Genomic DNA, 288358 nt, shown 5'->3' with positions numbered 1-288358 from the left:
TACTTACTTCTGCTTACTTACTCACTCTACTTACTCTGTAGATTTTTTTAAATGATATTTGTGAAGCGCTTACTTTGTGCCAAACAACTGGGGTACATACAAGATCCTTGGGTCTACCCAACCCAGGGCTCTATCTCTGAAAAGCGGCACCACGGTTCTTGGAACAACTATGGAGTGGTTGCCTTACTGGACACCCATCCTCATGGCTGATGGATGAATTATCTAACATCCCTAACTTTCCCTTCTCCATCCTTAACATCCAAGTCCAATCAGTCGATCCACCAGTGGTATTTATTGGGCACTTAATGTGCTGAGAACTTGGTAGAGCACAACAGAGTTGGTAGACTTGTTCTCCGTGCAGTCAGTGTTGTGGGGATGACAGTGGGGCAAATATCGATTGCTTGAAAGATACAGATCCAAATGCCCGGGGGGAAGCAGAAGGGAGAGGGAGTAGGGGGAATGAGGGCTTAGTCAGGGAAGACCTCTTGAAGGAGACGTAATTTTATTTAGACCGAGAGCCCTGTGAGGGACAGGGACTGTGTCTGACCTAATTAGTTTGTATCTACCCCGCTGCTTAGAACAGTGTTTGACTTAGAGTAATAAATGACATTTTTAAAAAAAGTCTTTGAAGGTGGGGTGATTGGTAGTCTGTTGTGTATGAAGGAGGAAGGAGTTCCAGGCCAGAGGGAGGGCATGGGTAAGGGGTCGCCTGGGGGATAGATGAAACGGAGGTAGTAAACTGACCCCAAAATGGGCCCCCAGAAGTCATGTTGTTCATTCATTCAGTAGGTCGTATTTACTGAGCGTCTACTCTGTGCAGACCACTGTATTAAGCCCTCTTCCAGCCTTTCCTTAATAACGAGGAACATTTGACTATCTTGCCTAGCAACCGATCAATCAGCATTTACTGATCATCTTCTATGTACATAGCACTCTATTAAGCTCTCCGGAGAAACCATTAGTAAAAGACAAAGTCTTGCCTTCTAGGAGTTGGCAATCTATGGGGGAAAACTGCTGGTCACAAGAAATACACTATACACTATGATCGGAACTCTTTAATCACTTGATACCCACCCCACCCTCAACCCCGTAGCATTTACATACCTACCCTTACACTTCGTCATTTCCCTCATCTGTAATTCATTTTAATGTCTGTTTCCCTCTAGAGACTCTAAGCTCCCCGTGGGCAGAGATCATGTCCATTATGTACTTTGTTGCATTTACTCTCTCAAGCCCTTAGTACAGTGCTCTGTACACAGTAATTGCTCAGTAATATCACTGATTGATGAATGGTTGGCTGGTTGTTTGCTGGAGCTGACCTGAGATGTGAAGCTATATGAATTAGTGGAAAGAGCACGGGCCTTGGAGTTAGATAATAATGTTGGCATTTGTTAAGCGCTTACTACGTGCAGAGGACTGTTCTAAGCGCCGGGGTAGATACAGGGGAATGAGGTTGTCCCACGTGAGGCTCACAGTCTTCATCCCCATTTTACAGATGAGGGAACTGAGGCGCAGAGAAGTGAAGTGACTTGCCCACAGTCACACAGCTGACGAGGGGCAGAGTCGGGATGGTTCTAATCCCAGCTCTGCCACTTGTCACTTAACTCCTCTGTGCCTCAGTTCCCTCATCTGTAAAATGGAGTTTAAATCCCCCTCCCTCCCACTTAGCCTGTGAGCCCCATTTGGGACAGGGACTGCGTCCAACCTGATTGCCTCGTATCTACCCCAGCACTTAGAACAACGGTTGACACATAGTAAGCACTTAACACATTTTATTATTATTATTGGCTCTTAATCGGGAAAGACCTCCCAGAGGAGGAGGATTTTCGAGAGGGCTTCGACGAATGGGAGAGTTTTAAAATGGGTTGTTTTAAAATGAGTTGTGTGAACTGGTTGAGGTTTGCTGTAAACATTTGCCTGTTTATAGAGTACTAGGTCCTAGGAGGTTCACTGCAAACAGCTTGGGCTTCTGTGATTTTTTTTCCCCCAGTAATTCTGTAGAAGCTCTGACAAAATACGTCTCACTGATAGTTCTATTAAAAGGTGAGCCATTATATATTCCATGATAAAGTGCGCCACAGCTTCTAAAGGACTTGTGACTTGGCTTTGGCAAATAGGAACATCAGCACCGGCAAATCTCAGCAGAAGGCCAGGTCAGAAGAGCAGCAGGAAGGATGCATTTCCACCCTCACAGCAGAAATGTCCACTGAACTCAGCAACGTATCATTTTTTACTCACTCTCAAAGTGGTTCCGCCCGCATTAGAAAACATAATGTCAGGTTACAGAGAATTCCCAGAATCCTCCTGGGTCTCAGTAGTTTCTGTCTGCATTGGAAACATAATGTCAGGTTACAAAGAATTTCCAGAATCCTCCTGGGTCTCAGTAGTTCTGTCTGCATTGGAAACATAATGTCAGGTTACAAAGAATTTCCAGAATCCTCCTGGGTCTCAGTGGTACTGTTTGCATTGGGAAACATAATGTCAGGTTACAAAGAATTTCCAGAATCCTCCTGGGTCTCAGTAGTTCTGTCTGCATTGGAAACATGTCAGGTTACAAAGAATTCCCAGAATCCTCCTGGGTCTCAGCCGTACTCTTTGCTTTGGAAAACATAATAGGTTACAAAGAATTCCCAGTATCCTCCTGGGTCTCAGTGTACTGTCTCTTTGGAACACATAATGTCAGGTTACCAAAGAATTCCCAGGATCTTCCTGGGTGTCAGTAGTTCTGTCTACATTAGAGAACTTAATGTCAGGTTACAGAGAACTCCCACAATCCTGGGATACTGTCTGCTTTGGGAAACATGATGCCAGGTTACAAAGAATTCCCAGGATCCTCCTAGGTCTCAGTAGTTCTGTCTACGTTAAAGAACATAATGTCAGGTTACAGAGAACTCCCAGAATCCTCCTGAGTCCCTGGGATGCTGTCTGCTTTGGGAAACATAATGCCAGGTTACAAAGAATTCCCAGAATCTTTCTGGGTCTCAGAGGTACTGTCTGCATTGGGAAACATAATGGCAGATTGCAAAGAATTCCCGGAATCCTTCTGGGTGTCACTGGTACTGTCTACATCAGGGATCATAATGTCAGGTGGCGTCGAATTCCCAGATTCCTCCTGAGTTCCCGTGGTACTGTCTGCAATGGGAACTATGACATCAGGTTACAAAGAATTCCCAGGATCTTCCTGGGTCTCAGTGGAACTGTCTGCTTCGGGAAACATAATGTCAGGTTGCAAAGAATTCCCAGCCTCCTCCTGGATCTCATCGATCCTAATGGCATCTGATCTGCTTGCCCGATGAATTCATTTGGTTAAAAGGAAGTGGGGTAGAATAGGAAAAGATAGGTTAGGTGGGTGTAGACAGGGCAATAGGCGTAGGCAGGTTGGGATTGCCACTGCTTTGGGATTCTGTGAGCACCATGCGATTGATCTGAGACTCTGCCCGGTAGACAGATGCTTCCTAAGGGACTAGAGAGTCGGCATCTCTGGAATCAATCAACCGATCGTATTTATTAAGTGCTCTGCACTGTACTGAGTGCTTGGGAGAGTACAGTATAACAGTATATCCATCTCTACCACTGGTTCAAACAGTAGTGAGGAATCTGTCCCCTTCTCATTCCACACCTGCCCTCAAGTCAGAAGCAGAGTGAAAAGTTAATAGAAATCTTTCTTCACAGAATTGGAATTGGCAAACATTATTTTCTGCATTCTGAAGCGAGGGAAGAAAAAGAGATGATTATATTGGAGTTTTGAAGATAATGTGACACAGAGGGAGAAATAAAACAGAAAAGTATTAAATGCAGGAATGCAGCAAGGGGAAATCTTTATACTTACATGACATGGAAGGAATTGTCAGTCGTACGTTGGCCTTACGGGGTAACACACAAACATACAAATACACACACACATAGGCACACACTTAAAAACCTCACTACCTGTATTATCATCTTTGAACTTCAACAGTCATCTCTCGTATCAAATAGGATATAGAAAATTCAGGGGTTCCTAAATCAGGGTAGAGAGCTCACAGTCAAATCAAGAGATGTGGTACAAGTGATGAGTTGAACAGCAGAGTAAAGGTTTCCCATTACGTCTGTTTCCCTTTACTGACCCTCCTTGGCCTCAGTTGTCTCAACTGTAAAATGGGGTGAATATGGTGCCCCAGCTCATTGGATTGGGTTGGAAAGAATGAATAAAGCAAACGTATATTCAGGAATAAATATTTTAAATGGTACGTGTTAGTACCTATAGAGCACCAAGCACTGAGAGGGAGTGACGGAGGGATAAGTTAATCGGATCACAGTCCCCATCCCACCTAAGGTTCCCAATCCTACTCTGAAAGTATTAAACAGAAAAAAAGGTTTTCTTTTTATTTTTCTGCTATGTCCGTAAAAGTCTGCCTGGGATGAGAGATGTCTTGATTGCCAGATATGAAAATAAGTTAAAAATAAGGGATGCCTGCCGGCATTCTATTCGAAACAAGAAGCAAAGTAGCAAGAAGCAGCGTGGCTTAGTGGAAAGAGCCCGGGCCTGGGAGTCAGGGATCATGGGTTCTAATTCCGGCTCCGCCGCTTGTCAGCTGTGAGACTTTGGGCAAGTCACTTCACTTCTCTGTGCCTCAGTTACCTTATCTGTAAAATGGGGATTAAGACTGTGAGCCCCATGTGAGACAACCCGATTGTCTCGTATCTACCTCTGCGCTTAGAACAGTGCTCGGCACATAGTAAGCGCTTAACTAATACCATCATCATCATGTCTTTGATCAGGGTCATCAGTTTCAAGAGCGCGAACCAATATTCATTCATTCATTCATTCAATAGTATTTATTGAGCGCTCACTATGTGCAGAGCACTGTACTAAGCGCTTGGAACGAACAAGTCGGCAACAGATAGAGACGGTCCCTGCCGTTTGACGGGCTTACGGTCTGATCGGGGGAGACGGACAGACGAGAACGATGGCAACAAAATATTGACAGGCCTGGTCCTCCTTCCGTGTTTAATAGAAAGCAAAGAGCCAAAGAGCGTTTTTCCTCAATCTGTTTATTCCACTGGGGCAAAGCTGGTGTAATGCAGAGTCCTGCCAATGCCTCCAGATTTAGAAAACGCACATGACCCGTAGAAACCCAGCCAAGGGATAGTGAAGTGTTTGAGAACTGAAAGGAGATCATTTCTCTCCTTGAAGACTTAGCTGAGTGTTCTCCCTGAAGTCTCCGATCAGGGAGTCAAGCTTGGAGAGCCATCGGCGGAGAAAATGGAGGCAAAGAGTGTCATAATGAGGCTTACAAGTCAGCTCCTATTACTATATTCCTTACGGGTGGTCCATATCTGCAAATATAGGTGTATTTATATACCTATTTTTAATGGTATCTGATAAGCGCTTACTATGTGCCACGCACTGCACTAAGCACTGTGGTAAGCTAATCAGATTGGACCGGATCCACGTCCCACGTGGGGCTCACAGTTTTAATCCCCGTTTTACAGATGAGGTAACAGGGACCGAGAGGCTAAGTGACTTGCCTAAGTGACAGAGCAGATCAGTGGCAGTGACGGGATTAGAACCCAGGTCCTCATGACTCAAGGCCTGTGCTCTATTCACTAGGCCGTGCTGCTTCTCTGCTAGATCCTGACAAGGATGTGGAACTGGTGATGGTGATGACGTTTCTACTGTTTGACATTCAGAAACTATCGTCATTAATGGGCTAAATCTCTAAAATTAAATTGTATTTCTCAATGATAATAATTGTGGTATTGGTTAAGTGCTTTCATTGCGCCAAGTATCATTCAATAGTCAATAGTATTTATTGAGCGCTTACTATGTGCAGAGCACTGGACTAAGCGCTTGGAATGTACAGATCGGTAACAGATAGAGACAGTCCCTGCCCTTTGACGGGCTCACGGTCTAATCGGGGGAGACGGACCGACAAGAACGATAGCAATAAATAGAATCAAGGGGATGAACATCTCATTAAAACGTCTCATCTCATTAAGTCCCGTTCTAAGCTCTGAGAACGTAGGTCCTTTGCGTTTTTAGTATGACTTGTTCTAGTCTGATTTCCCTCAGACACATTTCAATGAAAGCCATGAACTACTTTGGTCAAGATTATATTAATACTGTAGTTCTTTGTACCTTACCGATAGGAAACCGTATTTGCGCAAGCATTCTCTCCTCTTTCAAAAAAATATCTGACACATGCAGCACTGAAGCACGTTGGGTTGGTGGTTTTGGAAACGTGATTCACTCCTAACTGAAAAAATAGCCGCCCGCTTCTTTCTTTCGTCTCCTTTCTAACAGAACCACCGATTTTCCCCTTTCATTTAGCTGTCGAAGCAGACCACAGAAATAAACTTCCTGACCCCTAAGGTTTAGCTTAGCACTTTGGCCTGCATATTAAATGGCACGATTTCTCAATAAAATGGATACGTGGAATACAATTAACCGAACATTCCACTGTCACTTTTCGGTCATCGGTGCCAGCTACTTGCTTCACTTTCACGAAAGTGAGAATGACTCATTTCCTCTGACAACTTCCAGTGTTCTTCTGAACTTGGCATGACGTGATCTGTTGCCACAGCAAACTCATCCTTCCAGAGTTAGAACTGCCACTAATCAAAGAGATCCGGCGAGGACTTGAACTTGCTGTGACCTGAAGAATATTCTCTAAGTCTTCCAACATGCCAGTCCGGTTAACAGCTACTTGGAGGTAACAGTCTAGTATTATGGAAAGCATTCAAGAATCACTCCTCTGCCAATCCGGCCTGGCATCTCTTCAGAATATATCGTCTTCTTTTTAAATTGGCTTTCTCTAACAACTTCGAAAATTTGACTAGAAAATCAATTCAATCTTTTATCTTTTATAGCCTTCTCCAATATGTCCCACTTTGACCCAAACATGCCCCTGCCCTCCTTAAAAAGCCCTCCAAAAAGACCACCTCCTCCCGTGACAAATCCCCCCACTCCCCTTTTCATTCACTTATTCATAATAACAATGTTGGTATTTGTTAAGCGCTTACTATGTGCAGAGCACTGTTCTAAGCGCTGGGGTAGATACAGGGTGATCAGATTGGCCCACGTGGAGCTCACGGTTTTAATCCCCATTTTACAGATGAGGTAACTGAGGCACAGAGAAGTGAAGTGACTTGCCCACAGTCACACAGCTGACAAGTGGCAGAGCCAAAGTGCTCATTCATTCAATCATATTTATTGAACGTTTACTGTGTGCACAGAGCTGGGGGGGGGGGGGGTACAATGCAACAATAAACAGACACACTCCCTGCCCACAAGGAGCTTACAGTCTAGAGGTGGGGAGATAGATATCACTGTAAATAAATAAACTTCAGATATGTAAATAAGTGCCTGGGGCAGGGAGGAGGGAAGAGCAAAGAGAGTAAGTCAGAGAGATGCAGAAGGGAGTGGGAGAGGGGAAAAGGGGGGCTTAGTCTGGGAAGGCCTCTTGGAGGAGATGTGCCTTCAGTAAGGCTTTGAATGGGGTGAGAGTAATTGTCGGATTTGAGGAGGGAGGGTATTCTAGGCCAGAGGCAGGACACAGGCTAGGGGTCAGCGACGAAATAAGCTAGATCAAGTCACAGTGAGAAGGTTAGATTTAGAGGAGTGAAGTGGGCAGGCTGGGTTATAGAAGGAGAGTAGCGAGGTGAGGTAGGCAGGGGCAAGATGATGGAGTGTATTAAAGCCAACGGAGAGGAGATTTTGTTTTCATGTGCTCCGCTCACTCACCTCAGCATGCAAGCATGTCTCTTTTTACTCCTCGGTATTTATCTAGCACTCATTTGTGCCTCTAGTTCACTGTGGACAGGTAACGGGTCTACCGATTTTGTTAGAGTGTGCTCTCCCAGGTGCTTAGTACTGTACTAAGTGCCCAGGAAATACCACTGATTGATTCTACCGTCTCTTTCATTTGACTGTAAGATCTGTAGAGTTGGCACCATCCTATGGATTGGCCAAAAGTCTACAAAAAAATCGAGATTAGGTATAAGCCTTCCTCCTGCGACTCCTACATCAGATGAGATTTTTATCTACCGCTCAGAAACCTAAATGTCAACACTATATTCTGCCTCTTTTACTGGATACAGAGAGGGTAGACATTTGGTGGACTTTGCAGCCTCCGTAGTCTGTAGGAAACAAGTTGATATAAAAGGTTAATAGTTGCTTGAATTTGGCAATATGGGAGTGAACTAAACACAAGTGAAAAAATAAATCAATTAAAATAAAACAATAATTGTGGCATTTAGTAAGCGCTAAGTGCTTACTGGATAAATTCTGTACATTATCTAAAATGTATTCATTTGCATTTATTTGTTCTCATGTCTGTCTCCCCCCTCTAGACTTTAAGCTCATTTTGGGCAGGGAACATGTCTATTTATTGTTATGTTAAACTCTATCAAGTGCTTAATACAGTACTCTGCATATAGTAAGCACTCAATTAGTACAATTAAATGAATGAATGAACGCCAGAGTTCACTGTGTCCAGGTGGCTAAGAGGATGGAATGACTGGAAGGTGGAGGATTAATCATTATCATCATCACCATCATTGGTATTTATTGAGCACTTACTGAGTGCAGAAAACTAAACTAAGCATTTGGGAGACAATACAACAAAGTAGACATCTTCCCTGCCCACAGTTAACTTATGGACATTAATATAAATGAATAATTTATCATTTAGACAATGTCCCCTTCTCTAAGAGGAGGCTTCTTAGCAGGGTTTGATTCTGAGCATTTGAATATGCAGAATGCTTACAAGAGTGTTCGGGGACCTTGTCAACTTGGGGCCATTTCAATCCCTATTTGTAATAAGGCCAATTTTTGATTTTGGAGTTAGAGCTGATTGCTGTGGATATAGTTTCTTGTTTTTAAATTAAAAAGCTGGCAGAATAACACATGCACTGCAGTTCCTGTGTAACTCACACAGTATGTTTCCCTTCTAAATGCCACTTCCAAAGATCCGCCCGAGGCAGGAATTGGCTTGTCAACTGGGAGATTTTCCCTTCAAGCATCTCTTTGTTTTTACCCAGCAGGGTCGAGGCTGGGGGACAGAGGAAGGATATAATAACCACTAACAGGCTAACCAATCTGTTGCTACATGATTCCAATCTAGTTTCCCCCCTATTGCAATGTTCTTAAAGAAGCTCTTCAAATCGTAATTATCCGAGTATGCCCAGTGAGCCAAGTTGCACCACACAGCTCCTCAAACTAACCAAGGCAGCTGCTGGCGTCTCTCATGGAATTTCTTAAAAATTCTGGCCGCTTGCTTTTTTTTAAAGTGGTATTTATTAAGTGCTTTATATGGGTCAAACACCGTTCTAGCCACTGGGGTAGATACAAGTTAATGAGGTTGAACACAGTCCCTGTCCCAGATGGGACTCACAGTCCAAGTAGGAGGGAGAACAGGTATTTAATCCCCATTTTACAGATGAGGGGATTGAGGCACAGAAAAGTGAAGTGACTTGCCCAAGGTCACACAACCGCACGAGGTGGGACCAGGATCAGAACCCAGGTCCTTCTGACTCCCGGGCCCACGCTCTATCCGCTAGGCCACGCCGCTTCTCCTCTTTTCCCGGGAAGAGCTATTTTCTTTCTTTGAGCAAAAAGAAAAGGGAAAACAAATATTTGCAGAAATCCAACTCCGGTGGTGAGGCGGTTTGCAGTGTCTCTGCGAGACCCAGTCCTGATCAACAAGGAGACTTCTGTGGGGAGTTGACTCCTCCTCAGCCGAGCCTCCTGGCTCATGGAACACAAAGGGAAGTTGAGTTCTCGGACCGGGCGTTTAGGACGCAGATATGGGCATTCGCTGTCGGGGTGACCACCCAGTCAATCCCAATAATTGTATTGATTGAGCATTTACTGTGTGTAGAGCGCTCTACTACTACTAATAATAATAATGTCGGTATTTGTTAAGCGCTTACTATGTGCAGAGCACTGTTCTAAGCGCTGGGGTAGATACAGGGTAATCAGGCTGTCCCACGCGAGGCTCACAGTCTTAATCCCCATTTTACAGATGAGGTAACTGAGGCACAGAGAAGTTAAGTGGCTTGCCCACAGTCACACAGCTGACAAGTGGCGGAGCCGGGATTCGAACCCACGACCTCTGACTCCCAAGCCCGGCCTCTTTCCACTGAGCCTCGCTGCTTCTCTTGGGAGAGTACAATATAACAATCAACAGGCAGATTCCCTGCCCACAATGAGCTTACAGTCTAGAAGGGGAGACGGACATTAAATAAATAAATTACGGAGCAAAGCTCATCCAGGTAAGGCTGCCTTCAGGAGGACTTTCCTACCCAGCACTGAGTGACTCACATGATGTGACAGGGACTAAGTCTAAACCCATGTCTACCCTAGCGCTTAGTATAGTGTCTGGCACATAGTAAGTGCTTAACAAATACCATTTTAAAAAACCCATAAAATCAATTAAAGTGAATAATAATGCTGGTATTTGTTAAGCGCTTACTATGTGCAGAGCACTGTTCTAAGCGCTGAGGTAGATACAGGGTAATCAAGTTGTCCCACGTGAGGCTCACAGTTAATCCCCATTTTACAGATGAGGGAACTTAGGCCCAGAGAAGTGAAGTGACTTGCCCACAGTCACACAGCTGACAAGTGGTGGAGCGGGGATTCGAACCCATGACCTCTGACTCCCAAGCTCGGGCTCTTTCCACCGAGCCACGCTGCTTCCCAATCGATTGACTGTGAGCCAGGTGAAAGATGTGGACTCTGTAAGCCCGTCAAACGGCAGAGACCGTCTCTATCTGTTGCCGACTTGTTCATCCCAAGCGCTTAGTACAGTGCTCTGCACATAGTAAGCGCTCAATAAATACTATTGAATGAATAAATGAATGACTTGTCCAACCTGATTAGCTTATATCTCCCCCAGGACTAGTCCGGTGCCTAGCACATAGTAAGCGCTTAACAAATACCATAAAAATTACCATTATTATTGCTCGTACGGCTCTGCTCTCAGGATGCCCAAATTCCCATTTCCAGCCAGTGCCAGTCAGGAGAAGCTGAGCCCCTTCAGGGCAGGCACTGTACTAAGCGCTGGGGTAGATACAAGCTAATGAGGTTGGACACAGTCCATATCCCAGAAGGGGCTCACAGTCTTAATCCCTCACAGATGAGGGAACTAAGGCACAGAGAAGTGAAGTCATTTGCCCAAGGTCACACAGCGGACAAGTGGTGGAGCTGGGATTAGAACCCAGGTCCTTCTGACATCCAGGCCCTTACTCTATCCACTAGGCCACGCTGCTTCTCGAAGGTTAACCTTCACTGATTCCCCAGTTTTCTCTGCCAATATTCCCTTCCGGCCCCAAAGGGAGTTGTCCATTCGGGGTTGATACTATGAGTCAGGAGCCCGAAAATGGGCTCCCAACAGCAATCAGCGCAGAAAATTTCACATGGTCTAATGGTTAGATCATGGGCCTGGGAGTCAGATGGACCTGGCTTCTACTCCCACTCCACCTCTCATCTGCCTTGTGACTTTGGACAAGTCACTTGACTTCTCTGTGCGTCTGTTACCTCATCTATAAAATGGGGAATAAGACTGTGAGTCCTTTGTGAGTTAAGGACTGTGTCCAACCTGAGCAACTCGTATCCGCCAACTTGCATCTATCCCAACTCTTAGTACAGTGCCTGGCACATAGTAAGCGCTTAACAGATACCATTAAAAAAAATTTAAAAAAACCACAAAGGGGAAAGATGGCTGTTTCTGGTGAGGATTGTTCAGCTCCTCTGTCCACTGAGCCTCTGGGCTGATGAAAATTCACCAAGATGGTTGAGAAAACTGTAAGAACCCACCACGAAGCAGAAGTACTGTGCTGTTTGATTCTATTTATTGCTACTGGTTTTGTCCGTCTCCCCCGATTAGACTGTAAGCCCATCCGTGGGCAGGGACCGTCTCTATCCGTTGCCGATTTGTCCATTCCAAGCGCTTAGTCCAGTGCTCTGCACAAAGTAAGCGCTCAATAAATACTATCGAATGAATGAATGAATGTTTGTTCAGACAGAGTTGCCGAGAGAGAGTGTGTGTGTGTAGGTGGGGTGGAGAGTGGGGGGTACACAGGAGATAAACCTGAAGGCTAAATTAGTGTTTAAATAAGAAAGCCAGTAGACTTTGTGACCTGCAAGATCTAAACTGTACTTTTAACCGGTCCCACAAACCCCTGAAATCAATCTATTTTAAAAGACACCAATAAACCTGATGACAGAAGGAAGATTTATTCAGCGCTGTTCCGCACTGCAAGCAGCTGTCTGGCTTAGAAAGGGGCTCTGGAAAAAGGCAAATGGGCAAGACATCTGAAGAGAGGCCAGCGGCCTTGAAACCTGATGACATCACTGAGCCTCAGCCGAGGCCAGTTCAGGCTTTGGGTCGGGGACCAGAATCGAGGGGCTGCTAAAAAGGCCGAACGGACAGGAACTCGGTGTTTTCTCCGTGAGGAAACAAAACCGAAGTCCGTATCGAGGAAAAAAACCAAGGGGAATGTCCATGGCTGAGGCAAACCAGGCCCAGCTAAATCTGTGGATATAAGTGATGTTAAAAGATTTAAGAACCTAGAATTTCACTGTGGGAGAAGTAAAGAATCAGGAAGATAATTGTGTTTGGGACTGGATTTAATTTGATGTTCTCTCTTTACCTTGCCCGGGTACAACTTAATCTGCTGTAAGTTTGTCCACTGCTGATGACCGATGTGGAGTCTACATTATACTTGAACTCTAGGCTTGTAAACTCGTTATGGGCAGGGTATGTATTTGCTCATTCTGTTCTATAGTATAGTGCTCGGCACATAGTAAGTGCTCAATAAATACCACTGATTTGTTGATTGCTTTAACTCTCTAAAACTTTCGTAAAATCTCACTCATATATAAGAAGGGTATTTGGATGTTCTGTGTTCTTTGGGAATCACACTCCCGAGAGAGGATCTGGGATTCACAAAACTGCATAGCAAGAAGCTCTTAGCTCAACCGTAGTGGAAGCAGCTTGACACAGTGGAAAGAGCACAGGCCAAGGAGTCCGAGACGTGAGTTCTAATTCTGGCTCTGCCACTTGGCCTGCTTGCGTGAGCGATCGCTTAATTTCTCTGGGACTCAGTTTCCTCACCTGTAAAATGGGGATTAAATACCTGTTCTGGTCATCCCTCCTAGTTAGGCTGAGATCCCCATCTGGACACGGTCTGTGTCTGACCTAATTATCTTCTTTCTATGTCAGCAGTTAGAATAGTAAGCACTTACAAAATACCCCAATTATTATTAGTGCTATTATTATAAGTCCAATAAAGGCAATCTTGCCCACGAGCAGGTGATCCTTTTGAGGGGTTTCAGCTAAGAAACACCCGGAGGAATGACTTAGATTATTAGTCCTTCACAGACCCTTTGGAGTCAGTTGGTGAGCCCTGGCATCGTGTAACTTTCATTCATTCATTCAGTTGTATTTATTAAGCTCTTACCTGTAATAATGATAAAAAAATTGTGGTATTTGTTAAGTGCTTACTGTGTGCCAGGCACTGTACTAAGCACTGGGCTGAATGCAAGCCAATCAGGTTAGACACAGTCCCTGTCCCACGCGGGGCTCACAGTCTCAATCCCCATTATACAGATGAGGTAACTGAGCCCCAGAGCAGTGAAGCGATTTACCCAAGATCATACAGCAAGCAAGTGGAAGAGCCAGGATTAGAACCCATGTCCCCTGACTCCCAACCCCGTGCTTTTTGCCACGAGGCCATGCTGCAGGCTACGCCAGTTAAGTGATAAGTGAAACTCATCAAATGGCCACTCTTTCCCCTTTAGAAAATACGAACCTTAATCGTAGGAAGCAAATGTGACCCCAGGAAATGGGTTTTCCTGCTCTCCTTTTATCCAAAAGCATTTATTATGTGCCTGTCTAGGCACCACCTCCTGTGGTTGATGGATTCTCTGCCATTAAGCTTTCAGGGGATGTGGGGCGAAGAAGCATCCTGTGTGGCTAGACTATTTTATCTGTCCCTGCAGACTTTCCCTGGGCAACTAGATCTGCCATCTGCAAGACGGGAGGCCTCTCTGGAAGCTGAAGCAGTGGATAGAGATACGTGGGGAACTAGAAATACGGATTACTTAAATATTTATGGGGTTGAATGGGGCTCTTAGTAGAGTAGGAAGATAAGAGCATTTAAAATAGCCTCCACTTAGTAGAATAAAAATAAAAAAACTTTCTCTCCGGGACCAAAAGAGCCAGTACTTAAGTCCTGGCAGAATCTAATCCTGTCAAGTCACGATCAAGTAGTAGATTTATCAGAATGGGGACCCTTCACTGTCTGACAGAAACTCTGTCAAATTCCATCCACCCCGTCATCGACTTGTGTTTGTTAATTATGTGCATTTGACCTTAAAGTTGAAAAGAGTCTACTAGTAAGAATGATAGAAGCAGCGTGGCTCAGTGGAAAGAGCCCGGGCTTCGGAGTGAGAGGTCGTGGGTTCGACTCCCGGCTCTGCCACTTGTCAGCTGTGTGACCGTGGGCAAATCACTTCACTTCTCTGTGCCTCAGTTACCTCATCTGTAAAATGGGGATTAACCGTGAGCCTCACGTGGGGCAACCTGATTACCCTGTATCTACCCCAGCGCTTCGAACAGTGCTCGGCATGTAGTAAGCGCTTAACAAATGCCAACATTATTGTTATTATTAAAGTGCTTACTATGTAACAGACACCTGTTCATAGCTCTGGAGTGGAGGCAAGCAACTCGGGCTGAACCCAGTCCCTGTCCCCCATGGGGCTCACAGTCTTAATCCCTGTTTAAAAGACTTGGGAACTTGGGCACAGAGAAGTGAAGTGATTTGCCCAAGGTCACAGAGCCGACAAGCAGGAGATCCAGGATTAGAACACAGGTCCTTCTGACTCCCAGGCTGGGGCTCTAGCCATCCGCTTGGCCACGCTGCTTCTCACCAGTCCAGATTCCTCCTGCTTCAGGTTTTTTTTTTTTCCTATTTTCTTCTCTGCTTTCTCACCATGGTAAAGTGGACTTTAGCAGTAGAGATTGGGCCTTGATCAGGGCAGTTCTGCCACTTGTCTGCTCTGTGACCTTGGGCAAGCCATTGAACTTCTCTGTGCCTCAGTTACCTCATCTGTAAAATGGGGACACCCCATTCGGAAAGGGACTATGTCCAACCTGACTACCTTGAATCTACCCCAGTGCTTAGTAAAGCGCGTGGCACATAGCAAGCGCTTAACAAATACCATTTTTTTAAAAAAAGGCTAATCTTCATTGGGGTCTTGTCTTATGCCGTCGAGTCGTCTCTGACCCGAATCAGCAATGATCTGACATCCTGTCTCTCTCCCTGAGATTTGAGCAGCTCCAATAGTAGAGCAGCAGAGACCCTTAACTAGTGCCATACTGGAAATCTGTAGCTTGACACTTCTTCATTTGTTTCCCTTTACCCTCGCAAATATTTTGTAGATCTTTCCACCCATCTAAATTTCCTCCGAATCCCTGTTTTAGTTCAGAAAGGTTTGAGGAAAAATGGGTAAAATGTCCTGGAGAAGAGAAGAGGCTCAACCAGACATAAAGTTGAAGGGTGTGGTAGTCAATCCGATGACATTTATCATCAGTAAATGATCTCCCAAGCACTTAATATAGCTCTCCGTACACAGTATGCACTCAATAAATATTACTGATGGATTGCTTAATTCATGTGGGTCAGATTCCCTGGTACTGCTCCCATTCCCGGAGCTGTCTGCAAAGGGAAAATTAGGGAGGGACAATAACGACTCCGTCCGCCTTCTCTCGAGACCATCATTTTGGTGTTTGTCTCAGCAGAGAGATTCAGAGAGTTCTTCATTCGTAAATGGAAACGGGAATTAGGATAGTCCTGGCCATCCCACTACTCGTTCGTTATACCATGAACTGGAGGGGAGGAAGAACAGGTATCTCACCCCCATTTTACAGATGAAGAGAGGGTAGTTCTTTTGAAGAGAGGGGCATTAATAATAATAATAATTTGTATTTGTTAAATGCTTACTATATGCCAGGGGTAGATACAAGGTAATCAGGTTGGACTCAGTCCCTGTCTCACCTGGGGCTCACAGTCTTAATCCCCATTTTCCAGATGAGTTAGCAGAGGACCAGAGAAGTGAAGCGACCTGCCCAAGACAAGCGGCAGAGCCAGAATTAGAACCCGAGTCCTTCTGACTCCCAGGCCCGTGCTCTATCCACGAGGCCTTGGGGCACTGTGGGTGGGTGGTCTGTCCCCGCAGGGGCAGTTGACCCGTTTCCAGCCCGACAAATCCATCTTTTCTGGTTCACAGATATAGGCTATCACAACAACACCTGACCTGCAGAACCTGGTCTGCCACACTTCGGTCACGTGACTGCTTTCAGACATCTCTCCCTTCACCGCGGGCAGGTGAACCTGCAGGTTCTCCAGCTCGAAATAGGCCCAGCCCTGCAGTGGTATCTGAAGCAAAGCCTGTTAAATTCCACTGTGACCTTTCAAAGGCTATAATTTGGAGGGACTTTCTGAGCACTTTAGATACGCTGCCTCTCCCGGTGCGGACCATCGTGCCATTTTGTTGATAGATGCTGGTCGCGCTCCATTCATTCATTCACTCGTCTTTATGGAGCGCTTACCGTGTGCAGAGCACTGAACTAAGAGCTTGGAAAGTACAATTAGGCCACGGATAGAGACAATCCCTACCCAACAACGGACTCACAGTCTAGAAGCGGGGAGACAGACAACAAAACAAGTAGACAGGTATCGACCCTGCAGCTCCCTCCCAGGATCTGATCGATGAATCAATCAATCGGTGGCATTCATCGAGCACTTACTGTGCGTAGAGCACTGTACTAAGCTCTTGGGAGAGTATGATGTGACAACGTAACAGACACATTCCCTGCCCACAACGAGCTTACAGTCTAAAGGAGACGCTTACATGACACCTGTTCCCAAGAGCTGAGGCATGGCCCCGTGAAAAGAACGTGGGCCTGGGAATCGGAAGGTCTGGGTTCTAATTCCGCTCTGCTACTTGTCTGTTGTGTGACCTTGGGCAAGTCACTAAAACCTCCGTGCCTCATCTGTAAAATGGAGATTAAGACTGTGAACCCTATGTGGGACGGGGGCTCTATCCAACCCGATTTGCTTATATCCATTCCAGTGCTTAGTACAGTGCTGGCAGAGAGTAAGCGCTTAACAAATACCACAATTATTATTACAATATAATAATAATGATAATAATGGGGGAAACCCCAAAACTCAATCGAACCAACATGAAACGCACCAACTCTCAAGAGTGGGAATGAAATCCCACCAGGTGTTTGGTAACTAGTAAGCTAGCTGTGTGAGCTTGGGCAAGTCACTTAACTTCTCTGTGCCCCAGTTTCCTCATCTGTAAAATGGGGGTAAGATACCTGTTCTTCCTCCCCTTGAGACTGTGAGCCCCATGTGGAACAGGGACTGTGTCCAGTCTGATTATCTCGTCTCTACCCCAGCGCGGAGTACGGAGCTTGGCACAGAGTAAGCACGTAACAAATACCACAGTTATTATTCTTATTGTGGATAAAAATGTAATTATTCTCCTAAAACGGTTTTGTCATCTGCCTCGGGGTGAGCAGGTGGTAGACTCAAGCTCTACGCTTTCACGTTTGACACCTTATTCCGTACGGGGAAGCCAGCGGACGTTGAGAAACATGCCTACTGGAGTGACAGGGATCCTCGTCCAGAAAGCAGTCCCAAAACAAACAAAGCCTGGAGGTTTTCCTCTTCTCCGTCTCGGATCAGTGCGGAGCGGAGACGATTATTCCGAGACGGCACCGGGAGCTGGCCCAGGAGAGATGGAAGACGGTTCTCCTAAGCCGAGCTGGAAACTGTGGCATCCTAGATCCCAGGGCAGAGAAGCGGCGTGGCCTAGTGGGTAGAGCATGGGCCTGGGAGTCAGAAGGACCTCGCTTCTAATCTTGGCTCCACCTCCTATCTGCTGTGTGACCTTGGGCCAGTCACTTCACTTCTCCGTGCCTCAGTGACCTCATCTGTAAAATGGGGATTAAGACTGAGCCCCACGTGGGATAAGGACTGAAACCAACCTGATATGAGCTCGTTTCTACTCCACCGTTTAGTACAGTGCCCGGCACAGAGTAAGCACTTAACGAATACCATTAAAATAAATGGAACCATCACTTCAAGGTTGCCATCTGATGCCGCTGGGCAAGATAGGGGAGATCGCTGGGCAGAGAAGCGGTGCTCTTTGGGGTACGGACCCAGCCCAAGAGGAGGTTGGGAAAAGCTGTGGTGCTATTTTGGATCATGGCAGAAGACCCTGCTTTGCTCGGGGGGCTGGTTCCAAGTATTTTCCCAGTAGTAAAATCGGTTCTTTCAGTCCACTGGCGGTGTATTCATGCCGCTTCTCGAATAAACACCTCTGTGACTGCCAAAGACCGCAGTTGATGCGGTGGATATTTGCCTATGAATAGGCACCACCCACTTCAAGGAGCCTAAAGCCACGGGAAGCAGCGTGGCTCAGTGGAAAGAGCACGGGCTTGGGAGTCAGAGGTCTGAGTTCGAATCCCGGCTCTGCCACTTGTCAGCTGACTGGGGGCAAGTCACTTAACTTCTCTGTGCCTCAGTTACCTCATCTGTAAAAGGGGGGATTAACTGTGAGCCTCACGTGGGACAACCTGATCACCCCGTATCTACCCCAGCGCTTAGAACAGTGCTCGGCACATAGTAAGCGCTTAACAAATACCGACATTATTATTATTATTATTATTATTATTAAAGCTCACCCAATGGCATTAAGAAGAGAGAAGCAGGTCCTTTAGCTCCCTCAACTACCTCTCAAAGCCAGGTTAGAGTGGGACAGAGGCTGGTGGACAGAGACCAACCACTTCCCAACCTCCCTTACCAACCTTTCCAGGGTAGGAGGCCTAGAATCCGAAGAAGGACCTCAAACTGCCTAGGGAGTCACCACATCCTTAGCCAGTGGGAATGTAAGCCTTAATTTCCACCGTCGTTTCTCCATCTTCCTCCCCCATTCCTTCTTTGTCACTTCCCTAATGGTTTAGGGAAGAAAAAGAATGATGGTTCCTGTTAAGCTTTTACCGTGTGCCAAGCGCTGTTCTAAGTGCTGGGGTAGATACAAGCCAAGCAGGTTGGACACAGTCCCTGTCCCACATGGGGCTCACAGTCTTAATCCCCACTTTACAGATGAGGTAACTGAGGCCCAGAGAAGTGAAGCGATTTGCCCAGTCACACAGCAGATATGGGGAAGAGTCAGGATTAGAACCCAGGTCCTCCTCACTCCTAGGCCTGTGCTCTATTCTCTAAGTCACACTGCTTCAGAAGAGGCTTGTTAACTCAACCAAGGGCCTCAGCCCTTTGAAGACTGTAACAGTGGCAATTGAAAGCCTCGACAGGCCACCCTGCCTCCTCTCAAGCAGCTGCCCGGCTCTGCTCGTTCCACGAGCTGTAGCTTCCCCATCTGCACAAAGGAAACGGCAACAAAGATGTGTTTCCATTCACAAAGCTATGCGAAGGCCATGGCCGCAAGCCCCAAATAATCTAAATAATGAATGAAAATACTCACAGACATGAATTTCTGCTCTGCGTCCATTTGCCCCAGCGGACTTCAAAAGATTAAACAGGACTTTTCCTGTATAATGTTTCAGGAATTTGCCAACTGTTCAAAATTTTTGATCCAAAAGCTTGTAAGACCATGAAAGATCAGACTGCTCCCATCTGGGACGTGTGTTCATTACCCCACAAAATTCTGGGAATCAGATATGCTTTTAGTGAGAACATCTTAAAGTGCATTTTCTGAAATCTCGGCTTCTTTCCGTCTTGACCACTGGCTTTGCCCTTTCGTCCGCTTCAGTTCCGACGTTTGGTCCAAGCCTCGACAGTTGCTGAATTAAGCATCTACTGTTACTCTGGTCACATAGAGTGTCCTCTCATTAACCCCCAGGTGGGTCCATTTTTTTAATATTCTTTGATTTGGACTGACCCAGATGAAAAAGTTTCATTCTTTCAGGTTTACCTTATACAAAATGTCAGGCCGGTGATCCAAATGCCCTCCCTGGAATCAGAGGGGTGGAAATGGATGGTGGGGGTGCCTCTGGGAGAAGAACCTGGCTTCCAATCCCAGCTCTTCTAATTGCTTGCTGTGTGACTTTAGGCAAGTCACTTAACTTCTCTGGGCCTTAATTCCTCAACTGTAAAATGGGAATTATATCCTACTCCTTCTTACTTAGACTATGACAGGTGGGACAGGGACTCTATCCAACTTGATTTTTTTTTTAAATCTCAGCACTCAGAACAGTGCTCAACACATAGTAAGCGCTTAACAAATATAATGACAACAACGGTAATAATAATAATAATCCAACAGGGCCCGTATGAGGAGGCCTGATGAAATTATCCTAAGTGGGTAATCGTTTTTAGCTCTGTCATCTGAGCTGGGTCATCTGAAAACTGAGAGCCCCATGTGGGATATGGACTGTGTCCATTCTGATTAGCCTTTATCTACCCCAAAGCTTAGTACAGTGCCTGGCACATAGTAAGTGCTTAAAAAATGCCATAAAAAACAACAAAAAAACCACAAAAAAATGGAATGGACAAACTATTTAAGTAAGTCTACTTCAGAACAGTAGTCTATTAGGTTTCCTCTTCTTCCACTCCCTTCTGCACTCTTGCTCTTGGATTTGCATCCTTTAGTCGCCCCTCCTTCGGCCCACAGCGCTTATGTACATAGCCATAATTTATATATTTATATTAGTGTCTGTCTCCCCCTCTACACTGCAAGCTCGTCGTGGGCAGGGAACACGTCTACCGACTCTGTTATGTTGTACTGTGCCAAGCGCTTAGTAAATACGACTGATCGATCCTAAGCTTTAGGGAAACGGCCGCCTCTGTGGATAGCTGCACATTTTGACGGCCTTGGTGCTGGGGGAAGAACCACTGGAAACAGAAATGAAAGGAGACTGAGGCTTTATCTTAACCCTGCCCTGGTCTCCCACCAACAGGCCAACTGACCTTCGCAATCTTGTGTCATCATCACAGAAAGGATTTTGGAACAGAGCACCCAAATTCCATTCCAGGTTAGGGAGAAGACAGTAAATGAAAACTGGGCGGGGAATGAAACAACAGAGCCCAGCCCATCAGCTCCATAAAAATGGCGGAGGATGTTTAAACACTAGTCACAAAAGGTGGCAGTTCCAGTCGAGGTGTGTATTCCATTGCTGAAACACCTCAAATTCGATAGAGAATGTGACGTGGCATCGCTCTGCTTAGAACGGAGATTGTCATCTCGGGTCCCTTTATCCCAAGAGGCACAACCCATAACACATGAAAAAATCTCAACTATGGAAATAAATTCCCCAGAGGCCTATTTTCTTTATCCGTGAAGACTTCCAATAATGTTTCTGTGACTCTAACTGCCTCGCTACCTTTAATGTTGGGCAGCGTACAGGAATAACTATTCTAAAGTGATGACCTTTTTCCAATAAGACCAATGGGAAGTGTTTTTGAACAGATTTTTTTTTCTGAAATAAAAACTGTTCAGATTGAAAATGAAAGATTAGTGGTACCCGTTACCCACCCCCACCTCCGATCCCCACCTGCTAACCTTCCTCCCAAGTGATTTATTTATTCACTCCTACTCTTCTTCTGTCTATCTTATTCTTCCCTCCGGCCTTCTCTCTCTCTGCTCCCAAATCTGAAATTCCACCACCTCCACAAAACCTTTGCCATCAGATGAAGCGAAGGGGTACGTTTTCTCTAAACCCCTTCAATCTCCTAACATGTGATTCCCCTTTCCTATTCTGCCCTGCAAAAAAAAACACTTAGTCCAACATCTGCCCTGCCTTAAATAGTTTGTCCATTCCATTTTTTTGTGATTTTTTTGTTGTTTTTTATGGCATTTTTTTAAGCACTTACTATGTGCCAGGCAGTATACTAAGCTCTGGGGTAGATAAAGGCAATTCAGAATGGACACAGTCCATATCCCACACGGGGCTCTCAGTTTTAATCTCCATTTTACAGATGAGGAAACCGAAACACAGGTAAGTTAAGTGATTTGCCCAAGTTCTCACGGCAGACGAGTGGTGGAGCCGGAATTAGAACTCAGATCTTCCGATTCCCAGGCCCCTGCTCTTTCCACTAGGCCACGCTGATTCCTGTGCGTATTCTGTGTAAAGAGTCTTTATATATGACGCATCGGCATTGCCCGTTCTAGTTCTGACAAACAGAAAGAGCTGGTATAAGCTTGAACATACCAAACCTGTCGCCCCCCCCCAACCCTGCCCTGACCCTGCTCCTGCTCTAATTCCAGGTCCTGCAACTCTAGCTCAGCTTTCCCAGTCAGTCATCACCTGGGAGAAGGCAGTGACCAATCACAGCACTCGGCAGTGACTCAACTTCTCGGCAGTGAGAAGCAGCGTGGCTCAGCGGAAAGAGCACGGGCTTTGGAGTCAGAGGTCATGGGTTCGAATCCCCGGTCGGCCACTTGTCAGCTGTGTGACTTTGGGCAGGTCACTTCACTTCTCGGTGCCTCAGTTCCCTCATCTGTAAAATGGGGATGAAGACCGTGAGCCCCACGTGGGACAACCTGATTCCCCTCTGTCTCCCCCAGCGCTTAGAACAGTGCTCGGCACATAGTAAGCCCTTAACAAATACCCACATTATCATTATTATTATTATCAACTGGAAAACGTCTACTTTATAGGTAAAATTGAAGAAGTTCTGGAGGGCAAAAACCAGGTCGATCTAACCATCTTGTTCAACACCCCAGAAGGCTGTATACCTTCTGGGGCTAACACTTTTTGATGACGATGGTGATGAAAACCACTCCTTGATCCGCTCAGTTCTCTGGTACTTATGACTTTATTTACACCCATTCTAGCGCCCATCTCTATATGTATATCCAAATACATACCAAATGAATCCCCATTTTTCAGATAAAGGAACTGAGGCACAGAGATGTTAAATGACTTGCCCAAGATCACACAGCAGGAACATGGCAGAGCTAGGATTAGAAGCCAGGGCCTCTGACTCCCAGTCCCAGTCCCCTGGGCCACGGAGCAAACAGAAAGAAATACAGGAAAGGTAAGCAGGCTGCACAAAGGCATTCAGCGGATCAATAACCTAGCGGGACAAGAACGTTAGTGGATTTATGCTCATTCCACTAGACCACATTGCCTCCAGCCAACTGAGGATTTGACAACCACCTGGTCAGGTGAGAATTAATTTTCTGTCTCTCAGTGAAAGTCTGTGAACCCAAGGAGATTGATGTAACAGTACCAGGGAGATGGAGGAGAAAATCTAGGCCATGAAATAGTGCTGAGAGGGAAGAAAGAGAGTGGAAGCCAAGTCATCACAACATTCTCGGAGTTTAATTTCAGTTGAGAGATTCCATCATTTTAACTTGTTGCCATTTCTTGTTCAGCTAAATCGCATTTTTGAATTGCTATTCCCATTCCGTTTTTGTCACTAATGTGATTTTATTTAGACGCTCTTTCTGGTTTCCATTTCCAGTCCTCGATTGTAATATTAAGTTAGCTTTGTGTTGTTTTAAGAGGAGCTGTTTTCTTTAAAAAATGGAAACGCTAGACCACTGCAAACTTCAGAAATGCCATTTGTGTTCCTCCCTTCTTTCCCTTTAAAGACCCTGTCAGCACCTTTAAAAAGTCAAGGATTCAAGAGGGCAGATGGCCAGGAAACTAAGCAGCGTGGCTCAGTGGAAAGAGCACGGGCTTCGGAGTCAGAGGTCATGAGTTCGAAACCCAGCTCTGCCACTTGTCAGCCGTGTGACTGTGGGCAAGTCACTTCACTTCTCTGTGCCTCAGTGACCTCATCTGTAAAATGGGGATGAAGACTGTGAGCCCCACGTGGGACAACCTGATTCCCCTGTGTCTACCCCAGCCCTCAGAACAGTGCTCGGCACATAGTAGGCGCTTAACAAATACCAACATTATTATTCCACAATTGCTCTTCAGTTAGTTTCACTTTAGGAAATCCTACCAATGCGTTCAGAGGGTTTGTGTCTCTCAGCTTTCTTTCTGTTTTTATAACCACTCACTGCACAACCTGCTCATCTCCATTTAACAAGAGCCCTGGCCGAAACTTTCCAGGGACCACGTTACAAAGTATGCAACTAGAGTGGCACAGAATCTTGCCTTCTCCTTCCCCAGGCAATCCCTGATTAAAACACTGATGGTTCATCCCTTGTCCTAAGCAAAAGAGAAAGAAAACACTTTCCTCTCCAGCTGGATTTTGATCTGTATTTTCTCAATAAAGTACTCCCATAGTCGTCAGGTCTATAATGCACTGTATTAAGCACTTGGGAGAGTACAAATGCAACAGTAAACAGTCACATTCCCCGCCCACAACGAGCTCACAGTCTAGAGGAGGAGACAGACATAAATATAATTGAGCACTTAGTGTGCGGAGCACTGTACTGGGCACTTGGGAGAGCATAATATAACAATAAACAGACCCACTCCCTGCCTACAATGAGCTTACAGTCGTCGTGAGCCCCGAGTGGGACATGGATCGTGTCTAACCTGACTAGCTTGTATCTACTGAGCGCTTAGTACAGCTTCTGGCACATAATAAGGGCTTAACGGATACATTAAAAAATACTATAGAGTGATGGGTTGATGGATGGATCACAGATGGGAATTTGTAGGCTTTTTGTTTTGTATTTTCCTAGCACTCGGTACAGCAAGCACACTGCTTCCAGTGGGTGGTCAGTACAGCCGTCACTACAGTGATGGGGAAATAAGGGTCGGACAGGGTTTGTTCGACTTCGACTCAAGCAGCTTAAGGGTTATCCAAAGAGAGAAGACAGAGAAGAGATTCAATTAGCTTCTAATGCATTATTATGCAGAAACAAGCTGTTTTCCATCCCCGCCGAGGGAAATTGACTTAAATCGCAGTCCAAGGGATTTACAATAGAAACGAGGATTAATTCCTCCACTGTGAGGTTGTTAGACGCTGAAAGAGGGTGAATGATAATAATTGTGCTGTTTGTTTAAGTGCTTTCTATGTCCCAAGCACGGAACTAAGCACTGTGTTAGATCTGAAAGAATCAGGTCAAGCACAGGCCTTGTCTCACATGGTGTTCACAGTCAAAGGGGGAAGGGAGAACAGGAGTCTTATCCCCGTTTTACAGATGAGGAAACTGAGACTTAGAGGAGTTAAGGGACTTGCCAGTGGTCCCACAACAGGCAAGAGGCTAAGCCGGGATTAGAACCCAAGTTCCCTGGTTTCCAGGCCCATGCTTTTTTCACTAGGCCACACTGTTTCCACCGTGCCTGAGGAAGGTAATGGGGGATGTTTGAGAAAACAATCTGTAGGGCAAAGACTAACTGTGGTCCTCCCCAAAAGTCCTAACCAGTCAATCACTTCCTGTCAGACGTAGCTACCACTGAATGATAGCTAGCAGTCGGTCAGTCAGTGCTTGGCTAGAGAAGCGGCGTGGCTCAGTGGAAAGAGCACGGGCTTTGGAGTCAGAAGTCATGAGTTCGAATCCCAGCTCGGTCACTTGTCAGCTGTGTGACTGTGGACAAGTCACTTCACTTCGCTGTGCCTCAGTTCCCTCATCTGTAAAATGGGGATGAAGACCGTGAGCCCCACGTGGGACAACCTGATTCCCCTGTGTCTACCCCAGCGCTTAGAACGGTGCTCTGCACATAGTAAGCGCTTAACAAATACCAACATTATTATTATTATTATTACTTTTTATTGAACGCTTACTGCGCGGAGCACTGTACCAAGTGCTTGGGAGGGTACGACATAACAAGAAACAGACACATTCCCTACCCACAATGAGCATGCAGTCTATCAGCTATCACCTAACTGCATGAGGCAGCAAAGTTCGCCAACAGGGTTCATCAGCGTTGCCTCGTGGATAGACCGCAGGCCTGGGAGTCAGAAGGACCTGGGTTCAAATCCCAGCTCCGCCACTTATCTGCTGTGTGAATTTGAGCAACTCACCTAACTTCTCTGCGCCTCAGTTACCTCCTCCGTGAAATGGCGATTGAGAGTAGGAGCCTTACGTGGGACGGGGACTATGTCCAGTTGAATTACCTTGTATCCACCCCATTGCTTAGTACAGTGCCTGGCACAAAGTAATTGCTTAACAAATCCCACAGTTATTATTATCATTATTATGTCAACACGGATCTGGTGTCCTCTCAATTAACTCTGCTTCTACAGGCCAGAGCGAATGAAGGAAATGTACCGCTTTCAAGAGCACACACTGATGTAACAACCCCCTAAGCTCTTCATTAAAACGCCACACAATAGCTTTGTTGAATCTGATTTGGCCCACTCTGTCGGTTCTGTGTTTGGAAATGGAGATCTCTGTTGGCAGCTGAGACAGAGCACAAAAGGTTAGGACATAAAAGACTCATTTCAGTCTCATCACAAGAAAGCTGAAAATTTGCATTAGCCTTTAAAATGAGCCCCACTGACTAAACTGGTGTATGGCTTTATGAACGCCTGCCTGCAAATGTAAAATAAACCACTCCAGTGAGATAATTTCGGCATTGAAAAATCATCAGCGATTGCTATGAGAACCCGTGTGCCTAATGGAAAACAATACCGGGGAAGGAAAGTAGTCATTTTGTTGGATTTTTACCCATGAGGCTTAGGGTGTGACAATCACAGGGTTTTTGTTTTCCGCCAAATGCCACATTAGAAACAGGGAAAGCAGAATGATATATATTTTCAAGAACTATATGCTAATTGCTAAACAATTTTAGCTATCTTGAATTAGGGCTGCCTCTTGCCAAGCGTGGGTGTATTTTTGTAAAACTGTGTTATTCAGTCTGCTGCCGGGTAACAGTTCAAGGTGTTGGTTTCGACCGGAGTTGGCCACCACGGATGTGTACCTTAGCTCTTCTACCGTAGAACTTCCCCAGTATGTAATAAGGACCAATGAAAACGTGGTCCTGAGTTATAAGAGGCTAGAGAAAAGGAAAATTTTCAAAAAAGGCCGTCATCTTTTGAATTTTCCCAGCCATCTGAGACTGAGTTATTTTGGGGTATGATCATTGCCAAGGACAGTAATATATTAATAATAACGTTGGTATTTGTTAAGCGCTTACTATGTGCAGAGCACTGTTCTAAGCGCTGGGGGAGATACAGGGGAATCGGGTCATCCCACGTGAGGCTCACAGTTAATCCCCATTTTACAGATGAGGGAACTGAGGCCCAGAGAAGTGAAGTGACTCGCCCACAGTCACACAGCTGACGAGTGGCCGGGCCGGGAGTCGAACTCATGACCTCTGACTCCGAAGCCCGGGCTCTTTCCACTAAGCCACGCTGCTAAATAATTGTGGTATTTGTTAAGCGCTTACTCTGTACCAAACCCTGTGCTAAGCACTGGAGCATGTAAAAGAGGCAGAACAGACACAGTCCCTGACCCACATGGGGCTGGCTGTCAGTAGAACGCCTAGTTGGAGATCTGGTCACTGAAAAATGTGTGTGGCATTTTTTTTCCATAGTACTTGGTAAGCACTTACTGTATGCCAGCCATCGTGTGAAGCGCTGGGGTAGATTTAAAATAATCAGAAGAGACACAGTCCCCGACTCAATGAGGCTCACAGTCTAAGCTCAAGAGAGGAGAATTTAATCCCCATTTTACATCTGAATTAACTGGGGCCCAGTGACTTGAGATTTGTCACACAGCAGACAAGGGGCGGAGCCAGGATTAGAACCCAGACCCTGTAACTCTCAGGCCCGTGCTCTATCCACTTCGCCGTGCTGCTTCGCTTCTCTTTCGGTCTGAAATCTAATGCCACACTGCCATCACACTGTGACTGACGATCGCCCTAAGGATATGCTGGCTTTCATGGCTCACCTTTCTATTTCCACCGAGCTGTTTTTCCGGGGGGCGAGTGAAAGTTCCAGGTGGACTCAGCAGTCATGACTGCTGAGAGGATATCCTCAGGCACCAACCCCGACCCAGAGAAGGTTTCGTGTTGGATTGCCTCAAAGGTCGCCGTATTGTTTGCGGATGCTTACTGAGGCCTGGCAAGGGACAGCGAAGGATGCAAAGTTTTATAGCTTAGTTAATCAACTAATCAATCAATAGTATTTACTGAGTGCTTATGTGCACAGCCCTGTATTCCCTATAGGGGAAGCGGCGTGGCTCAGGGGAAAGAGCCTGGGCTTCGGAGTCAGAGGCCATGAGTTCGACTCCTGGCTCTGCCGCTTGTCAGCTGTGTGACTGTGGGCGAGTCACTTGACTTCTCTGGGCCTCAGTTCCCTCATCTGGAAAATGGGGATTAACTGTGAGCCTCACGTGGGACGACCTGATGACCCCGTATCTACCCCAGCGCTTAGAACAGTGCTCTGCACATAGTAAGCGCTTCATAACAAATACCAACATTATTATTAAGCGCTGGGGAAAATACAAGCTAATCAGTTTGGACACCATCCAGGTCCCAAGTGGGGCACAAAGCGCTTAACAAATACCAACATTATTATTAATCCCCCGTTTACAGAGGAGAAAACTGAGGCCCAGAGAAGTCGAGTGGCTTATCCAAGGTCACACAGCGGACATGCGGAGGAGCTGAGAATAGAACCCAGGTCCTCTGACTCCCAGGCCCAAGCTCATTCCACTAGGGCACGCTGCTCCTCAAGAGGAAAACCCTTTGGGGCAGAATGCCTCAGTGGAAATCTGGAATTCTAGGCATTTTAAAATATCGGACAAGAGTCCCTGCAAACGCCAACCGCAGAATATGGATAAATTAAGTCAGTAGATCCTGAAGTAGCCATGGGGAATATGAATAAAGCATAACATTTGCTTACCATACCATCACTGTGCTTTGTTATCATCACCATTAATTTGTAGAGGCATGAAATTTTGAAAGGCTTTAGAAGTGTCCTGGTTAGTTCTCATATAACTTACCGCAAGTATCTTTGTTAATTTAACAGACTGGGGAGATAGAAGCTGAGCCAAAGGTTTAGAAGTAATAAATGTTCGTGGTTCCCTTACTGGCTATCCCACTACAAACCCGCTTTTATTCAGATCAAATTCTGCTGAGTTTTCTTACGAAAATCATGATAATAGTAGGGTTGAACCGAGGGTCCGTGCGGCCCGAGATTCGGGGTCAGATAGTAGCAACGGGACACGTGGAGAAACCAGCGCTCAGTAAAGTGCTTGGCACAGAGTAAGCACCTGACAAAGAAGTAACATGGCCTAGTGGATAAAGCATGGACCTGGGAATCAGAAAGACCGGGGTTCTAATCTCAGCTCTGTCGCTAGTCTGCTGTTTGACCTTGGGCGAGACACTTCACTTCTCTGTGCCTTCGTTACCTCATCTGTAAAATGGGGGTTAAGACTGTGAGCCCCACGTGACACTGTGTCCAACTTGATTAGCTTGCATCTTCCCCAGCTCTTAGTACAGTGCCTGGCCCATAGTAAGCACTTTAACAAATACCACAAAAAAAAGTAAAAAAAAACCCCATAAGATGACTAATTGACCAGCTTGATATCTACTATAATGGTCTTGTATATACAAACACCTTAATTTTTCACTCTCCATCCCTAAGAGTCCCTCTAATAGCTCCACTCTGGACCCCTTACCAGAAATGAATGCAAACCTTCAGTCTTCATAACTTCCTGTCCTAATGAATTCCATCTCTCCCCTCTCCCTCTTCCCACTGGGTGAAGGAGGCCTTCCTTTGGTGGGTTTTGAACGTCCTACGTCCAAACTTCGGTGGACGTCTCCTCACCCGGTGGGGCGACGTTCGCGGAACGACGAATGCTTCTCCGTGGTTTTTTAGACATCCAGCTTGCTGCCCTTCAGGTTTCCAATCAGTCAGTCATATTCATCAAGCACGTACTGTGTGCAGAGCAGTGTACTGAGCATTTGGGAGGGTCCAGTACAGCAGTAAACAGACAAGGTCCCTGACAGCAGATAGACAGAATCTTCTCGAACCCCCATCATCACGGTTGCTCTTATTATTATGGGTACTAGCATTTATTAAACACTCTCAATGTGCGAAGGCAGTGGGTTACACCCAAATCAATAAAGGTTTGGTTCATGTCTCACAATAATAATTAAAATGACGGCATTTATCAAGTGCTTACTATGTGCAAAGCACTGTTCTAAGCGCCGGGGGGTGATCAGGTTGTCCCACTTGGGGCTCACAGTCTTAATCCCCAAGGGACTTACACTCTACGTGAAGGAGGACAGACATAGAGAATAATAAGAACACAATCCATTCAGCAGTGAAACCAAGACGCAGTTCAACAGTCAGAATTATGAATCATTCATTCATTCATCCATATATTGCAAATTACTGTACTAAGCGCTTGGGAGAGTACATTACAACAACACACGCCCTGCCCACAGTGAGCTCGCGGTCTAGAGGGGGAGACAGACATTGATAGAAATAAATAAGTAAATAAACATACATGAATATGCATAAATAAATATAAATAAATGAATATTATTCCCTGTGGTTGGGGGGAGCCCCAGGCAATAAATTCAACTCTATTGGCACAAGAGGTACCATTTGCCACCAACACTGCTTGTGGATGGGAAGCAGGGTTGGGTACTGTGGGCATCAAAGCAGCGTGGCTCAGTGGAAAGAGCATGGGCTTTGGAGTCAGGGCTCATGAGTTCGAATCCCAGCTCTGCCACTTGTCGGCTGTGTGACTGTGGGCGAGTCACTTCACTTCTCTGTGCCTCAGTTCCTTCATCTGTAAGATGGGGATTAAGACTGTGAGCCCCACGTGGGACAACCTGATTCCCCTATGTCTACCCCAGCGCTTAGAACGGTGCTCGGCACATAGTAAGCGCTTAACAAATACCAACATTATTATTATTATTATTATCAAAGGGGAACAACCTGGGGAAAAAATTTGTTTTTTCTTTAAACCACTGGATGGGTTAAAAATCACACAAAGAGCTCACTTCCTGATTCATTACCCTCCCCGTTGGCCAATGGACAGCAAGGAGAAAACCCCAGCAAACGAACAAAGCATCCGAATCGGACTTTAGGGAGATTTAGGCAAAAAGCTCTAATTCCTCCAATCTGAGATCTACCGTTCCCACTCCTCTTGACTTGTTTGACATCCAATTATTTTGAAATGATTCATTTTGTAAATGGTATTTGTTAAGCACTCACTATGTGCCAGGCATTGTACTAAGCTGTGGGGTAGATACAAGGTAATCGGGTTGGACACAGTTTGGTGTTTTTAATTGATTCTTTTTTCTTTGGCATCCCTTCCTAGTCTTCATAGGATGACTTCAGCCTAGGAAAAGCAGGGAGCCGGGTTTCAGGGCAGGTGGTGAGTCAGGGGGGGAGGGAAGGAAGACTGTCAGATTTTCATTTATCGCTCAGCTTTCCACCATTGTAAATCAAATTGGGCTGAAAAGTTACTTAAATGCACTTTTTAATGTCAGAGTTAAAGCCTCAGGGATGGGCCAGAACTGAATCAGCCATTCTCATGGGTTATTTGTTGACCAACCAGAGGCGGGAGGGGCTACAGTCACCCTGGAGACAAGGAATAATAATAATTGTGACATTTGTTAAGCAGTTATTCTGGGCCAAGCACTGTACTAACTGCTGAGATTGATAAAATCAGATCAGAAACAGTCCCAGTTCTACAAGGGGCTTTCAATCCAAGTGGGAGAGAGAACAGATTCTTAATCTCCATTTTACAGATGAGGAAACTGAGGCACAGAGAAGTTAAGTGACTTGCCCTCTAGACTGTAAACTCTTTGTGGGCGGGGAATGAGTCTGTTTTATTGTTACATTGTACTCTGCACATAGTAAGTGCTCGATAAATTCGATTGATTGATTGCCCAAGGTCAAGCTGGGATTCAAACCTAACTATCCTAAAGCCCAGGCCCTTGCAAAGCTGAAAATCTTTCCCTGGTCCATCACCCTGCTAGCACAGGTCCATCAGAGGGTGGATTTTGTTCATCGAGCATCTCTTTTGGTAAGCATTATCCTATTTTCTTTAGCTATGCAGTCTGCTAGGAACCTTATTCAGGATGTACACTGGGTTTTTGGGAAGGGAATTTATGGCTTGTCGAATTTCACTTGGAATCCTGCAAATCCACCGACAAGGCAGTCCCTGATGCTTGAAAATCTCTGAACCTTTTAGGATGTTTATTCTCTGAAAAAGCAGCCTCAAGCTCGATAAAGCTTCTCCCTTCCAGAATGCACTGCAAAGATTAAGAAAAATGTGTGTGTCTGGGCAATGGGAGGCAGTAACTTAAAGTTGCCTGAGTGGAGTTGTGGAGGAGAGGAATGTTCCTTTTAGTCAAATCGTTTCCAACTGCACACAGGGTGGAGAGATTCATAAAAGGTACCTGAACCCACAGACATGACAAAGCAAGACTTGTTGGGAAATACTGTTATTCAAATGACGTCCTTAGCTCCAGGGCAAAGGATCTGTGTCATCGAGGCAACATTAAAATCACCTTAGCTCCTACAGTTCCTTCTGAAAAAATTCAAGCGAACATTCTATTTTAAATGGTAATTGAATAAAAATCTTTACATGTATTTAGTTGCAAATCTGGACACCATGAAAAATATGCGTTGGCATTAAAAAGGGTGATCATTACATTTTATTAGTAGATTTCAATTGTAGATTTTCAAAAGAACAGAAGAACAGGTCACTTCCATCCAGCTCGGTGGGATCAAAATGAACAAAAATGATGTTCTTTTAAGGGCTGTGTGCCAAGCACCGAACCAAGCCCTGGGGTAGATACAAGATAGCCAGGTCATACGCAGAACCCATCCCACCTGGAGCTTACAACCCAAAAGAGGGAAAACAGGTATCGAATCCCCATTTTTACAAATGAAGAAGCTGAAGGACAGAGAAGCTAAGTGACTTGTCCAAGGTCACACATCGGGCCAGTGGCAATGGTGGGATTAGAATCCAGGTCCTCTGACTCCAAGGCCCATGCTCTTACCACTGGGCCAGGCTGTTCTTCAAGAATAGAGCACGCGACCAGGGGAAGAGTCCGGGGTGCGTCTGGTGAATAAAGTTGGGGGTTATCACTCTGGCACAGCTGGTGATCGAGGAAGGGGGTCTCCACACTCTAAGCTTGTTGTGGACAGGGAATGCGTTGGCTTATTGTTATACTGTACTCTCCCAAGTGCTCAGTACAGTGCTCTGCACAGAGTAAGCGCTCAATAAATACGATGGAGTGATTGAATGAAGTGTCACCTTCAACATCTCTTCACCTCAATCAGTCACTGGTATTTACTGAGCGCTCACTACGCACAGAGCATTGTACTAAGCGCTTCACATCTGCGGATACTAAATCCCCAGCAAAATGTCAGGACAGGGTCATGCGGACTGTGAGCTTGTTGTGGGCAGAGAATGGGGCTGTCGTATTGTACTCTTCCAAGCGCTCAGTACAGTGCTTTGCCCACAAGAAGTGCTCGATAAACGCTGAGAAGCAGCACGGCTCAGTGGAAAGAGACCGGGCTTTGGAGTCAGAGGTCATGGGTTTGAATCCCGGCTCCGCCACTCGTCAGCTGTGTGACTGTGGGCAAGTCACAACTTCTCTGGGCCTCAGTGACCTCCTCTGTAAAATGGGGATTAAGACTGTGAGCCCCACGTGGGACAACCTGATTCCCCTGTGTCTCCCCCAGCGCTTAGAACGGTGCCCGGCACATAGTAAGCGCTTCACAAATACCAACATTATTAAATAAGATTGAATAAATGAATGAACGGATGGGGCGGCCCAGAAGCACATCATCTGACACCAAAGCAGGGTGTGCCCAGGAGGAACGAATTCCCCGTTTCCCCTTACTTTGTCTTGACCGTAATCGCTGAAGGTATCCAGGCGGTGAAATAGTTGCAAGAAGGGATTTATTTAATGCTGTTTGGATTCTCAAGAACTGTGGACTGGGATGGGAGGCTGGCAGCTCTTCAAGTTCAGAAACTGGAACCACACCCACGAATAATCATCACCCAACTAGGTTTGACACATTATTTTACAGGAAAGATTAGCATCCACTGCAGGGAAGATTCCCATTTGTTCGAAGTGCTGAGTTCCATGAGTGGGGTGTGACTAAGCAGGCCACAGCAGCTGACATTCCGGCGCTGGGTCGGAAGAGAGCAGTCAGCCGGCCTGCGATCTTCAACCGGATCAAGAAACCAAATGGTTCCATTCCTAGCCCGGGTCTTCCGCACGTTGGGAACGGCAAGGGGTCCTCTGGCTTCCGGTGGGAAACCCGGGAAGGAGGCGGGAGGGCCAGCCACCTGTCAGCGGAGAAGGGTGAAAAGGGAAGGAAGGGACTCGCCGTTCCAGTCGGCACGATCCGAACCCCGAGACACAGATCTCCTGGCGTTCTCGGGAACGATAGGTGCTCTGGCCGAAATGCAAAGAAGGGAAAGCCGGTGCGCTTCCCCCGCGATCGACTTTGGCGACTTCAGTCGGGTTCTGTGGCCAGAAAAGCCCGGTGGCTTGTCGATGCAGGCGGCTGTCGAATGTGGGGAGGAGCTGAGGCGCTGCCTTTAGCAGAAGCAAACTAACACCCTCTTTCTCTCCCATTTCTCCCCATTCCTTCCCGTCTCTTTTCATCCTGCCAAGGATAACGAAGCAACCGGGAAGGAAGCATCTCGGCGGCAGAGACGGGCTCGGCAGATGATAATGTTAACAATACCAATAGTGGTATTTGTTCAGTAAAGCACTGTAATAATAATAACGTTGGTATCTGTTAAGCGCTTACTATGTGCAGAGCACTGTTCTAAGCGCTGGGGTAGATACAGGATAATCAGGTTGTCCCACATGAGGCTCACCGTCTTAATCCCCATTTTACAGATGGGGGAACTGAGACACAGAGAAGTTAAGTGACTTGCCCCCAGTCACACAGCGGACAAGCGGCAGAGGCGGGATCTGAACCCATGACCTCTGGCTCCCCAGCCCGGCCTCTCTCCACTGAGCCATGCTGCTTCTCTGTACTAGGCACTGGGGTAGATACAAGATAATCAAGTCAGACACCATCCCCGTCCCACACGGAGCTCACGATTTTAGAGTTGAGGGGGGGAGAATCCCCATTTTACAGATGAGGATACTGAGGCCCAAAGAAGTTAAGTGACTTGCCCGGGGTCACACGGCAGGCCAGTGGCAGAGGTGAGATTAGAAATCAGGTTCTCTGACTCTCAGGCCCGTCTTCTTTCCAGTAGATTAAATCTCTACAGACTTCTGTAAAGGTGAGCCCCGCTGGCATGTCGAGACAGAGTTCAACTGAAGCAGCTCGGTAGATTGATAAGGACAGATCCTGTGCAGGCAGAAACTCCAGGGTCCATTAAATCTACCCCGGCCCGACACGCTCTGTCTCTCAGTCTCTCTCTCTCTCTTTCCTTGTCTTTCTTTCTTTCTTCCTCTCTCTCTGTCTTTCCTTCCTTCCCTCCCTTCCTCTCTCTCTGAGCAGTGAGCATGGACACAGTGCTGTGGGCAGGCTTGGTCCTGGATGGGAGCGGGCTTTCATGGCAGGAATGTGGGTGACTTAGTATTGACTCAACTACTGTGCCTGGTGACTCTAGCCAAGAAGGGTGATGGGGGAAGGTGGGAATCAGTCAATCAAATTGAATGTATTGAGCGCTTACTGTGTGCAGCGCACTGCACTAAGTGCTCGGGAGAGTACAATATAACAATAGACACATTCCCTGCCCAAAACGAGCTCACGGTCCAGAGGGGGAGGAGGAATCGTGCAGACCACTTAGCTCTGGCCTGGTCACAGAGGCCGGACGAGTCTCAGGAAGGACTTCCCTAGGCCTCTGCCCTGCGGTGAGAGTCCGGCATTGTTTCGATAGTCGATTGGAGACTCCGGGGCACTGCGGGGGGGGGGGAGGTTATTGATAATGTCGGTGTTTGTTAAGCGCTTACGATGTGCAGAGCACCGTTCTAAGCCCTGGGGTCGATACAGGGTAATCAGGTCGTCCCACGTGAGGCTCACAGTCTTCATCCCCATTTTACAGATGAGGTAACCGAGGCCCAGAGAAGTGAAGTGACTTGCCCACAGTCACACAGCTGACGGGTGGCAGAGCGGGGACCCGAACCCATGACCTCTGACTCCGAAGCCCGGGCTCTTTCCACTGAGCCACGCTGCATCATTTACAACTTCTGGCCTCCGGAGACTCAATCAGTCGACACTGTCCCAAGTACTCGGAAGACTGCAGTGGAGTTAGAGTCAATCAGTGTTTACTGAGCACTTACCGAGTGCGGTTGTCTCATGCCGTCGAGTCGTCTCAGACCCGTTGCGAGGACGTGGACCCAACTCTCCCAGAACTCCCCACCTCCGTCTGCAATCGTTCCGGTAGTGGATCCAGAGAGTTTTCTTGGTCAAAATCTGGCGTCTCCTTCCACGCGGCGAACTAGAGTCTCCGCCCTCGACTCTCTCCCGGGCCGCCGCTGCCCAGCACGGGTAAGTTTGTAGCGGATTGCCTTCCAGTCGCTACTCTGGAACGGATATGCCTCTGTTTGACTCTCCCTTCTGCAGTGGAGACTGGTAGGGTATCGGAAACTCACCGGGTGCGACCCTGAGAGGGGAGCGAGGGCAGAGCCCTATCCTAGGTGTTGGGGAGAATCCAATAGAGTGAGAGCACGGGCTTGGGAGTCAGAGAATGTGGGTTCTAACGTTCATTCATTTAATCGAATCTATTGAGCACTTACTGTGTGCAGAGCACAGCACTAAGGGCTTGGGAGAGTACAATGCAGCTTTTCAGTTGGTATTTGTTAAGCACTTACTGTGTGCCGAGCACTGTTCTAAGCGCTGGGGTAGATACAGGGGGAATGGTTGTCCCACGTGGGGCTCACAGTCTTAATCCCCATTTTACAGATGAGGTAACTGAGGCCCCGAGAAGTGAAGTGACTTGCCCAAAGTCACACAGCTGACAAGTGGCTGAGCGGGGATTCGAACCCATGACCCCTGACTCCAAAGCCCATGCTCTTTCCACTGAGCCACGCTGTTTCTCTCTTTCAGTCTCTACTCCCCTCTGTTCAGTGTATCCCCTATAGAAGAGAGTCGATGGGATATAGTTAGATGAGTAAGTAAGCTCATCCCATTTCCCGTTTCCCTCCTGGTTCGAGGCTGCAAGGCTGATTAGCAGCGCTCCTGCAATGGATTGTCTGACGTGGATTAATAATAATAATAATAATGATGTAGGCATCTGTTAAGCGCTTACTACGTGCAAAGCACCGTTCTAAGCGCTGGGGAGGATCCATGGTGATCAGGTTGTCCCACGTGGGGCTCACAGTCTTAATCCCCATTTTACAGATGAGGTAACTGACAAACGGCGCAGCCGGGATTTGAACCCGTGATCTCTGACTCCCCAGCCCGCGCTCTTTCCACTGAGCCACGCAAGCTTCCTCCTCCCCTAGACACTAACCTGGGGCCACACTCTGCCAGATGGGGTGAGGCAGAGACGGAAGGAGGAGCAAAGTAGGAAGGAGTGTGTGTCTGGGTGTAGGTGAGAGAGAGATTGTGTGTGTTTGGGTGAAGCGTGCATGTGTGTGAATGGATGTGTGTCTCGTGCTGATTCTTCCATCTCGCCCCTCCAACGAACTTTCCCTGATTAAACCTTCTCCTATCCAGCCTCCCCTCTTCATCGGTCATGCCCTTGGCTGTGTACCTTTTAAATACTTTGATGATAATAACAATAACGATAATAACGGTTAAGTGCTTACTAAGTGCCAGGCACCGTACTGAGAGCTGGGTTAAATAGAAGCAAATTGGGTTGGACACAGTCCCTGTCCCATGTGGGGCCTCACAGTCTCAATTCCCATTTTACAGATGAAGTAACTGAGAAGTGGGTGTGACGTGCCCCAAGTCGCACAACAGACAAGTGGCGGAACAGGGATTAGAACCCTTGACCTTCCGACTCCGAGGCCCGTGCTCTATCCCTTAGACCGCGTTGCTTCCCGCCATCGTAGCGCTTACCCAACATAAACTTATATTCTATCACCTTCCCCTACCTCGGATGTATTTAAGCTCCATCACCCCTCTAGATTGTTAACTCCTTGAGAGCAGGGATAGTGACTGCTAATTCTTTCGTCCTCTCCCAGTAATAATTACAGTAGTAATGATAATAATTTTGGTATTTATTATTTGCCACTTATTGGCACTCATTATGTGCCAAGCACTGTTCTAAACACCGGGATAGTACAAGTTAATCGAGGTGGACACAGTCCCTGTTCCACATGGAGCTCACAGTCTACGTTGGAGAGACTAGGCTTGCCCTCCATTTTACAGTTGAAAAAGCTGTCACAGAGAAATTAAGTGACTTGCCCAAAGTCACACAGCAGACAGATAGGAGGTTTTCAGACCCCGAGACCCACACTCTTCCGACTAGGCTCTGCTGCTTCTCTAAACAGTAGAGTGTGCTGCCCATAGTAGGTGCTCAATAATCCCCGCTGCGCCGCTTGTCTGCTGTGTGACCTTGGGCACGTCACTTCACTTCTCTGGGCCTCAGTTGCCTCATCTGTAAAATGAGGATTAAGACTGGGAGCCCCACGTGGAACAGGGACCCAATTGCTTGCACCCACCACGGTGCTTAGTAATAATAATAATAATGTTGGTATTTGTTAAGCGCTTACTATGTGCCGAGCACTGTTCTAAGCGCTGGGGTAGACATAGGGGAATCAGGTTGTCCCACGTGGGGCTCACAGTCTTAATCCCCATTTTACAGATGAGGGAACTGAGGCACAGAGAAGTTAAGTGACTTGCCCACAGTCACACAGCCGACAAGTGGCAGAGCTGGGATTCGAACTCATGAGCCCTGACTCCAAAGCCCGTGCTCTTTCCACTGAGCCACGCTGCTTCTCCAAGCCACGCTGCTTGCTTGACACATAGTAAGCACTCAAATACCATAATTATTACAAATGCCATTGGATTGATTGATTAGTCAAACCCTGCGGACTCCACCACAGCCTGCCTCCAAGAGGCAGCTATTTAGCACATCAGTAGAGAGCTAAATGAAGTCGTTGTGTTTTGGAAGGTTTTCTGATGTCAGTGTCTTGATTTGTAGAGTGAATTCTGAGCCTCAGATGAAAGGCGCTAAAAATAGAATTGCACTAGAAACTATTTTTCTCTTATAGGAATTATGTTAAATAAAAGTGACCAAGAAGTGGTGGCCTTTTAAAATAGATTAATTTGGAGAAGTAGAAGTCATTTTTGTGGCAATCCTAAACATGGGAACAAAATGTGGAATAGAGGCAAATCAAAGTCCTAAGAGAAGTGCCCTCACTATGCTAAATCCTCCCCAGAAAACTGAATTTTGTGACTTAGCCAATATGATGGAAATGAGAGTTCCATGCCCCAAAATGTAGTTTTGCTTTTATCTGGACAAGAGTAGTTAGCTTTCGGTGATAATATCCCTGGTGCACTTCTGGAAAATAGTAGGATTTTATTCAACGATGCTACGGCTAGAAGAACGTGGGGACGGCCAGCTAGGGCAGTGAAACTCTCTACGGTGTGATTTCTCTTGTAGGCAAGTCCACGCGTGTAAAAATCATTTGAGGTAAAAGCCCACTACAAAACCAAAGACAGTAGAGTTTCTGACCCAAGGTGCCATGCCCCTCCCTGCCCTAGAACAGCTGGGCTGCCCCTGGCATGGGCCGAAGGATGGACATGAAGTGAACATACCAGGGTGTGCCCTGTAAGACTGTCCTTTTAATAGCCTTGGTGTCCTGTGAACCTCCTCTGAACTCTGGCTCTCCTCCCAGGACTCCCTAGCGTTGGGATCGTGGGCAAATTCTAAATGTGCTTACGAGGCCCAGCTGCCTGGTTGGCCCAGCTGGGTGATTGAAAAGGGAGGAGCGGGAGAGAGAAAAGGGAGAGGATCGTTTGCAAAGAAGGAGCTGCTCGCAAACCAATGCCGGTTTTATAACCAAAGGGATTTTTGTGGCTGGCTACGGCGAACGCCTTAATCGAGAGAGACTGAGGTAATGGAAACTTCGGCACCTTTCCTAGTTTACTTAGTTTGGGATATGGACCCTGTCCGGCCTGATTGTCTTGTATCTGTCCCAGTGCTTAGTACAGTGTTTGGCACTTAGTAAGTGCTTAACCAATGCCCCAATTTATTATTATCATTACCGTATTAATATTATTATTACCTCGCTACCTGGGCCTCTACCTTCCCCAGGAAAAGTTTCTCCCGACACATTTCCCATAAGCCACAAAGGAGTTAGCAGGAGAATCAGCTAATATCTGGCCTAAACTCCAACTTCTGAAGCATCAAAGAGTCACCATTCAGTCAGATATATGTATTTTGTAGATCCAATTCTCTGACCTTTAAGTAATCTGAGACATTGGCTTCGGTGTAGCCAGCACTGGTGAGTTGCTTTGAAGAATAAGGCCCATATGTAATAGAATATTTACCTGTCTCGGTAAATGAGGTTGGCTCGGATCACACACCTGTAAAACTAAGTTTGTACTTTTGATGTGCCTAAGACTATAAAGGCTTACATGTTTGGTTTACAGTGGCAGGATACTTATATGCAAACATGAGCACAGAATGTGAAGTCATTCTCTTTTAAATATACTTTCTGTGTCCCAAGTACAACAGAAAATAATTCCTTAAAAAAAAGCTTTTCAGTGGTTGTCATACAGTAGCGTAAATATATTCTCAGCTTTGTTTTCTTCCCCTGACTAGATTTTTCCTTTTATATTTTTGGATTCAGCCCCTCACATCTCCATTTGCTTTGTAAGCTTTCTCTCTGAGCTACTTCTAGCAGCATCAGTGCTGAGACACGGCACGAGAAATCTAGAATTTAGATGTGAAAGCACAATGGCTAGAAAAAAGGCACTTGAACTATCCCTTTCATCTATTTCCCGGTATTTCAAGATTCCAGGTATAGAAGTGAGGTCCGCAAATTAAATAACTAGGAAGAATGGATAAGAAACTGTACTTCGGGGGAATTTCCATGGAGTCTCTCGTTGAGCCCTGTGCCCGTCCTCTGCTGTGTGGCCTTGGGCAAGTCTCAGTTCTATCCTCTATAAAATGGGGATTAAGACTGTGAGCCCCATGCGGGACAGGGACTGTATCCAACCCATTTTGCTTGTATCCACCCCAGCGCTTAGTGCAGTTCCTGGCACGTAGTAAGCGCTTACTACCATCCGCATCCAATTTTTGGTCATCTTTTAATTGGTAGTGAATAGTGAATATTTTAAGTTTCTTATAAGCTGACCAAAAAATTAGATGTAAAGCATTCTTGTTACCTCAAGCAGTCCCGGCCTTTAACGTATGCCGGACGAGATTGTATAACCTTCTGATCCCCCAGGATCCCCCAAGGAGTTCCTGAACGGGACGGCCACGGATCTTTATAGGACTATTCCTGTAGAAAAATCTGCCTGGAGAAAAACCAATATTAAGGGATGAAACTATTTTCAGTGTAGGCTAAGCCCTGCAAGACAGGGCTCATTTTAGAGGCTCCTATATTGTAAGGTCCTTGGGTGCAGGGGAAGCAGCGTGGCTCAGTGGAAAGAGCCCGGGCTTGGGAGTCAGAGGTCATGGGTACGATTCCCGGCTCTGCCTGTTGTCAGCTGTGCGACTGTGGGCAAGTCACTTAACTTCTCTGTGCCTCAGTGACCTCATCTGTAAAATGGGGGACTGTGAGCCTCATGTGGGACAACCTGATTATCCTGTATCTCCCCCAGCGCTTAGAACAGTGCTCTACACATAGTAAACCCAACAAATACCAACATTATTATTATTATGAGTCTTCAAAGTGCTTAGTGTAGTGCTGTGCACACAGTAAATGCTCAATCAAAATGATCGACTGATTGAAGGCTGACTACATTGCCAGAGCCATTTAGTGGATGCCATGTAAGAAAGTTGGAGCAGGGCTGCCTTTAGAGTCCACTCTGGAAATACTGATGACAGAGCAACTTAATCGTTGACCATTCATTCAGTTGTATTTTTTTGAGCACTCACTGTGCGCAGAGCACTGTACTAAGCGCTTGGGAGAGTATAATATAACGGTAAGCAGACACATTCCTTACCCACAATGAGCTTACAGTTTAGACCAGCTGCCTCCCCAACTTTCCCCCTCCTCCAGCCAACCCCAGCCCCTCCCCGCCTCCACCGTTCTCCCCACCCCTCAGCAAAGCCCATTCCCGGTTGTGGAGTGAGGAAAGTGGCAAAGCAGAGCCGTCACACTCCCCGTGAGCAACTGTAGTCAAGCAGGATTGAGCCAAGTGGCATCTATCTAACCAGTGGATACAGCACGGGCCTGGGAGTCGGGAGGACCTGGGTTCTAATCCTGCCTCCTCTATTTGTCTGCTGTGTGACCCTGCACAAGTCACTTCACTTCTCTGGGCCTGTTCCCTCATCTGTAAAATGGGGATTAAGACTGTGAGCCCCATGTGGGAAAGGGCCTGCGTCCAATCTGATTAGCTTGGATCTGCCTCAGAGCTTAGTACAGAGTCTGGAACATAGTAAGTGCTCAAAAAATTACATTTTTTTTTAAAAAGCGATCCTACATATACCAACGACCCAACTGAACACTTGTCTCTCCTATCAAGTTGAACTATATTGTCTGTATGCAATTACCTTTCTTTTTCAAAGACTGACAGTGAGATACTATCCATGCATGAAAAAAACAAACTAAAAGCAAATGCTCCTAAATCGGGTAGACTATCTTGTAAGCTCTCATGAGAGCAATCAAGGCACACATAAGTTCTGTGGATTATTTTTTTCAAAGGATTTTTTCCTGTGGATTTCCATGTTAGAGTTGCCCTTTACAGCTAAAGACAGTTGGTATCCTAGGATATTTTATTTTCTTCTTTCTGTCTGACTTCACTCAGTGGGTGTGAGCATATGGAAATTGTGCAGCAGAAAATATCAGCAGGTTTGGAGTTTGGATTAATTCACAGATGAGTGAGTGGTCCAGAATGAGTTACTAGAGGGAAAGTTAGGATTGTTGAGGGAAAAGTTAGGGATGTTAGATGATCCAACCCAATCATGAGGATGGATGTTCATGAGTTCAACCCTCACAGAATTCCCTTAATAGTAATTGAGGTACTGGTTAAGGGTTTATTATATGCAAAGCGCCTTGCTAAGCTCTGGGGTGGTTAAAAGACAATCTGGCCAGATAAATAGGAGGAACTAGAATTTGATTCCTATTTTACAGATGAGAAGACTGGGGCCCAAAGATATTAAATGATTTGCCCAAGGTCACACAGAAGGCTAGTGGCAGAGTCAGGTTTAGAACCCCGATCCCCTGAGTCGCAGGTCTGTGCTCTCTCCCCTAGACCATTCTGCCTCTCAAGTATGTTCCTGCTGCTGTTGGAGATAGGACCTTGGGCAGATTCTGTTTCCAAAAGCAGCAGGACGGATCAGTGGTCTGTTCCAGTATGTGCATTGCTTATGGTCTAACAGTCTTCTCTTCTTACGAAATTGTTTCTTCTTAAACACTGTGTGAAATGATATTTGGAATGGATATATGGATATTTGGATATATGATATTTGGAATGGTTTTGAAACAGATGGCAAATAACTCATGTTTTGATACTTTTTTAGATCTTTCAGAGTGTGCCCTTGATACAAGCTGTTGTTTTCCGTTTAACACTTTCTTCAGCATAGACTGGTCCTCCATTAGGGATGTTGCACTCTCCCGAGATCACAAAGAATTGTCTTCTGCAGGATTCGTCTGTACATCAGTGACACAAACGCAGCATAAGGCTCAATGCTTTTAGAGCAGAGTACGTGAAATCACACACAGGGCTAACATCAACAATGAGACATTGTAACTGTTTTCTAACACTTTGTCTTGGTGGACAAAACAAAGGGAAGAGTGTCGATCAATGTATTTGAGTGCTTACTGCGTGCAGCGGCTTGGGAGAGTACAGTTCAGCAGAGTTATTAGATAAATTCACTGCTTACCAGGAGTCCAGAGGAGAGAAAGAAAAGGAGGGAAGGGAAAAACAGTTAAAAAAAAAAAAGACAAGGGAAGAATGCATTTACCTAAAAAAGTCCAACACTATGTAACTGAATTTGTAACGTTATTTATATGAGAAGTTAAGGGAAAAGGAATTACGTTCAAAGTTCTTGTTTATCCTTTTAGGTTCTGAGCAGATATCTGAGCATATCTTATCACGGGCTTCGAGATAAAACCAGACTGTTTCTCTGTACTTCCTCGACTGGAAGTGTCATACCCCTTTGGAGGGATAGATTGAAAACTTCTCGAGGACAGGCGACGCATTTACTCACTCTATTTTACTCTCCCCAGTTCCTAGTTCAGTGCTCCTTGGAAGAAGCAAAATCCCAACTACTATCAGTTTGCCCTGTCATTTAAATGCTCTATTAAACCTTCGTTGTCTCCCACAGACTCCTGCTCACATTTTCCTCAGATGAGTCATTTCTCTCCATGCTATCTTTCTCCTCCAGGACTATTTAAGCCAACAAGTTCAAAGTTGTCTTCCCCAGAGGGAAAGTGAGAAATCATCTCCAGCAAATACAGGTTTAGGGCTTTAATATTAGGTGGAAGCTTACCAAGGCACTCCCCGTCGGTCAATCATCTGAAAGGTCTAGTGGGCAGACTGTGGGCCTGGGATTCAGAAGGACCTGGGTTCTCATCCCTGCTCCATCACTTGTCAGCTGGGAGATCTTGGGTAAGTCACTTCACTTCTCAATGTCTCGGTCACCGCATCTGGAAAACGGGGATTAAGATTGCGAGCCCTATGTGGGACAGGGACTGTTTTCAACCTGATTAGATTGTATCTTCCTCAGCACTTAATACACTGCCTGGCACATAGTAAGCACCTAATAAATACCATTTACAAAAATAAAAGATTAGCTATAGCTAGAGTTGGTCATTTTGAGCCGCTGCTTTGCAACTTTGGTGAATCAGTAGCTGTGCATGATGGACAATCATTCTACATTGTGCGGAAGACCGGGACCAGGTTTACCGTGAAATAAAGCATAAAACTGATATGCCCTGAATTTTGAAGAAAATTAAGTACAAGCAAGTACTTCCTCCAGATTGTAAGCTCATTATGGGTAGGGAACGTCTCTACCGACTTTGCTGTAACGTACTCTCTCGAGTGTTTAGTACAGTGCTCTGCGCTCATTCATTCAATATTCCTCGAGCGCTTACTATGTGCAGAGCACTGTACTAAGCACTTGGAAGAGTACAGTATAACAACAAGCAGACATATTCCCTGCCCACAACGAGCTTACAGTCTGGAGGAGGAGAGAGACATTAATATAAATCAATAAATAGATTACAGGTTGATCTGTCTTCTGTACCTGTTACCCAACTGTCCATGGCTCTGACACATTGTTTAACTATAAGCTCTACCTTGTAACCTCTAGACTATAAGCTCATTGTGAGCAGGGTATGTTTACCGACTCTGTCATATAGTACTCTCCCAAGTGCTTACTATTTGTGCTATGGACACAGTAAGTGCTCAATTATTATCTTGATTGATTGACATTTGGATTCATTGCGTCTTGAAAGTGTTTCTTTGGTCCCCCTTATTTCCAGTTTTCCCCTTTCCACTATCCATAGAGCACTTCTTTGAATATCAACTGACGGCTAGTCTGTTCCCAAGTTCTGCCTAAGAAAAGGTGTGATGTGATGAATATTACTTCTAATCTTCCATTTTACAGATAAGGTAACTGAGGCACAGAGAAGTGAAGTGACTTGCCCAAGGTCACACAGCAGAAAAGTGGTAGAGCCAGGATTTCAACTCCTCTTTCCCCACTCTCTCCATTTGACTGGACTTCTAAACCAGTTTTACCATTAAGAGTACAAGTGAATCGAAACTTGACCATTTGAAGAGAGAAGAGTCCTTCCTTTTCATAACATAATTTTAAACCTTTTTCGGTTTCATTAGCCAAAGGCAAGGAAGATTTGGGCTACGGGCTACTAACCCTCAAATATCTACCTCTGAGAAGTTGTAGCTATTCTCTAATAATAATAATACTGGTATTTGTTAAGTGCTTACTATGTGCAAGAACTGGGGTAGATCATAATAATAATAACAGTATTTGTAAAGTGCTTACTATGTGCCAAGCACTGTACTAAGTGTTGGGATACATACAAAATCATCAGATCCCACAGGGGGCTTACAGGCTAAATAAGAGGGAGAACAGGCGTTTAATCCCCATTTTGCAGATGAAGGAAGTGAGGTACGGAGAAGTTAAGTGACTTGCCCAAGGTCCCACACCAGACAAGTGGCAGAGCCAGGATTACAACCCACAGTTCCTCTGACTCCCAGGCTCGTGCTCTTTCCACTACGCGACGCTGCTTTTCACACTACTCCCAAAGAAATCTGGGGCTTTTCCAATTTCTATCATAAACTTCCACCTTTTACTAGTGAGAATTGTGATCACTGCCATTTGAATCCACAGCTCTCTCTCACCGTACATATACCTCTCTTCCTCCTGCTGCTGTGTCAAAGCGATCCAGCTCTGAGAGATACCTGGAAATCACATTTATTTTGAATCCTGAAAACAGAAAGGCACCCGAGAGACAAAGATTAGGTGTGGAATCTTCCGTGAGATCTGTTCCTGTGGTCCGGGAAGTTGAGAGCATTTTCTCATATGCCCTCAAGGGTGAAATCTGGCCCTGCAACTCCAAAGTTGAGTCACCTTTGGCAACATCTCTAAATAATGGAAGATGTTACACTATCTGCCAATACTGCCTTAAGAGGATCTCGAGAAGAAACAAGGAACCAAAGTGGCTATCCTCGCCTTTGCCTTGTGCCCTTCAAATTCAAAGATGACAGGTCCAACCTCAGAAATGGTGAATTTTACTCACGAGATGGATATGACAGAAAAGGCTAAAACCATAACACACACATAATAATAATAATAACAATTGTGGTATTTGTTAAGCTCTTCCTAAGTGCGCTAAGGACTGGGTTGGACGCAGTCCCTGTATCACCTGGGGCTCACAGTCCCAATCCCCATTTTACAGAACTGAGACACAGAGAAGTGAAGTGACTTGGCCAAAGTCATAGCAGAGAAGTGGTGGATTCAAGATTAGAACTCATAACCTTTTGACTCTCAGGCCTATGCTCTAACCACTACGCTAAGATGGTTGTCCTCCTGCATATCCATACCTCACGTGTAAGATTGGACCATTTAACATCTCAGACTCTTTCCTCTATACTCCTAGTCTTCCTCCAATAACTCATTTGGGACAGCTCACCATATAACAAGAAGTTAAGTTACTGATAGGTGACCACAGCTGAGATTTTTGTAACCCACACAAACTTGCCTGAAACTTGGATAAGGTCAGAAGGGTGTTCTATATTCTGGTTATCATTCTTCATCTCTGGGTTCTGGTCTAGAAGGGTGGAAAATGTGTTGGACTCACAGACTAACATCTTGACTTCGTGTCAGCGTCAGTCAAAGAGCTCCTTGGTGGGTGACAGAGGAACAGAACCCATTTTCAGCCTGGCTCAGTGGAAAGAGCACGGGCTGCCGAGTCAGAGGTCATGGGTTCCAATCCCGGCTCTGCTGCTTGTCAGCTGTGTGACTTTGGGCAAGTCACTTAACTTCTCTGGGCCTCAGTTACTTCATCTGTAAAATGGGGATTAAGACTGTGAGCCCCATGAGGGACAGCCTGATCACCTTGGATCCTCCCCAGCGCTTAGAACAGTGCTTTACACATAGTACGTGCTTAACAAATGCCATTATTATTATTATTATTATTTTACAGCTTTCTCACTCATCTGTAGACCAGGATGGTGTTAAAGCATTACCCATGGTTCCCTGTGAGGCATTCTGCCTCATCATCAGGACCCAAAGACAAATGCTTAGCCTCAACTCCCAGTTCAGAAAACAAAATAATAATAACTGTGGTATTTGTTAAGCGCTTCCTATGTGCCATGCACTGTACTAAGCATTGGGGTACATACAAGATAATCGGGTTGGACACAGTCCCTGTCCCAAAATAGGGCTCGCAGTCTCAATCCTCATTTTACTGATGAGAGTAAAATACAAGCTGACCACGTTGGACACTATCCAAGTCCCACCTGGAGCTTACGGTCCCATTTTACAGATGAGGTTACTGAGGCACAAAGAAGTGGAGTGACTTGCCCAAGTTCCCACAGCAGGCAAGTGGCAGAGCAGGGATTAGAATCCAGGTCCTTCTGACTCCCAGGCCCATGCTCTATCCACTAAGCCACACTGCTTCTCAAAATGTGACTTGCTTAGTGTTTTTCTCTTTCCTCCATCTTTCTGGCTGCCAAACGTTAGGGCCACGGGACGAGGAAGTGTCGGGCTGTGAAAAGAGGCTACGATACCTCGCTAAAGCAGCCAGTACCCTCTGAGATTCAAAGACGTCTTCAATACCATCCTCCAATCCTCACTGCTGCTTCCCTCTTGCATGAGGTTTGGAGAGATGAGGGAGGAAGGGCCGGTGGCCTTTGGGGGATGCATTTCGGTCAGAGGTTCAGATGGTGGGGCCCCTAGCATGGTGACAGGCCAGCAGGTTGCGTAGCCCATAGGAAAGTGCTTAACAACTAACACAATTTCCCGGCAGCCCAGCGCTTCGATGAGTCAAGGCCAAAGTCTGTAGCTCTCCCTGAATGCACACCCCGTTCTTCTTTGATGTTCTTCTTCCGGGGATTTTTTTTTTGTATGGGACTTTTTATGTGCCAGGCACTATCCTATGTGCCGGGGGAGATACAAGCTAATCAGGTTGGACACGGTCCATATTCCACATAGGACTCACTACATTAATCCCCACGTTACAGATGAGGAAACTGAGGCACAGGGAAGTGCCCTACCAATTCGTTAACGGTATTTGGCGCTTACTATGCGCCAGGCGCTGTTCTAAGCGGTGGGGTAGATGCAAGCTGACCATGGTGGACACTATCCGAGTCCCACCTGGGGCTTATGGTTCCATTTTACAGATGAGGTTCCTGAGGCAGAAGTAAAGTGACTTGCCCGAAGTCACACAGCAGACAAGTGGCTGAGCAGGGATTAGAACCCAGGCTCTTCTGACTCCCAGGCTCCTGTTCTATCCACTAGCGGTAGCCATAATAATTGTACTTGTAATCAAAATCCATAGTGGTAGGAGTGAAAATAATAGCGTCGATTATGCACTTATGACGTGCAGAGCAGCGTACTAAGTGTTGGGAGAGACAACACGGATGGAAATTAGACATGGCCCCCGTCCTGGGGAGGATTCAGAAGCTGCACATTCTTTCGGAGAACTGTGTTCGGGTGTAGTTATTGAAATTCAACATGGAAAAATTCTGCAAGCCAGAAGTGATACCTCTCTGACTGTCCAAAGTGTCTGATTTATAGGTGGGAAGGTTTACAGTCCCGAAGTTTGATCAGCCTGTTCTTAGCAATGCAAACGCTGAATTCCTCTGATGACTTGGACTTGAGTATAGAACAGGGGACCTAATAATCTTCCCTTTGTGCCGGTAAAACAATCCAGATTTCTCATTTTTAGTGGCTTGCAAAAGATTTTTCTTCCGAAATATTTTCCTCACCTTTCAATTAAGGGAAACTGGCAACACTCCCCATAATGAACAGCACATTCAACGTGTCAGGACCGATAGAAATGTAAGACACGCCGAACAATGCGATTGATGAGTTCGAATCAGCCATTTTTAGCCTTGGAGCTTCTGGCTTTAAATACCCATTTGAGAACACCAGGACGTTTGTGACTCAGCTCATCTGAGTACATTTCCTTATCACACTATTATTAAAGCCTCCCACTGCCTTGGAGATTTGAAATCAACAATTCATCTCTACTCAGATCATAAAATCTTTCCAGTTCTCTTTAAACTTGTAAAACTGCCATTTGTACCTAATAAAATGCATTCTTCATCTCTTCCTACTTCTCTTTACCACACACCATTAAGCCTTCCGAGGCTGTTAAAAGCTGCTTTGGTTCTTGCCTGGAGCTATCAAGCCATAAGAGGCTGTTGTGGGTTGGTGTAAACTGAAAATCTGAAGAATTCAATCGATCAATCATATTTATTGAGTGCTTACTGTATGCAGAGCACTGTACCAAGCGCTTGGGAGAGTAGAATATAACAGAGTCGGTGGGCAGGTTCCCCGTCCGCCGCAAGCTTAGTCTGGAGGGGGAGGCAGACGCTAGTATAAATACAATTTGTTGCCAAAATGACCACGGGTGGCTTCATCTTGCCCTTTTCTTGAATCCACTGGGCCCGGTTCATTCAGTCGTATTTACTGAGCACTTACTGTGTGCACAGCTGTGGATATGAAGTATTCCTCAACCCTACGATGCTGAATATTATATTATAGCAATCATATTTATTGAGCACTTCCTGTGTGCAGAGCACTCTACTAAGCACAGGGATGATACAAGATAAGGAGATTGGACACAATCCCTGTCCTACGGTTCTAGCGAGGAGGAAGAACAGGAAGGTATTCCATCCCCATTTTACAGATGAGGAAACTGAGGCACGGAGCCGTTAAATGGAGTACCCAAGGTACGTGGGAAGCCAGTGACAGAGCCAGGACTGGAAACCAGATCTTCGGACTGCCAGCCCTAAGTTCCAACTGTTGAAGGTGAAAAAGATTTAATTTTGGCTTTCGGTAGCAATCAGTCAATCATTTTTAAACAGCAAATCTAATCTTTCAACTGATATAGGACTTGGAGACAGTTTCCAAGGAATACTTGGAATCAATCAATCAGTGGTATTTCTTGAGCACTTGCTGTGTACAGAACCATGTCCTCAGCGCTTGGGAAAGTATAATCCAACAGAGTCATTAGGCGAGATCCCCGCCCACAAGAAGACCGAGGGAGACAGACATTAAAATAGATTACAGATAGAAGAAATGGCAGAGCTCAAGAATAATTGCATAAATACTGGGGCGCTGGGATGAGTATCAAAGGGCTTTAGTGGTAAATAATAATTGTAGAACTAAGCGCTGGATGAATGACAGAAGATAATATTCTGATGGAAGTGCCCAAACGAAAAATCCTAAAACTTCAGTAGAGCTGTGATGGATGTATTTTTTGTAATGCACTAGAAAATTTTCAAACTACAATTCTAACAGAGGTCTGGGCTTTGCTCAGATTATCATCCTTACTTTGCCAGAGTTGTATGATGCCCTTCAATTAGACTGAGAACTCCTCCAGGAAGAGGTCTGTGCTTATTTACACAGCCCTAATTTATTTTAATGACTCTCCCCCTCTAGACTATAATAAACTCCTTGGAGGCAGAGAATGTGACTACCAACTCTGTGGTATTATCCTCTCCCAAGTGCTTAGTCTAAGTGCTCTGTACACAGTAGCAGCTCAATAAATGCTACTGATTAACTGATTGCTTCTGTTGTGCTTCCCCAAGAGTTTAGAACAAGGCTTTGCACGTAGTGGGGGCTTAGAAGGGAGCAGCAATACGTAATAATAATAATGTCGGGATTTGTTAAGCGCTTACTACGTGCCGAGCACTGTTCTGAGCGCTGGGGTAGACCCAGGGGAATCGGGTTGTCCCACGTGGGGCTCACAGTCTTCATCCCCATTTTACAGATGAGGGCACTGAGGCACCGAGAAGTTAAGTGACTTGCCCAAAGTCACACAGCTGACAAGTGGCCGAGCTGGGATTCGAACCCATGACCTCTGACTCCAAAGCCCGGGCTCTTCCACTGAGCCACGCTGCTTCTCACCATTACTCTAAAGGAGTCAATCCATTTTAATTATTTGAAATTAATGATTGTTCGTGTTTCCAACCTACTGCCTTAAAACAATGACCGCACTCTTGGTATGTGTCAGCTTTCCCTACAATAAGAGATCAAGAACCCATCCTTCCTTTTCCCTGTGTGGTTCAGATTAGCATTGGCAGTGTCCTCTCCACAGCTGCAGCAAACAGTAACGACATGGCCGAGTATTGGCTTCAAAAAGCATACGTCCATGCAGTCTTAAGGAATGGAGTTTAAAAAGCTTATCGGTTAAATATTCACATTGCGTTAGCGAGCCCGCTCAGAACCTTTACACCTTCAATTACTTTTGGAGAGGACAAAATGTATATTAGCATATTCCTCCCTGGGCTCTCAAATATAATTTGGTACTCATTCGTGAAAAGGAGGCTGGAATTGCAGTAGAGCTCTTCTGAGGCAATTTTCACACAAGAAGCGCTTGCTCCTTCAATCAAACCCTAGGGCTGCAGTGACTTTCTTTCATAGTTAAAAGGGACGTTGCTTCCAGCCTCTGAAACAGAGAGAAGTTGGAATTTCATTTACAAAAGAGAGTTTTCATTTCTTGGACCTTTCCTTGACAATACAGCGGCAAGACCGGTAAGTACTTGCATTTAGAAGATAAGAAAGCCCCCTTTTGTTGTTTTCCTGTTGGAAGAACCCAGAGTACATAATCCATTTACAGAATATATTTTTCCAATCTAAAAATGAAAGGATCCAATAGCAGCTCTAATTTAAGCCCCAGGTAATTTTCTTTCGCCCCCGACACGCATCGATCAGTGTCTTCGAAAGACTCTTTTACAAGAATAACAACATCATAAAATCAGCAATGAATCAATGGTATTTATTGAATGTTTACCTTGTGCAGAACACTGGACTAAGGTCACCAAGGTCTACTTCAATTTGAAGAGCATTTCATACACGCAAAGTGCATGTTTTGAGCTTTTCAAGAACCATTTCTCCTCAGTATCTCTTAAAGAAAATCCTTCTAGTTCCCTCCATCTTGAAGATGAAAAATCTAAGGAGCAGAAGACTAAAGGGCATGTAATACTAAGGGACTAATGAACAGTAATGATATTTGTTAAGTGCTTACTATATGCCAAGCACTATTCTAGAGAATAGACAATCAGCTTGTACACCATCCCTGATCCCACATGAGGCTCATAGGCTAAAGGAGGAAGGAGAACAGGTATTTAATCCCCATTTTGCAGATGAGGAAACTGAGGTGCAAAGAAATGAAATGAGTTACCCAAGTTCACACAGCAAGAAAGCAGGACGGTCTTGTGGATGTAGCCCGGACCTGAAAGTCAGAAGGAACCAGTTTCTAGTCCCAGCTCCGGTACTTGTTTTCTGTGTGACCTTGGGCAAGTCACTTTGCTTCTCTGTGCCTCAGGTACCTGTAAAATGGGGATCAAGACTGGAAGCCCCATATGTCTAGGGAGGAAAGCAGTGAACAGAATCTGGACAGGGGACATATGGGACAAGGACTGCGTCCAACCTTATTAGCTTATTCATTCGTTCATTCAATGGTATTTACTGAGCGCTTAACTATGTGCAGAGCACTGTGCTAAGCACTTGGAATGTACAATTCGGAAACAGATAGAGACAATCCCTGCCTACTGATGGGCTTACAGTCTAATCGGGGGCTATCTATCCCAGCACTTAGAACAGTGCTTGACACAAAGTAAGCGCTTAACAAATATCATCATCGTTATTAAGTGGCAGAGCCAGGTTTAGAACCCAGGTCCTCTGACTTCCAATCCTGTGCTCTTTCCACTAGGCCAAGCTCCTTCCCATCATGCCCCAGACCAGCCTGCCCTGCCTCTGAAGAGATCAGGCGCTAAGGCCGCCAGAGGAGCCACTAGGGACAACTGGAAAGAATAATTTTACGATTCCTCAGTCGTACCTAACACTACCTGTCCACCTCTGGGCCAGAAGTGTAGGCAAGGCGGTGAGCAAGTCCCTCCAGGAGCCGGGGCAAAGATATGAAGTGAGCTGTAGGGGAAAAGGAGAAGACTGGCCATGGCTGAAGGCAGTGGAAGAATTCAAAAGTGCCAATCCTTGGGCTCCAGGAACTAGAATCTGGTCCCTCCTCTATAGTGTTTGAATTTTTCAAAAGATTACTTCTTCGGCATGCTCATTAACTCTGAAAATGATTGCAATGAGAATTCCCTCTCCATTTGGAGATCAGCAATTACCGTACCTCCTGCATTAGTGCTGCAAATTCAGAATTTATTATTCACAAGTTACCCAGTCTCGGCTCGCTACGTATGATGTGCATGAGCTCTGAACGAAGCATAAATTCCAGGCTGGAAGATGAATATTGATAGATATTATTTACCAGATACGGTATCGACAAAAGTCAGTGGGGGAAGGGTCAGAGACAGTAGAGAGTGCATGAATCTTTTCCAAAGTAAATTAGAATGATAATTCACCGACTCTGGTGAACTCTGACCCCAATCCGCCTCAGGGAAATGGTGTGGAGAGAATAGAGAACAGACGCTGGGGGGATAATAAATTCCAATGAGGTTTTCTAGTTCCATCTCATCGGCTCACGGCCTACACTTCTGGCAGCTACTGCAGAAAAGTTCAATCTCTTTATCGCCCCTACGTGCTCCAGAACCCATCCCACATCTACTGACTTCCAGAATGCCAGAGTGTGCATATGGGCTACTAGATCTATTGAGAAATTCTCAACTCTAAACAGCTGCCCAGTATCTAGTGAACAGATTCTGTTCATTGCTTTCCTCCCTAGACATATGTGGCTCTTGGTTTGATGTAACAGGAGACTCTGGCAGGCAAGGATTTTCCACAAGCGATCTAGGCATCGCCAGGCTTCCGGGCTCGGAGTAGGCTCAGTAACTATCCATTCTGCCACTGAAGCTAAGAGTGCTAGTTGTTCTCCTACCCTGGTAAAGTTAGCAACCAATCGATCGATTGCATTTATGGAGTGCCTTCTGTGTGCAGACCACTGTTCTGAGCGCTTGGGAGTTGATAAGCATTTGATTCATTCATTCATTCAATAGTATTTATTGAGCGCTTACCATGTGCAGAGCACTGTACTAAGCGCTTGGAATGAACAAGTCGGCAACAGATAGAGACGGTCCCTGCCGTTTGACGGGCTCACGGTCTGATCGGGGGAGACGGACGGACGAGAACGATGGCGATAAATAGAGTCGAGGGGAAGAACATCTCGTAAAAACGATGGCGACTGAATAGAATCGAGGCGATGTACATTTCATTTACAAAATAAATAGGGTAATGAAAATATATACAGTCGAGCAGACGAGTACAGTGCTGAGGGGATGGGAAGGGAGAGGGGGAGGAGCGGAGGGAGATGGGGGGGGAAAGAGGGTTAAGCCGCGGAGAGGTGAAGGGGGGGCGGTAGAGGGAGTAGAGGGAGAAGGGGAGCTCAGTGTGGGAAGGCCTCTTGGAGGAGGTGAGTTTTAAGTAGGCTTTCGAAGAGGGGAAGAGAATCAGTTTGGCGGAGGTGAGGAGGGAGGGCGTTCCGGGACCGCGGGAGGACGTGGCCCGGGGGTCTGATTCGGTGCTCCTAGGAGAAGCCAGTTCAAATCAGGAAACTCCGTTGTGTGAATGGAAAAGAAATCCATTCCCTGTGGTATTTAGCTGGTGATGTCCAGTGACCCGATATTCCGTGTATCATTCATAAGATTCCATTAGGGAATTGATTGAATGTCCCTGATCCATTCCGAGGCCAGCCTTGCCAGCAAAAGGAAAATATGAGGCAGTTGTATTACTACAACTATTACTATACTATAACATTACTGCAACAGACACATCCTCTGCCCACAGTGAGCTCACAGTCTAGAGGGAGAGACAGACATTAATATAAATAAATAAATTACCGATATGTACAAGAGTGCCATGGGGCCGAGGGAGGGCTGAACTGAATAAAGGGAGCAAGGCAGGGTGACGCAGAAGGGAGTAGGAAAAGAGGAAATGAGGACTTAGGGAAGGGCTCTTGAAGAAGAGGTGCCTTCAAAAAGGTTTTGAAGGTGGGGAGAGTCACTGTCCGTCCGATACGAAGAGGACGGATGTTCCAGGCCAGAGGCAGGATGTTGGCGAGAGGTTAGCAGCGAGATAGATGAGGTCAAGGTACAGTGAGTAGGTTGGCATTTGAGGAGCGAAGTGTGCAGGCTGAGCTGTAGTAGGAGATTAGCGAAGTGAGATAGGAAGGAGCAAGGTGATTGAGTGCAAGCCACCAATGTGCAGATTGTACATTAAAGTTAGAAGATGGGAGAGACAAAAGCTACACAATATTGGCTCTCTAAAAATCATCCAGGTAGGAGCCGAGGCCTCAAAGATAATCTTCTCTCAGGGATCCGATTTCTAGGACTTAAAACCCACAAAGGTAAAGAGGGACTAGTGGATGATGGGTAACGACTGAGGACCACCTAACACAATTTCACCAGGCCGTTGAGGTCACGACATACAAACCCCTTGATTCAAATCTTTCTTGCTAAGCTCTATTTCCTCATCTGCTATCTTCTCCCTTGGCTTTACAGTATAAGCAGATTGGGAACAGTCCCTGTCTCACACGAAGCTCATATTCCAAGGGAGGAGGAAGAATAGTAGTTAATCCCCACTTGACAAGTGAGGAAACAGAGAAGTTAAGTGATCTTCCCAAGGTCACACAGCAGGCAAGATAAGGCGCTAGGATTTAAATCCAGTGTTCTGTCTTCCACTCCTTTGCTCTTTCCTCTAGGTCACCTATTGACCTCATGAAAATTCTGAGAAGATTAAGGCAGCTATGTCAGGATGAGAATTAGAGTGTTCTTTCATCTTGGAGTTGAGTTAGAGGCTAATGCTTCATAATCGATCCCTAGTAATAATAACTGTGGTATTGGTTAAGTGCTTACAGTGTGTTAAACAGTGAACTAAACCCTGGGGTAGATACAAGATTATCAGGCTGGATGCAATCCCTTTCCCATCTGGTCTCCCAGCCTAAGTAGGCAGGAGAACAGGTATTTAATCCCCATTTTACAGATGAGGAAACTGAGGCCCAGAGAAGCAAAGTGACTTGCCCGGGGTCATACAGCCGGCACATGGCAGAGCCGGGATTAGAACCCAGGTCCTCTGACTTCCAGGGCTACGCTCTTACCACTAGGCCGCTGCTTCTCGTCGAGCCTCCTGTGCAGCAAGATGCAGGTGAGCCTAGCGAGGCGGTTGAAGCAGTCGTGACTGAGGTTGGAAGAGTATTGTCTCGGTAGCTGCTGCTTCATTCTTCACCCTCAGCATTCCTTCTGCCCTGGGGACCTCTCAAATCTTCACTGCCCTAGAAAGAACCTGAAATCAAACCCAAGGCAACGTTGTCTTCTAATGAATTACTTAGTGGAGCTATTGGGAAAACAGCAATTAAAGCAATGGCAACAGCTCGGGCATGCTAATTTGATATGAGTCACTTCATCGGGAGAGGACATTTTTAGATAAAAAATGTAAACTTTGGGTTCTGAGACACCTGGATCGATAGAATTTTTCCCACCAAAGGAGCTGCCTCATATTTTCCTTTTGCTGGTCAGGCTGGCCTTGGAATGGACCAGGGACATTCAATCAATTCCCAAATGCAATCTTATGAACGATATATGGAATATCGGTCACTAGACATCCCCAACCGAATACAACAAGGAATGGATTTCTTTTCCATTCACACACACCAGATTTTCCTGATTTTAACTGGCTTCTCCTAGGAGCATTGAATCATCAAGTATTTAGTACAGCACCCTGCACACGGTAAGCTCTCAATAAACACCACGAATTGATCAGATCAAGTACTTAGTACAGTTCTTTTCACACAGTATGTGCTCAATAAATACGAGTGGATGAATCGTTTTGATCATTGTCAGGGACCCTGGCTTCCAATTATAATAATTATTATGGTATTTGTTAAGGGCTTACAATGTGCCGGTACTGTATTAAGTACTGGGGTGGATACGAGCCAATCGGGTTGGACTCACTCCCTGTCCACCGTGGAGCTCACAGTCTCAATTCCCATTTTACAGAAGAGGTAACTGAGGCACAGAGAAGTGAAGTGACTTGCCCAAGGTTACACAGCAGGTAAGTGATGGAGCTGAGACTAGAACCCAGGTCCTTCGAATCCTAGGCCCGCGCTCTTTCCACTCGCCCACACCGTTTATCAGAAGAGATTGAGAGGCTGAGAAGGATCTCCTTTAAGACACTGCTGGGGAAAATGGGAGATGTGAAGTGGAGGCGGCGGGAGGGAGGCACTGAGGAGGAACAAGGGAGAATTTAGGGATTTTAAGAGGCAGGGATCTGGATCCAAGTTAGGTGGGTTTCCCTGGACCGGTTGAAGCGCGTCAATCCATTTGGGACCCAGAGAGATCCCAGCTAGAGGCCATGCAGGGCTATCTGGTCACCCTCCAGGAGTGGGGGCAGCAAGTGGGAGCAATTCCAGCAAACGCGGGAGACAAAAGGGCCACGGCCAACAGGCAGACGAAGCTGTGAGGGTGGGAGCCGGGGTTGGGGTGACTCATGCTGCATTCCTGCTAGTTGGGGAAACCTTCGACTGGGGAGAAGTGATAGTTTAGGTTTTTGAGGTGTGAGGTGTTTGAGGTGAAGCGGATTGCCACTAAAGGAGGCGTTCCTTTTTACTTAACTTTTCTGTGCGTCAGTTCCCTCATCTGCAAAATGGGGATTCAAATGTGTTCTCCCTCCTACTTAGTCGGTGAGCCCCATCTGGGACCTGATTATCTTGTATCAACCCCAGAGCTTAGTACAGTGCTTGACACATGGTAACTGCTTAACAAAACCCACAATTATTAGTAGTATTATTTTGCGGGCTCCTCCTCTGCCTCCCGCCCTCTAACAGTGGGAGTTCCCCAAAGCTCAGTTCTGATTCCCCTTCTGTTTCCATCTACACTCACTCCCTTGGAGAACTCATTTGCTCCCATGACTTCAAATAACAATAATAATAATAATAATGATAAAATTGGTATTTGTTAAGCGCTTACAATGTGCAGAGCACTGTCCTAAGCGTCGGGGTAGATACAAGGTAATCAGGTTGTGAGGCTCACAGTCTTAATCCCCGTTTTACAGATGAGGTAACCGAGGCACAGAGAAGTGAAGTGACTTGCCCACAGTCACACAGCTGACAAGGGGCAGAGCCGGAATTTGAACCCATGACCTCCGACTCCCAAGCCCGGGCTCTTTCCACTGAGCCACGCTGCTTCTCTATGCAGATTATTCCCAAATCGACCTCTCCAGACTTGACCTATCTTCTCTGCAATCTCACATCTCTTCTTGCCTTCAGTATATTTCTACTCAGAAACCTCCCTGCCACCTAAAACTTAACATGTCCAAAACATGTCCTGGTTCTAATCCCCGCAACTCCACTTGTGGGCTATGACCTTGGGCAAGTCGCTTCACTTCTCTGAGCTTCAGTTACCTCATCTGAAAATTGGGGATTGAGATTGTGAGCCCCACGTGGGACAGGAACTGTGGTCCAACTCCATTTACCTGTATCGATTCAAGCGCTAAGTACAGCGCCTGGCATGTAGTAAGCCCTTCGCAAATACCACAGATATTATTATTACTCTCCCAAGTATTTAGTACTCTGCACACAGTAAGCACCCAATAAATACCACTGACTGATTAATTTATTGCCTCACGGTTTCTCTTTGGTGACTGTCTCCGGTTGCACGGGCACGTGGACATTTTCCTATTCTATCCACAAACCCAAGTTGAAGGATAGTTGCAAACACTTGTGCTCTTGTGAATTCCTCCTAGTCTTGTCTTATACCGTCTAGTGGTTTCCGACCCATAGCAACACCACGGACACATCTCTCCCAGAAAGCCCCGCTCTCCATCTGCAATCGTTCTGATAGCGTATCCCTAGTTTTCTTGGTAAAAATACAAAAGTGATTTACCACTGTCGCCTTCCTCGCGGTAAACTCGAGTCTCCACCCTCGACTCTCTCCCGTGCCGCTGCTGCCCAGCACGGGTGAGTTCTGACTTGTAGCAGATTGCCTGCCACTCGCTAGCCGCTGCCCAAGTTAGGAATGGAGTGGGTAGGGCTCTGCCTGACTCTCCCTCCCGTAGCCGAGACCGGTAGAGTACTGGAAACTCTCCAGGTGCGACCCTGAGAGGGGGAATTCCTTCTTACCTACCATTAAAACTGGGAGAAATGGTGCTATTCATTCATTCGATTGTATTGTGCACTTACTGTGTGCAAAGCACCATACTAAGTGCTTGGAGGAGTGCAAGAGACAAAGTTGGGTGAATTTTATAATTTAAAATTATAAATCCGAGTCAAATTGTAATGATTAGTGAGCCCAAGACTCCTTTATCGACACCAGAGCCACAGATGTCTCCAGCTGCTATATCCTGATCATAAAAACAATTTTACGGAGGTCCATAAGGTGCATAAAATATATTCCTAATGTTAAAAACTCAAGTGCGTCATTGCGTTGACAATGTTTACCGAATTCAAGATGAAATTTCCTTTTTGTATCTAGGTACTTGGAAGAAATGAAGTTTATAACTTCCTTCCCTATATAAAGACTTTGAAACCTTAAAACCCTTAATGGATCCTTGAAACTGGTGTTATCACATTTGCTAATATTGACCGAGGAAGCTATTGCTGCTAAATTTAGGCGCATATCTTTGGAATGTCTTCGCAACCATTTCAGACTCGACTTCACAGACTATAAAGTCCATTAGATATTGTCATTCAAAGAGCACCTCTGAAACTCACCTAAGTAAAAATTTAAGTCAGTGTTTCAAGGGTGGTTTTTTTCCTTCCGATAGCTGCTGGAGTAGATAGTTAACCGCTGGATACTCCAGAACGTTTTCCTGTTCCTAGTTTATTGTGTCTGTGTTGATCCTAAAATGAAATCACTTAACAGAGTCATTACAATTATTTGACCTCAGCAATGTCATTAACAAAGCAGTGACTCTGAATCAAACTTTCTTAAAATACTAATAACCTCTAGAGGGAAGAGAGAATCTGTATCCATTTCATTAAATTTTTCAACCATACAATTAATTAACGGTATTTAATGAGTGCTTACTGTGTGCAGAACACTGGACTGGCATTTAAGAGAAGCAGCGTGGCTTAGTGGACAGAGCACGGGCCTGGGAGTCAGAAGGACCCAGATTCTAATTCTGACTTCATCACGTGTCTGCTGTGTGACTTTAGGCAAGTCACTTAACTTTTCTGGTCCTCGTTTCCCTCATCTGTAAAATCGAAATTTAAGAGCGTGAGTCCCATGGGGGACAGGGACTGTGTCCAACCTAATGAAGTTGTATCTACCCCAGTGCTTGGAATAGCGCTTAGCACATAGTAAGTGCTTAACGAATGCCATATCTATTATTACTATTATTAATTATTATTACAGCACCGTTGTTGGGAATGACAGTTCTTCTTGAGAAGTATTTTAAAGGTCTGCCTCCCCTGTTAGACTGTTAGCAGATCATTTCTACTACCTGAATTGAATTTTCTCAAGTGCTTAGTGCAATGCTCTGCACAAAGGAATGTCGTGGATTGATTAACTTATCATTGCCATAAAGAACTAAGGTATACAGCGTGCGTTTTGATAGGATCTCACTATCTGTAATGGCATCTTCAAATATGAAGGACAACTTTGTATATATATATTATTGTGTATGTATATCTAAAAAGTACAGAAGGGAAGAGGAGAAACAGAATGGTTTCCTGATATTTGAAATTTGGAGGACATTGCCATAGTGGTGACAGTTTGGGGGATAAAAAAAAAAATGAAACAGATATCTCACAGTCTTTTTACTGATTCCAATCACCGGTAAAACAGGAATCAGCCCACTGAGATTTCCCTACTGTATTTCTTTACCCCATAGACCTCCCTTGTGCCAGAGAACTTGGCACTCTCTGCAGCAAGTCCGGGTTTATTCCCTTCTGAGGCGGTTAGGGAGCCAGGCTGGTGCTTAACTGCACCGGGACTGAAAAATAAGATTCCCTTGCCAGGCTTCACAGATTCAAAACCATATGTTGAAAACTGGGAACTTTCTGCTCTGATGAATATGAATCTTACCATCGCACTGAAGGCACACACTAAATACCATCCAGCTACCGGATGTCTTCGCCATTCCTGCCTTTAAGATTTTCAATCCTTCCCCAAGATAAAAAAAAACTGGGCTGCTCTGTAGAGATGATCCGAAATGTGGACTGTGTGGAACATCAGTCAAACGGTAGCGTTTATTGAGTGCTCACTGTGTGCAGACCACTGCACTAAGTGCTTCGGAGAGTACAACGCAACCGAGTTAATAGACCCTTTCCCTGCCCGCAAGTCTGAGATGTTCAGATTGTAAGCTCCTTAAGGGCAAGGTATGCGTCTTGCATTTTTGCAGTACTTCCCCAGCATTTATCACAATTCACTGTATTCAGTAAGTACCCAATAACCACAGATATTATCACTACCCACCACTACCCTATTTCCTTAAGCCTCTAATCCTGGCACTCCCACTTGTCTGCTCTGTGTCCGTGGGCAAGTCGCTTAAATTCTCTGTGCATCATTTGTAAAATGGGGATTGAGACTATGAGCCCCATGAAGGGCAGAGACTCTGTCCACCTCACTTGCGTGTATCCACCCCAGTCTGGCATATAGTAAACACTTTACAAATACTATTATTATTATTATTAAATTTCCTTTATTCTGATTCCACTACTTGTGAATATTTCTAAGTTTGCCTCCCCATTAGAGTATAATTCCTCATGCTTCTGCTGTACTGACTCAACCTGCGTGGCCTAGTGGCAAGAGCATGGGCTTGAGAGTCCGAGGTCATGGGTTCTAATCCCACCTCCGCCACTCGTCTGCTGTGTGACCTTGGGCAGATCACTTCACTTCTCTGTGCCTCGGTTATCTCATCTGTAAAAATGGGGATTCATTCTGTGAGCCCCACGTGGGACAACCTGATCACCTTGTATCTACCCCAGTGCTTAGAGCAGTGCTTGATACATAGTAAGTACTTAAATACCAAGCATTTAGTAGAGTGCTCTGCACATAGTAAGTGCTCAATAAATACCACTGATCGATTGATTGCATCCAGTGGACAAACAATAAAAACTTCACTATTAATACTGTATTACTACACCACAACTATTATTGCTTGTGTCCATGTAGCACATTACAGGAAATGTGCTTTGTGTTTTTGTTGTACTTCTGGACAGGTGCTTAGTACAGTGCACTTCAAGAGGCACTCAAGAAATATAGTATAGTACTACTACTACTACTGATAATAATGGCATTTGTTAAGCGCTTACTATGTGCAAAGCACTGTTCTAAGCACTGGGGAAGATACAAGGTGATGAGGTTGTCCCACATGGGGCTCACAGTCTTAATGCCCATTTTACGGTCGAGGTAACTGAGGCAAAGAAAACTGAAGTGACTTGCCCAAACTCACAGAGCTGACAAGCGGCAGAGCCGGAATTTGAACCCATGACCTCTGACTCCCCAGCCTGTGCTCTTTCCACTGAGCCACGCTGCTTCTCTTCTCTACTACTCCATACTACTATCACTTCCACACATCTATCCTCCCATTCTCGTTTGACTTATCTAAATAATGTTACGTCTTTCTCCCCATTAGATGATAAATTATTGGAGGGCAGAGATCGTGTCTTCTAACTCTACTGTTGTAATATTAATAATTGCAGTATTTGTTAAGAGCTTTCTATGTGCCAGGCTCTGGACTAAGCGCTGAGGCAGATATGAGCTAGTCAGGTTAGACACAGTTCCTGTCCCACATGGGGCTCGCAGTCTTAATCCCCATTTTACAGATGAGGTAACAGAGGCCCAGAGAAGTTAAGTGTCATGCCCAAGGTCACACAGCAGACAAGTGGCAGAACCGGAATTAGAACCCAGGTCCTTCCAACCCAGGCCCGGAGTCTATCCATTAAGTCACACTGCTTCTCCATCAGCTGTCTTCTCCCCTAAACAAAACTCTGAGGATAATTCTCATTTGCCATTAAACTGAATTCCAAACCTTGATGAACCATGATATTAGGTTCTGACCCCTCATGTTTAAATGTGACTTTGACTTCTTAATCTGAATGTATTGGCATAATTAAATTGTGGCAACTCAATCAAAGTGATGTTTCCCATTGCTGGAGTTAATAGGGTGGAGAAACACACTCCAGCTGACGATATCCAGACACTGTAGAACGGAACCTACGGCAGATGGAGGAGAAAGATCCTGGAGGCCACAGGCCTCCAAATTCACTGTTTGCTTCAGAAACAAGTTGAGACACTCGACTCTGTCTTATTTATCCATTCTGTGGAGACTTCAGGAGGCAGAAGCAGGACACAAGAACGATTTTCCCATCAATTAATTGTGAAATATTATTAGTAACATGGCAAGTGGTCCAAAGACCTCTACGAGAAAGGTCCTTGAAGCACAAGGAAGCCACAAGGCAGATGGTCTTTCAGGGGCCATCTGAACATCAGATCCAGGGAGCAAACAACGGAAGACCAGAAGCAAGAAGCATTTTTTAAGAGTAATAGTATTGATTAAGCAATTACTGTGTACAGAGCACTGCGTCAAACACAGCGAAAGAGTAGCGTGGCTCAGTGGAAAGAGCCCGGGCTTGGGAGTCAGAGCACGTGGGTTCTAATCCCGACTCTGCCACTTGTGGGACCTTGGGAAAGTCACTTCACTTCTCTGTGCCTCACTTACCTCCCCTGTAAAATGGGGAATGAGACTGTGACCCCCACATGGGGCAACCTGATTACCTTGTATCTAGCCCAGCGCTTAGAACAGTGCTTGCCACAGAGTAAGAGCTTAACAAATACCATAATTGTTATCATTATTATTATTATTATATGTCCCTCGAGGAGTTCACAGTCAATGAAGTTTAGTGAAGTTTTAGTAGAAGTAACAGTATTTACTAGGCATTAATTTGTGCTCTGCACTGTATTAAATGCTGGGAGAGAATACACAAGTGGGAATCACCTGTCCCTGTGCTTAATAAATGTAATCTTTATTATCATGGATAATTTCAGGGAGCCTCTTGCTTGCTGCTTGAGTTTATAAGGCATAAAAAGTGCTAAAACTAGCAGGACTCCAAGGGTCTGTGGCCAGAATCCATGGTAGACTGAGAAAATGCATCGTTACTGGGCATCATCTTCATCATCACGGCCCCTAGGTTGGACTGTAAGCTTATTATGGACAGGGAACATAAAAAGCAATGTGACCTAGTGGATGGAGCATGACCTGGGAGTCCGAAGGTCCTAGGTTCTAATCCCAACTCTGCCACCTGTCTGCTGCGTGACTTTGGGCAAGTCACTTAACTTCTCTGTGCCTCAGTTCCTTCTTCTGTAAAATGGGGATTAAGACTGTGATCCCTGTGTGGTACAGGGACTACATCCAACCTAATTATCTTGTATCTACCCCAGCAGTTAGAACAGGGCCTGGCACATAGTAAGTGCTTAACAAATACCATTATTACTATTATTATTACAAACTCTGTTATATCGTATTCTCCCAAGCGCTCAGTACAGTGCTCTGCACCCAGTGAGCGCTTAATAAATATGACTGATTGACTGAATAGGCCTTGGATGCACAGCGCTGCCCTAGAGCAAGGGGGGGTGACGTCCAGGCGAAATAAAAGAAGTTATCCCTGCCCCTGAGAAACAATCTAGTGATACCTGACAAAATGCCTACTAAAAGAGGCCCTAAAACATCTCTATCTGAGAAAATCTACACCCAGCATTGTCTCTAAAGAACTCTGCTTAGGAATACACTACTCGGCGCCAATGAGGAAGGGCCAAGATGAAGCTATAATCACCATTTTTAAGAGAACTCTGTGGAATCCCCCAACTGAGTATTGCAGGCAAAATTCAAGCCAGAATCTTCCTAGACGGACCTCTGGAAAACCCAGTGGGCTGTTGGCTACTTGAATCGCGACAAGGCCTCAGGCTCGTTCCGCTGTTACCCAGGTACCTTGCCAAGTCTCAAGTGCCCGGAATGATTCGGAGAGCTGCTTTGGGAAACTGAAGCTTGTGGGTTGGGTATCTGTGGAGACAGTATATCTTTAAGAGAGGAATATTCTAAGACTCACCGGAAGACTCACGGGCAGAGCCCAGCATGGGAGCAGAAGGAACAGGACCAAGCAGGCCACAGCTTCGTTTCATACTTAAAATGAAAAGTCTTCTGTTTTAGAACCGCCAATGGTTGCCCTATTTTCAAAACCCTACTAAAATCACATCTCCTCCAGAAAGTCTTCCCTGGCTAATCTTTCACCTCCTCACCTTGTTTCCCTCCCTTCAGCATTACCTAGGCATTTGAGTCTTTACTCATTAAGCACTTAGCTACTTACCGTGTCTCTGCCCCTACAGCACTTATGTATATCCTCTTACACTCCCTCGCTTCTCTTATCTGTCACTGATTGTATTGTCTGTCTACTCAGCTAGATTGTAAACTCCTTGAGGGCTGGGATCGTGTATGCTTTTTCTACTGCAGCCTGGCTTAGTGGCAAGAGCTCGTGCTTAGAGTCAGAGATCGATCGTGGGTCCTAATCTTGACTCAGCCACTTATCAGCTGTGTGACTTTAGGCAAGTCACTTCATTTCTCTGTGCCTCTGTTACATGTAAAATGGGGATTAAGACTTTGAGCCCCAGATGGGACCACCTGATTACCTTATATCTGCCCCAGAGCTTAGAATAGTGCTTGGCAAGTAGTTAGAGCTTAACAGATGCCATCATCATTATTATTATTATTATGCTCCTAAGCATTTAAAACCATGTTCTGCACCATGACACCATCCTTTGAGTGTCATCGATTGATTAATTGCTAAGAAACCTGCAGGGACTGGCCTGCTTTGCGAAAACATCACCTACTATCGTGCAATCAATTGTATTTTTTAAGCATTTACCGTTTGCAGAGAACTGTACTGAGCGCCTGGGGGAGGGTCCAAGACAAAGTAGTTGGTAGTCATATTCCCTGCCCACAATGAGCTCACAACCTGGAGGATGAGGCTCCCCTTTCCATTACCTAAAAGCCCTGCTGAACTCTTAGTGACCAGATATCAGCAGGTTGTGTGGCCAACTGGAAAGAGCATGGGCCTGGGAGTCAGAGGGCCTGGGTTGTTATCCCAGCTCTGCTACTTGCCTGCAATGTGACTTAACCTCTTTGTGCCTCAGTTTCCTCATCTGCCTGTTCTCTTCCTACTCATACTGTGAACCTGGTGTGGGACAAAGACTATGTCTGACCTGATTATCTTGTAACTAACTCAGCATTTAGTAAAGTGCTTGGCACATGGTAAGCGGATTACAAGAAGCAGCATGACATAGTGGCTAGAGCATGGGTCTGGGAGTCATGAAGTCATGGGTTCTGATCCCAGCTTCGCCACTTGTCTGCTGTGTGACCTGGGGCAAGTAGCTTCATTTCTCTGCGCCTCAGTTCCTTCATCTGTAAAATGGGGATTGAGACCGTAAGCCCCATGTGGGACAGAGACCACGTCCAGCCCGATTTGCTTATATCTACCCCAGTGCTTAGTAAAGTGCCTGGCACATAGTAAGTCCTTAATACTCTTATTATTATTATTATATGATCAAAAATAGCACCCTTTTTAAGAAACTCAACTTCTAGAAATCAAAGGTCATCATCATCAAAGATCATCATCAGATCATCAATCCTGATTCCAAAACAAAATTCTCACATAACCTTTCAGTGTCGTTATGTGTCACTTTCTTCCAGGGTTCTCTCTCCCGAAGAGAACCTCCCTTCATGTTGGCCTTTTTTTTTTTCAGTGGTATTTGTTAAGTGCTTACTATGTGCCAGGCACTGTACTAAGCACTGGAGTAAATTCGAGCTAATCAGGTTGGATACAGTCCATGTCCCACGTGGGGCTTACAGTCTTAATCCCCATTTTACAGATGAGGTAACTAAGGCAAAGAGATGCTAAGTGACTTACCCAAGGTCACACAGCAGACAAGTGGCAGAGGCCTTCTGACTCTGCTTCCTGTCCTGTTGTCCCAAGCACTTAGTACAGTGCTCTGCACACAGTATGTGCTCAATAAATAGGATTGAATGAGTTGAATGAATTGGATCCCAAAACCTCAGGACAGTGTGGCTGGGTTAGGCTTAGAGGGGGAAATGGAAGGAGAGAGGTCAGGGAACCCAGTGAGGGTTGAAGAGAATCGGGGATAACGAGGGATTCTGGACTGCAAGCTCACTGTGGGCAGGGAATGTGTCTGATATATAGTACTCTCCCAAGTGTTTAGTACAGCGTTCTGCACACAGTAGGCACGGTAAGCAGGACTTGTGGATCTGAGGCAGCCAGGCCTCATACCTTTTCCTATGGTTGACCTCCCAGTTGGCCTAGAGACTTGTTTACCTGAGGTAGCCAGGCCTTATACATTTTCCTTTGCTTGATCTCCCAATTAGCCTAGAGACTTGTGGACCCGAGGTAGCCAAGCCTCATACATTTTCCTTTGCTTGACCTACCAATTGGCCTAGATACCTAAACAGCTGATGAGCCAGATCCAGAGGAGTTGATGCCTCTCCTCCCACCTCCCTACCCCCTCAGTTAATCCATAAATCTACAGAAAACTGAGGTGATGTACCAGCCTGCACCAGGGAAGCCAGACATAAACGTTTATATCGGCAACACAGCTTAACGCTGTCACCAAATCCCGCTATCTAAGCAGCACACAGTCCGACAACGAGACGAAAGATGAGGAGGGAAGGATAAGGCTGAATCAAGAGGTCCGGCTCTTCTTTGGAAGACTGCCAGAGTAGGGTGGGAGAGTGGAATCTTGCTCCAGACCCAACTAAAGGGCTATAGCACACCCGGCTCCTTGGGTACTTTCCCTAGCATCACAGGCCAGACTCGGTATCAACTGGCGAGGCAAACTCACAAAGTTGTGGCATATAGTCAGCCTCTTAGAATCAAAGCTATGCTCCCCTCAGCACAACTGAGGATGAGTGACAGCAAAATAACCAAACAACTGCTGTATGGAGAGCTGAAATTGGGAAAGGAAAAGCTAGGAGGACAGGGGAAATGTTTAAGGACACTTTAAAGCAAAAGTCTCAGATGATGCTGCATCTCAGTTGAAAACTGGGAGTCGATTATGGAGGATGGGACCAGTATGGTGAACTGTTATCAAGAGAGGAGCCTGCCTCTTCCAGCAAAAGCTTCATCAGGAGAAGAGGCGAGGAATCCAAAAAGATAAAATGTCAGCACGACAACACAAGGGACAGCCTTTTACTGTGTACAGTGTGGCCGGGACTCTGGGTCCTACATTGGTGTTTTTGGCTAAGTTCTCTGTTAGGGAGGTCTTTTTCAAATAGGAAGGACTCAACTCTGTTGTACTGTACTCTCCCAAGTGCTTAGTGTGATGTTCTGCTTACAGTAAGAGCTCAATGAATACCATTGATTATTGATTGATTGACATATATATATATATATGTAGAGAGGGGGAGAGAGAGAGAAGGAGAGAGGTGCACCCCCCCGCACACACACACGCCTGGGCTCTAGAAACCAGAAAGGGGAGACCAGAGGATCTTAAAATGTTTTCTGTCGGTCACAAATATGTTGGAATGCCCCAAGCTGAAGCAGAGATGGGGTCCAGGTTAGCAGAGGAGAAAGGTGGCTTCCTGGAGAACTTCAAGGCTGGCACAAGGTAAGCATCAGGTGACCAACTTGACCTTTATGATATAAATGAAAATTATCATCAATTAATCAGTGGGATTTATTGAGTACCAGCTGTGTGCAGAGCACTGCATTAAGTGCTTGGAAGAATTCAACCCAGTAAAGTTGGTAGACACGATTGTTCTATTGTACTCTCCCAAGCGCTTAGTATAGTGCTCTGCACACAGTGAGTGCTCAAAAAATAGGAATGAATGAATGAATGATCCCTGCCCTCGAGGAACTCACAGAATTCATCGTCTGCATTATTGAGTAGTTATGGCATGCAAAGAATTCTACTGAGCATTTATTTCTACGCAAAGCACTATAGCAAATGAGTAGGAGCATATAATGAAGAACAGAAGGCCCGGTCCCTGCTCTCTTGGAGTTCACAGTCTAATGGAAGGGAAGACAGGCAGATCTGATTGTGAACATGCAATAGCAACAAGCGTAAAAACTGCTACAACTGTTTGACAAAAGTATGCACTGAGTAAAACATAAAAAATAAGTTGCAATAAACAGCTATGAACATGACTCCTAAAAGTGCCTTGTAAGATGACATGATGAGATGGGGATTATTCATTCATTCATTCGATTGTATTTATTGAGCACTTACTGTGTGCAGAGCCCTCTACTAAGTACGTGGGAGGGTACAGTACAAGAAGAAACAGACATATTCCCTGCCCCCAACGAGCTTACAGTCTAGAGAGAGAGAGGCAGACACTAATAGAAATAAAAATACAGATTCATACATAAGCGCTGTGGGGCGAGGCAGAAGGAAATGGAAGAAGAGGAAAGGAGGAAAAGTAAGGGAAGGCCTCTTGGAGGAGATGTGCATTCAATAAGGATTACAGAGTAATCAGTTACCCACTTTTATACCGGACAGTCTGGTTTTCAGTTGGTCCATCCCCTGTCTAGAGCAGATATGGCACTTTTCTGGTCAGTATTTTCACCTCGTGTCACCGAGTTCTGCAGCCCAGGCTCAGCGCCCGTGCTCAAAGAGAAACACAAAATCACCAGCCCAAGAGGGAGGGTCAGGAGTCCCTTCAGAGAAACACCATGAGTTTGGACGAACTCGACGTACTTTTGCAAAGTCAACCAATCGAGTTTTTATTGAGCGGTGACTTTGTGCAGAAGAATTGTGGCTTTCGTTGAGCGCTCACTATGTGCCGGGAACTGTACTGAGTGCCGGAAAGGAACTAGATGGTTGAAAATTGGCACTTGCGATGTCCTTCTGTTCCAGGGGCTATTTCCATAGGTAGTATTTTTGAATTGTCATCAGTAGTCAGGAAATGCCACCTGGAGGGGTTGACTTTTTAAGAGGGTTTTGAAAGTTAGATGGATACAGTTGGGCAGAATGTTCAGACTTGCCCCAGACAGGATAGAAATGGAAATTTCCACTGGAAAATTCAGCTGGGAATGAGGCCAGTTGCAAGTAAGCAGGTCTGCAGAGGACTCTAACCAAATTGGTATTATCTGCCTCCTTTGCAGGCCTTTTGTTAGAGCCTTTCGGTCAATGATCCTAATTGGAAGTGATGTGTTTGTGCTTTGGAAATTTATCCCAACAGATGTACGTGTGGGAGAGGGGTTTTGTAACTTCTTTAAGAAATTCTGTTTGGTGAAAGGAAATGTAATACTTTGCAAGTTTACAGAATTTCTTCCCCTATGACCTCCAACTACAACAAAAAGACAGTTTGGACTTCAAAGTGTGAGGCAAATATAAAATACCCCAAATGTCTGGTTATAAATTGTAGAATAGATTCTTCCCCCTCCTCATAAGATGTTGGGTCATCTATTCAAGAATCCCAGGAGGAGAGTGGAACAAATTGGAGATATGTGTGTTGACGTATAATTAGGCTCCATATAATTCTGCAGAGTGGAATTTCCAGAGTGGTTCCAGGGGAGGGGGAGTCCAAGAAAGAGATGATCGAGTTCGCTCTATTTAATTTTCATTATCTCAAGTTCAATCAAATTATATTTTAAATAAAGCAAAAGCAATGCTATTTAAATCCAACAAACGTAACTTAAAACTTTTAAAACATACCAAGCACCCAGCAATCCAAGAAACCAAACGTCGGGTTATTTGTTTTCATTCTCCTAAGTGGCTCTGCCGAGACATCAGTAGAGTTGTTACTATAATTGTCCTTACAGTTGTTTTCAGCAGTTTCTGCAGGTCACCTAATAACCACCCTTTCCCAGAGATGGTCTAATGCTCTCTATTCCTCTTCTCCAAACATTCTTAGCCCACATTCCTGCCTGCTCCCAGCAAAGTTTCTATACCATTTAAGTAGAAACACATTCATAAATAGTAAGCTCTTTGACGACAGGGCTCATGTCTATCAACTCTAGTGGTAATTGAACTCTCCCAAGCATTTAGCACAGTGCTCTGCACACACTAAGCATTCAATAAGTGCCAGTGATGGAGCTAGGTAGAGTCACATTTTCAGCCAGATCACTGCAAGACAATTAGGGGAAGGGCACCAGCCTAGCCCAGAGCATTTTAACTAATATGCTCCAGTTGATCAGATTCCCAAGAGAATAGAAAGCAAATCCCATACGGAGAGTGCAGGTCAGCACAAGTTTAGCAGAACTGGATCGGCAGGTCTCGGTCTCTCTCTCAAGGGACCCAAAGGCCATCGTGTGTGGATGTAGCCGAGACCTTCTCGGAGTGGCTATGGCCAATCCAATGACAGTTAACAGAGAATTTCAGTCCCAAATGTATGTTATCAACAATCCCCACCCTGCCCCCAAATCTACCTCTGTGAACCAAGATTTCCCTTGCCTGCCTCCTGGCCAAAATACAAATCATCCCCAACACGAAAGCAACATTTGGTAAGAGGGTGAGTAATGCAGATAGGCAGTGGGAGTGTTTCAAGGCAGAATTTAGCCTCGTTAATCTGACTGGGCCCTGACTGCTGGCACAATTCATGAAATGAGGTCTGTTTAGATTGGCTTGGTTTAGAAACCTGTGGCAATCCTCCCTCATCTGCAGGAAGTCCCCTGTAGCCTGCCCTTGGTTTTGAGTCAGAAAGCCACCCTGGACTGGCCTTGTTCTCTCCTCCCCACCTCAGGTCAAGATTCATCTCCACCCTCCCCTTTGTTCCATTATTATCTGTGCGAGTGAGGTAAGAGTCAATGAACAAGTCATTTGCCCACGTGGCCATGCTCTTGCCAAGGAGATGGATATTAAATATTCATTCCTCTCTTCTGCCAGCTTTGAAGGTTAGACAAGCCTTCACCGTAGCTTCCCGAGAGGCTAGGTAAGGGACGGGCAAGGAATATAACAGTATGCGTAGCTTATGAGAGGTACAAGTTGGGAGGCAGTCAGGTCTTCAGGACCCAGCCCTCTGTTTCATTCTAACCCGGTAGCTCAAGTCAGTATTTAAGACAGGAGAGCGTTGCTTCTGTTTTTCCATTCTCTTTATTGCCAACAAGGTTTAAAATGTTCAACATCCAAAAAAATTCAGATAATAAATACTGCACTTTAGGCTGTAATAAATAAAAAGTTTATTAACAAGGAATGCACTTCTCCAGCCAAGTGTGGGTTATTTTTCTTGAAAAAAGAAAAAAAAATATGGCCACAGTTCACAGTTAAGCAGCTCAGAGCTGCCCCAGTTACAGCCGTTCAACATCGGAGCTCCCCTCTCTCTCTCTCTCTCTCATCAGGAAGCATATTCACAGTTCCCAGTCCTCCATCCACAAGCCTTTCTGTGGAGAGAGGCCAAATGTCAAGAGTCAACGAACTCTGCTGAGAAATTGTCCGAAACCTATTAAGCAGGTATATTGAGGAAATCTGCATTCCAAAGGGATTCCTCAATGAATGGTTGACTCAGTCCACAAAGTCAAGATTTTTATTCCTAGGTCTGGGCCCAGCCCAGCAAGCTGAAGGAATTATTTTCGTACCACATCCTCCCTCCGACTTGGACATCCTCGTCTTGTGCCACTGCCTCGGTTGTAAGTTTCTCACAGTGGGGGGGAGAAAAAAAAAAAATAGTCCTTTCTGCTTAGACCAATTTGGTCGTCTAGTTACAGCGTTGCAGCAGCATATTCAGTGCATATTCCATTCGATTTTTTAGTTCCAGCGAGCATCCAGAGATCAGTAAAGTAGTCAGCCGGATCGTCGTGGAGATCCTCTCTTCGTTGATGTAAGTGAGTAGATACTCATCGCTCTGGCTGCAGAGGATTATTTTCGTATGATCGTGGTAGAAGTTCACCTTCAAGGGAAAAAGGACGGTTTGAGAAGTCCAGTTTTGACAGGAAATGAGAGAAAAAACCACCAAGGATCTGCCTGGACTGTCCACAATTGACATGATTGTTTACCTGAAATGTGCCATCGTTGAACAGCATCATTAAGGCCTTATCAGATTTTAGCCACTGGAGGAGGTAGAGCCGGGGCCTGCGAACATCAGTGACACTAGGCAGGTCTCCGCCCTAGGGAAGATGGAGGAGATTAATCCGGAATGAACCAACTGCATTTTTTGGGTGTTTTTTTTTTTTAATGGTACTACTAGGCATCAAGCGCTATTCAAACGGCCACCGGCGTAGAACTGGAGAGGTGTGATTTAATCCCCAATTTTACAGATGCGGTATTTGAGGCACAGAGAAGTTAAGTGACTTGCCCAAGGTCACACAGCAGCCGGCAGAGCTGGGATTCGGACTCAGGTCCTCTGCTCTTTCCCCTAGATCATGCTGCTTCTCATTCCAACACCAGTTTGGCCTGTCCCCTATCCACCCCCAGCAACTTACATCCATGAGATTCTCCTCCATGTAGTGTGAGAAATATTTCAGCACCGTGACTTGGCTAATTAACTGTTCAGGAGCATCTGTAGCAGGAAACACTGAGCACTGGCCAAGCTCTGCATAGTAGTGGACTGTTCTAAAGAAACAAGGGAGAAGGAAATGTACGATAAATACACAGATGGTTAGCTGACACACTGCTCTGTGATGACCCGTTTGGGGGAAGTGAAACCAACAGCTTCCAACTTAAGACTTACTTTTTGTCAGGGAGAAGGCTCATGTGGGCCCCGTTGTTGAAGAGGACCCCGACTGTGTGATCCGACAGCTGGTACCCAAAGCCGTATTTATTCGAGTAATCTACCCATTTGGTGACCCACTGAAAGGACGTGGTCAGCTGCTCTTTGGGGATGCAGTCGGCCTCTGGCATATTCTCAAGGCATCCCCTCAGAACCCTTGCCACTGTGTCAGCCACACTGCCCATAGTACTGTCCTCCAGACCTGAGAAAGCAAAAAAAAAAAAAAAGAGAGAGAAAAATAGAAAGTAGATTTCAGTGTTTTAGCATCTGAACAAAAATGGACTTCTCAAAGTTGATCTTTTTGTTCCGGTCCAAGAGAAATCAGGTCATCGATGGTCCTCTGATTACTCTTACGTACTAATGGGAAGAGATTGAAGTCCAAGCTCATTGTGGAAAGGGAATGTGCCTGTTTTATTGTACTCTCCCCTGTGCTTAGTAAAGTGCTCTGCACACAGCAAGCAGTCGATGAATACGATCGACTGGATGACTAGTCCAGTTCATTTGCCCGGGCACTGGTCATCATTTAAATGAGACAGCTTCGACTTACATTCGCTGCTGCTGCTGCAGCTACCCAGAGTTCCTCTCACTATCATCCTAATGGAATCCCCGATTGGCTGCTTGTGATCTGTTGCCGGCGCTCCAGACTTGACCACGGTCATATTGGGTGGTTGGATCTCCTGAGAAGGAAAAAAAAAAAAAAGGAGGAAAAAAGAAAGGTATTAAGATTTAAGAACCTAAATCTGTTCTAGGCACCAGACCAGGGGCTAAGACCAGAGAGCTGTTCCCTGCAGGTATCAAAATCAAAATGGGAAAGGAAAAAAAAAAAAATATGCTCAGAACATTTATTGTGCTGAAGGGCAGTCAGAGTAATCAGAGGCAGTTTTTACAAAGGTTTTGAAGCCCGTGACATGACAGCAAAACCTTAACTTTATAGATTAGACCAGTAATAGCAGTAGCATTTATTGAGCACCCACTTGGTACGGTGCACTATACTAAAACGCTTGAGAGGTCCAGAATAATAAAGTAGCACTACCCGAAAATATTGCAGTTAAGAAATCGGTTTTACTCCTTCTGGCCTACCTCATCTGTTCTGTGTTTGTGGGGTTGCTGGGTTATGGAAGCCTTCTTCAAGTCATGCCTAAGCTTGTAAATTTCTTCATCCTCTTTAGCCAGTCTGTCTGAAGATAAGAGAAACACGTTTACAAGGTTAGTACTCAAAATTTCCATTTCCTACTATTTTTACATACAAAACGGAAACAGAACCAACTAAACATCGACTTGGGCGGATTCCTTTCCTTATCAACTTGAAGAATGCTCGGACTTCCAAAGCAGAAAGTCCTGTATTCTCTTTCTCACGAGATCCCACCATCCAGGGAGTTAGTCGTCTCCCAGCAGTGTGCTGAAATGCACCATTAACAGAAAGCCCGCTTATCGTAATAAATCTTCCAGGCAAGCTGATTACCCTAGGTGTGGCTGCCTGTGCTCCAAGAATGTGGGCCAAGAGGGGGCTAACAATACCGCTGGAATAAAACAAAATGCACTGATACGGCTTGAGGGTCCTCTTTGTTCTATGGATATGGAGCACCGATCTTTCTCTCTCACACACACACACACAAACCCCAACTTACTATGTGCATCGAAGTATCTTGCTTTTTCCTTTTTACCCCCAAAGAGAGCAGCCGCTGCCTTCTTAAAGAAGTTCTTAGCTGGGCTTGACAAGTGGAAGTCTGGCACAGTATGGCAGCAGCTTGAGGACAGTCTTTCTGGTGTGAAGCCCTGTGGGAGGAGCAGAAAGGCCAGTTAGAGAAGAAGTGCTTACTGTGTGCAGAGCACCGTATTAAGTGCTTGGGAGAGTATAATATAAACACATCCCCTGCCCACAGCGAGCTTAACAGTCTAGAAAGATGGCAGGCAGTTTCAAACAGAGACCAGAGGAAACAGGGTACCTACCTGCAAGAAGAAGTCATGTCGAATGATGTCATCCAGCCTGGGGCGATCCTCTGGGTTTTTGGACAGCATGCTGGCTATTAAGTGTTTCGCTGGGGCCAGCAAGGATGAGGGCATGGTGTACCTGGCTTCCCTTATACACCTGTAGGTTTCTTTTAGATTGGTTGTCTCAAACGGGGGTCTTCCCAAGAGCATCGTATACCTGGAAAAGCAAGAGAGCCCCCACATCAGTCGGAAGGAAATAAAGAAGGAAAATGACTTTGCATTTCACACCTCAGATCAACTAGGCTACAAGCTCCTTGAGGGTAGGTATCTTGTCAACCAACTGTGTACAGCGCTCTGCACACAGTGAGTGCTTAAGAAATACTGCTGATTGATTACTTACATTACACAGCCTAAGGCCCAAATGTCTGATTCACAGCCATGTCCTTGTTTGTTGAGCACTTCGGGTGAGAGATAGTTTGGTGTGCCGCATATTGTCCTAAGAGACAAGGCATCAAGGTTAGAAAACAAAGCTTTATCAAAGCTTAAGGGAAAAAAGGGGTGGAGGGGGGAGAGATACACTTGGATTTCTTTTTTCAACCTTAGTCCAGTGTTATTCATCATCTGATAATGAAGTCGCATAGCCAAACCTATAGACGTAGCCTTATCATGGGCAGGGAATGTATCTGTTATATTGTGCTCTCCCTAAGCAGTCTGTACAGTGCTCTGCACACACTAAGTGCTCAATAGGTACTGATTGCTTGATTCCTATAGAGAAGCTTGAGGAAGGGACTTGAGACAGGAAATGCACTGCATTTCCTGTCTCGATTTTCCATCATGCATCCTTAGCCCGAAAGCCTTTCAAACTGAATTCCCAGGCTTGCTTATCCCAAGGATCTGTCAAAACTGAGTTTTTAATAAGGGTTGGAGATCCCCCTCTAAAGCCCGCCTCCTTCCAGTCCCTGCTAAAAAAAGTCACCTTCCCCTTTTCACCCCTGTAGTCAAAGTGAAGAGGTGGCACCTTTGGTCCAGTGTCCCTAATAAGGTAAGGCTTTTAGTCACAACAAGGAGAAAGCCTACACTTTTCCTCCAGTCCCCTAGTTATTAGTTGGGAGTCCTAAAGCACAATAGATTAGAAACCATCATGGGCTCATCCTGGAGGGTCAGGACCAACTGAGCCATTAGGTCCCTCTCAGTTTTCACTGCGGATGTCTTACCGTCTCCTGTGCTCCAAAGGTTCCAGCCGAGCTGCCAAGCCAAAGTCGCCCACTTTCAATTCCATGGCTTCATTGATGAAGAAGTTACCTGTTACGGGAAAGACAATTAAACCCCTTTGAAGGATCGACTATACCTTCTTTAGAAGATTTGAAGAAAAAAAAAAACCACCCGCACATACGCAGAATTATACTGGAGGCAGAAAGCCAGGAGATTTGAGATTGTCAGGACAGAAGAATGACTCAAAGAAGATCTGCAGAACTGCTCTCAATTAGGTAGCGTAGGCAAATTCTCAGAGACGCAGAAACGTATTCTGTCGGGAGTGTCAGGCACAAGCTTACCTAGCTTAAGGTCTCTATGCAATATTTCTTGCTCATGAAGGTACTTCAGTCCTGACACGATCTGCCTGAGGTAGTATCGCACTTCTGGTTCGGTTAACACCTTTCTTGCTTTCAAGATGTGAGCCATAGACTAAGGGGAAAAAAAATAAGAAAACACAGGGGGTCATTAAGACTGGAACTGGAATCTCACCTAGCTTTCAAGATGTGAGCCATAGACTAAGGGGAAAAAAATATGAAAAACACAGGGGGTCAATAAGATTGGAACTGGAATCTCACCTAGACCGATAAGTGTGGGAAGAGCAGGCTTGGCTGATAATAGTCCAGGGAAATAAAATACAATGGGGCTCTCGGGGTTAATACTCACCCGCCTACTGCAGTACTCCAGGAGAATGTAAATATTTTCTTTGTCCTCAAAGTAGTGGTAGAACTGCACCACATGCCGGTGATGAAGAATTCTGTGCAGCTCTATTTCTTTGTCGATCTGAAACAGAAAACGCAAGAGGCGTTTTATGAGGCTCCTGACACCAGCTCACCGGAGATGAGTGTTTACACATGCAGAAGACATTTTTTCTAAGAGGGAAGGGCCATCCGGCCCCACAAAGGGAATGTTTTGCCGCTCAGTCATACGCACCTTTTCCCTTTGATGAGGTTTGGCTACCCTGCTGTGTGGAATGATTTTTGCAGCGTAAACTTTGTTGTTTGTCAAGTCGGTCATCTCATAGCACTTCGCAAAGCCACCCTGAAACCAGACAAAGGCAGAGGGGGGAAGATTAAGCCCCGGCAGAAATAGGGGAGGGGGCAATCGCAAATATATTCGATTTATAACCTGCTAAATGTTTTGTGGGGGGGGGCTAAACGGTGTCAGTTTGGGTGGGGGAGGAAAGGTATAAGGTTCAGGTCCGGGTAGGATATCGGAGGGTCGAGAGAGCAGATTTTTATTCGTATTCGACCCAAAGCTCGGCTCGATGGAGCGGGTCAGGGGGTGAAGGGAGAGACCTCCCACCCTTCCCACGGCTCCACGAGAGTCACTCATTCATCCGATCCTACTTACCGCGCGCTTACCGTGTGCAGAGCACTGTCCTAAGCGCTCGGAAAGCACAGCTCGGCAAAAAAGGGAGCTCCTCCCTACCCAACAACGGGCTCGCAATCTAGAAAGGGGGGAGCCAGACAACCAAACAAGGAGCCCGGCGTCAACCCGGCCGAGAGGGAGGGCAAAAGAGGGGGGCAAAAGAGCGGGGCTCCTGCCGAGGCTGCCTTACCTTGCCCAGCACCTTGCCCCGGCAGTAGCGCTTGCCCGTGCCGGGATCGATGATAATCCTGGAGATCTCGGCGCTGGAGTGAGAGTGGTGATGGTGGTGGTGGTGGTGCAGGGCAGCCGGGGGGGCCTGCTGCTGCAGCTGCTGCAGCTGCTGCTCCTCCGGTTGCTGCTGCTGCGGCTTCTTTTTGGACTCCCCCGTGCAGGCTTTGCCCAGCGCCTGCTCGCCCACCTTGGCACTGGCAGCCGGCTGGTAGGTAATAGTCCGCAGTAACTCCATGCTGCAAACCCTGCCTCTCCTCGCAGCTCGGTGCCACCCACCCTCTTCGCCCCCCAGACCCGTGCCCTTCTGATGCCAGAGGCGGCCGAGGAGGCCTTTTATACCTGCGGGGGTGACGTCACGCCAGAAGCCCCGCCCCCTCCACCCAGGCCCCGCCCCCTGCCCAAACCTCCCCCCCCCCGCCTTCATTCATTCACCTTGGATGAAAGAAGGAACGAAGAATCGTAATAATAATGATGATGGTATTGGTTGAGCGCTTCTTGCGCACCGAGCACTGTTCGAACACATTCCTAGCGTTTAGTACAGTGCTCCGCACCCGGTGAGCACTCCATAAATACCCTGGGAGGAATGAACGAACGAAGAATCGTGATAATGATGATGATGGTATTTGTTGAGCGCTTCCTGGGCACCGAGCACTGTTCGAACACATTCCTAGCGTTTAGTACAGTGCTCCGCACCCGGTGAGCACTCCATAAATACGCTTGGAGGAATGAACGAACGAAGAATCGTGATAATAATGGTGATGGTATTTGTTGAGCGCTTCCTGCGCACCGAGCACTGTTCTAAGACATTCCTAGCGTTTAGTACAGTGCTCCGCACCCGATGGGCGCTCCATAAATACGCTTGGAGGAATGAATGAATGAAGAATCGTGATAATAATGATGATGGTACTTGTTGAGCGCTTCCTGCGCACCAAGCACTGTTCTAAGACATTCCTAGCGCTTAGTACAGTGCTCCGCACCCGATGAGGGCTCGATAAAAACGCTTGGATGGATGAATGAATGGTTATAATAATAATAATGATGGTATTAAGCACTTACTATTCATTCATTCAATCATATTTATTGAGCGCTCACAGTGCTGGGTACTAAGCGCTTGGAATGGACAATTCTTCGTTCATTCACTCATCCGAGCGTATTTATGGAGCGCTCACCGGGTGCGGAGCACTGTACTAAGCGTTTGGGATATCTTAGAGCAGTGCTTGGTACATAGTTATTACCCTATTTATTTTGTTAATGAGGTGTACATCCCTTGATTCTATTTATCGTGACTATGTTGTCTTGTTTTTGTCCATCCGTCTCCCCCGATTAGACTGTGAACCCGTCACTGGGCAGGGATTGTCTCTATCTGTTGCCAAATTGTCCATTCCAAGCACTTAGTACAGTGCTCTGCACCTAGTGAGCGCTCAATAAATACTATTGAATGAAGAGTAAACACTTAATACCATCATTATTATCGTTATTATTACAATTCTTCGTTCATTCATTCATCCAAGCACGTTGAGCGCTCGCTGGGTGCCGAGCACTGTACTCAGTGCTTGGACTGCACAATTCTTCGTTCATTCATCCATCCAAGCGTATTTATTGAGCACTCGCCGGTTGCGGAGCACTGTACTAGGCGCTTGGAATGATAATCATATCGATGGTATTCGTTAAGGGCTTACTACGTGCCCGGCACCGTTCTAAGCGCTGGGGTAGATTCGAGGGAATCAGGTTGACCCCCGCGGGGCTCACAGTCTTCATCCCCATTGGGCAGATGGGGTGACTGAGGCACAGAGAGTGAAGTGGCTTGCCCAAGGTCTCTCAGGGGACAATAAGAATAACGTCACTTGTTGAGCGCTATGTGCCGAGCACTGTTCCAAGCACTGGGGTGGATGCAAGGTCATGAGGTTGTCCACGTGCGGCTCACAGTCTTCATCCCCCTTTTGCAGATGGGGTAACTGAGGCACAGAGAAGTGAAATGGCTTGCCCGAAGTCACACAGCGGACATTAGAGAAGCAGCGTGGCGCAGTGGAAAGAGCACGGGCTTTGGAGTCAGGGCTCATGAGTTCGAATCCCAGCTCTGCCACTTGTCAGCTGTGTGACTGTGGGCGAGTCGCTTCACTTCTCTGGGCCTCGGTTCCCTCATCTGTAAAATGGGGATTAAGACCGGGAGCCCCACGTGGGACGACCTGATTCCCCTGTGTCTACCCCAGCGCTTAGAACGGTGCTCTGCACACAGGAAGCGCTTAACAAATAGCAACATTAGAAGTGGAGGAGGTGGGATTAGAACCCACGGCCTTCTGACTCCCAGGCCTGTGCTCTATCCACCAGGCCAGTAAGCCCTTAACAAATACCATCATTATTATCCCCACCGCACACACGTCTCTAGCTGCCATTTATTTATCTCTTTATTCATTCATATTTATTGAGCGCTGACTGGGTGCAAAGCACTGTACTAAGCGCTTGGGAGAGGACGATTCGACGACAGAAGGAGACATTCCGGCCCGCATATCATCAACGTCCGTCTCCCACTCGAGGTGGTGAGGTCGTGGTAGGCGGGAACGGGTCCGTCGTTCTAGTGTCCTCTCCCGAGCGCTTAGTACAGTGCTCTGCACACAGTGAGCGCTCAATAACTACGATCGAGTGAATGAATCGATCCACTGGGGCCTGGGAGGGAAGGCGCTGCACCCAAGGGCACCCGGAGGCGTCCAAATGGGGGTCGGGGGTGTTTAGGTGGAAAACCGCGGGTCCTGGAGGCTGAAGGCCCCCCCCCCCTCCCCCCACCTCGCCGCCGGGGAGAGGGGCGGGGCTGCGAGCCAATCAATCAATCGATAGATCGATCGATCAGGCAGCCGGAATCTGCTCAGGCCGCCGAAGAGCCAAACCCGGGGCTTGGGCATCCGCCGGAAAGGCGGGGAGAGGTTCGGGGAGGGGCTGCCCATCGATCCATCGATCCATCGATCGATCAATCAATCAGGGCACAGCCGGAATCAGCTCGGGCGGTGGTAAGCGGTCAGGCTGAGAACCAAGTGGGTGGATTAAGTGTGGATTAAGGGCAGCTCTCCCCTCTCCCTCCCCCCCTCTCCCCCCGCACTGGGGGAGGTGTCCAAACAGTATCCCTTCCCTCCCTCCCCCGGGAGGCCGGGGGATGGGCCGGACGAGAAGGCGGGAAAGGCAGGCCACGAGCGACACCTGCTGGGAAAACCTTTCATTCATTCATTCAGTAGTATTTATTGAGCGCTCACTATGTGCAGAGCACTGGACTAAGCGCTTGGAATGGACAGATCGGTAACAGCTAGGGACGGTCCCTGCCCTTTGACGGGCTCACGGTCTAATCGGGGGAGACGGACAGACAAGAACAGTAGCCATAAATAGAATCAAGAACCAGGAACCCCCTTGACCACCAGTGGGCCTGCATTGATTTCAATCGATCCATCGATCGATCGATCGATCATCCGTGGTTTTTTCATTCATTCATTCGATAGTATTTACTGAGCGCTTACTATGTGCAGAGCACTGTACTGAGCGCTTGGAATGGACAGATCGGCAACAGATAGAGACGGTCCCTGCCCTTTGACGCAGCGTGGCTCAGTGGAAAGAGGCCGGGCTTCGGAGTCAGAGGTCATGGGTTCCACTCCCGCCTCTGCCACTTGTCGGCTGTGTGACGGTGGGCAAGTCACTTCACTTCTCTGTGCCTCAGTTACCTCATCTGGAAAATGGGGATTAACTGTGAGCCTCACGTGGGACGACCTGATGACCCTGTATCTACCCCAGCGCTTAGAACAGTGCTCTGCACATAGTAAGCGCTTAACAAATACCAACATTATTATTGACGGGCTCACGGTCTAATCGGGGAAGACGGACAGACAAGAACAGTAGCCATAAATAGAATCAAGAACCAGGAACCCCCTTGACCACCAGTGGGCCTGCATTGATTTCAATCGATCGATCCATCATCCGTGGTTTTTTCATTCATTCAATAGTATTTATTGAGCACTTACTATGTGCAGAGCACTCTACTAAGCGCTTGGAAGGGACAGATCGGTAGCAGATAGACAGTCCCTGCCCTTTGACGGGCTCACAGTCTAATCGGCGTGGCTCAGTGGAAAGAGCCCAGGCTTGGGAGTCGGAGGTCATGGGTTCTAATCCCGGCTCTGCCACTTGTTAGCTGTGTGACCTTGGGCAAGTCACTTGACTTCTCTGTGCCTCAGTTCCCTCATCTGGAAAATGGGGATGAAGTCTGTGAGCCCCGCGTGGGACAACCTGATTGCCTCGTATCTACCCCAGCGCTTAGAACGGTGCTCGGCACATAGTAAGCGCTTAACAAATACCAGCATTATTAATCGGGGGGAGAACAGTCTAATCGGGGGAGAACTTTCCCTTCATTCGTTCACTCGAGCGCTTACTATGTGCGAAGCACCTTACTAAGCGCTTGGGAGAGTATACTGTAACGACAAACACACACATTCCCTGCCCACAACGTGATGTCTGTTTATTTGTATAGACGTCTGTCTCCCCTGCTCTAGGCTGTGAGCTCGTTGTGGGCGGGGATTGTCTCTCTTTACTGCTGTCCTGTACTTTCCCGAGAGCTTAGTACAGTGCTCTGCACTCAGTAAGCGCTCAATAAATATGATTGAATGAATGAGTGAGTCACAGTAAGCTCACACTATGTGCAGAGCACTATCATAATAATAATGGTATTTATTAAGCGCTCAGTAGATACCACTGATTGATGGACTGATTGAAAGAGGCGATTGACTGATTGAAAGAGGTGGTCTAAGTCGTTGTTGATGATGATTATGGTATTCGTTAAGCGCTTACTATGTGCCATGCGCTGTTCTAAGCACTGGGGTAGATACAAGGTAGTCAGGTTGCCCCACGTGAGGCTCACAGTCGTCATCCCCATTTTACAGATGAGGTAACTGAGGCCCAGAGAAGTGAAGTGTCTTGCCCAGAGTCACACAGCTGATAAGCGGCAGAGCCGGGACTAGAACCCACGACCAGTGACTCCCGAGCCCGGGCTCTTTCCACTGAGCCGCGCTGCTCCTGGACTAAGCGCTTGACAGAGTTTTAAAAGAATCTCTGGTAGAACAGTGTTCTGCTTCCAGGGAGCACCCACAAAATGCCTCTCTTTCCCTTGGCTATTATTACGCACAGAGAGAGACTAGCCTTTATTGTGTGGCCTTTCTTTTTTGTCCGCATCTGGCCCGGTTTTTACTTTGGCCTCTTTGTCTCACAATCCTGCTCCCACTCTCCTCCTTCTCTATACCGCTGTCCTCCAACCTCTCACTTTCAGACGTCTCCTTCCCCTCTGCTTTAACACGATGGAGTTTCACCGACGCGCTTGCCCTTGACCTCTGTGACCGCTCACCCTTAGTGGAAAGAGCCCGGGCTTGGGAGCCGGAGGATGTGGATTCTAATCCCACCTCCGCCACGTGTCTGCTGCGTGACCCTGGGCAAGCCGCTTCACTTCTCGGTGCCTCAGTTCCCTCATCTGTAAAATGGGGATGAAGACGCTGAGTCCCACGTGGGACAACCTGATTGCCTTGTATCTACCTCAGTGCTTAGAACAGTGCTTGGCACATAGTAAGCACTTAACAAATACCATAATCATATTATTACCCTATTTATTTTGTTAATGAGGTGTACATCCCCTTGATTGTATTTATCGTGATTATGTTGTCTTGTTTTTGTCCGTCTGTTTCCCCCGATTAGACTGTGAGCCCGTCACTGGGCAGGGATTGTCTCTATCTGTTGCCGGACTGTCCGTTCCAAGCTCTTAGTACAGTGCTCTGCACATAGTGAGCGCTCAATAAATACTATTGAATGAATGAATGAATCATCAACGACTTAGATCAATTCTTTCAATCAGTAGACCGGCTCTTTCAATCAATCAGTGGTATTTATTGAGCACTTAATATGTGAAAAGTGCTGTACTAAGCCCTTGGGAGAGTACGATACAGAGTTGATAGTCGCATTCTCTGCCCACAATGAATTTACAGTCTAGAAGGGGAGCTAGACATTAATTTAAATAAATAACTTCCTCTTGGAATGCTATTGGAGGTGTGATTGCTAATGCATTAAGCTCCCGGTTCTCCTCCCTCCTGTCCGACTGCTTCTTTTCTACTTCTTTTGCAGGCTGCTCTTTCGTCTTTTGTTTTCGAAGATGCTCTGCAAGACGCTGTTCTTGGTTTCCCAGTCTTCTGGCTCTATGTTCACTCTCTTAGGAAGCATATCTGTTCACATCTCTTCAGACCCCCAGGGTTACCTCTCCAAATGATAATAATATCAAAAAAGTGAATACTTATGCCATTCATTAAGCACTTATCAAGTGCCTAGCACTGTATTAACTGCTGCGGTAAATGCCAGATAATCAGGTTGGACACAGCCACTGCCCCACACGGAGCTCGGTCTAAGTAGGATGGAAAACAGGATTGAACCTCCATTTTACAGATGAGGAAATGGAAGCACAGAGAATTTAAGAGACATAACCAAGGTAAATAATAATAAATAATAATTAATGTTGGTATTTGTTAAGCGCTTACTATGTGCAGAGCACTGTTCTAAGCGCTGGGGTAGACACAGGGGAATCAGGTTGTCCCACGTGGGGCTCACGGTCTTAATCCCCATTTTACAGATGAGGGAACTGAGGCCCAGAGAAGTGAAGTGACTTGCCCACAGTCACACAGCTGACAAGTGGCAGAGCTGGGATTCGAACCCATGACCTCTGACTCCAAAGCCTGTGCCCTTTCCACTGAGCCAAAGCAAGTGACTTGCCCACAGTCACACAGCTTATAAGCGGCGGGGCCGGGATTCGAACCCATGATCTCTGACTCCGAAGCCCGTGCTCTTTCCACTGAGCCTTGGGCAAATCCCTTCACTTCTTCACTTCTCTGGGCCTCAGTGCCCTCTTCTGTAAAATGGGGGTGACGGCCGTGAGCCCCAAGTGGGACAGGGACTGACCGGGTCCGACCTGATGATCATTCATTCGATAGCATTTATGGAGCGCTTACTATGTGCAGAGCACTGTACTAAGCACTTGGCATGTTCAAATCGGCAAGAGACAGAGACGGTCACTGCCCATTGACGGGCTCACGGTCTAATCCGGGGGAGACAGACGGACGGACGGACAGAAACCAGAGCAATAAACAGAATCTTGATGATAATACTGTTGGTCTTTATTCAGCGCTTACGCTGTGCGGAGCACTGTTCTAAGCGCTGGGGGAGATACAGGGTCATCGGGTTGTAATAATAATAATAATGTTGGTATTTGTTAAGCGCTTACTATGTGCCGAGCACTGTTCTAAGCGCTGGGGCAGACACAGGGGAATCAGGATGTCCCACGCGGGGCTCACCGGCTTCATCCCCATTTTACAGACGAGGTAACTGAGGCCCAGAGAAGTGAAGTGACTTGCCCACAGTCACACAGCTGACAAGTGGCAGAGCTGGGATTCGAACCCATGACCTCTGACTCCAAAGCCTGTGCCCTTTCCACTGAGCCAAAGCAAGTGACTTGCCCACAGTCACACAGCTTATAAGCGGCGGGGCCGGGATTCGAACCCATGATCTCTGACTCCGAAGCCCGTGCTCTTTCCACTGAGCCACGCTGCTTCTCAGGTGCCACAGCAGGTAAGCGGCAGAGCTGTGAAATGCTTGCTATGTGGCAAGCGCTGTACTAAGCACAAGGTAATCAATTCAGACACAGCCCCTGTGTCTTAGGCATCGGGGGATGGAACCTGGAGACCAAGGGAAGGGTCGGAAGATGGAGAAGCAGGAGATGGGGAGAAGGTCAGGAGGAGGGATGAGAAAAGGTAGAGTCTAGGACTTACCTGGGATAATGAGATGGAATGGGATGGGATGCGCTGAAGACAAGACCCAGGGGAAGGCCCCAAATCCTTTTTTCCCCACCATTCAGTCTAGCATTTGCCCTTGTTTCCTCGGTGTGTCCACTTGTGAACTGCTGACACCCCAAACTGAACTCCTTGTCTTCCCTCCTAAACCTTCTCCTCTTCCCACCTCGACCAGCTCTGTTGAAAACCCCAGTGTCCCCCATACCCACAACGTCGGTGTCATCCTTGATTCTTCCCTATCATTCACCTCTCACAACTAATCAACTGCCCCAAACCCGCCGATTCCTGCTCCCAAGCATTTCCCTGAGCCGCCCCTGTGATCGCTGACTGTTGTTAGTTGGAAAAGCCCCTCCGGGGGCCCTCAGCTGGGGTCCTCTGAGAAATGAGAACTAAGAGAAATGGATTGTCCAGAAATTTTGTTTTTTATTTCTGTTCTTCAGAGTTGTAGGCGTCTACTTGCAAGCTTCTTGGGCCATCCTGTGGTCAGGATTAAAAATGCCTCATATAGAAGACCCAAAGGGATAAGGTAAGGGGAAATGGGGCTTCACATTTGGCTTTTTGTGGGCAGGGAATATGTCTGTTTGTTGTTATATCGTACTCTTCCCAAGCGCTTAGTACAGTGCACACTGTAAGTATTTAATAAATATGATTGAATGAATTTGCTGGAATTTTCTAGGCCCCAGTTTCATGAAACTGATTGTTTGCCTGCTCAGGCCCCCGCAGAGCTCTGACTGGAGCAGCAAGTGTCACTGTAAGCTCCTTGTGAGCAAGGATAGTGTCTACAAATTCTATTGTATTGTACTCTCCTAAGCGCTTAATAATAATAACAATAATTATGGCATTTGTTAAGCGCTTAACTGTGTGCCAGGCACTGTACTAAGCGCTGGGGTGGATACAAGCAGATCGGGTTGGACACTGTCCCTGTCCCCCGTGGGGTTCGCAGTCTCGATCCCCTTTTTACAGATGAGGTGACTGAGGGCCAGAGAAGTGAAGTGACTTGCCCAAAGTCACACAGCTGACAGGTGACAGAGTCGGGATTAGAACCCATGACCTCTGACTCCCAAGCCCGGGCTCTTTCCAATGAGCCACGCCGCTTCATATTACACCGTCACCGAAAGCTGTGAATCGACTGAGGGACAGTGTCCACTGTCCTTCCCACTTCTGTGCCGATCAATTGTCAGAAATGCCCTTGACTGGTCACACAGTCCCTTGCCAGATTGAAGATGGCAGCCCTGAGAGACCCTTTAAGTGGATTCAGGCATCCTGACCCTTCTTGGACTCTCCCAAGTGCTCAGTACAGTATTCGGCACACAGTAAGCACCCAGTAGATAAGCTTTCAAGCTAAGCAACCAAAGGGAGGGGAGGATTGGGACTCAATTAACATTTAAAAGTTCTTTATATTTTGCTTTTATGCCAGAGCCAATCATGTCAACAGTGGTGTCCAACCAAACCAAAGAAGCAGCAGGGCTTAGTGGAAAGAGCATGAGCTTTCATTCATTCATTCATTCAATAGTATTTATTGAGCGCTTACTATGTGCAGAGCACTGTACTAAGCGCTTGGAATGAACAAGTCGGCTTGCGAGTCGGAGGTCGTGGGTTCCAATCCTGCTTCCACCACTCGTCAGCTCTGTGACTTTGGGGAAGTCACTTGACTTCCCTGTGCCTCAGGTACCTCATCTGTAAAATGGGGATTAAGACTGAGCCCCACTTGGGACAACCTGATTACCTTGTATCTACTCCACTGCTTAGAACAGTGCTTGGCACATAATAAGCACTTAACAAATACCATCATTATTATTATTATTAAAGGGACTCCTCAGCTAGCACTCTTAATTGGTTCCATGAAAACAGAGCCGTAAGCAAAAGAGCACTACTGGAAGGACACCAGTTCTGCTCCAACACGGATTTTCATTGCACGATTTGGCTATGACACAATGGAAGAATTAGGGAACATTCTTCCCAGAGCATGAGTTTATTCTAATATAACCCAGTCAGCAAGTTGGCACAAATAGAGTTTAGTGTGGGAGGAAGTGATTGTGGGCATATTTTTGGCATCAGTCAAACGGTGATGCTGCCAAGCTTCTTCATCTCTGTCTCATCTTACTGTACTTTACCTTACGTTACTTTGTGTTTTAGCATTAATGCAGTAAAATAGTAATGAGTGACAAGACATTAAAGGATATTAATTCATTCACAGTATTCCAAGTTGAATCAACCCAAGTCACCCTTAGACACTATGGTAGAAGCATTATGGACTAGTGGATAGAAATCAGGCCTGAGAATTAGAACCCAGGCCCTTTTCCCAGCTCTGCCACTTGTCTGCTGTGTGATCTAGGGTAAGTCACTTAGCTTCTCTATGCCTCAGTCATCTGTAAAATGGGGATCAAGACCGTGAGCCCATGTGGAACAGGGACTCTGTCCGACCCGATTTGTTTATATCCATCCCAGTGCTTAATACAGTGCCTGGCACATAATAGATGCTTAAAAATACCATTATTATTCTTCTTATTTAGTATTCATTGAACAGTTACTGTATTCTGAGCCATGAACCAAGCATCTGGGAGAGTGCAATACAATAGAGTCGGTAGACATGATCCATATATATTCAATTGCAACTTCACTTATTCAGTTATTTTATCTTTATATATTTATACAACAAGATCCTACTTTCTCCTTTCCCTATTCTTTGTGAATAATGTTTGTCTTGCCTCTTCCTCCGTCCTGACTACACTTTAGATTATAAGATCCTTAAGTGTGGGGACTTGTGTTTTCCTTCTGTTGTACTCTCCAAAGTGCTTGGAACAGTGCTCAGCACATAGTAAGTAGTCAATAGATACTACTGATTGACTGATTAATTGATCTATTCAATTCCACCCACTCTTTGATGGCTCGTAAAAAAAAATTCCACCATGTGATGACACTCCTGTTTCCTAATCATATAGCTGATACTTGGACACTCGCATTTTGAGGAAATATATGCTTTAAGATCAGTCCCTCTGCCTTCTCCTCCTCCTCCTTTTCTCCTCTTCTTCCTCCTCCTCTTCCTTTCCCTCCTCCTCCTTTCTCTCCCCCTCTTTCTCTTCTTCCTTCTCCTCCTCCCCCTCCTCCTCTTCCCCCACCTACCCTCTTCCTCCTACTCTTACTTATTCCTTATGTTTTCCAGTTCCCTTCCAGTTCCAGCTGGTGTCAGAAAATGATGGCTTAAATAAATGAACCAATGCCAGTGATTCTAAGGTGAACCAGTCAATTAATAATAACTGTGGGGTTGGTTAAGCACATAGCGTGCTAAACTCTAAACTAAGCCTTAAGGTAGATGCAAGATAATCAGGACATAGTCCCCCTCCCTCAAGGAAATCTCAGTCTAAAGAGGAGGGAGAATAGATTTTTATTTCCTGTCTTAAAGATGAGGAAGCTGAGGCACACATAAATTAAGTGATTTGCCCAAGGTCACACTGCGGGTTAATTTAAATAATCAGTTAATATTTATTGAGCATCTGTTTATGAACATTTATGAGCATTTACTGAGTGTACCTACTTATGCTATGTATTTGGGAGAGTACGGTAGAATCAGTGGACAACATCTCTGGACTTTCTTTTTTCGTTTTCTCAAAAATCCTCTCGAAAAGAATGGAGAAAAGTCTCATTTGGGTAAATCGTGGATTTTTCAGCTGTTCTAATTCCATGTCGTGGGCTTCACTTCCCTCTATTGGTAGAATAAAATCATTGCACTCATCACAAGGAACTCTTTTTCAACTTGCAAACTAAACCATTCTTCAGGTGGTATTAATCTAGTAATAGTATTTATTAAGTGCTTACTGTGTGGAGAACACTGTAGTAAGCCCTGGGAGAGAATACACAGGTAGGAATTAGAAATGGTCCCTGTCTCTCAGAGGGTTCACAATCTATGAGTATAGTTGGGGGAAAGGGACTGAGGACGGACACATCTGGAAAGATGAAATATTAAAACACAACACAGACAAATATGCAAAATAAAATCAAAGCCAGTAGGGTGCTGTAGCTAGAGGAGACGAGTTTTAAGCTCCTTGGGATTCAAAATCCATAGTCACAGCAACCTTTTCAGCAACCGTATTCTTCCCAGGTTTTCATGGTGGTCTTCTTGTGCAGGTGTGTGTCTCTTTCCAACTAGGGTGGAGAAAGGCAAGAGGTCAGATGGGAGGGGAGTCCCTGCCACATGTCTCTGCTGGAACTTTGTACTGATCAATCTACTCTAGAAATCAGGTATGATATTTGTGTTGAGCCTAGGTCTCCTGGCCATTTAGAAGGCTGGATACTTTAATTGCTCTACTCATCTTCAGTTTGGCCTGAAGCAAGAATACTATATTAAATCTTAGGACAAGACAGGATCGCTGGGATAAAGTCCCACCTTCCCTAGGTGAAAGTGTGAGGTGAATGGGTGACTGCAGATTATCTAAATACCTGGGTGAGTGATTTTTTTTAAAGCAAACATAAAAATTTCACTGTGGAAGATCTCACCTTGGTTTCACTGACACTCTCTGCTCCTGGTTCTCCCCCCAAATCTCTGGCTGCTCATTCTCAGTCTCTTTCTCTGGCTCCTCCTCTGTCTTCCATTCTCTAACTGTTGGGGTTTCTCAAGCTTCAGTTCTGGGACCCCCTCTATTCTCCATCTATTTCCTTCTCCTTGACTTATTCATGCACTCCCAAGGCTTCAGCTTCCATTTCTACATGGGTGACTCCCAAAATCTACCTCTCCAGTCCTGACCTCATTCCTCTGCCATCTTGCATTTCCTCCTCCTTGAGGACATGTCTTGTTGGATGTCCTGCTAAAATCTCAAACTCAACATGTCCAAAACAGAAGAATGTCCAAAACAGAATCCCTCACCTTCCTACACAAATCCTCTTCTCCTGCAGATTTTTCCCATTACTGTAAGGAACACCACCATCCTCTCTGTCTCACAAACCTGTACTCTTAGTATCATCCTCACTTATGGGGGCTTAGCTGGTGTTTATATTATTATTTCACTTTAGTTTGAAAGAATCACTCCATTTGATCTCTTCATAGAGAGATTTACTAGTTGTGTATGTTTAAAGATATAAGGAGATTCGTGAAAATAATGGAGAATTCAACACAGTAATTCAGTTCTTTGTTCAATAGTCAGGCACTTTGGGAAAGAGTATCTGACACATTGTAAGTGCTTAACAGATAACATTTTAAAATATATTATGCAAAAATGTTTGTTGAGCATTTTCTAACTCCTTAATTCCCCCATGCTGCTGCATTCATTTTGCACTTATCTTTTAAGGACTTTGATACTCAACCGATCTCCAGCCCCACAAAACTTATGTACAAGTCCTTATTCTCTGCCCCATCCTCTATTTGTAATTTATTTTCATGCTTGTCTTCCCCATTAGACTGTAAACTCATTGAGAACAGGGGTCATATCTACCAACTCTATTGTATTGTATTCTCCCAACAGTATAATACAGTGTTCTGCATGCAGTAATGTTCAATAAATACCACTGATAGATTGATTTTTGCTATCAAAGCATTTTAACTTGACACTGTAGATCTCACCACTAGAGTGCACCAGGAGATCCTTAATAAATCCTGGTTAATTAAGATCCAACGAAGTTACTTGCCTAAGAAGATTATCAGTACATCTTATGGTCTTTTCTCCACTATGAATTGTTAGAAAAATATTATTTGCCCCATCGGAATTCTCTTCAGTTCAGAGCCTGCAATTTGAAAGTTGAAATATATTTTATAAAATTTTGACTTCACTTGAAAATTCCTTAGGGAAAAATCGTGGGGGTATAACTTTTGTGTATGTGTTTCTAAGTTGATGAAATACTAAACCCTTTCAGAATTTCTTCTGAGATACTATCTTCCCTTTGATGAAAGCTTAGTTTACTATATACAAAAGTCCAACTTTATTCACTCTGCATTTGAAAAATTGTGAGCCTGATGTTGCCCTTTCTAGAGAGGGACAGGATTATCAATCAATCAACTGTATTCATTGAAAACTTACTTTAAACAGAGCACTGTGCTGAGCCCTTGGGAAACTAAAATAGAGTTGGTAAACAGAATCCCTGCCCACAAGGAGTTTACAATCTAGAGGACTGTATTGGTTAACTTTTGAAAGAAAAGCCTTTTTCCACCTGTGAGTTTTTAAGAGATAGGATGCCTTTCAATCAATCAGTGGCATTTATTGAGTACTTGCTGTGTGCAGAACATTGTACTGTATCATGTTGCTATATTAGCACTACTGTATTGTATCATACTGTACCATGTTGCTATATTACCGATTTCGTTTATTACTGTTTATTGTTGTCAGTGCTGCCACCCACCTCTCTGGCCTCGCCATGTCCCTCCTCCCCCCCCCCCGCCCCTTCCTATCCTCCCCTTCCCCTTCCCCTCTCTCGCTCAGCTCTTTCCCGCTCTCTCCTCTGTCTCCTCCCCCCCTCCCCTCTCCCGCCCTAGAACCCCACTTTACCAGCGCTACCCCTCTTCCCCCTCCCCCTACTCTTCCCCCCACCAAACCCCCTCTTCACCCCCTCCCCCCTTCTCTCTTCCCCACCCACGCCCCATCCCAGTCCTCTTGTCCCACCGCCACCCCTCATCCCCCTCTCCCCGTCCAGGGCCCCGCCACCTCCTTCCCATCCAAACCCTCCCCTCCCCCCGCCCTTCCCCCCCTCCTCCCCTTGCACCCACAGCTACTTTCAAGTGTGGCCTCTGGAACCCCCGCTCTATTACAGGCAAGCTACCTTTCATCCATGACCTTTTCCTCTCCCCCTCTCTCCTCCTCCTCGCCCTTTCGGAAACGTGGCTCTCTCCCGAAGACACGGTCTCCGCCGCCGCTCTCTCCGGCGGAGGCCTCTCCTTCTCCCACTCCCCCAGACTCACCGGTAAGGGAGGAGGCGTCGGCTTCCTCCTCTCGCCCCGTTGCCGCTTCCGCACTATCCCTCCTCCCCCCTCCCTCTCCTTCCCCTCCTTCGAAGCCCATATCGTTGGCCTCTACCACCCACTCCAGTTACTTGTCGCCGTCATCTACCGCCCTCCCGGTCCCACCTCCGACTTCTTCAACCACCTTGACCCCTTTCTCACCTTCCTTCTCTCCTTCTCTCTGCCCACTCTGATCCTCGGAGACTTCAACATCCATACGGACGTACCCGACGACTCCTCCGCCGCCCGCCTGCTATCCCTCCTCGACTCTGCCGACCTCCTCCTCCACCGTACCGCGCCCACTCACCGACTCGGTCACACCCTCGATCTCGTCATCTCCTACCGCTGCACTATCTCCTCCCTCACCGACTCTGAAATCCCTCTCTCTGACCATAACCTTCTCACCTGCCTCATCTCTCACACTCCCTCCCCCTGCAAATCTTCGCTACTGCCCCACAGAGACCTCCGCTCTCTCGATCCCATCCGTCTTTCCAATAGCATCTCTCCTCACCTTGCCGCCCTGTCCTCTCTTCCCACTCTCGACGATCGGGTCTCCGCTCTCAACTCCACCCTCTCTACTCATCTCGACTCTCTCGCCCCCCTTTCCCTCCGCCGCTCTCGCTCCACTAACCCACAGCCCTGGATCGCCTCCTCCGTCCGCCTCCTACGCTCCTATGCTCGAGCTGCTGAGCGCTGCTGGCGAAAGTCCAAGCACCGAGCCGACCTCACACACTTCAAATTTATCCTTTCCTGCCTTAACTCTGCCCTCTCCTCCGCCAGGCAAAGCTTCTTCTCCTCCCTCATCGACACCCATGCCCGTCACCCCCGCCGATTGTTCCGGACCTTTAACTCTCTCCTTAGGCCCCCTGTTCCTCCCCCTCCCCCATCTCTCACCCCCAATGATCTGGCCACCTATTTCCTCACGAAAATCAACACGATCAGGTCTGAGCTCCCCAAAGTCACCCCTCCGCCTCTCCCCTCCCCCCCACCGACCCCCTCCCCTACTTTCCCATCCTTCCCTGCAGTATCCTCAGAGGAGATCTCCTCCCTCCTCGCAAGTGCCACCCCCTCCACCTGCGCCTCGGACCCCATTCCCTCTCACCTTCTTAAAACCGTCGCCCCTGCCCTCCTCCCTTCCTTAACTTCTATTTTTAACCACTCAATCTCCAAGGGCTCCTTCCCCTCTGCCTTCAAACACGCCCACGTCTCCCCCATCCTAAAAAAACCCGCTCTTGACCCCACTTCCCCCTCCAGTTATCGTCCTATCTCCCTACTACCCTTCCTTTCCAAAATCCTAGAACGGGTCGTCTACAATCGATGCCTAGAATTCCTTAACTCCCATTCTCTCCTAGACCCCCTCCGATCTGGCTTCCGTCCCCTCCGCTCTACCGAGACTGCTCTCTCTAAGGTCACCCGTGACCTCCTTCTTGCCAAATCCGATGGCTCCTACTCCATTCTGATCCTCCTTGACCTCTCTGCTGCCTTTGACACTGTCGACCATCCCCTCCTCCTCCATACCTTATCTCACCTCGGCTTCACGGACTCTGTCCTCTCCCGGTTCTCCTCTCACCTCTCTGGCCGTTCATTCTCGGTCTCCTTCGCCGGAGCCTCCTCCCCCTCCCATCCTTTAACTGTTGGAGTTCCTCAAGGGTCAGTTCTTGGCCCTCTTCCGTTCTCCATTTACACTCACTCCCTCGGTGAACTCATCCGCTCTCACGGCTTTGACTACCATCTCTATGCAGATGACACGCAGATCTACATCTCCGCCCCTGTGCTCTCCCGCTCCCTTCGGGCTCGCATCTCCTCCCGCCTCCGGGACGTCTCCACCTGGATGTCGGCCCGCCACCTAAAACTCAACATGAGCAAGGCTGAGCTCCTCATCTTCCCTCCCAAACCCGGTCCTCTCCCAGACTTCTCTATCACCGTCGATGGCACGACCATCCTTCCCGTCTCTCAGGCCCGCGATCTCGGTGTCATCCTTGACTCGTCCCTCTCGTTCACCCCACACATCCTATCCGTTACCGAGACCTGCCGGTTTCACCTCTACAATGTCGCCAAGATCTGCCCTTTCCTCTCCACCCAAATGGCTACCTTACTATTGCGGGCTCTCGTTGTATCCCGGCTAGACTACTGTGTCGGCCTTCTCTCTGACCTCCCTTCCTCCTCTCTCGCCCCGCTCCGGTCTATTCTTCACTCCGCTGCCCGGCTCATCTTCCCGCAGAAACGATCTGGCATCCCCTTCTTAAACAACTCCAGTGGTTGCCTATCGACCTCCGCTCCAAACAAAAACTCCTCACTCTAGGCTTCGAGGCTCTCCGTCACCTTGCCCCTTCCTACCTCTCCTCCCTTCTCTCTTTCTACCGCCCACCCCGCACGCTCCGCTCCTCCGCCGCCCACCTCCTCGCCGTCCCTCGGTCTCGCCCGTCCCGCCGTCGACCCCCGGGTCACGTCCTCCCACGGTCCCGGAACGCCCTCCCTCCTCACCTCCGCCAAACCGATTCTCTTTCCCTCTTCAAAACCCTACTTAAAAATCACCTCCTCCAAGAGGCCTTCCCAGACTGAGCTCCTCTTCCCCCTCTACTCCCTCTGCCATCCCCCCTTTACCTCTCCGCAGCTAAAGCCTCATTTTCCCCTTTTCCCTCTGCTCCTCCACCTCTCCCTTCCCATCCCCACAGCACCGTACTCGTCCGCTCGACTGTATATATTTTCGTTACCCTATTTATTTTGTTAATGAATTGTACATCGCCTCGATTCTATTTAGTCGCCATCGGTTTTTACGAGATGTTCTTCCCCTTGACGCTGTTTATTGCCATTGTTCTCGTCTGTCCGTCTCCCCCGATTAGACCGTAAGCCCGTCAAACGGCAGGGACCGTCTCTATCTGTTGCCGACTTGTTCATCCCAAGCGCTTAGTACAGTGCTCTGCACATGGTAAGCGCTCAATAAATACTATTGAATGAATGAATACTAAGCACTTGGAAGAGTGTAATGGTAGCTGGTAGACATGATCCCCGTCCTTCCTCCTTTATCTCTATGCAAACTGTTGTGCCTTTATCTGAAATGTACACCCTTTATAGTTGGCTTGGGCTTGGGGTAAGCTTGGTACTGGAGAGAACTTTTACCCCTAGATTAACTCTGCCATCCCTAAAACCAATCCCATGCATATTTCTTGAATTTGGATTTAGAGGAGGAAACTAGCTCCAGGAACATGATTCTTCACTAGCCTAGTTTGAGCAGAGACTTGGAAACGAGAGTGACAAAGGAAATCTTTTTCTCTGCTGCAGTTCTGGAGGGGACTTCCTGAAAACACCAGAGAATACTAGGGTTTGAGCTCACTGCTGTCATCATCATCATCATCATCATCATCAATTGAGCACTTTCTTACTGCATGCAGAGTGTGCATGGTACCATACCACTGTGGCAAATTTCCCTCCCTTACAAACCCATTCCGATGCCTACCCTCTGCCCTGCCTGGCATACTGGTGAGCCCTACCAGCTCCCACTCACTTTTCCTTCAGGCTCTTCCTCTTTCCCCCTTTCCCTCCTTAATGGGGTTCTTTAAAATTTCCAGAAACTGTGAGGCTCCTCTATATTCTCCCCAAACCCCGGAACCCTTTTTATGGTATTTATTAAGCATTTACTATGTGCCGGGCACTGTACTATGCACCTAGGGCAGACAGATAGTCAGGTTGGACACATATGGGACTAACAGTCCTAATCCCCAATTTAACACATGAGGTAAACTGAGGCACAGAGAACTGACGTGACTTGCCCAAGACCACAACAGACAAGTGGCAGAGCTAGGACTAGAATTCATGTCCCTCTGACTCCCAGGCCTCCTCTCTTTCCACTAGACCATGCTGCTTCACCTGCCCCACCCTCTCTCCTCCGATCTGTATCATCCCCCCTTCCTGCAGCAATGACTATTAATTTTTTTTTTAACTGCCAGTACTGTCCTGTTCCTTGGCTTACTATCTGCCAAGCACTATACTAAGCACTGGGATAGATATGGTATAATAATAATAATGATAATAATAATAATGTTGGTATTTGTTTAAGTGCTCACTGTGTGCCAAGCACTGTTCTAAGTGCTGGGGTAGTTACAGGATAATCAGGTTGTTCCACATGAGGCTCACGTCTTAATCCCCATTTTACAGATGAGGTAACTGAGGCACCGAGAAGTCAAGTGATTTGCCCAAAGTCACACAGCTGACAGGTGGCAGTGCTGGGATTAGAACCCATGACCTCTGACTCTTAAGTCTGTGCTCTTTCCACTCAGCCACGCTAACAACAGAATTCCTGTCCCACATGGGACACCCAGTCTAAGGGGAAGGGAGAACAGGGATTAAATCCCCATTTTACAGATGAGGAAATGGAGGCTCAGAGAAATTCAGTGACTTGCCTAAGGTAACAGAGGAGACAACCGACAGAGTCAGGTTTAGAACCCAGGTCCCTGACTCCCAGGCCCGTACTCCTTCCATTAGGCCCCCCTGCTTTTGAGGTGGGGAGAAGAGGGTTCTGGTACACAGGGGAGGGGAGTGTGATGGCTAGGGAATGGGAAATGTCAAAGAACTGTAAGGATGGATTGATCAATTCAAAGCCTAGCTTGGGAGAGCAGAAAGGTAATTAGGTGACAGTTGGTGGAATATTTTAAATCCAATGGTTAGGTGTCCCTAGTTCAGGAATAACCCCACCGCAATGAACTGCACCTGGGGCGAGTCACTGTCAGCCCCTAAATTTCAAGCACATGGCCAAGTCACAGCAAAAAAATCAATCACCAAATTACCAACAGCTCACCCCTCTCTCCCTCCACACTTTAACCTTTCCTCTTCCCTCCCTGCTCCCTTTTTTTCAATTTTATAGCACTAAACAGGACTGTTGGTGCATAGATCTGACTTTTCAGGCAAACTAGGCTCACAAGTGCAATATGTTAATAGACTAATTTTAAAATAAAGAACATTCACATCTCCTCCAGCATCAGGGATAGACCCTGGGTGAACCTAGCATTAAGGAAAAATCTCATTGTGGAATGTGTGCCTTCATGCCTTGTATACATATTTATACAGTCATTTTGCATCTTGTTCCAGCATTGCTGGAAGAGTCCCTAATATTCTAATAGCATTCTATTGGAAATGCCCAGAGAAAACACACATTATGAAAGAATTATTTGTAATTCATTTTTGCCTGCCTCTAATAGTAAGCTCTTTGAGGGCAAGGAATGTCTTTTTTTTTCTTTTTTACAGCTTAATTCAGTATTTGACATTCAGTAAGTGCTCAATAAATTGATTGAGTTGAGTGTACTTCAAAAGATTATTTCTACATTGGAAGATTAATCAATCAATGGAATTTGCTGAGCACTTAGAATATGCAGAACACTGAACTAAATGTTTAAAAGAATATAAAACAATAGAGATGGTGGATCCAATCGATGCCCTGAAGGAGTTTCCAGTTTACTGGGGGAGAAAGTCATTAAAATAAGTAATGAGACACGTGAAAAAGACCCAACACAAGCAATTAACAACAGCTGCCTTGGAAGGGAATGGGGAATTCAGAGTGGTAGCTTTCAAGAAAGCTAAGGGAACCTGACAGTCTCCCTGAAATGTTTGGAGTTCTTTCATCTTCAGGTTGGAATAATCTGTTTTTTGTTTTATTGTACTTTCCCAAGTGTTTAGTACAGTGCTTTGCGCACGGTAAGTGCTCAATAATATTATGAATGATTATAATTGTGATATTTATTAAGTGTTTACTATATTCCATGCACATAGGGATAGATACAAAATAATCAGATTACCCTTTGGGCAAACAAGAACAAAGAAGGAGGGGAAACAAGTATTGAATCCCCATTTTGCAGATGAGGGAACTGAGGCACAGAGAAGTGAAGTGACATGCCCAAGGTCACAGAGCAGACAAGTGGTGGAACCGGAATTAGAACCCAAATACTCTGACTCCGAGACCTGACTTTTTTCCACTAGACCATGCTGCTTCTCCCTCTAAAGCATTTGGAAGCTGAAAAGGGGTAGGTAAGTGTAAATAAAGAAAGGAGTAAAACAGCATTTACCACAAGTCTTAGGGGATATTCATTTTAGTTGCTTTAATTGAGTAGTTTGATGAACCTATATATTATAAATTATTCATTTAGGTTAATGTCTGTCTCCCCCCTCCAAACTGTAAGCCTGCTATGGGCAGGCAACATATCTGCTACTTCTGTCATATTGTCTTCTCCCAAGTACTTAGTACAGCACTCTGCACATAGTGTTCTGTGCATAGTAATAATAATGATAATTATGGTATTTGTTTAGCTCTTATGTGCCAGGAACTGTACTAAGCGCTGGGGTGGATACAAGCAAATTGGGTTGAACACAGTCCTTGTCCCAGGTGGGGCTCACAGTCTCAATCCCTATTTTACAGATGAGGTAACTGAGGCCCAGTGAAGTGAGTTGCCCAAGGTTATACAGCAGACAAGTGGCAGAGTCGGGATTAGAACCCATGACCTGCTGACTCCCAGTCCCATGCTCTATCTACTACTTCATGCTGCTTCTCACAACGTTGGTGTGTCTCACAGATATTTAATAGTATTGACATCTGTCCCCCTTCCCCACCTCTAGACTATAAACTCACTGTGGGCAAGGAATGTCACTATTTTGGGTTGTACTTTCCCAAGTGCTTAGTACAGGGCTCTCCATCTAGTAAGCACTCAAATACGATTGAATAGAAAGCACTCAATGAATACTGTTGATAAATTGAGTTTGAATGTGAGCTTGCTGTTTGATTGTAGCAGTAAGGTATTCGCCAACAACTAATGATCCTAAGCTTCAGGAATCCCGGCAGGAATAAAAAGCAGTTAGATGCTCCGCTTTTTGAAGGGGGTGGAGACTTGGAGAAGCCCAACCCTGTACTTTGCATTGTCCACCCCTGTGGCTTTGGTACAGAAATGTTGAAAGCTTTGCCTTTAGGTTTTTTCCCCGCCTTCTCCCTTCTCAGAATCCAGTGGAAGCAGCGACGGCGGGAACAGCAACAACAGCAGAGGTAGCCACAGGAGCTACTCTTCGATCTGATGGTCGTTCAAACGCAGACTTAGAACGCTGCAGTTACCCCTCCTCTTTCACCCTGGAATAATTTTATCTACTTTTTTTCTCGTGGCAAAAGTCCCGACATCATTTAAATGATAAGGAAAAAAAAAATTCCAGCTCAGTTTCCCTGTCTTCTTTGTGACAAGTAAGTAGAAAGAGTGAGTGCTTTCTTTCTTTCAGTGCGATGGAGTGAGGGGGGAAAAAGGCCATTGTAATGGTAAATCACTCTCAGAAAGAAAGAAAGGGCTGATAATCAATCAAAAATGAAACATCCGTTGACATTTTTGCAATGTTCCGGCAATTGTTTCAGCCTAACTTCCATTCGTCAGGTGTGGTTATAATCACAGACGCTGAGATGAGAATGTTTTAACTCTGGACAAGCGCCGATCATGGTGAGAGTTAGAAGGCTAAGACAAGTTCCTGATTGGATGGGAAGATGTGGTCCGTACGTATATTTCAGCAAGAACAATAAGGTCCTGAAGGAGGAATCCCATTTGAGGCTGTTGCAGTGAAGACTTTTCAGTAAGCATCTGGAGAGAAACTGAGAGGAGAGTTGGTGGCACCAGAGGAAACGAGTTCTCGCAGGCTGGCGACGGGGAATTCATTTCTTGAGTAATCAACCATGTGCTGATAACAGCGAGGATGATAGAAAACCTCGACCCAATCGGAACAGCTTCAGGACTTAATGGAACCCAGCCAGGACGATACATTTATTTGGAAGTATTCCTTCGAGGGGGAGCCCCGTGGGGGTTCACTTTGAAAGGGGGCCTGGAGCATGGAGAACCATTAATCATCTCCAAGGTACTGACTACTTGTTGCTCTCTCACTGAAGTCTTTATTCATGTTGCTGTTATAGTTCCAGAGTAGTTCTGGCTTTGCTGCAAATGCAAACGAGAATTGACAATTGAGTGAAGCATTACTGAGTTGGTTATTATATCACGTTCAGCCCTTATGTTCAAGTAATCTTCTGCCAATATTTTATTTGATGATTTTGACCAAGCAGTGAGGTGGTGGGGGAAAGGATCTTAATATATTTTGTTTTCATTTGATGAAGGTCCTTTCTACTTAATCATTTTTGATCTTCAGATCCAGGTACAAATGAGCGTGTTCAATGATCAGTCTTATTTTTGTCAAGGACCTACAGTAGCGCAAAACCCACACCTGAGCTTTTCAGGCAATCACAAATTTGGATGATAGGGTAAATACATATTTTAAGCATAGTACACATAGTCAAATATGCGTGCATTTATATTATTCAAATGAATATCAATTGGAATTCTATTTACCAACCTCTGTCTGAAATTCTAAGGGTGACTGCAGATAAGCAATAATATAGACAGTCTAATCAGGTGTATAACCAAATCCGATTTGTCAACCGGAAAATTCATTCATTCAGTATGATTTACTGAGCATTTACGGTAAGCAGAGCACTGTCCTAAGCACCTGGGAGAGTAAAATAAACAGCAATAAACTGGCACATTCCCTGCCCACAATGAGCTTACAGTCTGGGGGTGGGGGGGAGACAGGCATTAATATAAATAAGAAAATTATAGATATGTACATAAACATTTGTCATCCTTCAAATTAGAATGTCTATACATCAACGCTTCCCAAATATCAGTACAGTATTTTTTTCCTTAATATTATCACAGACTTCAAGACTGTTTCTTCATGTCTATAGTCTTTTGAGTGAATCCTCCTGGGTTCTAGTGCACTGTACTATGCAGTGCTCTGTGCATAGTAAACACTCAATAAATACCATCGATTGAATTGAAATTAAAACTTCTCTTGTCAAGCAGCGTTCAATATACCCAGACAGGTCTACATATTAGCATATTCCCGGGTACCGCCAACCTTAGGTGCGTTTGAGACTTTCAGTAATGCTTCACTTAATTAGCATTAAGGGATTTTGTGTGTGTGTGGAGAAAACTATGGAGTTCTCAAGAGTGCCTCAGAAAATGAGGCTGCAGTTTCCTTTTGTGATTATTTCCCTCCCCCCCCCCCAACTCTCAATGTTCAAGGTTTTGTTTGTTTTTTTGTCATTTTGGTCTTCTATTTCAGTGAGAGGGAGACGGGGATGGTCCTGGCAGTGGGGACTGAATGAGTCCGCGGGATTTGGTTTCCACAACAACCGGTGTCTTTCACGTCAAAAGCGCCGTGAAGGCTGACAGGGCAGCCGGGCCGGCACTCCTGGCTCCTCCTTGCACTGAACCGTTTCAGCGGGGATCTTTAGTTTGTTCTTTTCAAACTGTGGCTGGGAGGTCAGCTTCCACCCGGGGCTGGAAGAGCAATTGTCCTCTGGGGCTGACCTCTCGGTACAGGGTCAGGGCCACTGACTGGGCAGCAAGCAGCCGCTAATAATCGCTGTGGTATTTGTTAAGAGCTTACTATGTGCCAGACACTGCACTAAGCCCTGGGGAGGATGCGGGCAAATAGGTACCCCCATTTCAGCCTCCTGGAACGGGGTGGGGAAGTGGATAGGAACCCTGCTAAACTCCATGCCACCTTGAAACCACTCTGCTTTGGCTGACCCTAATAATAATAATAATAATGGCATTTGTTAAGCACTTACTATGTACCAAGAATTGTTCTAATCTCTGGGGTAGATACAAGACCATCAGGTTGGACACATTCCCTGACCCACATGGGGCTCACAGTCTTAATCCTCATTTTACAGATGAGGTAACTGAGGTACAGAGAAGTAAAGTGACTTGCCCAAGGTCACAGAGCAGACAAGGGGCAGAGCTGGGATTAGAACCCATGACCTTCTGACTCCCAGGCCTGTGCTCTATCCACTACACCACGCTGCTTCTCTAGACTGTAAACTCCTTGTGGGCAGGGAATGTGTCTGTTTATTGTTATATTAGACTCTCCCAAGTGCTTACTACAGTCCTATGCACACAGTAAGAGCTCAATAAATACAATTAAATGAATGAATGTCCCCAAAAGAGGTCGGGATTGTGTGCATTTAGCAGTGTAGCCTAATGGGAAGAGCGCAGGACTGGAAGTCAGTGGCCCTGAGTTCTCACCCAGGATCCTTCACTTGTCTGCTCTGTGACCTTGGGCAAGTCACTTCATCTCCCTTTGTGCTTCATTTTCCTCATCTGTAAAGTAGGGACTGAATACCTGTTCTCCCTCTCCTTCAGATTGTGACCTCCATGTGGGACAGGATCTGTATTTGGACATGCTTACCTTGTATCTATCCCAGCACTTAGTACAGTGAGAGTTTGCTGTGTTTAAAATAAATACCACTATTATTTAGTTGTCAGCCAGTTTTAGGAGCAGGCAAAGAAGGCAGGGGCTGTCTCTATCTGTTGCCGACTTGTTCTTTCCAAGTGCTTAGTACAGTGCTCTGCACACAGTAAGCGCTCATTAAATACTATTGAATGAATGAATGAAAGGTAGTAGCCTAAGACTGCCAAAATTTGTGGGTTTTGTTCACTCCACCTCTTACTTTGCCTCCTCAGAGTGAGCTCATAAAGCAAACCTAATTATCTGGGAGGTAAAAGAGCAACCCTGGAGGAGTTTATCCTTCCCAGCCTTAAATTTGGGGATCGGGGGAGTAAAGAGCAGAACCACTGGCTGCTCAGAGCAGCCCTAGAAGATCCTGGTTCTAAGCGTGTGGGATGGGATACGCTCCTGACCCAAGGCTTGGGATGGATGGATGGATGGATGGATGGATGGATGGATGGATGGATGGATGGATGGATGGATGGATGGGTGAGTGGGTGCAGGGGGGAGGGTCCTAGGCAAGTAAAGAACAGAACCACTGGTGGCTCAGAGCAGTCCTGGGGAGCCTGCCACCCCTGGCCCTAGGCTTGGTGGATGGATTGGTGGGGATCGGGGAAGTAGAGAGCAAAACTACCTGCCGCTTTAACTCTTTCTCTCTCAGCCAGCCCTTCCCCTGACCAAGCCTGGGGATGTGTAGGACCCGGAACCAAACCTTCTGGGCAATGGGGGTCAGATGCTAGAGAGGCAAAGGGTCTTACTTTCAGACCCCCGCCCACAGCAAACCCTTCTCCCATAAAAAACACCAACATCATTATCATTAACCACTTACCCTCAAGTACTGTACTGAGCGCTAAGGTAGATACAGGTTAGGTTGGACACAGACCTTGTCACACATGGGGTTCATACCCTAAGAGAGAACAGGTATTTAATTTCCATCTTACAGATGAAACGGAGGTACGGAGAAGCTAAGTGACTTAAGGTCACACAGCAGGCAAATGGCAGAACAGTGATTAGAACCCAGATCTTCTGATTCCCAGGCCTGTGCATTTCCTACTAGGCCACCTTGCTCCTCATCCCAACCAGGGCTGCAAAATGCAGGTAAACCCATGACTGCTGAATTCTTACATGCCTGCTCATACATGAGTAGAAACTAGCTCCTCTTTGAGAATATCACATTCTGTATGCGATGTAATTGAAAATACAGCTGTATTTCATTGTGGTATCTGTTAATCACTTACTATGTGCTAAGCACTGTAGTAAGCCCTGGAATGGATACAAGAAAATCAGGACAGACACAGTACTGTAGTACTGATTGTGATTCTACTAACTAAACTTAATAATTATGGTATTTGTTAAGCACCTACTATGTGCCAAACACTGTTCTAATCACTGAGATAGATACAAGATAGATTGGACAAATGAGACTCACAGTCTTAATCCCCATTTTACAGATGAGGCAACTGGGACCCAGAGAAGTTAAGTGACTTGCCCAAGGTCACACAGCAGACAAGTGGCAAAGCCCAGATTAGAACGCATGTCCTCTGACTCCCAAGCCCGTGCTCTTGCCACTAGACCGTACTGCTCCCATGTTGCTTCAACTTCCCTGTTGTGGTGTAACCTTTTCTAGAACCTTCCTTATTTTATAAGAGGAAATTTTTAGTTTTCTCTGCGCATTTGGAAAGCAGGAGGATGTTGAGGCAACTGGACATTTTGGGATGAACTTGCGGGTTACAATAGAAGCAACGAGATTCCAAGCAAAAATAGCCAGAACGCACGTAGACATTATATAGAGCAAATGCAAACTGCTGGAGTAGACATGGTTGAACAATGTATGAACTATCCGTTTTTCTCCAGCTACAGATGAGGGTAGACCAGCTAATAAGAAAAGCAAAAATCAAAAATAAAAAAACCCACAAATGGGTGGGAAATAGAGAAATGATTTTTCAAATCATTTGCTTTGGGATTTAAAGCTGTTTGCAAAGGATGGGAGGGGTTGGGGAAGAATCCATGAACAGAAAGAATAAAAGGCAATGCTTTATATTGCAATTGTAAGTGGAGTTCCAAGTAATTCAATAGTTGAGGAAGTTGGCAGGGTTATTTGGCAATGAGTCATCTTCTACTAGGATTAGGAAACAAGATTCCACCTGCAGTAAAGATGCACCTGTCACCAGGACTCAAACACCACAATTTTTAAGTGTTTTTTTGTTGCATACATGCCAATTGTTTTCATTTCTTTTTTTTTCATACAAGCCTAGGTCCTCCGGGCAGCGTCCTTGTCTTATTTGATAAATTTCCACTCCGACTTCCCAGTCGAGCACTGCGAACAAGAAAGCATTGCTGTTGATTATTCTAATTGGTGGGGGCGGGGGGGCCTTCAGGCTATGGGACCTGTTGGGGAAGGGAAAAAGATGGTTGGAATCAATCAGTTGCATTTATTGAGCACTTACTGTGTGCAGAACATTATACTAAGAGCTTGGGAGAGTACAGTATAACTGACACATTTCCTGTCTACCTTACAGTTTAGAAGGGGAGATAGACATTAATATAAATTATGGATATGTACATAAATGCTTGGGGGATGAATAAAGGGAGCAAGTCATGGTGATGCAGAAGGGAGTGGGAAAAAAAGGAAAAGAGGTTTCAGTCAGGGAAGGCCTCTTGGAGGAGATATAATAATAATGTTGGTATTTGTTAAGCGCTTACTATGTGCAGAGCACTGTTCTAAGCGCTGGGGTAGATACAGGGTAATCAGGTCATCCCACATGAGGCTCACAGTCTTAATCCCCATTTTACAGATGAGGTAACTGAGGCCCAGTGAAGTGACTTGCCCACAGTCACGCAGCTGACAAGTGGCAGAGGCGGGATTCGAACCCATGATCTCTGACTCCCAAGCCCGGGCTCTTTCCACTGAGCCACGCTGCTTCAGTGGATCAGAGTAATTGTCTGTTGGATCTGCAGAGGGAGGGCGTTCTAGCCTAAAGGCAGGACATGGGCCAGAGGTCGGTGTCAGGATAAATGAGATCAAGATACAGTAGGTGGATTAATAATAATTATTATGGTACTTTTTAAGCATTTACTATGTGCCAAACACTGTTCTAAGCACTGTGATAGATACAAGTTAATCAGGTTGGGCACAGTCTCTGTCCCAAATGGGTTCACGTTCTTAATCCCCATATTACAGATGAGGTAACTGGGGCCCAGAGAAGGGATGTGACTTTCCCTAGGCCACACAGCAAACATGTGGCAAAGCTGGGATTAGACCCCAGGTCCTTCTGACTCCCGGGCCCCTGCTCGATCTACTAAGCCACGTTCTGAAAGGCTTCTCCTTTTCTCCCGTGGGCTCTCTGAAGGACAGAAACCAACTAGGTTTGCTGGCAAGAACTCTTCTGAGCTATCAAGGGCCAGGACAGTGCATCACAAAAGCTGGAGTGAGGATAGGGGGTCCCGGTGGGTTCAGGACAGAGGAAACCCAGTGAGAAAGTAGGTCCAAGTTCACGTCCTTTCACGCGCTCCAGAAGGTGCCTCCAATAGTAATAATAATAATAAGCAGCATAGCCTAATGGAAAGAGCAAGGGGCTGGGAGTCAGAAGACCCGAGTTCTAATCCCGGCTCCACCGCCTGCCTGCTTTGTGACCTTGGGCAACTCACTTAAGTTCTCTGTGCCTCAGTTACTTCATCTGTAAAATGGGGATTCAATACTTACTCTCCCTCCTATTTTTATTTACCCCAGTGCAGTGCACAGTGCTTGGCACACTGTAAACACTTAAATGCTGTTGTTATTGTTAATATTATTAATGGTCTATATTAAGTGCTTGTGCTGAAGTAGATATGAACTAATCAGAACAGACACAGCCCCTATCCCTCACAAGGATGACAGTCTAAGAGGGAAGGAAAACAGGTATTTCCTCCCCCATTTTACAGATGAGGAAACTGAGGCCCTGGGAAGTTACATGACTTGTCCAAGGTCACAATGAAGGTGTGAGAGAGAGCCAGGATTAGAAAAAGGATCCTCTGACTCCAAGGCTGCTGTGGCTTTTATGTGGCCCCATAGGTTCCCAAAAGGACCGTCACAGGGTCCTTAGAGAAGATCTTGGCTGATGCAAAGGCTTTAGTTGCCCGAGCTTTTCATTCTGCCAGCGGACCATTCATGCCGTCGTATTTACTGAGTGCTTACTGTGTGCTTGGGAAAGTACAACACAAAAATAAACAGTGACATTCTCTGCCCCCGATGAGCTTACAATCTAGAGAGGGAACCAGGAAACAAAAAGTTACTGGGATATCATGTTGAGGAGAAGGAGCATGGTGAGAGTCAGAAGAACCTGGGTTCTAATCGCAGCCCTGTCCAATGCTTGCTGGGTGACCTTGGGCAAGTCACCTAACTTCTCCACACCTCAGTTCTCTTAGATTATGAGCCCCTTATGGGACTAGTACTGATTCCCACCCAATTCACCTCTATCTACCCTAGCATGGTGCTTGACACATAGTAAGTGCTAAACTAATACCATTTAAAAAGATCATTCTCTCAGTCTTAGCAGAGCAAAACCCAGAGAAACCACCTGGACCTCCAATAGCCCATAGACGGATTTATCCAAACTTCTTCTTTTGATCTGGTTCCAACCTTGGAACATTTTGATTAAAAGAGCCCGAGTCTGCGCTCTTCAATTAGGTCAATCCTATCAGTCTCTGCCATCCCAACCTCTTCTAAAATGAGCCAAAATGGGCTTACCCTGCAAGAAGCGGGATTCTATGCTAAAGCTAACAACTTCTTTGCCCTTTAACAACTCTCTCTACAAAAGATAATTTGATAAACTACTCTTTGGGGTTTCTGCCAGGCTGAGATAGAGAAAGGAGAGGTTTTTTTCTAGCTGGCAACTCAAGAAGGAACTTCTGTCTCGGGCTTGTGAGTCAGAATTTTCTGTAACATCAATTAGATCGTATCCATTCACCTCCGTGTCTGTGTAGGGGGGGTTGCCGGGGGGGCCCCGGACTCACCCACCAAAGCTTCCTCCTAGTTGCCGTGCAATTTGTCTTTGCAATGTCCGAGTCTTTTCGCCTGAAATCTTTGTGGATGTACCCTTGTGTGCACCATACACAGTTTTGACTCTTCTGGCCGTTTCTTGGCTTTGAACTATGTGGCCAGTCCATATTATTGATTTGTGTGGTTAGCTCAGAGTTGGGAAATTTCCCCACCTAGCTCAGTTCTACCAGACTGGAAGCAACTCTCTGTTCATAAGTTAGGCATCCTTTGGAGATTACATCAATCCTTGAGGTAGAGGGTTTAGTGCATTGAAAGGAAATCTAACCCGGTATTACTGGTGGCAAGGATATCCCCAAGCAGATGGAGAAAATAAAGGAAGCACCACAGTCCAGTGGATAGAATCACAAGGACCTGGGTTCTAATCTGGGCTCTGCCACTTGTCTGCTGTGTGGCCTTGAGCAAGTCACTTCACTTCTCTGGGCCTCAATTATCTCATCTGTAAAATGGGGATTAAGACTTTGAGCCCCATGCGGAAGAGAGATTTTGTCCAACCCAGTTTGCTTGTATCCACCCCAGCGCTTAGTACAGTATCTGGCACACAGAAGCAGCGTGGCTCAGTGGAAAGAGCCCGGGCTTGGGAGTCAGCGGTCATGGGTTCGAATCCCAGCTCTGCCACTTGTCAGCTGTGTGACTGTGGGCAAGTCACTTAACTTCTCTGTGCCTCAGTGACCTCATCTGTAAAATGGGGATTAACCGTGAGCCTCACGTGGGACAACCTGATTACACTGTATCTCCCCCAGCGCTTAGAACAGTGCTCTGCACATAGTAAGCGCTTAAATACCAACATTATTATTAGTAAGTGCTTAACAAATACTATTATTATTATTATGAAGAGATAGGCAGCTTCTAGTGACCTTTCCTCAGTGGGTAAAGTTGGGTTTGATTGTTTTTGGCTTTCACTCTTTCATCCCTGTGGGCTCCCTGGAAACCAGGAATGATAGGGATTTTTTTTTTCTCACAGCCACAAGCTTAACTTTAAGCCCAGAGAGATTTCTGAGCAGAGGTGGCCAGGAAAGTCACACCTGTGACCAGCACAAGGCTAAAATGTGATTAAAATCAAGGCTCAACGTTTTCCATTAGAAGCCTGACCCTTGGAGTAGTTTCTAATTGTTCGTTGAGGTTGTTGGGTGTTTTTTTTTAATATTCCGGATTCTGCAACAACCAAGTTCTTTATTAGACCTTCTCTATTAGGGCACGCTTGAGTGGCTGTGCAGGGCAGAATAGTTAGGATTTCTTTCGCATCTAGTCATAGTGTAGGACAAAGGGTTCTGTCGGGCTTGCCAGAGTTTCAGGGAGTCTAGGTTGTGGGACTGCTCTCCGACAGGGAGCTTTTCATTCATGGCCTGCGTGCTTGCTGTCGACTCTCATTAACTAAATGGGAGCGGTATTTGGAGAGGAGATCCCTAGGGAAAAAAAAAAATCCCAAACCCACACACCCAGCTGCTGCGAAGAATGATGTCGTGGAGTCCCTTTTCCTCTTTCAGAAAGCTACAGAACCCAAGCAAATTCCACTTGCTGTCCTTGGATATTCTCAATAATCAGTGAGATTTCAATCCTTGCTGTTTGCTGAGCACTGTGCTAAGCACTTGGGATGGTTCAATAGAGTAAGTTGTCCTGATTCCTGCTCTCAAGTAGTTTATAATCTTGCAGGGTAATTGCATTTATAAAGTCAGTCAGGGATCAATAAAGTGTCCTGATTCCTACTCTCAAGGAGTTTACAATCTTGCAGGATAATTGCATTTATATAGTCAGCTGTATTTATTGAGCACTGACTGTGAGCAGAGCACTTAGGGTTTACTTAGTGCTTGGGAGATAACCATATAACAGTAAACAGACACATTCTCTGCCCATAACAAGCTTGCAGTGTAGAGAAGACAGACATTAATATAAATAAATTACAGATACATACCTAAATGCTTTGGGTCTGGGAGAGGGGTTCTGGGAGAAATACAAAATTATAAGATTGGACACAGTTCCCACCCCCATGGAGCTTACAGTCCATCTTATCAGGAGTTAAATGACTTGTTCGAAGTCACAGGACAGGCAAGTGGTAGACCTGAGCTTAGAACTCAGGTCTCCCGACTCCCAGGCCTATGCTCTTTCTTTAGATTGTGAGCCAAGGTGGGACAGATTAGTTCTAATCTTATCTTTTATCTAACCAAGTGCTTAGAAGGCATTTACTATGTCCCATACCCTGTCCCAAGCACTGATATCGCTGTTATACAATCAGATCAGACAGTCCCAGTTCCACATGGAGCTCTCAATCTGAGGGGGAGGAAGAACTGGTTTCAAATCCCCATTTTACAGATGAGGAAACCGAGGCACAAAAGTTAAGCGACGTGCCCAAGGTCACACAGCAGGCAAGTGGCAGACCTGTGTGACTTACATAATATTATGAAGAGGCTGGAATTAGTCTAGCTATATTTTGTACTTTCCTGTCAAATACTGCATCAATTATTGGTTAGAAGGCTGTCTCCCAAGTGAGATCAGTCATATTTGAATGCTTACTGTGTGCAGCATACTGTATTAAGTGCTTGGGACAATACAAGAGTTGGTTGACACATTCCCTGACCACAAAAAGCTTAAAGTCTAGAGGGAAGTTCTCTCATTCTCAATTCTCCCTTATTTTGAAAAGCATGTGACTTCAGGACTTTACTATTCTATGGATGTAGAAACTAATAATAATAATAATAATAATAATGTTGGTATTTGTTAAGCGCTTACTATGTGCAGAGCACTGTTCTAAGCGCTGGGGTAGACACAGGGGAATCAGTTTGTCCCACGTGGGGCTCACAGTTAATACCCATTTTACAGATGAGGGAACTGAGGCACAGAGAAGTGAAGTGACTTGCCCACAGTCACACAGCTGACAAGTGGCAGAGCTGGGATTCGAACTCATGACCCCTGACTCCAAAGCCCGTGCTCTTTCCACTGAGCCATGCTGCTTCTAGGAAACCTTAAGCTCATTTTGAGCAGCAAATGTGTCTGCTGAATTGTTGTACTCTCCCAAGCGCTGAGTACAGTGCTCTGTACACAGTAAGTGCTCAATAAATATGATCGACTTGAGTTCTGTGGATTTCCGTTTCTTCCTAATTGTTCCTTCAGAACTGAACTTTTTACAGTTAAACATAGAGAATGGGTGTCCTGCCCTGCTCCAGGAGATCCAGGAGAATGGAAAAGGAAAATGTGGATGTGAAGAGATCCACAAGTTTCAGTGCCTTGGTTGGAAAGGAGTGGACCAAGAGCATTTGGTTGGGATGTGAGGATTCAGTGGACTCGAAATATGAGCTTCACAAATCTCTTCTGAATTTTAGCTGGCAAAATACAGCGCTGGATTTCACTAATGCACAGGCCGTAGTGATTTTTATCTGTTGTAAATTTTCAGCTTGCGCCAGGTAGGATAGATGTGTTCAGGTTTTTGCTTCTTCCCATTTTGAATTAAAGAAGTCTTGCTTGTTTAGTACAGTGATGCTTGCTTATTGTGCTATTCTGTGGAGAGGATGCAGGATTTGAACAAGTATCTCAGCCTCTGACTTAAATGCCTTTCATTTCAGATCTATACAAGTTGCGAAAAGAGCTCTAACAGTATGCGTTAACAATCAGGTTAATAATCAGTCCATCTTGATTGCTACTCCGCTCAATGGGCTTGTTAGAAGTGACCCGTTAATAACATTTTCACATACTTCTCTCCTTTGCCTACTTTCTTCTCTTCGTCTGGTTCCCCTTTTTTTCATCTTGCTTCCTTCGCCACACCATACAGTGTTTCACAAATCCATGTCAAAAAGAAATGAAAAATGTGGGGTTCGTGTAACTTCTCAGCTGGGCACTTGAGGGATTTTCTTTTCCCTCTTTTTTGAAAGATCAAGTAAAATTGAATTTGTCATTGTTTGCCTTGGGACCCCCAGCTGCTTGAGTCAGCAGCCTCTTTCTCTGACCTGAGCTTAGCAGTGATGGACAGTTCCATAGAGGGTATTATCCCAGCCTAATCAGATGGCCTGAAAGTAAAACTGTTCTTTTCTTCCAGGGTCACTGCTGCTCCCTCCTTGTCTTTTCCTTCCTTGAACACTGAATATTCCGAACCCCTCCGAATTCATTTTCACTTGCCTGGGGGGAAGAATTTTAGAGGTGAAGAGGTGGCCATTGAAATTGAGGCTGTATATCAGTTATAATTGTGGTACTCGTTAAGTGCTAGGTAGATATAGGATAGCCGTGTCAGACAGACTTTGTTCATTCCTTCAGTCATACTTATTGAGTGCTTACTGTGTGCAGAGCACTGTATTAACTGCTTGGGAGAGTACAATACAATAATAGGCACATTCCTTCTGTTCTGTGTGGAGCTCAGAATAGGAAGGAGAAACAAGTGAGGCCCTTGGGCTGTGATAATCAGTGGTATTTATCAAATACTGTGTGCAGAGCACTGTACTAAGTGCTGAGCTGGTAGATGTGATCCCTGCCCACAAAGAGGGATCCTCACAGTCGGGGGACGGGGGGCAAGAGAAGAAAGGGAGAGGCAGACATTTAAAATAGATTATGGATAAGGGAAATAGAGTATGAGAATATGGTTGAATCCCCATTTTACGGATGAGGAAACTGAGGTGCAGAGAAGTTAAGTGACATCACTAGCAGACAAGTGAGCAATTAAGTAGGTGAATAAGTTGATACACATTAGAGTTTTCCTGGGGGAATGCCCTGGAAATTGTGAGATTATTAGGGAGTGCTTCTTGGTGACTTTAGGAAGGCTATGAAGGTGAGAGGTACATGTTTTGGGAAGACATTCCAGGTAGCAGGAAAGATATCAATCACGGATCGTAGATGAAAGATTAGTCATCATCAATGGCATGTGCAGAACCCTGTGCTATGTGCTTGGGAGAGTACAGTACAACAGAGTTGGTAGACATTCCTTGCTCAAAGCGAATTTACAGTCTAGAGTCAAGATAGTTGGGAAGTTTGCTTGGGAAGAGCAAAGATTCTGAGCTGGGGTGGAGCAGGAGAGGAACTTGGATAGGTACAAAGAAGACAGTTGATGGAGAGCTTTGGCAGTGATGTGTTGGTGAGAAGGTTTTGTTTTGGGCAAGAAAAATTGCCTAGCCCTTTGGAAATTTGTGAAAAAATGAGTGATGTGTCTTGAATGGCATTTTAAAAAGACAATCCAGTGTAGGATGGATTGATTGAAGACAGGGAAAGATTGAGGCAGGGAGACAAGGACTAAGAGAATCAGGGATGTGACTTACTTTCCCTCTCAAGTAGAATTCTGGCCTGGTTTTTTTTTAAATATAGCTAGTTATTAATTTGGATGACACCAAGGAATTGATCTTCAATCTGAATAAATCATTGTTATTGATAGAGCACTTACTGTGCGCAAAAACACTATGCTAGGCACTTGGGAAAGTTCAATACAACAGAGTTGGTAGACACCTTCCCTGCCCATAAGCTCATTGTGGGCAGGGACTGTGTCTATTTGTTGTTAAATTGTACTCTCCCAAATGCTTAGTACAGTGCTCTGCACACAGTAAGCACTCAGTAAATACCATTGAATGAATGACCAAGCTTACAGTCTAGAGGGAACTGCTGAAATCGCACAAGGGAATAAAACCACTAAATCTATCACACAGTAGAGAGCTGTAGAACATCTGTAATATAGAGGGCTTCAATGACCACTGTTAGTGCTTCAGTATCTATCTGCTCTTTTAGGGTTTTATTTTAATAATAATTGTAGTATTTGTCAGGAATTTACTCTGTGCTAAGCGCTGGGGTAGATCCAACACAAGTAAATCTGACAGTCCCTGGGTCTCACCATATAAATTCTACCTTAGTTTATTCTTGGCCAGTTGCAAAGCCCTGTTTTGAAAAGCGGTTTTCTGCATGAGAGTGGGAGGCTGCCAGTGTTACAGTGCACAAACATATTCAATTTCTCTTGAAATTAATGCGCATGAGATTTCAATTGAGAACAAAATGCATGACCTAATGTCTATGGGTGGAGGTTTAAAAATCCCAGATATTGAAAACAAGTTTGCGAATTCCAGGAGGGCCTAAGTTTGCAGGCTCTATTGTGAAAATGAGTTCTTTGGTTTCAGTGTTGTATATGAAAGGGAGCTTGGGTTCTCTCTCTCTTTTTTTTAAACTTTTCAGTGTTAATGTAATACAGTGATGCAAAGTATGACTGCACCAGTAAAGTGTGAGGAAAATGTTGATGGAAATGGTTGTTCTTTGTGGCTTTTAGTAGTAATAATAACTGTGGTAGTGAAGCACTTACAGTGTGCCAAACATTGCACTCAGCACTGGGTTAGATACAAGATAATCAGGTCCCGCATGGAGCTCACATTCTAAGTAGGAGGAAGCACATATATTTAATCCCCGTTTTTCAGATGAGGGAACTGAAGCACAGAAAAGTGAAGTGACTTGCCCAAGGTTACCCAGTAGGTAAGTGGTGGCGTTGGGATTAGAACCCAGGTTCTCTGACTCCCAGGACCTTGCTCTTTCCACTAGGCCATACTGCTTTTGCACATTCAAATTGACTTTAATGTCCGAGGACCTCACACTGGACGGAACCACTAGACCAAATTGGGCCACCGTTGCCTCCAAGAGGCTCCTTGCTTCCTTGGAGCTTGGAGCAAGGAAGGGCCATCTTGGAACTGGACACCGGAGTGGATTTGGAAGAAGAGCAGATGCTCCTCAAACCCCTCTCTGACCCCACCACCAGGCTCAGTCTGGGAGAAGGATCTTCGTACCTACTTACCGTAATAATAATAATAATGATGGTATTTGTTAAAGCGCTTACTATGTGCCAAGCACTGTTCTAAGCACTGGGGGAGATACAAGGTAATCAGGTTGTCCCATGTGGGGCACAGTCTTAATCCCTATTTTACCTATGAGATAGCTGAGGCACAGAGAAGTGAAGTGATTTACCCAAGGTCACACAGCAGACAAGCGGCAGAGCCAGCATTAGAACCCATAACCTTCTGACTCCCAGGTCTGTGCTCTATCCACTAGGCCATGCTGCTTCTCTACTCCATGCTACAATCCTTGTCCCATGTGGGGCTCACAGTCTTAATCCCCATTTTATGGAAGAGATAACTGAGGCTCAGGGAAGTGGAGTGATTTGCCTAAGGTCACACAGCAGACAGTTGGCAGAACTGGGATTAGAACCCAAGTCCTTCTGACTCCCAGGCCCATGCTGTTTCCACTAGGCCAAGCCGCTTCTCCACCACTGTGCTTCGATCTCATTGTTCACGCCCTCTCCACCACCTGGAACCCTTTTCCTCTTCATATATGACGAGCTGCAGCCCTTCTGAAAACCCATCTCCTCCAGTAGGCCTTCCCTGATGGATTCCTAATTCCTCCACCCAACCAAATCAACACTCCCGCCATCAATCGAATGTATTTCTCGAGCACTGTACTAAATGCTCAGGAGAGTATAATACGACAGAGTTGGTAGATTTAAGCTCTCACTAGCCCCCAGGGCACTCATGAACATGAACAGGATTCTTTCACCCCTTCACTAACCTTTGAAACCCATTCACTCAGCCAGAAACTCTGCATGATTTTCACCCCAGTCTGGAGAGATTTTCAGGTCACTCCATCTTATCTAACTCTCTCATGGCTTGAACACCAATGTGAAATCACCCCGGCGTCTTATCTGAAGTTTGGTCACTGATAATTTTCCCCTTCCTTAGCCTGACTGTGGTAGATACTCCCTACAGCTCACACTTTCCAGACCCTCCTGTCAAGAGAGATCTAGCCTGGGTGACCTAATTAAATTAGTTTGTGCCCAATCCAATCTGTCAGAAACCTGGGAAAACTTTGCCCACAATCAAATAAATTAGAGGCCAGATAAGCCCATTAAACCATTCTCTCTTAGACTTCTTCCTTTTGGTTTTGTCAGTCCTTTGATGCCTACCAAATAGCCAATCTTAATGCCTCGCACTAGTTCTTTAACGACGGGACCCAATGGACGTGTGTACTAAACACTTAGAAAGTAGTATAGAAAAACAAACAAAAAATTCACAACCCCATTGGATGTGTGTTTTGGCTTTGTTTTGGGTTGTACGACTTTTGTTTCGTTTTTGAAATAGTACTGGCTGAGCGCTTGCTATGTGTCTAGCGCTGTTCTAAACACTGTGGTAGATACAAGTTAATCAGGTCGGACAGGGGGGTTCACAGTCTAAGTAATCGTGTGTCCTCCGAGAATGTTTATATTTATTTTTTCACTGGGCACCACACTGAGATTGGGTTCTCATTCAGCTGGCTCATGCTAAGTGGAAGCCTAGGAAGCCTGTTATGTTTTCACGAGAGGTCTTATAAAAGACCCTGGATTGTGACTCTAAGGATTCTAGATGTCTTTGAGCATAGAGCCATCTATTTATCGCTGCAGCATGTACAGAGCAGAAAAATCAAAGTGGGGTCACTTTGGTAAATGGCTATTTCAATCCCCATAATAGGATAGGCTGCAGTCCAGGGGTGCCCAGTAAGGCTAGAATGGAAAGGGTCAGGAGCTCCATGCCTGGCATTAGTTCTGGGTCTTTTGCCCAGACTTGGTCTAAAGCCCAGGAAAAGAAAGTTTACCCTGGTGGGACCTCCCCCTGGGCTTCCGGGAGGTCCCAGGCTGATATGTTGGTTTGGAAAGGCTTGCAAGACTTCTTGGTGGAGAGTGCAGGGGCACTAACTAAGCAGTCTAGCCTAATGGAAAGAGCATGGATAAGGGGGTCAGAGAACCTGGCTTCTAATCCAGGCTCCTCCGTTTTCATTCATTCAGTCGTATTTATTGAGCCCTTAATGGGTGCAGAGCACTGAACTAAGCACTTGGAAAGTACAGTTGGGCAACAAATAGAATCCCTACCCAACAATGGACTCACAGTATAGAAGTGGGATACAGACAGCAAAACAAAACAAGTAGATGGGCATCAATAGAAATAGAATTATAGATATATATACACATCATTAATAAAATAAATAGAATAATAAATATGCACATATATACACAAGTGTTGTGGGGCAGGGAGGGGGGTTTAGAACAGCGCTAGACACATAGCAAGCGCTCAGCCAGTACTATTTCAAAAACGAAACAAAAGTCGTACAACCCAAAACAAAGCCAAACAAAAACAAAGGGAGAGAGTCGAGGCGATGGGAAGGGGAAGAGGAGCAGAGGAAAAAGGGGGCTCAGTCAGGGAAGGCCTTGTCTGCTGGGTGAACTTGGGCAAGTCACTTCCCTTCCTTGTGCCTCAATTACCTCATCTGTAAAATGGGGATTAAGCATATAAATCCCATGTGAAACATGAACTATGTCCAATCTATCTTGTATCTACCCCAGTGCTTAGTATAGTGCTTAGCCAATATGATTAAAAAAAAAACCTAACCCGCGGCAACCCCACTCAAGACCTCTTAATTATGGGTGTTTTATCTAGCCCACCTCCTGGCACATAATAAACGCTTAACAAATACCACTTTAGACTTTAAACTCATTCCGGGCAGGGAATGTGTCTATTAATGTGTGTATACTGCTCCCCCAAGCACTTACTACAGTGCTCTGCACATAGTAAGCCTTCAGTAAGTACCACTGATTGATTATTTGTTAAGTGTTTACTATGTGCTAAGTGTAGGGGGTAGGTAAAATAAAATCAGGTCGGTGGCAGTCTTTGCTCCCCAAGGAGCTCACAGTCTAAGGGGAAGATTACCCTCATTATCAATGGTATTTATTGAGCTTTTACTGTGCACACAGACCTGAGAGCTTGGGAGAGTACAGTATAACAAATTTGGTGGTCACGTTCTCTGCCCACAGTGAGTTTACATTCTAAAGGGAGAGACAGACATTACTATAAATCATTTATAGTGTATAATTTATAGATATGTAAATTAATGCTGTGGGGTTGTTCAACTCCCTTTTACAGATGAAGATATCGAGGTACAGAGATGTCGAGTGACTTGCCCGAGGCCGCACCACAAGCAAGAGACATAGCCAGGATTAGAATCCAGATTTCCTGATTTCTAATCCTGGGCTCTTTCCTCTAGGCCACGCTGCTTCTCAACCAAATCAATCTTCTTAGCTTGGTGGCTAGTGAAAGGCATCTAGAGAAACGTCGTGGCTTAGTGGGAAGAGCCCGGGCTTGGGAGTCAGAGGAAGATGGGTTCTAATCCCACCTCGGTCGCTTGTCTGCTGTGTGACCTTGGGCAAGTCACTTCACTGCTCTGGGCCTCAGTTCCCTCATCTTTAAAATGGGGATTAAGACTGAGCCCCACGTGGGACAACCTGATTACCTTGTATCTACCCCAGCGTTTAGAATGGTGCTTGGCACATAATAAAGGCTTAACAAGTGCCATAATTATTATCATTATTATTATTATCATCTCTGGACCATAGTGGACTGCTCCTCATCTCTCCTCTTCTTCTTGGACATTTCTGCTGGGCCTGGAACTGATGAGCCCCAGGGCTGTCTGGGGACCACCAAGCAGGATTGGGCTTTCATCCTTTGTCCGGTCGTTGTTCTGGAATGTAGTGGGGAGCCATTCCATGCTGTTTTTATAATGAAACTTTCGGTGTAACAAGAGTTTCATCTCACCTTTATACTTGCAGTGCGATTTTCTGAGCGAACAAAAGAATACAGCAAAATCCACCTGAAACAAGTTTGGGAAGAAGTTGTAAAATGTGACTAGCCCAAAAATACTCTTTACTAGCCAGGCTTAGGGCCTGGAGAAGTCTTGGGAGTTAAATGAACAAAATCAGCCTTCCTGTCTCCTTGCCAGGCATAAATTACTTATAATTTATAATCTGTAAAATAAGAATTTAATTATCCTTGCTTCCATTATCAATTTTCCCTACGAGAATGGGCTAGTGGGAATTTACAGAGTGATATTTGGGAAATCCTCATGGCAGCCCAGGAAGAGAGGTAGGATGGAAGCATCATTTTTCCCTTTATTGAGAAAGGGTGTCTGAAGCACCAAGAGGCTTTCTTGGTTTTTATTTCTCCTAAAACGTAAACATTTTTCCACATTTCTAATCTCTCTCTGTCATATAATAATACTAATAATAATAATTATGGAATTTGTTAAGCACTTACTATGTGCTGGGAACCATACTAAACGCTGGGATGGTTACACACAAATTGAGTCCAACACAGTACCTGTCCCGCATGGGGCTCACAGGCTTAATGCCCATTTTCCAGATGAGGTAACTGAGGCACAGAGAAGGGAAATTACTTGCCCAAGGCCACACAGCAGGTAAGTGGCAGAGCCAGGGTTAGAACCTATGACCTTTTGACTCCCAGACCTGTGCTCTATCCACTAAGCCAGGCTGCTTCCATATCCTTCCCCAACACATTTAAGCATTCACACCCAGCCCATAGCACTTACTCACTTACCTATTCTACTCTTTAAGCACAGCTTCTATTCTAACTATAAATTAGTTTGTGTTTGCTTTCCCCCACTAGACTGAAAAATCCTTGAGGCCAGTATTTGTCTTCTAACTTTATTACACTATCCCAACCTCTTGGAATAGGTACTCAATAAAGACCACCGATTGACTTGCTACCCCTCAAATGATGAGTCAGTGGTGGATATCGGACAATTGATCTGTTGTCCATTGCACTGTTTAGCCAAAGGGCCTTCTTTTTTTTCCTTCCTTGACCTTTAGATTGCTGCCTTAGTGGCAAGAACCCGGGCTTGGGAGTCTTACCCCGGCTTTGCCGCTTGTCAGCTGTGTGACTTTGGGCAAGTCACTTCACTTCTCTCTGCCTCAGTTACTTCATCTGTAGAATGGGGGTTAAGACTGGGAGCCCCACGTGGGACAACCTGATAACCTTGTATGTACCCCAGTGCTTAGAACAGTGCTCTGCACATAGTAAGCACTTAACAAAATACCATCATCATCAGCATCATGCATAGGCTTTAAATCCCACTGAAGAATTGGTTTCCGGTCCCAAGTCTGTCACACCAGTCTGAAAGTAGGTCTGGGTTAGGGTGACTTTGGGCACCCTAAATACCACTGACTGTGGGAATTTTAGGCTCGTCTAAACAAACCTGCCAATCTACATTGTGTAGAGAAGCCCAGCTCTTATTTAAAAGAAATGAAACAGAGCTATACTAACAGTCTGTCTGTGTACTTTTTGTCTAATATATATTTATTCTAAACTGCTAATCAATAAATCAATGGTATTCATTGAGCATTTACTATTTGTAAAGCACCATAGTTCATTACAGTAGGTGTTTATATCTATCACACTTCAGGGTGTTTACAGTTTAACAGAGTTTAGGGGATAGACTAATCGTTTTATCAATTGGTATCTCTGTTCTCTAAAATCGATTAGATTGATTTACACTCTGACACAGGCATTTCATGGTTTGTTTTTGTTTCATTTTGGGCTTCCAAAACAACACTTCCCCAAGTGTGCTTTCTGGTCTTGAGTCTTTTCTTGGCATTAGAACAAAACAACTAGCACCTTCATTAAATTGAATCTTGGGGTGCCCTTGAAGCAGAGATTAATGTCTCAGAGACCTTGGGCTGGCTGACTTACACCTGCAGCCACTCCTTCTCTTTCTTCTTCATTCATTCAATCAAACTTACTGAGCGCTTACTGTGCTTGGGAGAGTTCAGTATAACAGAGTTGTGAGCAGGGAACGTGCTCACCTCTAGACCGTGAGCTCATTGTGAGCAGGGAATGTCACTGTTAATTGTTGTATTGTGCTTTCCCAAAGGCTTAGTACAGTGCTCTGCACATAGTAAGCACTCAATAAATACAATTGAGTGAGTGAGAGAGTACCAAGCTCTTAGGAGAGTATAATACAACAATAAACAGACACATTCCCTGCCCACAAGGAGCTTATAGTGTAGAGAGGAGCTTACAATCTAGAGGGGGTTCTAAACCGGCATTTTTCATTTTCTATCTCCTTTAGGAAGATTGAGACACGAGGTAAGAAAAGGCTTTGTCGATACCAGGTGTAGGCTGTGTACTAGGGCACAAATTCGATAGGGAGAGAAGAAAAGTTCACACAGCTGTTTGGAACTCCTGAAGCGGTTTAGCTTGGAGGTCTGAATTAGGTCTTTGTATTTTTCTCCCCAGTTGACCTATTCTATAGGAAAGCGATTCAGCCCCCAAGGCATCGGGTTACTAAACTTCTTGTAAACTGGCTTAGCTGCCCCCAGAATTAATGCTTTTTCAAGCTTTAAGCTTTACAAACAGGTCCCATTATTTCTCCCTCTCCTGGTTAAAGAAAAAAGCAATTAATTCAGAAGAACTGTCTAATTATGGAGTATTTGATCCTCAGAAGATGAATGTCCTTTCCTATACAAGTGAGATTTTTTTGTTGTTGTTTTTGTAGGGGACGCCTTCTCTGCCCAAAAGCCGATTGGGTCGAGGCGGGAAACTAGGGTCAGATAGATTTACTTCAGCACCCGTAGAATCTTCTTTCCCTGTCCCTAACAATAATCAGCCACTCCAGGTGCAGTGGAAGCCATTCGAGCAAATAATAATAATAATGTTGGTATTTGTTAAGCGCTTACTATGTGCAGAGCACTGTTCTAAGCGCTGGGGGAGATACAGGGTACTCAGGTTGTCCCGCGTGGGGCTCACAGTCTTCATCCCCATTTTCCAGATGAGGTAACTGAGGCACAGAGAAGTTAAGTGACTTGCCCACAGTCACACAGCTGACAAGTGGCAGAGCTGGGATTCGAACTACAGATGCTGTGAAAAGCAATGTGGATAGATCATGAGCCTGGAGTTCGGACCTGGGTTCAAATTCTGGGTCCGCTCTTTGCTATGTAACCTTGGGCAAGGAGCCTCCATTTTCAGGTCCCTTTTTGCGACTTTGGGCTAGCCTTTCTCCACCACCCGCTCCAGTCATACCCATTAGCCCTCTCCTAGGGAGTTCTTGGAGCAAACTCCCCTTGGCCTAGAGGGAGCAGGTAGACCTGACTGTCTTACCCAGAAGCCTTAGGGATGGACTGGGATTGTGCACATCCTTTTTTTATGGTATTGGATAAGTACGTACTATGTCTCAGGCACTGTACTAAGCACCTGGGCCTCACAGTCTTCATTGTCATCTTACAGATGAGGTTACCGAGGGACCAAGCAGTTAAGTGACTTTCTCAAGATCACAGAGAAGGCAAATAGCAGAACTGGGATTAGGACTCAGGTTCTCTGACTCCCAGCCTCTGCTCTTTCACTAGGCCACGCTGCTTCTCTACTAGTCTTTTTTTTTTTTGGTCTGTCTCTCAGATTTTAAATTCCCTGTGGGAAGGGAATTTGTCCCAGATTGTTTCTCATATTTAAAATTTCTTGTGGGCAGGGATTGTGTCTACCAGTTGTATTCTCCCAAGCACTTAGTACACTGCTTTCTCTGCACATAGTAAGTGCTCAATAAATAATGCGGATTGATCAACTGATCTACACTATAAGGTCATTATGGGTAGAGAACATGTCTGCTAATTCCATTGTACTGTCTTAAGAGCTTAGGGCAGTGTTCTATACATAGTTAGTGCTCAATAAATACCATTAATTGATTTTCACATGACTTTAACTCTCCAAACTACAGAGGACTCCACACTTCTTCCTCTTTCCCTGGTCTCTTGGACACCATGAAGGAAAGAGAAGATAAATTAAGGACAGTGTCCCATCCCCTTAGCTTTCAAGTGGACAAGAAAATATTCCCTGTTCAGTGTCCTACAAAGATCATCGCACCCTCAATTTCTTCTAGTTGTTGAAAGCTTGTGTGTTTCTGCCTTGAGGAGAAAAAAAGGAGTTTGACATATCGCTGGATATAAAAATTTCCTCATGTAGACCTGGTATATAGTTGCTGATGAAATACTAATTTCTGTAGTTATCTTTTGTGCAAAGGAGGAGAGATTAATATGGTAATTTAAAAAGAATTCTGGTCTGAGGGAATGCCTGCTAATTCTGTTGTCCTCTCCAAAGCACTTTAGTACAGTGCTCTGTACTAAGTGCTCAACAAATATTGATTGATCAGATTATCTTTGCTTGGCAGGAACCCAGTCTGTTGACTCTATTATACTCCCCATCATTTACTATAGGGTTCTGTACACAGTAAAGACTAAGTAAATAGCCTGGATCAACAAGCATTTTACCCTCTCCGAAGTATATATGTTAATAATAATAATAATAATAATGGCATTTGTTAAGTGCTTACTATGTGACAGGCACTGTTCTAAGCACTGGGGTAGATACAAGATAACTGTCCCATACAGGGCTCACAGTAAATCCCCATTTTACTGATGAAGGAACTGAGGCACAGAGAAGTTGTCACACAGCAGACAAGTGGCACAGCTGGAATGTTCAGTTATAGTAAGCCACTCTCAGTCACACTCTTTTCCTTTTGAAGAAGTCAAGTGAGAAATAGAAGCAGAAGGGCAGAGGACTTCCATGCCATTTCAAGGTGTTCCTCATCACCCAAGCTGGAGGTTAGCACTTTCATTTTGCAGTTCTCTGCTGCTTGCCACTTTCAAACCTGACAAGGAACAGAGCATTCTGGAGAGCTCCCGGGTCACTGTCCTTCCTGACCGCTCGGATTCTTGAACAAGATATAACTCTCGTGCCGTCCCACTCTTTAGCAGGAAGTATGGGGTCCATGACCTTTAGGAATCCTCCTTACAATTAACTGGAGCTCCTACTTGGAAATTTGGGAGATTTTGGGGTTTCCAAAGAACATGCCCTCAAGTAAGTAGGACATAGTGATAGTTGACTCTTAATAGGACCATTCAGGACCTGGGTTTTAATCCAGAATCTGCCACTTGTCTGCTGTGTGACCTTGGGCAATTCACTTCACTTCTCTGTGCCTCAGTTTCCTCAGCTCTAAAATGGGGATTAAGACTGTGAGTCCCATGTGGGACAAGTCCAACCTGATTATCTTGTATCTACCCCAGCACTTACTACAGTGCCTGGCACATAGTCAGTGCTTAACAAATATCTCCATTATTATTATTATTCAATCAGTTATCCACCCAGTTCCTCACCATGGTCTTTGGAAAAAGCATGGGCCTGGGAGTCAGAGGACCTAGATTCTAATCCCAACTCCACTACTTGCACTGAGCACCTTGGTAGACATGATCCCTTCTCTCCTATAGCTTACAGTCTAGTAGTTTGTCTTTTCAGGTTGATAGATTTTCTGGGGGTCTGGATTCTTGCACACAGCATCTCAGATCAGACATCTGAAGTATGATAAGAATAAATATGAAACTGGAAATTGTATCAGAACCTAAAAAGAGAGAGGATTAGGCCACCTTTCACTGCATCACAAGAGGGCAGCAGAGACTAGAGTTATAAAGGATAAATCTGCTAGAAAGAGTCAGAATTATAAGTCCCAAGCAGGGCTAAATCTAAATCTAAAGTCACCCCTTCTCCTGCACTGAATCCATGAAGGAGATGAGATGGAAGGGAAGAAGGGAGAAAGCCTTTAGGACTCATTACGCTCTCTTTGGGCTGGCTCTTCTTTGAACCTAAACAAATCAATGCAAATAAAACACCACTTCCTCCTGAAAGAGCTGGAGTGGAATTGCACTGGTTCGAGCAAGAAATCTTGTTCCCGGGATGTCCACTGGAAATAGGAATTTAGAGATAGGGAGTTGTGAGCAAAAAGTGATGAGGTCTAGGTTCTGTCACCTGCTAGAGGCAATTTCTGGAGGGCCAGAGGAAAAAATGGTTAATGGTTTGCTAAAATTCAGGGAGAATGTCAAAACTGATGGTCTTTATCCTTCTGTGGAGACAAATCCTAGGAATTTTTGTTTCACTTCGAGGTGTCCCTGAGTAACTGTCTACCAATTGCCTTCTGTAAGGCCTGCAGTAATTCCATATGGAAGGTCCTTTATAGTTTAGACTTCACGGGAAAAATAGTAAGGCCTAGCAGAAATACTAAGAGACTAAGGGTCAGGAGACCCGGACTCCCTATCCTGTTAGGTGCCCCTGGGCAAATCACTTCTGGTGCTTAGAACAGTACTTAATACAGATGCTTTAAAAATACCATAATAATAAGACTTGACCTTTCTGTGCCTGTTTCCTCATCTGTAAAATGAGGGTAAGACACTAACTCTCGCTCCCTTTCATCCTGAGGGTCAACACTGAATGCATGTTATATTAATAAATGAATGTTACACTGAATGAATTTTATATTATTATACTGTACTCTCCCAAATGCTTAGTACTGTGCTCTTCACACAAGTGCTCAATAAATACAACTCACTGTCTATGTTTATTCAATTGTACATTCAATTATTTATTTCGATTTTCTAGTTGTAAATACTTTGTCTCTTCCATTAGAGTGTAAGCTCCTCGTTGCCAGAGACTGTTACTTCCTTTTTTGTATTTCCCAAGTGCTTAATATAGTCCATTACACCCAATGGGAGTTCAATAATGTGGGGTAGGAACTATGGTTAATCTGATTATTTTAGATGTAGCACATAGATGGTTAATATAATGATAATTCTAGCCCAGCTCCAAAGACTCTTCTGTGCTCTGTTCAGTTAGAAGGAAACAGCAGTAAGCCACGAAACAAAGTGACGCTTCTGAAGAAGAAGGGCCTTGGAGTCAGAGGATCTAGCTTCTAATCCCGGCTGTGCCACTTTGCTGTGTGACCTTGGGCAAGTCTATTAACTTCTGGCAACCTCGGTTACTTCATCTGCAAAATGGGGAATGTGAGCCTCACGAGGGACATGGACTGTGTCCAACCTGATTAGCTTGTAATTACCCCAGTGCTTAGTACAGTGTCTGGCACATAGTAAGTCTTTAACCAATACCATTAAAAAGGCAAAAAAAAAGTGGGGGGTAACATATGGCTTGCTGGAAATGCTATTCTTAGGGGAAGTGTTTACTCTCCTCACTCAGGAGCAAAATCATTTCCTCTAGCTGTACCTTCTGACAGATGGAGGATGTAGGCAGGGAAGGGATTTTTTTTTTTAAATTCTGTCTGTGGGTTTTTTGATGTGCTTGGCAGGTAGCTGAGAATTTGGGGGTTGTTACTCATAAAAGTGAAATGTGTAGGGTTTCCCTCAAGGAAATCCCAATAGCCATGACCTGCTTACAGAGGAGTTCTTGGAGCATGAGAAGATAGGTCAGGAAAAGCCATAGGCCCTTTAGAATGTGCCCCCCCCCCCAACCGGTAAGCTCATTGTGGCAGAGAATGTGTAAGTTTATTGTTGTATTGTACTCTCCCAAGCACTTAGTACAGTGCTCTGCACACAGTAAGTGCTCAGTAAATACAATCGAATGAATGTGCCTTTTAGAACCACTGAATGGACTTGAGTCACTCAGAAAGCAGTGTGATCCACTGCAGATGAACATGTCTGACAATCAGCAGAACTGGATTCTAGGCACAGCCTAGCCAAGAACTGCTGGGTGTCATAGGACAAGTCACTAAATCACTCTGGTCCTTATTTTGACTATTACCTCTTTTTTATGGTATTTGTTAAGTACTTACTATGTGTCAGGCACTGGGGCAATCACAAGATAATCAGATTGGACACAGTCCTTCCCCCACATGGGGCTCACAGTCTTAATCCCCATGCTACAGATGAGGTAACTGAGGCCCAGAAAAGTTAAGCGACTTGCCCAAGGGTCATACAGCAGACAAGCGATAGATCTGGGATTAGAACTCGGGTCCTGTGGGGCAGGAAATGTGTCTTCTAATTCTGTTATAGTGTACTCTCCCAAGTGCTTTTTACAGTGCTCCATAAATACCATCATGGCTGCTGCTGCCAGAAAAATATCCCCTCTTCCTGCTGTTGGTTTTGTGTACTGGAACTCTGAAATGACTGCAGAGCAGCTGAGGTTATCCATAAAGAAATCCACCTCCACCATACTTCTCTTCTGCAGGCAAATCTTTGACTTGCTGACTGAGATTTTTGCATTTCACAATGAGCCATTGTTCCAGGTCCTGAGAAAAATGGCTATTCCAAATTCAAGTAGAAAGATTTTGGTCCTATTTTCCTCCTGGGCATCCGCTTCCCTTTTTGAATTAGCTGGTTGAGAGGTATGGTATTGCAAGCACCTGCTCCAGGACTCGCCTTTCCAAAGTTACCTAAGACCTCAGGCTTGCTTCATTTGCCTAATGGGGAGTGTCTATGATCCACAGCCCCTTCATTTTCAAAATAGAAATAGTCTTAATCAGCACTTAGGTCACCCAGGATGTTACAGAGTCCAGGTGTCTCTATGAAGGCCAACCTAAGGGAAACAAGCCTATCACCAACTGCATTTGTATCCCTAATTATGGTATTTGTTAAGTGCTTGTTGTGTTCTGAGCACTGGGGTAGGTAGAGTAGATGCAGTCTCTGATCCACACAGGCCTCGCCGTCTAAGCAGAGGAAGAACAGGTATTGAACCCCCATTTTACAGAGGAGGAATCTGAGGCACAGAGAAGTTAAGTGATTTGCTCAAAGTCCCACAGCAGGCAAGTGGTGGAGTCGAGATCAGAACCTAGGTCTTCTGACTCTGAGTTCTGTGCTCTTGCCTTGCTGCTTCCCTAATTTTGCTATCCTTAAGTAACAAATATGTGAGTAGTGTGTGTGTGAGAGAGAAACAGGTAAAGTTAATGTAAGGAAGGTTTTCATTTAGTTATTGATTTGGAAGATGGGTTTTTCTGAAGGAATTCATAGCTCAGTTGTAGGTCACGTCATTGTACCGTCAGTTCTGCCATAATAGGTATTTTCATTACACATCTTGGGTATTACGGTCAAGGGAAGCAGTGTGGCCTAGTGGCTAAAGGATGGGCTTGGGAGCCAGAGGACCCGTGGCCTAATCCTGGCTCTGCCACTTATTGACTGTATGACCTTGGGCAAGTCACTTCACTTTTTGGGGTCTCAGTTACCTCATCTGTAAAATGGGGATTGAGACTGTGAGGCAGACTGTGTTCAATCCATTTTACTTATGTCCACCCAGGTGCTTAGTATAGTGCCTGGCACATATTAAGTGCTAAACAAATACCACAATTACTATTATTATTAATGTTGTTATTATTCTCTATGCCTCAGTTACCTCATCCGTAAAATGGAGATTAAGACTGAGAGGCCCACGTGGGACAGGGACTGCATCCAACCTGATTAACGTGTATCTATCCCAAGTTTTGTTTTTGTTTTTTAAATGGTACTTACAGTGTGCCAGACACTTTACTAAGCGCTGGGGTAAGATACAAGCAAATCAATTTGGGCACAGTTCATGTCCCACACAGTGAGCTCATTGTGGGCAGGGAATGTGTCTGTTTACCATTATATTGTATTCTCCCAAGCACTTAGTACAGTGCTCTGCTACAAGTGCTTAAGACAGTCCTTGGCACATAGTAAGCACTTAAATACCATTATGATTATTATTATTAATAGTGCCTTTCATTTGAACACTTACAGCCAGGACTTCTTACTGGGGGACAGGGGGCGGTGAAAATTGACCAAGGACCTGGGAAGAAGAGCGCCAGTGCAGCATTTTGAAATGTGAACCTCCTGTTTCTGGCCCATGGAATTGGGGGCAAAAAAACAGAAACATGTTTGTCAGGTCCCTCCAATCCAGGGGTTACCAGGCAAAGTGCATGGCTTGGAAACCTGACCTTGAGAGGCAGTTAGTGGATTCTCAGAGCTAAGCAAAAGGTAGCAAAGACGGGGTAGGAGATCAGAGGTCATGAAAATGAAGCCCTTAGAATTTTATGTACACAGTCTTCTGTGGGGAACAAAGAATTTCCCTAACACGCCTCTTGGTTCTTTGGCAAGTGGCTATTTTTTTTATCTGCCACATTGCAAAGCAAATGTTAGCATTTCACTAAGTGTCCATCAAGTGACGTTCTATGTTTTGGGCTGGTCTATGAAGAGGAAGAACAATGAGCTGGATGTAAATTAACCCATGGAGGAAGCCTCCCTACCCACCAGGAGCCCTCCAAAAGAAAGAGGAGCGTTCTGGCCCAGATCCTGTCAGAGAGCCACCTGATATAAGTTGCCTTGAAAACTCACAGACCAGATAATAAAAACTTTGGTATTTAAGTGCTTGCACTGTACTAAGCACTGGGGTAGATCAAAGTTAATCAAATTGGTCACAATCTCTGCCCCACTTGAGGATTACAGTCTAAAGAGGAGGGAGAACAGGTATTCGACCCCCATTTTACAGATGAAATTGAGGACCAGAGAAGTTAAATGATTTGTCCAGCATCATACAGCAGGCAAGTGACTGAGCCAGGGCAAGAAGCTGCATGGCCTAGTGGATAAAACAAAAGCCTGGAAGTCAGAAGGACCGGGATTCTAAACCCAGCTCGGTCACTTGTCTGCTTTATGGCCTTGGGCAAGTCGCTTTACTTTCCTATGTCTCCGTTCCCTCATCTTTAAAATGGGGATTAAGACTGTGTCTTATTAAGACTGATTAACTTATATCTACCACAGGGTTTAGTACTGTGCCTGGCATACAGTAAGTGCTTAACAAATTTGTCTTATGCCGTCAAGTAGTCTCTGACCCATAGTGACGCCATGGACACATCTCTCCCAGAACACCCCACCTCCATCAGCAATCGTTCTGATAGTGTAACCATAGAGTTTTCTCGGTAAAAATACGGAAGCGGTTTACCATTGCCTCCTTCCGCGCAGTCAACTTAAGACTCTGCCCTCAGCTCTCTCCCGTGCTGCTGCTGCCCAGCATGGGTGAGTTTTGACTTGTAGCAGATTGCCTTCCGCTCTCTAACCATTGCCCAAGCTAGAAATGGAATGGGTAAGCCTCTGACTCTCCCTCCCATAGTCGAAACTGGTAGAATACTGGAAACTCTCCAGGCGTGACCCTCAGAGGGGGCTTAACAAACACCATTAAAAAAAAAAAAGAAAACCCAGAAACTCTGACTCCCAAGCTGTTGTTCTGTTGTGATCCCATGGTCCTTTACAGAAGCATTCCCTAGGTCTCATTGTCCCTTCAGAGCTGGGAAGAAGGACGACCCTGTCAATATCAAGGGCAGCAAGGAAGCCCTGATCACCTAGAGAAGGGGAGAAGAATGGGTTTTGTAGGTAAATGGCCACACCACCCTTAACTCACAAGGTTTGCAGGAGAGGACAGATGGGAAGTTCTTTAGTAAAGAGCACATCAGCTTCTTTCTCACCACATCAGATTTTCTCCATTTTCTCAGATTTTCTTAGTTGGTAAACTCCTTGAGACCAGGGATCATGTCAGTCATAGCAGAAAGAGCACAGGCGTGGGAGTCAAAAGGTTCTAATCCCAGCTGCTCCACTTGACTGCTGTGTGGCATAGGCAAGTCACTTCAATTCTCTGGTCCTCAGTTACCTCACCTGTAAAATGGGGATTGAGACTGTGAGCCCCACATGGGATAGGGACTGTGTCCAACTAGATTTTCTTATATCCACCCCAGTGCTTAGTACAGTGCCTGGCACATAGTAAGTGCTTAACAAATACAGTTATTATTATTTATTGAGTGCTTGCCAGGTGCAGAGCACTGTACTAAGAGCTTGGGAGAGTACAATATAATGATAAACGGACACATTACTTGTCCACACAAGCTTAGAGTCTAGAGGGGCAGGCTTATTCAACTGTACTTTTCAGTAAGTGCTCAGTAAATACCATTGACTGATTGCCTTTCTCCCTCCCCGAAACTGGGGCTGTTTTGTTTTTGGTTTTGTTTTTAAAATGGTACTTACAGTATGCCAGGTACTTTACTAAGCGCTGGAGTAGATATAAGCAAATCATTTTGGGCACAGTTCATGTCCCACACTGCAAGCTCGTCGTGGGCAGGGAATGTGTCCGTTTATCACTATATTGTACTCTCCCAAGCATTTAGTACAGTGCTCTGCACATGGCAAGCACTCAATAAATAATAATAATAATAACTGTGGTATTAAGCGCTCTGCAAACAGTAAGTGTTCAATAAATGCAGTTGAATAAATGAACAAACATGGGGTTCATATCTTAATCCCCATTTTACAGCACAGAGAGTTGAAGTGACTTGTCACAAAGAAGACAAGTGGCGGAGCTGGGATTAGTCCTTCTGACTCCCTGGACCATGTTCTATCCACTAGACCACTCTGCTTCTCACCGACTTCCTCTCGACTGAACTGTTGGATCACTCCCTGCACCGTAATTCGCACAGAGAGAAGGAACTGTCCAAGGACTGAGAGATCTCTTATATATACTGTGGGCCTTTCTCATCCTCAGTCATTCTTTCTTAGGGAATTTTCACAAGTTGTTGATGAAGCTTTTCTTCCTGTTGGCAGTGGTCTGCTCAGGATCATTGGACAATATGCCTTGGGAGCTTCAATCTACATTTCCCTTGGACCAAAAAGTTCCCATGGAGGTTAGCGATGACCTTTTGGCTCCAGGACACCTTTTTCATTTTAGAGATTTAAGCATGAAAGTGAAAGAATAAAAAAGAGGCTTCGTTCCTTAAAAAGGCTCATGGGGAAGAAGAGTATTCAATCCCTGTGAGACAACCATGGATGGAGAAGAAAAGATGACTCTACGTATTTTTAACTATAGAGCTGTCTTCCAAATCTTGGTTTAGCATGAACATTTTGGATATGCTGAGCACCAAGTCTGAGTTATTGACATTCAGGGCTCAGCATAAAGCATTTGAAGTATTTTTTTTTTTTGATGTGCAACCCGTTGAATGAAAAGGAAACACCAGTCAGGCTGGATTTCTATTTTTGTCTACAATGTTTGAATCATTTAGAGTCCAGGGACTCTAAAAGAGGACTATTCTCAAATAGTAATAATGGCTTAATAATTTTCTTTAAAAAGCTGTAAGCCCCTTACTACACAGTATCTAATTTCCCAAATAAATATACATGAAGATAAATTTATCTGAACCACCCTTAGTTAAGAAGTACTTTTCGTCTAGCCTCTCCCACCGGAAATTTCTAAAACTTCCTTTCTGGTTTTCTAGTAATATCTCACAGGGCCTACCTATGGTTAACCCTAGGCCTAGTGGTGTGATTGGAAAATCTAATCTTTTTGAGAATAATTGCTGAGTTTAGAGAAGCAATTAATAGAAGCATTTACTGAGCACCCATTGGCGTGGTGCACTGTATGTACTAGGTGCTTGAGAAGTCCAGAATAACCAAGTGACAAATTCCCTGCCCACAAGGGGCTTACTCTTTTTTTAATGATTGTTTTAAGGACTTACTATGTGCCAGGCACTGTACTAAGCCCTGAGGTAAATGCAAGTTAATCAATTGGACACAGTCCTTGTCCATATGGGGCCCACAGTCTTAATCCCCATTTTATAGATGAGGTAACCAAAGCACTGAGAAGTAAAGTGGCTTGTCCCAAGGTCCCCCAGCAGACAAGTGGAGGAGCTGGGATTAGAACCCAGGTCCTTCTGACTCCCAGTCCCATGCTCTACCCACTAGGCCATGTTGCTTCTCAAGGGAGATAATGTCCGGTGTTTATCTAGTATCCAGTGGCTTGATGGAGTATGGAGCTGAGCTGGGAAGGCTGAAAGGGAGCAAAAATGAAGACAGGGAACTCAGGCTTTGAGCAGGACCAGGTGGGACTGGGGATTTGAGGTGGTGCCTCAAATACCAAACTGGAAGAACTCCTCCTTTCCCCTTCACCCCAGGTATGGCCCTGATGCTTTTTCTCCCTTCCCACCTGCCCTCCCTGCCTTATGTTGCCTGTCATACTTTGCCTCCCTCTCATCCTTTTAACATCCACAGCTGGTGAATCCTCGGAGTGAGGTTGGATGAAGGTCATAACTTGTGGGCCACGAATGTGTCTACTTATTGTTATATTTCCTCAACCATAAAATGGGGATTTAATACCTGTTCTCCCTCTTAGACCGTGAGCCCCTTGGGGGACAGGTACAGTGTCTAATGTACCTGAAGCAGGTACACCGTACCTGAAGTACAGTGAAGCAGCATGGCTCAGTGGAAAGAGCACGGGCTTTGGAGTCAGGGCTTATGAGTTCGAATCCCAGCTCTGCCACTTGTCGGCTGTGTGACTGTGGGCAAGTCACTTAACTTCTCTGTGCCTCAGTTCCCTCATCTCTAAAATGGGGATTAAGACTGTGAGCCCCACGTGGGACAACCTGATTCCCCTATGTCTACCCCAGCGCTTAGAACAGTGCTCAGCACATAGTAAGCGCTTAACAAATACCAACATTATTATTATTATTAATGTGATTAACTTGTACCTACCCCTGCATTTAGAACAGTGTTTGACACATAGTAAGCACTTGTTATTGTTGCTATTGTTATGACCTTTGCCCCAGGGGTGTTCTGGCATGGGTGAGAGGCCCTACTGACACTGTCTTCCATCCTTCTGATTTGGGCCGCAGTTGGGAGAGGTGAGGTGTTGAACCCAAGCATTCCTCCACTCCTCCCCAAACAGAGTGGTATTTATTGAGCAGCACACTTTTCTAAGCTCTGGGGACAGTTCAATGCAACTGGTTCAATACTCCAGGATCCTAAAGATAGATTCACTATTTAAGAAGCCCTATCGAAAGCAGCAGCTCAATCCCAACATCTAACAGAGCTAACAGTGCTGCCTCTCAGAGACTTATCCTTATGCCAGAGAGCCGACTCAATTCAGTTCCCCAATTTACGAAGACTCCTCCTGCATTTTATATGAGGCTTATATACTATAAGCAACTGTAAGCGGGAAGCAGGGTGACCTATTGGATAGAGTACAGGTCTGGGAGTCAGAAGAAGCTGGGTTCTAATCCCAATTCTGCCACTTGTCTGCTGGGTGACCTCGGGTGAGTCATTCATTCATTCATTCAATAGTATTTATTGAGCGCTTACTATGTGCAGAGCACTGTACTAAGCGCTTGGGATGAACAAGTCGGCAACAGATAGAGACGGTCCCTGCCGTTTGACGGGCTTACGGTCTAATCGGGGGAGACGGACAGACGAGAACGATGGCAATAAATAGAGTCGAGGGGAAGAACATCTCGTAAAAACCGATGGCAACTAAATAGAATCGAGGCGATGTACAATTCATTAACAAAATAAATAGGGTAACGAAAATTATATACAGTCGAGCGGACGAGTACGGTGCTGTGGGGATGGGATGGGAAGGGAGAGGTGGAGGAGCAGAGGGAAAAGGGGAAAATAAGGGTTGAGCTGCGGAGAGGTAAAGGGGGGATGGCGGAGGGAGTAGAGGGAGAAGAGGAGCTCAGTCTGGGAAGGCCTCTTGGAGGAGGTGAGTTTTAAGTAGGGTTTTGAAGAGGGAAAGAGAATCGGTTTGGCGGAGGTGAGGAGGGAGGGCGTTCCGGGACCGCGGGAGGACGTGACCCGGGGGTCGACGGCGGGACGGGCGAGACCGAGGGACGGCGAGGAGGTGGGCGGCGGAGGAGCGGAGCGTGCGGGGTGGGCGGTAGAAAGAGAGAAGGGAGGAGAGATAGGAGGGGGCAAGGTGATGGAGAGCCTTGAAGCCTAGAGTGAGGAGTTTTTGTCACTTAACTTCTCTGTGTCTCAGTTACCTCACCTGTAAAATGGGGATTACAACTGAGAGCCCCATGAGGGATAGGGACTCTGACCAACCCGATTTGCTTGTATTCACCCCAGCGTTTAGTAATAACAGCTTAATAAATACCACAAATTTTAAAAAGAATAAAATTAAGAGGGCTTTATGGACAGCTTTAAAACAGGCAGAGAACACAAAATTGATGTTTACTTTGGCAGCCACAAATAAGGTCCCGGAAATTGGCAAGGTGGATTTAATAAACTGAAATGGCACCAAGATAAAGGCTCTGAGATTGATTTACTAGTCTTGTTGAGGGAAGCTTAGGTCAAGGCAGCTCATTGGGGCAGGTTAATAAAGCAGCCTTCATTAATCCAAAACTCAGTAACAGTAACAATAATCATGGCATTTGTTAAGTGCTTACTATGTGCCAAGCACTGGAGAAAGCAGCGTCTGTGCAGGTTGGCCTTCTTGAGAAGCAGCGTGGCCTATCGGGAATCAATGAGTGGTATTTATTGAGTGCTTCCTGGGTGCAGTGGAGGCACCAAGAAGCCTTCCTTGACTAGACCCTCTCCACCTGGACGTACTCCCTTCATTCATCCTCCCTCCCATCCCCACAGCACATATGTATATATCTGTAATAATTTATTTAAGTTAATGTCTGTCTCCCCCTCTAGACTGTGAGCTCATTGTGAGCAGGGAATATGTCTGTTGTTACATTGTACTCTCCCAAGTGCTTAGTACAGTGCTTTGTACACGGTAAGTGCTCAATAAATACAATTGAATGAATGGAAGTTCAAAGCACTCTACAAAGCACTTGAGAGAATGCAATACAATGGAATTGGTAGACACGTTCCCTGTCCATAAGGAGTTTACAGTTTAGAGGGGGAGGCAGACATTAATATAAATGAATAAATTACAGATATGTACATTAAGTGCAGTGGGGCTGAGGGAGGGGTGACTATCAAGTGTTAAAGGGGATAGATTCAAGTAATAGCATAGATGATGTAGAAGCGAGAGGGAGTAGGGGAAGGTCTGTTGGAGGAGATGTGATATTAATAAAGCATGGATCTGGGATCATAGTATCTTTTTATGGTATGTGTTATGGTATTAGGGAAGCAGCTTGGCTCAGTGGAAAGAGCCCGGGCTTGGGAGTCAGAGGTCATGGGTTCGAATGCCGGCTCCGCCGCTTGTCAGCTGTGTGACTTTGGGCAAGTCACTTCACTTCCCTGTGCCTCAGTTACCTCATCTGTAAAAGAGGGATTAAAACTGTGAGCCCCGCATGGGACAACCTGATCACCTTGTATCCCCCAGCGCTTAGAACAGTGCTTTGCACATAGTAAGCGCTTAACAAATACCACCATCATTATTATTATTATTTGTTGAGTGCTCACTCTGTGCTAGACTGTGTTCTAAGTGACGAGGAGATACAAGCTAATCAGGTTGGACACAGTCCATGTCCCACATGGGGCTCACAGTCTTAATCCCCATTTTGCAGATGAGGTAACTGAGGGGCAGAGGAAGTGGAGTGACTTGCCCTAGATTAGAACCCAGGTCCTTCTGACTCCTAAGTCTTTGCTCTTTCCACTAGGCCACGCTTCATCCCCAGGTTCTAATCCCGGCTCTACCACTTGCCTGCTGTGTGACCTTGGGTAAGTCACTTAAGTTCTCAGTCCTTCATCTTCCTCATCTGTACAGTGAGGAATAATCCCTGTTTTTTCTCCCACTTAGACTGCCAGCTCCCTGTGGGAGAGGGACTCTGTTCTGTTTACCTTGTATCTTCCTCAGCACTTACTGCAGTTCTTAGCACAAAGTAAGCTCTCGACACTACCACTATAATTATTCTTTTCAGTGGTGAGACTGAACTCGATTGGTGAAACTGCCTAATACAGGGCATCTGGTTATGCAGGTGTTAGGACAGGCCATCAGATCCGTGTCAGGGAAATTTGCAAAGTGTTCTCAACTGGTCCGAAACCCAATCCCGACCAAATGGACATAATCAAAACCCTAAATCCGAATGGCCATGTTTACATGTGCGAAGCAGTAACCAAACATTCTCCCTAAGCTCTTTCTACATGGATTTGCATAGAGCATGAAGACCGATTGTTCCTCAAGAAAATAGAGGGCTTATGCTTTAGCTGCCCTATTTTTGAATCCGCAGTTCTCTAGTTGCATGTCCAACTTAGAGGCTGGTATCAGTATTCCCAACTCCAGACAATAACTCCAATTTCCCAGATTCCCCTTACTGTCTTGCACTTATGGGTCAGCATGGCCAAATTTGCTTCACTTTCGGACAAAGCACACTGTCCACAGTTTTCAGTCTACTGAGGTAGATAAGCCCAGCTCTACCTCCAAGGCTGTCTTCTCTTCTCTCCCCTCCCTGTGACTTCTAAGTATCCCCTTTCCTGCACCTCTGAATCTGTATCTCCTTCCCCATTCTTTCGCTCCCCTTCTCCCTTCCTTGTCACTTCTCTGTGCCCCTATTCCTCCACACCTTCAAACTTATATCCTTTTCTCTCCCCTCTCTGCAACTTCCCTGTGCCCCTACTCTTCACACCTATACCCTCCTCTCTCTTCTCTCTGTAACTTCCCTGTACCCCTGCTCTCCACACCTTCAAACCTACGCCTTCCTCTCTCCCTTCTCTGTAGCTTCCCTGTACCCCTGCCCCTCCACACTCCAAACCTACTTCACCTTCTCACCCCATTTCATGGCATCCCCCTGCCTCACTGTGTCACTGCTACGTCCCCCTACTCTCACTTACCACTCCCACTTCCCACAACTGTCATAGACACTGTAGGTGTGGCTAGTCCAGAGAGGGAGGGAGAAGGGAAGCGGCATTCCCGTCCCAGACCTCTTCCCTCAACCACTCATTCATTCATTCAATCAGTCATATTTATTGAGCACTTACTGTGTGCAGAGCACTGTACTAAGCACTTGGAAGAGTACAATACAACAATAAATAGTGACGTTCCCTGCCCATGATGAATTCACAGTCCTGTGCCATTAGATATTCAATCTGGACAGTGTCATGCTCCTCAACCCAGGGCCTGTGTCATCCCAGATAATTTATCTGTCAATGACTCCAAGCTGTATGAAACCTTCAGTACTGGAGTTGTTGAGCTAGATGTTAGAACCTGTGCTGGTTTTCAGTTTTTCCCCAGAGCTGGGATGCTGCTATGTGCTCAAGTGCTTAGTACAGTGTTCAGCACGTGGGAAGTGCTCAATAAATACCACTGATCGATTGGTATGTAGATGGCTAAAAAAGTCCACCTGCTCCTGTTCTTACTCTTTCTCTCAAAGGTTTTTTTTTTTCCAAGAGAGTAAGGGCCTCCCCAGGAAAGAGTCCAATCAATCAATGGTATTTACTGGGCACTTAGGGTGTGCAGGGCACCGTACTAAGTGCTTAGAAGAGTACAACAGAACAGAGTTTTCAATCGATCAGTCTTTTATCGAGCATTTACTCTGTGCAAAGCACTGTACCAAGTGCTTTCGAGAGTACAACACGACAGTTTTCAATCAGGGGTATTTATTCAATGCTTACTGTGTGTACGGCGCTATGCTAAGTGCTTGGGAAAGTGCAATACAATAGAGTTTTCAGTCAGTCATTCATATTAAGCACTTTCCACGTGCAGAACACTGTACTAACTACTTGGGAGAGTACAATACAACAGAGTTTTCCAACAGTCCTATTGAGCACACACTGTGTGCAGAGCATTGTACTAAGCACTTAGTACCCTTGGTAGACATGTTTCCTGCCCACAATGAGCTTACAGTCTAGAGAATCATATTTATTGAGCACTCACTGTGCAGGGCACTGTACTAAACATTTGGGAGAGTACAACAGAGTTGATCTTTAGGTTGAAGAGACATAAAGAGCCTACTTGCCTTTCCTGTCCTACTTTCTCTTGGGTTCCGAGTCCCTCTGAGCTATTAACCCTTTACAGCTGCATGGTTTGATCCATCGTAATCCCCTTAGGCTGCGGGGCCTGGATCACCAACAACCTATCTCTCTACCGCGACCTGCCACTTTCCCTATTTCACTGCAGAAGATCGCCTGGCCACCTTTTGTAAGCTTTATTGAAACAGGTGTTCATTCGAGTGAAGCTGCAGGTCCCCTGATTTTGACTGTTTGCTTTCCAAACCCTTGGATCAGAGAATTTTGTTTCCTGCTTCGCTTCTCTCAAAGCACTCTCCTTAGAGCCACCACTCCTCAACTATAAAGGGAGACTGTTCTCTGTTATCAAAAAGGAGGGGATTTTATGTTGTTGCATAATTTCTCCTCTTCCTCTTCCCCCTGCCCCTCCCCATCTATTTTAGGGAAGAGGGAGTGTGTTAGGTGATCACCTTGAAACTCAGGAACAAGTGTCTGGATTTTCTCATTTTTTTCCCCTTCATTCATATTTATTGAGTGCTTACTGGGTGCACAGTACTGTACTAAGTGCTTGGGAGAGTACAATATGGCAATAAATAGGCACATTCTCTGCCCAAAATGAGCTTACAGACTAGAGATGGGACAGATACATTTGTGACAGAGCTTATTGCTAATTCTGGTTTTACCCAGTCTGGGTTTAAGCCTATTTCCATTGGTTATTCTGGGAGAAAGTCCTAAAACTCTTGAATGGGGTTCACAGGTGATTATTAGTAATAATCATTCAATTCAATCATATTTATTGAGCATTTACAGTGTGCAGAGCACTGTACTAAGCACTTGGGAGAGTACAATATAGCAATGAACAGATGCATTTAGGAAATGCTATTTAAGTGCCTCTCATGAGCACCTGGGCTGATGGGGAAGGTCATGGATAAGCCTAATGGGAACAGGGAATTTCCATATCAGGCGAGAGTTCCTTTTTGGTGAAAGAGAAAATGGTTTGGTGGCAATTGAATGGTGGCTCAGCATTACAGATTTAATGCTAATGCCCGGATGATTGTCATGGGGCTGTCATTATCCCCAGATCTCTCATTTTAATTCAAGGAAATAATCATCTGTCCTAAGGTATATGCACTCGCTCTCCCCCCGCCCCCCCCTTACACACATACACACAAGCTTAAAAATCTGGTCCTAGGACAAAATGTTATCACATGAGAAATCACTACTGTTATAATTACCTATCGGTCTAATGCCCTGCACTTAATTTGTGAAATGAAGTGAATCGTCCCTATTCCTCAAGGTTACAAATGTTTTTCTTTTAGAAAAATAAAGCCCAAGCCACTCCTGCTTGGAAAACAATAGAGGGACACTCTTTCATTGTTACTGTAAGAGGAATTGCTTGAGGGGCATCTGGGTAAAGGCCAGAGGTTAGAAGGGGAAGGTCAGGAAACCTCCTCTAAAGAGAAGCTGGGCTGACTTGGCCCAAGGAGCCCTGCTGGGGAAGTTTCCCACTGATTTCTGGACAGGAAGGATGGGTCTCAGTGGTCCAAGGAGCAACCCATACCCACTAAGGCCAACCCATCACCCCAGGCTCAGTCCACTTCGTCATTATTTTTGGTGTTCTGCAAGGACCCCATCCCTGCAAGCCCTTGTCTCTCTGTTCTTACAAATGGATGGCTTGAGACTTCGGAGCCCTTGGAGTCTCATCTCTCGTCCGCCCTGAGACCCTGGGAAAATATCATGACCACTTTGGGCTGTACTTTCCTCAGCTGATCTCTACGGATGGGCTCACTGACCTTCCAAGCCCAGCTGTGGTCTCTTGCTGAACTTTAAAATGAAGCAATAGCGTCTGCTGTGATTATTCCTTATTCTGGGAAAAATAATAATAATGTTGGTATTTGTTAAGCGCTTACTATGTGCAGAGCACTGTTCTAAGCACTGGGGTAGATACAGGGTAATCAGGTTGTCCCACATGAGGCTCACAGTTAATCCCCATTTTACAGATGAGGTAACTGAGACACAGAGAAGTTGTGACTTGCCCACAGTCACACAGCGGACAAGTGGCAGAGCCGGGATTCGAATCCATGAGCTCTGACTCCCAAGCCCTTACTCTTTCTACTGAGCCATGCTCCCACTGGCTGAGACCAGTCCATTTCTCCTTTTCATTCAGCAGTGGGGTTACTTAAACACCTCTAATTGAGCCTAGCAGTATGCCATATTTCATTAGTATGCCATTAGAGAAGCAGCATGGCTCAGTGGAAAGAGCACGGGCTTTGGAATCAGGGCTCATGAGTTCGAATCCCAGCTCTGCCACTTGTCGGCTGTGTGACTGTGGGCGAGTCACTTAACTTCTCTGTGCCTCAGTTCCCTCATCTGTAAAATGGGGATTAAGACTGTGAGCCCCACATGGGACAACCTGATTCCCCTCTGTCTACCCCAGCGCTTAGAACAGTGCTCGGCACATAGTAAGCGCTTTACAAATACCAACATTATTATTATTATTTCTTTTTTTTTTTTTCCAAAAACCATGGAACTGCCCAAAGTGTGGTTCTTTCAGATTGAAGTGAGGATGCTAAGGGACAGGAACCTCATTGTTATACTGTTATATACAATATTTTTATAGTGCACTCTCCATGCAGTAAGCACTCAATAAATACAATTGACTGACTGATTGATTGACATGTAATAGTACTAGAGGCCAAGGGAGTGGGAAAAGCATGATGGGGCAGGACCAGGCTATTAGTATGACCAATTATTGCAAAGCCCCCAATTAACCAATCAATCATTGGTGTTTATTGAGTGTTTACCGTGCACAGCACGCACAACTAAGCACTTTGGAAAGTACAGTGCAACAAAATTGATAGATGCAATCCCTGCCCACAAGGACTCTAGACTGTAAGCTCATTGTGGTCAGGGAATATGTCTATTTATTGTTATACCGTACTCTCCCAAGCGCTTAGTACACTGCTCTGCACACGGCAAGTGCTCAATGAATACAAATGAATGAATTGAATGAAAGGACCTTCCAGTCTATAGGGGTAGACAGACATTAAAATAGATTTGGATAGGGGAGGTAATAAAGTAGATGAATATTTACGTTAGTACTGAGGGGCTGGGGCGAGCACCCAATACTTAATGGGTTGGTCCTGGTTTCTGATCCCAGCTCTGCCATTTGCCTCCTGTGCAGCCTTGGGAAAATCACTTGACTTCTTTGTGCCTCAGTTTCCTCCTACTTAGCCGGTGAGCCCATGTGGGACAGGAACGGTGCCTGATAAGATTGTATTGTTCCTACTTAAGCAATTAGGAGAGTGTTTGGGACATAGTAAGCACGTAACAGATATTAATAGTAATAGCAGTAGTATGATATTTTTTCTGGCCTTGTCATTATTCAGATATTTCTCCTGGTCTTATTCTAATTTATGGAGAAATAATAATAATAATAATAATAATAAAATGGTATTTGTTAAGTGCTTACAATGTGCCAGGCACTATGCTAAGCCCTAGGGTGGACACTAGCAAACTGAGTTGGACACAATCTCTGTCCCATGTGGGGTTCACAGTCTCAATCCCCATTTTATAGATGAGGGAACTGAGGCCCAGAGAAGTGAAGTGACTGGCCCAAGGTCACACAGCAGACAAGTGGCAGAGCCGGCATTAGAACCCATGACCGTCTGACTCCCAGCCACATGCTCTATCTATTACACCACGCTGCTTACCTATCATCCCATCAGCCAACCTGAACCCTCTCCTTTCTCCAAACTATGGATTACCGCGGCACCGACAGCGGCCAATGCAAAGCCGTCCTTCTAAAGAGACGGAATCCGGGCACGACATTGTCGATTGTGAGAGCTACTAGACTATCTTCCCTTGGGTCCATTAACCATTAAAGATGCTGAGCCATAACTCAAGAGGTCTTTCAGAAGCCACTTCCCATGAAGGAGGGAGCATGAAAGGAGTTTGGACTGTAAGCACTGATGGGGCAAGAACCATGTCCAATCTGATTTTATCACTCTCATCCGTGTCCCAGGATTTAGCACTTGGTAAGCACATAACCAAAAACACTATAATTGTTATCATTAATATTATTAAAAGTGGGAAATCCTAAAGTCCTGTTCTTTTTTTTCTTAGTACAGTGCTCTGCACACATCAGGTGCTCAATGAATATGATTAAATAAATGAGATGAAAGGACTTTACAGTCTACAGGGGGAGACAGAAATTAAAATAGATTAGGGACTGTACTAAGCGCTGGGGTGGATACAAGCAAATCAGGTTGGACACAGTCCCTGACCCACATGGGGCTCACAATCTTAATCACCATTTTACAGATGAGGTAATAATATAATGATGGTGTTTGTTAAGCGCTTACTTTGTGCCAGGCAATGTACTGAGCGCTGGGGTGGATACAAGCAAATCGAGTTAGACACAATCCCTGTCCCCCATGGGGCTCATGGTTTTAATCCCATTTTACAGATGAGGTAATTGAGGCATAGAGAAGTTAAGTGATTTGCCCCAGACCACACAGGAGACAAGTGGTGGAACCCCTGACCTCTATCCACTATGCCATGCTGCTTCCCTCAGGAAACTGAGGCACAGAAAGGTTGTGACTTGCCCAAGGTCACCCAGCAGACAAGTGGAAGAGCCAGGAGTAAAACCGAAGTCCTTCTGACTCCCAGGCCCGTGTTCTACCCATAGGCCTTGCTGCTCTTCTTGTGCCCTGGAAGCCACGCTGATGATACCTGGTCGCTCATTCCCCTTGGCTTTTTCTCTCTCGACCAGGTTGAAGAAGGGGGGAAAGCAGACTCGGAGCAGACGAAGCTGCAGCCCGGGGATGAAGTGGTGAACATCAACGAGGTGACGCTAAGCCGCTCGCACTGGGAGGCCATTTCCTTGGTCAAGGGATCCCACAAGACCCTCCGCCTAGTTGTGCGCAGGTAGGCAATTGGAGGGTCACATTTTAGTGTGGCTACTTCTCCCCCCTCCCTGAAGATAAGCAAACTCCAGGGGTTCCTGCTCTCATTATGTGGCTTTGCTGACCAGCCTTGGATGGGACCAAAAGAGCCTCTAAAAGGAGGAAGGTGGAGTTACAATTTCTGAAGGTGTTTGTCTCTTGATTTGCTGGTTCTCCCCAGATGTGCTTTTCTGCCTTTGGTCAAAGGGACGATGGTACAAAACAGTAAGAATAATGGTGGTATTTGTTAAGTGCTTTCTCTGTGCCAAGCACTGTGCCAAGCACTGGGGTAGATAAAGATAATCAGGCTGGACACAGTCTCTGCCCCACATTGGGTGGGTAGCCTAAGTCGGAAGGAGGAGGATTTAATGCCCATTTTACCGATGCAGAAACTGAGCCACGGAGAGGGGAAGTGACTTGTTCTAGGTCACACAGCAGGCAAGTGACAGAGCAGGAATTAGAACTCAGCTTTCCTGAGTCCCGGGCTCATGTTTTTTCCTCTAGGTCACTTTGCTTAGTTAATTTGGCACACACAAACACTGCACAGGATAAATACCTTCCAGCAAGCCACCCAGTTTCCCCAAGTTACACCCTCACTTGAAAGGTGAAAGAGGGAACCTTTCAGGCCCAGAGTAATTCTGCCAGAGAATATATTTCCAACTGCTTCTGAAACAAATAAGTCATCAGAACATGTAAAGCAGTCTGGTGCTCTTAACTTCTCTGTGCATCTGTTTCCTCTTCTGAAAAAGGGGGATTCAATACCTGTTCTCTCTGCTTAGTCTGTGAGCTCCATGTAGGACAGGGACTGTGTCCAACCTGATCATCTTGTATCGACCTCTTCGCTTACTACAGTGCTTGGCACATATTAAGTGCTTAGCAAATGCTGTTATTATTATTATTAGATAAGTTCTCATGTGAGACTACAGCCTCAGAGAGAATCCAAGGGGTCACTGAGGCAGGCTGCCAGAATATGCTTAAAAAGGTTCGTTTCATTTTCAGGTGGCTGGGTCGTCCCTGGGCAACAATCCCTTTTTTCTTCCGCCCTAATCGTGCAATTCATGAAATTAAGTTTCTTCATTTTCTTCTCCCTCATGGGAAACAGCAAAGCTAGTTAAATGGTTCAAATGGTTTGGGGCGGAAAGAACAGGATGGTTGCTTCTTGCTCTTTTTACCATTGTGGCAAATTCCTGGTGGGTATGTCAAGTGTCTCTTCAAATGGAAATGTAATTGACTTCTTGGGTGAAAAAAAAAGGATCCTGAACGTGCATTCTTTCTGCAACTGACATTTACTGCTTGTTCAGGAAAAAAAAGGAGGGAACAGAATTATTGGGATAATTAAAAACATTGTATTCACCCAACTGGCTAACTACTGCTATTTAGGAGAAATCTTAAGGAAAAGTTTTCAGGCAAAAAGAAAAGCAGCAAAACAATTAGGCCAAAAAAATGCACACATTGCCCTGCTTCCTCTTGAATTTTTGCAAGTAGGATGATAGACTGTCAGCTCTGAGAAACAGTGTGGCCTAGTGGAAAGAACACGGAGAGCTAGAGGATCTGGGTTCAAATGTGAGCTACACCACTTACCTGCTGTGTGACCCCAGGCAAATCACATAACTTCTTAGTGTCTCATTTACCTCATCTGTAAAATGCCCCTTATAGACTGTGTCCAACCTGATTATCTTGTATCTACCCCAGCACTTAGTACAATGCCTGGCACATAGTAAGAATTTGAGAAATAGCATTAAGAACAAACTCATGTGGGCAATGAACATAGTAAGTGCTTAACAAATACTAAATAATAAATAAGGGAACAAATAAATAAATAATAAAAAAGGGAACGTGTCTAACAACTCTCTTATAGTATACTCTCCCAAAAGTTTCTTACAGCGTTCTGCACAGCATAAGAACTTAATAAACACCATTATTTGATTGCTAGCCTATAAGCTAGGTTTAAAGAGAAAGTCCTGTTTTCTGAGCTTCACCTGTAACTGCGGCATTCAACTGGGCAGGGTCTACAGGCTTGGCATGACCCTGAGTCTGTCTCCTGCCATTCCTGGAATAACATTGGCTTTAAAGCAGTCCATCACTTTGCTCTCTCCTACCTCACCTCGCTAATCTCCTTCTACAACCCAGCCTGCACACTTTGCTCCGCTAACCCCAACCTTCTCACTGTGCTTCGATCTTGCATATCTCACCAACGAACCCTCGCCCACATGCTCCCTCTGGCCTGGAAGGCCCTCCCTCCTCAAATCCGACAGACAATTACTCTCCTCCCCTTCAAAGCCTTATTCGAAGAACATCTCCTCCAGGAGGCCTTCCCTGACTAAGCCCTCCCTTTCCTCTTCTCCCAATCCCTTTTGCATCGCCTTGACTTGCTTCCTTTTTCTTCCCCTCTCCCAGACCCACAGCACTTACAGACTTATCTGTAATTTACTTATTTATATTATTGTTCATCTCCACCCACCAAGACTGAAAGCTCGTAGTGGGCTGGGAATGTCTGTTGTTGTATGATACTCTTCATTCATTCATTCAATAGTATTTATTGAGTGCTTACTATGTGCAGAGCACTCTACTAAGCACTTGGAATGAACAAGTCGGCAACAGATAGAGACAGTTCCTGCCGTTTGACGGGTTTACAGTCTAATCGGGGGAGACGGACAGACAAGAACAGTGGCAATAAATAGAGTCAAGGGGAAGAACATCTCGTAAAAACAATGGCAACTAAATAGAATCCAAGCGCTTAGTACAGTGCTCTGCATACAGTAAATGTACCATTGAATGAATGAACGAAATAACATCTGTCTGCCTTCTCATCTCCAATTAGACCACTTGGAATGGCTGACTAGTCTGGTAGGACTTTTGGTGCTTTTTCTTACGGTCTCCTTTGAGTCGTACTCATCGATCTAGTTCAGCTTTCGATTTCAAAGGTGCCTGGTTGTCATCAGCAACCAGAGAGCTTAATCAGAGGCACCCAGGTTCAGCTCTCAGAGAAGCATCGTGGCTTAGAAGAAAAAACCCAGGCCTTGGAGTCAGGGGACCAGGGTTCTAATTCCTGCTCTGCTACTCACTCGATGTGTGACCTTGAGCAGGTCACAAATTAGCTTCCTCGCCTGTAAAATGAGGACTCAGCATTGCATAGGGGATAGAGCGCAGGCCTGGGAGTCAGAGGTAATGGGTTCTAATCCCAGCTCGGCCACCCGTCTGTTGTGGGACCTTGGGCAAGTCACTTCACTTCTCTCTGACTCGGTTACCTCATATGTAAAGGCAGGGAATATGTATATTTACTGTTATACTGTGCGGTAAGCACTCGATAAATACTATTCAATGAATGAGTAAAATTGGGATTGAGAGCGTGAGCCCTGTGGGAGTGGACTGTGTCCAACCCGACTTGCTTGTATCTAGAGAAGCAGCGTGGCTCAGTGGAAAGAGCCCGGGCTTGGGAATCAGAGGTCATGGGTTCGAATCCTGGCTCTGCCCCTTGTCAGCTGTGTGACTGTGGGCAAGTCACTTCACTTCGCCTCAGTTACCTCATCTGAAAAATGGGGATTAAGACTGTGAACCTCATGCGAGACAACCTGATTACCCTGTATCTACCCCAGCGCTTAGAACAGTGCTCTGCACATAGTAAGCGCTTAATAAATACCAACATTATCTACCCTTGTGCTTAGTACAGTGCCTGGCACATAGTAAGTGCTTAAAAGATATGACAATTATTATTACTATTATTAGTTCTCCCTTCCCTTTGGACAGTGAGTCCTATGTGAGACAAGGACTGTGTCTATCCTGAAAATCTTGTATCTACTCCAGCACTTAGTACAGTTCTTGGCACATAATAAGTGTTTAACAAAAGTTCTAGTTATTATTATTACCCTGAATGTGGTTAGTAGTTACTGTATTTCCTTCTTACAGCTTTCACAAAATTATTCAGGCCTAGGGGGTTGCCATTTCAGTTGCCTTTCCTGGACTCTTTCTCTGAAATCCCTGAAAAAGTGTTGGAGCAAGAAAGGATCATAGTTTTTTATTATTATTATTATTAAATTGCTCTTCTGTTGGTGGTGGCTCATCTGAAAGGAGAAAAAGTCATTTTAAAAATCACCTTTTCCTAACGAGCTCTAAATCCAACAGCATATCGTAGGCCTTTAGATCCAGATGAAACTCGATGTGTAAACAGAAAGCGGAAGGGAATTGCCCGCCAATAACCGGCGGGTGAGATAGCAGGGCTGGCTAGAAACTCAAGGTGAACTGGGGCATGCATTCTTCCATTGACAGTGGCTGAAGCGAAACCTGGGAAAAGCCCATTTTCCTGAGGAGAGAGGAAGTACCGGCTGGCCCTTGGCGGTGGGAGACTCAGCTTTTCTCTCAGAGGGTCTTAGTCGGCAGGGAGAGTGTCGGGGGAGGGTATTTTGTGAGAGTGGAAAACCATGCTGAAGGAGCCACTTCCCGTGCCAAGCAGGCGTCCTTAAGCCAGACAGGAGAGGCTGGCAGGGTAAGGTATAACCGAAGACCTGCTGCTGGAGAACGCAAAGCCGGGCGGCCCTGCTGAATCGGAAAGGGGGGTGAGGAGGGAGAAGAGGCAGGAGCTTGACAGGCTGGTGGGGAACAGTGTTTCCTGTGGTGGTTCCCCCCCACCCCCCAACTCCCCAAAGCTCAGCACGAGCAGGGAGTGTTTTCCGGGGAGGGACACCGGGCTCTGGTGGGGAAGAGGTCGCCCCGGCCACCCGGAAGCCATCAGACTCCTTCTCCCTGTGCCGTCTGGAATATCGGGAAGAGGTCTTTTCTTCTTGAGGATGAACTCAAGTCTTTCTGTCTGGGTGAGACTCGCTCAGGCGCACTGGATCCCTTGCCATGGTCCTAAGAGAGAGGAACCCGGGAGTGGAGACAACACCAAGCACAGAGACCCCCGCCTTGCCTGTGGAGGGGTGAGTAGTCCTGGGGAGAGAGGGGGAGTGTTGGGCATGACTTTCTCTGCCTCTGCTCTGGGCTTCCCGCTTGATAAGGGGGAGTATTGTCCTTGGCGCGATTGGTCGGGAAATAGGCAGTTTTAGAGGGTTTCGGTTGTGTCTGCGAGAGGCGCAGGGGAGATATGCCGGAGAAATGGGAAGCAGCATGATCTAGTGGAAAGTGCCGGGGCTCAGGAGTTGGGACACCCGAGTTCTAATCCCACCCCCACCCCTTACCGGTTGGGCGACCTTGGGGAAGTCATTTGATGACTGTGTGCTTCCATTTCCTCATCTGTAAAATGGGAATTCAATCCCTGTTCTCCCTCCTACATAGTTTGTGAGCCCTGTAAGGGACGAGGACTGTGTCTGAGCTGATTATCTTGTATCTGCCGAAGCATTTAGTACAGTGCTTGGCCCATAGGAAATGCTTAACAAATACCACAATTATTCAATCAATCAGTAGTATTTAATGCTCACACTTTGTACAGAGCACTTGGGAAAGTACCCTGGGGAAGCACAATGGCCAAGCGGATAGAGCACCGTCCTGGGAATCAGAAAACCATTGGTTCTAATCCCGACTCGGCCACTTGTCTGCTGTGTGACCTTGGGCAACCACTTTACTTCTCTGTGTCTCAGTTCCTTCATCTGTAAAATGGGGATCAAGAGTGTGAGCCCTATGTGGGACGGAGATTGTGTCCAACCCAAGTATCTTTGTCTACCCCAGCACTTAGAACTATCCCTGACACATGGTAAGTGCTTAACATACATCATAATTATTATTATTACAGTACAATAGAGTTGGTAGACTTGATCACTGCCCACAAGGAGCTTACAATCTACAGTGGGAGAAAGACATTAAAATTAATTATAGATAAGGGAAATAGAGTATAAAAATATGTATGTAATATAGCAGGGCTGTGGGAGTATGAAAATGCTTAAGGGGTACACAGACAAGTGCATAGGTGACACAGAAGGGAGAGTGTATACGGGGAAAGAGGGCTTAGGGAAGGCCTTGTGGAGGAGCGATGATTTTAGGAAGGTTTTGAAGATGGGAAGGGTGATGGGCCACTAGATATGAAGGGAAAGGGAGTTCTAGGCCTAAGGGAGGATGTGGACAAGGGGTGAACAGTGAGATAGACAAAATCAAGGTACAGAGAGTAGACTGGCATTACAGGAGAGGCGTGTGTGGATTGGATTGTATTAGGAGATCAGTGAAGTTAAGTAGGAGGAAGAGAACTGATTGAATGCCTTAAAACCATTGGTAAGGAGTTTCTGTTTAGTGTGCAGGTGGATGAGCAACTACTGGAAGGTTTTGAGTAGGGATGTACAGACTAAACAGTTTTTCAGAAAAATTAGTCTTATCCTTATTATTGTGGATGTTTGTATGAGGGAGGAGTGATGGGGGGTGGCAGGGTCATGCAGTGTCTCTCCTTGGCAGAGGCTGAGTGAAGCACTTAGTATAGTGCTGTGCACACACTGGGTGCTCAATAAATACCATTGCTTGAAAGAGAAAAGATTTGCTATTTCCCAAGCACCCAGAAATTCTGGCTGTTTGCGTTTGAAAATGTCATCACCGGGCAGTGAAAGTTTCTCAGTCTGAGTCATGGGCAGCTGTCACTTGTAGAAGCAGAGTTGCCTAGTGGATAGCACAAAGGCCTGGAAGTCAGAAGGACCTAGGTTCCAATCTCAGCTCTGCCACTTCTCTGCTCTGTGACCGTGGGCAAGTCACTTCACTTCTCTGTGCCTCAGTTACCTCATCTGTAAAATGGGGATTAAGATGGGGAGCCCCATGTGGGACACAGACTCTGTCCTTCCTGATAAGGTTGTATCTACCCCAGTGCTTAGTACGGTGCCAGGCACATACTAAGTGCTTAGCAAATACAAGTAAAAAAAGTGGGGGTGGAGAAACTGGGTATCAATTTTGAAAACACCAAAGCCAAGATGGTCAAATATTAAAACATTTCAGCATAGGGTGAAGGTGAAGACAGTACCGGCTTTCTCTGAACTGGTTCATCTGGTTATGGGCTGAATATTTTTCTAGTCCTCCCCCCGCACCATGCCCTGTAGCACCCACACAGAAAAAGCCGTGGTAATAGAAACAGAAAAAGCATGCGGTAGCCTGTTGGCCTCTAGCAATTTCTAAAAATAGATTTTTCTGGTAAGGGTCACTACACAGGAATGGTCATCGGTGCCCTACTGTTTACCCAGTTTTACATTTGCAATGGCAGGAGTTAGACTGTTGATAGCCAGCAAAGCTGTGCTGGAATTATTGATATAAGGAGAGCTCAAGAGTCTAGTCACCCGAGCACAACTTGGCAACACTTTACAACAATGGGCACCTCAGAAACTAAGGACTCTATCAAGTCACCATTGCACTGGGTCTCTTGATCTCAAAGTTCAGGGACGATCAAAGGTCAAAACGTCAGCTATCCAAAATCAATCAATCATATTTATTGAGCACTTTCTGGGTGCGGAACACTGCGCTAAGGTCCTTCTTATGTTTCAGATGGGTTGAGATGGGTGCCGGAAGGCTGGCTAATATTTGCCTTATAGACTTGGAATTTTCCCTTCCTTTGGCTGATGGTGCTTTCCTGAGGGCACCACTGTCCCCAAAATGATGCTCGTTGTTGGGATTTCCAATGGGCTAACCGTACCTGGCCCCTTGGGTCCCTTCAAGTCTGTCTGCCCCTTTAGACTGTAAGCTCATCAGGGGCAGGGAAGGCTCCGCACGTAGTAAGAGCTCAATAAATACCACTGATCGATTGGTTTTGCTCTTGCCCAACCCACAGTGGGCTGGAACTCTTCTGGCTCCTATCTGGGGCCATCTGTGATGGCGTCAGCACATCCCAGTTGGCAAGGATTTCTGGTTGTGCCCAAAAGACTGAGGTGTCCAGTAGGTGGTCCAGGGCTTCCCAAATCGTGTGGCATCAGGACAGTTCTGGTAATTATGCTGCCGAGGACTCTTTTGGTCACGAAGCGGTTGCTGCTGGCTCAGACCGAGGGTGTTTCTGTGAGAAGTCTGAGTCACTTACACCAGTCTATAGTGAGGTCCCCATTGGCTGTCTCTGATCTCTAATCTCGTTCATTCTTTGTCATATTTATTGAGCGCTTACTGTGTGCAAAGCACTGTACTAAGCGCTTGGGAGAATCTCACTGTGGGCAGGGAATGTGTCTGTTTATTGTTATATTGTACTCTTCCAAGCGCTTAGTACAGTGCTCTATACACAGTAAGCTCGAAATAAATATAACTGACTGACAAGCTTCATTGGGAGGAGTCTGGTGGCAGTGACACCCTCTGAACCTGCGAAGTGAGAGGAGCCCCTACTCCTGCCAACGTTACTGTCCTGGGCATTATGAGGACATTTCCACCTGCCTCCTAGACGTTTTCTCAAAATCAGCCTAGAATGACAGGGCCCCGGACATAAGAATTAATGATATCTCTCCTGGACAGGCAGGGTCAGAGTACATCCCAGTTGCAAACACGGCCCTGTAGCAGATAAAGGATCTGTTTTACCATCTGCAGAATTACCTGGATTTCCACTTATCACCTGCTTGCCTCACAGGATTATGGGGAAAAATAGTAAACATCATTAAAAAAAAAGCATCAAGTGTATTTTGATTTGGGACTGACTTTGATCTTTATCGTATCAAACCTGTAGATGATGGATCACAATCATTTACACTATTTTCAAAGGAGAGTACATGGTGTACAAGCTTTCTGATTTCAGCATCTGAGGAAAAAAATGTATTAAATAGAACTGGAATATTCCTGTGCTAAATTTAAAACACCCTTCTTCAACCAAAGGAGAACTGAGGAGTAACTTGAGCTAGTGCAAAGAATCGGGGCCTGGGAATCAGAGGACTTGGATTCCAATCCCATCATTGCCATGTACCTGATGTGTGACCTTGGGCAAGTCACTTAATTTGTCTGTACCTCAGTTACCTCCTCATCTTTAAAATAAGGATTAAGAATCATGCCCACGTGGGACATGGGGTCTGTCTATCCTGATTAGCTTGTAACTATTTCAGTGCTTAGTACAGTGCTTGGCACAAAGTAAGCACTTAACAAATATCATTAAAAAAAGAACTAAAAGGGATTTTAAGGGCGAGGCGTAGTCTTCCATAAGGGCTGGTGTCTTAGAATAAAGAGCATACAAAGCATACTTGGAGGAGGGAAATAAATGGTTGACACGGCAGACAGTAACATCAAGATTTCTCATCCTTTTTTGGATCTGGACTGGCCTCGTGGCTTTGGGTAGAGTTTCTGCATTTCCCAATATGTGAAAGGGGAAGATTCAATAACCGGGTTGAGCTGGAGGATGAAACACTTTGGATTCCTAAAGTTGAATCCCGTGCCTTGGGGAGAGCTGGAGGGATTGAGTCAAAGACGGAAGGTGACATCTTTGTGCCAGTTGTATCCCAAGATTTCTGGTGCCTTTGGGAGGCAGGAGAAAGGCAGGAGAATGCTCAAGGAATGCTGCCTAGCACAGGTGAGCTTTGACTTGTAGCAGATTGCCTTCCACTCACTAGCCACTGCCCCAGCTAGGAGTGAAATGGGCAGGCCTCCGTTTGACCCTCCCTCACGTAGCTGAGACTGGTAGAGTGCTGGAAACTCTCCAGGTGAGATCCTGAGAGAGGCTTGGGAGAGTCCAGTACAACGATAATCAGACACATTCCCTGCCTACAGGGTTCTAGAGAAGTTACCCCATTCATCATTCCACAGATCTGCAGTAGCAGCAGCGCAGCAGTGAGGTCTCGTATCAAGTCTCCTGGCACTCATCAATTTATCACATCAAATTCAAATTCTCTCAGATTATAAAGTTGAGCCTCCCTGGCACCTCTTCTGCACTCTCAGGGTTTGTGAAGAGCCTTTCCCCTCCCCTCACTCACCCCTTGCCTCGGAGCCATGGGGAAACCAGTGACTGTAATTTCTACTCCTGCCTTTCGCTATTCTCCACCCCAGTCCTGGAGGCACCAAATGGGACTCTATCCAGCAAGTGACGTTCTCCTAGCCCCAGGAAGTTCATTTTGGTCGATAGAAACAAGGAAGTTCTTTGATACATCCAAAGCACCCTATCATATGGGGGCTTGGTGTGGGTGTGTTGTCATTCTGCTATAATAAAATAAGGGGCTTGGCATGAGGCAGAGTAACAAAGATCAGAGTTGAAAGTCAGCCCTCAAATTGCCCTAACCCTTACAGGAAACTGTCTATTCTGCCTTCTGAGCAAACTAGGTTTTCTCTTAGAATAAGGGCGCCTTGCTTCAGCCCTGCAGATAGATTTAAAATTTCAATCAGCCTTTCCCGGGCTTTCCATTCTTGGTCCTGAAGCCTCAGGAGCCAGAGCCCTCCATCATCCTGGTTTTCCATCACCATCCATGCCATAGTCACGGTGTACCTGATGACAGGGAGACCCAGTAAGAGGTAGATCTGTGCTATGGGTCTTGTTTTCCTTTTCTGAAATGTTATTCACTTACATCCAGCAAATTTAGTAGATTCCAGCCCATCTATCTTTCAACTCCAGCCTGGGAACCTGCTAGAGTGGGTGAGGTGAGGGGAAAGGCTCTTTATGAACCCTGGGGGTGCAGAAGAGGCGCCAGGGAGGCTCAACTTTATATCTGGGAGAATTTGAATTTGATGTGATTAACTGATGAGTGCCGGGAGACCTGATCTGGCTCCACTTCCTAAGGGGGTGAATTGGCAGAATCTCAGGGGTTACGTCTCTTAAAATGGCAGCTTGATTGTCCAAGGAGCTAACGAGTAAGCCTGATGCTCGTGACTCCCTTGTCTAGTGCTCCCTACTGCCTTTGCCAGAAGACTGATGGCTTGCTTTGGTTTCCCCACTTTGCTGCGATTCACGCAGCCTCCCATCTTCTGATACTAAGTCAACCGAACAATAATATTTATCGAGCGCCTGCTTTAGGAAGCACAGTGCTCTGAGCACTTGGGATGCAGAAAATAATAATTGTGGTATTTGTTAAGCACTTACTATGTGCCAAGCACTGTACTAATTGCTGGGGTGGATACAAGCAAATCGGGTTGGACACGGTTCCTGCCCCACGTGGGACTCACGGTCTCAATCCCCATTTTACAGATGAAGTAACTGAGACCCAAAGAAGTGAAGTGACTTGCCCAAATTCACACAGCAGACAAGTGGCAGAGCTGGGATTAGAACCCATGACCTTCTGACTCTCAGGTCCTTGCTCTATCCACCATGCCATGCTGCTTCTCTAGATGCGAGGTGAGCAGAGCTAAAGACAATGAATGATAATCTTTTCCCTGCCAGCGTAAATCAAGAAGCAGTGCGGAGGTTTGGAGTGCTAAATGAGCATCTAGCTAATTGCTAGCCAGTGTCTCCTTTTGGGGATGAATATCCCCACATGCAGGTTTTTTCTGCGGCTTTAGGATGAGAGCTCTGTGGTGGTGTCTTCCTGTGAAACGTTGGGGGACACTCCCCCTTCTTCAAGATCATTTTTGAGGTACACCGAGTCAAACACAGGAATGGCAAAAGTGCCCATCAGCATCAGCGTCCACTTCTGCGCCGATACCAAACTGACCCAGGAACTTAGTTCCCTTGAGAGGTTGCTTTGAGTGTGTGTATTATGGGATATTCTTTAGGATTACTGGGCCGGCCTGAGCATCTCTTAATTACTATTAAAATCACATCTCTCCAAGGGGCCAACCCCAACTAAACCCTCATTTCCTCTATTTCCTCTCTCCCTTCTATGTCATCCTTGCACTTGGATTTGTGTCCTTTTATTCACTCCACCCTCAGCCCCACAACACTATTGTACAGATCTATAATTTATTTTAATGTCTGTCCCCCCGGAAACTGTGAGCGCTTTGAGGTCAGGGACCGTGTCTACCAAATTTGTTATATTGTACTGTCCCAAGTACTTGGTACTGTGCTCTGCACAGAGAGTCAATCGTATTTACTGAATGCTTACTGTGTGCGGAGCACTGTACTAAGCACTTGGGAAAGTACCACACAACAGTATAACAGACACATTCCCTGCCCACAATGAATTTACAGTCTAGAGGGCACAGAGTAAGTGCTCAATAAATACGATTGACTGATAGATTCTATCTCTCTTTCTGTTTCTTTCACTCCATATGATGAAGGGACGTTCATTCAGGGCTGTCCAGGACTGGATAATTACTAGGCGCTAACTTTAAATCCCAAATTTTCTGGTGGTCTCTGTTTTTCATTTCTTCAGGGAATTGAAGAAGTGTGTGACCTGGAGCAAGCCTCTTAACTTCTCTGGGCCTCAGTTACCTCAACTTCAAAATAGGAACTCAAAACCTGTTCTCACTCCTACTTGATTGTGAGTTTCATGTGGGACAGGTACTATATCCTGCCGATTAACCTGTATTTACTCCAGCACTCAGAACTGTGCTTGATACATAGTAAGCCCTGAACAAATACCATTAAAGTAAAAAAAAAAAAAAACTGAAAGGAGAATGACAAGGGGAGATCAGAAAGCTAAGGTCAATAACCAATAATGAGCTGAAAATATGACTAATGAGTGCTTTAAGTTAGAAGTTATCTGAAGTCATGGACCTCTCTGATGCTTTTATAGGAAAGTAATCATCCAATTAAAGCACATTCTGCTTTTAATTGATAATTGTATCCTGCATTAGGCTGTGGGACAGGCTTGCTAAAAACCCTGGATTATTCAGGGTCTTTTTTTTATGGTATTCGTTAAGCACTTACTTATGTGCCTGGCACTGTACTAAACGCTGGGGAATATACAAGCTAAACAGGTTGGACCCAATCTATGTACTATATACTGTCCCCAGTGCTTGGTACTGTGCTCTGCACAGACAGTAAATCGTATTTACTGAATGCTTACTGTGTGCAGAGCACTGTACTAAGCACTTGGGAAAGTACTACACAACAGTCTTAATCTCCATTTTACAGATGAAGTAACTGAGGCATAGTGAAGTGACTTCCCTAGTGGAAAGAGCCTGGGCTTCGGAGTCAGAGGTCATGGGTTCGACTCCCGGCTCTGCCACTTGTCAGCCGTGTGACTGTGGGCAAGTCATTTCACTTGTCTGTGCCTCAGTTACCTCATCTGTAAAATGAGGATTAAGACTGTGAGCCCCACCTGGGACAACCTGATTCCGCTCTGTCTATCCCAGCGCTTAGAACAGTGCTCTACACGTAGTAAGCGCTTAACAAATACCAACATTATTATTCACAGCAGACAGGTGACGGAGCCAAGATTAGAGCCCAGGTACTTCTGACTCCCAGAACCGGGCTCTATTCACTAGACCATACTGCTTCTCTATTTCCCACCCGGCATCCAAGGGGCTGGTAATGTGCAATTGCAATGCTTAGTCCTACTGTACTGTCTCCTAAAACGTTCCCAAGTCCTTTTCAGATAATACCTCATCAGCTTCTTCCAGCATCACTTTAAGGCAGTGTGGGCCTCATGGTCCTAGTTTCTATTTCAGCGTCCACCTCCGACATCTAGGCCAAGGTGCTTCAGACTCTAAAAGCTGGACTGACACCAACTAATTGGCACTACATTGCAGACTCTCAAAAAGAGTTTGGTTGACTAATCTGGAAATTTCAGGCGAAAGAGTTTTTTGGGGTCTAAAACTGCCAGGGCATTTTCAGGCCTAAACTGTCTAAGTAGAAAAAGTGGGGGCTTAGCAGTCAGAGGACCTGAGTTCTAATCCTGAGTTCTGTATGACTTTGGGAAAGTCACTGAATTTCTCTGTGCCTCAGAGATATAAATTCATAAACTTCCATAACGACCCAGCAAAAAGAGGCCAGTGATGGGGAAGGAGAGCTTACTTACTGAAGTGATTAATACACACAGTGAGCGCTCAATAAATACGATTGAATGAATGAAAGATGACCGCCTTAGAGGGCTTTCTCAGTGTGCTGTGGGCAACTAGATATAGGCAATATAAAAATAACCACCCAGTGAACAATTTCAAAGTCAAGGACAAAGGAGAAGAATTGATTTTTAAAAACGGAATGGGGAAACAATGTTTACTTCTGTTACTTTGCACAAAGGATTGGAGTCGGGAGTTTTTTTTCCCCCGAACCAGTCAACCAGTAAGAACAGTAGCAACATCAGGAGAGATCTATTATCCTATAAACGAAGGATTCCCTGGCTTCGTCTACAGGTTGTCCACTGATGCATCACTCCCAATTTGTTATAACATAATATGATCTCTTCTGCCCTCCCACAGTTGGTGTGGAGCCAGAGGAGAGATGATCTGAAAACTCACTAGAAATCAAGCTCTGTCCTCTGGACTGTAATCTGTTAAAGGAGAAGTCTCTATTACAATATAGTGCTATGACACAATGTAACCAGACTACGGGTTGTGGGTTTTAATCCTGGCTCCGCTACTTGTCAGCTGTGTGACTTTGGGCAAGTCACTTCACTTCTCTGTGCCTGTTACCCCATCTGCAAATGGGGATGAGGACTGTGAGCCCCACGTGGGACAACCTGATAACCTTATATCTATCCCAGCGCTTAGAACATTGCTCGGCACATAGTAAGCGCTTAACAAATGCCATCATTATTGTTATTAAATGTGGTTGCACTGTATAAGGTTGTATCATGGAGTTCTTTTCCCATTCACTTACACGTTATAAACAATACTTGTGGCATATGGTAAGTGCTTATTATGTGCCAAGCACTGTACTTAGTACTGGAGTAGATAGGAGATAATCAGGTTGGATCCAGTCCCTGTCCCACAAGAGGCTTACAGTCTAAGTAGAAGGGAGAAGAGGTGCTTAAAACCCCTTTCAAAGAGAAGGAAATAAGCACAGGGAAATTAAGTGACTTGTCCAAAGTCACACAGTAGATTGTCAGCTCGTTGTGGGCAGGGAATATATCTTTTGATTGTCGTATTGTACTCTCCCAAGCAATTGATACTATGCTCCGCACACGGTAAGGACCCAATAAATATGATTGAATGAATGTGCAGAGTCAGAATTAGAACCCAGGTCTTCTGCCTCCCAGGCCTGTTCTGTTTCCACTAGGCCAATCAATCAACTTTTTGGGCACTTGGTATGAACCCCACCTTCAGCCTCACAGCACTTATGTACATATCTGTAATTTATTTATATTAATGTCTGTCTCCCTCAACCAGACTGTGAGGGAGTCAGAGGTCATGGGTTCTAATTCCAACTCCGCCACTTGTCTCCTGTGTGATTTTGGGCAAGTCACTTAACTTCTCTGTACCTCAGTTACCTCATCTATAAAATGGGGATTAAAAGTGTGAGCCCCACATGGACAACCTGATTACCCTGTGTCTACACCAGCGCTTAGAATAGTGCTTGTTACATAGTAAGCGCTTAACAAATACCGTAATTATTAATATTATTATTCATATTTATTGAGCACTTATTGTGTGCAAAGCACTCTACTAAGCACTTGGGAAAGTACCGTACAACATTCATTCATTCAATCTTATTTATTGAAATTACTGAGCACTGACTGTATGCAAAGTGCTTGGGAGAGTACAGTACAACAACAACATATTCCCTGCCCACAGCAAGATCACACTGTGAGCAGGGACTGTGTCTACCAAATGTTATGTTGAACTCTCCCAAGTGCTTAGTACAGTGTTCTGTACACAGTAAACGCTCATTAAATATGATTGATTTTTCTAACGGAACCAGTCTCTCGTTCAGTGCGTTCTCAGGGCAGTGAGGAATCCTGGGACAGCTGGAAATGAGACCGAAGTTGTATGGAGCTGGGCCACGTAGACAGCTGCTAGGCCGAAGTGAATAGGAAGCGTTTCAGTGACGTGGCCTCTTCAGACGGATGAATGTGGCGCTGCTAGTAAGAAGATATGGCTGAGGATGGTTGGGTGTGTTCATCAAGTGCCAAGCTTGACCGTCTGTCACTCCGCACTCGGGCACTGGAATCCTAGCTGTCGCCAGCAGGAGGGTGTGAAATCTGACACGTCCAAAATGGACGGCATTGGGCCACCTCACTGGGGGAAGCTGTTGAACTCTTGGCTTTCCAGGAGTGCTCATGGGAGGAGATGCAGCTCTCATTCCAAAAAAAAACCAAACTTCACCATCCTTTTGAGGTAAAACCACCATAATCAAATGCCAAAAGCCAATGGTCTCAAAACCAGCTTGCCTGAGTGATCTGATAATAATAATAATCGTGGTATTCGTTGAGCACTTACTACGTGCCAAGCGCAGTTTTAAATGCTGGGATAGATACAAGGTGATCAGGTTAGACAATCCCTGTCCCACATGGGGCTCCCACTCTTCCAGAGCTTAGAGGTCATAGTAAGCGCTTAACAAATACCATCAGTATTATTAATCCCCATTTTATAGATGAGGTAACTGAAGCCCAGAGAAGTTAAGTGACTTGCCCAAGATCATACAGTTAGCCACGTGTCAGAGCCAGGATTAGAACCCAGGTCCTTCTGACTCTTAGACCCGGGCTCTATCCATTGAGCCACGCTGCTTCTCATGTCTAATGACTGGTGACATCAGTCCTCTCCGGAACGGTGTCCGTGGCAGCAGGAGGGACGGTCCTTGGGTTGGTGCTGTCTCGGGAGGGAGAGGTGGCAGTTTTAGCCTGTTGTACTGCCCGCTGCTGACCATCCCTACTGCCACTTTTCTCACCCACTCCGGTGCCCTCCCTGGGCCAGGGTCTTGAGGCCAAGAGCTCCACCCAGAGTGTTCCAGAAGTGGCGGAATAATGCAGCAGTTCCTCTGATCCCACCCAGCTCCAATCATCCACATCCACCGGAGAAACAGCGTGGCACAGTGGATAGAGCCCGGGCCTGGGAGTCAGAAGGTTGAGGGTTGTTATCCCGGCTCCACCACTTTTCTGCTTTGTGACCGTGGGCAAGTGACTTCACTTCTCTGTGCCTCAGTTACCTCATTTATAAAATGGTGATTGAGACTGTGAGCTCCATGTGGGACAAGGGACCGTGTCCAACCCAATTTACTTGTATCCATCTCAGAACTTAGTACGGTGCCTGGTGCACAGTAAGTGCTTACTCCAAAAAAAAAAATCCACCTGTGGATTCTCTCTTCCCCCAAAGGAAGCCCATCTGTCTCTCCTAGCTTTTCCTGGATTCCCACATTGTGGAAATATAAATAGCCCCCAAATTCTGATGGGACATTCCATAGGGGCAGCATTTCTAGCTGATGTTAAAATGGTCCCGAAATAAAACCAGTTCTCCCATTTGGGCTCGGGAGTGGCTGTTCTTACTAATGGAATTCCTTGAGCTCATGGGGGATTCGATTAGAATTCAACCCTGACAGAATTATTCTCATTGCTATTTTAACATAGTTTTCACCCCAAGCTGTTTTGACATTCTGGGGGCTTTCTCTGGTAATTTTTCCTTCCCCCTCCCAAATAAAAAATGTACGTGGTTATGGGTATATGTGTATGCATGGGTATTTGCATACGTGTATCTGTATAATAATAATGTTGGTATTTGTTAAGCGCTTACTATGTGCAGAGCACTGCTCTAAGAGCTGGGGTAGATACAGGGTAATCAGGTTGTCCCACGTGAAGCTCACAATCTTAATCCCCATTTTCCAGATGAGGTAACTGAGCCACAGAGAAGTGAAGTGACTTGCCCACAGCCACACAGCTGACAAGTGGCAGAGCCGGGATTCGAACCCATGACCTCTGACTGCCAAGCCCGGGCTCTTTCCACTGAGCCACGCTGCTTCTCAAGACATATGTGACATGCTTCTCAAGACATATATAGACATATGTGGGCACATGTATTTGCGTATATATATATGTATTTGCATGCATGTATTCAAGTGCTTTATTGAGCACTTACTGTGTGCAAAGCACTGTACTTAGCACTTGGGAGAGTACCATACAACAATAAAGAGACATATTCCCTGCCCACAACTGTATGTATATGGGCATATGTGTGTGTACACAGTGTTCGTGTACATAGACACTTCCAAGCTTTGCTATTGGTCTGGTGGATAGAGCACAATTCTGGGAATCAGGACACCTGGGTCCTTGTTCCGCTTTGAAAGTATGGACGCCTCCTGAGCCTCTGTTATCAGTGGGGATGGTCTTTGACCAGAGAGCATACAAAATTGCACCAAGGGTCAGCAGGAATCCCGAGAAGTAGCCGGCTTATATCAGTGGCGAAGACCACGCTGACTACCTATACAACCACCTGCTGAATTATGGTACTATGACACAGCATCAGAAACTTTTTATCAGTCAATCAATACTAAGAGAAGTAGTGTGGCTTAGTGGAAAGAGCCCGGGCTTGGGAGTCAGAGGTCGTGGGTTCTAATCGTCACTCTGCCACCTGTCAGCTGTGTGACTTTGGGCAAGTCACTTAACTTCTCTGTGCCTCAGTTACCTTATCTGTAAAATGAGGATTAAGACTGTGAGCCCCACCTGGGACAACCTGATAACCTTGTATTTCCCCAGTGTTTAGGACAGTGCTTGGCACATAGTAAGCACTTAACAAACACCTTTATTATCATCATTATTATTATTAAGCACTTAATAATGTTGGTATTTGTTAAGCGCTTACTATGTGCAGAGCACTGTTCTAAGCACTGGGGTAGATACAGGGGAATGAGGTTGTCCCATGTGAGGCTCACAGTCTTCATCCCCATTTTACAGATGAGGGAACTGAGGCACAGGAAATGATGATGATGTTGGTATTTGTTAAGCACTTACTATGTGCAGAGCACTGTTCTAAGCGCTGGGGTAGACACAAGGGAATCAGGTTGTCCCACGTGGGGCTCACAGTCTTAATCCCCATTTTACAGATGAGGTAACTGAGCCACAGAGAAGTGAAGTGACTTGCCCACAGTCACCCAGCTGACAAGTGGCAGAGCCGGGATTCGAACCCATGACCTCTGACTCCCAAGCCCAGGCTCTTTCCACTGAGCCACGCTGCTTCTCTACTTGTCATCGGCCCTTTCATCAGTGGTATTTGAGTGCTTACTATGTGCAGAGCATGGTATTAAGCCTTTGGGAGAGTACAATAGAACTATTAGCCATGATCCCTATACTCAAGGAACATACAATTTAGTGGGAATATAGGCAGCATGGACCTAGCGATAGAGCATGGCCTTGAGAGTCAGAGGACCTGGGTTCTAATCCCCACTCTGCCACTTACCTCCTGCGTGACCTTGGAGAAGTCACTTCACTTCTCTGTGCCTCAGTTCCTTCCTCTGCAAAGTGGGGATTCAACACCTGTTCTCACTCCTACTTATTCTGTGAGCTCCATGTGGGACGTAATTGTCTTGTATCTACCCCAGCACATAGTTCAGTGTTTGGCCTCTAGTAAGCACTTAACAAATACCACAATTATTCTTATTATTGAATTACATTTAGGGGGAAGTAATTGAGTTTAAAGATATGTGCATAAGTGGTGTGTGGGGATGGAGTGGGATGAGTGGCCGAGGGCTTAGAGGGTGTGGCCAGATGTGGTGATGGCTACTGCAAGCAAGGGCCACCGACCCAGATGGTGCCCTCTAATTCGCAGTAGGAACATATCTGTAATTTATTTATATTAAAGTCTGTCCCCCCATCTACACTGTAAGCTCTTTGTGGGCAAGGAAGAGGTCTGTTTATTGTTTTATTGTACTCTCCCTGGCACTGAGTACAATGTTCTGTACACAGTAAGCACTCTCTAAATGCAATTAGCTGACTGATTGAAAAGGACTGGCAGGTATGAGAGAAGGTGAGCAGTGCTATGCAAACCCCTATCGCTATAATCATCTGCTTTGTGTGGGTTCTAAGTTAATCATTTACTGAGTACATACTGAGCACAGAACACTGTACTAAGCACTAGGGAGAGTACACTATAAGAGTTGGTAGACACGCTCCCTGCTCATAATAATAATGTTGGTGTTTAAGCGCTTACTATGTGCAGAGCACTGTTCTAAGCGCTGAGGTAGATACAGGGTGATCAGGTTGTCCCACGTGGGGCTCACAGCTTTTTAATCCCCATTTTACAGATGAGGTAACTGAGGCACAGAAGAGTTAAGTGACTTGCCCACAGTCACACATCTCGGGATGACTTGGTCTAGAGAGGGAGGCAGACAATATAAAACAAAAAAGTTATGGATATAGACTGAAGTGCTTTGGGGCTGAGGGAGGGGTGAATAAAGGATACAAATCCAAGCGCAAACCTGATGCAGAAGAGAATGGGAGGAGAGGAAATGAGGGCTTAATCAGGGAAGGCCTCTTGAAGGAGAAGTGATTGTAATAAGGCTTTGAAGATGGAAAGAGTGATCCTCTGACAGGTATGAAAGCGGGAGGGAGTTCTAGGCCAGAGGCAGGAAGTGAGTGGGAAGTCGGCAACGGGGAAGACAAGACTGAGGTACAGTGAGTGGGTTGACATTAGAGGAGCGAAATGAGTGGATTGGGTTATAGTAGGAAAGCGGTGAGGTAAAGTAGAGTGGGCTTGAGTGCTTCAGTCTTGAAGCCTCTGAATGGAGGTTCATCTGTTACACCTTTCAGTCAATCAGTGGTATGTTTTGAGCACTTACTACGTGCAGAGCACGTAGCATACAACAGAATTAGTTGACACATTTCCTGCCCATAATGGGCCTCAGAAGACTCCATCACATTAATATAATTTACCTTTGCCATCTGGCAAAAGGGATCACAGATGATCTGTGGCAGCTCTGATCTACTGAAAATACATACAGACACTAGAAGCTTCCATACCATCTCTGCTCCATTTTCTTCACCTGTTTTGTCTCCAGGCAGCTGTTGCTGCATTAATCCCCACAGCCAGGGGCAATACTTCTCTATCCAGCTGTGGGAGATTGCAAGTCACTTCACCTCTTTAGAAGGGAGACAAAATACCTTTTTTTCCCCTCCCTCTTAGACTTTGAAACTTGAGTGGGGTAGGAGCTATACAGATGTGATTGAGTATTTCTACCCCAGCTCTTAGCACAGTGATTGGAACAGAGTAAGTACATAATAATTCCATCATTAATCAAGTAATGATTTTGGGTATTCATTATTAATCAGTCAATGGTGTTTACTGAGCACTTACTGTACTAAGTGCTTGGGAGAGTACATACAGTGCTAAGCTTTGCAAGGTGAATTTTAGTTGGTGTTTGCATTGAGTTTCTGGTTTGATGTATTTTTCAACTTTTCCATCCCTGAGTTACCCAATTGAGTACTGGCAGATGAAAAACAATTTCCTCCCGGTTAAGTCTGAGGTACTCCATACCCCACAGAGATGCCTGAATATCACTTTCTCACGTTTATTTAAAAAGAAAGCTACAATCCTAAATTGTGGCAAGAATTGTCTCCCAAAGGAGTAGGATTGGAATTTAATTGGAAGGAAATCCAGGGAGCTCAGGGCTGGGACGTCGTGTCATTTCTCTCTTTCCATGTCCCTTTGCTTACTTTCCTCTTAACTGCTGCACTGTGAGAGTCCGAGGTGTTGCAGAGCAAATGGCTGTGCTGGGGATTCAGTAAGGAATGGCTAGCACCATGCCAAGAGCCCCTCTGCCCATAGATGGACCCTGGAAGGATTTGAGCTGCACAGTTCCCTGGAGATGCCTCTTCTGAGCTTTCCCTCCAATTGCCTCTCCTTAGCTCCCGGTTTCTGGGGCTGTCAGTCAATCCCTCTGGCGATTGGCTGGTAGGAGGGCAGTAATTTGAACTGCCTTTTGTGCTTGGCTGATCAGGGTGGTTGTTGGGCTAGAAGTTCAGTGCGGAGGTGCCTCAGCAGGGTGAGACACCTAGGCCTGTCTTTCTCATTTTAATTGCTGCCCCTCTCCTTCTGGTCGCTGGGGCCGAGGGTTACCGCTCTCCCACTTGTCCTGAGGCCCCGAGCCTGCCCCAGACAGGCCCGTCGTAGGCTGGCCTCTCTCTGTCCAGCCCCGGAGTCGAGAGAATGAAAATCTCCAAGGCTCAATCCAGGCTCCTGTAAGGTAAGTCATCCCTTAAGTGGACAGTTTGGTGCCCACCTGATTTGATCCTCGTGAAAATATCAGTGGGAGGCAGAGATGGTAGATTATGACGGGGGAGGAGAGGGGCTGTTGCGATAAACACGGAAGAATTTCTTTTTCTAGATAGTGATATGAATGACAAGGTGTGGAATGGAAAGGTTAAAGGTAAAACTGTAATTCTGACTTCCTCTCATTCTTCCATTCTATCTGGGCTGAAAACCCCAGGTGAAAATGTTCTTTAATAGGTTGGCAAAGAACTGGGCTTATGTGCCTGACCCAAACGAATTGGCATTAGGATTGCCCACTATCCCTTTATAATACAGCTCCGCCTTTCGTTCAAATCGATTTTCCTTTTAAGACCACTTTTTGCTGTTTCCCTCGGGGATGATCTGGTAGGACTGGTACAGAGAATTTTCCCTCTGCATTCAGTCTCTGAGCTCCTTTAAAGGTATGTTTGGCAGACATGAATCACAGTTCAGAGGGAGGGAGATGGGGAGATCACAGTATAGTTTTCTAATTTCTCCAGAGTGGGCAAATATGAGCTCAGACTGGGAACACAGACACCTGAATCCTGGTTAGGAGTTTTCAACCCTGATTCCATTCAGCCCCACCTCTGATTTAATTCCACTTAAAAACTGATTAACTCTTGTGGAAGATCTTGTCTTTGGGTCGTGTGCCCTCCTCACCCCCACCCTCCAACCCCCACCTACTGTCAGCCTTGCCAGTAACCTTTTTCTTGCCCTTCTTTTTGCTAACCCACAAGGTTACTGGCAAGCAAGAAAAAGGAAGATTGTGGGGAGCTGAGGCTACCAGGCGGTTTGTTTTGTAGTTGGACTAAGTGCTTAGTTCAGTGCTCTGTCCATAGTAAGTGCTCAATAAATACGATTGAATGAAGCTCATTTGTGTACATCTGCTCATTTGTATATATTTTTATTACCCTATTCATTTTGTTAATGCGGTGTACATCCCCTTGATTCTATTTATTGCTATTGTTTTTGTCTTTCTCCCCCGATTAGACTGTAAGCCCATCACTGGGCAGGGATTGTCTCTGTTGCCGAATTGTACATTCCAAGCGCTTAGTACAGTGCTCTGCACATAGTAAATGCTCAATAAATACTATTGAATGAATGAATGAAAAGTTTTCCCTTTGGGGAATTCTTGCTAACGACCATTTTCTGGAAAACCACGAAGGTCCCTTCAGGAAAGTCCTTAGACTGTTATCACTTCATTAGCCAGTAGTTTGTAAAGGAGCCTGTTAATAACAGTAATGGTATTTGTTAAGCACTTACTATATGCCAAGCACTGTTCTAGGTTCTGGGGTAGATACAAGGCAATCAGGTTGAACCATGTGGGGCTCAGTCTTAATCCCCATTTTACAGATGAGGTAACTGAGGCACAAAGAAGTTAAGTGGCTTGCCCGGGGTCACAGCAGACTAGTGGCGGAGCCAGGGTTAGAACCCACAGCCTCTGACTCCCAAGCCCATGCTCTGACCACTAAGCCACGCTGCTTCTGTTCCAGAAGCGGGTCAGACAGAGTGAGTCAGGCAGGAGAAGGGGGGATTATAATAATGACTATGGTATTTGTTAAGAACTTCCTATGTGCTGGGCACTGGGGAAGCTACAAGATAATCAAATGGGTCACAAGGCAAGCCAAAACACAAAGCCTAAAGGATTAGGTTCCAAGCACTCCGCTGGGGATAGATGTTTGTGGCCAAGAAGCTGGGATTTTCCCATCCTGCCTCTGGGTGGAATCCTTAAGGCCAGAGCAAAATAGACACTACTTGGTGAGTTTTTGTGGCTGCTTAGGGAGAGGCACCTATGGGTCTTTGTAATGACCCATGACATAGAGAAAAGAAGCAGCGTGGCTCAGTGGAAAGAGCCCGGGCTTGGGAGTCAGAGGTCATGGGTTCGAATCCCAGCTCTGCCACTTGTCAGCTGTATGACTGTGGGCAAGTCACTTAACTTCTCTGTGCCTCAGTGACCTCATCTGTAAAATGGGGATTAACTGTGAGCCTAACGTGGGACAACCTGATTACCCTGTACCTACCCCAGTGCTTAGAACAGTGCTCTGCACGTAGTAAGCGCTTAACAAATACCAACATTATTATATTATTATTATGATAGGTCTCTGTAAATGATTTATCCCATTTACCCCATTATAGGTGATCATTGCTGGCAGCATTGATGCCTTGGGTTCCCATCGGAGTCCCAGTGAGCAAAAACATGGTAATGATAGGCAGACGCATGAATGAATATACTTGCTCTCACCCCGAGTGCCTTCGTCCAGTGCTTAGAAGAGTGCTTGGCACATAGTAAGCGCTTAACAAATACCATCATTATTATCATCACGCTAATATTCACTGAACTCTTACTAGGTACACTGGGTAGTAGGTGTTTGGGAAGTACAGCATAAAGAAGTGACACATAGATATATAAATACACGTGTGTGTGTTAACTAGTAATGCGTTAGTATCTTTTGACCTCCACTAGGTACACTGCACTCTTCTAGGCACTTGAATAACTAAATGACTCAGAGGAGTATAAGTACTCTGGGGGGGCGGGCGGTGCATGGGGAGGTATTTCTAAAGAGTTTAAGAAGACCTTACTACTACTAATAATGATGATTGTGGTTCTTGTTAAGCACTTACTGTGTGTCAAGCACTGTAGTAAGCACTGGGGTAGATACAAGACAATCAGATCCCCCATGGGGCTCACAGTCTAAGTAGGAGGATTTGAATCCCCATTTTCTAGATGTTAAGTGATTCGTCCAAGTTCACACAACTGGTGAATCCGCGATTAGAACGCAGGTCCTCTGACTCCCAGGCCTGTGCTCTTTCCGCTAGGCCACGGTCCTTCTCCAAGAGCTTACTCTAAGACAGCAGAAGTTTCTGCTATTACCACTGGTTTCAAATGCAAGAACTTACTTTCACTTACAAATTATTTCCTGGAGAGGACACAGATCAAAGCAGCTTGGGTAACGTAGCTTGGGTGAACTCAGAAAGCATAGCCAGCCCTAACTGCCCTCCACAGGTTACACTGGAAATTAAAGGTTACATTAGAAAGTAAACACTAATTGAAAACAGCAAAACCCTGTGGAGGTGAAGTTGCCCTCATTCATATTCTTTCTCCTTTCTATTTCTCTCTCACTCCTATCTCCTTTCCTTACCAGCTTCTTCCTCGCTCATTTCTCCTCCTCCTGCCCCTGAACTCTCGCTGCTTTGAGTCCAGGAAACCCTCCCTGTGCTCCCATAGACAACCACAATGCATTCAGCATGTGAAATACCACATTCCTCTTAATAACAGGGCAGAACTTCATACTCATCCCTGGAGAAATCTCTCACCAAGGAGAATGAAGAAAATAAGGCCATAAACAAAACCACTGCTGGGTCAGGCCAATGGACCATCCCGATCAGTGTTCTATCTTTTTTTGTAAAAAAAAAAAAAAAAAATCCAACAATGGCAAGTGAAAACTTTGGCAGGTTTGCTGAGCTCATTTCTCTGTCGTGTGTGGGTAAGGACCAGTCCCATGAGGTCCTGGAGTTCCGCCAGAGCACACAATAGAGCGTGTGTACATACACGCAAACACACACACACAGTCTCTTCTCTCCCTCTCTCCCTCTCTCTCTAGCTCTCCTCCCTCCTCCCCCAGCCTCCCCCCGCAAGTTTGACTCTGCCTGAAAGGTTCAGAGTTGCCAATTGTCTAGCTGCACACGTCAGACACCACTCTTTCCCACCCTGTTCCGTGTAAACTCTGTCACTCTTGTCTTTGCACCCCTGCTTGCTAAGTGGGAGAGGTCCTGGTGATCCGTCGAATTGGCACTACCTTTGGAATCAATCAGTGGTATTTATTGAACGCTCACCTTGGGTGGAGAGCTGTACTAAGGACTTGAGAGAGTACAATATAACAGAGTCGGAGAGAGAGGCACGTTCCCTGCCCCCAGTGAGCTTACAGTCTGGGGGGAAACAAAGGAAGCTTCCAGGTGCCCCCTGAGAAGAATTGGGTGTCCCCATCCAGGGCTTGGGACTTTTAGGTGTTTGTCACAGATTAATTTTACATGGCTGATCTTTTTTTATTTTGTTTTTCTTAATGGTGAAGCACTTACTACGTTCCAGGCACTGAACAAAGTGGGGAATAGATACAAACCGATCAGGTTGGATCCAGTCCAGGTCCCTCATGGGGCTCACAGTCTTAATCCCCAGTAACTGAGGCACAGAGAAGTGAAGTGCTTCACTCAAGGACATAGAGCTGGGATTAGAACCCAGGTCCTCTGACTCCCAGGCCGTGCTCTTTCCACTAGACCACACTGCACCTGGGCACAGCCACCACCCTCACCGACAACTTGGGGTGATGGGGTCGGGGAGCTCCTCTCACTTTCCTGGCTTGTTTCTTAAAGTTCATTTTTAAGGATTTTCGCCCCTCAGAACCGCTACCCAATAGAGAAAATCCTCAAGAAGAAACTGACCCTGTGAGGCAAATTCCAAGAGCTAACTTTAAATGAAGAGAGAACCCAGTGCAGGAAGCCATGGCACCTGCTTCCTTGGAGCGAATTGCCCCCCAGGGATGGCTGAGGGCAGGGGCCAGCCACCGCTGTGGATACTAGCCCATCACAGCTCTACCGGAGGTGGCCAATCAGTTGCATTTATTGAGCACTTACTGTGTGCAGACCATTGAACTAACCCTTGGGAAAGTACAAAATAACAGATACGATCCCTGCCCACAACAAGCTTACAGTCTAGAGGGGAAGACAGACATTATTAATATAAATAAATTGTGGATGTGTACATAAGAACTGTGGGACTGAGATGGGGGTCTTGGTGAATAAAGGGAACAAATCCTGTTGATGCAGGAGGGAGAGAGAGAAAAGGAAATGAGGGTTTAGGGAGTATGGAGAGGGAGCCGGTGTGGAAAAGAGAGCTACTGGAGCCCTAGGATTGGAATTTAAATTGAACTGGGCTCTTCCTTGGAAAGCAGAGGGTGTTTGAAGTCAGGTGTCCTCTGCTTTCAGGGGCAATGCAGTCTCCAGAGACACAATCACAACCAGACAACTATTCTCCCCACCTTCAAAGCCTTTCTGAAGACAAATCTCCTCTAAGAGGCCTTTCCTAAGTCCTCATTTCCTCTTCTCCCACTCCCTTCAGCATGGACCTTGCACTTGGATTTGCTCCCTTTATTTACTGCCCCAGCCCCACAGTCCTTGCATGTGTAACCTTAATTTATTTATAATAATATCTGTCTTGACCCCTAGACTGTAAGCTCGATGTGGGTAGGGAACTGGTCTACCAACACTGTTAAATCATTATATTGTACTCTCCCAAGCGCTGAGTACAGTGCTCTGCATGCAGTAAGTGCACAATAAATATGATTGGTTGAAACACAATTCAGTCCAGCCCCTCTCTCTCAGATCAGCCCTTCACCCCAACAGTAAAGCAAAAGATGGTAAGTCCCTTGAGGGAGGAGACCATAGGTTTCATTTCTACCTAACTTACTGTGGTGCTCTTCACACTATAGGTGCCCAGTGTACTATTAATAATGGTGAGAAGGTTGGGGCTAATCTGAAAATTCATGCCCATCTCTGCCCCCCACCCCTCCCCACCCGACCCCTCCGGACTAAATTGGTCTGAGTTATTTCCTCCAATTTCCCCTCCACTGTGGCGGTGTAGATTAGGTCTGCACAAATACCCTGTGTTTCCACTGTTCCTCTTACCTGATCTCTTTAAGAGGCAGCTCGTTAGTGTGTCTAAATGAGCCTAGTTAGTGCTTTTCTCCCCTTTGGGATAAGGGGGGAACTGAGGCAAAGAAGAATTCTTTCAGTGATTCCCTTCGAGGCCTCCCAGAAATTCCGTGAGAAACAGAAACTTAAACTCTCAGACCAAGGCTTCCCTAGACAATGCTGCCTATACAAAGAGAGAATCAGCTGGCTGAAGCATGGGGTAGGGGCTGCTTGTTGTTTTGTTTTTTCCCCCCCTGAGAAAATCGCAAGCAGAGACCAGAAACTGGCCAGTTGGGAGGACAAAGCAGAGAAGGGTCTTGGCCTCCCTCCTGGAACTTTCCCCCTCATCTCCCAATCCCCAGTTTCTAACAGAGTTTAACTCGGAGGCTGCGCTCCTAGACAAGAGGACGGCAGAGCTGCCGTCTGACTGAAGCTGGGGCGGGTTGGGGCCCTCGAGTCTGGAGGTATTGGAGGAATGCGAATGGTATGCTTGAGTGGAGGCCTTCAGAGCTGATGGCTGTGCGCAGTCCTCCTTGCCATCTGCTGTGACCCGGAGAGTCTCATAGCAACAAGCTTCTCAAGAATGATTTTTTAATTAAAAAAAAAAACCACTCATGAATAAACAGGACGGAGCTGGGATTCTTTCTAAGCAGAGAGGAAGATTCCAGGAGAAAAGGCCCCCTTCCTAATTGATGATTTGGACCAATTTTTCACTGTTTCTTTGGAGTTTGAATTGTCAGGGGGAGAGACTGGGAAAGCTGCATTTCTGCCTCAGTTAAGCGGTGGTGCGGTTTGAAAGCACAGTGAGATTTTCCTGGGGTTGGAGCGGGTTGCTCTGAGATAGGGTAGCAGTAATTCATTCAATTCATTCAATAGTATTTATTGAGCGCTTACTATGTGCAGAGCACTGTACTAAGCGCTTGGAATGTACAAATCGGTAACAGATAATGATGAAGAGAGGGTAGGCACCAGCATTTTCACTGCAATTATGATATCGGGAGAATAAGCAACCGACAAGCCTCATCCTCTCGTGTCTCGTCTCTTTGGAGCAGCGAAACTGTGCAAAGGAACTGACTCTAACACTTGCAGTTTAAGCAGTGCGACTCTCATTCTTCCCGACTGGTGGTGTTTCCGTTACGCCAGAGAGTGCAACAAGTAGGTACACGGGGCACTGTGAAGAACTTGCTTTTTATCCAAAAAACCCATTTACAGCCAATGACCTCGGCAGAGTGCCTCCGCTATGCTATAGTATCACAGACAAGTTGGTGGTTGCCAAGGCAATCACCTTGGTAGCCCTTCGGCTGCCTGCGTTAGCCAGCTATTTTCAGGATAGCTGCAAAGCCTGTCCACCACCCTAGATATGCTAGATGATTTTTTGGACAGGAACGTTTCCCCCTCCCAGCCCCACAGCACTTTTATATGCATAGAGAAACAGCATGGCATAGTGGATAGAGCACGGGCCTGATGGTCAGAAGGTCATGGGTTTTAATCCCAGCTCTGCCACTCATCTGCTGTGTGGCCTTAGGCAAGTCACTTCACTTCTCTGGGCCTCAGTTACCTCATCAGGAAAATGGGGATTAAGACTGTAAGCCCTATGCAGGATAGGGACTGTGTCCAACCTGATTTGCTTGTATCCACCCCCAGTGCTTGGCACATAGTAAGTGCTTAGCAAGTACTATAATTATTATCTGTAATTTATCTGTATTGATGTCTGTCTCCCCATCTCTAGACTGTAAGCTTGTTGTGGGCAGAAAATGTGTCTGCTTATTGCAGAATTGTACTTTTCGAGCACCTAGTACAGTCCTCTGCACACAGTAAGCACTCAATAGATGCGAGCGAATGAATTAACTTTTACCACTGATGATATAACCGCAGCAGGAGTGCTCTTCATCTCATTATACCACAGTGAGGCCTGGATCAGGTTTGTTGAGGGTGCGTATGAAATAATAATGTGGTGGTTGCTAACCTTGTCCATTTATTTAATGCAATAACCTTCATTTTCAGCTTGATGAATCAATGGTTTTTACTGTCAGAAGTCGGGGGTTCTAATCCTGACTCTGTTCATCCAGTGGTATTTATTGAGCACTTACTGTATGCAGAGCACTGTACTAAATGTTTGGAAAGTACAATTTGGCAACAGAGACAATCCCTACCCAACAACGGACTCACAGCCTAGAAGGGGGGAGACAGACAACAAAACAAAACAATTAGACAGGCATCAATAGCATCAGTATAAATAGATTTATAGGTATATATACTTCATTAATAAAATAAATAGAATAATAAATATGTACATATATATACACAAGTGCTATGGGGCGGGGAAGGAGGTAGAGCAGAGGGAGAGAGATGGGGAGGGGAGGAGGAGCTGAGGATAAAGGGAAGCCCAGGCTGGGAAGGCCTCCTGGAGGAAGTGAGCTTTCAGTAGGGCTTTGAAGGCGAGGGTTGGGAAAGCGTGCTAGTGCTCTGCCACTTAGCTGAGAGACTTTGGGTAAGTCACTTCACTTCATTGTGCCTCAGTTACTTCATCTGTAAAATGGGGATTAAGACTGTGAACCCCACATGAGGCAACCTGATTAGCTTGTATCTACCCCAGTGCTTAGAACAGTGCTTGGCACATAGTAAGCACTTAACAAACACTATCATCATCGTTATTAGTATTAAACGCTTATTGCGTGCAGAGGACTGTACTGTTTGGGAGAATATAATGCAAAGGACACAATCCCGGCCCTTAAGTAGCTTACAGTCTAAGACATCAACTTTGTGGTTTGTTGTTGAGCCATTTCCTCCAATACAAGTAAATTATTTGTGGTTAGTGTTTTTCAGTTGAACTGCACACATTAAACATTTTAAAAATACTATTACCACTACTACTGTAAAGGGGCTCTAGCAAGTTAATTTTATAAATATAAATATAAAACTAACTTTTATTAAATATAAAACTAACTAGCTAAATATAAATATAGAACCCCTGTACAAAAGATACAATCATCCTAAGAGATTAGAAGGTATCTAATTTTATCATTCTTATTATTACAGCATCTAATGAGTACAGTAAAAGAACTGCATTCATTAACAGTGGTTTTTGTTTCTGTGTGACCACAGGAAATGTATTTTCATCGTAGTCAGCCTTGTTTTTAATCCTGAATCCTGTGTTGAAAGATCCTCAATTACAATATAATTAAATTGGTATCAAATATCCAGATGGCAGTTTCCTCTTAAAGCCCTGGGAGTCCTGTGTTTTAGAATGAGATTTTTATGTGTAGTGTAGAATATGTATTGTAGATTTTATGCTCAATTAGTTCAGTGCTCTGTCCATAGTATAAAATCAAAAAACACAGTTGCTTGATTGTAGACATTTCCAGTATTGTATGTCAACAGATACAAGCATTTGCACAAAGAGATCTCCACACTCACACATACCTAGAGACCTCTCTGTCCCACCGTGGGCATACTGCCGATCATGTGAAAATATACTTTTATGAGCACTTACACAGAAGATGACACTGTAGGCAGAAACTGTTAAAATTTGGTTGTTGTGCCTGTTATGTGATTCCCCAGGTACCTTCTTGGAAGAGTTGTTGTACTGATCTAGAAATTTGGGTTCAAGTTACAGCTCCTAATTCCACTGAGAACCCATAATCTCAGAGTGTTCTTAATGTTGAAGTTTCAGCAACATGAGAAGGAGTGTGGCCTAGTGGATAGAGCACTGGCCTGAGAGAAGGAGCTGGGTTCTAATTCTGACTCCACCACTAGCCTGCTGTGGGACCTTGAGCAAGTCACTTAATCATGAGTTGGATCATGAGTTCGAATCCCGGCTCTGCCACTTGTCAGCTGTGTGACTGTGGGCAAGTCACTTCACTTCTCTGGGCCTCAGTTACCTCATCTGTAAAATGGGGATTAAGACTGTGAGCCCCACGTGGGACAACCTGATTCCCTTGTGTCTACCCCAGCGCTTAGAACAGTGCTCTGCACATAGTAAGCGCTTAACAAATACCAACATTATTACTTAACTTCTCTGGACCTCAGTTCCCTCAACTGTGAAATGTAGGTTAAGACTGTGAGCCCCATGTGGGACATGGACTGTGTCCAATCTGATTAGGTTGTATCTACCTCAGCGTTTAGTACAGTGCCTGGCATGTAGTAAACGCTTAACAAATACCAGTAATTATATAAATAAAAAAAGACAAGTTTCCTTTCCCATCACAAGAGTCCATTCCAGAGCATAGGTGGAAGCAAGGACTGAGACATGAAGTCTCCCTCTCTCCACGATGGTAAGGAGATCAATCAATTAATCAACAGTATTTACCGAGTAACTTACTAATCACTTGGGAGAGTATAGTAGAAAGTGTTGCAGACATGATCCCTTCCCACAAAGCGCTTACTGTCCATTGGGGCCCAGAGTAGGTAGTGCTGGGGTTGGTCGCAGGATTCCTCGCTACTTCTGTGTTGGCACAGGTAGGCCCTAGGTTGAGATTCTGGTTCCCTGTGTTTGGACCAAGGTCTTTCAGATTCGATGTCACTACTGAAAGTCCTCTTCACTGGATATTAATGTCTGTCTCCCCCTCTAGACTGTAAGCTGGTTATAGGCAGGAATCGTGTCTGCTAATTCCATTGTATCGTACTCTCCCAAGCACTCACTACTAGAGCTCTGCACCCACTAAGCGCTCTATAAGTACGATTGACGGACCGACTGATCTGTAGAAATCTTGGTGGTTCCCCTTCCTCTCTCCCCTTTCCCCGGCTTTTCAAGAAAACTCCCTGGGCCTATGAGAAAACAGAGAGAATGGGAATGTCTGGAGCAAGAGGTTAGCTCCTTAGAGTTACTAGTACCTCTTTGAGAATAATTTCATTATCAGTTTGTGAATCGATTTCCACCCTGGGTTCGGTTTTCCAACCTCGGAGACATGGACTGCATGCTTAAGGATGCTGACCCTTATCCTTCTTCAGTGGAGTGAAAACTCAAGAGCTACAGCCTCAAGCCAAGTCTCCATTATTGAGATGCTAATAATAATAATCATGGTATTTGTTAAGCGCTTACTTACTATGTGGCAAGCACTATTCTAGGCACTGGGGTGGATACAAGCAAATCGGGTTGGACTGAGGTGGTATTGCAATAAATAGCCAAAACCTGTTGGGAAAAGCCTGAAAGCCAGTGGAAGTGGAGAAGAAAGAAGGTGAGGCGGGGGGGACTGCCCTCGCTATTCACACTACCCTTGAAGACCCATCCTACCTTGGGGAAAGGCAAAAAATAACTCCAGGAGCTGCTCCAGTGGTTGAAATTAGTCACCCACTGGGCTAACTCTTTTGATGCAGGGCACTGAAATGCCAGTGAAAGATGATAGCCATGAGGAACCTCCCTTAATCCATAGGTTGTCATTACCTACCCCAGCTGTCACTTCCAGCAAGCTCTTCACCTTCCTGGTGACACCCTAGTTTGCCCTACATCACAGAGAAGGGCAAAAGACAACTGGTGGCTTCTTGGCACATATCACTTATGGGAATTTAGTTTGGGGGGAGGTGATGAGAGGACAGAATTTATTCTTCCAAACCCCGAGGGGATGCCATACATACTGGATGTGATTGTGGAGGAAGGGGAAGGCTGCCACACAAGGTGTGCCGCACCCCAGCTGTGGAGGGGAGCAAAGATGAGATAAGCAATACATCATTAAATTCCAACATGCTCTTCTAAGGGGCAGGCATACAAAGAAAGATCTCTGAGGGTGTTTTTTTTTTCATTCCAAGTCTAACTATCTCTCTCCCCCTTGTCCCTGCTCCTATTTCTGTATCTCTCCTTTCTTGATTTGTTTTCCCTACAGAACCTTTTGGTTCTAAGGGATAAAACCAGAAATATTTATTACCACAGGCCAAGTGAGTCCCACTTGGCCAGGAGCTGAAGAAGGAACATTTCCCTTAAGATTTCCTTCCTCTTTAAGGGTCCCCATAAGGCTTTTTTCCAGCCCCCTCTATTTTCACGTGGGATTCAGTGGTCACAGCTGGAAAAAAACAGGGACAGAGGCCTCCTTGGCTCAGAAATTGGAGTGTTTGGTGCCTGGACTCAGAGTCTTTCTCAGCTGGCCAACCTGGATCCCACAAAGGACCATTTTGGCTCCTTTCATGGGACCCCCATCTGTTTGTATCTAAAGTGTGTCACTTTCTGGACAGCGGGATCAGGGGACCGCCCCCTGAAGACGAGAGGAGAGGGGAGAGTCACAGCCTCTAAGCTGTAAGCCTATGAACAGGAAATAATAATAATAATTGTATTTAAGTGCTTACTATGTGCCAAGCATTGTATTAAGCACCGTGGTGGATACAAGCAAATCGTGTGGGACAAAGTCCCTGGTCCATGTGGGGCTCACGGCTTCTGTCCCCATTTTACAGATGAGGTGTCTGAGGCCCAGTGAAATGACTTGCCCAAAGTCACACAGCAGACAAGTGGCGGAGCTGGGATTAGAACCCACAATCTTCTGACTCCCAGACCCATGCTCTTTCCACTATACAATGTGTCTGTTGTTATACTGTACTCTCCCAAGCTCCTAGTACAGTTCTCTGCATACAGTAAGCACTCAGTAAATACGATGGAATGAATGACTGCAGCACCTTGACCTCTCAGTCCATCAGACCACTGAATTTTCTTGAAGGGGCAGTGTCTAGCCCAGATGTTCAGTAGCATCCCAACTTCCTGAGGGGGTGGAGGTAGGTATCCTAAGGGGAGCATAGGTGTATGAGATGAGGGTGCAGGGAGGGATGTTTTCACAGCTATAAAATGCCGGGCTGCCGGGAAAATAGGATATAGGATAGGATAGCAATGCTTCAGAAATCTTCCTGGCTGATTCCTCATTCTCAGTTTTTCATTTCACTTCCAGAAGTCTCACCCTCTTTCCTAGGAAGAGTTACTCACATAGCTTGAGTCTGCGTCTTCTAGTGAGGCAGCAGCTAATCCAGGTAAAGAAAGGGGCTTGATCAAACTAGTTTCTTGAAACTATGTGTTTCCTTGTTGAAATGTTTGAGCGCCATCCAAGTGAGAAATGACCTTGACCGTTTTTGTAAGTCAGGGACTCTGGTTGGCAGAAAGAATTAGGTGGCAGGCAGAACAATGAAATGCTTTTTAGAAACTCATATTGACCTAGAAAGATGGGATTGTGGGGAGGGGGAGGGAAATTGGGAGACAGTGTGGCTTAGTGAAAAGAGCATCGGAAGGGGAGTCACAATACCAGGATTCTAGTCCAGGCTCTGCCACTTTTTTTTTTTATGGTATTTGATAAGTGCTTACTACATGCCAGGCAACTATACTAAGTGCTGGGGGAGATTTGGGGTAGATGATCAGGTTGGAAGAGTCCCTGTCCCATATAGGTCTCACAGTTTTAGTCCCGTATCGGTTGTTGGACTTCGGGCAAGTCACTTAACCTCTCTGTGTCTTGATTTTTCTCATCTGTAAGATGGTGATTAAATGCCCATCTCCCTCCCCCTTAGATGCTGAACCTCATGTGCCAGGCACTGTTAAGCTCTGGGGAGGACTTAACATTTAGCCTAGTGCTTGGCACAAAGTAGATAATTAAACACCATCATCATTAAAGGTTGGGGAGAGAGCAAGTCAGGAAAAGCATTTTTACCATCTTCAATTCTGCTAAGCTACATGAATTACAAGAGGGAAATGAGAGTAAGCATTTAGAACCTGGTCTTTAAAACAGAACTGCTGGGGATCAAATCATTCCAAGTAATTGTATCCTTTGGGGTGAATGATCTCACTGAGGAGCCTTTGCTAGCCTCCTCTTCAAAGTGTTGATAGCAGACTTAATTCTGATCAGTATGACTTTGAATGTCATAGCCACACTAAACTAAAATACAGCAAAAGTCAGGGATAAACATACTCATTCAAGGAGAAGCAAAATGAAGCTTTTGCAGGAGAGTGTTAAATATAGCCTTATGTCTCAGTACCCAAAGTGATACAAAAGAGGAAGCTAAGTTAATGGGGTTTGACACACTGATGGGGGAATTCAATAGTATTTATTTATTCAATAGTATTTATTGAGCGCTTACTATGTGCAGAGCACTGTACTAAGCGCTTGGAATGAACAAGTCGGCAACAGATAGAGACAGTCCCTGCCGTTTGACGGGCTTACAGTCTAATCGGGGGACGGACAGACAAGAACAATTAAGAGTGATGGTGACACTAATAAATTAGAGATTTGTCCAGGAAGTAACACAAGATGATTCACTCGGCAAAAAGCAAATAGAGTTAGTGGAAGGGAGGAACCCTCAAAACCCAAGATAATGGATTGGGATAAAAAAATAACAGGACGAGTTTAGATTCAGGAAGGCCAGAAAGGACTCTTTCTTTGGTTGGCTTCAGCATCACAATCAAGGAGAAGCAGCATGGGCTAGTGGGTAGAACACCGGCCTGGGAATCAGAAGGACCTGAGTTCTAATTCTGAGTCCTTCGCTTGTCTGCTGTGGGACCTAGGGCAAGTCACTTCACTTCTCTGTGCCTCAGTTACCTCATCTGTCAAATGGGAATTAAGACCATGAGCCCACGTGGGACAGGGACTCTGTCCGATCTGATTAGCTTGTATCTACCCCAGCACTTAGTACGGTGTCTAGCATACGGTAAGCAATTAACAAATACCATTTAAAAAAGGGGGAGGGAAAGGATCCCCTCCCCTGAGAGGAGGTTTTAAGATTCCAATCTCCAGAATTAATTTGGGGTAAGAGAATTGAGCCACAGGAGTAATTAATTGAAGGAAATCAGTAAAGAAAGAGAGAAAAGATTTAAAGATTTAAAGTAAAGTTTGGCTAAATGTCAGCAAGGGGGAAACAAGTGAACTCAAGTAATAGTTGAATTTCAAGGGGTGGGGAAAATTCCTTAGTGAAAGAGGAGTAATGAGACTAAATTAGGAAAGGGAAAGTGTGTGCTATTTCTGCACAAACACTTGGAGGCTTTAGGAATAAGATTGTTTGCTGGCAAATGCTATTCCAAGGATACTGGTAGCTGCCTTACTATCTACAGCTTTTTAATCCAACGGGACAAAAGGAGAAAATACCCCTCACGCCGGGGATAGCTCAGACCAGTGGAATGAGGGAATCTTAATACTTCATTCTCTTCCATTTCTGGTTTGCTTTGTGCAAGGAAAGATTCCTTAGCTGAGAAGAGGCGGGTGGAGTAAACGGTAGAAAATAGCATTCTCCGTGACTAATTCTGAAAAGATTCCACTAAGTAGATCAGTGTTCCTCTTGAAGCTACAAATCTCGATCCAAGTAAAATAGTGCTAAGTCCCCTTTTCACCTGTCCTGGGAGGTTTCAGATGCTAACATTTACAGCGTGATTGAACTCCAAAGTCTAATTAGATGAGAGTGATTGCTTTTCCCTTTTAAATAAAAAAGGTGGTTTCTCATATGGCCAACTTCCCCTTTTGAGTGCATCTGTCAGACAAGAGTATTCCATTGCCTTCAAGTGCATTTTGATTTAAAGTCATCAGTCTTGCAGGACTGGAGATTAACAGGTTAGACTGGACATATATAGACACAGCTACGACCCACACGGACCTTATGAGTGGATGAAGACATCCATTCCCTCCTACTCTCTGTGGAATTTATGACCGGTGTGCTGTTCTCTACCGAGTATGGAATGAGAATGTTGTGTCTTCCTTTAATCGGTTTGACAGATATTCATTTGAATTCAAAAAAGATTCCCAGTCTTGGGCAGAATTCGTTTGTTTCTTAATTTAGTATAGTGTTTTGCACCCAGAAAGCGCTCAATAACTACCATTGATTAATTCTGCTTCTGACACCATCCCACAGGAATGCAAGTATCTGACAAGGAATGAGGCCTGTCTCTTCCTCCTGGAACATCTTTTCCTCTGATGTCCTATTTCCCCTTCTGTTTCCACCAGCTGCTAGCTGCAGTCTGTGGCTGAGATATCTAGAATGAAATTTGCGGGGGAGTGGGAGAACTGTCAAGGATGCCATTGTCAAGGATGCAGGGTTGAATTTGCACCTGATTTCTGGTTGGGTGGAATTTTGTCTGATACTCGGTCAGGCCTTCAGATTTCAGGCCAGGTCTTATATAGCTAGGATTGATTTAAGGCCCAAGTAAATGTAGTCTCTTGATTCTTGAAGACTAAATCACCTGGTTTTCCCACTCCCTTCTGTATCACCCTGATTGGCTCTCTTTACTCACCTCTCCCCCACCCCCAAGCCCCACTGAACTTTGTACATATCCATAATTTCTTTATATTAATGTCCGTCTCCTCCTCTACACCAGAAGCTCACTGTGAGCAGGGAATGTGTCTGTTATATTGTTGGGTTGTAGTTTCCCAAGTGCTTAGTATGGTGTCCTGCCCACAGTAAGTGCTCAGTAAATACAATTGATTGGTTGGTGAACCAATGAACCAAAGCCAATCAGAATATCAGATTGCAGCTCCCTCTCAGTTATCTGTGGTACTGGGTTCCTGATAACTGCGACCCACAGATAATCCAAAATCCTAATTTTAGACAACCTTCCTCACCCCTGGGGCTATTATGAGGCTCACTAACAAGTAGCAACACTGATTGGTTTGAGTTTCTTCTCCTCTCCCTTCTTTATAGCCATTCTTAGATGGGGAAGCCAGGCTTCTTCTTCTTCTTATTATTATTGTCATAATCATTATTACTTATAATAATAATGTTGGTGTTTGTTAAGCGCTTACTATGTGCAGAGCACTGTTCTAAGCGCTGGGGGAGATACAGGGCTATCAGGTTGTCCCATGTGGGGCTCACAGTTTTTTAATCCCCATTTTACAGATGAGGTAAATGAGGCACAGAGAAGTTAAGTGACCTGTCCACAGTCATACAGCTGCCAAGTGGCAGAGCCGGGATTCAAACCCATGACCTGTGACTCCCAAGCCCGGGCTCTTTCCACTGAGCCATGCTGCTTCTCTGCTACTTATAATTATTATTACTAAGCACTAGGTTAGATTCAGGGTTTGCCCTACATGGGACTCACAATTTATCTCATCCTCATTTTGCAGGAGAGAAAACTGCAGCCCATAGAGGTTAAGAGAGTTGCCCAAAGTCACCCAGCAGACCAGTGTCTGAACTGAAACTAGCATCTGGGTCTCTTGATTTCCAGGTCTTGTGCTCTTTGTACTAGACTTTAAAATAATTAGCCCGGAATTGCAGAGTGGGCTGTCTGGGCTTTTAATCAGTCAATTAATCAGTTAATGGTATTAAGCACTTATCATGTGCAGAGCACTGTACTAAGTGCTTGGCAGAGTAGGACACCATAGAGTTGATAGACACATTCCCTGCACAAAAGGAGCTTATAATCTAGAGGGGGAGACAAATATTAATGCAAGGGCAGGGAACATATCTGCTAATTCTGTTGTACTCTCCCAAGTGCTTAGTACAGTGATCTGCACATAGTAAGTGCTCAACAAATACCATTGATAAATACATAAATTACAGATATGTACATAAGAGCTGTGGGGCTGAGGGTGGAGTAAATACCAGTGCCCGAAGGGGTCAAAAGGTAGTCTTTCCACACTAGCCTCAGTAAACGCACCATCTCAGGATTCTCATTTTTCTCAAGTCTTTTTTCTTTATCCGTGCTTGCTACGCTTTTCATCCTATGCTCTCACGTTGTTTTGCAACGGGCACTAAACATAACCAAGCTGCCAGGTGGGACACTTGCCTGTTGCCACTTCCTGTTTTCCCTGAGGCTAATTCTGAATTCTTTCCATAACGCCTCCCTTCTCTGGAGCTGTTTCCGACTAAGCTTTGTCCTTTGTTCTCCTCAAGTTATAATCCCAAAGGGACAGCTACCTAGGCTTCTTGCTGCCTTCAGGAAGAACCGGGAGGCTTCTTATTTGGAGGGCAGAGTCTCAGGCTCTTCCTGGGCAGGAGGCCGGGAGTGGATTTTTTCCCTGGGTGATGAATTAGCTCCAGTGGAATTCAAACCATCTAGATGTTTTGGTATTTCTTATCAGGAGTACTGAATTTTCCTCAGGAGTCTTCGAAGGGTGAGGAAGGTTGGGGCAGGGGGTGAAAGGGCAGCTCTTGGTAAGGAGGTTTAGCGAGAATCAGGAAACAATCAGTGAAAATGTACTTGGTTGTTCAAGGCTGTCACTTCTTCAGATTCGCACTTCTTGTTAGGCACTTACCATGAGCTGAGGTAGTAGTAATGGTATTTAGCACTCACTGCGTGCAGAACACTGTACTAACCTCTGGAAAAGAATACACAAAGGGGAATTACACATGGTCCCTGTCCCTCAGGGAGCTCGTAGATATGAATCGCAAGCGTCCGTGGGAGCCACAGAGAGGTAATCCCCTCCCATCCCACTTTCATCCCTTTTCCTACCCTCCTTTTAAAGCAGATATGCTTTTCTAAACATCATGAGTTCAATGGTGGTATTTCTGAATGACTAGATATAAGTATGCATCATATACACAAGCACAGTCATAAATGTGCTCTTTGTGCTAGAAAAGTCTGCATAGTTTGCCAGGGAGATAAGTGTCTTTTTTATGGTGGGTACAAAGTCGGTCAGTCAGTCAATCGTATTTGAGAAGCAGCGTGGCTCAGCGGAAAGAGCATGGGCTTGGGAGTCAGATGTCATGGGTTTGAATCTCGGCTCTGCCACTTGTCAGCTGTGTGACTAAGGGCAAGTCACTTAACTTCTCTGTGCCTCAGTTACCTCATCTGTAAAATGGGGATTAAGACTGTGAGCCTCATGTGGGACAACCTGATTACCCTGTATCTCCCCCAGCGCTTAGAACAGTGTTCTGCATATATTAAGCGCTTAACGAATACCAAAATTATCATTATTACTGTGTAGAGAGCACTGTACTAAGAGCTGGGGAGAGTACAATATAACAGACACAGTCCCTGCCCACAACGAGCTTACAGTCTAGAGGGGAAGACAGTAATATAAATACATATAATTACAAATAGGTATATAAGTGCTTTGGGGCTAAGAGGCGGAAATGAATAAAGGGAGCAAGTCAAGGTGGCTTAGAAAGGAGTCGGAGAAGAGGATAGGGGGCTTAGGGAAGACCGCTTGGAGGAGGTGTGCCTTCAATAAGGCTCTGAAGGTGGGGAGAGATGTTTTCTGTTGGATATGAAGAGGGAGGGCATTCCAGGCCAGAGGAATGGTGTAGGCAAGAGGTTGGTGGTGAGATAGACGAGCTTTAGGTACAGTGAGAAGGTTGGCATTAGAGATACGAAGTGAGGGGGCTGGAATGTAGTATGAGACCAGCGAGGTGAGGCAGTTAATTGAGTTGCTTTAAACCCAGTGGTAAAGTGTCTCTGTTTTTTATGCGGAGGTGGATGGGCAACCACTGGAGGTTCTTGAACAGTGGGGAAATATGGACGGAGCATTTCTGTAGAAAAATAATCTGGGCAGCAGAGTGAAGTATGGACTGCAGTGGGGAGAAAGGAAGCAGGGAGGTCAGCAGGGAGTCTGATGCAAGGTGGGATAGGATAAGTGCTTGGATTAAATAAATACTATTGAATGAATGAATGAACATTGTAGCAGTTAAGATGGAGAGGAAAAGGTAGGGTTTAGCAATTTGTGAAGGTTGAATAGAGAGGATTTAGCGATGGATGGGAGAGAGCAGTATGATGAGGCAGGGAAGAGATTGGAGAATTCCACCTACAGTCCTTCCTTTCTTTCTCCCTTCACTAATCACTAATCATCACTTCCAGCCCAGTAACGCCATAGTTACAAGTTTCTACTTTTATTACCTGGGTCTCCCACATAAGATATCTACAACAGGATCTGGGTAATTGGACCGAATACCCTATCCTATGAATCAATGCCTTACCGTGGCAGGAGAGTTTGTGTACGCTGATGAAGCTCAGAGTTATGCCACTGAGAGATAATCTCTTGTCAGGGTCACCCATAATGGTCTAAGGTCTAAGCCGAAGCATCAAAGTTGATTCATCTGTGCTGGGCAGCAGCAGAATGGGAAGGAGTCAAAGGCGGATGATTAAGTGATGAAAGTGTTGATCAAAGACAATGGCAGAGACAAGTTTTTACTGTGCAGAAGAAGGCAGTGGTAAACCACTTCTGTGCGTGTTTTTTTTAACCAAGAAAGCTGCGTGGAAAAGGAAACATGGAGTCACTATGAGTCGGAAACGACTCGACGGCATCTAAGAAGAAGACTCTATCCTGAGGAGTCAGGCAATTACATGAGAAATGATTAGTGCTTTGAAATGAATCCATTCCCTAGCCCCCCCCCAAGTACCTCTGAGCTTAGCACCACTGGGTGGGTCATGTTGAACTTCAAATTTCAGCCTGAATTCTGAAAGTCTCTGCAGTTTCCTCTTGCTCGTATACTATCTTCCTTCTTTCCCTTCCTCCACCCCACCTGCCAAACCTCTCCACTTCTCCCTCTTTCCCCATGCCATGTCTCACTGCTGGCAAGGGAAGATCTGTTGGATAGGTTGAGAAGCAGTGTGGGCTAGTGGAAAGAGCACTAGCCCGGGACTTGGAGGACCTGGGTTTTAATTCCAGCTCTTCCACTTGTCACCTGTGTGACTTTAAGCAAGTCACTTAACTTCTCTGTGCCTGAGTTAACTCATCGGTAAAAGGGCATTAAGGCTGTGGGCCCCGCGTGGGATATGGACTGTGTCCAACCTGATTAGATGGTATATACCTAAGCTGCTAAATACAGTGCCTGGCACAGAGTGAGTGTTTAACAAATGCCATTTTAAAAAAAAGTAGCTCTCTTTCCCAAGGACAGAATGAAGGGAAACTGAGAGAGTGAGAGGAAGAGGAGAAATCAGCTGTCCTCCCATACACACTTTTAAGGGGTGTTCCTGTATACCAAAAAGAAATTGGCCTTCCCCACCTTTCTTTAAGGGATGGGGCCAAAATAGGAAGTACCTAAACTTCCCCCTAGGATTGGTGGAAATGGCATGAGTTATTAGGTGTGGAAAAAGGAGAGCTTGCTGGGAATTATATTCTGCTGAACCAGACCAAAAAAAAAAAGGCACTGGATTTTCCCAGAAAATCCATATCACTCCTCTCTCCATATCACTTCAGAAATAGAGAGAATCCACCCAGCATTTATACCATCAGTTTAAAAACCAATCTTCTCTCCATCTTTTTGTTCCTCATGCTTGAGCCTCCTCATACCAAATGTTCCAACCAGGCAAACTAATCTTACTTTTGGGAATTTTGCCCAGGATCCTGAAATGCCCTACCCTGGAGGAAAATATCCCTTTTTTCCAATTTTCCTAGCATGGTCACTATAAACATGAGAGAATTTTCCTAACTCTAAGCACTGTAAAACATTTGGAATGTGCCACTGAGGTAGCTTGGGGGATCCTTTCTCTGGAATCCTGTGGCAATAGTTCAATTTTGTGAAGCCAGGATGGTTTAGGTGTGGGCTTAGACAGAAAACAGGGGTTGGACTAAATAACCTCAGTAGGTATCTTCTGGCCTTGGGAGGCCATGTTATATTGAGTCATTCCCCTCTTGTTAAATCTGGGATTCCCTTGGGATTAGTCAGGTTGATGACTGATCTTTGGACACCTCAACCAGATTAAGTCCTCGGTTAGACTAGGCTTTCCAGAGCACTGGATCTCAAACTTTGTTGATAATGATGATGATAGTAATAATAATAATGATAAAATTTCTTAGGCACTATGTGTCAAGCACTGTACTAAACTCCAGGGTTGATACCAGATAATCAGCTTGAATACAGTCCAGTCTAAGAGGGAGGGAGAACCAGTATTTTAACCCCATTTTACAAATGTGGTAACTGACACATGGAGCAGTTAAGTGACCTGCCCAAGGTCACTTAGAAGGCAAGTGGCAGAGCTGGGTTTAAAGCCCAGATTCTCATTTTGTTCATTTTGGGTCACTTTAGAATGCAGAACTAGGATGTGACCTCTATCAAACCCCTGAAGGTCCTGAGTGCCAAGCAAGGTAACCTTTCAGGGGATAAAAGACATAGCAAAAGGAAGAAAAGAGGGAGTCTGGCTTATGCCCACCCTATTCTAAGAAAAAGTAGCCTGAGTGTTGTTTCTCCATCGCAAAAGAAGGCTCATGAGAGGCATTATCAAAAAAGTTTTTCACAGATAATCAATCTGTTGTAATTATTGAGCACTTAATGTGTACAGAGCCCTGTGTTTAGCACTTTGGAGAGTACAGTGCAGCAGAATTAGCAGACGTGCTCTGCCTATGATGAGCAATCAGTGGTATTTATTGAGTGCTTATTGTGTGCAGAGCACTGTACTAGCACTTGAGAGAGCACAATACCACAGAGTTCCCTGATCACAATGAGCTTACAGTCTAGAGGGGGAGACAGACATAAATAATAAATTACAGATATGTCCATAAATCTTGTGGGGCTGAGGGAGAGGAGAATAAACAGAGTAAATCCAAGGGCAAGTGTGACACAGAAGGGAGTGGGAGAAGAGGAAATGAGGGCTGAGTCAGGGAAGGCCTTTGTCCTTTAGTCCTATAGGCTACAGTCCTTTAGGCCTAAAGAGGGAAATGCCTGAGAAAAAAGCTTCTCCTTCATGAATTCCTTATTAGGTAGGAAAGAAAAGTCCAACCTGAGGAGGGTCAGATGAAAGAAGACTGTTGTGTGGAGGTCAGTGTCAAAGGATTGAAGACATGAGTAGTGGATCTGGGAAAGGAGGAGAGAAGACAAGAGATACATAGGAAAAAGAGAGGCAGCATGGCCTAGTGGAAAGAGCCCGGTCCCGGGAGGCAGAGAACCTTTGATCTAATCCTGACTCTGCCACTTGTTTGTGTGTGACTTTGGGCAAGGCACTTAACTTCTCTGTGCCCCAGTTATCTCAGTAGTAAAATGAGGATTAAGACTGTGAGCCCCATGTGGGACGGGGATTGTGTCCAACCCAATTAACTTGTATCTATCCCAGTGCTTAGTACAGTGTCTGGCACACAGTAAGTGCTTAACAAATAAGAGCCCAAACCAGAGTGGAGAAAGGCCTTCCAGGAGACCTTCTCAGATTAAGCCCTTTCATTGTAGATAGGGAAAATGTCTGTCATATTGTTATGTCAGACTCTCCCAATTGCTTAGTACAGCGCCCTGCACACGTGCACGCAGTAAGTGCTCAATAAATACGATTGATCGATTCCCCTACTTCCTCTCCTTTCTGCATCACTTATACCCCTGGATTTATACCCTCAGCTCCACAGCACTTATGCATATCCATGATTTATTTATATTAGTGTCTGTCTCCTCCTCTAGACTGTAAGATCCTTATGGACTGGGAACCTGTCTACCAACTCTTTTGTACTCTCCCAAGTTCTTAGTACAGTACTCTGCACACAGTAAAAGCTCAATAAATATGATTGAGTGACTTTATGGGACTTAGAGGCACACGTGAGTTCTCTTCTCTATGAACATGAGTCTCCTTGGCCCACAAATGCAACTCCACGTGGTCCAAAAAAATGACCCAGGAAACAGCCACGTTCAAAATGGAGATTTTTCTCCGCCAGTTCGCACCACTGCTGGTTGCCTTCCTCAGGTTAGGTGGGAAAGATCCGTGGCGAGCCTTGGGGAAGTTCAGTCGGGATTTGCGATGAGGGATTTATGCTGTAACTGGAGATGTTTCCGTTTCAGGGGAGCTGTGAAAGGAATGTAGCTTCGCCTGTCTCCTCCTCATCGTTTATCGCTGTGTTTACAGATCCCGGTTTGAAGTTGAGAGTAAATCATCATCCAGAGGCTCGAGTTATTTTGCAGCTCGGGTTTGATTTATGTAGGGAGACTAGGGGGTAGGAGGGAAAGAAGGACCATACCGTTGGTGAAAGAATCAACTACCCAACCTGAGTGGAGCAGAGGTATTGTTTGGTTTAGCTGTAGAGAATTTTCCACTCTCCATGATGTTGAGGAATGAAATCAGAGCAGTTGAAGAAGAATATCCATAATAATAATTATGGTACCTGTGCCAAACACTTGTCTAAGCACTGGGTAGATACTAGTCAGGTTGGACACAGTCCGTGTCCCACATGGGGCTCACTGTTTCAAATCCCATTTTACAGAGGAGGGAACTGAGGCACAGAGAGGTGAAGTGACTTGTCCAAGGTCACACAGCAGACCAGTGATGGAGCTGCAATTAAAAGCCTAGACCTTCCGACTCCCAGACCCGTGCTCTATCCACAATGCCATGCTGCTCTGCTTTGGATCAAACACACCCAGTCTCAATCATTACCTCTGAAGCACCTCGTCTTGAGCATCTGTCTAAAATATATTGCCAACCAATTTGTTATTTTTGAACACACCGTTTCCGACTGATTTTGTATTAATTTACTTTTCTGGGATTGGCCAAAAAAAAAGAGTATAATAAGGCAGAGAGAGGGACATCTGATTAACTCCCTTGACCATGAACTTCTGCATCAAACAGATACTCCTTAGCATAGGCTTTAAAGTACTCAATCCCTTTGCCCGCTATGACCTTACCTCCCTGATTTCCTACCACAACCCAGCTCACACACTTCGCTCTTCTCATTCCAACCTACCCGTACTTTGATCTCATCTATCTTGCCACTGACCTCTCGACCATATCCTGCCTCTAGCCTGAAACTCCTTCCCTCTTCATAGCCAACAATCTCTCCCCATATTCAAAATCTTATTCTAAGCACATGTCCTCCAAGAGGCCTACCCCAACTAAGCCCTCATTTCCTCTTCTCCCACTCCCTTCTGTGTTGCCCTTGCACTTGTATTTTCACCCTTTATTCACCCCTCCCTCAGCCCCACAGAACTTAGGTACATATCTGTAATTTATTTATATTAATTTCTCTATCCCGCTCCAGACTGTAAGCTCGTTACGAGCAGGAAACATGTCAACCAACTCTATTCAATAGTACTCTCTCAAGTGCTTAGTACAGTGTTCTGAACACAGTAAGCACTCAACAAATACCACTGATTAATTGATTAATTTACCTAGGGAAAAGTCTGGGTTCTGCAAGGCAATGAACTCTGCAAAATGAACAATTTTTCCCTTTATCTTCATGGGGGTCTCTCACCTTATCTCTAGTGCTAACTCCAGAGCCAGGCATTTCTCTTTCATTGTTGTTGCTTCATGTTCTTTGTGCTAGAAATGTGATTTTCCTGCTCCTGGCTCTTTCCTTCATAAGCTGTGGACATTTATGAAGAGGAAAACTTAGTTCATATTATACATAATGATTTGGGAAATAGTTTCTACCCAAGCTGAGGTATTAAACAGGAGGAACTTAGTTGACCCTTTTCCATAGGGGATGGGGGGAGGAAGAGGGAGAGAATATGAATATTAGAATGAGAATATGAATATATGAAATTGTCAAAAGTTCCTGAGGGGGGTAAAAAACAGTAAAATAAGACTTTCTGCCACATCCTCCATAACTTTTTAACAATAGTTAGAGTTTAATAGGGTTGATTTTGATTTCTGGAGCCTTCAAGCACTTTCCTTTTTTTCCACTTGTTCAGATTTTGGTGATCTGTCATCTGATCTCTGTGGACTCTACTGGATTCCCAGCTTTAGCAATATTTCCATTCTCAATGATCTTTTTCTCTGGGCTTTTCTGGTCTCCCTGCCACTTAAAAGAACAGCAGGTGAAGGGAATGGGGAAGCATTTCCTCCTCCCTCACCCTCATCTTTATGCTGTGGCTTTGATCCAGGACAGGGGAATTCAGAGAAGCAGGTGACTGGGTAAGGAGAGCCCTACTCCCGCCCCCATCATGAATACCTCAGTAGGCTTCTGGCCTCTCAGCCCTAGAACTAAATATTCAGCTGCCTCGTTGGATAAAGTTGGGCACGCCAAGTGCTTGCTTTAATGTTTATTTTCTGAGCACTGGGGAAATTTGCTTCAGAGAGTTCTTGGCCCACAAGGGGCTCATAGTCTAGACTGAGGGAAGCAGGGAGACAGAAACCCCAGGGAAGAATCAAAGAGTTAATTCAACAGTCACTTTAAAAAGAACAGCTGCCAAAAGGGAAAGCAAGTCATCACTTCTTGGAGAAACTCAACACTGGGCTCCTCACCCCTTCAGGGCTATTGTTAGACCACCACTTAGTGGAAAGAGCACTGGGACTCAGGAGACTCTGGTTCTAATCTTGGCTCCTCCATTTGATTGTTTTGCAACCTTGGGCAAGTCATTAAACTTCCCTGTCTCATTCGACTCATCTATAGAGAAAAAGCATGGCTTAGTGGAAAGAGCATGGACTTGGGAGTCAGAGGTCATGGGTTCTAATTCTGCCTCTGCCACTTGTCAGCTGTGTGACTTTGGGCAAATCACTTCACTTCTTGGTCCCTCAGTTACCTCATCTGTAAAATGGGGATTAAGACTGTGAGACCAACGTGGGACAAGCTGATAACTATGTATCTGCCCCAGTGCTTAGAACAGGGCTTGGCACATAGTAAGCTCTTAACAAATACCATTAGTATTATTATTATTATAAAGTGGAAATTAAATTCTTGTTCTCCCTCCCTCTCATACTGTGAGCCCCATGTTAGCCAGGGACTGTGTCCAATCTGATTATCCTGTATCTATTCCAGAATTTAACAAGTGGATGTTTGTGGTTATAATGATAATTATTGTAGTACTAGGTGCTTTGCCAAATAGTTGTTGTTATCACCAAGAATGCTGTGAGTACCATATGGACAGGGACTGTATCCAATGTGATTTTCTTGTATCTACCACAGTGCTTACACTAGTGCTTGGAACCTAGTAAGTGCTTAAGAATTACCATAATTATTAACTATTATTACCAAGCCACCACAACTTCCATTCCCCTCACCTGCCCTCTGATCCTGTTGGGAGTGGGATTCTAAAGTGGGAAGCAGCTTGGCTTAGTGGAAAGAGCACAGACTTGGGAGTCAGAAGTCATGAGTTCTAATCCCGGCTCTGCCCCTTGTCAGTCGTGTGACTTTGGGCAGGTCACTTAACTTCTCTGTGCCTCAATTATCTCATCTGTAAAATGGGGATTAAAGACTGTGAGCCTCATATGGGACAACCTGATTATCTCATATCTACCTCAGCGCTTAGAAGAGTGCTTGGCACATAGTAAGTGCTTAACAAATACCATCATTATTAAACTATGATTGTGGGGGGAGGCATCCGCAAGCCCTCCTTGGTTTCTAGACTCTAAGCTCATTGTGGGCAGGGAACATGTCTACCAACACTGTTTTAGTGTACTCTTACAAGTGCTTAATACAGTGCTCCACACACAGTAAATTCTCAAATAACATCGACTGATTGGGATCAATCCCTCAGCCAATGAAACGGAGATGATAAAGGTATCCTGTGGAGTAATTAATACACCAGCATAAAAGCTCTGTGCAGCTGTGAGGGCTTAAATTCTAACCATCTGATGCCTGCTCTTCTTCCCTCCCTTCTTCCCCCTTTGCCTCCTCTGCCCTCACCCCCACCAGTCGTCGGCAGGATCAGGAAAACTGAAGGCCTTCCTGGTGGTCCCCCACTTTCCAGCATGCTCCCCCCTGAATCAGCCCTTCAACTGGAGGCTCCCAACTCTGCCAAAACCCCCACGTGAACACCTTCCTTTGGTGATCACTTAAAATGGTTTCATTGGGTTCCTCCAGGCCTGAGGTTTCCAAGAACTGGTGGCTGCTTATCTTTGTTCAGAACCACAAAGAAAAGAGTTGATTTCTTTTTCTCTCCCCTTTGAAAGAGATATCAGATTATTTTTTTCTCCTCCCGTCGTTGCAGAGTTGGCGCTATATTTAGAAGGAAAGAAAGACTTCAAAGATTTGGGAGAGGAAATGCCACCCACAATGCTCCGGCTAATCTCTTTGAATGCATTTTGCCACAAAATAATGCATTTTATAGTTCTGTCGAAGGGCTTTTCATCTTCAAAGAGCTTTATAGAAATGAACGGTTTGCTTAGGTGACTCCAGCATGCCTCTGAACTATAAAGCCATTTTATTCTGTTCTGTTGTGCTATTTATCCCTTTACAGAGTTTTATACAGTGGAACTGAGGGAATGGGAAATCTTTTCCAGTCTATTTCTCGAGTTGCCATTTCATGGCACTAGGTTTTAAAATCTGAAAAATTCACCGGGGAAAATACCGGTAAGCTTTCATCAGTCAGTGAACTAATTGTATGTATTGAGTGCATGCTATGTGAAGAGCACTGAACTAAGCATATGGAAGTACAACATAGCAGTTTGTGGACGTGTTCCCTGCACACAAGGAGCTTACAGTCTAGACAGGGAGACAGACATTAAAATAAATTATGGATGTGTACATGAGTGCCGTAGGGCTGAGGTTGGGGTGAATAAAGGGTACAAATCCAAGTGCAAATATGACACAGAAGAGAGAAGAAGTAGAGGAAATGGGAGTTTAGTCAGGGAAGGCTTCTTGGAGATGTCATTTTAATAAGGCTTTGAAGGGTGGGAGAGTGATGGTCTGTGAGATATGAAATGGAAGGGAGTGTTAGGCCAGAGGCGGGACCTAGGTGAGGGGTCGGTGCCAAGGTAGACCAGATCGAAGTATATTGTGTGGGTTGGCTTGAGAAGTAGCGAGGCCAAGTGGATAGAGCACAGACATGGGAGTCAGAAGGATCTGGGTCCTAATAGTGACTCTGCCACTTCTCTGCTGTGGGAGCTTGGGCAAGTCACCTCTCTAGGCCTCAGTTTCCTCACCTGTAAAATGGTGGTTAAGACTGTGAGCTCCCTATGGGACAGGGACGGTGTTCAACCTGATTACTTTTTCTCTACCTCAGCACTTAGACCAGTGCCTGGCATGTAGTAAGCGCTTAACAAATACCATTAAAAAAAGAGTGAAATGAGTGTGATGGGTGCTTTTTAATGGTATTTGTTAAGCACTTACTAAGTGACAGGTCCAGTACTAAGATACAAGCTAATCAGATTGGACACAGTCCCTACCCCACATGGGATTCATAGTCTTAATCTGCATTTTACAGATGAGGTAACTGAGTCACAGACAAGTGAAGTGACTTGCCAAAGATCCCATGCAGACAAGTGGCAGAGCCAGGATTAGAACCCAGGATAGGAAATCACTGAGTTAAGATAGGAGCAAGATAAGATAGGAGGTAAGATAGGGACACTGAATAAGTGTTTAAAAAGCAGTGGCATGATTTTCATGTAAGACTTTCTAAAAATTATTTTCTTATTTACACTTTGAAATATAAGATGATTCATCATGTTGAAACTAAATTTCTTACAATATAATACAGCGAAGAGTTCTCTGAGCCTAGGAGGAAGTGGCTGTTTCAAATGAAATGTTAAGCTGAGAGACTTGAACACCGGTCCTTAATTCTCTGTCTTGACACCGGGTGAACCAGTTGCTGCATAATATCTCCTGACACTGGTATGCCTCTAAGCAAAAGAACTAAAAATAATTCCCCCTCATGTGCTCTTACAGTACATGATATTATAGGGCCTCCTGATCCAATTACCTTACAAGGAATGTCTGTACAGTATGATTCCTTCCAAGGGACTGCACACAGTCATTAATCAGTGATATTTACTGAACACTTACTGTGTGTAGAGACTGTACTAAGCGTTAAGGAAGAGTACAATATGACAGAGTTGCTAAACATGTTCTCTGCCCACAAGGAGCTTACAGTCTATCGAGAGATTCCCTCCCTTCCTTGTCCACCCTCCCATCCTACCCCCACACATTCACCTTGCAGCCCAAAGCCAGTTCAATTGATCAGGGGTATTTATTGAGCGCTTTCATGATGGGCACGTCAACCCAGGTCTTGTTTATCTGGGCTCTGAGAAGGAAAAGATATTTTCTCCCTTACCTTGGGACCTGGGCGAAATCATAATTTCTATGCCTGGGACACCTTGGAAAGAATCACAGTCCAACAGCAGCAACCAAGAAATCTTTTAGAATTTTATTAATAATAATAATAATTGTGCTATTTGTTAAACACTTGCTCTGTGCCAGGAACTATACTAAGCGCTGGGTTGGATACAGGCAAATCGGGTGGGACACAGTCCCTGTCCCACATGGGACTCACAGTCTTAATCCTCATTTAACAGATAAGGTAACTGAGGTACAGTGAAGTGAATTGTTCACGGTCACACAGCAGACAATTGGTGAAGTCAGAACCAGAACCCAGGTCCTTCTGATTTCCCGGCCCTTTTTCTATCCACTAGGACATGCTGGGTTTTTTAAGGTTTTTGTTAAGCCTTACAATGTGTCAAGCACTGTTCTAAACTGTGCTGTGGACTGGGCTAGATACAAGAAAATCAGATCAGACATGGTCCCTGCCCTTCAAGGGGCTCAGAGTCACAGTCAAATGGTGAGGGAGAAGAGGCATTTATCCCCATTTTACAGATGAAGATGGAAATTGAGGCATGCATTTATCCCCATTTTACAGATGGGGAAATTGAGGCACAGAGAAAAAAGTAACAGGCCCAAGATCACCCAACAGGCAAATGGCAGAGCCAGGATTAACTCAGGTCTCCTGGCTTCCAGTCCTGAGCTCTTTCCACCTGGCCAAGCTGCTTCGTGCATTGAAGGATTGAGGCTTTTCCTTTGGACAAGCCAATATGATCAGCAAAGACTAAGTAAGCCACCGGCAAAGTACATTTAAGATCTGGTCCCTTGAATGAATGGCCTACTACTTGAATTCCTTTAGGGTGTTGATAGAATATAAAGGTCTTGAGGTGATTTTAAACCATGAAAGAATCTGATGGCTGATGTTACCTAAGAACTCCAGGCGATCTTTATCTTTTTAATGAAAATGACTCCAGTCCCGTCTCCCTAACCACTGTAAGTAATCTTGGTTCCTGAATTTGATTTCCTTTAATGGTATTTGCTCTTGCTTTGAGAGACGGGTTGTTTTATATTTTCTCTCCTGCCTTTTTTTTTCTACTTTTTTATTTTGAAGGATGGGATTATTTAAGGTGCCAAAAAAAATATTAAACTTTAATGAGGTTCACTTGGCCAGAAGTGTTTTAAGACCTTTTGTTTATCCAGTATGCTTTCTCCTGGCTAAGCCACATCCCTCCCCCAGTACCGTAGAAGGTGGGCAGAGAGAAAGGCCTCCGGAGAATTTGAGTACACGGCCTTCATCACTCACTGCAGCTCTTGTACAGATTCTGTATGATCTTGGGTGAAGCAGCATGGCCAGTGGATAGAGCACGGGTCTGGGAGTCCAAAGGACCTGGGTTCTAATCCCAGCTCCACCACTTATCTCCTGTGTGTCCTCAGGTGGGTTACTTCACTTCTCGTGCCTCATCTGTAGAATGAGGATTAAGACTGTGAGCCCCACGTGGAACATGGACTGTGTCCAACCTGATTAGCTTGTATCTACCCTAGTGCTTAGAAAAGTGCTTGGCACATAATAAATGCTGAAAAAATACCATTAAAAAAAATCCTTGCTCTATAGGTCAGAGAACACAGGCATGAGCCAAGTTGGAAAATTTTCCTTGCTGAGCCGGTTTGCCTGCCTTATTATTTAGCAGCCTGTAAGGCTTGGCTCCAATCTACAGGGCTAATGGCCTACATGAGGATTAACCTGCCCTCTATCCCATGGATATCGTTGGACAATGAACTTTTCAGGTAGGCTTGGCCACTGTCCTGTACTGAGCTATTTTGTCCCCAACTTTATTTTCCTTTCTTTAGGAGATTTTTTTTAAAGGACATTGATTTTCATTGATTTGAATTTTGGAGTTTGTTTTTTGGTTTTTTTCATTGTTCTTTTTTTTTTATGGCATTCGTTAAGCCCTTACTACGTGCCAGGCACTGTACTAAGGGAGAGGGTAGATACAAGCTTAACAGATTGGACACAGTCTAAGTCCTACATGGGGTTCACAGTCTTCAACCCCATTTTGCAGATGAGGTAACTGAAGCTCATAGAAATGAAGTGACTTGTCCAAGGTCACAGAGCAGACAAGTGGAGCCGAGATTAGAACCCAGGTCCTACTGACTCCCAGAACTGTTGTTTGTCCATTAGGTTTGGCATCAAAAGTGTCAAATAGTCTATGATCTTTTCCACAAGGAATTTGCTTAGTGGGGAATAAGGATGTGGACATACGTGACACCTCAGGGTCACGTTGGGCTGAGAAAAAATCAGTGATGAAAACTGTGGGATTTGTTAAGCCCTTACTCTGTGCTAGGTGCTGGCATTGATAAACTCCAATCAGGATCATCGTGATATAGCCCAACCCCACAGCACTCTGTACATATCTGTAATTTTATTTATTTGTATTGATGTCTATCTCCCCCACTCTAGTCTATAAGCTTATTGTGGGCAGGGAATGTCAATGTCTATTGTCGCATTGTACTTTCCCAAGCACTTAGTACAGTGTTCTGCACACAGAAAGCAATAACTAAATGCAGTTGAGTGAATGAATGCATGAATATAATCAATGTGATGCAGCATTGCAAGGCTATTCATTCTTCAGGAAGTCCCAGGGCAGATACAATTCGGAGAGTCAGTGTGGTCTAGTGGAAAGAGCACAGGCCTGGGAATCGGGGGACATGGGTTTGAATCCCAGCTCTGCCACTTGTCTGCTGTGTGACCTTGAACAAATCACTTCAATTCTCTGCACCTTAGTTTCCTCATCTGTAAAATGGGGATTCATTACCTATCCTCCCTTTTATTTAGACTCTGAGCCCCACGTGAGACCTACCTTTTATTTAGACTGTGAGCCCCACGTGGGACAGTCATGCTTGACCTGATTTGCTTGTATCTACCCCAGAATTTAGAATAATAATAATAATGGTAATTGTTAAGCACTTATTATGTGCCAAGTACTGTTCTAAGTGCTGAGGTAGATACAAGTCAGTCAGGTTGGACACAGTCCTTGTCCCACATGGGGCTTACGCTCTTAGTCACATTTTTAATGCCCATTAATTCAGAGTGGGTTACTAAAAGGAAAATTAAGGATACAGAGGGCAAAATTAGGGTTAGAGTTGTCTGGGAGAGCAACCGGAAAACAGTTTCTCAGGTGTCCCGTTGCCTCTTTCAGAGACAGGATCCGGGTTGGAGAGACTATTGGGCTGACTCAGTAATGACATTATTTTTTATGGTATTTTTTTAAGCACTTACTATGTGTCAAACACGTTCTAATCGCTGGGGCAGATAAAAGCCAATCATGTTGGACAGAGTCCATGTCCCACATGCGGCTCACACTCTTAATCCCCATTTTACAGATAAGGTAACTGAGCGGCAGAAAAGTGAAGTGACTTGCCCAAGGTCACACAGCAGGGAAGTGGTGGAGCTGGCATTATTTTATTAATGATGAGTATACATCTATAATTCTATTTATTTATATTGATGCCTGTTTACTTGTTTTGATGTCTGTCTCTCCTCTTCTAGACTATGAGCCAGCCCGTTTTGGTCAGGGATTTTCTCTATTTGTTGCTGAATTGTACTTTCCAAGCGCTTAGTACAGTGCTCTACCCACAGTAAGCGCTCAATAAATATGATTGAATAAATGAATGAATTAGAACCCAGATCCTCCTGACTCCCAGGCCCGTGCTCTATCTACTAGGCAAAGTGCTTCTCTAGTTTCTTATGTTCTTCAGCATAATAACTTTTCATTGGATTCCTTCTTACCTAACTTCTGATGTCCAAGAGAAGAGGGAAAATGTTTTGAAGCTGCAGGAGCTGGAAGTAAGGAAGTCCGTGATTAGGTAGAAACTTGAATCGAGATCTTGAAAGCAGAAAAGATTCCCTTAATAACAACTGTGCCATAATCAGCTTGATATTTTCTCCCTTCAGAGTTCAAACGCTAAAGTTCTGCTAGACTGTCAGCTCCTTGAGGGTAGGAATCATCTACCAACTCTATTGTACTGTCCCATGCACTTAGTACAGTGTTCTTCACACAGTAAGCACTCAATAAATATCATTGATTGCTCGATTGATTTAAATGTCCAAGATAAACATATCAACTGAGGAACACACTCAGAATCTTTGAAATTCATTATTTAAGCACTTCCACTGTAGAATTATGATTGCAGTGGGATTTGGGCTTTAAATGCTTCCAAAAAGCCTTAGAATTAGGAAGACTCATGTATGTTAGAGAGAATAAAATCCATTGTCCCCTGTCATTTACATTTCAAGAATAAAACCATCATCAAACTTTCCCATTTCTTGTTTTTGGGGGGATAGTTCTCCTTTATCATTATTATTATTTTATTAAGCACCTAATATGTGTCAAGCACTGTGCTAAGCACTGAGGTAGATGCAAGTTAATCAGGTTGGACACAGTCCCTGTCCCACACAGGGCTCACAATCTAAGAGGAAGGACAGGTACTGAATCTCATTTTTGCAGATGAGGGAACTGCGGCATAGAGAAGTTAAATGACTTGTCCAAGCTCACGCAGAAGACAAGAACCCAAGTCCTCTGACCCCCAAGCCCATGTTTTTTCCACTAGGCCTCACTGTTCTTTAATTCCTTATTAATAGTGTAGGGGATAGAGATTGTCCTACAGCTTACAACTGTGGGCAGGGAATGTGTCTATTGTTATTTTGTACTCTCCCAAGCCCTTAGGACAGTGCTCTGCACAACAGTAAGCGCTCAATAAATATGATTGAATGAATGAATGATTGTATGCTTGGCTTTCTGTCTGCGTATTTTCAGTTTACTAGTTTCCACCTGGCTCTTCAGCAAGAAGCATCTATTTGCAGTCAGTGTTTTGAGTTTTCCAAGGCGCTGTCTTTGCTAGGCTCGCCTGCCCTCTGTCTGGTGGCCCAAGACAGGCCATTTCAGCTGTGGCTCGCCCAGCTGCCCCTCTTGCTCCCATAACTTCATTCTTGGAAAGTTTCTGTGTTTCCTGGGAGATAAAACATGAGCAGCATTAGATCTGGCCTGAATTATCCCCCAAGGCATTCAGCCCTGTTTTGTTCTGAAGGTTTTTGTTGCCGGTATGGGGGGAGGGGAGAGAAGGGCATGAGAATTCCCAGCAGTGGCAATTATCACTACTACTTTGTGTCAAAAGGCTGGTGCCCTGCACTCTGTTAAATTTGTAGAAGTTATTTCTACTGGAGCTTTAAAGGTAGGAAACTTGCAAAAGGCAAGCAGAGGGCTGAATTGTAAAAGAAAAGAAATAATAATAATTATGACATTACACACGATATATTTCAATCAATATTTAATGAGCGCTTACTGTGTGCATTTGGAAGAGTACAATACAACAGAGCTGGCAGACACGTTCCCTTTCCACAAGGAGCATGCACTCTAGGGTGGGAGACGGACATTAAGAGAAATTACGGATACGTCACGGTTATTGAGGTTGTGTCACAAGCTATGGATATGAAGCATACAAGGAGTATATTAAGCGCTGAGTCAGATACGAGATGTTCAAATTAGACACCATCCGTGCCCCACATTGGGAATCCCAGTCTGTGAGGTGGAGAACAGGTATTTAATCCCTATCTTACAGCTGAGGAAACTGAGACACAGAGAAGTTAAGGGACTCTCCCTAAATCACACAGCAGGCAAGTGGTATAGCCAGGTTTCCTGACTCCTGCTCCCGTGCATCTATTACTAGCCCATGCTTTTTCAGAGAAGGTATGAAGGTATATGCCCAAGGATAGCCAACCAGATAAATTATATGTGGAGATACTGGACTGTCAATCACACTAACATTGTGGGTCAACCGTATCTGATGAGTGAGCATGGAGATACCCTATTAGAGGAAAATAAAAGCACAGCAGTCTGACTTTCAAGTGACCTAGAAGAGCTCAAATTAATATTGAGAAAGTACTGTGGCAGTGGGATAATTGTGTGGGAGGTCCCTTTTTTTTGCCTTCTAACCTGTTGGCGTCTCATTTTTTCTGATCTGTTTTAACCACACAATTTTGCCCAACTAATAATAATAATGGTATTTAAGTGCTTACTATGTGCCTAGCACTGTTCTAAATGCTGGGATAATTACAAGGTCATCATGTTGTCCCACGAGGGGCTCACAGTCTGAATCCCCATTTTACAGATGAGGTAACTGAGGCACCGAGAAGTTAAATGACTTGCCCAAAGTCACACTGTGTGGCTCACACAGGTGGAGCCGGTATAATAAAAATAATGATAATAATAATAGTATTTGTTAAGCGCTTACTATGTGCCAGGCACTGTTCTAAGCACTGGGGTAGAAACAAGCAAATCGGGTTGGACACAGTCCCTGTCCCCCCTGGGGCTCACAGTCTCAATCCCCATTTTACAGATGAGGGAACTGAGGCACGAGAAGTGAAGTGACTTGCTCAAAGTCACTCAGCTGATAAGTGGCAGAGCTGGGATTAGAACCCATGACTTCTGTCTCCCAAGCCCGGGCTCTTTCCACTAAGCCACACTGGTTAAGGCAGAAAACCTAGCAAAAAACTCACTGGGGTGAAGACTTAGGGTCCCCGCTCTACAAAATAGGGAAAATGTCCAGGACATTAGAAGGATGGTTTCTGATCAACTCCAGCTGCAGTTCCAAGTGAAACTGAAATAGGTTTAACCTAGAAAGTTTGCTCGTGACCAAGTGTTCAGTTTGGCATCTTTGAGAAGGGCAGGAAGCAGGAAGAAGTCATCATCCTAATATTAGTAAGTGTGGTATTTGTTAACTGCTATGTGCCATGCACTGAGCTAAGTGCCTGGGTAAATTCAGGACAATCAGATGAGTCTAGGCACGTGTCTCAAAAAGATCTCACAGTCTAAGAAGGAGAGCAAGTATTTAATCCCCATTTTATAGTTGAAACTGAGGTTCAGGTAAATTAAGTAACTTGCCCATGATTACATAGCAGCAGGCAAGAGGCAGAGCGGGAATTAGAACCTGGATCTCCCTCCTGACTCACCACTAGCAGCCTGCTTTGAGGAAGCTCACACTCTAATGGGGGAGATAGAGCAGCATAAATTGCCAACATAGCAGTGTGGCCTCGTGGCAAGATCACGGGCTTTGGAGTCAGAGCTCGGCCACTTGTCGGCTGTGTGACTTTGGGCAAGTCACTGAACTTCTCGGTGCCTCAGTTACCTCATCTGTAAAATGGGGATTAAGACTGTGAGCCCCACGTAGGACAACCTGATTCCCCTGTGTCTACCCCAGCGCTTAGAACAGTGCTCAGCACATAGTAAGCGCTTAACAAATACCAACATTATTATTATAAGAGCATGGGCCTGGGAATCAGAGGATATGGGTTATAACTCTGCCTCCACCCTTTACCTGCTGTGAGATGTTGGACGAGTCACCTAACTTCTCCTTGCCTCAGTTTTCTCATCTGCGAAACGGGAATTATATACCTGTTTCCTCTCCCTCTTAGTTTGTGAGCCCCAGATAGGACTGGGACTGTATCCCATCAGATTGTGTTACTTGTGAGCGCTTAAATATAATAATAATAATGATGGTATATGTTAAGCCCTTACTATGTGCCAAGCACTGTTCTAAGCTCTGGGGTAGATACAAGGTAATTAGGTTGTCCCGCCTGCGGCTCACAGAGTTCATCCCCGTTTTACAGATGAGGGAACTGAGGTACAGAGAAGTTAAGTGACCTGCTCAAAGTCACACAGCTGACAAATGGCGGATCTGGGATCAGAACCCACAACCTCTGACTCCCAAGCCCGTGTTTGTTCCACTAAACCACGCTGTAAATCAGCAGACAGGCTCCTGAGTGCTTAAGATAGCTGATGAGGACATAGCAGGACCAGAGCCAGGAAGGTGGGGAACTAGTGAGTGAGTGAGAGGAGGGAAATAGCTTTTCAAAGGCAGCTCAAATAATTCCTGTGGCATTGTCAGGTTGTATTAGCCCGAGGCGATTATGCCTCATGGCAGAATTCATAGGCCCATCTCCTCACTAAGAGTCTAATCTGAACTGACAGTGTCTTGGAGTGTTTGTATTTCAGCTGCATCTGATGCATGTCTTCACTGCCACAATTATTATTACTATTATTCTGGGTGACAGTCCCTTACGACGTACGTTTAGGGAACGAGCCTGTTGGATATTTTACCGTCATAATATCTGATATCCTGAGCCTTTAAAATTAGTCAATACAAGTCCAGTAACCTCGGCCCCTTTGGTTTGAAGGCCTGGGGTTGTTAAGAGCTAAGTTTATATCAACAAAGACAGGCTGAACTTTGCCTACCGCTATTAAATTTCAGGGAAAAATGTAACCTAAACCGACTTGCTTTTCTCCTTCCCCAACAACTCTACAACAGACCATTCACTGTCTGCGTGGGTTCGTAAAACAATTCCATTCAGGTGAACTAGGGATACGGATTCTTTGCAGCTCCCAGGAGAATATGGAGTTTTCTTTCCAAGATAAGTGGATGCCTTTAAATATGCCATTCAAAACCTAAATTCCTCTCTCCACAAGGACTTCAAGTTCTGGGCAAGTGCAAATAATGGATATGAACTCTGGTTCTGTGTGGTAAACTCATGTGTTCTCTACCATTTTTCTTCCAGGACAACCAGATTTTGACTTTCCCAGTTTGTAAAGTACACTGGTTCTGTTTTTTCTGCTTCTTCCATTGACTGTATTTTGACCATTTCATCTCTGGGATCAATCAGTCAATTGTATTTAGTGAGCCCTTACTGTGTGCAGAGAGCACTGTATATCACACTTAGGAGAGTGCCATATAACAGTATAACAGAGTTGGTAGTCACGTTCCCTTCCCACAGTGAGCTTACAGTCTTCAAGATAGCCACCTCCAGAGAGAAGGTTTGAAATCAAACCATTGTTTTGGGCTACAAAACAACATAGAAAAAGGATTTAATGGGGAAAATGGGTTGCAATCACTGTTTAAAGCTCAGATCCAAGACTCCAGTTTAACACCTGCTAAGGGATCACTTCTCCCCCACCACCAGCTAAGAGAAGGGCAAGGGTGCCGCCATTTGGGGCAGCTCCCTGCATCTTGGGAGGGCCCCAGGCAGTGTTTCATCCCATGCCCGGGACATGCCTCCAAAATTAGTCCTCAATACACTGGCCAATCAAACAGCTCACATCATTTCCCAATGTGGTTTCATCCTATAATTCTAATTATAAGATGATTCCGTGTCTAATTCCCACTTGTGTACTCTTTCCCAGAGCTTAGTACAATGCTCCGCACAAACTAAGAACATAATAAATACTATTCCTACTTACAACTAATTAAGCAGCAGTGACTAAGTTTAAGGAGTTGGAAGCCCCACTGGGATTATCACATATCAATCCTGAGATCTTTGAATGCAGTGATGCAAAACTAGAAAGCACACTCCACTTTCAAAAGATGACTGACCCCAATCTTATTTCTCCAAAATGGGAATGTAGGTATGAAGGCTGAATTGTTCTTTTGAGGCTGGCAAAATGTTGGGAGAGAAGTGTAGAGTGGGCAAAAAAGAATAGGGCACGTTGAATTGTGGATGATGATGATGATGTCACCCACTAAGAATGATGATGACAGTTCAGAAACGATACTGAGGAATTATGAATAAATGACAGTAAATGGGGCATTTCCTCTCATCCTTTCCAGTGGTGTCTCTGCTGGAGCACAAAGTGCAACAAGTGAGTGGCAGGACATGGATGCCACACTTCATGTATGCATAATGTGCATACACCTGCAAGTTTTTCAGGGGCAGGGCAAGGATGCCACACATTGCATATGCAAAACATGCAAGCCCGAGCATGTTTTTTTAACTTGAGTCGCCATAGCCATCTTTTCCCCTACTCCCTCTCCCTTCTGCCTCACCTATGCACTTGGATCTTTATCCTTTAGGCACTTGATATTCACTCCACTCTCAACCCCTCAGCACTTATAATTATTTGTTAATAATTTATTTATTAATTTTAAATAAATCCATAATTTATAAATCCATAATAATCCATAATTTATTTGTTAATTTTAATGTCAGCCTCCCCCTCTAGATTGTAAGCTTCTTGTGGACAGGGAACATATCTACCAACTCTACAGTACTCTACTCTCCCAAGCGCTTAATCTAGTGTTCTACACAAAGTAAGCAAAGTAAATAATCGATCATTGATGGATTTTTTTTTAAAGTGCAAGACTTGGAATCATTTTTAGGAGGGTTCCTGGTGGAGAAACTGAAGGATCAGGGGTAAATTTCCATTTGCAGGATAGCTACAGCAGCCATCCTCCACCCCTGGAACTCGAAAGCTCTCGGCTTCACGGAATTCCAACAGGGGTTATCTATGCCAAGAAAGCTGTCAGCTACCCTCTCCTCAGCCCACCTGTGGAAATCAAAAGTGTTTGGTCTCTCAGATCCCTCGCAGCAGGGCCGTGACATCTTGTCATCCAACCTTGCCTTCCTCCTGACCCTAACCACTCTCCTCCCTCCTCCTCTCACTGCCCATGTCCTAAATGCTTCTCTCCCATTTCCTGCCCCCGTCCTAAACAGAGGCTGAGTCTACACTAACGAGTCATAGTCTGAACCACATTCCTCTCGCATCACTTTTGATAATTGGGTGTGATTAATTGACATCTGTAACGGCCTCCTCCCTGATCTCCCTGCCTCAGTCAGTCGCATTTATTGAGCACTTACTGTGTGCAGAACACCGTAAGAAGCACTTGGGAGAGTACAATACAACAAGATAGTGAAAACATTCCCTGCCCACAAGTTTACGGTCTAAGAGGGAGCTTACGGTTCAGAGGGAATATCCCTCTCCTCAACTCTTCCCACCTCCAATCTTTTGCTTACACTAATCCCTAGTTCTGGAACTCCCTCCCCACACAAATCTGCCACAGCACAGCTCTTCCCGTCTTCAAAGTCCTCATGTCCTCCAGGAAGCTTCCAATCAATCAATCAATCAATCGTATTTGAGTGTTTACTGCGTGCAGAGCACAGTATTAAGTGCTTGAGAGAATGCAATATAACAGTATACTATCACTGCCTTCAAGGAGGTTAGCGTCTAGAGGGGGTGACAGACAAAATAAATTACAGATATGTACATAAGTGCAGTGATGTTGAGGGTGGGATGACTAACAGGTGCTTAAAGGGTTCAGATCAAAGTGCACAGGTGACAAGGAAGGTGTCTCCCCTCTTCTAGACTGTGAACCTGTTGTGAGTGGGGATTGTCTCTACTTGTTGCTGAATTGTACTTTCCAAGTGTTTTCTACAGTGCTGTGCACACCGTAAGCACTCAATAAATACGACTGAATGATGAATGAGAGGGAGTAAGGAAAATGAGGAATTAGTCATGGAAGGTCTTTTGAAGATGTGATTTTAGTAGGGAAATGGGGAGGGTGGTAGACTGAACTCCTATTTTTCATCTGTTTATACATATTCAATGATTTGTTCAGCGGTTTCATTCTGTTGTGTTTGTGCTGCTTCGTGCTCTATTCTTGTTCTTTCTCCTGCTTTCATTATCTGTAAATCCCTGTTGCGTGTCTCCCACATTCAATTGTCAGCTCCCTGAGGGCAGGAAATATATGTTCTGTTACTGTTAAACTCTCTCAAAGGCTTAGTTCAGTGCCTAGTCTTCAGTGGGGGCTCAAAAGGTATTAGGGATTGATTAATTGATGCCTCCAGTGAGTCACCCGAAGCATTGGAAGGAAGCAAAATCTGATTTCCCTTGACAGAGCGGCTGTGAAGTGCGAAGTCACTGATACTGCCCACCCTGCATCGAAGTGCCCACCCTAAGGACGGCTTTTGGGGTGGCACAACCTGCTGGAAATTAACCGGAGGCTTCCTGGAGAAGGCGGGCTTTTAGGAGGACTTTAAAGATGAAAGGAGGGCTCTCTCTCCCCCATTTTCTCTCCTCTTCCTCACTCCCCTTCATTTTTCTTGTCCAAGTCTCGATATAGCTGAGCTACGGATAGATGTCTTGTGGCCGGAGGTGAAAAGGAGTGGGGTACGGTATTTTATGATCGGCTAATAATTTCACCGGCTGCTACTGCTGCCGCTTCCTCCAGGGGCACCAGAAATGTGGGAACTGAGAAACAAATCGTGGAAGCAGCCTGGCCCGGAGGTCAGAGGGTGATGCCAGAGATGCAACCCAAGGGAACTAACCGGTTTTGCCGTGAGAAGCTTGAGGCTTCGCCTTCCTCTGACCTGGAGTGGGGTGGAAACACCCTCACAAGGTATAAGGAAAAGCTCAAGCCTTGAGCCTGCTTTACTCAGTCAGGATGTGGGGTGACTGGAAAGGGGACTTCAAAGACCTCGGCCCAGCCCATTAGTTAATAAGCCTTTCCCTTCCCACGTCTCCGGTTCAGTCCCAGCAGGCCGGTGGTGGCGACTCCGGGTGTCTGCCGCAAGCTGACCCCGAGGTGTCCCCATGGGAAATCGGTTGGTGGTCTCAGGCCTTGCGGCCCTCGAGGAGCCCCCTCCCCACCAGGGGTGCTGCAGGGAAACTGAGGCAGGGATGGTGGAGGTCCCAGAGGCTCGGGTACAAACGGAACTCTGTCTGGATGAGAGGGAGCTGACTCCGCTGAACCTCTTCTGTGGGTAAGTAAAGGGCTCCTGCCTCACTTAGCCTTTTCACTAACTCCAGGTGCCCTGAGATCTTTCAGGGGGTTGTTTATGGGGAGCTCACAGCCCCTTTTTATCAGTCAATCAATCAGTGGTATTTATTACTTACTGTGTTTAGAGATCTTTACTCCCCGAAGGGAGTTGGGTTGAAATGTTAGTTAGAATCACAGTGCCTTAGTTGCCTTTTCTTCTGAGCACCTGGGTATGAAGTGGTCAGACCGAAGTCCATAGAACTGGACACAGGGCCATCTTGGACCCTGGAGACCTCCAGATTAGATGTAGATGCCCTTCTAGATTATAAGCTTCTTGTGGGCAGGGATTGTGTCTACCAATTCTATCCTATATTTTCCCAAGCCCTTTTCTAGTGCTCTGCACACAGAAAGTGTTCAATAAATAGCACTTGATTGATTAGCTGATGTGGAAAGAGTTTTCAGACCTGAGCACCATCCTTCTCTGAGGTTTTCTTGGAACCTTTTAAGAAGTCGTCCAGGGCTCACCCACACCCATATCCTGCCTCTGGACTGAAACGCCTTCTCTCCTCATAACTGAAGCAGCGTGGCTCAGTGGAAAGAGCACGGGCTTTGGAGTCTGAGGTTATGGGTTTGAATCCCCGCTCTGCCACTTGTCAGTTGTGTGACTTTGGGCAAGTCACTTAACTTCTCTGTGCCTCAGTTCCTCATCTGTAAAATGGGGATTAAGACTGTGAGCCCCACGTGGGACAACCTGAATCCCCTGTGTCTACCCCAGCGCTTAGAACAGTGTTCTGCACATAGTAAGTGCTTAACAAATACTAACATTATTATTATTATTATCTGAAAGACAACCACTCTCCCTTGCTTGAAAGGCTTATTGAAGGCAATCTCCTCCAAGTAGCCTTCCCAGTCTAAGCCCTCTTTTCCTCTTCTCCCACTCCCTCCGGCATTGCCCTGACTTGCTCCTTGCATTCACCCCCCTCCCAACCCCATAGCATTTATGTACATATCTGTAATTTATTTGTATTAATGTCTGTCTCCCCCTCTAAGACTGTGAGCTCATTGTGGGCAGGGAACTTGGTACTCTCTCAAATGGTTAGTTCAGTGCTCTGCACCCAGTAAGTGCTCAATATATACAATTGACTGACTGACTAATAATAATTGGAGTATTTGTGGTGGCAGATAAGGTACCTTGGTGGAGGTAGGTAAGGTAAAGTATGCCTGCAGAGGTTCAGATCTCTGCCGTGCTACAGAGTAAAGAAGGCTATGAAGAGCCCAGTTTTAACTCAAGGGCTACTAACCAGGACCTACCAGAGTTTTGCTAAGTGTCGGGAAGGGATTCATTTTTGGTGTTGTCTCTGCAGTTTCCCGTCATTAACTTTATCGAGACCCATTATCTTCATCCTCCCCAACGACATTCTTCAAGCACCTGTGGTATCCCAAGCCCAGTTCAGAAGGCTGGCGGTATCCAGGGTTTCCTCTCAGGAATTTCTAGGGGAATTACAGCTGGGGACACTGAGATGAGAGGGAGTGGGTGGGCACACCCATCCCTGCCCCCTGGAAAGGCTTCCTTCCTCAAAACCTTGGAAACAGGTCCTTTTGGGAGGGACAGTAAATAAGCTCAGGGGAATCTTCTTTCCAGGCTGGGCTGCCCTTGGTGACTGGCTCTGATGGAATCATTTTTAAATAGCAACTGCCAATTCCCTCTGAGAATGCAATGGCTGAGATCGTTTGTGCATTTAAGCAGGTCAGAGTGTGGAGAATGCCTTTGCAGTTTCTCGTAGCTGGGCAGGATGGAATCCCTGAGACACAGGGACAGAGCTTAGTTTCCATCTGAACTCTCCACTGGGCCCTGGCTGGGTCAGTCTCTGATTATCCCTATAGCCTCACAGCCGACTTGACCCTGGGGACATAGCTTGGGCCATCCTGGACCAGTGGAAAGAGGATGTTTTGAAGAGATTGGAACCTGCTTAGAGGCTGCACTCTCCCCCTGTGGATTGGAAGCTCGTTGTGGGTAGGAAAACATGTCTACCAACTCTCGTACTCTCCCAACTGCTTTAGTACAGTGTTCCTCCTATAGTAAGTGCTCAATAAATACAGTGGATTTATTGGTTCCCCACAACTGGGTGAACCCCAAGGTCTCAGAGCCAAGAATTTCACTTCTGCTGCTGCCACTCACTGATCAATTCTGAATCTGCCTGTTTTCTGCTCCTTGGCCGGAGGCGGGGAAAGAGAGGCAGAGGCGTGCCGTTCGGTGTGGGTCTGATTCTCAGATAAGTGCGCGCTTCAGTTTCCTTCCCATTTCTCTCCTTCTCCCTCTGAAGGATGAATGTGGGTCTTTTTATACACACATTCTCAAATTGTGGGTGGTGTGTATTTGGGGGCAGAGGTGGAGAGAGAGGCCGTGGATCGTTCTTCAAAAGGAATGAGTGGGTCAGAGGTGAAGATCCTGGAGTGAATCACCTGTCTTGAGAAGTGAGCCCTCTCTCCTGGTGTGACCCCGGGCAAGATTAGGGCCTCCTCTGACAGCCCCAAAAGGCTTCCTGCTGGCTTCCTGGATGCTTTCTGCTTTTGCACATTGGCACCAGGCTCCGCTACTGCTGAGCCGGGGATGGACGGATTTGAATCCCTGTTCAACCTGGACTGCTGGACCTCAGGTCTGACCGAGAAGCGTTGGCCCGCCTCCTCCTCCCAGAGTGAAGAGGAGCCGGAGACGACGTTCTGGGCAATTCCGAGCTGTAGCCCCTGGAAGCTGTCAGTTACCGTTAGCTCTCCCTGTCTGATTCCTCGACACGTTGGTTATGGCCAAATATCTAGGAGGCCGCGGATCAAGAGCTGATCTGTTGCCAGCGATGAAGGGTAAAACTAGCCCAACCTGGGCTGCAGAAAGAGAATGAGGTTTTGAGATGAAACGGTACAATAATTCTCCTGAGGCCCGTCCCTACCCCACGACCCTTCTAGAATACCGCATCCTCCTAGCCTTGAGAGGGGTGGAGATGATGAAGAGTGGAGTTAGCATGCGCCATTAAAGTGCCTAAAAGATTGCAAAACAAGTCCTGTACGTAAAGGCTAAGGGAACTGGGATGGCTTGACCTAGAGAAGAAAAGGCGGAGGTTATACAGTAATTACAGTGTTTGAGGACAGGAAGTATTTTTGACTGAGGGTGGTAACCTGCTGATGTCCATCTCTAGGGAGGAGAGAGCAAGAGGAAATTAGCTTGACCTACAGCAGGAGGGATTTAAGTTAGACACAAGGAATAGCATTTTTGGACTAAGGGGAGAGTTGCCAAGGGCTAATGTGGAGCCTCTATCTCTAAGAATGGAGGAGAGTTGAAGTCTCTTGCTGCCAGAAGATCTCTCAAGTCATATTTATGGCCCTGTGGGATCTGAACACTCTATCAATCGAGAGTGTTTACTGAGCGCTTATATGCAGAGCACTATACTAAGCACTTGGGAGAGTAAAATGCAACAGAATTAGCAGACATGATCCTGCCCATAATGAGCTTACAGTCTAGAGGGGGAGATTGATCTACACCGGAAAATAAGCACTGTTGCTTAGTGGATAGAGCACAGGCCCGGGAATATGAAAGATGGGAGTTTTAATCCCAGCTCCACCACTTATTTCCTGTGTGGCCTTGGGCAAATCACTTCACTTCTCTGTTCCTCAGTTCCCTCATCTGTAAAATGGGGATGAAGACTGTGAGCCCTTTGGGACATGGACTGTGTCCAGTCTAATGAGCTTGTTTCTATCCCAGCACTTAATGCAATGCCTGGCACGGAGTAAGTGCTTAGGAGATATCATAAAAAAAATGGACCAGGACTTTCAGCTTGACTTAGAGGGATGAAGCCCAGTAAACACTTACTACATTCTAAGAACTGTGATAAGCACTGGGGTAGATACAAGAGAATCAGAGAATTAAGAAGCAGTGTGGCTTAGTGGCAAGAGCATGGGCTAGGGAGTCAGAGGCTATGGTTTCTAATCCTGGCTCTGCCACTTGTCAACTGTGTGACTTTGGGCAGGTCACTTAACTTCACTGTGCCTCAGTTACCTCATCTGTAAAATGGGGATTAAGACTGTGAGCTCTACATGGGACAATCTGATACATATACCATCATTATTATTATTAAAGTGGACTTAGCTCCTGTCCTACCTGGAGCTAACAGTCTAAGGGAGAAGGAGAACAGGTATTTTATCTCAATTTTAAGCATAATAATAATTGTGATATTTATTATGTGCTTATTATGTGCCAGGCACTGTACTAAGCGCTCGGGTGGATACAACCGTAGCTCAGTGGAAAGAGCCCGGGCTTTGGAGTCAGAGGTCATGGGTTCGAAACGCGGCTCTGCCACTTGTCAGCTGTGTGACTGTGGGCAAGTCACTTAACTTCTCTGTGCCTCAGTTACCTCATCTGTAAAATGGGGATTAAGACTGTTAGCCCGACGTAGGACAACCTGATTCCCCTATGTCTACCCCAGTGCTTAGAACAGTGCTCTGCACATAGTAAGCGCTTAACAAATACCATCATTATTATTATCATTATTACAAGCAAATCAGATTGGACACAGACTCTGTCTCATGTGGGCTTCACAGTCTCAATTCCCATTTTATAGATGAGGTAGCTGAGGCACAGAGAAGTTAAGTATCTTTACCAAGGACATACAGCAAGCGAATGGCAGAGTCAGGGTTAGAACCCAGATCTCTTGACTCCCAGGCCTATGTTCTTTCCACTAGGCACACTGACCTGAGCGGCTGTAAAAATACCTTTAAATACAGTTCCAATAGACTGTTGCCTAGAGAAACCTTTTGGGGAAGTAATTAGTTTGGTTCCTAGGGAACCACATCACTGACTCAATGGGAAGACTTTTTTAGTCATGATTGGATTGAAGCCACATCCACTAACCACCCCCCAAATTCCCTCAGGGATGGGTCCCAGAAGAAAATAACTCAGAATCACACCCTAAACTGCAGGGGAGCAGTCTGCCCTAGTTCAATTTGGAGAGCTGGAATAGGCTTTGGGAGTACCACCCTATCAATCCTCGTTCCACCCAGTGGCCTGGCATCGGAAAATTGCCCAGCCAACCTTGAAGTTGCTGCCCAATGCCACTGGATTCAGGAGGGATGGGGCAGGATAGCTGACTTGACCCAGCCATACATCACACCGCAGCCCCCTCATTCACTCATTCAATCTTATTTATTAAGCACTTACTGTGTGCAGAGCACTGTACTAAGCATTTGGGAAGGTACAATACGACAATAAACAGTGACAATCCCTGCCCACAGTGAGCTCACAGTTTCCCGCTTCTGATCTAAACTGCAGCCCCTGGACTCCGACCCTTGTCAATCAAATCATTTAATAGTATTTAGTCAGTGCTTACTATGTGCACAGCACTGTAGTCAGTCAGCCAATTGTACTTATTGGGCACTTACTATGTGCAGAGCGCTGTACTAAGCCTTTGGGAAAGTACAGTAGAACAATAAACAGACACATTTCCTCCCCACAACAAGTTTACAGTCTTGAGGGGGAAATAGACATTAAAATAAATAAATAAATTACAGGTATGTACATAAGTGTTGTGGGGCTGGGAGGGGGAATGAATAAAGTGAGCAAGTCAGGGAGATGCAGAAGGGAGTGAGAAAAGAGAAAAGGAGAGCTTAGACAGGGAAGATGTGCCTTTAATAAGGCTTTGAAGTGAGGAAGAGTAATTGTTGGATACAAGCACTGTACTAAGTGCTTGGGAGAGTAAGTGCTCAATAAATACCACTGACAAAGTTGATAGATATGATCCCTGCCCACAAAAAATTTACAGTCTAGAGTGGGAGTTACTGTAGGGGAAATGACAATAGGTTCTAAACAACTGTCAACTCCCCTCCATTATCACCTGCCCCACAACACTATTTCCAGATCTTTGGATTTCCTTCTGCCTCACTGAAAGTAAAGCAGGTGATAGAAATAATCCATTTCGTTAATTTGTATTAAGGAAAAAACCCTGGCATTTAAAGTTCTTGGCACTGTTTTCAAAGGATCCATATTTGATCATTATCATCGTGATCATCACTGTCGTCTTTAAGTGATTACTCTGTGCCAAGCACTGTACTAAGTGCTGGGATAGATACATGCCAATCAGGTCCCAGGTGGGGTTCTCAGTCTAAATAAGAGGGAGAACAAGTACTGAATCCCTGTTTTGCAGATGAGGAAACTGAAGCACAGTGAAGTGAATTGCTCAAGTTCATAGGCGCATGGCGGAGTCGGCATTAGAACCCAGGTCCTCTGACTTCCAGGGCTGTGCTCTTTCCAGTAGGCTACACCGCTTCTCGAGATTCAAGATTTGAATCTTGAAACGCTGGAAAAAATGTATTAATATATGTCCACTTCACAACTAAGTGGGCTATATCCCTGGCCAATTTGAGAAACTAGTCAAGAGGGCTGTTCTCTTTATGACTTACTTTAAGTCTCTGCAGGAGTTTTCACAAATATCCTATTTTCCATCTCTTTCCCCTAAGTTCTTCCTTACCTTCCTCTTTGCCCACTGAAATCACCAGAGCCCACCACCAACTTAAGCTCCACATAACATTTTCCTCACCACCTCTGTAGCATTCAAACTCCTCTGGACACATGGCTTACCTCCCTGTCAGAATTTTAGAATTTCCAGACTTTCGCAGCTTTGTATTTAGGTGAAAGTGGAGCAGTCAGCCTGGAATTTGATGACTCTGAAAGCCAGATTGCACCGGTCCATGGGCCAACATTATCTTTCATTATCCAGGATGCTGATGAAGCATCAAAACTCAAGGCTGAATTCTCCCCCTTTGAAAATCTCCAAAGAGTCTGACCACTGGTCTTGCAATGAGTATCATTTACTCTCTCTGGCATATGTACCTTTATATTCACAGAGCTCCTTGCATTCAGAACTGTCAATGCTTCACAGACGTTAATTGCATCTCATGACACCTCCCAGGAGTTGACTGTCATTATAAAACTATTTCACAACTGGAGAAACATAGTTGACCCAGGAGCTTCCAGCATTCATGATTTGGAAGCTGGAAAGACCATGCTGATCCCTGCTTTTCAGACGACAGCTATAATCACCCTATGACTCTGACCCCCTTTCTTCTGAGAAGTTGTCTTCAGATACAGCTCTCTCAGAGAAACATAGGGATGGAGACAGACACTCTCAATTCAGGTCAAGGGAGAAAATTCTGGGAGCCTTAGGAGAGCTTCAGGAGATCGAAATTGAACCTCGGGGACTTCCCAAGTGCTTCAAGACAACTTCCATACTGACCAACTGGGTGTCGACCTAGGTTTAAGACTATCGACTCTGTTGTATTGTACTTTTCCAAGCACTTAGTACAGTGCTCTGCTACAGTAAGCGCTCAATGAATATGATTTATTCATTCAATCATATTTATTGAACGCTTACTGTATGTAGAACACATGCTAAATGCTTGAGCGAGTACAATATAACAATAACATATAACAATAACATAAATAACATTTATAATATACCATTCCCTGCCCACAACGATCTTACAGTCTACAGGGGAGAAGACAGACATTAATATAAATCAATAAATTACAGATATGATGATGATGTTGGTATTTGTTAAGCGCTTACTATGTGCAGAGCACTGTTCTAAGCGCTGGGGTAGACACAGGAGAATCAGGTATCAGGTTGTCCCACGTGGGGCTCACAGTCTTAATCCCCATTTTACAGAGGAGGGAAGTGAGGCACAGAGAAATGAAGCGACTTGCCCACAGTCACTGCATAAGTGCTGTCTGACTGGGAAGGGGGCGATGAATGAAAGGAGCAAGTCAGGGTGACGCAGAAGGGAGTGGGAGAAGAGGAAAGGAGGGCTTAGTCAGGGAAGGCCTCTTGGAGGAGATGTGGCTTTGAAGTGGGGTAGACTTTCTGTTGGATTTAAGGAGGTAGGATGTTCCAGGCCAGAAGCAGGATGTGGGTGAGAGGTCGGCGGGGAGATAGACGAGATCGAGGTACAGTGAGAAGGTTAGCATTAGAGGAATGAAGTGTGTGGCCTGGTTTGTAGTAGGACAGTAGCAAGGTGAGGTAGGAAGCAAAGTGATTGAAGGCTTTAAAGTCAATGGTGAGAAGTTTGGGTTTGATGTGGAGGTGGATGGGCGACCACTGAAGGTTTTTGGGAAGTGGGGAAACATGACCTGAATGCTTTTGTAGAAAAATGATCCAGGAAGCAGAGTGATTTATGGACTGGAGTGGGGAGAGACAGGAGGCTGGGAGGTCAGAAGGTGGCTGACATAGTAATGAAGGAGGAATAGGATGTGTGATTGGATTACATTTGATGGCTCTTTCACGGGGGAGGTGACCTAGTCTGGGGCATTTCAGGCCTTGAGACTAAGAATCTGGTATCCCCAGGTTTCTGTTTCCACCTTTTGACCCATTTCCCTCCTCTGAGCCTGCCTGGGCCTCTTTCTTCACAGAGCATCCACTGTTCACTCTTGAAACAAGCAGTCCCCTGTGTCAGCACTGGGATTCCGGTCAGGGACCTCTGAGTGCATGGCAGCAGCTTGGCTTAGTGGAAAGAATGCAGGACTGGGAGCTAAGAGACCTGGGTTCTAATCCCGGTTCTGCCACATGTCTGCCGAGGGACCTCGGGCAATTGGTTCACCTCTCTGTGCCTCCATTTCCTCAACTGTAAAATGGAGATTAAACAGCTGTTCTTCCTCCCCTTTAGATGGTAGACACTGTGTGGAAGAGAGACCGTCTGATCTGATTATCCTGTATCTTCTCCACTGCTTAGCACAATGCTTGGTGTACAGTAACTGTTTAACAAGCACCATCATTATTATTCGTTCCTTGGTATCAAAGGAACCAAGGTCCCACAGCAGGCCCGTGGTGGAGTTGGGATTAGAACCCAGCTCCGTGATCTTTCCACTAGGCTATATAGCCTCCAGTCTCGTCTGCTGGCTCACCCTCTGCTGCCACTGTCCTCCCCAAACAGGGATTACTTAGTTACTGTAGTTCTGGACCTCTTTTTGGGGTGGGGGGCAAGATAGGGGAAGCAGCAGGAATAACACATTCAGCCTCAGGTCTCGAGGCCCTGGCAGCAGCAAGGCCTAATGGAAAGAGTCTGGACCTAGGAGTCAGAAGACATGAGTTCTAATCCTGGATCTACCATTTGTCTCCGATTAGACTGTCAGCCCATCATTGGGCAGGGATTGTCTCCATCTGTTGCCGAATTGTACATTCCAAGCGCTTAGTACAGTGCTCTGCACATAATAAGCGCTCAATAAATGCCATTGAATGAATTTGTCTGCTATGTGACCTTGGGCAAGTCACTTCACTTCTCTGGGCCTCAGTTCCCTCATCTGTAAAATGGGAATGAAGACTGGCAGCCTCACTGGGACAGGGGCTGTGTTCAATCTGATTACCTTATATCTAACCCAGTGCTTAGAACAGTACTTGGCACTTAGCGTTTCAAATACCATTAATACTTTTATTATTATTATGCTAAGCACTGGGTAGATTCAAGATAATCAGGTCAGACACAGTCCCTTGTCCCACATGGGGGTTATGGGCTCAATGGGAGGGAGAACAGGTATCTAATCCCCATTTCATAGATGAGGAAACAGAGGCACAGAAAGTTAAGCATTTAGTCCAGCTCTCTGCACACAACACTCACTAAACACTATTGATTGATTGAAGTGACTTGCCCAAGATCTCACAGCAGGCAAATGGCAGGATTGGGATTTGAACCTCGATCTCCTGGCAATTTGCTGCTTTGCACACAGCTAGTGAGGGAAGACTGCAAGCGAAAGGAGAAATTTTAGCTTTGCCGAACCTTTTGAGGAACAGACGGAGAATGCACACAGGTTCTGGCCAACGTCAACTTTGTAAACTCAAGTTTCAACCCAAGTCTGTCAGGGACAATAAGGGAAAGGGAAGTTGTCCGGTGGCATAGATCGGGAGTCCAAAAGTCAAGTTCCACTGCGGCTTTGACTGCTGACTCACCATGTGACCTGAAACCCCAGGGCCTGTAATCCCCTCCCGAGAATCAGGATAACACTCTGCACCTTAGCTTCAGCACCAGGGTGTGGGAGTGAGGTAACTAGCATTAGTGAGGTAATGTCTCTTCGAGGCTTCGAGCTCCTCCCTTGAATTGATCCACGGAAATAGAAAGTCCTTTAAGAGCACGGCAGTTTGGGTAGGAACAGTGGCTAACCCGTGTCGTTACTCCATCAAATCAATTGTTTCTCAGGTAGGGATGAGGGAGACCTTTCAATCCACTGTGGTTTTATTGTGGAAGCCGGAGATGTTTTATATGTTTTCGGGCGCACCGTTTTATTGCCGTCTTGGCTTCAGAAGTCTTGCCCCAGAGAAAGAACGCTCTCCCTTGTCCTCTTTTGGTGTCCACAGAGAGAGAGAGAGAAGCTTCCTGCTTTAAGATTGATTTACTCCTCAAAGAAAAGTCACCTTCATCTCGTTATTTATTTGTTTTTTAAACACAGGTTTTAATTTGGTGAGAAAATATCCTGCCCATAAAGAGACGATTCTGCCTCATTAACTTATATAAAAAGGCCTTTCCCCTCCCCCCACCCCCATCCTGTCCCTCCCACCCCAGGATCGTGTTTCTAGAGGGAAGCATGAATTAACTCAAAGTTGCTGTTTGTTGCTTTGATCAACAAACAGACCCCCTCAAGGGGATAAAGAAAAGGCCCTGACCGAAAGCACCTCACAAAATGAAATTTATTAGCCAACCGAAATGGCTCGCCCCCAACTCCACTGGAGCAGAGAAGGGAAGAGAAAAGGGTCTGAGGGAGGAGACTCGAGTCTGTTGAAGAACCCATTGGGTTCCTGGACTTTACCATCCTCTGTGAGTTGTGGCTGTGCCCCGGCTTTCTGACGGACTTTTGTCTTGTCGTGGAGTCTGTTCATTGGGATTTCAAAAACCGCCCTCCCTTTTCTTCATCATACAAATGGACTTTCCCCCAACTGGTCACAGGAAGGCCAGTTGTTTACCCAGGAGGAAGGCTCCCTCCCCCCATCGCTGCTCCTCCCTTTATGCCTTGCCTTTATTGAGTGGAGCAAATGAAAAGCTAATCTTTCTTCTTCGTAGAATTCCAGACCTTCCTCTGTTCCGCCCCATCCCTATCCATCCCATCTTCTTCACCCCCCCCCACTCCATCCTCATCTTTACCTTCCTCCCTCTCCCTCCAACCCCTATCTGTCCCTTCTTCCCCCTCCCCCATTTTTGCCTCTTCATCTTTCCCCTCTGCATTCCCCTCACCTTTTTCTTTCTCCTCCTCCCCACTAGCTCCGTCCCAGAGAAAATGCCTTAATGTAATGGTGACTGTTTCCACTCATGCTAACTCAGAAATGAAAAAGCTCCAGTCACCAAAGGGGCAGTGATAGACTTTACTCCTTCTAATTTATTTAGCTGCTTTCTTCTCCTCTCCCTTTCTCACTTTTTTTTTAATTTGTCTGGCGTGAGACAGATGACTCTGGTGCTGCTTACCTCTCGCTGGGTCAGAGAGTGAAATAAGTTGCTTTGATGCCTGTGAACCACCTTAGTTTCCTTTGAACAGTGATGACTTGTTTACACTGAGTGCAGCTCCTCTTTTTCATCACCTTCAGAGGGCTGGGGGAATGACTGAAAACTCTCTGTGGGAGGGAACATGTCTGGCAACTCTGTATTGTACTACTCTCCCAAGTGCTTAGTACAGTGCTCTGCACATAATAAATGCCCAATAAATACTGCTGATAGATTGACTGATGGAGGGGAGCAGGGTATGGAGGACCAATTGATGCCCTCGATAATTATCTGGGATCAATCTGGGCAAATCACTTCACTTCTCTTTGCCTCACTTACCTCATCTGTAAAATGGGGATTGAGACTGTGAGCCCTACAAGGGACAGGAATTGTGTCCGACCCGATTTGTTTGTATCCACCCCAGCGCTTAGTACGGTACATAGTAAGCGCTTAACAAATACCATAACAGCGCTTAGAACAGTGCTTGACACATAGTAAGTGCTTAACAAATGCCATCATTATTACTATTACTATTATTATTATTAGCACCGTGCCATCTGGTGGCAGCCTGGAAATCAACAGCCCCAAGGCCTTTAAGTTGAGAAGACGTCTCTCTGCTTCTGATTCAGCTCTTATTTCCAGAGCAATGTCCGAATTTCCCCTAGCTTCCCCAGTCCCCGGGAAACATGGCACTGGGCTCTTCATTTCATGCCAACTGCAAGAGTCCCAATCTGGCCTGGCCCCAATTTTCTGTAGCCTGTAGCAAGGGCATAGGAGTCAGGGGACCCGTGTTCTAATCCCAGCCCCACCATTTGCCTGCTGTGTGACCTTGGGCAAGTCACTGTGCCTCTACGTGTCTGTTTTCTCCCTGGTAAAATGGGGATTCAGTACCGGTTCTACCTCCTACTTTGACTGTGAACCCCTCGTGAGATAGGGGCTGTGTCCATTCTGATTATCTATAATAATAATGATGATGGTATTTGTTAATTATCTACCCCAGCACGTAGTATAGTGCTCGGCACACTCAACAAATACCTTCACCATTATAATTGTTATTATAATAGTGGCGTTTGCGAAACTCTTACTGTGTGTCAAGCTCCAGGGTGGATTCAGGATAATCAGATCAGACACAGTCCCTGTCTCAAGCTGAGCTCACCGTCTAATGGAGAAACTTAAAGATGAGGAAACTGAGCCCCAGAGAATTTAAGCGACTTGCCCAAGGTCACACAGCAAACAGGTGGCAGATCCAGGATTAGATCCCCAGTCCCCTGACTTGCAGTCCTGGGCTCTTTCCACTAGACCCCACTGCTTCCCCGAGACCAGGCGTCCTGTAATTGTCATGACCACAACAGACCAACAGTGCTGTGTAACTTTTATTTTATACCTATGAGAGCGTTCTGGATTTGGTTCCAGGCACTCTGAATTAGGCCCAAACACAAACAGTCTCTTTCTCTGTCTCTCACTCTCCCACCACTTGCACACACACACACACACACACACACACACACACACACACACACACACAAATACACACATACTTAATTTCACACAAACAGTCACTCACAGTCCCAAACTTCTATACAACGTATCCAAAGTTCCCAGCTTCTCACTTCCTCTTGAATCAATCCCCAGCTTGTCTGGCAGCAGCTCGATGCAACAGCAGTGTGTCAGTGATGGGAAGAGGGAGGGCAACACTCTTGCCACATGCCGACTGAAAACCTTTCTCAGGCCCTGTGACAAACTGCCCATCCAACCTGAGTGAACGGTTTCCATCCTGTAGGTCAAGACCCCACATTCTTAAAGTGGAATCCTGTCATTTTAAAAGCCTGCCACGTTTCCTGATCCAAACATGGTTATAAAGGATAATAACTCTGCAGCGTGCAGCGGCAGTGGTTCATGAAAAAAACCATCTCCCTGCGGGGTTTTCAACCGAACGATCTGTGGTAATTTATTGAGCATTTACTATGTACAGAGCGCTGCACTAAGTTCTTGGGGAGTCCCATACAATAGAGTTGGTAGAGGGGCTTACAATCTAGCAGGGGAGACAGGCATTATGATAATTTACAGATAGGGGAATATAAAGATTTGTACTGGATATGTACAGAGAGGAATAAAGGAACTGCCCCTTAAAAAGCACATATACCCAGCAACCCTTGGAACTCGCAGCCTGATTCTTGCCACTTTCTAAATCCATTGTGTCACGAGTAGCTTCCCAATTCCTGTACTCTGTGACATGTTTCCTTTGGATTTCCCTAGGCTCAGTGGCACCCTAATCAGTTCCCCATCTTGGGACACAGGAAGGAGCTAGAAAATACTATTACTATTATTAACTTTTAATCGTGATGAATGAATACAAATGTTCCATGTTCATGTAGAATGCTAGGCCCCATTGGAACACATCCATCAATCAGTCAATCAGTAGCATTCACTGAGCCCTTATTGGACCCAAAGCACTATACCAAGCACTTGGGAGCATACAACAGAATTAGTAGATGTGATCCCCTCCCTCACGGAGCTTAAAAATCCAGCTGGTGGTTTTTCTGTTCCAGGGATCACGACGTGTGAGGGTCACCAGATAGTTTTCAGTCTAGATTTTACTTCCAAGCCCTTCGAAAATGGTGGCCAAAGAAGATTAATGAAAAATGTTCTTCATCTGATCGGAGCCTGTTCCTCATTCTGGGCTAAATTATTTATATTAAATTAATGCCTGTCACCCCCTCTGGCATGTAAGCTCAATGTGGACAGGTGTCCACATTCTACCACATTCTAATTCTACCACCTCTGTTGGACTGTACTTTCCCAAATGCACACATTAAGTGCTCAATAAATACCATTGATTGATTAATAAAAATAATGATATTTAAGTGCTTACTATGTGACAAGTGTTAGGAGAGATGCAATGCAATCAGATCGGATATGGTCCCTGTCCCACATGGGGCTCAAAACCAGTGTGGAGAGAGAACAGGCATTTAATGTCCATATTAATAATAAGGAAATTGAGTCCCAGAGAAGTTAAGTGACTTGCCCAAGGTCACACAGCCAAAAGAGCTGGGATTAGGACCTAAGATCCTGACTCCCAGGCCCGGCCTCTTTCCACTGAGTTACATTGCTTCTCTGTCCTTTGTTTTCAAAGATGGTGTCAGATGAAAGCAATCCAAGCCCTGTATCAAACCAGAGACCTTTACTCTTCAGTCAAGTACACATCCAAGTGAGCAATTTCATCTCACTCACTGCAGTTTATTGCCTGAGCCTGTGTCCAACCTAGTGATCTTGTATCTACCCCAGTGTTTAGTACAGTGCTTGGCACATAGGGCTTAGCAAGTACCATAAACATTATTACTGTCATTAATCCTAGAGGGAGGGAGGGAGAGAAAGAAGAAAGAGGGAGGGAAGAGAGAGAGAATGATGTGCCACAGTATTATATGTGGAAAACTTTCAAACAGTTTCACTTGTTCTAGTTGTAGATGCCCTGGAAGCTGTGTCTCTTTGGCTAATATGTCTGTGAAGTTTGATGAATAAATCAGCTCTTCTGTGCTCCCACCATCCTGCTGGTATATCAGGATGGAATAATCAGACACATGTGTATGTATGCCTGCACACGCACTGTACTTGCCTTCATATCAACTGCTGCTTCTAATTCCTGGCTAGGAATATAACATACAACCTCATCATTCTTGAACGAGCTAAGTACGTGTCTTTTTCCCCTCAAACACCTGAAAATTGAACTGCAGAAATTCCTCCTCTAGTGGAGGAGGATAAACAGCCTCCAACGGTGGTTCTTGCAATCTCTAAAGAATTAAATATAGGAAAACAATTGAGGGGGGGGGCTCTCCTGAGAATACATCTTTTGCACCCATTGAAAGACACTGATTTGGAAGAGCATAGGGAGAAAAGAAAATAGCAAAATGAATAACGGGGCCAAATCTTAATTGGGAAGAGATGTGTATGTTTTTGGCGAAAAGGGAGTAAGAAAGAAAAAGCAGCAACAGCATTAACTCCACTGAAGCAGCCCCAGGCTCCCTGCTTGGCTTGTAACGGTCCTGAAGGGAGATCATTGAAAGAAGATGCTTATTTCCTGGTAATGGGAGCTTTCTCAGGGCTGTGAACTTTTTACCTTAAGTTATTCACGCTTCATTTGATCGACTATTAGCTGTATTCTGGTGGGAGACAGACCTGGGGCCTCTGGACATTTTTAGCTCTGTGTTTAGTTGTTTATTAGTTGTTATTAGGTTTTTTAAAAAAATGCTTCCTGGTGTTTCCAGAGGAAAGTGTGTGTGTATTTGTGTGTCTCCAAAGAGTTGAGATGACAAGTGAGAAGGAGGAAGGGAGAAATGAAACAGCTCTCATTGACCAACACTGGGGAGTCCTGGCTAATGCTCAAATGCAAGTCCACCCCCCCATCCTGTCAGTCTCCCATCCTCTGAGCCCCCATGCATATCCATCCCCCAAAATCTGGAGCCAATCTGAGCAGGCTTTCTGGGGGATTACCTGGTCCAAAGAGGGCAAAGAGTTGGAGAGGAAACAGAGGAGCTGTGATGATGAGGGCATTGGGCCTCCCTGAGGCTGCGTGCCTTTTGTTCCCCACCACAGCTGGACATCAGCTGCATGGGCACCTCCTTCGCGGGTCCTTCGAACCAATCCAGTGTCAAGACGAGGGCAGAGATGACACCATCTCTGCTGCTGCCCCCGCCACCATCGCCACCTCCATTCTGAGTCTCCAGGGATGGCAGCCAGAGAGGGAAAGAGATGAAGAGAGTATGATCGGGGCAAGTGTCCCCATGGACCAATCCCTTCGTTGCCCAGTGCAGCAGCAACAACAGTGCAACAGCCCTGGAGGGAGGGGCTGAAGCCAGAAGCTGCATCCAAGCGTAAGACGGAGTTTGGAGACCCCTGGCATAGAGCGGAAGGCTGACAGAGATAAGTGTATCTGGGGGCTGGTAAGTGGTGATGCCCTGGGGCGTTTCACTTTCCTTCCTTTTTTTCTCCTGGGCAATGGCAAGGATCATAAATCCTGGATTTAGCAGCTAGGAGCTGGGAACCGGACTGGTTTGGCTAACAACCTCCTTTCTGGCCCAAGGTGGGATTCAGGGACCCTTTGGGGATTTGGCAAGGAAGGTGATGATGGAGCCTCCGACCCCTGCCTCAGGGTCACGGTGCCCAGCGATCAGATCCTAGCCCTACCCACGGTTCCTCGTTCTTGAGAGCCGTTATCGCTAAGCAGGCCTGGCTTCTGGGGGTGGTGGAGAAGGACGGGGATCTGTGGCGTGGAGAGCAGGAAAATATCTGAACAGAGTGAAGGGGGTGCCCCTTGATCGAGGCCCACTTGCTTGGGATTCCACCCACTCTTGTCTCAGCCAGCAGAGGGTCGACAGATTCATCTTTCCGCCCCTGCACAGGGCAAACAGTAAAGAGGGAAAATAGTGAACGCACCTCGGGGTCAAGCAGAATTGTTGAAAGGGTGAAAGAGAGTAAATTAGGTTAGAGTAAATTTGATTACAGAGAGATTGTCCGTGAGGGAAGGGGCAGCGAAAGGAAAATCCATGGCCCAACAGGAGGGAGGGAGAAAAGCTCTGTCTGGATGACCCTAGGGCAGATATGGGTGCTCTGAAATATGACTAATGAGAAATAATCGACATAAGAAAATGATGCCTGAATTTACCTTTTTGTGATGGGGGTGGCTTAGAAAAATGTCGCAGCAGCCTCTTATAGTGTAGACTATTCCCTGGGAGATATAAACATATTTCTAAATGTTTAGAAATTTTAGCCTGTAAGCTTGCTGTGGGCAGGGAACGTGTCATGGGATTGAATGAGTGAAGTGTCTGTTATATTGTTTTTTGTACTCTCCCAAGTGCTTAGTACAGTGCTCTGCACACAGTAAGTGCTCTATAAATGTGATTGATGATTTAGGTTTTGATTTTTGAAAGATACTTACTGGTTAACTGTAGCCAAAGTTCATTCAGATCTTGGCTGCTTTTTAATTAATGCTCTTTAAGCCCTGTTTTCCAAGAAGCCTATTCATTTTATATGTTTGAAATATATGAACAGATTTTTTTTGGATGTATTGAATATCGTATGGTACCAAGAAACATTTCTGCAAACTTTGTCTAAAATTCGAGGATTGAAATGAAAACTAGTCTTCTTTATGAAAAAAAAGTCAGTGAATTTTCTGCTCTATTCAAGCATTGAAACAGAATTTATGGTAGCCATTTCTTGTAAGTCAACTTCCACATCTGTTCATAGCAAATGGCTTCTGTTTGGATAGAATGTTTTGTAAACATATCTCTCTTCCATTAGCGATAAGCGACCCAAATCATATTCTCTTTCTGGGCTGACAGGCTCAGAGAGTAAATATTTATGAGTTTCTCCAGCAGAGCTCTCTGGTAAGGGTTTTAAGACTGTGGAGTGAGTTGCCAAGAGAGACTGTGGAATCTAGATCCCTGGAGATCTTTGAGTTTAGGACAGAAATCCATCTATCCAGAGAGGTGGTGGATGGAGGAGGGAACAGGATTGGGTTTTCTGGGGGGGGGGGGGTTTATGGTATTTATTAAGCGTTTACTATGTGCCAGGTACTGTACCAGGCGCTGGGATAGATACTCGGGTTGGACTAATTTGGTGGGTTGATGTTGAATGTGTTCCCTGCCGCACTTAAGAGTCTGTTATTCAAAGCTGAGCTATTTCCAGTATTTAATTAGTAATGAAAGGTACTGAGACTCACACAAGACACAGCGCTAAACACTGGACATGTAACCCGAAATGGAAGCCCATTAGAAGCCCCAAAGAAGGAACTGTGTGGCTTTGTAGAGAGAACCCAGGCAGGGGAACTGGGTTCAGAGATCATGGGTTCGACTCCCGGCTCTGCCACTTGTCAGCTGTGTGACTGTGGACAAGTCACTTAACTTCTCTGTGCCTCAGTTACCTCATCTGTAAAATGGGGATTAACTGTGAGCCTCCCGTGGGACGACCTGATTACCCTGTATCTCCCCCAGCGCTTAGAACAGTGCTCTGCACATAGTAAGCGCTTAACAAATACCAACATTATTATTATTATTATTATTAATCCTAGATCTGCCACGTTCCTGCTCTGTGACCTTGGGCAAGTCACTTAACTTCTCTGGACCACAGTTTCCTCATCCGTAAAATGGGGATGAAAGACCCATTCTCCCTTCCCTTTAGACTGTGTACCCCATCTGGAACAGGGATTATATCTGACCTGATTGTTTTGTATCAATCCCAGGGCTTAAAATAGTTCAGAATAAGCACTTTACAAATTCCATAATTACCATTGGTTCCAAGCCCAGAGGGTTTTTTGTTGGGTTTGTGTTTTTTTTAATGATATTTGTTAATTGCTTACTATGTGTCAGGAGCAAGAGAATGGACTTGGGAGTCAGAAGACGTGGGTTCTAATTCCAGTTCTGCCACCTGTCTGCTCTGTGACCGTGGGCAAGTCAATTAATGTCTCTGTGCCTCTGAAAAATGAAGATAAAGACTGTGAGCCCGACACGGGACAGGGACTGTGTCCAACCTGATTACCTTGTATCTACCCCAGCTCTTAGAACAGTGCTTGGCACATAGTAAGCACTTAACAAATGCATAATTATTATTATTATTACGGCCAAACTCAGAAGTTCTCAGGCTATGGGCTGTCAAGTTCAACCTTAGCAAACCCCTGCACCAATTTAGCCACCCTGGACATTTCCGATGAGGAAAACAAAACTGTGAACGAAAAACTGGGTCTGAGGAGTCATGAGTTCCAGCGGCTAAGAAAAATGGCAGGAGCAAAATGCACCACGGAGGAAAGAATCGAAACCATCACTTTAAGAATTATAGAGAAGTTGCCAGTAGGCCCCAGCACAATGTCGGCAGAGATTTAAAGCCTATCCAAGGGGTCAGAGGTTAAATGTAGACCAAGCACTTGGGGAATACATTGTGGTTTAAACATACATCAATAAAACATTGATGGGATTCCCAAATCCTCCAACGAAAAGAAGACAAAAGCAGTGTTAGAAATCACTGTCAAATGATAGTTCGTGTGATTTGATAGAGACTGGGGAAGAAAGGCCAGAGGCAAAGAGGGAGGAAGGAGAATGGAGCAGAAACAGGAAGGGATCCCACAGGTTGAATTTTCACACCAAAATTTGGTTTTTTGACCTCTCTACCCACCTCTGCCCCAGTCAATGTTAAAATACTGCAGCCTTGTCTTTCTAAAATATCGACATCACGTACAAGAAAAGTCTCCTTCGCCCCTTCACCAAGAGAAAATAATCCTTTAACCTCAGTTACTCTGTGTTGCCCTGGTCTCCCACAGAGCTGAAGGCGTGGTGTTTCCCTTCAGCGAGTTGAGATTTCACAGGTTACTGTTTTCTCGGATGGAACTTCTGACAGCATCCTGTTAATCTCACCAATGTGGGACTGCAGAGGCTGGTCTTCCTCTCCATGTCCACCTTCTTCCCTCCCCATTCAGGGCTTTTGGAAAAGCCATCCACCCCAGCTTGCTTTGATTATATAGACAAGGTTAGAAAGTCAGAATCTTTATGTGGGGAACTGGAGTTTTTATTAATGTCTTTCTCCTCCTCTGAACTGTAAGCTCAATGTGGTCAGAGAATGTGTCTGCTAACTCTGTATTGTGAGAGAAGCAGCATGGCTCAGTGGAAAGAGCACGGGCTTGGGAGTCAGAGGTCATGGGTTCTAATCCTGACTCTGCCACCTGTCAGCTGTGTGACTTTGGCCAAGTCACTTCACCTCTCTGTGCCTCAGATATCTCATCTGTAAAATGGGGATTAAGACTGTGAGCCTCACCTGGGACAACCTGATGACCCTGTATCTGCCCCAGCGCTTAGAACAGTGTTCGGCACATACTAAGCACTTAACAAATACCAACATTATTATTATTATTATTACTCTCCAAGTGCTATGCACATAGTAAGCACTCAGTAAATACCACTGATTGATTGATTAATTGATAGTTGGTGGCCTGGGGTTCCCTTCCAGACTTGGCCGATATCCTTAGAGCGTCCTGCTCTTATCACTGCTATTTCTTCCGCCCCTGCTCCTGCTCTGATTATTCCTGAGGGATTTGTACCATCTTTCACTTAAGGATCTCAATAACTCAATTGATCAGTGGTATTTACTGAGCACTTACTGCATGTAGAGCACTGTACTAAGCGCTTGTACTAATCACAGTTAGTAGATGCGTTCCCTGACCACCATGAGCTAAAAGGCTCAAGACACCAAGCGCTTAGTACAGTGCTCTGCAAATAAAGAAGTGCTCAGTAAATATGATCGATGAATTGATTGACACCAAAATAGAACAGTTCTCTCTGGGGCTCAGATGCAATCACACTGCTAGGATAAACCCCCCAACCCCTTTCACTTTGCAGGGTGCAGGAGGGATTAGGTTCTTATAATAACCGTGACATTTATTAAGCACTTAACAAATGCTAAGCCCTGGAGTAGATATAGTACAATCAGATCAAAGCCTCTCTTTGTCCCACACTGGGCTCACAGCTTAAAGGGGAGGGAGTTTGAATCCCCATTGTACAGATGAGAAAAATGAGGCACAAGGAAGAGAAGTGACTTTCCCAAGGTAGGCAAGTGGCAGAGCTGGGATTAGGACCCAGGTCCTCTGACTCCCAGGCCCTTTCCACTAGACCACGAAGCTTCTCCCAATTGTGGATTATTTTGCTCTTAAAGGTCCTGCCTTTCTCCCTTACCACCCAAGAAGTAGAGGGAGCCCTGCAGACTGAAGCATGGCTGTTGACAGCAGTAATAATAATGTTGGTATGTGTTAAGCGCTTCCTATGTGCAGAGCACTGTTCTAAACGCTGGGGTAGATTCAGGGTAATCAGGTTGTCCCATGTGAGGCTCACAGTTAATCCCCATTTTACAGATGAGGGAACTGAGGCACCGAGTGACTTGCCCATAGTCACACAGCTGACAAGTGGCGGAGCCGGGAATCGAACCCATGACCTCTGACTCCCAAGCCCGGGCTCTTTCCACTGAGCCAGACACCAGGCAGATTTTTGATTTTTTTTGTTTGTTTTTTAATGATGTTTGCTAAGAGTTTACTATGTGCCAGGCACTGATCTAAGCGCTGAGGTAGATACAAGCTTACCAGGTCGGACAGAGTCCCTGTCCTACGTGGGGCTCACAGTCTTAAACCCCATTATAAAGATGAGGAAACTGAGATGCAGAAAAGTGAAGTGACTAGCCCAAGCAGACAAGTGGTGGAGCCGGGATTAGAGCCCAGGTCTTTCTTGCACCCAGGCCTAAACTCCATCCACTAGGCCACACTGTTTCTCTGGGTTCCCACAGACCCTCAGGGAAGAGGTTCTGTCTGTTCCATTCAGCAGCAGCCTCTCTCCAAGATATCTCACAGAGTCCCAACTTGGAGTGGAATAGAATGGAGAGAAGCCCAATGTGAAGGAAGGGAAGTTTGGCCTGGCTGCGACTGAAATTCTGAACCACGTTGGAGGAATCAGAGACACAGAGTGGATAATGGGGAACCCACCTATATGTCCACCGTAGTAAATAGCAAGAGTTTCGGTTCCACCCCAAAAGATTTACAAAGTATTCATTATTGCCCCCCCGGGCCTGACATATTTCCCCACAGTGTTTCTGAGAGACTGCATAATCTCTGGAGGGTAAAAATCAAAAAATGGCATAATCTTTGCGATGGCAAAGGGTGGACATGGCAATGGGGGAAGTGATGAACCCTTCAGAGTTTTCCCAGAATATAACTAAGAAATAAAGTCTGGCTAAGAATCTAATTCTTTTCCAGCAGGGCCTGCTCTCACCAAAGACAGAGAAGATTCCGCCTGAACGAGGACAGGCAAGCCAGTCTGGTCTAGTGGAAAGAACGTGGGCCTGGGAACTGGGGAAACCTGGTCCTAATCCCAGCTCCACCACTAAACTTCTCTGTGCCTCAGTTTCCTGTTCTGTAAAAATGAGGATTAGATACCTGTTCTCTCTCCCCCTTACATTGTGAGCTCCATGTGGAACAGGGCCTTGGTCTGACCTGATTGTATAGTCTTTACCCCAGTGTTTGGCACTTAGTAAGAACTTCACAAATAGAAAGCAGCATGGCTTAGTGGATAGAGCACGGGCCTGGTAGTCAGAAGGACCTGGGTTCTAATTCCAGATCTGCCACGTCTGCTGTGTGACCTCAGCGAAATCACTTAACTTCCCTGGGCCTCAGTTCCCTCCTCTGTAAAATGTGGATTAAGAGTGTGAGCCCCATGTAGGACAGGGACTGTGTCCAGCCTGATTAACTTGTATCTACCCCAGTGCTTCACACATAGTTCTATAATTATTATTATTATCAGAATTATCAGTATTATTATTATCATTATTATTATTGTGCCCAAATCACCAGATTTCCTCGTTGCTGCTGCTCCCGTTTGAGTTCCTTGGGGGTTGAGTTTCTCTTTGCTGTTTTTTCCCTTCCTGATTTTCCTATTAAAGGGCAAGAGTTAAGCAAAGAGAGCTTAGGGAATCAGGGCCCAGGAGGGCAGTGCAAGAGGTAGAGCAGGAAGCTTAGGAAAGAGGAGGTTTAAATACAGTGCTCTGCAGGCAATAAGCTCTCAATAAATACGATTGATGGATTGATGAGTATGCCACAGCAGAGGAGCTGTCATTCAATTCATTCAATCATTTATTGAATGCTTACTGTTTGCAAAGCACTGTTCTTAGCACTTGAGCACTATACTAAGCTGTCGGGTCAGTCAATCCCATTGTGGCCAGGCCCTAAGCACCAGGCTCCTATCGTGCCCTCTTCTTTTAGCCACAACCTCCAGGGAAACCCTTGGGCTGGAATGCCAGGGCACGGAATCTGGTTCTCGATTCATTGTAGGAGAGTCCAGCCCTTCCCAGGGCTCTCGACTTGAGGTCGAGTGGGGAATCGAGTTGAGGGTGGGCCCAGCCAAGCCACAGGGGCGAGAGGGGAGCTGGAAACCTCCCGGGAAGATTGTTCCTCACTCTGGCAGCCCCCTCGGGCCCCTCAGTGAACTGGTGCCAACAGCAGTAATCAGGGGACAACCCGTTCCTGCCTAGTGTGGCACTACCCCTGTGGGGAGGCCTGGTTGAGTGGAAACGTGAAGCAACACTCTGGCAGCCGTGCTGTTTGATGGGATGGCGCTGGGCCTCCTTGTAGAGATTAATGTTGTCCCTGGTCTTAGAGGCACTGGAGAGGGGAAATTTAGACTAGCTACCTGGCCTCGAGCCTCAGTGCTTGCCATCCTGTTCGGCGGAGTGAGTCCTAGGCAGTAGGTGAGGAGAAACAGGGAAAGAGAGAGAAGAGGAGAGGACAAGGACCCAGCGGAAGTAGCACGAGCCTGGGAGTCAGGAGACCTGGTTTCTAATCCCGGCTCCACCACTTGTCTGACTTAATTCTCTGTACCTCCGTTTCCTCATCTCCCTCCGCCTTAGACTCATGGGGGATGGGGACTGTGTCTGACCTAATTGTATTGTCTCCAACATAGTGTTTAGCGCTTGGCACCCAAACGCTTAGAACAGTGCTCTGCAGACAGTGAGCACTCAATAACAACGATTGAAGGTAGTGAGCGTATAACAAATACCACAGTTATTATTATAGAAGATGCCTCTCTTGTCCCCACCAATCAATAAATGAATCATATTTATTGAGCACTTACTTTGTGTAGAGCACTGTACTGAGTGCTTGAGAGAGTACAATATATCCTAGTTAGTAGACACGATCCCTGTTCCCTGATCCTAGAGTAGGAATTTTTAGCCTGTGTTTTTCCCTAAGCCTTTACCTCGCTGGGCTGGGGCTCTTCCTTGTTCCAATCTCCCCACCGGCTTCATCCAACTAACGTTAGGAAGTTTGCTCTCTCCGTTCCCTCCCAGCCCTCTGCCTCTTCACGTCCCCACCCGCTGCTTCCCCTTTAAAACGGGGCCTTTTGTGTTGGTTTCCTTGGCTACATCCCCACTGGTGGCAGCTGGAATGTGGCGGGGAGGGGAGGGAGAGCATTTCCTCTCTATTGAGCCCAAGCCTGGTCTGGCACGGTCAGAGACCGGCCGTTCACCCCCAGCTGGATTCAGTGACTGGGTTTGGAGTCCGCTTCTTCTCTTTGTCTCTGGGTCTATGCCTTTCCCAGGCACGGGGCTTCAGTGATTGCTGGGAAAAGATGGAGGGGACCAGTGCTCCCCCAACATCCTCCCCTCCCCCAGCCACCCGATCCAGGTGTTTCTTCCCTTCTTCCTCTGAGCCATGCGGGTAGGTCATTAATTAATTCCTTCAATCATATATATTGGGCACTTACTGTGTGCAAAGCACCGTACTAAGCACTTGGGGGAATACGATATAACAATAAACAGACACAAGGCCCAGGAGAGCTGCCCCCCAGCCAGGCAGAGGGGCAGGCAGGTCCCCTCTCTCTGCACTGCTCTCGGTCACCAGTCTGGGAGCGGCGAACAAGAGGAAAGGGATATTCAGATACAATACAACAAAGTTGGTAGACATGTTCCGTGCCCACAGCAAGCTTACAGTCCAGAGGGAGAGACAGTCATTAATATAATGTATAATATATAATTTATAGATATGTCCAGCAAAGCAGCGCAGCTTAGTGGATAGAGCACAGACCTGGAATCAGAAGGACATGGGTTCTAATCCCAGAGCTCTGCCACTTGACTGCTGTGTTACCTTGGGCAAGCCAGTCTGTGCTTCAGTTACCTCATCAGTAAAATGGGGAATAAGAATGAGCGCCAGGCCCCGTGAATGGCGTCCAACCTGATTAGCTTGTATCTACCCCAGCGCTTAGGGCCTGACACATAGTAAGCGCTTAACAAATACCATTTAAAAAAGTACATAAGTGTTGTGGGGTTGAGGATGGGGCAAATACCAAATACCCAAAGGTCTCAATGTGGGCAAGGGAATGTGTCTGTTTATTGTTATATCGTACTCTCCCAAGTGCTTAATACAGTGTTCTGCACACATTAAGCGCTCAATTCAATACGATTGAATTGAATTGAGTCACCTAGGGAGATACCTCAGAGCACAAGAGGGAAGGAAGCTTGTTCCCCAGACGCAGGCCAGACCCAGGATGGGCAGTATCTGAAAGCCAAACCGTCCCCAAGGGGGTTGGAACCCCAGCTGGCCAGAATGTTGCTTCCCCTCCTGAACCTCTTCTCTTTGGCCCCTACTGGACATCTCAGTTCATCCCCAGTCCTAGAGCACTGACAGCCAGTCACTGTCCCCTCCCTCCCCCGCCTCCACCAGTTCATATCTGGGCCCCGAGCCCTTAGCAAAGCTAAATTGTGCCTGACTGGCCACAGCGGCTTTACTTTTGCTGGGCGCGTCTTAGAGATGGGAGTCAAACTGAAAGAATCCGTGGCAACAGCTGGAGAAAAGCATGGAGGGAGGGAGAGGGAAGGAGTGGAGAAGGAGAGAGGAAAAGAGGGGATTATGGGGGAAAGAGAACGGGTTAGGAGAACAACAAAGGTTAGAGCACTTAGGTTTGAGATTTGGAAGCATTTAAAGAGCATGGAATGCCCATTATCTAACCTGAAAGCAGAGCGAATCCTTGATACTGTGGACACAAATACAGTTGGCACAAGCTGAAAAAAAAGTGCATGTGAGTGTCTTCTTAAGCCCCAGTAATCTCCCTGGGCAAAGAAGGATTAGCCCCTTCCCCCCCCCACCCCCGCTTCATCCACCCCCTTCTCCCCCACGCCTCGATCAAGAGAGGGAGCTCATTTTCTGTTTGATTCCTCAGCTGCTGCCAGATTCTGGGAGGAACCCATTTTCTCCAAAGAATTGAATTCTCCCAAATGACCATGTTTCCCCCAACTGGGCCCACCTCCTTGCAGGAAGGTCTGTTTGGGGGGGGCGCAGAGGGAGGGAGGAGTGCCCATGTCCACAGAGGCAGAGAACTTGGAATCGTCTTCAGCTCCCAGCCAGGTTGCGCCCTGGAATACCATGCCCATTCCATCAGCCTTGTTCTAGGATTCCTCCTCTCTTCCCTTCCAGAGCTCCCAGCTGATAGGGAAAACTCAGTGCCCCAAACTGAGCTGAGCCACAGGGGGGAATCACACTTTCTCTGAGGCCAAAAAAGGCCCAACTTTGGAAAATCCATAGAGGTTCTTTCCACCACAGTGGCTCCTTTCCTCTACCCACTCTTTCTCCACTTCCTCTACCACGTCTTCCTGCCCAAGAGTAGGGTCTGGGAGCAGGAAGAGAAGATAGTCGTATTTACTGAGTGCTTTCTGTGTGCAGAGCACTGTACTAAGCGCTTGGGAGAATACACTATTATAGTATGGGAGGCACATTTTCTGCCCACAATGAGCTTACAGTCTAGGTGGCAGCTTAGGCAGCTTAACTCAAAGCTGTCCCTCAAGACACTGAATCCACCCATTGGGCAAGGCGTGACGAACCCAAGATCGTGGTTTGGGAAAGAATGGGGAAGTTACACACTCGAAGGTTTTGTGAAAAATGAGGGCTGATCTTCTTCTCCTCCGGCAATGTTGGGATCCCAGAGAAGCCGTGCTCCTAGGCGCTCAGGTGAGATCCACTGAGATGGAGCACCTTCAGGCAGATTATCAAATACAATAATAGTAATAGCTGTGGGATTTGTTAAGTGCTTACTATGTGCCAGGCACTGTATTAAACTCTGGGGTGGACACAAGCAAATTGGGTTAGACAGGGACTCACGTGGGACTCACAGTCTTAATAACAATTTTATAGCTGAGGTGGCTGAGGTGCAAAGAAGTGAAGTGACTTGACCAAGGTCACACAACAGAAAAGTGGCAGAGCTGGGACTAGAACCCAGGTCCTTTTGACTCCCAGGCCTGTGCTCTATCCACTAGGCTACGCTCTTCTCCATTGTGGAAAACCACCGGCTCTCCAGTAGGACAGGGAACATATTTAGCTCTATATTCTACAAAAAGAAACTCTTCTCCTATTTCTCTTTCTCCCCTCCTCTTCCTCACCTTCCTCTTCAAGTCTGTACCTTTGAAATTTTGCAGATAATGAGCTTTCCCTGCCGGGAACTCGTGAACCTGTCACTCCATCATCACTGCCCGCATAATCCCCCCACAGTCCCTCCACTCTGCCCTCACTGAGGTTCTGCTTTGTCTCTTTGGACAGGGAGACGTGTCTCGAAGAGGAGCCTGCTGAGACTGCAGTTCCCCAGGCCCTGGGCCCAGGACTCCTTGGCTATGACCCCCAGCAGAAGAGAGCAGCTTGGTCAGGGGCCGTAAAACTACGACAGAAGAACAGGTAAAAGACTTAAAGATCGCGTTAATGCATGTTTAACTCCCAGCTGGGCCCTCCTGGCCATATCTGCTCAGTCAGACTCTGTTGTGTAGGAATTTTCCAGGAGAAAAAGTTCAGTTTCTGTCTAAATCTGTCTGGGGTAAAACCTAAGTTTTGTAGAAATAATAATAATAGTAGTCCCTTCCCCATATAGGGCTCAGTCTTAATCCCCATTTTAGAGATGAGATAACTGAGGCCCAGAGAAGTGAAGGGACTTGCTCAGAGCCACACAGCAGACAAGTGGCAGAGCTGGGATTGGAACTCATGACTTTCTGACTCCCAGGCCTGTGCTATCCTCTGTGTCATGCTGCTTTAGCAGAGATCCATTCGTACAGGCAGAATTATCTCTTTTGAAGCTAAGAACCATTGTTTCCACCCTTGAACGTACTTGGGAAATCTGTCATCTGCAGTTATTGATGGCATTTCAGCCCCTTCCGCTCCAAGATTCTGACTCCTGGGTGCCTTCCCAGGGGTCTCATGGATCGCAAGGAGTTCCAGAGTCTAAGTAATCTGGGGGGCAACGGAAGGGTCTACACAGAGCTGCCAAACCCCTCAAAGTAGCTATTGACACTGGCTAGTCTCTCAGGCCAATCAGTGCCAACGCCTAAAGGTGCCATCTCAAAAGAACCCAAAAAATCCTGTCCACATAGCCTCAACCTAATTGATCAAACAGTTGTATTTACTGAGCACTTGCTATGTGCTGTTCTAAGTGCTTGGAAGAGTGTAGTGCAACAGGATTAGCAGAAACATTCCCTGTCCATAAGGAACTGACAGTTTAGAGGGAAGACAGACATTAATATGAAGACAGACATTAATGTGAAGACAGACAAGTGGATAGAGCATGGGCCTAGGAGTCGGAAGGACCCGGGTTCTAATCCCAGTTCTGCCACTTGTCTCCTGTGTGACTTAGGGCAAGTCACTGTGGGAGCACTGTGGCTTAGTGGAAGCAGCATGGCTCAGTGGAAAAAATCACGGACTTGGGAGTCACAGGTCGTTGGTTCTAATCCCAGCTCCGCCACTTAGCTGTGTGACTTTGGGCAAGTCACTTAACTTCTCTGCGCCTCAGTTACCTCATCTGTAAATGAGGATTTAGACTGTGAGCCCCACGTGGGACAACCTGATTACCTTGTATCTACCCCAGTGCTTAGTACAGTGCTTGGCACATAATAACCGCTTAACAAATGCCATCAACATCCTATAGTAAGTGCTTAACAAATACCATATAAAAAAATTAGACCACAAGGAGGTCAGTCGTCTTCTGGCTTGTCTAAGCATCCTGTTGCCACTATAAAAGACAGAATCATGAGTTGGGTGGAGCTACACGTTGTCTTAAGTCATGGGCAAGCTGAAACCCTGAGCAAAGTTCAATTATGTAATGTATGGCTACATAACTTATTAAGTGTTTACTATGTGCCAAATATCAGGTTAAGTATAGAGGCAGATCCAAGATAATCAGATCGAGCACAGTCTTTGTACCACACAGGGCTCAAGGCCAAGGAGATAGAACAGATATCCCCATTTTACAGACTAGAAAACTGATGCACAGAGAGTTTAGAACACAGGCTCCTAACTCTCAGATTCAAGCCTTTCCCACTAGACCACAGTGCCCGTCGGCAAATAGGTTAATGGCTGCCTATTCACTTTAATAATTGTGGAATTTGTAAAATTGCTTACTAAGAGCTAGATACGATACAATCAGCTCAGACACGGTTTCTCAACCGTTCTACTAAGCACTCGGGAGAATACAGCAGAATTAGTAAGCAGCTTCCTTCCTCACAAAGAGTTTACAGTCTAGAGGGTGAGGGTGAGACAATAAGTCCTGTCTCATATGTGGCTCATAGTTCAAAAGGGAGGGAGAACAAGCGTTTCTTCGATGATCGATAGGTGAGAAAGCTGAGTCAGAGAGGTTAAGTGACTCACTCAAGGTCATACGGCAAGTGGTAGAGCTGGGATTAGAACCCAGGTCTCCTGACTCCCAGTATTATTCTTTTTCCACTAGGTCATGCTACTTTAAGCCTATACCTCAACAGCACAGACAGTAGGGAACTGCTCGTGATTCATTTTTCAGACAGGCGACATTCTGGATGGGAGAGAGAGAATGCTAGCTGATCAGCCAGAATAATAATTATAGTAATAATCACGGTATTAAGCGCTTACTATGTGCCAAGTACTGCACTCAGATAGATACAAGATAATTAGGCTGGACACAGTTCTTCTCTCACATGGGGCTCACAGTCTAAGTAGAGGGGAGTGAAAATAAAGGTCCATTTTATAGATAAGGAAACTGAGGCCCAGAGAAGTTGTGACTTGCCTAAGGCCACACGACAGTTATGTCAGAGAGCCAGGTTTAGACTCCAGGTCCTCTGACTCCGAGACTCAGGCTTTTTCACTAGGCCATGGTCTTTCTCAAAACCCAATGAAAGACAGTGTTTTCCAGAGCCAGTAGGCAAAACCAGCCAGCATGGGAGTTTCCAGGATCTTGTTTGTTTTGTTTATGTTCTGGGGTACTTGTTAAGCACTTTCTCTGTCCTAGAGACTATTTTAAGCCCTGAGGTAGATCCAGAGTAGTTAGGTTGGACACAGTCCCCTTCCCCATGGGGCTCGCAGTCTCAATCCCCATTTTACAGATGAGGTAACTGAGGCAGACAAGTGAAATGCCTTACCTAAGGTCACACAGCAGACAAGTGGCAGAGCGGGGATTAGAACCCAGGTCGTGTGGACACCCAAGCCCCTGCTTAGCCGTTAGGCTCACAGCAATATCTTAACTGATATGAAAGTGCTTTGGAAAAATGAAGGTGCTCTGGATTATTAATAGTACTGACATTTCCCAAAGGCAGAGCAGGCTGGACGTGATCAATTGGTCATATTATACTTCTCCAGACCTCCTAGAACTCAGCCCCGCCTTTCCAAGCTGTTTACTGCAGCATCCACAGGAAACAAAAGCCATCCAGATTACTGGAAGAGAAAGACACCTTAACCTCCTCCCCCCTCCAGACTCCTCTACCCATTTCTCAGGATGCCTCAGGTCAGAAGACCAACTCTGGCTGCTGCCTCAGCTCAGTTCAGCCATTCTATCAAGTGCGGGAAAGTTTCTGCTCATCCGGGGCCCGAAACAAAAAGCCCCTGAAAGGGAAAAACACAGGGAACTTGGGCTTTTCCTTTCTCCCAGCTTCCCTCCTTCCTCAAAGGGAAGTGGCGTGAAATTGGAGCAAGAGGGAAAGAATAGGGGAGGGACCAATTCTGAGACACCCTACGCCTCCCTCTGCATTCCAGGACTCTAGTTCTCCTGGCAACGCCAGCCAAGAGCAACTAATCGGCTCTGGTTTTCTCCTGGCCCCGCCTCCGTGGCAGACGAAAGGCAAGACATTGCAGGGTGGCATTCATGAAGACTTAAGTAAAGGGTCTCTAGCCCCCTTACCCACCCACCCCATCCACCACTGGCCGGCTCACGTAGGAAATAATAAGAACAACAACAATAAGACGTGATAATTATAACGTAATAATAGATTATTGATAAAATGATCATAATCGTGGTATTTGTTAAACACACACTATGTGACAAGCCCTGTAGTAAGCACTGAGGTAGATACAATGGATAGAGCACAGGTCTGGGAGCCAGAAGGACCTGGGTTCTAGTCTCGGCTCTGTCCCTTGTCTGTTGTGTGACCTGACCTTGGGCAAGTTACTTCACTTCTCTTTGCCTCAGTTACCTTATCTGTAAAATGAGAATTAAGACTATGAGCTCCATGTGGAAGATGGACTGTGTCCAACCTGATTATCTTGTACTTACGCCAGTGTTTAGTAGAGTGCCTGGCACATAGTAAGCATGTAACAAATATCATTTTTTTAAAAAGTGTTGGGGTGGATACGAGAAAAATCAGGAAGAACACAATAAGGGGTCAGGGAGAGGGAAAGCATGGACCTGTGCCCTTGGCTTTGTAAGAGTCAAGGCCTGGCCTCTCCCTACCCATTCTGTCCCCTGCAGCCAGGCTTTGGTGATTTTATATTCATGTCTGTCTCTCCCTCTAGACTCTGAGCTCATTGTGGGCAGGGAATGTGTCTACCATATTGTACTCTCCCAACTGCTTAGCACAGTACTCTGCATAATGTAAGCAGCACTCGATAAATACGATTGATCGATTGCCTTACGACAACAAGAGAGGACTGGAGTCGAGGAAGGAAGTAGGAGCTGGGAGTTGCCTGTGCCAGGAAGGAATGGCTTCTGGCAGGGTGGAGGTGGGCAGCTGTGACCCTCTTTGAGCAGCCCCCAGTCCCATCAGGGCCCATTTTGGAGACAGGGCTTGGGCTGCTGCCTAGGATCAGAAAGCATGGTGTCAGCTTATTGAGGACAGCGCTCGAGGCCGGATTACCTTAAAATACCAGATCGGATTTTAAAATGCGGAAAGCGAAGTGGTGTCGAGAGCCCAGTCCCAGTTTAGAGTTGGAGGCAAACAGAAAGAGCTTGCCGCCCAGCTCAATTTGTTCCCAAACCTGGGATCACCGAGCTGCATGCTCGAAAAATCGGGGTCTCAGTAACCTTCACTCCCAAGGTCTGGAAACCCCCAACCCAGCACATAGAATGCATATCTGGAAAAACTGAATAAAACTGAATCATTGGCAACCAACCACATTCATTCATCGATCTCCCTCCCATCACCCTGTGCTTCTGAGCTCTTTGTACACTGGTTAACGGTTCCTATATCCCTCCCAATCCAGATCTTTCGACTCACAGGCCCGTGCTCTTTCCACTAGACCACACTGCTTCTCCGCTCAGAGCGCCCAACCCTCTCTCCCGGGGAAACCTTTGACAGGAACAGTTCCTCAAACCTCTGTGCCCATATTCTCCTGGAACATTCCGGGCCCGGCAGGGTTATCGTCAGGGTGGTAACAATATGAAAATGTCCTAGCCCCCAGCTAGTGAATTAGCAATACCCACCTGCAGCACCTCTGAAAGGGCTCTGAGCTAGACCCTTCAAAGGACAGGGAGCGGCTCTCAAGGACTGAGTCTGACATTCTAGGCCTCAATCTTAGGCCACGATGAACCCAGACTGGTTCTGTTGGCACCATTCAGGCAGCCGGGCTCCTAGAGAGACAGAAAGTCCTAGAGGACAGAAAGTCTGCCCTGCCACTCTAGCCTGAAAGTGCCCCTCTTAACCAGAACCAAACAGCCACCCGCAGCTGTCTCTTTGGCCAGAGATTTTCATCCCAAGCTGCCCGGCTGCAAGCTTTATGAAACCACCCTGCCCGCTTCTGCAGATGGTATCATTTTATGTGTGCGGGGGAGACCGCCGACATGACTAGAGGACAATTAAGGGAAATGCTTCTGATTTTTATCAGAACCATTTTGCCAGCAAGCGATTTCTCCTCTTCCCTTTCCTCAATTCTACCCTTCTCCAAGAGTAGAACAAATGGCCCACTTCTCATTTGGGGCTGGAATTAGAGGTTCCAGCTAGCCCTTTCCCTAGGAAACAGCATGGCCTAATGGATAGAGCATGAGTTTGAGTCAGAAGGATCTGGTTCTAATCCTGGCTCCATCACTTATCTGCTATGTGACCTAATAATAATAATAACTGAGATATTTGTTAAGCATTTACTAATATGCCAGGCACTGTACTAAACTCTGGGGAAGGTACAAGCTGATCAGGTTGGACACAATCCCTGTCCCACATGGGGCTCAAGGTCATAATCCCCGTTTTTCAGATGAGATAACTGAAGCACAGAGAAATAAAGTGACTTTCCCACAGTCACATAGCAGACAAGTGGCAGAGCGGGGATTAGAACCCAGGTCCTTCTGATGCCCAAACCATGCTCTAGCCACTAGACCACACTGCTTCTTTGGTAATTATTATGATATTTACCTCATCTGTAAAAAGGGGATTAAGATTGGGAGCTTCATATGGGACATGGACTGGGTCCAACCTGATTAGGTTGTATCTACCCCAACATTTGGTACAGTGCCTGGCACAAAATAAGCGCTTAGCAAATACCCCAAAAAAGGGTCACACCAGGTCAGTCTCTGAGAGCAGCAATCAGGTCTTAACTGGCCGGCTTAGCAGGCTGCTGGGAATGAGGCTACCCGGAGACTCACTAAGCCCACAGAGCCCCGGGCAGTTCAGACCATCAGAGAAGCAAGACATGGAGCTGCTGGGAAGTTTGTACAACCCGGGGAAAGGCAGAAAGGAGAAGGGTCGGGAAGAGATGATCTTGTATCCACCTCCGTCTGAGTTCGACGTCAGCCTGGCCAGGGATTTGTTGACCAAAATGCTGATGCTGGCCACAAGGTAACCTGCCTGTTTCTTTTCTCCCCACTCGCTCTTGTCTCTGAGTTTCAGGGAGGCCCTGAGCAGCTTTCAGAGCTGAGGGGTCTCCACTCTGATCCATGAAGAGTGTCACCAGGGAGGATTGGGTACCCCTAAAGTTTTGGGGTGGGCCTGGCCCAGTTCTAGCTACTCCCCCTTTAGACAGAAAGCTCATTATGGGCAGGAAACCCGCCTACTAATTCCATTTGTTATGTTGTACTCTCCCAAGCACTTAGCAGTGTTCTATACATAGTAAGCACTCAATAAATCTGATTGATTGATTGATTGCTCCCTCCCTTTGGGGAGAGAAACAAAGGGGTTCTCTTCTGAGCGACCGAACACTCTCCCGGCATCTGCATGGCGCAGTGACCCTCCTGAGTGTTGAATTTCATGTAGAATATTGAACTTGAGCCAGCAAAGACTTTGCTGTAGAACATGCTGTTCTCTCCCCCTGCAGCTTGGAGAGCAGAGTGGATTTCCCTTTGGGAATTTCAGAGAAGCTCTAGAAGGCAGCAGGTTCACGTTCTCAGATTCCAAGAAAAGCAGTCATTTGGCTTGTGATCCCCAGAGACTCAGTTCAATAGTCAAAGTGACCCCGGATGTGCAACAAAGAATCCCCGCCATTGGCCGGAAAGTCACCATCAACTCTTTCTCCCTGTGGCTTTAGCTGCACCGGACTCGGAGGTTGGGCGTATCCTGCGCTTTCTCCTTATTTGCAGTGATGAGGGTTCAATGAATGAATCCGGGAGGCCCAAATAAAGACAGGCATCTTCAGGGCTCGCTAGAACTGCTATTTATGCTCGCTGCCAGGGCGGCTGGTTTGTCTCTGAATGACTCCCGACCTGCGGACTCCCGGAGCAGCTCCGGGATAGGGATTCGGAAGCTGGTTTTTCAGGTTCGTGCTTGGCATTTTTCACTTGAACGTGAAGCGGAGGGCAGTCTGCATTCTTTTCATTCTCGCTGCATTATTCTCCCCACAGCATCGTGCTTGGTGGCCAGAATTTCTTCCTTCTTCTCTGCCTTAGTGTTCCCGGTGGGAACCTACTTGGTTGGATCTGCAGCCTGACTTGTTATTAGAAGCAGCATGGCATAGTAGGTAGAGCATGGACCTGGGAGTAAGAAAGTCCCAGATTCTAATCCCAGCTCTGCCACTTGTCTGCTGTGGGACTTAGGGCAAGTCACTTCACTTCTTTGTGCCTCAGTTACCTCATCTGTAAAATGGGGATGGAGACTGTGAGCCCCACGTGGTACAGGGACTGTGTCCAACCTGATTTGCTTGTATCCACCAGCACTTAGTACAGTGCCTGCCGTTTAGTAAGTGCTTAATAAATACCGTAATTATTACTAGTATTATTATTTTTGTTGTTATTATTGTTATTGGGAGCAGTTCCCATCTGACCCTTTGCTAAGTTTCAAAATGCCTCAGGGCCGAGGGTTTCCACTGGGGCATCAGAGGTTCTCAGCATGTTTGTTTGCATGAACTGGGTTTCAAAACATACATGCCTGCAGCCAGAACGTAGGATTTCCCACCTGACTGTGAATGTTTGAGTCGTATTCCATCTGCTCCCCTTCTCGATTTCTTATCCAGATAACAGTCTGTCTTGGTCTTCTCAAAGATTAGCATTGATTATCAATTTCTGCCATCTGTGGCTGCTTCTGCCCTGCAAAGCGTTCTTATTATCATTATTAGTACTAGCATTATTACTATTAGTAGTAGTATTACATAATAGTACAGTGCCAGCACACAGTAGGCGCTTAAATACCAGAATTATTATTATTATCATTTATTAAGTGCTTACTGGGTGCCAGGCAGTGTCCTGAGCGCTGGAATGGATACAAGAAAATCGGGTCAAACACAATCTGTGTCCAGTATGGTGTTCCCTATATAAGGAGGAGAGCAAGAGACACAGCAAAGCACTTCCTTTCTGGGAGAGTCATGAGCAAAAACAACACCCCGGACAGATGAGAAAATTTACATTCCCCTGGCTGGTTAGCGGGGAACACTGTTCATTCGCCTTGACAAGCTTCTTAGCTATTCTCTCACTTTGCCAAGTATTACTGGGGAAACCAAGGGCCCGTCTTCGAGGCAAATTAGATGAGGGTTCAGGACAGTGCCAGCTTTTCAGAAAATCTTTTGGTAAGACATGGTTTTGGGTGAATTCCGGCTGTGGTTTGGGACCCCCCAGCTATGGGCAGACTCCCTCCTGCCTGTTGACAGTAACATCCATCCTTCCAGTCCTGGAAACTGGCAAACACTTCTCTCCCTAAGCCTCCTGGGTGGTTCTGTTCGGATTGATGAATCTTTCTGGCGCCTGGACCAGTGAAATTCTGAATCCCCTTATGTCAGGGTCCTCAAGAGGGTTGGACAGATGGTGATCCTACACCAAGTGAGATTAATTTGTATCTACCTCGGTGCTTAGAACAGTGCTGGCACACAGTAAGTGCTTAACAAGTACCATAATTACTTATGGGGGGTTTGGATGGCTGCAATTAACCATGCATTTGAGGAGGAGAAAATTAGCTCTAGGGCCAATTCTACCTTTTGTTTATCTTGTCCTCTAGACATCTGCCAGCAGACTTGTCTACACAACTCAGTCGTATTATTTGCTCTCAAGCTCTTAGTACAGTGCACTGCACAGAGTAAGCACACAATAAATACCACAGATTGATTGATTAATTGTCCAAAATCCCTGCAGTTTAGGGGATGACCCTGAGCTGGGCCTCACAGGAGTAAAAGTCATACCACTTCTGATCTCTTAATTTCTAACACATGCGGCAGGAAGTGACTTGACCCATGAGAGCCACGGAAGGGCTTTCCAGCCCTCTTCCTTGTCGCTCGCCGGCCCCCAGACCGGTGGTCAGACTGGGCTGGAAGTGAGATCTGGCCAGAGCTGAGTCGTTTGGATCATCCTGTCCATGGGCAGGGGCCAGGGTGTTATTTGAGAGGAAGTTGGCTTCACAATAATAATAATCGGGGTATTTGTTGAGCACTTACTATGTACCAAGCTCTGTACTGGGCACTAGGGTAAATACAAGTTAAGCAGATCGGACACAGTCCCTGCCCCACTTGAGACTTACAGTCCAAGGAGGGAGAGAGAATAGATATTTAACCCCATTATGTAACAGGTAAGGAAACAGCGGCACATAAAATTAAGTGACTTACCCGAGGTGTCACAATGGGCACAGTGGTGGACCTGAAATTAGAACCCAGGGCTCCTATTCCCAAACCACTACTCTTTCCACTTGGTCATGCTACTTCTGCCACACATACCTTTCATTATCATCAGTGGTATTTATTGAGTGCTTACTGTGTGCAGAGCACTGTACTAAGCGCCTGGGAGAGTACATTATAACAATAAACAAATACATTCCCTTCCCATAGAGGGCTTACAGTCTAGGATGGGTGAGGGAAACAGACATTATTACAAATAAAATTACAGATATGTACATAAGTGCTGTGGGGCTGGGAGTGGGGAATGAATAAAGGAAGCAAATGCAGAGGGGGTAGGAGAAGAGAAAAGGAGGATTAGTCAGGTAAGGCCTCTTGGAGGAGATGTGCTTTCAATAAGGCTTTGAAGTGGGGGGAGAGCGTAATCATCTGTCAGATATGAGGAGGGAAGGTGTTCCAGCCAAGGGGTCAATGTGAATCTGGGATCGCCCCATGTTTATTAGGGATCCCAGCAGTCTGTGGAAATTTAGTGACTTATTCTCCCTCATCTTGCCAGAATCTGGGGGTCAGGGGAGTTTCTGGGATTCCATGGCTAGGAAGAGCTGCTTCCTAGGGGCTAGAGGAGAGACAGACTCCATCGCTCTCCAGCAAGAAATGAGCCTGTCAGCGTTTGAGTTTCTGGTGGCCACGGAAAGCAACTCCGGGTTGGGTGAGATCATCTGGAGGCTGAGGGAGTGACATCATTTGTCCCTTGGGGAAGCCAGTTTCATCAGCCCCACCATCCTATGGGACTGGATTTCCTTCTTTTGTGGCCCAGAGAACAACAAAGGCTCTCTCTGTGTGACGCCTACGGGCAAGGGAGTTTGGTCAACTCGAACAGACCAGTCCACACCAGGCTGCTTTCTCCTCCCAGGGATCAGACACCACAAAACCTGAAAGTTTGTTGTGTTCTCCAAAGGTACACAGGCTGACTTTCACCTCAGAAAAACCTCAGGCTGCTGGCTTTTCCCTTTCTTGGGTAGCATGCACCCCAGAGAATGAGAATTCTTTGCCAGACGTTTTTCCTTATCACTATTATTATTATTGGTATTATTATCATTAATAATAATGGTGGGAAATAATATTGATAATGACATTTGTGGCTGTCTCCAATCCCTTCTCCTCACTTCAGCTGTTAGAACATGAGCCCCGCAAGGGGCAGGGGCAGTGTCTGTTTTTTTAATGGTATTTGTTAAGTGCTTACTGTGTGCCAGGCACTGTTCTAAGCACTGGAGTAGATACAAGATAATTTGGTTAGACACAGTCCATGTCCCGCAGGGGATTTGCAGTCTTAATCTCCATTTTACAGATGAGGTAACTGAGGCACAGAGAAGTTAAGTGACTTGCCCAAGGTCATAAAGCAGACAAGTAGATGGGCCAGGACTAGAACCCAGTTCCTTCTGACTCCAAGGCCCCTGCTTTAACCACTAGGTTATGCTGCTTTTCCTGTTCTACTGCTTTTTATGCTGCTCCTCTTCTTCTCTAATTCCCCCCTGTGTATTCTCTCCCAGTGCTCAGTACAGTGCTCTGCACACAGCCCTAAATAAATATTATTACCACTCCTACTATTTGTTAAGTGCTTCCTAGGTACCTAGCTCTGTGTTCGATACAGACCGATCAGACCATTCATTCATTCAATAGTATTTATTGACCGCTTACTAGGTGCAGAGCACTGTAACTAAGAGCTTGGAATGGACAAATCGGTAACAGATAGAGACGGTCCCTGCCCTTTGATGGGGGCACAGTCTAATCGGGGGGAGACAGACAGACAGACAAGAACAATAGCAGTAAAAGAACAATAGCAGTAAAAGAACAATAGCAATAATAGACCAGATACAAACCCCTGTCCCACTTGGGACTCTCATTCTAAGTGCGGCAAGGAAGAACAGGTGTCATCCCCGTTTTGCAGATGAGGAAACTGAGGTCAAGAAAGGTTACACAGCAGGCAAGTGGCAGAGCCAGTATTAGACTCCAGGTCTCCTAATCCCCAGGTCTGTGCTATTTCCACTGAGCCATGCTGCTTCTCTTCTTTCTTTCTTTCTTTCTTTCTTTCTTTCTTTCTTTCTTTCTTTCTTTCTTTCTTTCTTTCTTTCTTTCTTTCTTTCTTTCTTTCTTTCTTTCTTTCTTTCTTTCTTTCTTTCTTTCTTTCTTTCTCCCTTTCTCCAGTGGACTCACTGCTCCACCCGCTGAACCCTACTGCCAACTCACCCCAGCACCTGAATTCCTACTCTCCTCACTATTCAAAGCCTTATTGAAGACACATCTCCTCCAAGAGGCCTTCCCTGACTAAGTCCTCTTTTCCTTTACTTCCACTCCCTTCTACATCGCCCTGACTTGCTCCCTTTGTTCATCTCCCTCACAGCACCACAGCACTTATGTGCATATCTGTCATTTTTTTATTTATTTTAACATCTAGATTGTAAGCTTGTGTGAGCAGGGAACGTGTCTGTGCCTCACCTGTAAAATGGCAGTTAAGACTGTGAGTCCCATGTGGAACAGGGACTGTGTCTGACATGTTCACCCTGTATCTGCTCTAGGGCTTGGAACAGTGCTTGGCACATAGCGAGCACTTAACAAATACACAATTATTATAATTACTAATATTATTGTAATTGTTATTGTTACTACTGTTGTTATTATTAACCCAGTAAGGGCAGCCAGCACTCAACCACCAACTGCCTGTTATCCAAGAAGATCAACAGGGATGACCCATAGATGGCCAGTGGAATGCTTTCATACTGGACAGTCCTATTTTCAGCTGACCTGCCCCCTCTATTTTTTCTGTCTGATTTATTATTATTATTATTAGTCATTTTTGGCTCCAAGCCTCCCTCTGCCGCACTCCTGCCTATGAGTTTCATAACTCAGGCGGTCTGCCAGACTTCATACCAGCCTTGAAGAGAACAGAGGGGCTCTGAAGCAAATTGGGGATCCAGAGGCTCCCAAAGCTATACTCTAGTAGTGTGCAAAATCAGTGTAGCTTCCCCAGATGGCAGCTACGATGTCATCGTATTACACTGCGTCTCCTTGCCTGAGATACTGGAGGGTGGCCACTGGAAACCTTGGTCATGCCTAGTGAACTTCCATGGCATGAAGGAGCTCCAAGCCCTTCCTGGCTCCAGAAGAAGGGAAGAGTGTGTGAGTCTCATCTTTTGTAAATGAAGAAACTGAGTCACTGCATCCAGGAAACAGAACTAAGAGAGTGATGAGAAAGAGTCATGGGAGCCACAAGCTCTGTAGAGGTTTTCCAATATCTGGGCACCTGTTGGCTGGTTGTTGGGTGGTGAATAAAAATGTCCAGTGCCCTCCACCGCCGCCATCCCCTTCTGTGGCCTGGGGGGACCTGGGGACTGTGTCCATGAATGGATCCAACACTGGGGGCTCCTCTTCTGTGTCTCCAGGCGAGCTGAACCTGGGAGCCGTCCACACTCCTGGCATTCCACCAAATGTGGAGAGAACCCCTCGGATGCCAGCATGATGCAAGTATCGCAAGGCATGATGGGCCCGCCCTGGCACCAACCCTACCATTCCAGGTAAGCAGCAGCGCAGAGAGCCCCAGCAGGGTTCCGTTTCTGCCAAGGGCCAAGTTCCCAGAAGAGAACATTTTCTTCCTTCTTTTGCCGAAGGCCTTCTCGTACCAACCCACCCCGCCCCCGGATGCTCACTCCCAGGGCCAGGAACCTGCTCGGACCCAGGCTTTGAAGTCAGCCAGCCAGCGATGGGCGTGGGCAGGCTAAAATCAATATAACCACTTGCTGCCACTTTAGGCCTCCGTGAGGGTCAGAAGTCTGTTTCTCAGGGACTTCATTTTAAAGGCTTTCACAGAGTCACAACCAGAAATCTCCACCTAGTCAGAGCTGGTTTGCTGAGGGGATGAACACTGAGATGTTGGCTTGACTGGGGCTTTCTTCTATTTGAAAAGGAAACTACTGTCAATCCATCAGTGATATTTACTGAGCACTTAATAACAATAATAATAGTATTTGTTAAGCACTTCCTATGTGCCAAGCACTGTTCTACTTAGTGTGTTCAGAACTCTGACGCAGGTGCTCTGACTCCTAGGCCTGTACTCTTTCCACTGGGCCAAGCTGCTTCCTGCCCGCTTCTCTCCTGCTTTCCCCCATCGGGAGCGTGGTCTCTTGGGAAAACCCAGGGCTTCCAAAGCCTTTCTCCTCTAGCCTCTGCTCCCAGACAAGTGGGGAAAGTGAGGCAGAGCAGGTTAAGTTACTTCCCCACAGATGGTAACCAGTCCTCACCGAGATAGCAGAAGTCCTGGGGGATGCTGGCAGGGTACTGCTGGGAGGTAGCACTTCTTCCCTCAGGGAAACAAGTACTTTGAGATCTTTGGCCAAAACCTTCTGGGCCTGGGCTGGTTCAATTCAAGGTGGATTGTTTCCGGGAGAGAGAGGGAGCAGACCAGATCCTTTCTCTACAGGAGAGGGAGGGAGGTCGGAGGTCGGTGAGGGACAAAGCCAGAGTTGGCTGCCTGGCTCTCTGACAACATTTCTGCCAGTACTTGGTCTCCTTCCCAGCCAAACTTGCCGTCACCCACATTCTTGGTCACTTTGTCCCAGAACAGAGTAACCCAAACTCCCTTATCCCCATATTGTTTGGGGAGAGCAGCTGACACAGGGTGGCTGAAGTCTCTTACTTTTGGAGAAAGGCATAAGAGTAAGCAGACAAAGACAATAGCCCCAGGCACCCAACAGTGGGATCTCAGGGGGTGAGGGCCGGCCAGCTCTAACACCCTGACTGAAGGAGAGAAGAGAAAGCCCAAATCCAACCCTCCTGCCACCATCTTGCCCCCTGGTCCAATTTGGGCTGAAGACAGTTCTGTGCCAGTGGTGGCCACAGTGGCACGGACAGTCGGGGCAGCTGTTCAGGCAGGTGACTTTTCCCAGCTGGCCCTACAGCAACAAGTGCACAAAAACACAGCGTCCCACTCCACATGTTGTTATGTATGTTGTGTACATCACCGCCCATTCCTTACAGCTCCCTCGCTTCCAATCAATTGATCCGTATCAAACAAAAACTGCTCACAGCTGGCTTTAAAGCACTCCATCGCCTTGCCTCCTCCTACCTCACCTCGCCTTTCTGCTTCTACAACCCAGCCTGCACATATCGTTCCTCTGGTGCTAGCCTTTTCACTGTGCCTCGTTTTCACCTCTCCCGCCGTCAACCCCTGGCCAATATCCTGCCCCTGGCCTGGAGTGCCCTCCCTCCTCAAATCTGCCACACAGTGACTCTCCCCACCTTCAAAGCCTTATTGAAGGCCTTCCCGGTCTAAGCCCCACTTTTCCTCATCGCCCACTCCCTTCTGTGTCACCCTGACTTGCTCCCTTTGCTCTTCCCCCACCTCACAGCCCCACAGCAGATATATATATATATCTGCAATTTTATTTATTTGTTTTGATGTCAGTCTATCTGTACTGATGTCTGTCTTCCCCCCTCTAGACTGTGAGCTCACTGTGGGCAGGAATCGTCACTCTTTATTGGTGTATGATACTTTCCCAAGCACTTAATACTCTGCACGCAGTAAGCACTTAATAAATACGATTGAATGAATGAATCAATCGATCAATCAGTGGAATTTATTGAACGCTAACAATGTGCAGAGAACTGTATTAAGCACTTGGGAGGATACAGTACAACAGAATTAGCAGACACATTCCCTGTCCAAAACAAGCTGCCCGCCCTCCCCTCCCTGCCTCCAACCTCTCCCCACTCTGCTGTTCGGATCATTTTTCTGAAAATATTGTTCGGCATACGTCTCCCCATTCCTCAAAAAGCCAAAGGTGGCTCAGCGAGGGCTAGAATAACAGGGACGGTCTTGACAAGGCTTCTCTCTGTCCATCTTGCCAAAGCTCGTGAGCAGAGTCTGTGGCACCAGGCTGCAAATGGAGGGAAGGGTATTAGCCATGGAAGCACCAGCCATAAAAGAACAATGTGGCCTTGTGGATAGAGCACCAGCCTGGGATCAGAGAACCTAGGTTTTAATCTTGGCTCCTCCACATCTCTGTCGTATGACTTTGGGCAAATCACTAACTTCTCTGTGCTTCACTTTCCTCATCTGTAAAATGGGGTGGCACTACCTATTCTCTCTCCCCATCAGACTGTGAGCCCCTTTTGTGACACGGACTAGTCTGACCTGATTATGTAACTGTACCCCAGTGTTTAGAAGCAACATGATGTAGTGGAAAGAGCCTGGGCTTCGGAGTCAGAGGTCATGGGTTCGACTCCCGGCTTTGCCACTTGTCAGCTGTGTGACTGTGGGCAAGTCACTTAACTTCTCGGTGCCTCAGTTACCTCCTCTGTAAAATGGGGATAAACTGTGAGCCTCACGTGGGACAACCTGATTACCCTGTATCTCCCCCAGCGCTTAGAACAGTGCTCTGCACCTAGTAAGCGCTTAACAAATACCAACATTATTATTATCATTAGTGGCTAGAGCACGGGCCTGGGAATCAGCAGGTCATGAATTCTAATCCCGGCTCTGCCTCTTGTATGCTGCGTGACCTTGGGCAAGTCACTTCATTTCTCTGTGCCTCAGTTACGTCATCTGTAAAATGAGGATTGAGACTGTGAGTCCCACGTGGGGCAGGGACTTTGATCAACCTGACTTGCTTATATCCACCCCAGCACTTAGAACATTGCTTGGCACATAGTAAGCGCTTAACAGATATCATCATTAGTATTATTATTGTTGGTACATTGTTTTGCAAATAGGAAGCACTTCACAAATACGACATTCCTATTATCTCTCTCTCTCACATGCATACACACAAAACACACACCACCACCTGCCCCTCAGCTTCCCTCCCAGTTTTCCATAGCTGTGTTTCTGAGAGGCACCAGTGGCATCTAGTGGTCGATCATCCCCCTGAAGTCACAGCAGCTCTTTCCAGCAGATCTAGAAACTACAACTGAGCAATGAGAGATGATCCATTCCTCACGAAATTTCCTGGAGGAGAAAGACCAAAGGAGGAACCAAAATGGAAAAGAATTGTGCCTAGGCCTGGGGATTTCCCCAGAGGGTCCTACTTCCCACAAGTAGGTCCCTCCCCTGGTTTCAGTGACCCAGGCTTCACCGGTCCCCTGCTGACCCACTGCGGCTAGCCAGCCAGCCTGACTCTAGCCAGACACCCTGGGGGCAACAGGACTAGCACCCGGGGGACCACTAATACCAATCTGCTCACAGTACTTCCATCTCGTCTATCTCACCGCCAAACCCTCACTCACATCCTGTCTCTGGCCTGGAACTCCCTCCCCCTTCATACCTAACAGACGATCACTCTCCCCACCTTTGGAGCCTTGATTACTCCCTCATTTCTCCCACTCTTCCTTCTGCATCACCTTTGCGCTTGGATTTATACCCTTTATTCACCTCCCGCCCCAGTCCCGCAACGTTCTGTAGTTTATTTTAATGTCTGTCTCCCCTTCTAGACTGTAAGCTCCTCGAGAAGAGGGACCGTGTCTACCAAGTATGTCTTGTGTTGCTCTGCACACAGTAAGCACTCGATATGTACAATTGATTGATTTACTGCTTGATCCCGTTCCCTACTTCAAGAGCCAGAGAGGTAGAGGTCCTGGATGCTGAATCCCAAAGGCCAGAAGGCAGATGACACAGGTCTCACTGTAGATGGGGTGTCCCTCCCACTGCCCCCTACCACAGGAGGCCAGCATTAGAGTTGCTATCTTTGAGGAGGTGGAGTACCTGAGGGAATTTTATTGATCCAGTCGCAATCAATCAATCGAGGCGTATTTATTGCGCGCATCCACTGATTGGGAAGCATTGTACTGAGCACTGCGGGGAGTATCACAACAGTAATGATGAGTAGACTGTAAGCCTGTTCTGGGCAGGGAAGGTATCTACCAACTCAGTTATACAGAGCTTAGAACAGTGTTTGGCACTTAGTAAGCGTTTAACAAATACCATAATTCTTATTTTTACTCTCCCAAACGCTTGGTACAGTGCTCTGCACATAATAAGCATCCACTAAGTACCATAGATGATGATGACGATGATGACATGCCAAACACTGTAGCAGATTCAGGATAATCAAATAGGACATAGTCCCTGCCCCTCACAGGGCTCACAATTTAAGAGGGAGGGAGAGTAGCTATTGAACCCTCCATTTTGCAGGTGAGGAAACTGAGATACAGTTTCCATCTCTATCTCCCTCTCCCCCATTCCCTGCCTTCCTCTCTCCCTCTAGCATATTTCTTGTTCCAGAGAGGGGCATGATTTATATCTGAGCACAAGCGGCCCACCCAGGGCACTGCCATTCTGGGTGGAGGGCAGGGGTAAATAGGAGAGTGGCATGTGGGTGAGAAAGAGGCGATTGCTCCAAGAGTCCCTGGGCTGACAAGGGCTGACAGGGGAGTGAACCCAGGACCAAGTTTAGCCTGATCTGTCCAGCCTCTGGTGAATGAAACATCTCCATCAAGAACCAATATTGCAGCTGGCGGTGAGCTCGCCACTCTCTAAGCCTCATACTCGAGCTCCCTGTCCCAGCACCACTCCCGTTCTTTCTCCACTTCTCTCTCTCCTCCAGCTCCTCCGCAAGTGACCTGTCCAGTCTGGACCATGGCTATCCAAGAACCAGTCCTGACCAGTACAGCTCACGGGGCAGTATGGAGAGCCTGGACCCCGGCGGCTATCCGCCCCGGCACCTCCTTTCACCTGCCAAGTCCACCAGCAGCATCGACCAGTTGGCCCACCTGCACAGCAAGAGGGACTCTGCCTACAGCTCCTTCTCTACCAGCTCCAGCGTCCTGGAGTACCCTCCACCCCCAGGTCTCCCCAGCTGGGAGGGGGCGGACTCTGGAATCTCCGCCTCCCCCCGGGCCAGTGGGTTGGCGGGGATGAGGCAGGCCGACATCCGGTACGTCAAGACGGTCTACGACCCTCGGCGTGGCGTTTCAGCGGAGTACGAGGTCGACTCTTCGGCCGTGCTCCTTCCCGGAGGCGAGTCCCGGGGGCCGGGGGAGAGAGGTCCGAGGGGGGGCGGGCCCCCAGCCCAGAACCAGCGCTGCCTCGGACCCCCCGAAGCCTTCCCCGACCAGCCATCGCCCACGATGGGGGCCCCCCAGCCGCCGGCTCGACGAGACAGCTACGCTGCCACACGGCACCATGAGAGGGCTGGCTCCCGGGCGGGCTTGGACCAGATCAGGCCCCGTCGGAGCCCCGGGCCCCCAGAGCAGCAGGGGCCCCTAGATCAGCAGCCGGACCCTGTGCCACAGAAGGGTCCGGAGAGCGGCCCCCCGGCGAGGACCGCTCCCGTCTACGCCCGGACCACCCGGCCCGGCCAGCCCCTGCTCCCCACCGGCGTCTATCCTGTGCCCGCCCCAGAGCCACATTTTGCCCAGGTGCCGCAGCCTCCCGCCAGCGGCACAGGCACCCTCTACCCGGCCCTGGCCAAGGAGAGCGGCCACGTTCCCGCTCCTAATGCGAACCACAAGATGGCCGCCTCAGGGCAGGACAGAGCCGGCCGGCAGTCCACCCTCTTGCCTCGGGGTCCCGATCAGCAGCCGGTGGTTCAGAAGAGGCCAGAGGCGGCCTCCGGGTTCGTCTCTTACCAGCCCCATTTCCTGGTGGGGCCAGAGGCAACCTCGTTGAGGAGAGAGGAGTCAGAAGCCACAGCCGAAGAGGTCGGAGGCACATTCACCCAGGGGAATGGGAGCCCGCCCCGTGTGTGGTTGGGCTCCCGCCGCTCTGTCCCCGAAGCTCCCCTGGCTCCGACCTGGGAGGGGAGAGAAGACCAGGGTCTGGAACCTTCGGGGGTTGAGTTCCCGGAGGGCCGGGAAGTCACCCTTCACTGGAGGCCAGAGAGAGATGGCCCGGCCCAGACCCCCCGGACTGGCTGCTTAAGGACCAGGTCAGCCATCCGATCCCTGCAAGATATCCCGGAGGGCACCAGAGGGGATGGAAGCCCGGAGCCCAGAGAGGGACTGCCAGTAAACTACCTGTCCGGTAGGCTGGTCACTGTGGTCAGCGACCAGAGAGAAGCTGAGGAGGAGGGCCAACGGCGGGATCACGCTGACCCCCAGCCTCGCTCAGACAGGTCCGGTTTTGGCCTGGGGCCCGAGTCCAAACCCGGTACCCCGGCTCTGACCTTCCTTCGCTCTGAGCGCAGACCTCAGGAACCCACATCTCCGCCCCTCCCCAAAACAGCCAGCCCGGGCCAGAGCCCCCTGATGTTGGGGGGCCCCTTGTCCCCCCAGGCCTGCTGCTCAGTGCTGGAGAAGGTCAGCCTTATCGAGCAGCGGGAGTCAGGAAGCCAAAGGTCCCCGAGTGTGGGCATCCTCCTCGGCCACACCTACAGGCCCAGCGGGCCAGAAACGGGGGGGCCGGGCCTGGCGGCACTCAACAGCCCCGTGAACTTAGGGGGCGATGCTGCGTTTCCGGGCTCCGGGGAGCCCTCAGCTCAGGCTGGGGAGGTGCGAGCCAACAGGAGCCCCAGGGCCCCCCCAGAATCGACACGCCAGACTCCTCTCCTCTCCCGGAGCCAGAGCACCTTCCAGCTGTCCAGGACATCCGAGAGGGAAGCCCAGCGGAGGGAGGACGGGCCGGACTCCCCGCCGCTGGACGGCACCTTCAACCGGGCCTACCGCAACAGCATCAAGAATGCACAGTCCCGTGTGCTGGGGGCTACCTCCTTCCGCCGCCGGGATCTGGACCTCAGCCTCAACGGCTCGGTCCCGGCCCGGAGCGGGCCCAGACAGAGGCCGACTTCGGCCCACGTAGGGCCAAGCTGCCCAGGGCCAGCCGTGGCGGCAGCAGCCTCCCCTCACAGGCCCCGGGAACGTCATAGCATCACCCCTGGGGACGGAAGCTCTCCCCGCGAGGGCCCGGGGCCTCCGGCCACCCGCATCGGCGCCCGCCGCCGGCTGACCGCCGAGCAAAAGAAGCGGTCGTACTCCGAGCCCGAGAAGATGAACGAGGTGGGGGTCGCGGAGGAGGACGACCCATCCCCGAGGAAGGGCCTGGCCTTCGGCTTCCCGGAGAACACCGTGGCCGACAGGCGCAGGATCTTCGAGAGGGAGGGGAAGGCCTGCTCCACCCTGAGCCTCTCGCGGCCCCAGCTCAAGCAGTTCCAACAGAGCGCCTTGGCCGACTACGTCCAGCGGAAGACCGCCTCGCGGCTCTCCTCCGCCTCCTCCGCCTCCTCCTGCTGCTTCTACAGGGAGCCCGGGGCCGGGGGGCTGCCGCGAGAGCGTTCCCAGAGCTTGGCCCCCCAGCCCGGCCTGGAAGCGGCCTGTTCCCGCGGGCTCTCGTCCGCCTCCAGCATGAATTCTCTGCAGGAGCGGAGCCCGGGCCCGCGGTGGGCATCCGAGGCCGGCCGGGTCTCCTCCACCCTGCCCCCCGGCCTTTCCGGGGCCCTGAGTTTGGGCGGCTCTCACCCCAAGGGAGACCTGCGTGACCGCAGCAGCTCACTGGCCAGCATCCAGGTCCCCGGGGACCAGCGCTGGGGGTCCCGACCCAGAGGGGAGCAGGGGTGGTGGACGGGCGGGGGGTCCCGCGGCTCTCAGTGGCGGGAGTGGGCCTGGGAGAAGGTCCCGCCCCCGCCCCCTTCCAGGAATGCCGGGAAATCCATGTCTGCCGAGGACCTTCTGGAACGCCCAGACAGCTACGCTACCCCTGTGCACGTGAGGTCCAGGTCTTCCCCCGTCACGGCCAAGAAGGGGCAGGTACGTCCTCAGTCTGGGGAGCGTTCTCTGAAGCGCGGTCTGTCTCCCCTGACTAGACCGTAAGCCCATCGATGGGCAGGGATTGTCTCCATCTGTTGCCGAATTGTACATTCCAAGCGCTTAGTACAGTGATGAGATGGGCCAAAGTGGGATCCCGTTAAGGATCCTGCCTGGAGCCGGGGGGGACAGGCCAAAGCCTCCCAGCGCTGGGGTTGGTGGAAGTAGCAACGGTGGCCTTTTTACTGCCGCTGATGCCGCCACCATTTGCCACTGCCACAGACCTGGCTTTTGGACCACCAGTAGGAGCTCCTGGTCTAGCCTTACGGTACTCGTTAAGAGCTTATTATATGCCAAGCACTGTTCTAAGCGCTGGGGTAAGGATAAGTTAATCCGGTTGGACACGGTCCCTGTCCCACATGGGGCTCACACTCTTAATCCCCATTTTACAGATGAGGTAACTGAGGCACAGAGAAGCTAAGTGATTTGCCCACAGCAGACACATGGTGGAGCTGGGATTAAAACCCAGGTCCTTTTGACTCCCAGGCCTGTTCTTATGGTGAATTTCCAGCCAGGCCGACACTCCTATTCACAGGCACTGGCCTGGCCGGTTGGCCTCGTTGCCACCGGCCATGGTCGGAGAGAGGGGATACTTCCCCAACCGTCTCTTCATCCCCAGCAACCCCCCCGCACCTCTTCCCTTTGTTTATTCCTCTTTCCCTTCACCCCCTCCCCAACCTATTTTCTTTTCTTCCCCCACACCTCTTCCTTGTCTTTATTCCTCTTTCCCTTCACCCCCTCCCCAACCTATTTTCTTTTCTTCCCCCACACCTCTTCCTTTTTTTAATTCCTCTTTCCCTTCACCCCCGCCCCAACCTATTTTCTTTTCTCCCCCTATGGCCCCGTCCCTTTCAGAGCCCACCCCGTTTGTCCCAGCCCATTTGTGTCAGTCTTCCGACACAAAACCCTGTATGGATCCCAGGTCACAAGTAGGCCTGGGCAGACAGGCTCACCCTGCCAGCAGAGAGGGTGTATGGGAGGACCATGGCTTCTCCTTCATTGGTTCCATGGCATAGGGGGTAGAGCATGGGCCTGGGAGTCAGAAGGTCATGGGATGCAATCCCAGCTCAGCCACTTGGCTGCTCTGTGACCTTGGGCAAGTCATTTCACTTCTCTAGGCCTCAGTTATTTCAACTGTAAAATGGGGATTGAGGCTATGAGCCCCACATGGGACTGTGTCCAACCCTAGTTGCTTCTATCGACCCCAGCACTTAGTACAGCCTGGCAATAAGTGCCTAACCAAAATTATTATGACGCATGTGTTCAGCAGGGCACAGTGGGGGAAGAGTCTACTATAGCACCTCTTCTGGGTAGCTGGGGCGGTATGAGATCCAATAAACAACTTTGAATTTTTCTCTGTTCAGGACTTACTGCTGGGGGAAAGCAGTGACTGTGGCTTTCTGGGACAGGAGCCTCCCGGCCTGGCCAAACCCGGAGCCAAGTACGTAGCCCTGCTCCCTCAGCCCTTCCTCCTAAGGATGCAGACAGTGAAACCCTTTCCTGCCGGCCCTGGGCGGGTGCCTCTACTTACCCGAGAAAGCCAACCAATGAACCGGAGGCAGTAGTGTCCATGGGGTCAAGGAAGAAAGGGCAGGACTCTCTGCCTGGTCTCCAGCTTGTCACCTCCGGTTCCGGGGCTACAGTCCCCATTCCCATGCTTGAGAAGCAGCGTGGCTCAGTGGCAAGAGCCCGGGTTTGGGATTCGGAGGATATGGGTTCTCATCCTGGCTCTACCACTTGACTGCTGCGTGACCTTGGGCGAGCCACTTAACTTCCCTGTGCTTCAGTCATCTTATCTGTAAAATGGGGATAAAGACTGTAAGCCCCACGTGCGACAACCCCATTACCTTGTATCTACCCCAGCGCTTAGAACAGCACTTGGCACACAGTAAGCGCTTAGCAAATGCTGTAATTATTATTATTATTGCGTCTCACTTTAGAGCACCCGGAAGTCCCAGGGAGACACCATCGCTGGTCCGCTACTCCAGCCCTCACCAAGCCAGCTTTGGCCTCCAAGGAGCGGGGACCCTCATCCGCCAACCAGCCACCTTCAAGCCAGCGGGGACGGAGGCCCAACCCCGAGACCCGAGACCCCTGCTTCCCCCACCGGCCACCTACTGTCCCCTACAGCCGGCCTCAGAGCTGCGAGCAGGGTGGGCAGAGTCGGCATGCCGGGCAGAGCTCGGGGGCAGGCAGCCTCCTTCTCCAGAAGCTCCCCCCATGCCCACCGGGGTCAGCCCCAGAGCCCCCGAAGCCGTGGCTGAAGAGTGCAAGCAGAGTTCGAAGGTCTCACCTCCCGAGAGACCCCCGCCCCCCCGGGTGAGATGGGCCAGCTCGCTCGGACCCGGATCCGTGGCCGAGACCCCGAAGGCCCCCGTGCCCTCCTGGGTGGGACAGGCCCAGGCCGGTAGCCCCAATTCTGACCCCAGCCACCGCCCATCTGAGAGGATCTCCCTTCGCATCTCTGAGTCGGCGCTTCGCTCCACCCCGCCGTCTCCGGAGGAAGGAGCCACCTCAGAAGACAACGATGATGACGTATTTGTCAGGGATGTGGGGTCCCCCCCAGCTCCGAGCCTCTCGTGGGATGCCCCGCCTCCTCCTCCTCCTCCTCCACCTCCCCCACCTGGGGGGCCGTGGGGCGAGGGCCTGGATGAGCTCCCCCTGCCTCCACCCCCAGTCCAGCTGCTGGAGGCCCTGGACGGCTGGGCCCAGGGACCCTCGGTGGGAGCCCCTGTCAGGTGAGACTCCCCTCTCCCACCCTCCCCGCAATCCTCCCTTAGTCCCAGTCCCAGAGACGGGACAGAGTTGGGTAACTGGCCCCACCGGGCTTAGCCAGAGTCCAACCCTCAGGGTCTCAGCCCGGCCCGAGGACAGAGAGGGCCAGGGGACCAATGCCGGACAGCTGGACACCCTCACATCTGCCCTGGAAGAGCGAGTGCCCCGAGGCAGTCTAGCAAGGGCCGATTTGGAGGTGACTTTGCAAACACTCAGAGGTACCCCCCCCATCATCAACTCGCCCATCAGCTCCTATCCCTTCCTGCCCCTGCCTATCACTTCATCCCCCTGCTCCCATTCCCCGATCCCCTATCCCTTCCTTTCCCTCCTGACCCAGTCTCCCTAAAAAGTTCAGAAAGGCAGCAGTAGGGCCCCAGATTTCACTCAGCCCCTCCAGACCACCCAACAGCACCTTGATTCCTGGGCAGCTGAGGGTGCCCAGCCCAGGAGGCCCCTTGCCCATCTGTCATTTAGGCTGTGGGTTTGCCAAGAGGCCATCCAGGGTTAACCAACTGCTTCCACCCTTAGAGGCCCTTGAACTCCAGCAACTGTGGGGCTGTTCACATCGCCAGTGCAGGGTGTTGGACTCAGAACTTGGGAAACGGACTGAAGTTAGAGGCTCGACTCCTGTCCCCAAGGGGCTTCCGGTCTCATGGATGTTTAGACCGTGAGCCTGTTGTTGGGCAGGGATTGTTTCTATCTGTTGCCGAATTGTACACTCCAAGTGCTTAGTACAGTACAGTGCACATAGTAAGCACTCAATAAATACCATCTAATGAATGGGTGACGCAAGGAACATAAGCGAATGGGTGAACCAGAGCAAGGTGGGGGTCACCCGCACTGCACCCTAGGACCCACCCACCCAGAAATGTTCAGTCAGAGAGGCTCCTCCTCCCCACCAGTCCTCCCATCATCCACCCCCCAACACACTTTCAGCCCCCAGCAAGACCCACCTTTCATGGGAAGTAGCATGGGCCCGGGAGTCAGGTCAAGCGTTCTAATCCTGGCTCCATCACTTGTCTGCTGTGTGGCCTTGGGCAAGTCACTTAACTTCTCAATGCCTCAGTTACCTCACTGTAAAATATGGATTAAGACTCTGAGCCCCATGCAGGACAGGGACTGTGTCCAAACCGATTTGCTTGTGACCCCCCCAGCATTTGTACGGTGCCTGGCACATAGTAAGTACTTAACAAATACCATAATTATTATCATTGTTGTTATTATTATTTCCCATTTCTGTGCCCTCCACAGCTCTAGCCGATCATCCGGGGCCACGGCTGAAGGCGACAGGCAGACACCGAATCTCATTTTCTGCAGGGGCAGCCAGACCCCGGCCCCAGCTTCAGGCCCCGAAACCTTCCTCCTGCCCTCTGGGGCCCAGAGGGTGAGCTCTACCCCGGTCCTGGTGTCCCGAGGCACTCAGCCTTGCCCAGAGCAGCTCCTTCCGGCCCCCGCCAAGGAGCCCGCAGACCTGATCCCAGAATCGAACCCGGGCCACCTTGACTCCGGGAAGACCCAGGAGGATGTCCGGGCAGAGGCGCTGGCCAAAGAGATCATCTGCTGGGACAAGTCTCTGGCCAACATCCTGGACCCAGACTCCAGGAGGAAGACGACCATGGATTTGATGGAAGGGATATTTCCTAAGAGCCCCAGCATACTGAGGGGCAGCAACCCCAACACCAAACGCAAAGAAGTGCAGCACGTCACCAGCCTTCCTGGGCCTGAGCGCCTCAGGTAAGTCTCCAAAGTTATTCACACGGGAGGGAAGGTGTCCTGTGCCCAGGGCCAGAGCCCAAGGTTTTGCCCTTAATCAATCAATCAATTGTATTTATTGAGCACTTACTGTGTACAGAGCACTGAACTAAGCACTGAACTTTACCAGTCTTGGCTATGGGAGGGAGAGTCAGGCAGAGGCATAGCCATTCCATTCCTAGCTTGGGCAGTGGGTAGCAAGTGGAAGGCAATCTGCTACAAGTCAAAATTCCCCTGTGACTGGCAGCAGCGGCACGGGAGAGAGGCCGGGGCGGAGACTCAGGTTTACTCTGTGGAAGAAGGCAATGGCAAACTACTTCCGTATTTTTACCAAGAAAACTCTATGGATACACAACCAAAAAGATTGCAGATGGAGGTGGGACGTTTTGGGAGAGATGTCCATGGAGTAGCCATGGGTCAGAGACGACTCGACGGTATAAGACAAGACGAGGGCTATGATGATGGGGAGAGAGCTGATCTGTTGGATCTGAAGGGGGAGGGAGGTCCATTTAGGAGGGTGGACGTGAGCAAGGGATAGCCAGAGGATTAAGCCAGAACAAGGGACAGTGATTAGGTTGATTTTAGAGGAGCAAAGTGTGCTGGCTGGGTTGTATTGACAAAAAGGCCCTCTCCCCATCTACACAGGAGTACTGAAATCATATCTCCTCCAGGAATCCTTACCCTGACTAAGCTTTCATATACTCCCGCCCCATAGAAGCAGTGTGGCCTACTGAAAAAAGCAACGGCCTTGACACAGGACCTGGGTTCTAATCCAGGCTCTCCCCTGTACCTGCTGTGTGACCTTGGGCAAGACACCCAACTCCTCTGTGCTTCAGTCCCTCATCCACAAAATGGAGATTCAATATCTGTCCTCCATCCTGCTTAGATTGGGAGCCCATTGTGGGATCTGATTTTCTTGTATCTGCCCCAGCACTCAGTACAGTCCTTGATACACTTAACTTTGTTAAGTGCTTAACAAACATTATTATTCCATCCCTCCCGGGTAACCTGTGAATTTGAATCTGTACCTCCTAGGCATTTACATAATAATAATAATAATAATAATAATGTTGGTATTTGTTAAGAGCTTACTATGTGCCGAGCACTGTTCTAAGCGCTGGGGTAGACATAGGGGAATCAGGTTGTCCCACGTGGGGCTCACAGTCTTAATCCCCATTTTACAGATGAGGGAACTGAGGCGCAGAGAAGTGAAGTGACTTGCCCACAGTCACACAGCCGACAAGTGGCAGAGCTGGGATTCAAACTCATGAGCCCTGACTCCAAAGCCCGTGCTCTTTCCACTGAGCCATGCTGCTTCTCCAAGCAGCGTGAGGTATTTACATACCTCACCTCAACATTTGGGTCCACATCATTATACTCTGTTGTTTCCCCTACTTGTAATTTATCCCCACTAGACTGTAAACTTCTTGTGGGCAAAGAACAACTCCACTGTAGTTCCCCCAGTACTCAGTACAGTGTTCTGCAACCAATAAGCACTTATTAATTACCATTTATTGTTTAGCACAAGGAATTGCTCTTAATATGCATTCAATAAGTACTTCTACCATTATTATCACTGCCACCATCACCACCTAAAGACAGTGTATTTTCGAGAGCTAATGAAGGGAGTCAGAATCCTCTAGAATTCAAAGGTCTTGGGGGACCTAGGAAAAAATTATCTTGAGAATGATGGGCGCTGACTTACAGTAACACTTTGGGGTCATGGAAAAGTGGTTTGAGATCTTTCAAGATAGACTAATTAGAAATGGGAAGCAGCATGGTCTAGTGGACAGAGCACAGACCTTGGAGTCAGAAGAACCTGGGTTCTAATGGCTCCGCCACTTGTCTGCTGCATGACCTTGGGCAAGTCACTTAAGTTCTCTGTGCCTCAGTTACCTCATCTGCAAAATGGGGATTAAGACTGTGAGACCTATGTGGGACAGGGACTGTGTCCAACCCGATTACCTGATATCTACCCCAGAGTTTAGAACAGTGCCTGGCACATAGTAAACGCTTAGCAGCCCATTGGAGGCAGGGAACATATCTGTCAATGCTGTTGTATTGTCCTCTCCCATGTGCTTAGTACACTGCTCTTCACACAGTACGTTTTCAATAAATACTTTTGACTGATTAACAAACACCACTATAAAAAGGCCTCGTCTTACCCCTCTCCTCTTCTCCCTTTCTACTCAGTGGCAGGAAATCCTCAGGAGCAGTAATTGGCAACAGTGGGCATCCTAGGCCGCCACGTTGCCCTAGAGAAGCAGTTAGTGCTTGAATCATCTCTCAAGCATGTTGGTTTTGTTTCTAAGCTGTAATTATAATTGTGGTATTTATTAAACGAAAGCAGGCTAGAACATCTATTCTTTTGAAATGTGGTGTTGGAGAAGGCTTTTGCGAATACCATGGATGGCCCGAGAAACAAATGGAATTTGGAGCAAATTAAACCACAGTGGTCTTTGGAAGGCCAAATGACTCGACTTAGATTAGCATATTTTGAACACATATTCAGGAGGACTAATTATTGGGAGAAGACACTAATGCTAGGAAAAGGGCAGGGAAAACATGGAAGAGGCAGACCGGCAGCTAGATGGATAGAGACCATAACAGTGGTAATGGAAGAACCGTTAGAAAGGTTGCGGATTATGGCAGAGGACAGGACGTTCTGGAAAAAGTATATCTATGGAGTCGCTATGAATTGGAAATGACTTAATGGCACTTATAATGATAATAATAATAAGCACTAGGGTAGATACAAGATAATCAGATCGGACACAGTCCCTGTTCCACACAACCTCAAGGGGCAACAGGAATTTCATCTGCTGAGAAGCAGCATGGGCTAGTGGAAAGATCACAGGCCTGTGATGTCCCCATCTAGGCTGTAAACTCACTGTGGGCCAGGAATGTGTCTGCCAACTCTGTTGTATTGTGCTCTACCAAGTGCTTAGTACAGTGCTGTGCACATAGTAAGCACTCAGTAAATGCCACTGTTTGATTGCCTGGCTGGGAATCAGAGGACTTGCATTCTAATCAGCTCTATCCCTCATCTGCTGCGGATCTTTGGGCAAATCACTTTGCTTCACTCTTTGGGCAAATCACTTCACTTCTCAGGGCCTCAGTTACCTCATCTGTAAAATGGAGATTAAGACTGTGAACCCTGTGTGGGATATGGACCATGTCCAACCTGATTAGTTAGTATCTACCCCAGCACTCCTTGCCTGACACATAGTGAGCGCTTGACAAATACCATAAAAAAGGTCGATAATTACAAATGAGGAACCTGAGGTGCAGAGAAGGTAGGTGATTTTCCCCAAATCACAAAGCAGGCAGGTGACCTTGCTGGGATTAGAACCTGGGTCATCTGCTCCCTGGCCAGGGCTCTCTCCGCTAGGCCACACTGCTTCTCAGGAAGTGTTCTGTCTCCATCCATCACTGTGACGATGGCAGTAGGTGGAGCCAAATTATCCCTTGGGGTTCAGGGTGACTGTGGCGAGCCAGAGCAAGTATGCTGACTCTCTCCCCTGTGATCCAGGAGTGAAGAAAAGGAAGCAGTGGGAGCGTCAAACAGCAGGTTGAAATACAACGGAGTGTCTACCCCTAAAGACCGGTCCACAGAGGCGGGGCCCGGAGGGGACCGAGAGCAGCCGGATATTAATGAAAAGAAGGTAGGTTGGTTGTGTCATCCCTCCCCTGGACCCTGTAGTTGCTCTGGGACCTGGGGTCACAGGCCTGGGAAAGACCTCGGAGGCAGGCGATACCCAGTGGAAGGCACCAGGCCCCAGCAGGGGGTGAGGGAGGAAGGGAGGAGAGCTGAATCCCACCCTTAAACCTTCCCATTGTCCCCTCTGAGGACCCTGCTTCCTCACGTTCTCTCAGGTCTGGAACAAATTGACATTAGCGGACTAGCTTGTCCAGGAGCCAGCACTCAGGCCTCGAGACCTGGCTTCAAAGCTCCCCATCACCTTGCCCCGTTCTACCTCACCTCCATTTTCTCTCTTTCTACTGCCCACCCCGTACATTCCGCTCCTCTGCCGCTCACCTCCTCACTGTCCCCTGTTCACACCTATCCCTCTGTCAACCCCTGGACCGCGTCCTCCCGCTGTCCTGTAATGCCCTCCCTCCTCACCTCTGCCAAACTAACTCTCTTCCCCCCTTCAAAGCCCTATTGAGAGCTCACCTCCTCCAAGAGACCTTCCCAGACTGAGCCCCCCTTTCCCTCTGCTTCCCCTCCGCTGCTCCCCTCTCCACCCTTTGCTCCTCCCCCTTCCCCTCCCCTCAGCACTGTGCTCATTTGTATATATTATTTATTACCCTATTTATTTTGTTAATGAGGTGTACATCTCCTTGATTCTATTTATCTTGATGATGATGTCTTGTTTTTGTTTTGTTCAGTTTTGCTTTGCTGTATGTCTCCCCAGTTTAGACTGTCAGCCCGTTGTTGGACAGGGATTGTCTCTATCTGTTGCCGAATTGTACATTCCAAGCGCTAAGTACAGTGCTCTGCACATATTCATACATTCATTCAATAGTATTTATTGAGCGCTTACTATGTGCAGAGCATTGTACTAAGCACTCAATAAATACGATTGAATGAATGAATGAATGAATGAATGAATGAATGAATGAATGAAAGACCTGGAGAGAAAACTCATGGTCGGTTTAGCATAGTAGAATATCACTCTCCCCCTCTAGATTCTAAGGTTGTTGTGGGCAGGGAATGTGTCTGTTATGTTGTATTGTACAATATTGTATACTGTATACTGTAGGGAAGCAGCATGGCCTAGTGGATAGAGCACGCGCCTGGGAATTGGAAGGACTTGGGTTCTAATGCCGGCTTCACCACTTGTCTGCTGTTTGACCTTGGACAAGTCTGAGCCTCATTTACCTCATCTGTAAAATGGGGATCAAGACTGTGAGCCCCGTGTGGGACAGGGACTGTGTCCAACTTGATTACCTTATATCTACCCCAGCGCTTAGAACAGTGCCTGGCAAATAGTAAGCGCTTAACAAATACCACAATTATTATTATTAACTCTCCTAACAGTAAGCACTCAATAAATACCACTGATTGATTGATTCCAGGAACACAGGCTTGGCAGAGGGGAGGACAGCAGGGCTTATATCTCCCAGGAGGTCAGGTCCAGTCCTGCCTCTCCACCACTGCCCTTTCAGAATGAGGCGGCCCTGAAGCTGAGGTCCTGGGTCTGGCTGGGAACGAGAAGGCAGAGGTCGCTCGGCCCAGCCCTCGGGGTTCTCAGCCTGCATCCCAGTGCCGGGGTGAGCCCATCCCGTCAGGTCATAATAATAATAATAATTGTGTTATTTGTTAAGCACTTACTATGTTCCAGGCACTGTACTAAGCACTGGGGTGGATAGAAGCAAATCAGGTTGGACATAGTCCCTGTCCCATGAGGGGCTCGCAGTCTCAATTCCCATTTTACAGATGAGGTAACTGAGGCACAGAGAAATGAAGAGACTTGCCCATGGGCATACAGCAGACAAGTGGTGGAGCCAGGATTAAAAATGGGGATGGAGACTGGGAGCTCTATGTGGGACAGGGACCGTGTCCAACATGATTTGCTCGTATCCACCCCAGTGCTTAGTACGGTATCTGCCACATAGTAAGAGCTTAACAAATACCATTATTATTATTATTATTACCTTCTGACTCCCAGGCCCGTACTGTGTCCACTAGACATGCTGCTTCCCCCAGGGTGTGGAATCCGGCCAGGTCAAGGTGGGCAGTCCAGGAAAGTCCTAGGAGATCGCTGTTGGGGGGGGGGGGGGTGAGTGGAGGGGGTCCAGCAGCAGCAGAGGCTCCTGCCTCCCTCCACCCTCCACTGCACCGTAACACCCTGCCCACTCACCCACCCCCCTCCAAGGCTGGCAGCTAAGCAGGGTGAAGACCGACCCAACCCACATGGGGCTTGGGTTAATTTTATCCTTTTTTAGCACTCACATCATCGTGCCCCAGTTCGTTTGGAGCCTCGAGCAGGAAGTTCCTAAACTGGGCACCAGGAGGAGGAAAAGAAGGATGGAAAGGAGAAGGGGGGCAGTGAGAGGGGAAGATCAATTCATCAACCAGTGGTATTTATTGAGCCCTTACTGTATGTACAGCACAGTACTAAATGCTCAGGGGAGTACAATAAAGTAGAAGGAAGAAACAGCATGGTTTAGTGGGTAGAGCACGGGCCTGGTAGTCAGGTTCGGTTCTAATCCCAGCTCTGCCACCTTTCTGCTGTGTGACCTTGAGCAAGTCACTTCACTTCTCTGTGTCTCAGTTACTCCATCTGTAAAATGGGAATTAAGACTTTGAGCCACATGTGGGACAGGGATTGTGTCCACAATGATTAGCTTGTATTCATTCAATCATTCATTCAATCGCATGGATTGAGTGCTTACTTTGTGCAGAGCACTACACTAAACACTTGGGAGAGTACAATGGAACAATATCACAGACTCATTCCCTACTTTCAAAGAGTTTACAGTCTAGGGGGGAGACAGACATCAATGCAAATAAATAAATTACAGATATGTACATAAGTACCTCTCCCATTGCTTAGAACAGTGTCTAGCACAAAATAAGTGCAAAACAAAAAAAAATCTCTTAACTGTAAACTTGTTGGTAGGGAATGTGCCTACGAATTTTGTTCTATTGTACTCTCCCAAGTGCTTTAGTACACAGTACACAGTAAGCATTCAGTTATTACAATTGATTGACTGATTGGTAATTCATTCCCTTAAGGAATTACAGTCTGGGTGGGGAAAGGAGGAGAGGAGTTGGTCTACTGTGTGACCTTGGGCAAGTTGCTTTACTTCACTGTGCCTCAATTCCCTCATCTGTAAAATGGAGATAAAGACTGTGAGCCCCACGTGGGACAACCTAATTACCTTGTATGTACCCCAGCACTTAGAACAGTGCTAGGCACATAGTGAGCTCTTAACAAATACTATAATTATATAATATATATACTTGTATATCTTGCATATATATGTGTATATATATATATCGTATTTATATCTTGTGTGCATATATATACATATTATATATGTACTATAATTAACCAGACCAGGGAGTTTTAGGGGACTTGGGGAACCTCTGATTCTGGGCAGTCACACCCCTCCCCTCCTGGGACTCCGCGCAAACCCTAAACTGGTGGGCACCACCTCCCCGGGAATGACAGACAAGATGTTGGCCTGAGTCAGGGGTCAGGGGTCGCACCCAGGGATCCCCTTCATCTCCAGCCTCAGGGCCCTGAGTCTGCAAGCAGGATGGAGCAGAAAACTGGGCGGAAAGGTCACATTTGCAAGGGAATAGATAGTAGAAGGCGATTAGGCGGCGGCGATGGGATTAACTCAGCCCCTGGAATAGGGGTGGGGGAAGGGGTTGTGAGAGAGGCCCTGGCCTCTCTCTGCCTGGGCACTGGGCCTGCGGGGCAGAAGGACTGGAGGGCTCCTGGATCAAGGTCAAGACCCCCTCCCCCCACCCCCACCCCCACCCCCCCCCCCCCCCCCCCCGCCCTGATACCTGGGGACCAAGATCATCTTGGCCAGGGGCATCTTCTGAGTTTGTTGGTCTGGGCCAGCTTCCGAAGGAGAGGGATCTGCATGGCCCAGGAATTCCCTGGCTTCCATTCCCCCTCCCTTTCTCACTCTTGGATGGAGGAGAGAAAGAAAGAAAGGTGGGAGAGGGAAGAAAAAGTTGCAACTAAAATCCTGCCCCCACCTTCTTCCTCCTCCTCCTCCCCTTCACCCTTCTTCTCCTCTTCCTCCTCTTCCTCTTTCTCCTCCTTTTCCTCCTTCTTCTCCTCCTCCTCCTCCATAATTACTAGATAATCAAGTCGTACCCAGGCAATGTCCCACATAGGGTTTGCAATCTAAGTAGGAGGAAAAACCGAGAAATAATAACAATAATGGTATTTGTTACGTGCTGCTAAGCACTGGGTTAGATTTAAGATAATCAGATCCCACCTGGAGCTCACAGTCTAAGTAAAAAGGAAAACTGGTATTGAATCCCCATTTTGTAGAGGAGGGAACAGAGGCGCAGAGAAGTGAAGTGCCTTACCTAAGGTTCCACAACAAATAGAAGCCAGAATTAGAACCCAGGTCTCCTGCCTCCCAGACCCCATGTCTTTTCCACTAGGCCCTGCCCTCCCTGACCTTAACTGTGGCCCTTGTCTTTCCCGCTGCCCAGGTGGAGCTTATCAGGAGCCTGACCCTCAAGCTGGAGAGGCTGAAGGAGGAGAAGGAGAGTCTGCTGGCGGACCTCAGGCTCAACGGCACGCTGGGAGAGGAGGTGGAGGCCTGGGTCGATGGGCTCTGCAAGCCCAACGAGATGGACAAGTACAGGATGTTCGTCGGGGACCTGGACAAGGTGGTCAGCCTGCTCCTCTCCCTGTCGGGGCGGCTGGCCAGGGTGGAGAATGCCCTGAGCGGGCTGGGCCCCGACGCCAGCAGCGAAGAGCGGGTAGGTGTGGCTCACGGCTCCCTCCCAGGTGCCAAGAGGGGCCTCCGGGGTCCAGGCCTCCTTCTCCCAGAACGGGATGGGGTTGGGGATGAGGGCAAAGTCCAAGTCTCAATGTCTTAGCTCCCTGCTTCACCTGGGGTCTGACTTAGTGCTTAGAACACTGCTTGGCATATAGTAAGCGCTTAATAATTATATTACTTGTTAAGCACTTACTATGTGACAAGCACTAAGCACTGGGGTACATACATCTGCACATTTCCTTCAGAAATTGGCAGAACCAGCAAGGGCAGAGAGGGGGGCCAAAGGGCGGTTTGGGTTGGAGACCCGGAGCTATGGGTGTGTGTGAATGCGGGGCCGCCCACCATTGCGGATTTATCATTTTTGCCAAACAACCACTGGCCGATGTGATCCTGTTCTCCCGGATAGTGTCTGCAGGGTTAGGGGGCAGATGGGTGAATCTGCCTTAGCTGCCTCCAGGCAGTGGGCAAGGAGGCCAAATGTTTAGGGAGACTAAGACTCCATCACCTCCTGGAGCCCTGAGGCCCGGCATCGGAGGCGGGGGTTGGGCCTGGGTCCTGAGCCGGGGCTGGGGTCAGGGTGGGGGTAGGGGCAGGGGCGAGGAAAAGGGCCAGAGTTCCAAGCTGGCACTGCCCAGACCCAGCCTATCCCCTGACCTGCGGTTCTGCCTCGCAGAATGCTCTGAAGGAGAAGAGGAGGCTGCTGGCAGGCCAGCACCAGGACGCCTGCGAGCTGAAGGAGAACCTGGACCGGCGAGCGGGCATCGTCCTGGACATAGTGGCCCATCACCTCACAGATGAGCAACTGAGCGACTACCGCCACTTCGTGTTGATGAAGTCGGCCCTGCTCATTGAGCAGCGTGCCCTGGATGACCGGATCCAGCTGGGGCAGGAGCAGCTCAAGTGTCTGCTGGACAGCCTGCCCCCAGCAGTCCGGGCCACCTTGCCAGACACGGGGCTACCAGCTGTTCACGGGAGCCCCCCGCAGTGACCTCCCGTCCGAGGGACCCCCTCCTCCCCCCAGCCTGGGCCTCGACTTCATCCAAGCCCGTTCCAGGCTCCGTGTGTCTCGGACGGAGGGTCAGTCTTTCTGAAAGAGAGAGCAGACCCCACCCAGGGAGACCTCCCCTGAGTCCTTTGCCTAGAGTGGACACCGTTGCAGGGTGGATCTTGTTGAGGGCGGGGAGCGCTGGGGGGGTCTGTCGAGTGGTTGGTCGATTCTGGGCCAGTGCCACCTCCACAGCTGCCCCGGTGCCCGCCATGCCCCCTGACCCAGCAGGGTGCCAGCGCTTAGCGGTGAAGGAGGATTTGCAAGATGAAACCTGAAAACACCCCAAAATGAATAAAACCCTTGAATCTTGTTGCTATTTATATTTTTAAAAATTTTTTAAGGCGGTCAGTGTGTCTCTGTCGGCTAGCTCGCTGTTAGCACTGCTGCAATGCGTGATGAAGATGACGATGATGGTGGTATTAAGAGCTTACTGTGTATCAAGCACTGTTCTAAGCCCTGGGGTAGATATGAGGTTGGAATCAGTCCCTGCCCCACATGGGGCTCACATTGAGCAAAGCCACATTTTCCAGATGAGGGAACTGAGACCCAGAGAAGTGAAGTGATTTGACCAAGGTCTCACAGAAGACAAATGGAGTCGGATTAGAACCCAGGTCCTTCTGACTCTCAGGCCCGTGCTCTATCCACTAGGGCATGCTGCTTCTCCCCATGCTGCTGTCCTCAGTGAAAGAGGAAGGCCCACGGTGGCGGTCCTCAGCCCGAGGCCTTTATTCTTCCCTCTTAAATCTAGTACCAAGCAAGTTCTCCCTGCGACCGTCTGGGTCTCTGTGTCAATCTTCATCTGTCCGTGTTGGTCCGTGGCTAAGGAACACCACCATCGATAGATCAAAAATATTAATTGAGCTCTTACAGTGGGCAGAGCACTGTACTAAGTGCTTAGTAGAGGATATTAGAGTTAGTTGACATGCTTTCTGCCCTCTAGGAGCCAGAGAGACCGAGATTAAGATAAAGTATAGGTACTTATGTGCAAGGGGAAAGGGGAGGGTGTGAGTACCCATCTGTTTAGGAGATTCATTGATATTCATGTGCTTAGTGAAGCAATGTGACCTAATAGAGCACAAGCCTGGAAGTCAGAGGACCTGGGTTCTAATCCTGACTCTGCCAGTTATCTATGTGACCTTAAGCAAGTCACTTAACTTCTCTGTGCCTCAGTTTCCTCTACTGTAAAATGGGGATTCAACACCTGTTCTCTAGAGGGACTGTGTCCAATCTGATTACCTTGTATCTACCACCTGTTCTCTAAAGAGACTGTGTCCAACCTGATTACCTTATATCTATCCTAGTGCTTGACAAATAGTAAGCACTAAACAAATACCATCACAAAAATAAACAATACAGAAATGTGAGATGGCAGTAGGGGGAAAAATAGGGTGGAGAGATAAAATATTAATCATGGAAGGCCTCGTGGAGGAGATATAATTTCAAAAGAGCCTTGAAGATGGGGGAGAGCAGTGATCTGCTGGACTCTAAGGGAGGAGGAAGTTCCAGGCAGGAGGGAGGATGTGAATAAGGGCTCGATGGTGAGAGAGATGAGAAGGAGGTCCAGTGGCATTAGGAGTGAAGTATGCATGCTGGGTTGTGGGGGCGAGGAACAAGGAAGCAGGAAAAGCCATTTGAGGGCCTTAAAGTCAATGGTGAGGAGTCTCTATTTGATGTGGAGATGCATGGGCAGGCATGGGAGGTTTTTGAGGAGTGGGAAGGTGTGCAAAATGAGATTTTAGAAAAATGATGCGGGCAGCAGAGTGAAGTAGAGCGGACTGCAGAGTGGAGAGGCTGGAGGCAGGGATGCCAGCCAGCGTTTCGGTAAGTTTCTTGTACTGTGGCTTTGCTCAATAAATACCACCGAGTGGGATGGGGACCTTGGAGCTGGGACCTGGGGGCAGGGAAGGTAGGGAATCGGAAGATGGACGCGCTCTGGCACTTGTCTGCTGTGTGACCTTGGGCCCATCGTTTCTCTGTGTCTCAGTTCCCTCATCTGGAAAATGGGGATTAAGACTGTGAGCCCTATATGGGACAAGAACAGTATCCAACCCAATTACCTTGCATCTACCCCAGAGCTTAGTACAGTGCCCTGCACTTAGTGAGCACTTAAAAAATACCACAATTATTATTATAATTCCAGCTGTGCTCAGGAGAGGAGTGGTATCCACTGAGCCCAGAATCCCTGCCACCCTCAGACTCAGTTTACCGGGCTCCCTCACCAGGAATACACCAACTGTCCTCTCTGAAATCCCCAACCTTCCATCCAGAGCTGCAGGGGAGTCAAGAGGGAGGTGTTTGCAGTCAGTCTGCCCCCCCGGACCTTAAAAAGCCCCCCATCTGCAGGGTAACCCACGGGTCACCAGGATCCACTGACACCGGGGGCTTCCCCACCACCACCGGCTGGCCAAAAGTGGTGCAGGGAGGGGAGGGATTGATTCTGGGAGTGGGAGGCGATAATAATAATAATGGTACTTGTTAAGCGCTCACAGTGTTCCAGGCACCGTTCTAAGCAAATACAAATTAATCAGGTTGGACAGAGTTCCTGTCCCAAAGGGGGCTCACGTTCTTCATCCCCATTTTACAGATGAGGTAACTGAGGCCCAGCAAAGTGAAATGACTCGCCCAAGGTCACGCAGCAGACATGTGGCAGAGCCGGGATGGCGGTAGGTCAGGTGAGACCGGTAACGGACGCAGCAGCGACAGCCGGTGCCCCGGTCTCCTTCCCTCCTAGCAGGGAAGGCGCTCTGCGGACTCTCGAGGGCCGGTACACGGCATGACGTGACGCTATTCCCTCTGCACGCCTTGCTTCCCAGCACCGCCCAGCCTCCGGGATCACCTCCGCTGGGCCCGCCGGCCGGTCCTGCCTGTTTGCCAGGTCACACCCAGGCGGGTAAACACTCCAGCTGGGCACCTGGGGAGGAGTCAGGGCTCACAGCTGCCCATCTGTTGGCTCAGTTGGGAGAATCAGGTCCTCACTAACGCAGCACGGTGGCAGCGTCCCCACACCAACACTGGGCTCTGACAAAGCCAGACCTAGGGGACGGACCAAATAACGGAAACCAGAGAACAGGAGCAGAGAGGCAGTGTGGTCTAGTGGATAGATCGATAATAATAATTGTGGTATTTGTTAAGTGCTTACTATGTGTCAGCACTGTACTAAGCACTGGCGTGGATTCAAGCAAATTAGGTTGGATACAGTCCCTGTCCCATGAGAGGTTCACAATTTCAATGCCTAGGAGCCGGAAGGAGCTGGGTTCTAATTCTGTGTCTGCCACTTGTCTGCTCAGTGACCCTGGGCAAGTCACTTCTTTGTGCCTCAGTTACCTCATCTGTAAAATGGGGATTAAGACTTTGAGTCCAGTTTGAGACAGGGACTGTGCCCAACCTAACTTGCTTGTATCCACTCTAGTGCTTAGTACAGTGCAGGACACATAGCAAGCGCTTAGCAAATACCATTATTTTAGAGTAGCAGCGTGGCTTAGTGGAAAAAGCATGGGCTTGGGAGTCAAAGGACATGGGTTCTAATCCCAGATCTGCCACTTGTCTGCTATGTGACTTTGGGCAAGCCACTTCACTTCTCTGTGCCTCAGTTACCTCATCTGTAAAATAGGGGTTAAGACTGTGAGTCCCATGTGGGACAACCTGATCACCCCAGCTTTCAGAATAGTGTTTAGCACATAGTACGCGCTTAACAAATACCATAATTATTATTATTACCTCAACAGCAAAATGGGAATTAAGACTGTGGGCCCCGTGGTACATGGACTGTGCCTGTGTATAATAATAATAATAATTGTGGGTTTTAAGTGCTTTCTATGTGCTATGTCCACTGTTCTAAACACTGGAAGAGATACAAGGAAATCAGGTTGGATACAGTCCCTGTTCCACATGGGGTTCACAATCTTAATCCCCACTTTACAGATGAGGTAACTGAGGCACACGCACATAGTAAGTGCTTAACAAATACCATTAAAAAAAAAATTGAGCTGGATAAGCTTGCTTGGACTGTGGTTGGGAAACCACGGGGCAGAGCTAAAGCCACTGTGGAAGTGACTCACAAACAGAACCAGAGTCCAACTAGTCAAGGACAAAAACAGTCCTGCACTCAAGAGGGAGTTTAGCATGAAAGCCGAGTGGCCTAGTAGGAAACTCGCAGGACGAGGAGTCCTCAAGACTGTAAATTCATTATGGGCAGGGAACCTGTCTGCTAAATCTGTTTTACTGTACTCTCTTAAACACTTAGAACAGTGCTCTGCATACAGTAAGTGAAAAATAAATACCATTGATTGATCCGGATTCAATCGATCATATTTTTTGAGTACCAGACTGTACTAAGTACTTGGGAGCCTACAATACATCAGAATTAGCAGACAGGTTCTCTGCCCACAACTAGCTTACAGCCTACAAGGTGGGGAGTCCAAATGTCAGCCCACAGCTTGGCTGTGTGAGACACTTCTCTGTACTTCCGTTCTCTCATCTGTAAAAATGGGCCTGTTCTCCCTCCCCCATAGATTGTGAGCAACCTGATTGTGTTATATCTACCCTAGTGCTTAGCGCAGGGCTTGGCACAAAGAAAGTGCCAAATAGATACTACAATTAATCACTTTCTCGTTGCTTTGGGTCCCTGAGGTACTGCTGAGAGGTTTACCTTCTCCAAAGAGGGTGGGAGGAGTTGAGTCACCACCAGGGAAACTGTCTCACACGGGAATGACCTAGTGAATCAGTCGTTTTTATTGAGCACTTACTGTGTGCAGGGCACTGTACTAAGCACTTGGGAAAGTACAATATAACAGAATTGGTAGACATGTTACCTGCCCTCAGGGAATTTACAGTCTAGAGGAAGTGAAACAAAAAGAAACATTCTCCTTCTCCGAGCTTGGGTCTGTCTCTCTTTCACAGGAGTTCATTTGCCTGGTTGGCAGAGTAGTGATGAGTCAGTAGGTCCTGTGAGCTCCGGCTGAGGGGGATGGAAACACCCAATCTGGTGATTTTGAGGAGAGGCCCAGGGGTCCTCCAGCCCCACCCCGGCCATACGCTCTGGCTGGAGGTCAGTTAATGAAAAACGTAAATTAAATCAATGACTTCATCACCTCTCCCAAGCACACGCCCTGCTGACCTTTAGCAATCCCTCCCGGGTGGACTCTGCCCCATGGATCAGTTGGTCCCAGGGCTCAGTGAGGGAGTGGACAGCAGATGGACCTCGCCGGGGCGGGGGCCTGGGCCAGAGTACAGATCTGTTGGCCCAGCTGCTTCCCCACCCTCCCCCATCCACGACACCAGGCTCATGAGTCCGTCAGCAATGCTGGGACAGGTGTTGTGCGCAGGGATTGTCTCTATTTGTTGCTGAATTGTACTTCTCCAGCACTTAGTACAGGGTTCCGCACACAGTAAGCGCTCAATAAATATGATTGAATGAATGAGCTCTGGCTACCTCCCACATCCACAGAGGTTTATTTTGTTTGTTTTAATGGTATGTTATGCGCTTACTATGTGCCAGGCCCTGAACTAAGCACTGGGGTAGATACAAGATAATCAGGGTGGACACAGTCCCCTGTCCCACAGGGGGCTCACGGTCTCTATCTCCATTTTGCAGATGAGAGTACTGAGGTACGGAGAAGTAAAGTGGTGTGCCCAAGGCCACAAAGCAGACAAGTTATGGAGCTGGATTGGAAGCCATGTCCTCTGACACCCAGGCCTGTGTTTTAGAGGTCAAGGCAAGATCCAAGCACTTCCTCTGGGTTTAGGCCTCAGCGGTTCCTTTGCTGACCTACTCAGCCTTCACTCCTTTTACCCCCTAAACCCCAACACTGGGGCTCAGTCCTGGCCCAGCATTTCTGACCCTCTCGTACTTCTCTGAGGCAGAAGAAGGGCTGGGAAATGTCATATTGGCAGCGTTTCCCAGGGCACTAACCCTGGCACCTTTATCACACTCCTGTAGGGAATTTTGTTCTTTCTCGCTGCTCCCAGGCCTCCTTCTCTGCCTCCTAGCTTGGGAACAATCATCCAGTGACCCATCAGGCATCACCGTCGTAAACCAGGTTTATGGGGAACCGCCCTCCCCACACCCCATTTCATTCTTAAAGCTGTCCATGCCCAAGAGTAGCCTGGATTAATAATAATGGTATTTGTTAAGCTCTGACCACGCGCCAAGCACTGATCTAAGCACTGGGATAAATACAAGGTTAACAGGTTGTCCCCCGAGGGGCTCACAGTCTTAATCTCCATTTTAGAGATGAGGTAACTGAGGCACAGAGAAGTTTGAGTGGCTTGCCCAAAGTCACACAGCAGGTGACGGAGCCGGGATTAGAACCCACGTCCTCTGACTCCCAAGCCCGTGCTCTCTCCCACTAAGCCTCGCTGACCCAGGGCTGGGAAACCCTCTGTCTCCGCCCCCATTTCAGCTCCAACTCTGTGGCGGCTTTAGCCGCCATGAGGCTGGTGGGCTCCCAACAAAAAGCCCCGTCTTCCAGAATCTGGCTAGGAGCCGGGAAAAGGCTACAGGGTCCAGGGGCTTTGCCCTCCGGCTGGTCAGGAGGGAAAACTGGGGAAAGTAGAGGTGGGGCCCCTGACTAAGCCAGGCCCGTGGTCAACAAGAATACCCCAAGGGGTTGGGGCGGGGGCTGCATTTTCTGCCTGCAGGACATCATTAGAAGCAGCCTCATGACAAAGGGCAGCATGGCCTGGTGAACAGAGGACGGTACTGGGACTCAGAAAGACCTAGGGTCTAATCCCCATTCCACCTGTCAGCCATGCAGACACAGTCTTAATCCCCATTTTACAGATAAGGTAACTAAGGCACAGAGAAGTGAAGTGACTTTCCAAGGTCACGTGAGACAAGTCGCAGAACAGGGATTAGAACCCGGTTCCTTCTTATTTCCAGGTGCGTGCTCTATCCACTAAGCCATCCTGCTTCTCATAACAATAATAATAATAATAATAATGGGTTTTGGACAGCGCTTACTATGAGCCAAGCACTGTTCTAAATGCTGGGGTAGAGACAAGGTAGATTGGACACAGTCCCTGTCCCACACGGGACTCACGGTCTTAATCCCCATTTCTCAGATGAGGTAACAGACACAAAGATGTTAAGTGACTTGCCCAAGCAGACAAGTGGTGGAACGGGGATCAGAACTCATATCCTACTCATGTCCTCTGTCTCCCAAGCCTGTGTTGTTGCCACTAGGCCACGCTGCTTCTTACCATCTTCTCATGTTGACATTTGCTGCTTTGAATGTTATCAGTGATACCTGGGGCATTGAAGCAAATCTCAGGCAAGAATGTGGGGGTGATAGCCAGGATAGGACTATTTTGGTAGGTGACAGAGCCTCAGGGAAGTCAAGGAAGGGGGGATGGTGGGAAAGGCCTTCCCCAGAAACCAGCAGTTCAAAAGAGGTTTGTCACTCCTAAGCAGAACTCTCTCCCTAAAGTTCTTTTAATGGTATCTGTTAAGCACTTACTCTGTGCTAAGCACAGGATGGACACAGTCCTTGCCCCACATGGGGTTCACAGTTTTAATCCCCATTTTACAGATGAGGTAACTGAGGCATGGAGCAGTAAGTAACATGCCCAAGGTCACACAACAGACAAAGGGTGGAGCCGGAATTAGAACCCAGGTCCTCTGACTTTCAGGCCCGTGCCACTAGGCCATGCCACTTCTCTGCTTGGAGTGCAGAAATCAGAAAAGGCTAAGGATCGTTACAGAGAATGCTATGTGCTGAATTGAGAGGAGCCTAAATGGGAATTTCTTTCCTAAGAACAAACTCGGTTCATCCATACTTGCTACACTTTTTAACCACAATATATTGATGCACTTTGGGGATGGATGAACTCTAATAATAAAAATTGTGGTTTTTAAGTGCATACTATGTGTCAAGGACCACACTGAGCACCTGCTAAACACAGTATAATCAGATCAGAAACAGTCCCTGCCCTACACTAGGCTCACAGTCAAAGGGAATAATAATAATAATAATGTTGGTATTTGTTAAGCGCTTACTATGTGCAGAGCACTGTTCTAAGTGCTGGGATAGATACAGGGTAATCAACTTCTCCCACGTGAGGCTCACAGTTAATCCCCATTTGACAGATGAGGTAACTGAGGCACAGAGAAGTTAAGTGACTCGCCCACAGTCACACAGCTGACAAGTGGCAGAGCTGGGAGTCAAACCCATGACCTCTGACTCCAAAGCCCAGGCTCTCCACTGAGCCACAGGAGAACGGATACTGAATCCCCATTTTACATATGAGGAAACTGAGGGATGGGGAAGTGAAGTGACTTGCCCAGGATCACATAATAATAATAGTATGTGCCAAGCACTGTTCTAAGCGCTGGATATCAGGCAAGGGTTCTCCTGACTCCCAGCTTCGTGCTCTTTCAACTGGGCCTCTCTGCTTCTCAATAAATGAAGTTTCTGGCCCTTTTGCATGGCTCAGTCAATCCATGGTGTTTATTCAGTGCTTACTATGTGCGGAGCACTATAATAAGCACTCGGGAGAGCACGATACAACACCGTTGGTAGACGGTAGACTCTTTCCCTGCTTACAGTTTAGAGGGGGAGGCAGTAAAATAAAATATAGATATGTGCATAAGTAAGGGTTCTAATCCCGGCTCCCCCACTTGTCTGTTGTGTGGCTTTGGGCAAGTCAATTCACTTCTCTGGACCTCAGTTACCTCATCAGTATAATGGGGATTGAAACCGTAAGTCCCGCGTTGGACAGGGACTATGTTTGACCAGATTTGCATATATCCACCCCAGCGCTTAGTACAGTCCCTGGCACATAGTAAGTGCTCAACAAATAACAAAATTATTATAAGTGTTGTGTGGCAACTATCAAGTTCTTAAAGGTTAAAGATCCAAGTGCAGAGGCGGCACAGAAGGGAAAGGGAGTAGAGGACGAAATAAGGACTTAATCAGTAAAGGTCTCGTGGAGATGTGATTTTAAATAAGGCTTTGAAGGTAAAGCATGGTGCTTTGTCAGATACGAAGGGGGAGGGAGCTGCAGACCAGACGGAGGACATGGGCGAGGGGTCGGCAGTGAGCTAGATGGGTTCGAGGTACAGAGAGTACCTTCATATTTTTGCTGCTTCTTGGCTGAGACACATTTCAAAGGAGTCTCTAGCTGTCCACATGGCTGCGGCAACATGCAGGTTAAGTCAGAAGCCTGGGCAAGTGTCCAGCAGGTATGAATCGCTTTTGTTTGGCCGGGGGTGGGGAGGTCCACGAACCCCTCGCCTGCGATCGATGGTGAGCAACTCGATCAGCCACCCTCCCCTAGACCCCAGACAGAGATCTTCCGCTGCCATAGAGGGAGGGAGGAGAAGAGGGGACGGGCGAGACCACCGACTCTACCACCTGGAGGCACCCAACCCCAGGTCACCGGAGAAACGAGGAAGGTTACAAAGCAGAGAAGGGGCCACCTTTACCCTGCAAGCCTATGCAGATCATACCCGGGAGCAGAAACAAGCATGCAGGAGAACCCACTTAGCTGGTTTGGGACGCTCCCGGGAGAGGCGGCGCCGGCGGGCCACCGACGAGCGGCCAATCGCTGCCTCGGAAAGCCCACTGGACAGCCCACCCCCCGTCTCGTGCACCAAACCGTTGACCCGGACACGAGCCAGCCGAACGCCGCTCCCCAGGCTACTGCAAGCCACGACCAAGCGGCATGAATTCAAGAGTAGGTTTTATTAGGTCAAACGGGGAAACCTTCCTATGTAAAATGATATCGTCTTCCCCCTCACAAGGAATGACTTTAGCTTATTACCCCAAAGCTTTCACTCTGGGCCAGCCCTGAGTGGTTTGGGAGATTGGCCATTATTCCAATAATGATTCCAATAATAATATTCCAATTATTCCAGCCGGCCCTAAGCGTAGTGCAACGAGAGCAGAGTTAGCAGCTCAGGAGCACATCTCCGTTGATTCTGACAATAGCAGGGGGCAGGGACCAGGCTGAATTTCTCTCCACTCCCTGGAAGGAAAATCAGGACTTCTCCCTCTTCATGTACCAGAGGCCCCTGGTCCTGGGACCTTCCCCTCTGACCTGTGACCCAGCCAGGGGTTTGCAAACCGGACAAGGAACCGGGCACCTGTGGGTAAGGACTCGGGGGTCTGCCTTTAATGCTGGGGCCAGGCGGGTTCTGACAGGGTGTTAGGCCCGCATCCACAGAGGAGAAGCCATGCCCCAAGTATCTCTCCGTTAAGGAGTGCCGTGGTCCCTCACCTGCCCGACCGGGCCTCAGGTGCCCACGGAGAGGCGACGGCTCTCTCTGCGGGTCAGACCACGGCCCGGGACTGAGGTTGGGAACCGGCCCCGGCCGGCCCGGACAAGCGGGGCGGACTCTGAAATGACCGCCCTGCAGTCCTCACAAGGTGATCCCAACCGGTGGCCGATTCTAGTGCCGCAAAAGGGTGCTGAACCCCTGCCTCTTGCCCGCGGCCTAGGCGGGGGCGAGCTCCCCAGCTCCCCACTGAGACTTCCAGCTTCTGCGCATCTTCTGGAGCTCTCAGATCTTCCTCGAGGCAGGCGCCCCACCACGGAACCCACTCTCTCCCCTCAGCACCAGCCCGTCAGTCGCTGACATCGTCCTCCTCCTCCCGGCGGGCCGCCCTCCGCTTGCCCTGCTGGCCTTTGAACAAGGCGGCCAGGGAGGGCTTCCGCGACCGACTCCGGGACCCGTCCCGGCTCCGGGCCGCGTCCCGGCTCCGGGCCCGGGCCCTCCTGGACGGCGAGGGGCTGCGGGTGGCGGCCGGGAGGGGGACGGTGGGGAAGATGGGCTTCCCCCGGGGGGCGCCCAGCAGCTGCCAGATGTCGCCCGTCGTGCTGTTGCTGTCCAGGTACTGCCAAGGCCTCCGGCCGCTGACGTCGCGCAGGTCCACCCGGCAGCCCAGCTGGCGCACGAGCAGCTTCATGGCCGGCCAGCGTCCGTGCATGGCGGCCAGGTGCAGCGGTGTGTAGCCACAGCCCGAGCGGGCGTTCACGTCCAGGACCAGGCCCGCCTCGCCGGCCCCGTGGACCAGGCCCCGGAGAGCAAGTCTGTCCCCGTGCTTGGCGGCCCAGTGCAGGGCCGTGTAGCCGGTCACGAAGTCCCTGCGCAGCGCCAGCCGCGGGTCCTCTCGCAGGAGGGCCAGCACCCGGGCCCAGGCGCCGCTGGCCAGTCGCACCGTCCACTCGTGCTCCCGGACGTCCAGGGGGACCAGGGACCCCTCCCGAGGGACCGGTTTCGGTTCGGCCGGGGGCTCCGCTCGGGTGGGCTTGGCCCTCACGGTCCGGAGAGGGGTCTGGGGCGAGAGGGAGCGAGGAGAGGGTCCAAGGTGGCTGGGGCCCGCCTCGGGAGGGGGCGAGAGGGCGAGGCCCGGCCCAGCTTCCTCCTCCCGGTCGCTGCTGCTGCTCTCTTCGCTGCAGGTGCTCACCTGCTCCACGAAGTCGCCCAGGTCCTGCAAATCCAGCTGGCAGCGGATGCTCCTGAAAATGGGCGGAGGTCCTGGGGCCAGGGACGGGGCAGGGGCTGGACCCAGGGAAGGGTCGGGGCACGGGGAGGTGACCGTGGGAAGCCGGGCCACCCAATCCCTCGTGCGCTCCTGCGGGACGGCTGGAGGCAGAGGAAAGGGCCCACCGCTCCCAGGGGACACCAGAGATGGGGGCGGGTGCCGGACCCCGGGGGGCTGCGGGAGACCTCCAGGGCGACCCCCGGCCGTCCCCCGCTCCCTGGGACCCTCGCCCTCGACCCCGAAGTCCCCTTCCCCCAGCAGGCCCCGGTAGCGCCTTCGCAGGACGACGAATTTGGTGCCATTGGGACCGGGGCGCACGGAGGCCAGCTGGTTGACCCAGGCCTTGAACTGCTCCCGACGCCGGTGGGTGAGGTGGGGGGGCGCCCCGGGGTCCCGCAGGAACCCCTTGAAATGACCCAGGAGGGCGGCGTTGGTCACTCGGCCCCCGGCCTCGCAGAGAAAGTCCAGCAGGGCCTCTTGGCTCAGGTCCTTCGCCATCGCCCTCGACGCTCACTCCGTCCCAAAGCGTCCGGACTCCGTGGCGGGGACCTTGCCTCTCTCGTACTTTCCAAGCGCTCAGTACAGTGCTCCGCTCACGGTAAACTGTCCGAGAAGGACGATCCAACGAATGAATGAATGAATCCAGCCAAGCCTCCACCCAGGAGGCGGGACCGCTCCGCCCCTGTGCGTCACGCTCGCCAGGTAAGGGCCGGAGCAGGTCCCCTCCCCTCCTCCCCTTCCCCTCCCCCTTTTCGGCCCCAGAGGTTATCTGTCTTTATTTCTTGCTGAATCCTACTTTTCAAGCGCTCGGTACAGTGCTCTGCTCGCAGGAATTGCTCCATAAATACGACTGAATGTTAAAATCATCCGCATGGACAGGGCAGGTCTTGTATAAAGAAGCGATATAGTTGCGTAGCTTTGGTCTTGTGTATATACGTACGGATCTGTAATTCTTTTTATTTATATTAAGGCCTGTTTTACTTGTTTTGATGTGTATATATCTATAATTCTATTTACTTAGATATGATGCCTGTTTACCTGTTTTGATGTCCATGGCTCAGTGGAAAGAGCCCGGGCTTGGGAGTCAGAGATCATGGGTTCGAATTCCGGCTCTGCCGCTTGTCAGCTGGGTGACTGTGGGCAAGTCACTTAACTTCTCTGTGCCTCAGTTACCTCATCTGTAAAAAGGGGATGAAGACTGTGAGCCCCACGTGGGGCAACCTGATCACCTTGTATCCCCCAGTGCTTAGAACGGTGCTCTGCACATAGTAAGCGCTTAACAAATACGAACATTATCATTATGTGGAGAAGCAGTGTGGCTCAGTGGAAAGAGCATGGGCTCATGAGTTCGAATCCCAGCTCTGCCACTTGTCGGCTGTGTGACTGTGGGCGAGTCACTTAACTTCTCTGTGCCTCAGTTCCCTCATCTGTAAAATGGGGATGAAGACTGTGAGCCCCACGTGGGACAACCTGATTCCCCTATGTCTACCCCAGCGCTTAGAACAGTGCTCGGCACATAGTAAGCGCTTAACAAATACCAACATTATCATTATGTGGAGAAGCAGCGTGGCTCAGTGGAAAGGGCATGGGCTTTGGAGTCAGGGCTCATGAGTTCGAATCCCAGCTCTGCCACTTGTCGGCTGTGTGACTGTGGGCGAGTCACTTCACTTCTCTGCGCCTCAGTTCCCTCATCTGTAAAATGGGGATTAAGACTGTGAGCCCCACGTGGGACGACCTGATTCCCCTATGTCTACCCCAGCGCTTAGAACGGTGCTCGGCACATAGTAAGCACTTAACAAATACCAACATTATTATTATTATTATGTATGTCTCCCTCCTTCTAGACTGTGAGCCTGTTGGAATCATACTTTCCAAGCGCTTAGTACAGTGCTCTGTACACAGTAAGAGCTCAGTAAATACGATTGAATGAATGAATGAGGTGGGGAGGGAGGGGCTTATTCTGCCTCTCCTCCCCCGGTTGAGGTCCCTGCAGGTCTCCCTGTGTGACCCCCTCCACTCCCCTACAGACTCTGCTCCAACTAGGACCATCAAAGGCAGAACTGGAGCTGGAGAGGGGGAGTTTAGGGGCCCAAGGCCAAGTGTGGGCTAGGAACTAGGAATAGTAATAGTAATAATGCTATTTGTTAAGAGCTTACTCTGTGCCAAGCCCTGTTCTGACCCCTGATATAAGCTAATCAGGTTGTCCCACGTGGGGCTCACATTCTTCATCCCCATTTAAGGGGAAGGAGGTGGGGAGTTGAAGCATGGGGAAAGGGCTGAGACCAGGGGGGGTCCGGTGCAGCGGTGGGGGGAGGTGAGGGGGTGTGAACTCAGGGGTCTCTGGGAGCTACACCAGGGAAACTTCTTAATAATAATTATGGTATTTGTTAAGCACTTACTGTGTGCCAAGCACTGTTCTGAGCCCTATTGTAGATGCAAGCTAATCAGGTTGTCCCACGTGGGGCTCACAGTTTTCATCCCCATTTTACAGATGAGGTAACTGAGGCCCAGAGAAGTTAAGCGGCTTGCTCAAGGTCACACAGCAGGCAAATAGCAGAGTCAGAATTAGAACCCATGTCCTCTGACTCCCAAGCCCGTGCTCTTTCCACTGAGTCACGCTGCTTTAGGCTAGTGCTAGCCATCTCCACACTCTCTCTCAGTGGGTCTCCCCACCCCAACCTGCTCCCTACAAGGAATCCCAGCCTCGCTCCGACCCAGGTTGGACTCACGGACAGATCTTGGACCTCAGAGTCCAGTTGCCTCCCCTCCCCGCCATGAACTCCTCTCCTTTCCTGCCCCCGCCCCCGGGCAGCTTCTGGCGACCAGCCCACATATTTGGCCAAATATTTCCCACTTGTCCCATAGTCAAGCAGGCTGCTCTGATCCTCCCCACCCCAACCTTCCCCTTTCCTGGCAGTTATTGTTGTATTGTGCTTTTCCAAGCTCTTAGTACAGTGCTCTGCACATACTCAGTGCTCAACAGAGACAGCTGACTGGCTGACAGTCCCTGCCGTCAAGGACTTTACAATTTAGCAGGTTACAGACATTAAGATAAAGTACAAAGAGGGAAAGCAGCAGAGCAATTTTTTTTCAGATGGTATTTGTTAAGCGTTCACTATGTGTCCACAACTGTTCTAAGCGCTGGGGTGGATACAAGTTAATCAGGAGGAACACAGTCCCTGTCCCACATTCATTCATTCAATAGTATTTATTGAGTGTTTACTATGTGCAGAGCACTGTACTAAGCACTTGGAATGTCCAATATGGCAACAGATAGAGGCAATCCTCGCCCAGTGACAGGCTCACAGTCTTAATCCCCACATGGACCTCACAGTCTTAATCCCTATTTTACAGATGAGGGAACTGAGGCACAGAAAAGTTAAATGACTTGCCCAAGGTCACACAGCAAGCAGGAAGCAGATCAGGGATTAGAACAGACTCCCAAACCTCCGCTTTTTCCGTGAGGCCATGTTGCTTCCCTAACAATGCCAAGGATCATTCCAAGGCTACAGCCTTGCGAGACATGGAGAATACTCTCGCTGTCTACCGTTTTGAGCATGTCTCGGGGAGGGCAGGGTTTGAATGGGAAGCGAGTGATAAAAGCACAGTTGGAGAGGCCCAAAGTTTATGGGGGTGGAATGATGGGGCTCCCAGGGTTCCTCCTCTTTCCTAATCGTCCTCCAGTGGACTGAACCTCCAAAACTGCCCCACCAATGCCACAGTCCCAATCCCAATCCGAGACCCACCAACTCTGCTTTCATTTTTGAGCATTTCCTCCCTGTGCCAACCACTGTACTAAGCCCTGGGGTAGAGACAAGTTGGGAAGCAGTGTGACCTAGTTGAAAGAACACAGGCCTGGGAGTCAGAGCAACTGAGTTTTAAACTTGACTCAGAGACTTTTCTGCTGTGTGACCTGGGGTGAATCATATAACGTCTCTGTGCCTCAGTTACTTCATCTGTAAAATGGGAATTTAAATCCTCCTCCCTCCAATGTAGACTTTGAGTCCCATGTGGGACAGGGCCTGTGTCCAACCTGATTATCTAATTTCTACCCTAGCGTTCAGTGCAGTGCTTTAGCACACAGTAAGTGCTTAACAAACCTCAGGCCTGAGAGTCTGAAGGACCTGGGTTCTAATCCTAGCTCTGCCACTTGTCTGCTTTATGACCTTAGGCACTTCACTTAACTTCTCTGTGTCTCATTTACCTCACCTGTAAAATGGGGATTAAGACTTGGAGCCCTATGCGGGACCTGATTATCTTGTATCTACCTCACCACTTAATACAGCGATTGCCACATAGAAAGCACTTAGGAAATACCACAGTTATTATTAATTTTATAAGGGTTTTGAGTCACTGCACCTATCAATTTTGTTTCTCCCAAGCTCTTAGTACAGTGCCTGGCACAGATTTTTAAAATAATTTAAAAAAAATTTAAAATGAAGCAAAATAGATCAGACAATGGGCTTAATGGAAAGAGCCCGGGCTTGGGAGTCAGAGGTCATGGGTTCTAATCCCAGCTCCGCCACTTGTCAGCTGTGTGACTTTGAGCAAGTCACATGACTTCTCTGTGCCTCAGTTCCTCATCTGTAAAATGGGAATTAAGACCATGAGCCCCACCTGGGATAACCTGATAAGCTTGTATTTCCCCCAGTGCTTAGAACGGTGCTTGGCACATAGTAAGTGCTTAAGAAATACCATCATCATCATTATTATTATTATTATTATTATGCACATTATTCTGCCCATAGTAGGCAATCAGTAATTATCACTGGTGGACTGACCCAGTGGAGTTCCACACCACCTACCCTCGATCTGATCAGTCTGTCTCCTCGCTCATCACACAGGGCCTGCCCTCAGATCAGGCCTCAGAAAACCAGAATCCCCCAAAACTATGGAAACCAGAATGGAGTCCAGATAATCAATTGTATTCAGTGAACGCTTACTCTGTGCAGAGCACCAAATCGAGCGCTTGGGAGAGTAAACTATAACAATTCTTAGTAGGTGCAGCGACTCAAAACCTTGGTCAATAATAATAATTGTGGTATTTGCAAAGTGTTACTGTACTAAGCGCTGGGGTAGATACAAGATAATTAGGTCCCACATGGGGCTCACAGTCTAAGTAGGTGAGAGAACAGGTATTGAATCCCCATTTTGCTGATGGAGGAACCGAGGCACAGAGAAGTGAAGTGAGTTGCTCAAGGTCGCACAGCAGGTAGGTGGTGGAGCCGGGATTAGAACCCAGGTCCATGCTCTTTTCACTAGGCCACGCTACTTGGTCTTTGGTGACAACCTGCTTTCAGAAAAGTAATTGCAGGAATGATTATTAGCCGGTTTATTGCAGAATCCTTGAGATCTTCTGAAGTGGTTTCCGGTGATTATAACAACAAAGTGAACCGTAGCTGCTTCTGTCTCGGGAAACTGTTACTTTCACAGAGGCCCCTGAACTGGCACTCACAGTAGCCTTGTCTCCTCCCAGTCTGGAACATCTAAGGGAACCAAGTTACTAAATTTCCAAATGAGAAACACTCCGGCAGGAGCCTGCCAAACCCCTCATAGTTTTGATCCTCCGCTCTCTAAAACTGGTGACAATATGGCACTTCCTATCTCACCATCTTCCTTTATCATAA

The 288358-nt window shown here is 46.7% G+C and overlaps 3 protein-coding genes and 1 non-coding gene across 6 annotated transcripts; 1 reads left to right on the top strand and 3 right to left on the bottom strand.

Moving 5' to 3' along the window:
• Nucleotides 1–59568: 59568 nt before the first annotated feature.
• Nucleotides 59569–59706, bottom strand: LOC114814858. The gene has a single exon (XR_003762654.1). It is a non-coding gene; the product is annotated as a small nucleolar RNA SNORA7 (small nucleolar RNA).
• A 12914-nt stretch (nt 59707–72620) lies between these two features.
• PLK2 (polo like kinase 2) lies at nt 72621–79339 on the bottom strand. Its single transcript, XM_029073966.2, has 14 exons — nt 78996–79339; nt 78368–78475; nt 78101–78217; nt 77737–77866; nt 77398–77485; nt 76584–76679; nt 76202–76400; nt 75880–76027; nt 75332–75429; nt 74799–74928; nt 74213–74453; nt 73965–74094; nt 73539–73649; nt 72621–73432 (listed from the first exon to the last, which is right to left on the bottom strand). Exons 1-14 carry the CDS (start codon nt 79269–79271, stop codon nt 73241–73243), a joined length of 2064 nt encoding a protein of 687 aa, XP_028929799.1. The 5' UTR covers nt 79272–79339; the 3' UTR covers nt 72621–73240.
• Nucleotides 79340–148602: 69263 nt separating this feature from the next.
• Nucleotides 148603–271565, top strand: SHROOM3 (shroom family member 3). Of its 3 annotated transcripts, none has more exons than XM_029073885.1 (10): nt 148603–149239; nt 235761–235892; nt 248837–248968; nt 253991–257126; nt 258548–258624; nt 259124–259921; nt 261210–261692; nt 265243–265375; nt 269905–270177; nt 270871–271565. In XM_029073885.1, exons 1-10 carry the CDS (start codon nt 149166–149168, stop codon nt 271183–271185), a joined length of 5553 nt encoding a protein of 1850 aa, XP_028929718.1. In that variant the 5' UTR covers nt 148603–149165; the 3' UTR covers nt 271186–271565. The 3 variants fall into 3 exon arrangements, with proteins under 3 accessions (XP_028929718.1, XP_028929719.1, XP_028929721.1); XM_029073886.2 differs by lacking the exon at nt 148603–149239 and adding an exon at nt 165949–166152; XM_029073888.2 differs by lacking the exons at nt 148603–149239; nt 235761–235892 and adding an exon at nt 242846–243122.
• A 9344-nt stretch (nt 271566–280909) lies between these two features.
• SOWAHB (sosondowah ankyrin repeat domain family member B) lies at nt 280910–283325 on the bottom strand. The gene has a single exon (XM_029073716.2). It carries the CDS (start codon nt 283227–283229, stop codon nt 281811–281813), a length of 1419 nt encoding a protein of 472 aa, XP_028929549.1. The 5' UTR covers nt 283230–283325; the 3' UTR covers nt 280910–281810.
• Nucleotides 283326–288358: the final 5033 nt, after the last annotated feature.

Source organism: Ornithorhynchus anatinus, chromosome 10 (assembly GCF_004115215.2).
Source record: "Ornithorhynchus anatinus isolate Pmale09 chromosome 10, mOrnAna1.pri.v4, whole genome shotgun sequence".
Classification (NCBI taxonomy): Eukaryota; Metazoa; Chordata; class Mammalia; order Monotremata; family Ornithorhynchidae; genus Ornithorhynchus; species Ornithorhynchus anatinus.
The sequence above is the reverse complement of the archived record's forward strand: the minus strand, read 5'-3'. Positions and strand labels throughout refer to the sequence as shown.

Excerpts from the sequence above, each read along its gene's own strand:
- PLK2 (XM_029073966.2), bottom strand. The coding sequence starts at position 79,271 with ATGGAGTTACTGCGGACTATTACCTACCAGCCGGCTGCCAGTGCCAAG. Across the intron at positions 78,218-78,367 it reads AACCTCATCAAAGGGAAAAG|ATCGACAAAGAAATAGAGCT; the intron begins GTGCGTATGACT and ends TTTCTGTTTCAG. Across the intron at positions 74,929-75,331 it reads ACAAACACAGAACAGATGAG|GAGATCCAACCACCCAATAT; the intron begins GTAGGCCAGAAG and ends TTTCCTTCTCAG.
- SHROOM3 (XM_029073885.1), top strand. The coding sequence starts at position 149,166 with ATGGTCCTAAGAGAGAGGAACCCGGGAGTGGAGACAACACCAAGCACA. Across the intron at positions 258,625-259,123 it reads CTGGCCAAACCCGGAGCCAA|AGCACCCGGAAGTCCCAGGG; the intron begins GTACGTAGCCCT and ends GTCTCACTTTAG. Across the intron at positions 270,178-270,870 it reads ACGCCAGCAGCGAAGAGCGG|AATGCTCTGAAGGAGAAGAG; the intron begins GTAGGTGTGGCT and ends TCTGCCTCGCAG.
- SOWAHB (XM_029073716.2), bottom strand. The coding sequence starts at position 283,229 with ATGGCGAAGGACCTGAGCCAAGAGGCCCTGCTGGACTTTCTCTGCGAG.